The 288080-nt window shown below is 42.1% G+C and overlaps 1 protein-coding gene across 4 annotated transcripts; it reads right to left on the reverse strand.

Moving 5' to 3' along the window:
* Nucleotides 1–7348: 7348 nt before the first annotated feature.
* ROBO3 (roundabout guidance receptor 3) lies at nt 7349–235757 on the reverse strand. 4 transcript variants are annotated; one of them, XM_039356470.1, is made up of 29 exons: nt 235481–235756; nt 141354–141680; nt 73011–73168; nt 71398–71518; nt 70407–70545; nt 65769–65896; nt 63154–63165; nt 55875–55999; nt 51316–51487; nt 42576–42781; nt 33940–34021; nt 33135–33303; nt 28263–28429; nt 27289–27410; nt 26928–27144; nt 22314–22438; nt 21865–22036; nt 20975–21169; nt 20401–20424; nt 20238–20283; nt 18939–19096; nt 18034–18309; nt 17381–17540; nt 16345–16572; nt 15213–15394; nt 13860–13967; nt 12022–12201; nt 9331–9485; nt 7349–7852 (listed from the first exon to the last, which is right to left on the reverse strand). In XM_039356470.1, the coding sequence occupies exons 1-29, from the start codon at nt 235653–235655 to the stop codon at nt 7841–7843; spliced, it is 4341 nt and encodes a 1446-aa protein (XP_039212404.1). In that variant the 5' UTR covers nt 235656–235756; the 3' UTR covers nt 7349–7840. The 4 variants fall into 4 exon arrangements, with proteins under 4 accessions (XP_039212404.1, XP_039212407.1, XP_039212405.1 ...); XM_039356473.1 differs by lacking the exon at nt 235481–235756 and adding an exon at nt 172316–172793; XM_039356471.1 differs by lacking the exon at nt 63154–63165 and having other exon boundaries at nt 235481–235757.
* Nucleotides 235758–288080: the final 52323 nt, after the last annotated feature.

Here is a 288080-nt window from a genome sequence, read left to right on the forward strand (position 1 = left end):
GTTGGAGACGTCTACTGTAAAAGTTAGATAGTTGCTTGAATAATGCCACAATCGCACTAAATATCATTATGCACAGTAAACAGTTTTTATCATATTAATTCTTAAACGGCAGTGGTGGGTGTTCACAGTTTTTGCCCTGGTTTTTCACTCCTAGCATCTTGAGATGAACTTCAGTTCTTTGTTCCTTCATTTTTCCCCAGGCTTGAAGTTAAGTCAGAGTGAAAAGTTGGCTTCAGGAGTTTTTATATTCCAGTCAGACCCGCTGCACTCAGTGAGTTAGATGGGGGTCAGGGAGTTAAGTGCCTATGGATAGTTTTAAAAGGATGGATAATTTTATGGCTGTGACAATAATTTTATGAGTCGAGCTTTTGCTTCTTAAGATGAACTAATTAGAATTGGTATTTCAGAACGTCAGCAGAGCACTGGCAAAACTGGGCATGAAGTTTGGGGAATATATTTTATCTTTGGGAGTGACAGCATGATTGGCTCAGCAGTCTCTCCTCTCCTGCAGCATCTCATTGGCTTTCTGGAGGTTCGTGCATTCATCCATTTCATTCATCCTGATGCTACCAAACTACTCAGGCTAAATCTGTAGTTTAATATTATTAAAAAAGAAAAAAACAAACTCATAGAAATCATGATAACTCCACTCTCGGTACTCATCCACCACTATAAGCCAACAATGACATCATTCCATAAAGCAGAAAGTCTTGTGTGTAAGATAAGCTACACAAGCATTACACACAGACGCACATCAGTTATTATCAGGGAGCAGATTGATGAAGTATAGAAATTGGAGTTCATTGCCTGTTTATTTCCCGTATTTCTGCACCGCCACAATGACGCATCTCTAGATGGCCCGCAAATCAAATGATGAAAATAATAAATGTCACCAATCTCACAAAACATCAGTAAAGTTTGCTCCCACTGCCATTTCGATGGGAAGCAAAATGTTCAAGTCTGACAGAAATACCATGCTTTAAAAACCTTAAGAAGACTAATTATTATTAAATAATAATAATAATAATAAATGTGTTCACAGATTGAGCACAAAGAACGACATCCAAAAAATAGCAAAAATGTCATATTGAAAGATCTGCAAGAAATAGTATTTGCCTGCAAGCAAGAACTGATGGCATCACAAAAATAGACAAAGTAATAGAGAATGAAGAAGCTAAAGTGCTTCTAGATAACACCCCAGACTTAACAATTGTTGATAAGACAAAATGTCTAGATGTGCCAGTGCCTGGAGACAGCAGAACAGAAGATGCTGGGGTCAAGGAAGCAGGTGGCCAGAAGGAAATTCATGTTTAAAAATGGTGCTGGTTGCTGTTTTTAAAAAACCACCATATTGGGTGTCCTGAGAAGAAAATTCCTGATGCCAGGATCAGGGACATGAGTGGCATGTGGACATGAATCTCTGAAATGCTTTTAATCAGAGACATGGGAGAACAAATAGCTTTTCTCCAAAAAGAAGAGGAATATTTCTTCATGTTTGGAAACTGTTGTAAGTTCTGTAAAATCTTGACTCCCCCAGACATCCCTTCCCTTTCCCTTTCCTTCTTTTAGAATTAGTTCATCTGGACATGCTCCTTGCCTTTACTACCTTGTGAGGCTAACACCATCCCTTCCTATCACTTCAATACATTTGGATCAAGGCATGGTCCACCACTTCTCCAGAAACAGGAAAGAAAAGGAAAGCTTTGTAGTGTAGTGTAGTGTAGTGTAGTGTATAGTGTAGTGTAGTGTAGTGTAGTGTAGTATAGAATAGAATAATAGAATAGGTTTTATTTGTCCAAGTGTAATCTAGACAGCATACTAAAAAGCAGAAACATCACCCTGCCAGCAAAAGTCAAGGCCATGGTTTTCCCAGTTGCAATGTATGGATGTGAAAGTTGGACCATAAGAAAGGTTGAGCGCCAAAGAATGGAGGCCTTTGAACTATGGTGCTGGAGAAGACTCCTGCGAGTTCCCTGGACTGCAAGGCCATCAAACCGGTCAGTCCTGGGGGAGATCAACCCCGACTGCTCTTTAGAAGGCCAGATCCTGAAGTTGAAACTCAAGTACTTTGGCCACCTAATGAGAAGAAAGAACTCACTGGAGAAGAACCTAATGCTGGGAAAGATGGAGGGCAAGAGAAGGAGGGGACGACGGAGAATGAGGTGGCTGGATGGAGTCACTGAAGCAGTAGGCGTGAGCTTAAATGGACTCCAGAAGATGGTAGAGGACAGGAAGGCCTGGAGGAACGTTGTCCATGGCATCGCGATGGGTCGGACACAACTTCGCAACTAACAACAACAACCAGTTGAATTTACCCCCTTGTTATTAAGCCTTGTTCCACTCTTCCGAACCGCTCCTGCCTTTGCTTACAGGAGGAAATGCACTTTGGGCAACACTGGAAGAGGAGCTCTTAACAGCCGCTTCCTAGTACAGTTGAGATCCAGAGTCATATAAGGCAAAGCTCTATGTGGCCTCTTGCCAGGCATCCAATACAGCTTGGTTACATTTGTGGCCCCTTCTGGTTTAATCAGGGAACTCCAGGGGGGGTTTCCTGTCGAAGAGGGGTTAAGTAAACATAGACAGCTGCTAAGCAGGGAGCCTGGAAACCCAAACCTTTTGTGTTTGTTACGTGTGGCTGAGGCCCCATTTCCTTAGATATATTACATAAACATCCCTTCCATCTCGGCACAGAAGCCTCATATGGTCCGCGGTGATGAGTTTAGCATCTGCAGGCAGGAAGACCTATGAGCTCAGGAGATTTGACTGCAACTTTGGAAACAGCTGCCGTAAAAGTGGATGAAATCACTGACTTCTTTGGTTGAATCAGCTCGGAGGAATCAGAAGCTGGTTGGGCTGGAGGGTGCTCAGACTTGGCCCAGCCCAGGTTGGCAGGACAATTGGAAACTGTGTCTTTGGCTGGTACCCGGCATGATTTATATGAATGGCTGATTGCAGTGAAATGACAAGGTGCTCCCATGAGTCCCATTTCGTTCATGTATATCCTGGATGCATAAATTTGGAAGAATAGAGAACAGGAGTGTGCCGCAAATGAGAAGGAGATTCTCTAGCTAATGGTCAGCCAGAGTATGTTTACTTGCATGGATAAAGAGACAAACGCTTTCTATTAGGAATGAGCACAGCCCCCTATATCTGTCCTGTTCATGAACATTCCTAGTTTTACATATTGTTTTTTTGGGATAGTTAAAGACACTAAGCTTTCATCTGGAAAACGGACAGCCTGGGTTCATGACCCAAGTGATCTATGATGAGGTGAGCTCCATTATTCGCCCCAGCTCCTGCCCACACAGCAGTTTGAAAGCATGAAAATGCAAGTAGATAAATAGGTGCCAATTTTGGTGGAGAGATAACAGTGTTCTGTGCGCCTTTGGTGTATAGCCGTGCTGGCCACATGACCATGGAAAATGTCTTCTAGAGATGGACACAACTGGACAGGGAAAAATCTTTACTTTTATTCTGGAAATAATAGTGAGTACTGTTTGTCACCCTTCGCTTTGTTTTTTGAGCTTCAGATTTTCATCTCATACGTAATTCCCACAGTACTGTCTTACGTCTAACTATATTTACCCATGTGGTATGCCTGTATTATTATTCTTCTTCTCATCTTCTCTACCTTCTCTTATTGGCATCATTATTGTGATTATTATTACTCTGTTGATTTGCATATACATTGAGAGCTTCTGCACCAGCAACAAATTCCTTGTGTGTCTAATTTGTTGTTGTTTGTTGCGAAGTCATGTCTGACCCATCGCGATCCCATGGACAATGTTCCTCCAGGCCTTCCTGTCCTCTACCATCTTCTGGAGTCCATTTAAGCTCATGCCTACTGCTTCAGTGACTCCATCCAGCCACCTCATTCTCTGTCGTCCCCTTCTATTGCACTCAATCTTTCCCAGCATTAGGTTCTTCTCCAGTGAGTCCTTCCTTCTCATTAGGTGGCCAAAGTACTTGAGTTTCAACTTCAGGATCTGGCCTTCTAAAGAGCAGTCAGGGTTGATCTCCTCTAAGACTGACTGGTTTGATGGCCTTGCAGTCCAGGGGACTCGCAGGAGTCTTCTCCAGCACCAGAGTTCAAAGGCCTCAATTCTTTTGCGCTCAGCCTTTCTTATGGTCCAACTTTCACAGCCATACATTGCAACTGAGAAAACCATGGCCTTGACTATACGCACTTTTGCTGGCAGGGTGATGTCTCTGCTTTTTAGTATGCTATCTAGATTACACTTGGACAAATAAAACCTATTCTATTATACTATACTATACTATACTATACTATACTATACTATACTATACTATACTATACTATACTATACTATACTATACTATACTTTACTATACTATACTATATTGCATTGCTCAATTTGAATTGTAGGTTTTTTTTCTCCTAAATGGTGCCTGTTCTTCAGCTGGGCAACCCTGCCCCAATCATGTTGTTGTACTGTGGCTCTTCCCCATCTCCCAAAGCTCATTAGAGTAAGCCTTGATGCAAAGGAAACAAACTCATAAATCCTATTGAATGAGCTTGTCTTCTACTCCTGCTTTATGGCCCAGTTGCGACAGACTTCTTTGAAGGCATGCCAGAATAACTTGAAGAGAAGTGGATTGCAGGGAAGAAGTTCAAGGCTGAATCTGATTTCCCATCACCCAAAATGAAAGAGGCAATCATTGTTTATTTACCCCTAGGTAGATATGTATTCTGAAAGAGTGTGCTGGAAATTGTTTCGTGGTGCTATTGGCAAACGAACCCCACCTCTTCTTCCTGGGAAAGCAGTCAGACAGATTCTTGAACAAAATTTCTCCCTGATTTACAGACTATAAGCTCATTCATCACTAAGAGCAGAAGGAAGGGAAGTGTGTGTGTGTGTGTATTCCCACCAGGGGGATAAATTGCAAATATTACTTCCCTGAACAAATCATTCCCTACTTTTTCTATAGCCCAGCTCTCTGGCAACTTGCACACCAATTTGCATGTGCTGACTCCAATGTACACATGGGAAAGGTAGACTGGGGTATTGCAATTAACAGTAATATTTCACCAAAGTGGGCAAGGAGAAGACCATGATCAAGATACCTGCTCAGTTTGCTGCCTAAGGATGTTCTTAATTTGCAAATTCAAATAATTTGAATTGATCACATCCCTTCAAAGAAAACAGAAATAGAACCCAGACTTAGGGTGCCTATGGGGATCCAAAGTTATGCAGATGCCAATCAATCAATCAATCAATCAAAATAGATCTGAAAAGGACCTTGGAGGTCTTCTAGTCCAACTCCCTGCTCAAGCAGGAGACCCTATACCATGCATGTGAAACTGCCAGCCCATGAGCCGGATGCATCATGCCAAAACCGCGGCCACCAAATTGCTGGCAATGGGGAAAGTCACAATACACCACGCAACGTCATGTGGTGTCATGAGTTTGACATGCTTGCCCTATACCATTTCAGAAAAGTGGCTGTCCAGTCTCTTCTTAAAACCTTCCACCTGCAATGTCTGAAGGCAAGCCATTCCATTGATTAATTGTTTTACGGTTAGAAAGCTTCTCCTTAATTCCAGGGTTGCTTCTCTCCATTAGTTTCCATCCATTGTTTCTTGCCTTGCCTTCTAGTGCATTGGAAAATAAGTTGGAACCCCACCCCCCTTGCCTTTAGAGCAGGGGTGTCCAACCTGGCAACTTTAAGACTTGTGGATTTAAACACCAAGAATTCCCCAGCCAGTATGTTAAAGTTAAAGTTACCAAGGGTGGAGATCTTTGCTTTAGAGTAAAACAAAAGATGCTGTTTGTAAATAGTCTTGTACAACTTTTATTTCCCTAGCTCACAGGTCAGCAACCTGCGGCTCTGGAGTCGCATGGGGCTCTTTAAGCCTTCTACTGTGGCTCCCAGCCTCCTTTGCCATTTGCAGAGAGAGACAGAGACAGAGAGAGGCACTTACTCTTCTCTCTCTCTCTCTCTCTCTCTCTCTCTCTCTCTCTCTCTCTCTCTCTCTCTGTGTGTGTGTGTGTGTGTGTGTGTAAAAAAGAAGAGTGGACTCAAGGTGTTCTCCTATGAGCTGAAAAGCTTACTGGGCAAGGTTCCTCCCTTTGCTGAATCTCTGCAGGAAGCAGGAAGGACAGGAGAGAACTGGCTAGCCCAGCTGTGCTGACTCAGGAATTCTGGGAGTTGAAGTCCATGAGTCATAAAAGAGCCCAGGTTGCCTACCCCTGGGCATGTTGGAGAACAGCTTGAAGCCAGCTTGCCAGGTGATCAGAAGATCAGAGAGAGGAAGAGAAGGGGGGGGGGAGAGAGAGAGGGAGAGAAAGAGAGAGAGGAAAGAGAGAGAGGCAGAGAGAGAGAGACCCTTTTGACATCTAAAATGAAGATAAGACTGCATATATCCTTTTTTACACACACACACATACATACACACACACACACACACACATTTTTTTAGATTACTAACAAAGAATAAAGGGAGAACTGGAATAGCTATTTCGAGCTTCTTAACTCTCTTCAGCCAGACATACCCTTCTGAAATTCGAACCTGGGCTGTGTGCATGTTAGGCAGCTGTATTAACCTCTAGGTCACAGGCTCTTTCTCACTTTGTCAGCTGTGTGTGTATGTATGTATGTATGTATGTATGTATGTATTATGTATATATATATATATATGTGTGTGTGTGTGTGTATCTATCTGTCTCTGTCTGTCTGTCTGTCTATCTATCTATCTATCTATCTATCTATCTATCTATCTATCTATCTAATCAGTGCTTTTTTTCTAAAAAAAAAAAAAAAAAAAGATGCCGGAACTCACAAACGTCATACAACCCAGCTTCCCTACTCTATAAGGTTCATCCAAAAAAGGTGCCGGAACTCCGTTCTGAGTGTTCTATGAGAAAAAAAGCCCTGTATATCATAAAGGTTAAAAAAGGATATATGCAGTCTTATCTTCATTTTAGATATCAAAAGGGTTTTGCGGCTCCCAGTGTTTTGTTTTCAGTGGGAAACGGGTCCAAGTGGCTCTTTTGAGTGTTTTGGGTTGCCTACCCCTACAGTAGCTCTTTCTTCTCTTGGGGTCTCTTGTATCTTGCCCATTGGCTGAGCCTGGGCACTGATTTTACTTTCTAATGTGCTGTTTTTAATTGGGCTCAAGTAGGAAGCCTCGTCTTTGTGTTTCATATTTCTGGCCCTCAGAAAGTTGCTGCAGCTTTCTGCAATTCAATAAAGTTAAAACACTGCAGTTTCTGGTAATTCCCTTTTTTAAAAAGGGAAGTGGAACAGGCAAGATACCTGTGTTTCAGTATCCACGAGGATGCATCACCGGGGGGGGGGGGGGGAAGCACAGGTTGTTCAGAAAGACTCAGGTTAACAAATAGCTTTATTGGCCATTTTAAAAAAGGATTCATTAGCTACCAGAGAAATCCCTGCTTTATGGCAGGCAGGGCGAAGCACCTGGGCAGCATCTGATTATGTGCTTGATGTGATGGGCTCTTTCAGGACCCAACGTGAGCTGAATGTCTGCAGATCCACTTCATTTCCTGCTTCATCTCCCACTCCTTGCCCGCCACTGCTAGTGGCACCAATCTCCCCATCTTGAAAAATGCCCAGCCTCTTCCCAAACAGGCCCGCCGAGGCTCAAGGCTTGAATGTCTCTTTGTCTTCATTTATAAATACGGTTTCCTTGCCTCTCTGGGACCGTCAACCTCCAGGAAAACAAACCTATTTACATGGAGCCAGGCCATACTGCTCCTTTGGAAGGATCATAAATTAGATGCACAGAAAACCACCAGGCCCCAAGTCTACAGATGCCAAATTCGTAACCTTGCTCTGCTCATGCCAACGGCATTTGGTTTCATCTTTTCTCCTGAAAATGTAAGAGAAGAACACATCAATACGCCTGTTCCTCTAGTTTGTTTGCCTTTCAGTATTGTATCATACAGGTTAAAAAAAAAAGAAGTGCCTATTTATTTCCTTCTAGAAGTCCATCACCCCAGGCTGCTTAAAACACAGACAGGCCACTTGTAGATCACACATCTGCATTCCTGCCCACTTTTCTCATTGGCTGGTTGAGCTGTATCTTGGCTAGCTGCCAGTAACTGACCCCATCTGATATTTCCTAGCAGTTTGTAGAGAGGCACTTAGTTTATTGGCATCTCAAAGCTAAGAGCAACAGAAAACTAGCAGCCATCAGTGATTTCTGAGGAAGGGAGAAGTAACTGAGGGAGAGGGCAAATGCTCTGGGTCTGTGTGAATGTGCATGAAAGCATGTCACTATCATCCTGTAAGTCTTTTGGCTCATGCATATCTCCAAAACTTCAGTGTTACTTGATTTCCCCTCCTCCAATGATTTGCCAGTTCCCCGCTTAATTTATCTAACTTTTCTCTAAACTCACTTTGATGATCGTCTCTTAAAAGTCAAATTGACTGTAACTGGACTCCCTAGGCCAGTGGTTCTCAACCTGTGGGTCGGGACCCCATTTGGGGTCGAACGACCATTTCACGGGGGTCGCCAAACAACGCAGTCCGCCATTTTTTCCCCCCTTTTCCTTAGCTGTGCTACTCCCTTTTATTCTATTGGCTTTTGAAAGCCAATAGAAGAGACTCTCTTGAATAGAGTCTAATTCTATTGGCTTTCAAAAGCCAAGAGGAATTGTCCAGGCTGTCTCTGCCCTGCTGAACCCGCCAAAAGTTCCATTCTGCAAACAGTGCTGCACCAGTTGAGTAGTCCTCAACTTACGACCGATTGGGGGTCGCGGCATTAAAAAGGTTGAGAACCACTGCCCTAGTGCAATCGCTACAAAGTTGAAGGAGATCTGGATCAAGTCTCTAGCATAAATTGGAAATGATCGGGGGATAAAATTGTGCCTGGATAAAGCTCCCCTAGATGCAACGACCTAGGGATCATATGAGGAATATTATTTAGGTAGCTTAAGACCTCACAAACTTGCTCACTAATGCAAAACCAAAATGGTAAATCATGGTTTATAAACCGCGCCGATCTGTTTAATACAGTACTCTAAAATATAATACTTTGTTTTATCTTAATGTACTTTTTTTGGTCATGGCATACAGTTTGGCAGGTTATATAATGTAGGCGAAATGAGAGTTAATCTAATACTTGGTTTTGTCTGCTCCATATCAAATGAGCAATCCGGAAGAGTCAGAGTAGAACGAAGGTTTAGTACTCTTCCCAGATTCTGTGGTTCTGAAACACGTCAAGATACACGTCATTTCCCATTGTTCTTGAGATCTTGACGGCTGTATCAGCCCACCCTTCTCAGCCCACCCCAAAGGGTGCAAAGGAAAAGGGGAAACCTGTCGTAGGGAGCCCTGCACAATCACCTCATTGCGATCCCCTGTTGTCCGGCTGCGTCCTGATCCGTGGCCTCTGGATGCCGTGGAACCCCTGGAAGAAGAGCTTCCTGTTGTAGAGCAATTGCTTGACACCTGGCTCCGGGAGAGAAAGCTGGGCCTGCTGTAGGGAACAATTTCTTCTTCTGCCAAGAGACACCCAACAAGAGGGTTTAAAACAAACCAGGAAAAGCAACCGTTTCTCTAGTAATACACACCACAGCTGTTTTGGAGTCTACACCATTAGGGAAGCAAGGATGGGACAAAAATCAGAACCATTGCCAACTCTTGCATCAGACATTCTTTTCTAAGGAAGTAGATGTTTGTGAGCACACTCAAAATCATGAAATAACACTTGGCGATTCCTTTCCAGTCCTTGAATGAACAACATCCATACTCGTGATCATTTTCCAATTGCTTCTAATTCCTGCTCTTTAAAACAAACAACAACAAAAAACCCAACTTAAGAAGCAATTCCAAGCATTTATCTTGGCAAAAATGCAGTCCAGAGGACAGCAAAAATTCTGGGCTCAATAAAAGGGAACCCAGGCTAGAGATTCTACAGCATGCAATGGTCCTCGTCAACTGCATTGCAAATAAAAATAAAAAGTTTTATTTGCATTGCAAATAAAAGTTGTGGATCTTGAAAGAGATCCCTTACACTTCAGAATTAGGTCTTGTGGAAGTGTCCCCCCCCCCCAAAAAAGTGAAGAGTTAGCGGTGAGAGGAGCGATTCACTATAGAAACCTCCGCTTGTAATGATCATCTGCATGATCTCTAAAACAGTGGTTCTCAACCTTTTTAATGCCGCGACCCCCAACCGGTCGTAAGTCGAGGACTACTCAACTGGTGCAGCACCGTTTGCAGACTGGGACTTTTGGCAGGCTCAGCAGGGCAGAGACAGCCTGGACAATTCCTATTGGCTTTTGAAAGCCAATAGAATTAGACTCTATTCAAGAGAGTCTATTCTATTGGCTTTCAAAAGCCAATAGAATAAAAGGGAGTAGCACAGCTAAGGAAAAGGGGGAAAAAATGGCGGACTGCGTTGTTTGGCGACCCCCGTGAAATGGTCGTTCGACCCCAAATGGGGTCCCGACCCACAGGTTGAGAACCACTGCTCCGAGGTAGGTAAAATGAGGACCCAGATTGTTGGGGGCAATGTAATATATATATATATACATTGCTTACTGGTGTACACCGCTTAGAGAGTGCTTGCACTTAAAAGCGGTATATAAGCCTCATAAATAAATAAATAAATAAAACATCCTGTTTCCCCCAGGAATTCTTCACTGGCTTGGATCATAAGCTAACAGACATGCCTCCTTCTGTTCCAGACTCTCAAAAACAGCAACTTAGGCTCTAGCAACTCTAGGAAGTGTAGCTCCGTTCGGGTACCTGAATTCTTAATGTACAAACCAGACACCTTAGAAATTATTTCCCAGGGTTTCTGCATTCAGATTAATATTTATTTTGGGCGGGGAGGTGGGGAAGGGAGGATTTAAGTAGGCATTCACATTTTCTCCTACCGCCAAAGCAAAACTGAAATAAACAGTAAGGCCAAAGAACTAAGAGCCGTCCAGTTTGCTGTGTATGTCTTTAATACAGGTAGTCCTCGACTTACGATTACAACTGGGGCCACAATTTCCATTATTAAGAAAGGCAGTTATTAAGTGAGTCATGCCCAGTCTTATGACCTTTTTTTGCCATTTTTGTTAAGGGACACACCAGAGTGTGCTAAGTGAACCAGGTGGTTGTTAAATGAACCTAGCTTTGCTTGTCGGAAGATGGCTGGGAAGCTCACAAATGACAACTATATGAGCCTACAGTACTGCAACCATTATAGATACAGGTCAATTGCCAAGCACCTGCATTTTTACCATGTGGTTCTGGGGATGCTGTTACGATTGGTTGTAATTCCCTTTTTTTTTCAGGGCTGTTGTCCCAAAGGTGCTTTTTGCAGGAGGCAATTGGACTTTTGAAGATGTTTCACTTCTCATCCAAGAATTGTCTTCAGCTCCGACTGGATGGTGAGGAATGGAAGGGTTTATATTCCTTGCAGACAGCTGGTCATTTGCATTCTACTAGAGAGTGATTGAGGCCATTTGGAAGTTTGTCTGTGTCCTCAAGGTCACCTGAGTGGTGCAAATGGGTATGGAGTCTTCTTGGAACTGTTGAAAGGACTGTGTTGTAGAGTGGCGATGGATGATGGTGTATTTCCCTCCCTCCCCCTTCTGTTGAGAGAGGGCTGTTCAAAGAAAAACAAGAAAGTCCAGTTGCCTCGTGAAAAAGCATCTTTGGGACAATTATGGCCTGGATGACTGAGAATCTCCCTAGACTTTCAGGGCCGTTGTAACTTTGAATGGTTGCTAAATGAATGCTTGTTAGTCGAGGACTACCGGTATTGAAATCAAATGCAACCTGCTTTGAGACTCGTTCTGCTGAAAGATGAAACACATATCAATATAGTAATGGCAGCAGATTTTTTTTTTCCAGGATGAAACCACAAACCATCCTCCTTGAATCTTCAAGGAGCTTCAAAGTTGTCATCTTCCTTCAAAAACACAATGCTCCAGAAAGCCCTAGATGGATGAGAGTTCCTACTGCTGGCCCGTGACTCCAGATCAATAAGCAATCTGGCAATCAGCCCATAGTATGAGAAATGCTCCTTATGATTAACGTTACCATCTCGGTGCTGGTGGTAGAGCTGGCCAGCCACTGTGCGATGGGCAACTTTCCTCTCCATGGCTGAGGAAGCATTGAGGTCTTTCTCTAAAGAAGGGTCACAGTCTAGACGCGGAGTGCTGTCTGGAGCAGAGCTGCTGAGGTCTTCTGCAGGTGGTGGCAAAGGTGGTGGCGGTAGATCTGCAAGCAGAACTGATGATAAAGCACAGCTCTTGCTTTCTGTGAAAGCCCTGAAATTTCTTCAGGTGGTCCTCCAAAGCATTCAAAAGATTCATCTTAAAGCAGGGGGTGTCCAAACTTAGCAACTTTAAGACCCGTGGACCTCAACTCCCAGAATTCCTCAGTCAGCATAGCTGGCTGGCTGAGGAATTCTGGGAGTTGAAGTCCACAAGTCTTAAAGTTGACATTGGAAGTTGAAGTCCTCAAGTCTTAAGGTTGCCAAATTTGGAGACCCTGGTCTTAATATTGGCAGCCTTAGGAACCTGAAAATCTCAGAATGGCACCTGCTGTACTCTGAATGGTGGTGCTTGGAGAATCAGGTAGATAGCAAAAATATTTCAGTTGTAGTTACTCTAAAGACAAAAACTGCTTCCTTTATTTGCAAGAACCAGAAGGAAATGGGGGGGATCAGGACCAACATCAGCAAATGGAGAGTTTGTCACGGGCTAGCTGCCATTGGTGACTTCAGAAGTCCACCCATGAACTGGAGTGTATATATAACCAGCAAGTAGCAATAGACTTTGAGCAAACCAAAATGACCCCTGCCCCACAGATGGTCCCAGATGCTTGGAAGTGAATATCTATAAAGAGAATGTTTGTAACTTAGAGTTGAAATCAGGGTCCTTGGTGTTCTCTGTGCTTGGTTGTTTTCTTGCAGATGTTTCATTACTCAAACTAGGTAACATCATCAGTGCTAAGACTAACACTGATGATGTTACCTAGTTTGGGTAAAGAAACATCTGCAAGAAAACAACCAAGCACAGAGAACACCAAGGACCCGTAGCTTTAATATCTTCCATAAATAGGATTTGACATTACCTTTGGGTCATGGGAGTCATGATGTGACCTCATGCAATGGCCTGAATGCCCAATAAGTATGTTAAACCAAAATGGAAATCTCATCTGAACATTGTGAGAATCTCAGCATCTTGCAGTTGTGACAAGGTCATACATTCATCATACACAATAAATGTCCCAAAAGAAAACCAGGGCCGTTCGTGAGGATTTAGCGGGCATGCTACCATGCTGGGGCTCTAGATTCCACTTTCTGCTCCTAAATGGTGGCTTATTAACCCTTTATATAAGTAGCTGTACTACTTAAGTGAATTGCTTCATTGGTCCCCACTGGCTGAAACTCAATATAATACTAGCAATGCGTGGCTTGCTTGAGATATGAGAACGGAAAAAGTTAAACGTGTTCCTGAAAACAATTGTGTGAGCAAGATTCTATAAAAGGAGGTGGAAAGCAGATGCTTTCCAGATGTGAGCGGCTGCTTCTTGGTACACTTAAAAGAAAATCACATGGAGGAATTAACCAGATTAGGTAATGGAATTAAGAGGATGCTATAATTAAATGGCACCCAGCCAGTTTGGTATAGTGGTTAAAGATCTGAGGCTACAAAAAAAGGGAGACTGAATTTGAGTCCTGCCTTAGGCATGAAGCCAACTGGGTGACTTTGGGCCAGCCATTCTCTCTCGGCCGTAGGAACGAGGAGACAAGGGCAAACCGCTTCTGCAAGCGTTGTCAAGAAGACTGCATAAGCTTGTTCACGCAGTCACCAGGAATCAAGAGAAAGGAAGAGGTTTAAACACCATATAAGCACAAACTTGGCACTGACCTCCTTGTTTCTTCTCTCGACGGTAGTGGCTGGACTTTGATTTCTTTTTGCCTTTTCCCTTCTGACCCAGAGGAAGCAAAACATCACCAAGGCTGGAATGGGTCTTGCCTGTCAGTAAGAGCCCAACATCAGTAATAATTTAGCCTTCCCCACCAACTTATTGGCAAAGAATTGCTCACCTGTGCTAAATGGATAAAAAAAAAAAAACCACTGGCAAAATATGCATCTTATGTTAAGCCATCATGTGATGTGTTGGATTTTGGTTTAGGGTGTTGAGTGAACTCAGTCATAATGGTTGAATTCCTCATATTTCAGGTCAACTGGTTTGGCCCAAGCACTTCACCTTTTAATCTCCCAATAACCCATGAAGTAGGACAGTGATTTTTCATTCCATTGACTACAAAGGGATTTCAGACCTGGTCCTTGCAATCTGATGAGCTAAGCAGATCACCATGAAGACTCTCTAAAGTCTCAAAGAGAATTAATCTTTGGCAACGCAATTACAGGTTGTCCTCAGCTTATGACAGGGACTGTTCAAAGTGATGATGGCTCTCCCTCCCCCCAAGAAAAATACTTAGGGCCAGGTTTCAAAGTTCTGACAGCCAGCCCCTCCCCTATCCTACTCACATTTCCAACTCTTGGCAACTGGCCTGCATTGATGGTCATTTCCCATGGTCACACGACCACAATTCATTGTTTGTAAGCCATCCAGAGTCACTGAGAGTGAGTGGGCAGCCATATAAATCCTCTCAATAAGTAAATAAATTTACGACGTTTTTGCTGAAAACTAATATTTACTTCTGTTTTTAGCAAAAATACCCCCTAGCACAGAGGTCCCCAACCTTTTGGGCACCAGGGACCGGTTCCATGGAGAAAGGGTTTTCCACAAACTGGAGAGCATGTAGTTTTGTGTGCTGCCTGCATCCCATGGATGGAGCTTTGCTTGTTTGTGCAGATCGGTTGCTGGCATGCTGTGGCCCAGTACCAGTCCACGGACCGGGGGTTGGGAACCCCTGCCCTAGCAAACAATGGGTTTACTTAACAAGCATGATGCTGGTTATTCGCTTAACAACCATGGTATTCACTTAACAGTCAATCCAAAAAAGTAATAAAACCAGGTCCGCACATGAATGACCCACTTTACAATTGTCCTGACTCAGAACTGTAAAATGCTCTAATTACAGTCGTAAATCAGGACTGCCCATCACTACTAATATTTTACTCCTCCTGTAACAGGAAGCTAGTTATAAGGGAAAATTCCTTGACAGTGTGTTCAAGGAGGATGCCACGGCCATCACTGTTCCTGCGATGTGATGGGACACCTGGGAAGAAGGACTTAAAAAATGAACTCACCGTGACCTGGGGAGTCCACATTCTCCGCACTGTGTGCTGGTGTTTGGCTGAGGTTACGTCGGTGGCTTTGCCTGGGAAGCATGGCTTCCGGCCTCTCTTCGGGCATGTTTAGATTGGGATTAGACTGAGTCAAGGGGGGACTTGAAGGCCTTGGTAAGGGTCCTGAGCCATTGGGTAACCGCCTGGGAAGCAAAGGAGGATCAGACTAAATGGACAGGTTTTCAAGATGCCAAATTTCCTAATCCAGTGATGGCGAACCTTTTAGAGACCGAGTGCCCAAACTGCAACCCAAAACCCACTTATGCATCGTCGAGTGCCAGGTGGGCATGGCCCATTGGGTAGGCATGGCCCATTGGGTGGGCGTGGCTGCGGTGGTAACAGCAGACTGGGTGGGACTAAAAAGTTCAATCAATCAATTCCAACTTTGCAAGATCTTTATTTTTCCCGCGAGAAGTTGAAATTGACTGATTGAACCTTTTTTTTTTTTTTTTGCACACGGCGGCGGAGGCTTAAAGTGAAAAGGTTTTATAAAACCCAGCTGAAGGGCTAGGACTGGGGCGATGGCACGTGCCCACAGAGAGGGCTCTGAGTGCTGCCTCTGGCACCCGTGCCATAGGTTTGCCACCACTGCCCTAATCACTTAAATGTAGTCCATTATTGGAAGGTATCTGATAATATGAAGAGCTTTAGACTTCAAGAGGTGTGCTTGAGCTCCATCAGGATGGCATCCTCTGTCTGCAGTAGGAGTTGCTTTCAACTTTCCATTGTACCAAACACTGGAGGTAGGGGGGGGAGAGTGTCTTGGGGGGGCTATTTTCTTAATAGATCTCCCTCCTTCTTTTCAATACATCAAGGGCATTCAAAAGATCTGATGGAACACATTGATAAATGAATTTATTGAACATAATCCTAAATAATTGAGACTATATTAGCATTCAAACTGCAGTGGATTTACATCTTACAGAAAGAGGCAAAGCTTTGCCTAAAATGACCCTTCCCTCCTCCCATAGCAAAGAGACCCAGGAGATACTGACGGTAAAACTTCTGCAGATCATTAGGAGGACTAGAATCTGTGAAGGCCACACTAAAGGGGACACCATAAGCCTAGACTGCAAACTTGGTGAACTCATACCTGGGTAGATGTGGGATCTCAAACTGGTGCAGCCTGGGAATATCCTCGGAAGCTCTCATCTCTTCCCGTGGGGAAGGGGTCAGAGTGGCTGTGGACTGCTGACCATAGGAATTTGCAGGAGAAGAGGCATCGTTGCGAGGTGGGGGAAGAGGACATTCTTCTTCCTGGATGTTCTCCATTAAGTAGGTTCTCTCTGGCAGAGGTGGACACCATTCCTCCACTTCTGACCTATCAAAGTTCATACATTGTCCTAAGCCATGACTTATTTTAACCGTGGTTTATTAAACATATGCTTGTTCATATGTGCTAGTAAGTCATCTATACCTATTCATATATCATGCAACAAGTCAAACAAAGCACGCTGTGGATTCATTGGCGCATAAAGTAAGCCAACCAGCAATCTATATCGCTGACAGTGGACTGCAACATGCTATACTTAGTTACTAAATTAAATTTATTTGGGCTCACAGTAAACATTGAGCCATCAACTGCTACAAGCTACAGCCAAAGCAAGACAAAGCAAAAACTAAACTTAGCTCATTTCCTAAACATTTCAATCAGCTGGTTGAATTATGTTTCATGAACTTAACCAATAAACTAGCCGGGAAGACTAAATTCCCAATACACAACGGATATTGTAATTGAACACACGCATGTTCCTTGCAGCTCTCTCTGTTCAACAGGTAAGTTTAGAAGGGAGAAGAAAGTCACAGGTGGAGGGGCATCTAAGGGTTCTGAAGGTTAAATCTTGATTTTTGAGTCAGTTGACGATATCCAGCATGGAACTGTTGACTTCAAAACTGGCAATACTGATTATAATTATTTTCCCCCTCATACGTATTGCTCTGTTCATAAGCAAGACATTAGGGCAGTCTGCACTACAGGAAAATGCATTACTACTGGAAAAATCTGGTCAAAATTCAAGTGCAAACTCAGCCTTAATATGAACATGAAACCTGCTCTTCAATGCCAATTCTTTCAGTGGGGGAAAACTCAGTAAAATACTGTCATTTCCCAGTCCTCCAGTGGCCCTTACGTCAGCTCTAGTTCTTCTTCCTCCTCCTCTTCTTCCTCCTCCTCCTCCACATATTGGCTCAGCTCATTGGCAGATGGTGGGGGGGGCAGCACTTCTGTCCAGTTGAGGGATGGTGTTTTTACTGGCTTCCCCATTGATTTCTGTTTCCCAGGTTTAGCAACTACGGAAACGGAGAAGTTAGACCTTCCATTACGGTAAAAAGACTTTGATTGCAAGCCTAGTCCTATCTCCAAAGAACAACTCTTATTAAAATTAATGAACCTGCATGTTTTCTTTAAGTGGCCACCTAACCCTCCATTTGCTAAGCTTTACGATTCTCCTAATCTTGCTGCAACAATTTGTGCTTCTCTTGAATAAGACGTTATGCATTTTTATGATGTACATATTGTATCGTATTGTCATCAAAGCTATAATATTTTTTTTCCTGGGTAATGTCAGGATGACAACATTGCAAGTTGAGACTAGATACATGATATACTCAGCAGGGATGGGGGAGGAAGATCTGCAGACCGGGGGATAGTCTGGGCTACAACTTCCATCGTTTCTAATTTGGCTATGCTACTAGCTATGTGTTAATTAGACTTGTACTTTCAAACATTTGAAGGAACATTACATGTCCATGATCTAGCTTCTTGTAGGCTTATGGTCCCTACCACTCTCCACCCTGCCCCGGTCGGGCTGGGCATACTGGATGCTAGAGATGCCAGGCTCATTGTTCCATTGGCCTTCCTCTTCATCCGGTGAGTGTAGATGAGTTGCGCTATATGGTACCACAGGAGTTGTGGCATACGGGGTGGTATGCTGGGAAAATGCCCCATTGAAGGTCCTCATATCATCACTGGCAGGGTCAATGGTGCTGTAGATGGGGCCATCAGACACCCCCGTCCCAAACTTCTCCGTCTGAGCAATGTAATTAGAAATCCCAGCATCTGTAAACAAGGAGAGATGTTGTGAGCCTTATCAGGCTTTTCTAGGTTGAGCTGAAGCAGACTCAGGGTGCCTCAGTTCCAAATGCCTCTAACATCTGTAGGTTTTTTTTTATTTGAACTTACTGAGAGAGAGAAAAGGGGGTCCTTCCTTGTTGTATTTTCAAAATCCTGTTTCAGCTTTGCTCTTGGGTAGGAATATCTCTCAGCCACTTGCTCTAAAACAAGGGTTCCCAACTGGGGGTGCTCGCACCCCCTGGGGGTATGAGACAATATTCCAGGCGGTGCAAAAACCTGGGTTTTCAAAGTTATAGTCTATATGCATAATTCGTTGCTGCTATTTTGAACTCTTGCGAGGGGTCCCAGAATATATCAAAAGCGTTCTAGGGGTGTGGCGTATAGAAAAGGTTGGGGGCCACTGCTCTAAAAGACTAAGTTTCTTACTGGAGCCTGCCCACCCTGTTCTCCCACTGATCAACTAGCTGGCTACAGATTTTTATTTATATATCAGATTTAGAGACCACCCATCTCACTCACGGAGGGAGTCTAGGCAATGCATGCTTTCCTTTTGCTAGCCAGTTCTAGACCTTGTGCGCTCCTGAGAAACACAGTTGAAGCTATGGAACTCTTACCATTGTAATATCTTTCTGTGACGTTATGGTTTCCTGTACAACAGGCCATTCCAGGATCTTTTGTCTGCCCATTCCGCAACAGATTTGGGGCTGGCCAGGAGTCGGCCAGCCATGGGTAGCTGGAGGCACTGGTAGCCATGGCTAGCATGCCAGGACGGCTAGAAGAGAGACAGAAAATTATTTATTTGGTGGCTAATGTGACAGGCACTTAAAAAATAATTTGAGTAAGTGTGCACGCTTTAGTTAATTAATTGATTAAAAATGGTTTCAATTTAATGCATGTTTTTTTTAATTAAATTCAATTATGAGGCGAAGAAGGCATTTCCAATTATCACGGGTATCCAACCATGGGAAACTTTAAGATTTGTGTTGCTGGCTAGGGAATTCTGGGACTTGAAAGCCACAAGTCCCAAAAGTTCCTAAAGTTGGACACCCATCTTTTAGATAGGCACATGCAGGTTGCAACAAGCAAGACATTAAAGGGAGTGTTGTTGTTGTTGTTGTTTTTGGTTCAGAAATGCACAACTTTAAATTTTGGAGTTTGGCTTATACCACATTTTTAACTTTGCTGCTAATGTTTAGATACCCAAATTGGTGTCCTGGGGAGTTGAGAATTATGTTAGCACAACACAACAGGAAAACATTTGACTGAAAATGGCTGGAGTTATTTATTTGCTTGCCTGATTTCTTAATTAATAAATAATTGCATTCTTGCAATGTTCAATAGCAACCCTTCATATACTTCTTGGGATTTGAGGGATTAATGAATTCCAACACGCTGTTCTGTTTTGTGATTAATTTTTTAATCTCCTCTTTGGGTGAAGTGTTTTGAAAGATGAAACAGACACATGAAATTTGGTATAGAGTGAAACATGGTACCCTGGAGAGATCTGCTGCAATTTCAACTATTTCACTGAAGAATACTGAAAGGGTTGAAATAAAGATTAACTGACAGCCTGCCAGAAAAGAGGTAACCTCTGAGTTATATGATGGATTACCATCATGGTTTCATCCTTTCCTTCAATATCGGATAAAAGTGGAGGGAGAAATTCTGTCTTTTCAGAACTTGCTTGCCTATTGCAAGGTTTATTGCTCCCTAGAAATCTCTTGATTAGCAGGACTTAGTTGACTAAAGGCATTTAATTGATCAATCCAAATCAATTAACTGATTAAATGTTGCAGAGGCTCTGACTCTTGAGATTTTTGCCCTGATCAAGCAGAAACATGGGTTGCACTGCTGAGAACCAATACAGCTTACGGGGAGGATCTCTCTCATTAGCCTGAGGCCTCTGCACTCACCTGCTGCTGCCGACACGTGCTGGACCATCCGTGTGGGGGAAAGAAACTGCAAAGGAGAACAGAGCAGAGTCTCAGGGATGCTCCTTTCAGGAACAAAAGAAGAGGGTGAATTGGAGGTATGGAGGACAAAGCAATACGATGGGAAGGGGGCACAAAGCCTTACCTGCTGGCGTGTATGCAAAGGAAGCTGAAAAGAGAAGCAAGCAAAGAGTGAGGCAGCTCAAAAAATGTCATTGCTGGGGTCAGCATGGATGGGCAGGGAGGCTAAGTTAAACTGATGTGACACAGTGGATGCATTGCATGCAGAATGGCATATATATTCCAAATCCCACTTAAAGGGAACCCACCAAAGTTGAGAAGAGCCCCTTGTCACAAGAAACCCCCAAACGGGCGTTGTGTCCCATTCACGAAGACTACATTTTCCTCCAGTACTCAACTCTCTACTTAACACAGGACTGAACAGAAGAGGAAGCTGGAGGCAATTAACCAGAAGTCTGCCTTCCCCTTCTTCAAGAAGGGGAGATGTTTAGGAGGAGTGGTCCAGCCTACAGGGCATAAAAGGGTCCAACTTTTTCTTTGGAGCAAATTATTCAGTTGGAGCTCTCCAGGGTGCTGAGATGCTCCATTCTGTTTAGTAGGCTTCTAGAGCAAAGGATCTGGTATAACGACAACCAGCCTACACGCTTTCTTAAGAATGCCAGAGTGGGGAGGTGGTAATAAAGATGAGCCTAACTTGCCTGTATAGTGGCTCATCTCCTTTCTCTTCTTCCGACGACAATAGATCCACACACTGAAGCACATGAGAATGACCCAGCAGGCTCCTCCGATGCCAGCAATGAAAGCTGGTTGCTTCACTACACCTGTGATCTGCTCAGCAAGGCTCACACTATCCCCATTGTCCATAGGGACAGTATCCTGGTCTGGTAGGGGTTCTGCAGTAAACATGGAAGGCAAAGGCATTTGCAGTCAGAAGAAGCACAGGTCTTCTGTGAAGTTAATTCTGCAGCGAGGATGGTAACCACGTTGAAGATTGCAGTTTTCTTACACATAAAATTAGCATATCAAGGAAAGAGCCTTGTTTCTTATTAATTTTCTTTCTGGTAGGAACAGTGTTTGCATGGAAGAACTCTCAATCATGTGAGTCTCTACTTTCACTGTTCTAAAATAGCAAACTGTTGTTCTATTGTTCAGGCAATGTGGCAAATGTGTCTGACACTTCCTTACATGCTACAGCATTTTATCACTTTTCTTATATTTTGGGGTCATCTGTCTCCTGTTTCAGAACTAAAGTTATGAAACACTTGCAAGGGGGAGTTTTCAAGATGGTTTATTTTTGAGTAAACGTATTTAAGAAGACCTTGAATACCATTCAACCATATAAAAGCAGGAAAGTAATAGTGGTGGATATATATATATATTAATCATTGTCTTCTTCATTATAATACATCAATTTCTTAGAGGCCATCACTGAACAGACTGTCTCTTGTTCATAGGACAGCTGTACCTTTGAAGATGTTCAGGTGTGCTGTAGAGCCTCCCCAGGGATCCACATGGTTGGACAGGATTGTATGGAAATAGATCCTCTTTTCCCCCACTGTGAACATATGAAGGAATCCTGAATACTCACTGATCTGTATGGTGACCGGGGCGCTCCTTACTCCGATGCCAGCACTAGTGGCAGCAGCAACCTCTGTGCGGTAGATCATGCCAGGGATTAGCCCCATCAAAACTGTGGAATGCATTGTGCCATCCACTGTCTTATTAATGTGATAGCGAGACTCATTTCCCAAACACCAAACCTGTGCAGAAGAGGGAGAAGACCATAGTGCTGAAGAAAACATACCCTGCAAAAAAACCCTAGCTGCTTATTACTGGATTGCAGAATCTACCATAGCAAAAAAATTGTGCATTGGCCAGGGAGTTGGACAAGATAATCTACAATGCACATCCCGACTCTATGATAATATATTCCCATCTTCTGTGATCATCAGATGTCCAAAGAACTTCAGATTTGTTCTTTTTTGGGGTGTCCCTCATTGCAAAAGTTGTCAAGGATATTCAGAGAATCCATCTTACCCGATAATCTTGGATGATCCCGTTTTGTTCTCCAGGTGGAGGAGGCTCCCAGGATACGCTTATACTAGTACTGTTGCTGGTTCCCACGGTCACAACAGAAACTCCTTGAGGTGGAGCACTAGGAACTGGCCAAGAGGAAAGAAATTTCTTGCTCAGAATCAACTGATAAAGATAGCAACTATTGCAGCTTCCAGAATGGGACCTTTAGGCCCCTACCCTTGGCCACGCCTCCTTCTCCTCAAGCCTCCCATCTCTGCCCATTTGCCTCCAGCGTACCTCCTTGGCTAGACTGCCCTCGCCCATTCTCCCTGGCTAATGGGCCTCTGGCCCTTTGCCTTGCACCCTTTGGCCTGGACCTTTCACCGAGGCTCCCTTTGTCCCGGGCCTTTGGCCACATGGGATGGTTAGCCACCATCCAATCAGATGGGTGGCAGGCAGCAGCCCTGTTGCTCTCAGGGAGGCAGTGTGCAATGGGCGATCACAGGGTTGTGCTGTGGAGCAGCAGGTGAACGGCAGGGCTGATGCAGCTTCTCCGATTGAGGAGGGGAGAAGCCTAGCATGGGGCAGGAAGGGGGAGAAGCCTGGTGTGGGGCAGCAGGCCAACTTCCTGTTCAGTGTGAGGCCGGAGTCCAGGAGCAGAGGCAATGAAGGGTGGAAGAAAAAAAGGAAGCCGGTGTCCTGCAGGCTTTTTTTTTTAAGCTGCCAGAGGCTTCAGGCAGAGAGGGCAACAAGTAGGCAGCAGTGGACGGGAGCTTCCCATTTTGACCCCTCCTGCCTGTCGTTACCTCTATGCCTGGACTCCAAGCCTGAGTCTACTCTTCTACAGCTTCCACTTGTGAAGCTACCCCAAGAAGTGTCAGGACATACTGGCTGAGTTTTTAATACAACACTAAGTTTTGGTATGGATTTGCTTGGTTTTCGCTAAACAGAAAACCGAGGAGCGTCTGGTTTTTATTGCAGATGAGAAATTCACGGCAGAAATGGAGAAGCTATCATTATGAACACAAAGGGTGTCAAAGTCAGTGCTTGGCTGCAACACCAACCTGTTAAGTTTAAGGCAAATCTCTTAACATTGCAGTGATCCAAGTCTTATTTTCCAACTCCAGAAACAGAGGAAGCAGAATCCGAACAGCTCTCTGTAGAGCAGTGGTTCTCAACCTGTGGGTCGAGACCCCATTTGGGGTCAAACGACCATTTCACGGGGGTCGCCAAACAACGCAGTCCGCCATTTTTCCTCCCTTTTCCTTAGCTGTGCTACTCCCTTTTATTCTATTGGCTTTTGAAAGCCAATAGAATGGACTCTCTTGAATAGAGTCTAATTCTATTGGCTTTCAAAAGCCAATAGGAATTGTCCAGGCTGTCTCTGCCCTGCTGAGCCCGCCAAAAGTCCCATTCTGCAAACGGTGCTGCACCAGTTGAGTAGTCCTCGACTTATGACCGGTTGGGGGTCGTGGCATTAAAAAGGTTGAGAACCACTGCTGTAGAGCATCTTGTAACATTTTTTTTTAAAAAAGCATTGTGGGAGACTGGAATCCTAAAACTGGAACTAATAGTATCTGCATTAATGGGATAATTTGGCTTCAATATACAAACTAAAGCAGGAGACAGACTAATAGAGATCTCCTGAGGAAATTCAATGTTCACAGAAAATACCTTCTTCCAATAGCCTGAAAGATTACTTTACACATGGACATTACTCAGTGGATAACCCCAAAATCAAATTTACTACATACTCTGCAAGCTGAGATGGAGAGGAGCTATTCAATCAGCAAAAACAAGATTTGGTATTGCCTGTGGCTAGCATATGAACTCCTCCTTGCAACTTAATTCATCAGACAGACAAGATATTATCTCAGTAATATTCAATGAGATTATACAGCAAAGGTAAAGCATATATTAAATGGATTAGAACTGATAAATAGAGTGCCTGAAGAACTCTGGGTGAAACCTTGTGACATCACCAAAAACAAAGCCAGAGAAACATATTGAAATGCAAAAAGCAAAAGAGGGTGAAATTGCTGTCTGCTAATATGTTGAAAACCGAAGAAACAAAAGGCAACAGAGGCAGAAAGAAATTTGTGTAACTAAATGCTACATTCCAGAGAACAATACAAAGAGACAGTGAATTATATCTACACTGGCCTGCAAAGAAATTAAGAATAACAGTAAATGAGAAGGACAAGACATTTGAGAAAATGATAGAAATTGGGGAAAATTTTAATACAAAGTGGTCATAACAAAAGACAAAGATGTAAAGAAGTTAAAAAGAAGAGGTGGCAGAAATATATAGAAAAAAATACATGGAAAAAGAGTTGCAGATGTACAAGATGGGTTCAGAACAGGTAAAGGCACCTGAGACCACATAGGTGGAAAATGGAAAAAAAGACGAGAGAGTCTTCCCCCCCACCATTTATTTATGTATTTACCTATTTATCACATTTAAAATAAAAAGTAACTCTGGGCAATGTTTTAGGCAGAATAGGAAGCTGAGTTCACCAATGTCTTTAGGAGTCATTCACAATTTTGGGGGGCCTAATGTGTTCCCCAGAGTCACTTTTTATTTTAAATGTGACAAATAAGTAAATACATAAATAAGGGGGGGAGGGTGGAATTGTATCATGACCAGGAATGAACTGAGCATGGACAACTAAATGGTTTAAAATTGGGAAAGGCACCAGGGCTGTATACTATCATTCATTCATTCATTCATTCATTCATTCATTCATTCATTCATTCATTCATTCATTCATTTGAAGGGTCCTTGATGCTTTCTGAGCTTGCTTGTTTTCTTGCATACATTTCATTACCCTAACTAAGTAACATCATCCATGCTAATCACTGATTTGTTTGTTTGTTTGTTTGTTTAATCAAATTTAGAGCTGGCCCATCTTACTCCCAGAGTCCATATAAAATATTATATTTCAATACAAGGAGGCGGTTAAAATAAGGATGGCAATTAAAAGTTTGCAAGCCAGGGGAGAGCCTTTCATATACATTGACTATATCGAAAGAAATACTGGATTGGGAGAGGCAGAAACTGGAATTACAATTGCTGAGAGAAATATCAACCATCTGAGAGGTTCTGATGATATCGCTAGATAGTTGGAAGTGGAGAAAACTTAAGTTAACTCTTTTTTGAAGGTGAAGGAAGCATGTGCAAAACCTGGTCTGCTGCTCGGTATTTAAAAACAACAAACCCATTTAAAATTATGTTAACGGGCAGTGACGACCCAATGCAAATAAACAGAGAAATTGAAGTGGCAACAGACTTTATCTTCTGAGGCTGAAAGATGACATACATACCGGGGAGGTGTTCACGCTTTGCAACTAAATTATATATTGTCAGAGTCAATATTTTCCCAGTTATAACATACAGCGTGAAAGGTAAGACTATCAGAAAAGCTGAATAAAAAATGCATGCTTCTGAACTGTAATGCTGAAGAAGATTGTTGGGGAAATGAATAATTTGCTTTTCTTCGATTGCAAAAATAAGAAATCATTCAAGACAAGATGAAACAAAACCAGAGTGCATGTGGAAATACTAATAATGAAAACAATGCTTATATATTTCGGACGAGCAATGCACAGGCAAGAATTTTAAAAAAAAAAGGCTCAGAAACCTGGAAAAATCAAACTCAATTGAAAAAAAAAAGCCAACAGAAGAGCAGGGAATTGGCTATAAGGCATAAGAATTAAAAAAAAAATGCAATTCCTCACTGATAATCCTGGTGGAATGATGTCCTTTGGGAACCTGACATGACTGAACAATCTCAACACATTCTGTGAAGCCAGCCGTTGTGGTTTATCACTTGTGATTTATTTAGTGTGTTGTGCTATCCTGACCAATTTCAATTCCTTAAAACAACCCCCAACCTTGAACAGAGTTCTCTTTTTTTCCTGCTGATGGGCTTTCTGTAGATTGACCAAGCAGAAGTTCCTATTAGGCAGAAGATATAACTGCTTCATCAATGCATGTTAACTTTATAAATCAAGACCATATACTTCGGTTCTCTTAAAAATTAAGGCGAAATGGACTTTTTTTTTTTTTTTGCCTGTTGAAAGGAAGACAGTTTGGGTGGGAACAGAAAAGGGAGGCTATGGAAAGTGATCATTTTAGTGTTTTGTAAGCCACCTTGAAGATAATTAAATCAAAGGGCCAACATTTGATCGATCACTTTTTCAATCAGGCAGGAAGCAAATATTTCATTATTGCTAATAGATGAAGTGGCCCTGAGAATCCTAATTCTGTGAGATATACTGCATTTTACAAAAACAGCCCAGAGTTCTCCCAATCCCTTCTACCAATGTTAACAATCACCAGTCATGAAATTGTTCACTGGGAAACTTATTCCTTTCCTTATTTCTATCTTACAACCAACACAGCATTCAGAATTTGTGTCTCTAAAGAAAAGAAGCTTATAGTTCTAATGGTGCTGAGTTAGACACAAAAAATTGACAGTGATACAGAACACAGTGAGAAATACCAAAATTATCAAAATGGTTACGTTGAAGTAAAGAGCAAAGCCCAATATCCACATGACCATCGAAACCAATGGTAACAGGAAGTCAGGGATGACTCAGGCTTAAAGATAGCAGTTTCCTTTTCCTACAAACCTTCTTCTGGGGTGCGCACAAGAAGCACCTCACTATCCATGCCCTGGAACTCATCAAAATATGGACGGATCTTGACCTCATATTCTTGACCTTTGCGTAGGTCTACTAAGACGGTGTTCCGTTCAGCAGGTGACTTCACATCCTGCATCAGCCAAGCACTGTTCTTGGGCCGGTACATTACCCGATAACCTTGGATGAATTGAGCCTGGCGATCCACCTGAATGAAATCAAGACAGAGCATTCATTGTATGACACCCACTGCTGGGTCAATGCTTTTCCTGTGTAAGATCCCATTTCTTCCTCTTGCTATTGGTCCTGATGATGTCATTTCAAGAAAAAATATGAGCTTATTAATACTCACAGTCCAGGTTACTTGGATGGTGGTGGAAGTGAGGACAATGGGATCTTGGAGCTGAATTACCACATTCCCAAGTTCCCGTTGCACCTGTCGGTGGTCGACTCCTTGTCTGGTAGGACTCACATCTATAAAAAAAAAAACACATCCACAAATGATATACTGGATGATCCTTTTTGCAACAAGACCAACATAAAGTATCCAGAACATAAAACAGAACCAATGATGACCAAGCTGTAGATATGCATATGTCTGTAAAGTTTGTTTCTATGTTTTACTGGATACTTAGCAACTTCAAGAGTTACAAACATGTTTTTGTAGAAGAGTTCAATCTGAGTTAGGCCAACTGAGCTTTTTATGGAAGGCTTGTAGAGCTACAGATGTACAACTGGAGATTATAAGCCATGAACTCTTCTCAACTATGGTTCCGAGAGGGTTTTCTCAAAAAGTATCCTGAAAGGCATAAGAGGGCTGAGGACTAAAGTAGAAGACAGCGTCTATCATTTGAGTAGATTTGCCGACTTCTCTACAATTACTTGGAGGACTGCAGAATAAAACTAAGAAGAAAAAAGCTCTACCCACTGCATTTGCACAGCTTCTGATTCTGTATAACAACCATGAAATAAATCTTTTATTTCTCTGTTTCACGTGTGGAATAAAAACCTATCGCAATCGCAGTGGAATTCAAAATGGGGCCTTGATCAATCTTTTAATCCCTATCACAAACGTCCATTGGTTACTATCTGACTCCCTTCACACATACATCAAGCCAGGGTTAGTTTTAGCCATGATTTTCTAAATCCCTTCATAATTACCTGGATTCACCCAACATGCATGCTCATGCAAAGCCTCATGGCTGGATCATCTTCCCATGCTAAACCCAAACCAAATAAATGACATTATGGCTTAATACACTGCATCCACCGCAGCTCATGTCAGATCCACCCCTCATTCAACACAGTGCCAGGTGGGAAACTCACCTTGTGTACGAACTGGCTCTGAGACAGGGCTAGGATCACTGAGCCCATAGGAGTTGACAGCTCGTACAAGGAAGAGGTAAATGGTGTTTGGATTCAAGCCACTGACCGTATGCTTTTCCAGCTTGACGTCATCTGCCACGGTTTGCCATGTGCTGCCTGAAGACTGACTGCAATGGGACAGAGTTCAAAAAGGAAGAAAGAGACAGCACAGGCTTCACGGTATGCCCTTGGCTTCTGATTTAGCTGATGCAGCAGCAGCCTGATTCAACAACAGCCTGATTTAGCGAAACTCAGAGGCAGAGAGGTCCACCAGCAGAGTCTGATATATATACACACCTAACAGTGCCCTACAGCTTACTTTGAAGTCAACCAGCAATAGAAATTTACTGTAATTTCATTTAATTAATTTTTATTCATTCTGTTTAGGTTCCACCGGCTCCAAACACTGTATAACTACGAAGATAACACAAGTCAAAAACATAACCAAACAAACAAAATACTGTAAGTAAAAACAGATTACAATAATGGGTGGGACTTTTTATATGTGCCAAGAGTTAGTCCGTAATTTTTCTAATTATGGAATGCAGAAAATTAGTGGTTCCACTACGACAAGACTATTGACAGCCTCTGATATTCTTGCACAGCTATTTGGACTCATGTCACCTCCAAAGTCTCGTGAAGACTGCCTGTTTCTCTGATTATTGAGTTGCCCCAGTAAACCTTGGGTTACCCCCTGGCATTTTAGATTCCCCATGCTGCACCAAAGAAATACAGTGTCAAGGCATTCTGGCAAATTTGAAAGGGCAGTCAGCTTTTAGCTGCTTGCTATGAACATGGCACCTTTTCCTTGATGAGGGACCGTGATGGAGGGTATTAGAAAGAGACCAATTTTTTCTAGATAGTCTCCCCGCCAGCCTTAAAGATCTCAGCAACTGCAGAATGACTTTGCAGTTATAAGCACAGCCTTTTGTAGACACAAAGGAGCAGTAGACGAGATTCCTGTTTGGCTTAAACCGCTCAATTTTAAGATTCAGAAAACTGATTTAGAGTTGCTGCCCACTTTGAGTTTTCAAGGTACAGAATTCGATGGAATTCTGATTGACAGGCTTTTGGCTCAGGTACAAAAGGTAAACAGGGACTTGGCTCCCTAACCCAGTGGTTCTCAACCTTTTTAATGCCGCGACCCCCAACCAGTCGTAAGTCGAGGACTACTCAACCGGTCGTAAGTCGAGGACTACTCAACTGGTGCAGCACCGTTTGCAGAATGGGACTTTTGGCGGGCTCAGCAGGGCAGAGACAGCCTGGACAATTCCTATTGGCTTTTGAAAGCCAATAGAATTAGACTCTATTCAAGAGAGTCTATTCTATTGGCTTTCAAAAGCCAATAGAATAAAAAGGGAATAGCACAGCTAAGGAAAAGGGGGAAAAAATGGCGGACTGCGTTGTTTGGTGACCCCCGTGAAATGGTGGTTCAACCCCAAATGGGGTCCCGACCCACAGGTTGAGAACCACTGCCCTAACCCAATCTATTCTCCCTGCAATCAGAAAAAAATCTATTTTTGAGCCTTTTGGCTCTGCTTCAAGGAGGTGCAATTTTTTTGGGTAGCCTTCAAATGGGATGCGGGAACAATGGAGCGATACGTGCCATGCTGGATACTAGAAAGAGATGAACCAGAATGCAAGACCAGGACACTTTCAACGCTCAGAATGGGACAGCTCTGAATTCAGATTGGCTCTGAATTCTAAACGAAACACGCAGAGGCTCAGGTCCATGTTAAAGAGGACCTGTAGCAGATGGCACGCTGCCCCTAGTCTTGTGTTTCCCCGTCCCTTCGTGCATGCTCACATACAAGTCTGGCTTAGTTTGCACAGTGATTTATGATGCAGCAGGTCTACCTCCCTGTTTGCCAAATCTCTTGCCTTATGTGACTTGCTCGGCCACCTGCGCTTCCCCCCCAAAACTCCCCATCCAGAACAGACGGCTCTCATTAGGTAAGCTGTGCAAAGCACATGAAAAAAGAAGAGTTTTCCTTGCTACACACATCCCTTGGTTACTCAGCTGCAGGGAGGCAGAATCCGAACAAGCCATGCGGTGTAGTGTGTCATGGGCAGGAATCACAAACAGAAGCTTAATACGGACTTATCAGGGGAGGAAACCGATGGTCTTGGAATGTACTGACAGCAAAAAATTTACGCAGCTGCCTGGATCTGCTCTCCTGCCCTCTGAAAAACTAGCTTAAGACACAACTGATAGATCAGGGAAGAAGGAGGAGGAGGAGGAGGAGAAGAAAGAAAGAAAGAAAGAAAGAAAGAAAGAAAGAAAGAAAGAAAGAAAGAAAGAAAGAAAACCAATCATATTTTTATAAAGCTAAGTCTTCCTTATCAGGTGAAAGGTAGCAATCACAGGTAGTCCTCAAGTTACAACCACAATGGAGCCCAACATTTATGTTGCTAAGTGAAACGTTGGTCAGGCGAGTTTTGCCCCATTTTATGAATTTTCTTACCACAATTGTTAACTGAATCATTGCGTTTGTTAATAACACGATTGTTAAGTGAATCCGGTTTCCCCATAGACTTTGCTTTGCCAGAAGGTCGCAAAAGGAGATTACGTGACCCCGCAAAAGGGGATCACGTGACCCCACAAAAGGGGATCACATGATCCCAGGACCCTGCAACTGTTGTAAATAGGAGTCAGTTGCCAAGCGTCTGAATTTTGATCACGTGACCACGGGGATGCTGCAACGGTCGTAAGTGTAAAAAATGGTCATAAGTCTCTTTTTGCAATGCCGTTGTAACTTTGAATGGTCACTAAACGTTGTAAGTTGAGGACTACCTGTGCCGCTCTTGAATAATATAGAACAGGGACATCTGACTTGACTTGGTTTGTGCTTCTTGATGTTAGGGTAAACTCCACTGCTTAAAAAATGGGTAATATTCATAATAATAATAATAATAAATCCTTTATTGTCAAAGTACAACGTGTACAATGAGACTGGCTGAGCCTCCCTTTGTGCACCCCCCCATCACAACTCACAGGGACAACAAACAGTCTTATTGCACCATGTGAACTTATTGTACAACGCGCCGGCCCTGCAAGTCTGTCATACATGGAGTTATTTCCCATTCAGGAGTCTGACAGCCCAGGGGTAGAAACTGTTATTCAGCCTATTGGTGCGGCTGACTATGCTTCTACATCTCCTACACCAGTGATGGCGAACCTTTTAGAGATTGAGTGCCCAAACTACAACCCAAAACCCACTTATGCATTGCCGAGTGCCGGGTGGGTGTGGCCCATTGGGTGGGCGTGGCCCATTGGGTGGGCGTGGCTATGGTGGTAACGGCAGACTGGGTGGGACTAAAAAGTTCAATCAATCAATTCTAACTTTGCAAGATCTTTTTTTTTCCCCCCGCAAGAAGTTGAAATTGACTGATTGAACCTTTTTTTTTTTTTTGCACACGGCGGCGGAGGCCTAAAGCGAAAAGGTTTTATAAAACCCAGCTGAAGGCCCAGGACTGGGGCGACGGTGTGCGTGCCCACAGAGAGGGCTCTGAGTGCCGCCTCTGGCACCCGTGCCATAGGTTCGCCACTACTGTCCTACACGATGGTAGGAGAGTAAAAAGGTGCTGACCAGGGTGTGAGTCATCCCTGAGGATTTTCCTAAGGCAGCGGGCCCTAGCGATGGCATCTAGTGGTGTCAGGGGACAGCCCACGATGTTTTGTGCTGTGCTCACCACCCTCTGAATATTGCATTTTGAATATTTTGACAGTGTGCTGGATAGAGAGAGCAGAGCTAAGAGAAGCTTAAATTAAATTTACAGTTCAGCAAGGTTCAGCTTTTTGCAATGAGAATTCTAATTCTGGCCCAGAGCAATACGTGATAAAAAAAAAGAATAAAATAAGGAAAGCAGTGGTTTCTCCCCGTTCTCCCATCTTTGCAGCACAATTTCATGTTCTTTTGTTGACCGGAACAAAACAAAATCCTGACTCTGTTTTATCACCTCCGTCAAGGGGCTGCCAGCCCAACAGGAGTTATAAGATTGCTTGACCCGTGGGCTGAGGGGAGATGGAGAACTCCTTTTATTACCCAAGATCCCATTACACGGCTGAAAGCAGCAGAGCAAAGTTAAAAATGTGTTTTTTCCTCTCCCTTCTCCCTCCTTTTTCCCTCTTCTCATCCAGCCAGCTGCTAGGGAGGAACAGATTGTTCTTACTGGAGATCTGAACTAATCATTAGCGGAAGAATTTGTGAAGTCATACCACAGATGACATGTCATTAGGCCAAGGGCTGTAGATTGCCTAGCCCCGAACAAATGGATTAACTCTTTTATTTATTAGATTTTTATCCCACCTTTATTACTTTATTACTTTACTACCTTTTATCAGGTACTTTTACTACCTTTTATCCCACATTTATTACTTTATTACCTGTGCCGCTCTTGAATAATATAGAACAGGGACATCTGACTCAGGCAGCAAACATACCTAATGCTCCTTCCTTCAACAACAGCCCTGTGAGGTGGGTTGGCCTGAGAGAGAGTAACTAGCCCAAAGTCACCCAGCTGGCTTTCATGCCTAAGCCAGAACTAGAACTCACAGTTCTCCTGGTGACTGGCCCAAAGTCACCAGCCAGCTTTCATGTCTAAGGTGGGACTAGAACTCACAGTCTCCTGGTGACTGACCCAAAGTCTCCAAGCCCACTTTCATGCCTAAGATGGGACTAGAACTCACAGACTCCTAGTTTCAAGACCAGCACCTTAACCACTATACTAAACTAGCTCTCCAGTTTTTTTTTCATTCTGAAATTGCCCAACTGTCTGCTTCATGCCCAACAGTATTTGGAGAAAGAACTCTCAAGAAATTCTGTGAGTTACCTGAAGGCTTCGATAATGTATGAGCTGATAGGAGCACCCCCATCCCCAGGGTTTGGCTTCCAGATCAAAGCAACACTGTTTTTGGTGACATCTGTGACCAGGGGAGCTGAAGGTGGACCTGGAAGCAGGTTAGGCTCTGGAAGGTGCATCTGGAGATCTACTCCATTCGCTGGAAAAACAAATGTAGAGGATGAAGAGAACATTAGCCAGAAGGCCTTCAAGCAACACTGATCAAATCGGCTACAGAGGGTCTTTGTGGATAGTGGGCTGAATTTAGCCTTGTGCACCCTGTGGCCACCCAACGCATTTTATATTTGCAAAGTAAAAAATGCACAATCTAGAAGAGAGGTCCCCACCCTTGGCGACTTTAAGACTTGTAGACTTCAATTCCCAGAATTCCCCAGCCACCATGTCCACAGGTTTTAAATTTGCCACGGTTGGACAACCTGGATTAAAGTCAAACTAGATCTGCATTTCATGCAGAACTTTTAAAAAATTGGGAGTGCCTTCACAATTGGGAGCAGCCACTTAGGACAACTTCATTCTCTCTCAACTATGGCCTGAAGAACCAAATCCTGTCTTGGTCCTGGTGTCAGTTGCGTATCCCTCCCTGGCCTTATGCATTTATTTTGAGAAGAAATCCAATAATGTCAATTGGGTTTAAGATTTTTCAGTGCTTCTGAAGATTCACCCCCCCCCCCGCCTTTCGTACCCCAGCATTCACAGAACAAGCATAGCAAATATGAAGTCCCAAGTAAACCAACTCCCACCCATCTCCACTCAAGGGGCCCTGCAAATGACTCACCTTGCACTGCCAGAAAGCCACTCCACCTGGTTTCACCAGTCGAGCTTGTAGCAATGCAAACATACAGCCCAGAATCAGAGGTCTGAAAGATGCCAAGGAGAGCAGCTGTTATCCCTTTCTGCTCACAGCAGTTGTGGGTGCATGGAGGTTTTTTTTTTTTTTTGCTTTCAGGAAAAAAGCCATAAAATTGGGTGCAGCTCATTTAACAACCACCTGATTTAGCAATGGAAATTCAGATCCCACTTGTGGCCATAAGTTTAGAACAAGCTGACATCTCCCTGTTCCTTTCTGCATGAAGCTTTTGCTCTCTGAAATGGAGTTGTGAAGCACACATAAGAATACAATGTCATGGGGCAGTGATGGTGAACCTTTTAGAGACCAAGTGCCCAAACTGCAACCCAAAACCTACTTATGCATCGTCAAGTGCCGGGTGGGTGCCGGGTGGCCCATTGGCTGGGTGTGGCCCATTGGCTGGGTGTGGCCCATTGGGTGGGCATGGCCCATTGGCTGGGTGTAGCCCATTGGGTGGGCATGGCTGCGGTGGTAACGGAAGACTGGGTGGGACTAAAAAGTTCAATCAATCAATTCCAACTTTGCAAGATCTTTTTTTCCCGCGAGAAGTTGAAATTGACTGAACCTTTTTTTTTTTTTGCACATGGCGACAGAGGCCTAAAGCAAAATGTTTTTATAAAACCCAGCTGAAGGCCTAGGACTGGGGCAATGGCGTGCGTGCCCACAGAGAGGGCTCTGAGTGCCGCCTCTGCCACCTGTGCCATAGGTTCGCCACCACTGTCATGGGGTGTCATAAAAATATGCTGGCAGAGGGGCAAACATCTCCCCAAAGGATTCCTGCACCCTACTTTTACACAGAATGGGGAGGACTCACTGTTCCCCAGGCACATCGATCCACATTGGAATTTTCACATTCAAATGCTCATATACCAACAGGAATAGCAGACTTATATACAGCTTCACGGTGCTTTACAGCTCTCTCTAAGCAAGTTACAGAGTCATCAAATTGCCCCCAACAATCTGGGTCCTTGTCTTACCAACCTCGGAAGGATGGAAGCCTGAGTCAACCTTGAACCGTTCAGGATCGAACGCCTGGCTGTGGGCAGTGAGTTAGCCTGCAATGCTGCATTCTAACCACTGCGCCACCACGGCTCTTAATAATCTGAAAGGCAGATTAGGAGAATCTGCGTTTATGTGCCAAAATCTGCAAGATGGAAAGATGTGTTGCCATGACTGAAGTCCAAACCCTTTGGTACATACAAGGGTGCAGGTTTTTCAGTTGTGACACTGCAACTGCCATCTTGCAGCTTTTGACTGCTCTCTGTGGAACTGCCAACCATTGGACAACTATTATTTTGGCCTCATTCTATCAATAGGCAACATGGAAGTTCTTCCATTCATCACCTGCCTGTTAGCTTTCATGTTATCCCCTCCATCGCTCTGCCACGACACGGTAATTCTTAGCTCTCTTACCAGACTATTTCTATTTAAAATGTCAGCTCCTTCAGGTATGAGTACAGCTGGAGGAGCTAACATATAAGAATGACAACAACAACAATGGTTCAGTATTAAATTAAAAACTTAAGTCAAAATAAAATCACAGCGGAACAGTTGACAGAACCCATAAATGAAAAAAAAAAAAAATAAAGTGACAGATGGAGAGAGAAGAAAGAAGCTTAACTTTCACAAAAGCTCAGGAAAAGCAGAAGAGTCATTTCTACAATAAGAGGTTGGACTTCTCACCTGAACCTTGGCTGATACTGAGACCGCCTTCATCAACCTGGTACTTTTGGATGATGTTCAGATTGCCGTTGCCCAAACTGACAGAACGCAAACACAACAAAGGGCCCTGCCTGATACTAAATGAAACTCCTGCTCCAGCTAGGCTCGCTCTAACTGGCAGCATTCTGCAGGACCTCTTTCCATATCTCTGATACTTGACCTTCATAATTGGAGCTTCAGAGTCAGAAGCTGGAATCTTCTGGGTACAACTTACAACAGTTCATTTAGTGCAGACATGTCAAACACAAGGCCTGGGGGGGGCCGGATGCAGCCCGCGAAGTGGTTTCATGTGGCCCGTGAAACCATTCTGGAAACAGTGAGGGAACGGCCCCCGCTGCCTTGGCCCTGGCCCAGGCTGGCCGGCCAGGAGCCAATGTACAATTTTGTGGTGGCTATCTATGCTGAAACACATTCAGTTTTAGCTCCATAAGCCCTCCCCCCCCCCGCATGGCCTGAGAGGAACGGTGAGGCTCCTCCAGTGGACCATGCCTTGGCACTTGCCCCGGTCCCACCCCCTTCTGCCAGAGACCCTCAGATCTATCCCACTCCTGCCCAGGCCCCCACAGGCACCCTTGACGCGAACGATGTAGAGCTGGCCACACCGACCCAGTAGGCTGCACCCACCCTGTCCACACCCACCCAGCCCCCTGAGGGCAACCGCAATGCTGATGCTGTGGCCCTCAATGAAATTGAGTTTGACATCCCTGATTTAGTGACTGTTTGAGATTACAACAGCACTGAAAAAAAGGGAGTCATCACCATTATTCACACTTGCTACCTTTGAGGCATCCCCCTGGGTCACGTGATCTGCATAAATATGATTCATATTTATGATGATTGCCCTGCCCTGGAGTCACGTGATCCCCTTTTATGACATTCTGACAAGCAAAGTCAGTGGGGAATCCGGATTCATTTGACAACCGGGTTGCTAACTCAACAATTGCAGTGATTCACTTAACAAAGGTGGCGAAGAAAGGTCGTAAACTGGAGCAAAACTCACATAACAACCTAGAACTAAGGAGAAACTTCCTGACAGTTAGAACAATTAACCAGTGGAACAACCTGCCTCCAGAAGCGGTGAATGCTCCAACACTGGAAGTTTTTAAGAAGAGACTGGATAGCCATTTGTCCGAAATGGTATAGGGTTTCCTGCCTGAGCAGAGGGTTGGATTAGGTGACCTCCAAGATCCCTTCCAACTTTATTATTATTATTATTAGTGCCAGTGAGTGTGAGGTTTGCTCCCTGTATGTACAGTAGCTTAGCAACAGAAATTTTGGGCTCAGTATGGTTGTAAGTCAAGGATTATCTGTATAAAGCATATATATTTACCACCAAGCTATGGTCCCTCCCAATCTTACAATGAGCAAAAGCCAAGAACTAGAGTTTGTGAGCAACTAGTAAAGGAAAGAAACGGGTTGCTTTCATGTCTTCACCTAGTGGGCTCTTGTGTCTTGAGGACCCCTGACTTGCTTTCCTCCATGTATCAGAAGGGCCTGATGAAGACAACTCATCCTGGGGGGGGGGGGCACTAATTCATGTTAGCCTTCCAATCCACCTGACAGTTCTAATTTTTTCCTGGGCAAAGCGCCACAATTGCTATCAAACAATGCTATTAGGTGCTCTGGGACCCAGTTGATGTATTAACCTCCTGACTGACACAATGAAAGCACAAAACTAACGTGAAATATTTCACTCCCTGGTGCCTGCCTGGCATTAATTTTTAAACAAATGTTTAGCATTTGGTCTGTGTTTTGATAAGTAATTCATGAATAACTTTCACATTACCCTGTCACTGTATTTGACTCCAGTGCATGAAAAAGCAGCTTGGACTCACCCAGTTTGGAATCGTTACAAAGAAATGCAATGTGTAATGCTTTGAGGTCTAAATTTTTTTTTACCTAAGATCTTGTAGGGTAGGAGGGATTGTCCCCTTGTCTGGGGGCTTTTACATTACATCTGCCTCAATTCAAGATTCAAATTATGCCACGGGAAAACCAGGTGCTCAGAGCCTCAGCTCACTGGCAGAATCCTTGCTGTACAAGCAGAAGGTTGCAGGTTCAATTTCTGGAATCACTGGCTAAAGAAGAATCGAAATCTTTGTTGCTGCTATTGTTGGGCGTGGTATTTGTGCATCTCTAAGTGGCAACATTTGCATGATGGGTGGAGCCGATGCCAAAGTGGGACAGGGAAGAGCCATCATGGCTGGACTTTTAAAACTGGTAGCAACTGCAACTGATGGAAATTGCCTCAACCTTTAGCTTTGGAAAGCTACTTCTACTTAACGAAGAATGGAGTGAAACACATAACAAATGGCTTGAACCAAATCTAACTGGTTCAGTACGTGTTTATGGGCTGGCTGGAGCCAGGGATATTAGGTGGGTGAAACTGACAGGTCCTTGTGCCATAAGAAGTGTATTCCTTTTCAAAATGCAGCAAAAGTCTTTGTTGGTTTTCCTAACTGAATGAACATCCTGGATGTATCTTCTTGATATGTGGGATCTGGCTCTAGAGGGCCATTGGAGCAGCATGAAAGCAAAATGCTTTGTGGTCCCCACGCTTGCCTTTATGCACAGAATGATTTTTCTGCCCAACTATCAATCTGTTCTATGCTATCAAATTATGTTGATGCATTATATCCATTGCAACGCATTTATAACAGCTGTATGGTTTATAGTCTCCCCCATCTCCCAACGGAATGAGCATCTCTTGGCATCTACAAAACACACACTCACCCACCCCCTTCTTCTGCTTTATTGTAAATATTCATAAATTAACTTATACAGGGGGTGATTATGTGAAAGTGCTGAGAGACTTTGGACTCACTGAATCAGTGAGAAATTGAAACTGTTAACCACGTGTGATTGTAATGCATCAAAATATGCTTCACTGGGGAAAAAGTTAATTTCTGAAAAGAGGTAAACAAGCAAGACACAAACATTTGTCTTGTCAACTGTTAAGATGCTTTTCAACTGGAAGGCACTCCTACAGAAGCATCCCGAGAGCTCTGCCTTTATCGCAGCTTTCCACATGTATTAGAACTCTTATCTACAAGATTTAGCAACTAACATTTCCAACACCACATTGGGCACCATGTCGGTGAAGGTATATATAGATGACAGGGTGTTGACACCGGTTAATGAACATGGTTTTTTGCACCTGACAGGAAAAATATATAACAAAGACTAATTAGAAGAAAGGTCCACCACAGTGGTAACTATTAATAAGAGGCTTTGCTTCTATCTTTTTCCAGGTCTGGGGCTCATTGTTTAATTTCCGGAATGGCTCTCCAAGGTCCTGACATCCTCAGCATTTGGGTTAATAGGCCACAATAATTCAGTTCCAAGATTATGTTTTTCTTCCAAGAAGTGCCTTTTATCAGTTAGGACTACTGGGTGAAAGAACTATCAAAGGAAGTTTATTTTAGCCCAGGGGTCTTCAAAGTTGGCCCTTTCATGACTTGTGGACTTCAACTCCCAGAATTCCTCAGCCAGGCATGCTGGCTGAGGAATTCTGGGAGTTGAACTTCACAAGTCATAAAAGGGTCAGGTTTGAAGACTCCTGTTTTAGCCAATACTTGATTCAACAAGGCAATCAAAACTGAGTCCCTACCCAAAAAGCATAAGACCCACAATCAAAACTGTCTAATGAGACTTCAGGGTCAAAAGTAAACAAGAAACAGATCGAATTCCTCTTTGCAAAATTATTACATCTAGAATCCAGAATGTCAGCCCTGCTATACTAGGTAGAGCCAAGTTCAAACATTGATTATTTCATTGCGGCCCTTGTGATTTTCTGCTGATTGGGCCTAAAGTGTCACGGAAGCTGGATTCATGTGTTGCATTAAAACATAGCTGGAAAGAAACAGAATAGCTTGCTTCAGTCAGCATAGGAAGCCATAAAACATGGCTTTATAAACTGCATTATATATTAAAAATCCAGTTAACATCTAGGATGGGGGTGATCAAGGCCCATGGATATAGGGGATTTTGTTGAAGCTTGCAAAGCTCTTTAAGTATATTATTACTAGAATTCAGCAACCAAAGTATAGTTTTCTCCAATGTGATTTTTCTTTAACACTTAAAATAGGCAAATTAAATCTCTAGGAATGTTTTTAAGAATGTATTTTGTTGTTTGTTTGTTTTTTTTTAAAAAAAGTCACATCCCCAAATATCATTCCAGGAAGCAAAATAACATCCCTCTCTGAACTGAGATATTCCTAGTTTAGAAATTCAGCTTTGAACACAAACCACAAAACAGTAGTATAATTGGCTTGATTCTATCATTGCACTGAGACAATTATGGTTTTCTGAAAAGATTAAAGTAACTGGACAGTAAATACCTCTGGCTGGAGAACCCTGGTTAAAAAGAGTTAATTGCAACTGAGTTCTTGGCAGAAAGTTATGTTATAACTTTGCTCACAATGGCCTTCGCCACAAAATGGCTTTCAGATTCAGCTGCACTGCAAAGGGGTTGATTTGGCAGGCTTTGTTCTTTGTTTACTGATATTTACTTTGTTAAGGATAAGAAAATTGCATTCAGCTGTTTTTTAGCCAGTAAAACAAAGGAATTGCTTATTGCCTGTTAACAACATTAATTTCTTAATAAGTACACAGTAGCTTATGGGCCTATTCTCCCTGTTAGCTTTCAGGAGTATTTAAGAATTCTTTTTCAACTTCTGAACCATGCAATTACAGTCTCCCTTTTACTGAGTAATTTCATTACTGAGCTATTTAGCACAGTTATGAAAGCAAGCAATTTAATCCCTAGCTAGGTTGTAGCATTCAATTACTAGCTGGCTGCTTGTTCACTAGAGAGATTGAAATTTCCCAGATATAAGAAGTCATGATCTGGGAGGAAGAACAGAGGCTTCACAAAATTCCAAAATACTAGAACTGGCTGGAAAGCAGGGGAAGAGCATAATCTCATGTTGATTTGATTGCATAAAAATGGTTATGTCCAATGGTTCACTGGGAGGATAATGGGTTGAAACCAGTGGGAAATCTACCAAGAATATCCTTATGGCAGTTGGGCTACATGATTCCTAAGCTGCACCTTACTCGGTTTGAATTTGGTGTAGCACGTTGGAGGAACCAGAATAGGCATCTGGCATTCAGAGCTGTGCTGCCGCAGTGGTTAGAATGCAGTATTGCAGGCAAACTCTGCCCACAGCCTGGAGTTCGATCCTAATAGGGCTCAAAGTTGACTCAGTCTTCTGTCCTTCTGAGGTCAGTAAAATGAGGACTCAAACTGTTGGGGGGAGGCAATATGCTGACATTGTAAACTGCCTAGAGCAGGGGTATCAAACTTGCAATGTCACATGACGTGTTGTGACATATCATGACTTTTTTTCCATTGCCGGCAGTGGGGTAGGTGAGGTTTCAGCATGATGCATCCGGCCCGCTGGCCAGCAGTTTGACACCCCTGGCCTAGAGCATGCTATAAAGCACTATGAGGCAGTATATAATTCTAAGTGCTATTGCCATTAATGAGTTTTCCAGTCAATCCTGGTTTATCCTGCCAGTCATGGTAAAGCAAATTATGACGGCATAATGAATGAATCCTGACACATAGTCCACTACGGTGAGATAAACTTCTGAAAGATCAAATGGAAGTAAGTATAAGGAAAGGCAGAAGAAGGGGGAGCTGAGGGGAGAAAGAAGGAAACAGGTTGGGCATTGTCTAGTAGAATTTGACCCATGATTCTGGTGCCTTGGAAATCATGACAGGGGTTCTTCTACACTGCAATGTCTATTGGGATATCTGGAAGCAACTTATAAGTCAACTAGTTCTGAGGCTCTCAGGAAGAAATTTATTTTATGTTGCCCAATGCCTTGTAGACATGAGCTCAAACAGAACAGTTGCAAAGTATTTTTTATATTGTTATGAAGAGTTGTTGTAATTCTACAGATTGTATTATCTGATTTTATTGAGGGTTTTGTTGAATTGAAGGATTGGCCAATGGCCTTAATAAAATATGTTGCTGCTGTTGTAGGTACCAAGGGAAAGGGGAGCAGAGGTGAAGAGCAGAAATGCTCTGGAGGAAGCATTTGGCTGAAGAATTGGGAAAGGATTGGTCTGAAGGCAGATTTGAAATAAGGGCTGGAAGGAGCTGGTGGACCCCAAGGGGAATGAAGAAATTCAAGTTACAGACACTAAATCTTAGTTTTTGAAGAAATGTTGCAGCATCTAAAATTCTTCCTTACACAATTTCCTTTTGCCCTCGTAACCATGTAAAAGCGATAATACCGTTTGTTCTACATTTACACATGGAAATTATCAAGAGAGAGAGAGAGAAAAAAAGATGCTTGTAGCCATGGTTTTCAAAAGAAAGAGCAAGCAACTATATAGTATTTGTGAAATGTCCTTGTACATAACTGAAAGAGACAGATTTTACCCTGACAATTTTATCTCCTTGCAAAAAACAAATAGGCTGTTATCCTATACCTTCATCCAGTGGTGGGATTCAGCCAGTTTTGTTGCCCAGGCCCAGAATGGACTTCCAGAAGCAGCATCCACACAGAGAACTCATTGTTCGCATATTTGAATCCCACCACTGCCTTCATCAGAACATCTCTACCTATCTGAAGCCCAGTTAAAAGCACTTGGAAAAGTTGAATGTTCTCCCTTATTTATTGCTACTGTGCAAAGCTGAATCTTCTGAAGTCAAACACCCCTGGGATAAGAAAGAAAAATACAACAAGCACAGCATGGTCCTTCCGTCAGTCATTTTATGTGCCTAGCTGGGAAACTGTGGGGAAACCCAAAGAACGTTCTGGTGGATCTGCTGCATGGGAGGAGGAGGAACATTGCACAGATTACCTAAGAGGGAAGGATATCATACCTGCAGATTTGTAATCTGTAGCGTTCCATTGTCCAACAGGCTCATTCTTGGATCGCTGCCCATGATCCTCTGTCCATCTTTCAGCCACTGGATGCTGGGGAGAGGGTTCCCAGTTACGTGACACTGGAGCAGCGCTGTAGAGTCTATGGCAAGGGTTTGATTCACGGGACCCCGGCGAATAATCGGTGGAATGCGATCAGTTGTTACTTCATGCAAGACAAAACCAAGACAGCACATTATTAGACACGGAGATTCTTACAAATACACTTGTTTCTCAATTGATATTCATGTCTCAAGTGAGTTTTCTAAGTGGAGCGAATGGGGGAACTGATCTTTCCTGCATGTTGAAAGCCTTCTTGACAGATCCTTGCCAGCATCTGAGCTACAGGTGATGAAATTCAAATCCACCAGCTTGTTTAGTAACATGTAATTAAGCAGTCAATTAAGGGCAAGGCACTAATTGATTACCTGGAGTTGTACTGCTGGAGAACCACAAAAAGCAATGGAAGTGTCAATGCACACCTTCCATGTAACCCATCACCTGCCTGATCTCAGAGAGCAAGAAGAGTTTCTAACGAAAAGCAGAAGCCTTTTTCTTGTAACTCATTATATTATCACCCTCTTCCCAAATAGAGTGAAGACACAGAAATTTCTTCCAAACAGGAAATAACTGGAGGAATCATAGAGCCACTGTGCATGGCTGGCAGGCTGGAAGCAATTGAAGCAGGCACACAAGGGTCCCAACGTGCCGAAATAATATTTATTGTAGAAAAGCTACCAACCCATTAGGAAAGGATTCCACAATTGCTGTGCATTGAATATGAGGTGTATTTATACTGCAATCGCTGTTCAAATTCTTAATTCTCATACCTTTTCTCTTGCCTGCTCTAGGTAAAGGACTAGACATGGCTCTGTAGGGTAGAAGATTCAATTTCCATTTACCTCTTGCTGGACAGTGGACTTTCTACCTCATCCTATTTGCCTCTCCACATCCACCTTATTCTGGACATGGGGTCAAAAGCACTTCTGATCTAAGGTGATAGCAATGTAGCTTCTGGTGGGTGATCTCCAAGTCAGTGGCTTCTCATTCTTGGCAGTACATTATGGAAATGTTTCATGGGATATTGAGTTCTTCCCTTTTCAAAATGTCTCTGAGTGACATCAGGAGTATTGTGGGTAATTTAAAGCAGTGGGGGTCCAGGGGAGGAATGAACAATAGCAAGACTAGCCCTATCATCTGGTAGAGTTTTAAGCAGCAGTGAGAGTTACCTATGCTTTTTCCTTTGATGTTTTCTAGCCACCCATTTCCTCCTCTTAGAAGACAGAACTGTATGAAACACGTAAGATATTTTGAGTCTTCGAAACAAGCTGTGGCCATCAGATGGGCTGATGGCTCGTCTCCCATGCCAACAATGAAACAAGAGCTAACTGCCTTCTTGACTTCTGCACAGATAGCTAAGTGTTCTGTTCAAGCACAAACTTGGCCACAGCCCTTGTTCAAGACTGCCAGGGATTGAGGACCCACCGGTGGGAGTGAGGCACCACACACCCTCGCAGTGATGGAAGATTCATAATGTCTCCTTCACACATGCTGTTAGCACAAAATGTTAAATCTGCATGTGTGAATCATGTCTGTGGGATATAAAGATGCAGAGAAGGGGAGACAATAATAGAAATGCTGTGAGTAGACTGAACTCCTATGAATGCAATGAAAGGCCTTCCTTTCTTTCTTTTTTTTGTCTCCCACTCATTGAAATGGAGCCATTATTTCTTTTTACACAGAAATTGTTTGTTGTAGAGGAAGAAAACACATTAAACTATTTCTTGGGCAGAGGATAGGACCAAGAATTAACATTGCAGAAATACATAATTTTCATTTCCTCCACCCCTCCTTGCAAGCACTCTTGAGTTTGCCTCCTATTGAACATGGCAAAAGAAATATGTAATCAGCCAGCGATACAAAACATTCGGCTGAGATCTAATAATAAGAAATCAGTCTGACTGCTGTTAAATAATTTTGCTCAATGCATTGCTTACGTTAGAAGTATTTGCCTAACATCTGCACAGACATTGAAAAAGATGAGATGTTTAGAGCTACATACAGTACTCTAATTTCCAAGACCTGTGTGAGAGATATATAGGAAAGAAAACTCGTGTTCTTTGATTTTAGTTTCATGTAACATTTTTACATTACTGTGGATCATAAACCATGGTTTATAGCTCAGGATGATGTATGAGCATCTCAACTACGGTTTGCTCAATATGCAATGGTTAGTCTGAGGTATTAACCCAACCGCTGACAGAGGTCATCACCGCTGAATCAGTGTCCGTGGGAGAACTGATCCAGCACTATTTTATCAAATCATCACTAGCCATTGCCTATCCACTGCTGGATGAAGGCCTCTTCCGCATATATCCAACCAATATGGTTCCAATCCGTTTCATCAAATACATACTTAGAAGCAAAAGAACTTCTTATGAGCTGGAAAAAAGCCAGCAGCCGGGCTAACCAAATAAGCAACCCACACCTTAAGTTGAGAAGTGTTTCGTTCTTTTCCAAGCACTTGATGTCGGTGCCAGTTTTATGGTGGATCAATCTGATTGATCCGTCCTCGCACTGAAGGGAGCTTGCTCTGACAGTATGAGCAATGACACTAAATAACAACCTTATTGAACACAGGCAAAACTGAAGCACATGAGCAGAGGGAGGAGAAGGGAAGGAGCACTGTAGGTGGGCAGGAAGGGGTTACTAGCCAGAACTTGAAGGATTAAAAGAGCACCTCTGTCCTCAGAGAAACAGCCATTAATCGAAGCTGAAATATTATCCGACTTCTTTCAGTCAGACACAAACATTTGCTGGGAGTAAAGGGTAGGGACGGGGTTTTTCTAAAGAGAGCCAGACTGGAGGAGCAAAATGCATTGGGATCAGAAATAAAAGGCAGCCATGTGGAATGACCACATTCAGACTTTTATCCACCCATCCACTCCTCCACAGTACAATATTCCATATCAACCCTTCCTGACTTTTCATTCCCGCCCCCTCAAGCATGTTTTCCATGGCCACTGAGCACATTCAGCTCCTACTCAGATACTTTAAGGATTCCCCCTCCCCAATTTTGTCTCAGATCCCCCCCCCCTTTAAACTGCCAGGCTTTGGGCTTCTCCCAATCTGCTGATAATGCTCTTTAGTACGCTGATGGTGTCCTTCTTTATCCTAATGCTAATGGGAAATTCTGGAAAAACAGGGGACAATCTGTTCTCTCCTCGCTCTTCTAGGAATCGGGCTAGCACAGAGTTTTGTGTGGTGTTGGGTTAACGCTCTTTGAATTCCTTGCTTTAGGTTTCCCTTTATAAAAGGCACTATGTCTACCTAAAAAGTAGTAGAAAAATAAATGCTATTACATTGGATGCACTAAAGTTTTAGAAGCAGCGTTCCAGAAGCATTTCATAAACAGCAGAGAATGGCTTTTTTTAATTTTGCTAATATTTTCCAGGGTGATTTGAAAAATGTGTATTGGCCTTTATAGGAAGCTCTGTTTTTTTTTAATGGATCAACTAGACAGGAAACGCTTAGCGTTTTCAGATCAGCTGACAGCCCGCAAACCCAAATCTTATCATAATTATTTATCCTCTGTCCTTAAAAGTCATCTATTGCTCCCTAAAGGATCGCTAAGGTGGCTTACAAACTGCATGAAACTGGATTATTATCCGCCTTTGGATCTAAGCCAAACATTTCCTGGACAGATAAAGTGATTCTCATTCAGGCCCACTTTCATTCCACTGTGGGCTGGAAAGTAATTTTGTGAAGGGGAAAGTTCAAAAGCAAATGCCCTCTTTTGATGTGGCAGTCCTTATACTCTGCTGTCATTGTGATTAATGCTCACAATTAAGAGGTAGGCTCAGCTTTGATTCTCTGCCACTAAAGAAAACATGAAAAGACTAGATTAAGCAGGTTCCCCCCCCCACACACTGGTGATTTCCTAAATTGCAAAGATGAGTAAATATTTATACATCTGAAGTCTTAATGTTGACTGAAGTACAACAACAAGATCTGCCCTGGTGTCAGGTTGTTCACTGTATCTTAAAATTCCCCACAGCTTTTTTCTCAAAAATAATTGAAAAGTTGAAATCTTCCAAGATTGTAGAGTATTGGGTGATTATGACATTCTCACACAACATCTTGAGGAAGATGGTTTTAATCATGCAAATTCTGGCAAGCATTTCATTATTTATTTGATTCTTGCCTTTATTATTTTTGCAAAAAACTCAAAATGGCAAACATACCCTCCTATTTTCCCCACAACAACCCTCTGAGGTGAGTACAGCTGAGAGAGAATTGATTGGCTCAAAGTCACCCATCTGGCTTTCATGCCTAAGGCAGGACTAGAACTCAGTGCCTCCTGGTGATCAGCCCAAAGTTACCCAGCTCTCTTTCATGCCTAAGATGGGAATAGAACTCACTGTCTCCTGGTGATTGGCTCAAAGTCACCCAGCTGTCTTTCATGCCTAAGGCAGGACTAGAACTCACAGACTCCTACTTTCTATCCTGATGTCTTAACCACTAGACCAGGGGTAGGCAACCTTGGCTCTTTTATGACTCGTGGACTTCAACTCCCAGAATTCCTGAGCCAAAGTTGAAGTCCACAAGTCATAAAAGAGCCAAGGTTGCCTACCCCTGCACTAGACCAAACTGGCTCTTGTCAGAGTTTAGCCATTTTGGGGGAGAAACCAGAGCTATCATATAACACTGCATGATGATACATGGAGCTTGAAAATATCACCAACCTCTGCTTCTGTACGTAAACAGCTTGCTTGATCTACTGCCCTTCTTAGAAGCAGGTTTTCCAAGGGAAAAAGAAGCATCCGTGTTAGCTTATCGTCCCAGCTTTCTTACTATTCCCCAGAGGCTCAGCCAAAGAAGTGGCCAAACTCCATCAGCAGGTAGCGAGCTACCTGCTCTGCCCATTATTTACAGCCCTAATTACTCTCCATCAACTGGGAAGCAGCAAACGGACAAAGGGCGATGAAAAGTTCACACACAATTGAATTTCCCAGTAACAATCAGCGGTGAAAGCTTGCACCAGGGGAGGAAGGAAGGGGGCCTGAAAAATCAATCATGGCAAAGGAGCTGGCTTTGGACAGACACATCTGTTGCACCTGCCAAGCCTTGAGCATGAGGGACTTGCACCCATGATGCACGAAGGGATCTGATTATTGGCTCTCTCCCCACCCCATCCCGGCTGCCCTGCCATTGCACCCACACATGTCACCATCTTTGGTGACATGTGTGGGTGCAATCAGCAAGCCCAGATTCTGAAACCTTGCGCTCCACATGCCAGGGACAGAGAAGGGCACAGGAGCCAGTTAGCTGCTTGGCTCAGCTGACTCGCTAATGCCTCCCTAGCAGATTCTGGGCACTCAACTCTTTTTTAAAAAAAAGAAAGTATTGCTTTGTGTAATTTTTTTTTAACAAGTGACACAAAAGAGCCCCCTCTCCTGCCTAGTGTGCTAGAGCAGTTTAGGAAGAATATGCCTCTTTCTGTTGCCTTAGAAACCCAGCTGGTGATTCTGCAACTAAAAGGAGGATTTCAGGTTAAAAACTCCTTTGCCTTCTTAATCTCTTCCCATTGTCCTCCGCCAATGGGTCAGGTGTTGGCAATTTTTTTTTTAAAAAAGAGGGGAAAAACAGAGGAGGCTTCTAATCAGGATAAAGAATTGGTATAGAGAGGGAAGCCCTAGGGAAGAAAGTGAGTGCAAAACCTTTGATTTCCAGATCATTAATTCTGCAAGGTAATAAACTCAGCCAAGCCTGTTTGCAGCTGGAATGGATAAAGTGGGTATCAGCTGGAGCAACAGAGTCTTTGGGCCATGACAGTGCCTAGCATCTCCTGCAAGAGCCAGATCCAGATGTTCCAGAAACAGCATTATGAGTTTCTGGAATACTCTAGATTGACAATGGCTGGAAATGCAGACTAGACAGAATGCGGACAGAAGCTTCCTAACCTTCATATGATTTAGACCAGTGTTTCTGAACTTTACTGTAGGAGTTGAGCAAGCTGAACTGGAAGGCGGAGTTAAACGTGTCATCAGTTTGGAGTCATTACATTGTCACAAGAGACCCAAGTCCAGTCTTACCCCCTGTGAATTCTGTTGACCCTTATCTAGCACCAATGTAGCTTTGACCGTTAGTTGACTAGATTCTTGTGTATAGGTAGCAATAATAAGCACTTCCGTGCTTTGAACTCAACAAATATTCCTGGTCATTTTCAGCTGACACTTAGTAATCTTAAGCTAACAGAATAACAGTTGGAAGGATCTTGGAGGTCTTCTAGTCCAATCCCCTGCTCAAGCAGGAGATCCGATACGATTTCAAACAAAGGGCTGTTCAATGTCTTATTAAAAACCTTCAGTGATGGAGCACCCACAACTTCTGGAGGCAGGTTGTTCCACTGGTTAATTGTTTTCACGGTCAGGAAATTTCTCCTTAATGTTAAATGGTTCTCTCCTTGAATATTTTCTATAAATTGATCCTTGTTCTACCTTCAAGTTGCTTTGGAGAATAGGCTGACTCCCTCTTCTTTTGGGTCAGCACCTCAATTATTGGAATACTACTAGTCCTTCCCTTCATTAGACTAAACCTACCCAATTCCTGCAACCATTCTTCATATGTTTTAGCCTCCAGTCTCCTAATCATCTTTGTTGCTCTTCTCTGCACTCCTTCTAGAGCAGTGTTTCTCAACCTTGACAATTTTAAGGCATGTGGACTTCTGGAAGTTGAAGTCCACATGCCTTAAAATTGTCAAGGTTGAGAAACACTGTTCTAGAGTGTCAATGTCTTTTTTTTTTTAATATCCTGCTGGCTGGGGAATTCCACACCTCTCTAAATCATTAAAGGTGAGAAACACTGATTTAGATGGTTATTTCTGAACCCTTGGTGCTATTTGCAGACATAGCTATGGAGGTACCTCTTTTCCTCCTCTACTAAAGAGGACTTGTAATTTGACGTTTTACTAGTGACTTCTTTTGCTTTGACAAAGTACAACCTGCTTGAAAGGTGGGCAGCCGAAATAGGGTTATGAGAGCAGTTCTGGGGGGGGGGGGAGAAGAAAGAAAGAAATACCCAGCAATTTTCAGAGACAGCAGTGAGAGAAAGAAACCTGCCTATTCAGCTCTTATCTCTCTTCTCCCCCTCCTCTTCTTTCTTTCTGGTAGTTTTATTTCTAGCAATAAAAGTGAGGGGGGTTCTCTGATCCAGACCAGCTTGTTTTTCCTGGCCTCTGAACATTGCCAAGGAAACTCTCCCCATATAAAATTAACTGCAGAAAGCCGAGGGAGGGAGGCGGAAGAAAAATCCTTCTGGGGTTTGGGGAGAAAACATTAACAATTCCCGGCTGCCTGTGAAAATGAAATGCCACCAGGAAGAAGCTGCAAGACCAGAGAAAGATCTGCTGGCTTTTTCCCCCCCCCCACACTGGACAGAAAATGCCCACCATCTAGCTTCTTCCTGACCTGGAGTTCTTTAGGCAGACTTGAAATTACATGCAATGCTCTTTTGCCGTGGTGGGAAATAAATTGAAAACATCTGGAGGGCATCAGTTTCTCATTTATCATTTGAGGGGATCATTTACAACGTATCTATGATATTTGTGGTTTAGCCATCAGCCCCTTCTTGCAAACCTCTCCCCATCTCTCTCTCTCTCTCTCTCTCACACACACACACACATGCACAAATCTTTTTAGGATGATAGGTGGGAGGGAGCAACTCTTTTCCTGCCTGCTGAAAGTTAAAAGAAATGGGATCAAACCTTGCTTGTGGCCTGGTAAATGTGACTGACTAAATCTTCTGCTCCTCTGGGTAAGTGACTTATCCCCGTACACCAATAGTGTCTGATTGCAAGCCACTTAGTTGGAAAGCAGCTGTTCTCTGACTCCTGCCAGCTGTTGCAAAGGGCAGTCAAGAGAAAATGGCTGCCCTTCCTCTCTATCCACCCACTCTTATGAAGGGGGAGTATAAAGGAGACAGGGACAGGATTCCCATTGTCACAGCTTCAGTTTTGACATCATTCCTGTCTGGCGCGAAAGACCAGATCCACCCGTGAAGGTCTACTTAAATTGATTTATTGCTGAACAGCCTATGCACAGAAATCTTCTCAACTAACGGTTAGTACCTGCTTGGACTTAGATAAGGGTCCACAGAATTCAAGGGAGGGAGGTTGGAGTAGTCTGCTTGTGGCTACATAAGGATTCTAGGCTGATCCTTCTTTAACTCCACCCCCTTTCTCTTACAGTTCCTATTTTACAAGCCGGAAGAGAAAATTGATGCCCAGTAAACAGTTTGTGAAATATGGTTGACCAGAGAAAATAACTTTAGCCCCAAATACCTCTGGATGCGCTAAAATTATTCCCTTCATGATTAGTTGCTGGAATTAATTGAATTGGGATGTTCACACAATACCCTGATCGCCTGTTGAGCTTATTGTGTGAACAAGGTCATGAAGTGCCACCGAACCTTAGCAAGAGACTTTGGGAAATTGTCTAACCCAGGTTCTTTGAGATGGCCCTTTCTATCCTTAAAAGGGAGTATATTGAAATTTCTAAGAATTGCCTGCCTTCCCCAATCTCTCTATTACTGTTATGAGGACCTTTTCTGGAGCTTCTCTGGGATTGGAACAATACGTACATTGTCCCTCCTTTTTGATCAAAAAGAAAGCAATACAACTTCATACTCTTAAACACTTACCATCTTCCACTTCCAGGAGAGCTTTGGCAAGGATGCTTCCTGCCACGCTAATGGCCTGGCACATGTAGTAGCCTGAATCTGAGGTCTGCACATCCACAATTGTCATCTCGCCACTTGGAGCTACAGAAAAGCGGCCGGTAGCTTGAGGGGACTGGCTGGGAAAAAGAAGAACCTGTAGCAATGGAGAAGAGGAAAATGCCCTATGAGGGGAATGGCTGGGAGCTATTATAGAATTCCAATATAATTTTCTTTTCACATCCTTTTTATGCTAATCCATCCTTTATTGAGACTGTTATGGGACCCACAAGAAATGAGAAGACCATCTCAAGATGTACTGAAGCAATTGCATTTTAACAGATTTTTGACAGTGGACATCCCTGTCTGAGACCTGTTCTTATTTGGGAATTTGAGGCTGCTGCAAATTGAATTCCTATAGCAACATTTCCCCCTCTCCGGAGTAGACCAGAATTATGAATAAAACATAGACATACAGGAAACTGTATTGCTTTTCAAAGGTAGTTTTAGAACAAATCAAGGTCTAGAATTATGGGGCGATCTTCACTTGTTCTCACTGCCTTTCATTTAATAAATCACCCTTTCTTGAGAATGGAGGCTACAAGGAGGTGTAGGTTGTTTAAAACTGGAAGGAAAAGGTTTTACAAGTTCTTTGGAGACATGAAGACTGAAACAAGAGTTCTTGAGGTTAAGACTCACTATGCCTCATTCCTGAGGTAGGAAATCATGACTCCCTAATATGTCTGAAGTGTTCTACAATGCTTAGGCATGCAACACAGCCTTTATTAGTTTCCTCCACTCACACTGTTGCCTACACAGAGCAAACAGTCCTAAACATGCCAAGTTAGACAACTTTGCGGACAAATGGCCTGCCTTCAGAGGCTTCCATTCATGATCCTTCTACCAAACTACCTGGTTTTGACTGGCCTGGCATTGTCTGAACAAAACTGAACTGAATTAGATGTGATACAGGGAAAAAAGTGCCTCTGCCCTGTATTGGTGGGGATAGACAGTTTCCCCTTGTTGTGATTGTGGTGCTGATATGAAAACTATTACACATATTGTACAAGATGGTCCACGGCATGTGTTCTCTGGTTCCCTAGAACAGGGGTAGGTCGCCTTGGCTCTTTTATGACTTGTGGACTTTAACTCCCAGAATTCCTGAGCCAGCAGGGCTCAGTTTGGAAACTCTCCCTTTCTCCTCAGCATGTCTGGCTCAGGGATTCTGGGAGTTGAAGTCCACAAGTCATAAAAGAACCATGGTTGCCTACCCCTGTCCTAGAAGAGCTTCACAAAGCAACATCAGAGGCGATCTCCTGGATAGCTGAATTGGGCATCCAGTTATGAGGTCACCCCCATTAGAAGCTTTTGTATATACAGGGAGTCCCCTGACTTAGAACAATTTGTTTTAATGACTGTTCAAAGTTACAATGGCACTGGAAAAAGTGATGGATGACCATTTTCCAGACTTATGACCGTTGCAGCATCTCCACGGCCATACGACTCCTTGGCAACTGACTCATATTTATGAAACTTGCAGTGTCCCAGGATCACGTGACCTCCCCCCTTTTGCGACCTTCTGACGAGCCAAGCTGGATTCGCGTAACGGTCGTGTGACTAACTTCGAAACTGCGGGGATTCACCTAACCACTGCAGCAAGAAAAGTTGTAAAATGGGAACGAAACTCTCACTTAACAACTGTCTCACTTGAACCACAGAAATTTGGGGAGCTCAGTTTGTGGTCGTACGTTGAGGACTACCTGTAAACTACGTGGATGGTGTGCCTACGTTTATTGCTTTCCTGTCACGTTCTCATTGTACGCTAAATAAAATAATAAAATAAAATAAAATAAAATAAATAAAAAAGGCTTCCCAACCTTGTCTGCTCCCGTAACTTAGGGAAGAGCTAAGCCTACCCATTCTCTCTATGGGGCAGGAAAAAAAAAGAGTCCATGGGATCGGTTTTCTGCCAGGGATTCTAACTCTGAACTCACCAAAGGATCTCTAAGACCCCTCCCCCAAAGAAATCCCCCACATGCTAAAATGCTATGATTCTGTGAATATGACATCTGTTTCACTGAATGGAGTTTGGCCCTTGCTCTAGAGCAGGGGTGTCAAACTGCTGGCCTGCGGGCCGGATGCGTCATGGCGAAACCGTGCCCACCCCATTGCCAGCAACAGCAAAAAAAAAAAGTTGAGATACGTCGCAACACGTCACATGATGTTGCGAGTTTGACAGCCCTGCTCTAGAGCAAATGATTCACTCCCCTCCTCAATGGCATTAGGCCTCCTTGCTTCCTCTTCCCCCTTCCTTTCTATCACCGATCCTCTTAGGATGCATGTAACTGACACAGTAATAGCTCAGTGCTATTTAAAGGCATCTTAGAAACCCCAATTGTTCGTTCCAAGAGACTGGCTCTCCCAAGAGGAGTCTTATCCCATACATCTGGATGACACAAACAGCTTTAGCTTGTAAGGCAAAATCTTGGCTCCTGTGGGCAGCCTGATAGAAAAAACAACAGCATCCTCGGAATGATAAAGCCTATTTTTTTCTCAAATCCTCTCCGTCATTTATTTTCACCTAAAATCTGGGAGATATCAATGCAGGTAAAAACTCACTGAATGAAGAGAACTGCGACACCGCGTTTTTACCAAAATGGAAAAGAATGCTATTGTGACATTTTGTAAGCATCTATGGCTAAATAGCCTATATTTTGAAAAAACTGAATTATCATTTTGCCCTGTTTTCTAATATAAGTACGTAGCTTGATGACCTGTGAATCAGTGAGCAAATTCTCCAAGAACACGCGCCTGCATAAGACAGTGCTATTTACATCTCCAGATTGTCAACAATCTGGATGCCAAAAGAAATGGAAAGACATTCAAATCCTTTTTAAAAATTAGTATGTAGAAGATTGTAGACTAGAAGACAGCTGGTTGCGACATGGTCTGCTGACATGGGTTTGCGATTCCCAATGTTTAATACAGCAAGTACAATTACAAGCATCCACTGCAAATGTAATTTGTGACAAACCAAACATGGTAAGTACAAGTGTGATTTAATGTACTGCCTAATCCAATCCTGAGGTAAAGGCTGATTTCTACAACTTTTTTTTATAGGACATCCCAGAATAAGGCTCAAGGTGTACAGAAGGTGAATGGTTTTGGCTGAAACCACCCCACCTTCCCCTATTTTACACTAGTGAAAGTTGGGATTCTAGACCACATAGATCCTTTAATCTAGAGTAGATATTTCTGCTACAAAACTTCTGCCTACAAAACACTTCTATCGTCCTTAGGTCATGTACAAACCATCTTCATTGTCTGTATTTCCATAAAGATACAAACATCAACTAATGGGAAAATACTTCCCATAATGGGAAAATACTGCTGACTTTAGAGTCAAGACAAGAAATCATTTTTTTGCTCAAGGACCGTCTTCATCAGGGATACCGCTCATGCATTGAAGCTGGCTGATATTAGAGACAAAATCTGATCAGTTTGCAACCCTGTAGGAATTCATAACACTTTAACATCCTCTCTTCTCTCTATGACACTCCATCTCTGTTGGCAGCATGAGATTGGGGAAAATATGAAATTAAACCAAGAACTGACTCTAGTACTTTCCCCATTGCATTGCATCTTAGTTCTGTATGGAAGTCTATCCGTGGCCATGGAAGTTCATTGGATAACTTTAGGCGAGTCGTTATTTATTAGTCTAATTTTCCCAATACAGGAACTGTGAACTGAGAGAACCAATGGCTAACTTGAGCCACAGGGAGAAATGTGAGGAATAAATCTAATAAGCCATATAACCAGGAGGTTCTGGGGGGCTAAGTGGGGGGTACAGTCTGTCAGCTGCCAAAAGAACAATTGCAAGATTGTCATTTCCCATCCCATTTTCCTGTTTTTTGTTTTTCATCCAGTTATACTCAGGATTAGCACCTCCACAGAAAGGTTAGAAGATTAGACAAACCTTTAGTACGCCCTGTGTAATCACAGGGGGATTAAAACTGAAAAACTACAGGAATCAATTGTCTACAGAGGCCCATTGTCATAAACCCTTTCTAAAATTTTAACTTTATCACAGGTATTACAAGGGACATTTAATCTTCAGAAAGTTTGCACTGCCCTGGAAGTAGAGTTAGTTAACTAATTTACTCTCCCAAAATAAGTAGGGTCAATTGGCTGTATTTTGAAGCTTGCACAACTCTCTCCCCCCCCACTCCATGATCCTGTTGAATATAGCCATAGCACTTAGACTTATATACCGCTTCACAGTGCTTTACAGTCCTCTCTAAGCGGTTTACAGAGTCAGCCTATTGCCCCCAACAATCTGGGTCCTCATTTTACCAACCTCGGAAGGGTGGAAGGCTGAGTTAACCTTGCGCCAGTGAGAATCGAACTGCTGGCAGCTGGCAATCAGCAGAAATAGCCTGCAGTACTGCATTCTAAACACTGCACCACCACGTCATGATGTGAGAAGAGGGTCAAAATACAAGCTAGATGCCCACTCTCTCACACCTATGTGCCTGTGAACTTACCTGACTCCCTTCCTTCTGCCAGAACACAGCTGGTGGTGGATTTCCTTTGGTCTCACACTGAAAGGTCACAGTGCGGCCCTGGGTCACAATCTGGTCCCGTGGACGGGTCACTAACTGAGGTGGGACTATAGACAAAAAAAAAAAAAAGAGAGAGAGAGATGGAAGAAAGATGATATCCTGGGTCAGTCAGACCAGCAACTCTTTAGCAATGTTTGCATTTAAAGGCTAACAAGGTAAAAAGCCCTGAGGGGTGGGGTGGGGGTGGGGATAAAGGAGAGAGGGAGCCTTTTTTGTTTAGGAACATTGAAAGCTCTCTTATATCAAATCCAACCACTGGGTCATTGCCGACCTACACGGATTTGCTCAGTGTAAACATTCACTCAAAGTCCTCCAGATGTGCTGGAGGGACAATTGCAGAATTCTTCCAGAGCTATAGTTTCAATATAGTCCGATCCAGGCTACAGTCTTTTTCCAGTTCTATCAAGAAATGCTGAAAATTCAGCCCGGACTTCATTTTTTGTGAGCCCTTGGCTCCACCCAGGACCACCTCCTTTGCCATGGGAAACTCAGTATTCTGGGAATGTGTCCTGGTTAATCCCTCTCTCCATTTTGCCCATTCCAGATAATCCTAAAGGAGAAGGATCAATGGTCTCAGCAGTTCCCAAAGTAGCCAGCTTCACAGTTTGGGTAACTCAGAAGAACAGCCTTTACAAGGGAAGAAAAGAGGGTGATTCAAAGCACTGGGAGGTGCCAAAGACAATTTAAAGAAGAAGAAGAAAAAAGACACCAAACAAAGGAGAACAGGTTTTTTTTAAGAGAGCCCTGAGATTTTCTCTTTTTTTAAAAAAAAATATCACCCAATACATGCATGCGAAGAATATCAATTTGCAATGGAAGAAGGCATTTAAGAAGTCTGAGGGAGGCCACAAAAGGAACAAGTCAGCTAAATCAACCACCCAACCATGAATAATGTCTCGGATGTAAATTCCTCTCTTTCTGAGCACTTCTGGCTTTTTGAAAAGCTCCCCCCCCCATCTCAGCTCTCAATGCAAGACAAATGACAGTCAGGTTTTACAAATGCTAATCACTTGCCTTATCACCTCTCCTCCTTTCCCTCTCTTCTATGAAGAAAAGGAAGAAGACAGAATGTTCCTAGCCCCTCTTGCAGAACTGGTAAAGCATTTATAGGGCATTAGGTGCTGTTGAAAACAACAACAACAACAACAACAACAATACTTTCAGGTGTGCCGTTCTCATGCGAAGCTCTGCAAGCCTCTCCTTAATTAAGTTATAGATTGCTAGGTTACCCACATGCTAATCAGGAGAGATGTATGAGCCTAAGAGAATCGGTGGGCTGGCTGGCTTGCTTCCCTCCTGGATGTCCTCAGCCATCTTCCCTTGGACAACTTCCATAGAAAGAAAAGAGGGCTGGGAGGGAAAACCCTGCTGATTGTTAATAGTTATTGATGGACAGGAGAAATGTTTGGTTGGGAGGTAGAATGGAATACGTGCAGATAGAATTTAAATGGGAAGTTTAGTGCTGAAGAGCTGGATGGCTTTCATCTCTTACACCGGTTTCCTTAAAAACTAACCCTTGTGTTGGGGTTGATGCTAGGCAAGAAAAGACAAGGGATATTACTACATTTCAGAAACAATGATGTAAGTGACAATAGGGATCAAAAGGCTGCCCAATCAAAGAAATGAGCATCTGAAGAAACATGATATCAGTTCATCCTATACGGAAATAGTCTACTGCAATTCCCTTTCGGAAGGCGTGTTGCCAACATAGCCAGGTGATTAGCAGAGATTTGGCCCTTGGGGTGACAGCATCCTGCTTTAAGCATCCTCTCCAAAAAAGCTTTCCTATTACTTAGTTATTGTTACAGCCAAAGTAGGACTAGTTGTATGTTCTCATCCCGATAGCCCCCATCAGCATGGCCAATGGAAAGAAATTATGGGAATTCTAATTAGCATAGAAAGAGGACAATTCTTTGCCTACTGTATAATATAATATATAATATAATATCAAAGGACATCAAGGAAAAATCTTATTTTTCTCTCCAGTCTCTAGGTTAAGCTAAGAGCTGCAGTCAGAAACTGTCTGTTTCATCATAATAAACTAAATTTGATCTGATTTTAATTTAAATGGAATTAAATACAATCCTTATTCAAACACTGTGTTTAACTGGGTCATGCTTGGTGTTAATGTGGAGTCCTTGATGCTCTCTGAACTCAATCATTTTCTTGTAGACGTTTCATTAACCAACAAGGTAACATGATCAAATTATCAGCATGAGAATCATCGTATGTCACCTAGCTGGGCAATGACATGTCTGCAGATAAACAACCAAGTTCGGAGAGCACCAAAGATTCCACAGTTCAACGATGAGCTACAAATATTCTCTTCCATTGATGTTAATACCATACCATAATCTAATCTGATGGAGTTGTTTGGAGTTAAACCCACTTCTTTCAATCCTATGTAAAGTGAAAATAGGGACCTTTATTTTATCCTCTCTTGCGTTGCAGGCAAAAATAATTCTGCTTTTTCCAGTCCCACAGTCCTATGTGTGTGTGCATGAGAGAGAGGGAGAAGTAGAAGGAGGGAAGGACAGAGAGATACAGAAAGACGGTGGGATCGGTGTATGTCCCTCAACACCGACCCAGGATGGGATGACTGCAAATGGTTCTCCCGTTTTGTTGTCTGGAAAATTTTTTTTAAAAAAAGGCGGTGGGTGGGACTTACAACTTCTCAGTCTCCTTTGTGATGACCAGGACACCATCAAAAAGGGCTGCTTCCCATTGGACAAAAAGGGGCATTGTTTCCAGGATGGCAATTCCATAGATCAGCCATGTTGTCTCTAAACACGACCATAAAAATGTCCTTCTTCCCAACGTATTTAATAATAGTCTCTCTCAGATTTAGAGTGAGGACTCAAGAGCAAATTTCTTATTCTATCATCATGCTCATGCATTGGGGGTGTCCATTCGACTCTGGGACACAATTGTATGCCCTTCCTCTAGATATAACAAAACAGGGAGAAAAATAGTACGAAATATTCAAAGAGAATTCTACAAAAGCTATTCAGGTTCAGTGGTAATGAAGCTCACACCAATCATATTTTTCTTTTATTATCACCCACTCTTTTTTTAAAAAAAAAGCATTAAAAATGCGGTATTCCTTACTAATTGCAAGTTGTTTTGACATCTTATTCCACAAAACTGGGGTAGGAAAAATTATAGTTTGAAGTTGCCCGCTTAAAATTTTATGAGTGCCTGGGGGCACTCAGGTGTTTGAATATTTCCTGTCTTGATTTTATCATCCTGACATCTGAATGCATGGAGGGATCATGGCAGGTAACCCAATCGCCCCTCAACGACCAAAAGCCTGGGGTCAAATCCTACTGATGCAACAGTCTGCAGTTTTTATAACTTGAGCCTCTGGGTTATATTTCGCTCCTCAAGAGCATTGAGAATCAGCCTCTTGTCTTGAGGATCATAAATCTTGGAGGAGAGGCTGGGTGGTAACACAAAGGACGCACTGGCATTTCGTTGAAGGTCAGCCTTTGTCCCCACAACCAATTCTCAAGCAATCAATGGGCGAGGATGTATTTGTGAAACTAGGGTGACCCTTTCTATTGGTAGATTAAGAGTCCTTCTGTTGGCACAGAAGAGCAATCTCAGGATGCTGCAACCAGGGGTGGCTGACTGGTCAAGGGCCATTTGCTCCAACATGTGCCTGGATGCAAGTTAAGGGACCTCTGACCTTTCAGAGCAAGAGCTGGCCGGTGCCACCTGCTTGATAATCAAATAAAAATGCAAATGGAAGAGACGGAGGGGGGCAGCTTTTGTTAATTTGTCTCTTTGGTTAATAATTGCTGGGAAAGCCCCTTCCCAAATTATAAATGCAGCCAGACGCAGCAGCAGCCGCCCCAGTTACTTCAAAGACCAGTCAAAGCTGGATGATGGAAAGGATTGGGTGACTCCGGAAATCCATCCTTGCCCCCCAGCACTGCTCTGCCTTGTCTTTTTTTTTTGGATACTTCCTTGCTTCAAAGGGGAAAGATAAAACAAAGGCAAGATTGGATTGGTATGCCTGAGGAAACGTTGCTGTTACCCACAAATCCAGCATGAAGATAAGAGTTGATGGCAAAACAAGCACTCCCCCCCCCACCTTCCTGCTTTCTCCATCCCCAAGGCAGGAAATTGACTTGCCTTGCTGGATGCACAGCCAAGGATGGAGGGGGGGGAGGGGCAGTGCTCTTCCAGCATTTTTCCGTTCACCTTTGGGCTTCTTATCTACCCAGCTACAAGGACTCTTGCTCTTTGTTGTAGGCTGATTTATTAGCGCCAAACAATAGGCTTCTGATGAGGAAGCTTGCTAACCAGCATCCAAGCTATCGGAAGCCACAAAAGACTCTTGTTTTTAACTTAGCTTGTTAGGGATCTGCAAATCCGAGATACATCAGAGGCTGGCTGGCTGGCAGGCCCATCTTAAGGCCGAATGCAACAGTTTCATTTGCAAGCAAACGCATCTTTCTTTCCTTGTGCAAATTCACCAAAGAAATTTTTCACAGGCTCATAAAGGACCCTTTCTCAGGCTAGTGCATGGATTCTGAGGAAAATCTAATTGTGCAATAAAAAACTACCATTTTTACAAGGCTCTCAGTAAGCAAGCTCCTGTTTTGAGGGATTTACAATCTAATATTCAAACGGGGAGGAGAAAAAGAGGAAGGGAAGGAAGGAAGGAAGGAAGGAAGGAAGGAAGGAAGGAAGGAAGGTGTTATTAGGACTATATGATAGGAACAACCTTATTCTCTTGACCTCATCATTGATATTTTTTGCCTTCTCCAAAGACTCAAGACATGAAATGAAAGGCTGATTCAGGATGGAATATCCATCTGTGGAAGCTCACCCGTGCTATACAGTATTAAAAAGCCATTGAAATGGTTAACTTTTTTTTTTCTTTTAACTATGAACACTGCTGGGAGAACCTTTTGTTGAAATCCAATCTGTAAACTTTCTTAATAAATATGCTTCATGAAAATACCTTGGAGGGAAGAACTGCGTAAGAGAGGCAGTGTTATTCAGTTCCAGACATAAATGGGTAGCTGCAATCTATAACTGGAAAATATTATGAGAAGACGTCTAAGTTTGCAAACTGTATTGAATTCCTTGTATGCATATTAATCTTTTAAGCTGCTTGCACAACATGCTAAGCCATAGGGCTGTTGAACAAACGTATGCATATTACCTCATAAGCCCTGTCAATCATCTGTTGATATTTAGCCAAAGTCATTGGCTTATGTTGAAACTTAGAGCAGTCACTATTCCAAAAACTATGACTCGTTGTTCATGATAAATGCTATCTTCTATACTTTCCAAATGCTGGTTGATCTTGGCTTGCTAACATATGAGGTCTACTTAAAGAACATAATATGAGGAAAGAATATACAGTAAGTTTGCTTATGTGCATGAATCTCCTTTTCTAACTTATTTATAAGAAGAGCTTGCAATGCAAAAAAAATATATCAGGCTAGTGTTTTTTTAGATTTTGCAACTTTATGTTGCATGCAGTAGATTTGAAGTTCACACATTTCAAAGCATGCTGGCTGGGGAATTCTGGAAGCTGAAGTCCATACAACTTAAAGTGTGCTTAGTAGGGAATTCTGGGAGTTGAAATCTATGCATTTCAAAGCAGGTGGCTGGGGAATTCTGAGGACTGAAGTCTGTACATCTTAAATCAAGTTGTGTTGGGAATTGAAGTCCACACATCTTAGAGTTGCCAAGTTTGAAAAACATAGGAAGAAAAAAGTTTGGCGGTATGTTAAGATCCCTCCTTGAAAGCAATTGTTGAAACATAAATGTTAGCATTGCAGGAAATTGAGAGCAGGAAATGTAGTTTGCAGGCAAAGGAGAATAAAGGAGAATCTTGTTATGAATCCTGTTACATTGAAGAACAAAAATATAAGCTGGAAACTTCCCTTGCTGCCTTCTCTCTTAAATCAATTGCCCCAACATATCCTAATCAATGGCACCTTGTTGTCCCAATTGCTTTCTAGTTTTCTTTTAACAACCCCAATAACCTATAGAAAACTTAGAATGGTTTGTCCAGTTTTTTTTTACCAGAGTTTTCAAAGTCTTTATCTGAGTTTATTTGACAAGTCAGATAAAAGTGAGACAATGGAAGGTAGCAGTCACATCCTCCTTCAATTGTTACCTGTTCAAACCCACACATCCCTGTTAATGCCAAAATGCCTTAGCAGATAATGCAGTTGACATCATAGGCAACCTCGGTGACCACCTATTTCATATCAGTCCTGATTTGCTGGCTATGGAACTATCTAAGAAGATATGCTAATATTCAGTGAAGATTGAGTAGTATTAATGTTAGCATTGGATCAGTTTAATGCATGTTATTGTTTAGCAATGCAGTTATTGCTTGCTTTTGGAAGCAAGTTTGTTTTGTGGATTCTATTTCTGTACTTTCTCTCTGAAGGGAAACATCTGCCTCCACTCTTTTGCTTCTTTGCAAGCTAGGATTTTAATACTTGGTATCATTGCTAGGAACCAGCAGTCCTCTTTGTTCCATCTTCCATAAGAAGAAACCATTCCATGTTCTTTATTTTTAAACCCCCAAACCACAAACTTTAAGAAGCAGAATAATGAAAATATGATCCAGGTGAGGTTAGGTTTGAACCCTGGCATGCCAAAGAAATGAAGGAACTGTGATTGTAATATTATACTCGCTTACTTGAATATCTCCATGAAATCATGGGATTACTCACCGAGTAGATATATAATTGATCGCATGACCAGGGTATGATTTTATGTGTCATTTACCCAGATGACACACATAAAATGAGACTATGTCTCTTGTATGTTTAGAAGACACTTTTAAAAGAATATGTCCTAGATCAGGGGTGTCAAACTGCCGGCCCGCGGGCCAGTGGCATCATGCAGAGGCTGCCTCCACCCCAGCTCCGGCCATGCAAAAAAAGTTGCGATACGTCGCAACATGTCACGTGACGTAGTGTCTTTGACCCCCATGTCCCCACAATATTATATTTTCGAATTTGCTTCAAAGATTATGACTCATTTAGTTCATTTTCACAGCAGGAAAAATAGTTTAGAGTCCACCCCATCCTTTATAAAAATAAATCCATTCCCACGGTGGTTTGAAAGAAAGAAAGAAAGAAAAAAGCATGCAAAAACCTGATTCATGTACCCTAACCCACACCAGCATGCAGCAATGATATGTGATGAAATGAATACTTACAGAATGGGCCAACTGGACCAAAGAGAACATATGAGAAAAACAAAAATAAAAAAAAAAGTATGAGATGCGCTTGGTTAAATAAGGCGGACATGAATGCTTAGAGAATTGGAGGATCAAGATATTAGAGGCCAAAGGTGCACCCATCTGGTTGCCAAATCAGTAGAAGGTCTCTGATTCAGTTCACCTACAAAGCTCTTGAGAACTTGGCTCTTCTCTACCTTCAGGGCCATTTGCTCCAGGGAGGAATCTCTTCATCCAATACCATCTAATGAGAAAGGTCGGATGGGAATCCCACCCATGAGAGATTAAGGGGACTGGAAGCCACAAGCTGGCCTTCCCCTACTTTGTGAAATACTTTGGCCACCAAAATCAAGATGGCGCCCATTTGGTCATTTAAGAATGGGGCAAAAACAATCCCTTTCTGCGTGGCCTCTGGACCTCAGTAGTTATGGTGGAATTGGGTGTTGAGACGGAGGAGGGAGGGAGGGGCTCTTTCCCAAGAAGCTAAGGAGCAAATCAGCCTTGAATCCTTGGCAGAAACAAGCCCAGAAGGGATCCTCCTTAAACCTTCACAGCATTGATCTGATCATTACGCAGAGATGCTTTAATCTGCTTTAAGATTCCTGTCTGTGGGCGAGCAGCAATAAAGAAACCACTCTGAGTAATTCATCCCGTCTTTCTTGGTTCCTTGTGCTGACATTAATCTTACCAAACCAAACACACTCTGCATAACTATCAGATCAATCCTGTGATTTAAATTTAGGGAGGATCTCTTCTGGGCCTCTTTCTGCAAACCATGGACTTGAGCAGGTGATTTGCCTCTTAGCTCCTTGGGAAAGAGCCCCTCCCTCCTCCATCTCAGCATCAGATTCCACCACAGTAGTTGTCCATAGCAGAGCAAGCTACATATGCATTTTTTTTATTATGCTCTGTATGTTTTGATATTGTAAGCTAAGCATACAAATCCTTGCAATAAATAAGAAAGTACAGATGCACTCAAAACATTTTAAGGTCAAGGTGTCCCTTCTTCTTGGTGATTTGCAGACCTTGAGACTCTTCTCCTAATATTACAAGGTTTACCTCCTTAGGGTGAGTTTTAGAGGTCGGACTTATTACTAAGAAAAAGTGCTGACTCTTTAGTTTCAATTTCAACCTTTAGCAACTGGCCAGGAATTTTATCATGGGTAAATGTCAAAGGATTAGTTTGTTTTTTTAATCAAACAGTGCCTTGCTTCTGTTAAATGAGTACTGCAAACAGTGTGACAGAAAACAATTTTCTAGGTAGCTGCAAATTTCTTTAAAGAAAATCTTTTTATGACTGAGCTACCCTCTATGGATGTGTTTTCCCAGCTGCACTACGGGACATTCCAGTGATAAGAAGATGTTTTAGGAGGAGACAAGCCCAGAATATTTAATTCCTTTCCCCATTTTCTTTTTTATAAAGCAAACTTTACTTTGTGTTTATCAGAAGCTGAATGCAACTGTTTAAATTCTTCTTTTTAAAAAGCTGGAAACGTCTAACCTTGTTATTTTGCAGTTGGTTGTCAAATTAAAGGAGCATAATCATAAAGCAGCTCTATGGTTTGCAAAATAACCAAAAGAGAGCAAGAGAGAGAGGGAGATGACGGGGGCGGGGGGGCAAAAACAATAAAGAAGTCTTCAACGTACAACCACAATTGAGCTTGCAATTTTGATTGTACGTTGTGACAGTCGTAAAGCAGGTCACCATATGACTGTGCCTGATTTGATGACTATTTTTCCCCGCAGTAATAATTAAGTGAATTCGGCAGTTGTTAAGTGGATCCATTGTTTGTCAGGGGGCATTTTTACCGGAAAATGGAAGCAAACATTGGGTTCGGACAAAAACACAAATGGTGGTCATGTGAACACATGCTCATAAATGTGGGCTGGTTGCTGAGCATCTGGGTCATAAGTAGCTTTTTCAGGTCTATGGAGATTCTCAGTCATCCAGGTCATGGTTGACCCAAAGATGCTTTTTTCGGAGGTAACTGGACTTTCAAGTTTTTCCTTGAAGATATTTCGTTTCTCATCCAAGCAGCTCCTTTGCAGGGAAGTACCATCCAGTCAGAGCTGAAGAAGCTTCTTGGATGAGGAGTGAAACGTCTTCAAAGAAAAACAAGAAAGTCCAGTGGCCTCCGAAAAAAAGCACCTTTGGGATAGCTTTTTCAGGATCAGGCTTAACTTTGACTGGTTGCTAAGCAACCAGGCATAAGTTTAGCACTATCTGCATATAATTTATATTGAAGGAAGGGAGAAAAAGGGGGGGAGCTGTACAAGAAACATATGCAACATGTTCCTTGATCCCCTTTTGGAACTGTCATGAATTGGATGCTTTCCGAAAGTTTGGACTAATACATTGATTGTTCTGAGTATAGTTTGGAAGCTCTGGTCCCAGGTATTTGGAGTGCATGTGAACACTCGTTCCTGCTTTACAAACTTTTTGTTCTGATCAACCCTTGATATCTGCCTTGGTTGATCAGAACTGCTAACCATCAACAAAGCTGCTTTGGTTACAGGGACAGCATGATCCACATCCATGTTGAACTTTTTTGACTGTAGCAGCCAGACTCTGCAGTCCACTCACACATACTTACCATGCACACTGAGGGATCCCGAAGCTTCAGATTTGCCCACGCTGTTTTCTGCCACACAAGTATACGTCCCCTCATCCTCTGCATTCACTTGGCTGATGCGCAAGGTATTATCATTCTGGATCTCCGATCTTGGTTTGAAGGGAAAAAAACAATATCAATGGCCAGGGTTAATTTCTGGAAGAAGCTACCATGATTCACACAACACCCTTAACCATGATCCTGTATTTAGAAATCTTAACAGCTTGTTTCGGGTGACTTTCTTTTGTATATAAACTGAATAAATAAAGTATTAAGTATTAAAGCAAAATTCACCAATCTGCATTATAATTCAGTACAATGCCAAGAGTACCAAATTGCTGCATTCCAGACCATATGTACAAAGATGGAAAGACATTGGAATACCCACAGTGGAGGAATGGTAGGTGAAGATGATAGAATTTGCAGGGCTGGCAAACTTGTTTCATTAGATAACTGTCAAGTGCTGAGGAAATCAGGAGATTCAGGCAGTTCAAATGAGTTTAAAGATTTATTGCAAACTTAAGCTCTCTACAAGAATCTGAGCTACTAATTGTCAAGTGAAATGAGCAGGAATTAAGAAAGCATTCAAAGTGGGCTGGACTTTGAATGCTCCAGGGGCAAAAAGAAGCAAGACCTCTTTAAGGAAAAGGTGGAAGAGGCAGGATCAGAAAAAGAAAAGGAGGCAAGGTTGTCGTGCAGGAATACCAGCTAATTTGAGGGCTAATCCACATGGAGCTCCATTTCCATCTGTCCTGTTTGCCATCGTTCGCTCCCTAGAGACTAAAATGGATGATCTGAAATTTGAGTTGGCTATGAATGAGGAGTGTATATCGGAGATGGTGTGACCCTTTGAGAGCTATATGCAATGAAATTTCATTTTGATGTATGCCAGTTGGTATACATTTAAAGTGACAATAAAGTTGTTGTTGTTGTTATTATTATTATTATTATTATTTAGATCTTTCTGGGCACACAGGGACTCATGACTTATGACGCATTTGACCCCTCCCTCAGGCTCAGCATGTTCATCTACTACAATAACTAGACAATAGCTACATGTGCAAATGACTGGAAACCCTATATAGACTTTTTGCTGAAAACAGAAAAAAAATATTTGTAATGTATGCATTTGATAATTAGAAGGGGTAGATTATGCTATGATGTAACCTTAAAGAGGATAACATTCAAATGCATTTATAACTACAGTAAATCAATTTGAAATCATTTCTTTATATCTTGTCTTTCTTTTTTTCTATTTCTCTTTCCTTTATTCTTTTCTTACTTTTCTCTGACTTTGCTTTATTATTATTTTTCCTTTACATGTTTTTATTCTGTAATTTTTTCATTTTTTTTTTCAAAAAAGGATAACAGGCTGGCCTAGTAGTAAGTTGTCCCTCAAACCACTTTTAAATGAGGTGCTTCAGCATTTAAAACAAGGGCTTATAGAAGATAGATAGATAGATAGATAGATAGATAGATAGATAGATAGATAGATAGATAGATAGATATAGATGATCCCAGAGCAGCTATCATTACAATAAACAGCCTAGTATCAAATTCATTTCTCAGCATATAAACATTTCATTTCCATTACATTCACATTTTAAACTCATTACAGAAGTGATAGCATCAGTCAATGTAACACAATATCATTTAGGAGGTTGACTCTCTGAATGTCTTCTCTTACCACCACAGAAAAACTGTGAAGGTCTCCTGAGGCCTCAAGAGCTCTAGATTTAAAAATAAAAACCCTGGTTCTGTCTGCCAACTTGTTCTTTTTTTTTTCAGGAGCAAAATATTGTCTCAGCAGTAGAACAAACCTTTATTATTGGAGTTGTTCTTGAACTGATTTTACCCTAAGCCAGTGGTCGCGAACCTATGGCATGGGTGCCAGAGGCGGCACTCGGAGCCCTCTCTGTGGGCACACGTGCCGTTGCCCCAACCTTGCCTCCCCCATGACCTCCTCATCATCAGCAGCCCCCCTGGAGGAGAGTTGCCCCTGAGCGTGGCCCACGTGAAGCAGTGCAGCCAAAGTCATGGCAGCCAGACAGAGTAGACAAGACTCTGCCCTCATGCCCCATCGCGCACAGTTGATGCTGCAGGACGCAGGCAGAGGGCGTGGCTGCCATGGCGCTGCTGGGCGATCTGCAACGGGTGCTGTTGGCAGGCAAGGTGGGGGCAGAGCAGGGGCTGGGCAGGAGGTGGAGTGGGGGTGGGACCAGTTTTTGGGCATTCGATCTCTAAAAGGTTCGCCATCACTGCCCTAAGCAAAATGCTTGCAGAAAAGACAACTAAATCTTCTCAGATTGACAGAAGTAGAGCGCTAAAGTATTTGATGTTTGGAGGACAAGACTTTTTTTTTTTATTTTGGACAATGAACTTCTCTCATCTTTTTGTACTTGTGCTTGTGTTATTTGTTTTAATCACATTCAGTGACTTTCTATGTTTCTATATATGGAGCCTATTCTTCCTTCTCATCATTAAATTTATTCTCCATTCCCCGTCTTCAAAAATGTGCTCCGTCTTCTTATTAGTGCATTCAGAAGGGGAAAAATAGATTCCTTTTAACTGTACAGCAACTAGTGCAATTGCCCGTAATGATATTTACTGTCAACTCTGTTGTGCCTCATGCCTGATTATCCAGGGGATTAAGCTCTTTGTCACCCTGGAATCAAGACAAGGATATCTGAACAATGGTCCCATTTCAACACTAACACTTTGACAGTAATCGACTGACCTTTTCAAACTCTGCACCCTGGCAAAAGAAGCCTTCCTTTGAATCAGCAAAGGGTTGTCAGCCATTATTGCGACTGCTTGTCGTTTCTTGCACTTGTCATTTTAACATGCAAAGGAGCTGATAGCTCTCTCCTTGTACAACTGGGGAAACGAAGGACGCCAAAGCCATTTGATAAGCGCTAAGGGAAAAAGCCAACTGCTGCAATCCTCGCAATTTATCCTGCAATTTTTTTTTCTATCGATTCCTATTCAAGATTCGATGAATTTGCTTCTAATGTTTTTAAAGAAAGGGGGGGAAAAAAGTTGTTGAATAATTCTAGTTGAAGGCGTTCCTAAAGTTTGCTTAGTTACACGGCGCTCATAGGTATTCATGAGGATCCTCTTGTTCGTTGTATAATCTTTCCTCCAGCAGCTCACAGCCTCCCTGATTTCTCCCATTAAACTCCCAGGAGCCTTGTTAGGGAATTCTTCCTATATCTTTTTGAGTTTGGGAAGTGCAGACTTTCAAGGTAGTTCACGCACGAAGCACAAACCGTGAATATTAATGCTACCTTTAATGTCAGATAAAGTACAATAACAGAATCTTGCAAGTCTGAGCACATTTCTCCCTTCCTTTACTTTTTATTTTCCAGGAAACTAGGATGGGTTCCTTTTGAAATGCTTCCCACAGCCCTTTTATCTCTCTGGGCTGAGATTAAAAACTTTACAGGACAGGTGCCGAGTTTGCAGTTCTTTCTCATGTTTCCCATGATCATTCCCATGTAACATTACATCCAGCCAGGTAGGCTTTGAATGACGAAAAGATTGATAACAAAGCAAAACAAACAGCACAAGACCCATCCCCTATTCCCAACGATCAGCTCTGCTTTTTGAGAGCAGAAATGAAATGCTTTTAGAAAACAGAAATCAGAAAAGCTCAAACAGTGGGACAATACAGTAGAAAAACTGTAAGCTCTTTTGCTGGGGGGAGGCGGGGGCGGGAATGACAAGACAGATTTCAGCACAGAAAGTGATAAACAACATTTACACACCATTTAAAAGAGACAACCCAAAAGCTAAAAAGGAAACAAACAAAAAAACAAACCCAAAGACATCCTCTCTAGCAATCAATACCCACATAAACAGGGACTGACATCAGGATACAATACAATAGAATACCCCAATCAAGAAAATACCAGAAGAAGAAAGCAACACTTCTACCAACACTAACAGGACAAACCATTGTATATAAAGAGAGAACAAACCCCACACCCTTCTAGCGCTGAAGATATTACTTACTTGGGAAATGAAACATCTGCAAGAAAACAACAAGCTCAAAGGGAATAAGGACTCCACAGTTCAACCTGGCTGAGCAGTGGGTTTCCTGCCTAAGCAGTGGGTTGGACTAGAAAACCTCCAAGGTTTCTTCCAACACTGTTATTCTACTCTACTCTACTCTACTCTACTCTACTTTCTATTCTATTCTATTCTATTCTATTCTATTCTATTCTATTCTATTCTATTCTATTCTATTCTATTCTATTCTATTCCATTCCATTCCATTTCTTATTCCTTATTCTATTCCTTATTCTATTCTATTCTATTCTATTCTATTCTATTCTATTCTATTCTATTCTATTCTATTCTATTCATTTCCTATTCCTTATTCTATTCTGTTCTGTTCTGTTCTGTTCTGTTCCGTTCCGTTCAGTTCCGTTCCGTTCCGTTCCATTCCATTCCATTCCATTTCCTATTCCTTATTCTATTCTATTCTATTCTATTCTATTCTATTCTATTCTATTCTATTCTATTCTATTCTATTCTATTCTATTCTATTCTATTCTATTGTTCTGTTCTACAGGAAGAATCCTAAAGATGAATGGAGAACTTGCAGTTGTCACTTACCTCCCTCGAGGAAGTTCTCCTTCTTCTTTTCGCCACCGGGATGTTGGCACTGGGTCTCCCTGCACCTCGCAGTGGAAATTCACAGTGTCTTCGGCCAGGACCACCTGGTTTATGGGCCTCTTGATGAAAGTGGGACGTTCTGTCAGGATCATAAAGTGTTTCAAAAGCAAAGGACAAGAACAGGATATAGAGACACATAGGTATTATTTTGGAACTAGTGCTGAGATCTCAGAAGCTCAGTTTGGCCTTCTCTATTATAATTAAAGCAGATGTGATTGAGACTAGGGGAAAGAAAGAGAGATGACTAAAGCATGTTTTCAGTACTGGGAAAAAGAATTTGAGTAGGAGACAGTGAATAACGGGCTACCTCAACTTAATTTCCTAACCCTCATGCAAGCAATCCATAGGGGTATGTGAATCACCCAAGACTGGATTCAAATCCTTAATGAAATGGGATGAGTTGAGTCAATTCAGTTCAAACCATCCCTTTGAGGCACTGAATCAAATTAATTTCAGTCATTCATTCAATTTGGGGGGGGGAGGAGATGGAGTTGGACTTGCACAAATGTGCCTCAAATCGATCTCAAAGCACCTGATTCAAAAGATCAACTGGATTTGCCAGTTTGATCAAGGTGATTTGAGTGAATCTCTGCACAGTCCCAGTGCTCAGCTCAATTATCTTGTAAATCTGACTCCTCTCCTGTGGCCCAATAGATTGGGGGGGGGAAAGGGGGAGGGGGAAATCCAGGAAAAAAGAAAATTGAAAAAAGATTGAAAATGTAGCTCAACCCAATTTTGGTGATAGCCCCACCGAGTAATCCTACACATTGTAAAAAGAATGATCCTCTTTTCTTTCTCTCATTTCTATCCCTACAACTTCTAAACATTTTTTTAAATATGGTTGTTTCATGGTCTCATCTAGATGGGTCCAGGGAAACTCAACTTGTTCCTTTGCTTCAGTAGAGTCTACCAGAACCCTCCTTCTACGTACCAAACACCACCAGTTCTGCAGGTTCGCTATCCCGTTCGCCTACCATATTGGTGGCCACACAGATGTACATTCCAGCATCACTCTTTCTTGTGTTGGACATCATCAGCTTCCCACCTCGGATCTAGGAAAGAAGGTCAAGAAAAGGCTCTAAGGTCTCCATCCACAGACCTTTTCTAGCCTATGTTTTGATCGAGAATGGGACTCTGTCCTTGGCTGTATGTCATGAGTGACCTAGTCAGTCTTTCTACTAGTGATCAGACTTATCTTTTGATGCCATTATCATATAATCTTGGGTGATTTATTTATTCATTTATTCTGAGTGGCCTACAGAGACAAAAACAAAACCCACAACATGAAACACTCAACAATAAACTCCACCCCCCAAAAGAAAAGATTCCTGGTCCAAATGCCTAGGGATACAGCCAGGTCTTGGAAATGCTGCTAAAACACAACAGCATTGGGGCCATCTGGATTTTCTGGGCGATGTTCTTCTATAGGGCAGGCACTGCCACCAAGAAGTCACAACTCTGGGATCCAACAAAATAACATTGTCTGATGAAAAGGACCAGAGCATGCTAGTTGGGAAAGAGGTAGTCATCCAGTGGTAGGATTCAAATATGGGAACAACCGGTTCTCTGTGTGGATGCCACTTCCGGAAGTCCATTCTGGGCTTGGCCAACAAAAAAATAGCTACCGGTTCTGCCAAAGTGGTGTGAACCGGCTGAATCCCACCACTGTAGTCATCCCATGTCCATGTTTTTACACCTCCTAGTTGCCACAGAGCAGGCTGAGAAGTAATGACTTCCTTCCCACATTTATTATTTTCCCACCCAAAGGGAAACTACAATGGCACAACTTGGGTTAATACCTCCAGGGACAAATTGAGGTTTCACCTTCCCCATACCTGTCCCTTTATTCCTCTTTTACTGTTTCTTTCCATGTGATGAAAAGAGGATGAAAAACGACACAGCAAGAGCCTAAAAAACATTGTTTTCATGAGACCTGTTTCTTCATCCCATATGTGGGCATCAGAATGCTATTAATCCTCCAATAAGCAGTTCAGCTACCACTGTGGTGGGAAGTTAGTTGATTAGGAAGAAGGATAGCTCAGGAATGGGTGTCCTGGACCAGAAGATGAACAGGTCAACTTGGCCTATTGACCAGAAGCTGTTTATCCTTGCCTAGAAGTTCTAATCCAGTGGTTCTCAACCTGTAGGTCGGGACTCCATTTGGGGTCGAACGGCCATTTCATGGGGGTCGCCAAACAACGCAGTCCACCATTTCCCCCCCCTTTTCCTTAGCTGTGCTACTCCCTTTTATTCTATTGGCTTTTGAAAGCCAATAGAAAAGACTCTCTTGAATAGAGTCTAATTCTATTGGCTTTCAAAAGCCAATAGGAATTGTCCAGGCTGTCTCTGCCCTGCTGAGCCCACCAAAAGTCCCATTCTGCAAACGGTGCTGCACCGGTTGAGTAGTCCTCGACTTACGACTGGTTGAGGGGTCGCGGCATTAAAAAGGTTGAGAACCACTGTTCTAATCCAAGGCATTTTCCTAAATTTTTTCCGACCCCGAGATGCAATGTGTGCGCAAAAAGCAGAGACTCCCAATCTCACCGTGATGCGCTCCTCCTTGTCACTGATGCGGATGCTGTTCTTCTTCCAGGATATAGTGGGCTCCGGATGGCCTCTTGGTGGGATGCACTCCATCACTGCTGGCTCACCAGCTGCTACTATCACATCACTGGGAGCCTGCCGGAAGTCATCTCTTAAGACTGAAAGGAAAAGGAAGGCTGTGAACGCCCTTCAGAAGAATCTGTGAAGATCCTCAGTCATCCAGGTCACAGTTGTCCCAAAGGTGCTTCTTTTTTCTCCAAAAGGCAACTGGACTTTTCTGTGTTTTTGTTCTGCCCACCATTCAATCAGAACTGAAGATGCTTCTTGGATGAGAAGCAAAATGTCTTTGACAGGGAAAAACACAAAGAAAGTCCAGCTGCTTTTTGAAAAAAAAAACACCTTTGGGTCCCTTTAGAACAGTGGTTCTCAACCTGTGGGCCGGGACCCCATTTGGGGTCGAACGACCATTTCACGGGGGTCGCCAAACAAGGCTGTCCACCGTTTTTCCCCCCTTTTCTTTGGCCACGCCCCTGGCACCCAGTGATGTATAAGTGGTTGGGGGTCACCACAACATGGGGAACTGTATTATGGGATCGCGGCATTAGAAAGGTTGAGAACCACTGCTTTAGAAGGGATGTGACTAGCAGTAGAGAGACTGGGAGCCAAGTAAACACATGAAGATACCGTATATGCCGGCGTATAAGACGACTTCCGGAAGCGCTAAACTCGGCGCCAAAGACAGGGGTCGTCTTATACGCCCGAGTCGTCTTATACGCCGGAAATAATGTTAGTTTCCAGCGTATAAGACAACGTTCTAGGAATGCGGCTCGGCGATAAAGACGGGGGTCATCTTATACGCCGGGTTGCCTAATAAGCCGGCATATACGGTAATCCTGTTTTGCATCCTTCAAGATGTTCTTTTTTAAAAAAATAAGACAGCCTGAAGCATCCTTTAAAAAGTACTGCACGGTGTGTGGGGGGAGGGGAAAGTTTATAGACATTTCCAGTAATCCAAAGAGCCAGCAAATTATAACTTTTGAGAAAGCAAGAGGTGGCTCTCCTTGAAAGGCCTGCTTTCCAAATCTCTCCACCAAAACAGGCCTTCCTGTCCCATTGCAAAGAGCTGACCCCAATGCTTTCCATCGCTGTGGTATTTCAAACCTCCCTCCACCTCATTTCATTGCTGCTATCCGGACTCAGCTTTAAGGGCATCAGGAACTAACAACACCCACGCCGGAAGCAGCACTCGACTTAACAGCTGCTCCCTCTGCTATCTGCTGTATGCCCCAATAGGGCCAGTTTTGCCATATGGCCTAAAGGGATGCACAAGAGTTTGCAAGCAAAACACGCCTTACCTTTGCCAAATGCAATTTGGCAATTTTCCTAAGCAAGTGTAATCTCTTTGGGCATTTTTTTTCCCCCAAAGCAAATGTGGTTTGCAAAAAAACTGAATAGAGAGTGAAAATCCCCTTCCCCAGGGCAAACTTGCTTGCCTGAGGCAAGGAGCTCCACGCGGGGAGATTTTGGGCATGTAAGGCATGAAAGCAGCAGTAGGGTTCCATATCTTAATTGCTGCACAGTAAGTACATGGGAAAGAGAGAAGGAAATATCTGCACTGGTTTATAACTCAGTAAACTCAAGGCACACATTTCATTACGGCAAGAAACGTAGGGAGGGATGTGGGATCCAATGGTCCTCATGTACTACACAAATCATTTGGAGGTGGGAGAAACTTCTAATGGAATCTACTGGATTCCCTGTATGGTTTGCCCCTGTGATTATGTAGGAAAGATAGGGAGGAAGTTAACTACCAGATTGCGAGATAAGCAAATGGTTAGATGAGGAGACCCGAACTCATTGGTAGCCGCACATTGCAAAGAACAAGGACGAGGCATTCAATTCCAGAGCTACCAAAATTGCTGGTTGAGCAGGGACAAAAATAGCCAGAGAAATGATTAAAGCCCGCGAAACAAGTCCCTTGTCAGTCAATAGGAGTGTTGATTTACCACCAGCTTACCAAGTACATAGGAGCAGAGGCTGCAGCAGCACAAGGTAACAACAACTAATGACTTAATAGTTGAACATCAACACCCTAATTAACACCCTAAAAGCCACACACAACCAGGCACCATATAAATGCAATGTGTGGAATAGCCCAGTGAGGGGCTCCAACACAACCCCAAAAGCTTGGAAGAATAAACCTTTCATCTTGTAATCCAATGGTCCATTTGAGAATATGCTTAGGCTCCAAACATGATCCTTTCAACCCTGCCATCTAAGAATGAGGTCAAACAATTCAAGAAGAGAAAGCGGTTCTTTCCTGATTGCCAACATCTTTGGAAGCAGAGATAAGGACATCTCCACCCTCTCTCAGTTTCTAGGCTCCAGTCAATTTTGCAGGCTGATTTAATCGGGACCCCATCTTAATCCCTTTTAGTCTGTTTCAGTCTGTATCAAGGGCCATCCTCCTCCTTATATAAGTAGTGCACATCTTACCCTCGCAACATTTCACACTTGAAGCTGCAAATACCATCACTTTGAAACACACTATGTTTGGCGGTCCAGAAAGGAAGGGGATGATGGGAAAATACATTTTCCAAAAAGGGATAATAGTATCAGTAGGGCCAGTCATTGTGTATATTGGGTGATCTGAGAATGGAACTGTCGTTACATTGGGGAATATATTCCCCATGTGGATTAATTTTATTCTAATGCAACCTTTATAAAATAGCGGTATCTAAATTAAGGATAAGAATTCTAGATTAGTGGTTCTGAGACCAAAGGAATGGGAGATGCTGTGTTATTTTCTCCTAAATATTCCATATTCCAAAACAATCTCCATTCTTGAACTTTTACTTAGGGGGGGGGGGGAGGAGGGGGAGAGATGGGAGGGATCTGCAAAGCAAGAGAAATTTCCTCACTGTTTCTCAGAAGGGGTTGATTTGAAGGTTTCTCATGCATGCACGCGTATGCACGCACACACACACACACACAGAGAGGGAGGGAGGGAGGGAGGGAGAGGGAGAGAGAAAATGGTTGGATAAAAAACCTGTATCCTATGGTTGTAAAAGTCTTAGCAGTGATGAGAGAGGAAAAAATTGGGAGGCCTCCCTTTGAGATGGTCACCAAGCCTCCTCATAAATTGAGGATGTGTTGCTAAGCATCTTTGCTCTGAATCTATTCCCAAAACAGAATCTCAAAACTCCGTATTATGAATAGGTTAATTTGGAAGGCAACGGAAGAGATATGGAAGGCATTAAAAAGGAAAGCACCATCGTCAAGATTTAGAAGGACCAGCATCTCATGACGACGGCTGGCTGGATGAAATAAAAGCAGACAGCCTTGTGCCTTTTCACAGATGAAGTCTGGGCCTTTTTTCCTCAGTCTCTTTCTGCTTCATCTGAATTATTAAGCACCCCACAAATTCACTGCCCCTTAGGCTGCCTCATGTATTTACCACTGCGCAATTAATTATTCCTTCTCTGAGTTGCTTCTTAATCAGCCGCTGCTTGCCAAAATAATTCAGTATTTTATAACCATTACAGGGAAATGTCAAGGCTTTATTGCACAACTGCCTGTCAGAGGCTATTTATGGCATTGCAGAGATTTCCTGGACTTGTAAAACACACCAGAGTAGCTGCAGCCAGCAAAAGAGCGATGGCAAGAACAACATTTCATTTCGCCTGACTTTATGATTCCAGAGGGTTCGCCTCATGCATTGGATACACGCATGGCTATTCATCCATGTACTGATCCCAAAGGCCACTGGGGAAATGATCCCCTGAAAATAGGAACAGGGGAGGCCAAGCCAGTTGGTTGGAATTAGCAGCAAGTGTCTAAAGCAAGGGTAGGCAACCTTGGCTCTTTTATGACTCGTGGACTTCAACTCCCAGAATTCCTGAGCCAGCCATGCTGAGGGGGAAGGGAGAGGTTTCCAAGCTGAGCCATGCTGGCTCAGGAATTCTGGGAGTTTTGAAGTCCATGAGTCATAAAAGAGGCAAGGTTACCTACCCCTGGTCTAAAGCCATGTTTTTCAACCTCAATAACTTTAAGATGTATGGACTTCAACACCCAGAACTCCCCAGCCAGCTTGCTCAAGTTGCAAAAAAGAATGGACTCAGTTATAGTAGTGATGAGGACACCACTGGAAGATCTGAAGGACTAGGTTGGGCACAGGATCCTCCTTGTAAAACTCTTGCCATACGGTTGCCAAGAGTTGACACCAACTTGATGTGACACCATTAAACAAATTGTCTAGAGTCAGTAACCAATTAGAAAACTGAAACCTGAAAGAATCCATTGTACCAGGCAGTTGAAGCACACTCTCACATTAATTCTCGGATGCAAAGTAGAAGAGGACTATTTATTTTTAAAGACCCTTCCGAGCTTTGTCATCATTTAGCCCTCTCTCAAACTGTTGTTGGGTGCTACTTACAACTCCTTTACCCATAGTTTACCTTATTCATAGTTTAGATACTTTTGAAATAGAGCTACATAAATTCATTGTGGATTTGTTGTTGTTGTTCAATCACTAAGTCATGTCCAACTCTTCACAAGCTCATGGACCAGCCCCTCCCCCCTTCCCTATCCTCCACTGTCTCACAGAGTCTGTGTGGAGAGATCTAGCAACAACTGTTAGCCAAATAAATAGATGAAACTTCCACATTCAATGACACTATCACAACAAGTATCGATTTTTATACAACAAGCCCTTGGTTTTCAGGTTACAATGATAGGTTTTCTGGAAGACCTGGATTGAATTACTTTGAGAAGCAGATTTTATCCGGTCCTTGTAACTTTTGGAACACCAATTTGCCTCCTATACCACACTATTAAGGCTGAAAAAGATACACAAAAAGATACACAAAATGCCCTAGCCCAGTGATGGTGAACCTTTCAGAGATCGAGTGCACAAGCTGCAACCCAAAATCCACTTATTTATTGCCGGGTGCCAGGTGGGCGTGGCCCACTGGGTGGGCATGGCTGTGGTGGCCATGGCAGATTGGGTGGGTGTGGCCAAGGTAGGTGTGATCACCTCGATGCTGCTCATGGGGAGGGATGCCTGTGGGGGCTGGGCAGGGTTGGGGGAGATCCAGGGGTCTCTGGCAGGTGGGGTGGTGGGCTGGAGGCTCATCCTGTGGGGTGAGGCAAGGCAAGGCAGGGTGGGGTGCTATTGTCGCAGGGCAAGGTGAGGCAGGGGCCGGGGTGGGTATTGACTGACACCATCACCCCCCGCACACAGAGGCCAGCGAGCGCATGGATGCTGGGATGCATCCGGCCACGTGGGACCTCGGTGAGTTAGCGGGCGGCTGGTTGAAGAGGGACGGTTGCCATCTCCGGGGCATAGCGAGCCATAGAGAGGGCTCTGAGTGCCGCTTCTGGCATGCGTGCCATAGGTTCACCACCACTGCCCTATACTGACCTTTGCTTCATTCCAACTCTACAACCAGAGAGAGAGGAGGGAGAAAAGTGCCAGGATTTTGTCTACTTTTTGAAATATTTGTTTTGTCCTTCAACATTTTAGGAGAAGGGAGGAAGAAGGAGGAGGAGGGGAAAAAAAGAGTATGCTTACTAGGCATTAATGGAGTGTCAATAAGCCATTTAACTTTGAGCCGAGTAATACACCATAAATATTCATACCTAAGTGTAATATACTGAAATAATCTTGCTGGTAATGAGCAATAAAATACAGATATATTGCTTATTAAATATTTATGCCTACAACCCAAGAGCTTTGTCAAAAAGGATGCCTTTGGAGGGAACTGGACGCAGCGATGTAGTAAAATGCTTACAATATTAGTTAAGCAACACGTCCCTTGAGGTCACGGGTTCCCAGATCTTGCATAGCAGCAGAAGCACCATGTGCCAGCAATTAGTTACAACTTACATTGCCATCATTACTACTAAGTGGTCTTTAGAATAGGAATGGTCCAATCATTGGTCAACTTTCTTTCCTAGCAGAAAATTGTGCCCGGGAAACTGTTCAGAAGGGAGAACGTTCAGATTCTCTGTGAAGCCAAAACTGACACAAAGAAACAGAGATGGTCTTAAGAATTCAGACAAGATGCTGAACTGATAAACTATACTACACTCAATCAGATAAGTCTCTTCTTAAAAACTTCCAGTGTTGGAGCATTCAACAACTTCTGGAGGCAGGTTGTTCTACTGATTAATTGTTCTAACTATCAGGAAGTTTCTCCTTAGTTCTAGGTTGCTTCTCTCTTTGGTTACTTTCCATCCATTGCTTCTTGTCCTGCCTTCAGGCACTTTGGAGAATAGCTTGACTCCCTCTTCTTTGGAGCAGCCCCTGAGATATTGGCACACTGCTATCATGTCCCCCGTCGTCCTTCTCTTCATTAAAGTAAACATACCCAGTTCCAGAAACTGTTCCTTATATGTTTTAGCCTCCAGTCCCTTAATCATCTTTGTTGCTCTTCTCTGCTCAACATCTTTTTTTACTTCACAAAGCTTTGAATATACTGACCAGGGCTGATGTCTATTAAAATCTAATCTCTGTAATATGCTATGTGCTTGCTCATGATACACTTTAACCAGTATTTTCTCTCATGGGTGATCCTTTTAATCAGAGACATAACTGACAGAATCAATCACGACCTGAATGCAATACATGTGCTGTAGCACGTTACTCCCTTTCTGTCACCAGACTAATGAAAGACCAAAAAGCCAATTTCCATTCTAATATAATATACAGGTAGCCCTCAACTTACAACAATTCTTTTAGTGACCATTCAAAGTTACAATGACATTGAAAAAAGTGACTTATGACCATTTTTCACATAACTGTTGCAGCACCCTCATGATCATGTGATCAAAATTCGGACGCTTGGCAACTGACTCATACTTATGACCATTGCTGTGTCCCGGAGGTCATGTGATTATCTTTTGCGACTTTCTGACATGCAAAGTCAATGGGGCACAGCCAGATTCACTTAACAAACATGTTGCTAATTTAACAACTGCAGTGATTTGCTTAACAATGATGGCAAGACAGGTTGTCAAATGGGGCAAAATTCATTTAACAAATGTCTCACTTAGTGAAAAAAAATTGGGCTCAATTCTGGTCATAAGTCAAGGACTATGTGTAATATACCAGGGTAGGCAACCTTGACTCTTTTATGACTCATGGACTTCAACTCCCAGAATTCCTGAGCCAGCCATGCTGAGGGGAAAGAGAGAGGTTTCCAAGCTGAGCCATGCTGGCTCAGAAATTCTGGGAGTTGAAGTCCACGAGTCATAAAAGAGCCAAGGTTGCCTATCCTCATAATATACAGTAATAGCCACATAGCACATATATTAGCAAATCACAGCACCTGGATGACCTTTTCTGAATTTGAAGCTAAGCAAGGTTGGACCTGATCAGGATTTGGATAGAATTCAACCAGCAATTTCCAGGGCTGTAGGCTAAATGGGACAATTAAAACGCATTCTGTACGAAAGAATGGCAAATTATTTCCATATTGAAGCGATAAAAATTACACTGATATATTCATGAGGTGAGAAAGAGTTGAGCCTGACTTTTGGAGGCATTAGCTGTTTAGAACAACATTCCCTCCCTCCTTCCCTGTTTGGTTTTACTGAATCACGAGAAATAAAACATGTTTATTCAATACTAGAAATTAACTTCTTTTTCAAAAATGGCACGATTCCAGATTCTGAATGCACTGACAAGTTCACAAAAGTTATACAACTGAGATGTCTTGCTTCCCTTCCTTCGGTTTTTCTCCCTTTCACATTTTATAAGATGGACAGCTTCAAGCCCTAGTTTTAGAGAAGAATTCTAATTTTAAAGAGAGATTATTTAACTTCCTTGGTTTTCACATCTTTGCATTCTGGTCATATTACGGTACCTTTTTCTTTAAAAGTCTTTTACAGGAAACCTGTAGGACTTAGGTGATCTCAACACAGAAGCAAAAAGTTGCTCCGAATTTCCCAGCGCTCATAGATAAGCAAACAAAATGGCTTTGATTCTTCCCCGAAAATCTTCTAGCAGATTCTCTTATTTTCACTCCTCAGTTGTCAGTCCCTGATTTATACCTTCATCCACATTTTATATAGCTTCTGCTCAAGGGGGGGGGGGGGTGAATCACATCAGTAGTAGATGGTTCCTGGGATACCTAAATGCTTGAAACAATAGTAAATGGTGGAACAACCACTTAGTCCTAACTGATTAAAACATTTCAAGAGATTGAGAATCTGCATGTACTCAATTGCTTGCGGCTTTTTCCAATGTCTGAATAGGGAACTTCATAATGGGACAGTTGCAGTGCACAAGGCTACTTCTGAAAAGTTTTCAAAAACTCCAGATGGCTGAGAATGGATTAGGGCTGGACTGTCAATGCAGGATGACCTTTGATGATCAAAGCTATCCTTCCTTCCTTCCTTCCTTCCTTCCTTCCTTCCTTCCTTCCTTCCTTCCTTCCTTCCTTCCTTCCTTCCTTCCTTCCTTCCTTCCTCCCTCCCTCCCTCCCTTCCTTCCTCTGCCAATGCAGGAAGATCATTGTGGTACAGTGATACCTTCAGCATAAGCCCGGGGGGAAATCTTTCAGAACTGGAACTGCTTTTCTTTTGTATTTTAGGGCTTGATATGTAGGGGAGACATGTAATATACTGAGAGTTCCTGCCAATTTTTCTGTTGTTTTGTTTTCTACTAAACAACAGCACAACTGTTTGTCAGTAGCTTATTGCTATGCTTTCTTGAACAGCAGTGGAGTTTTCGGAGAACTGCTTTGGAGTAGTGGTTAAGGCAGAAAGTGGGAGACTGTGAATTCTTGTTCTGCCAAGGTACAAAACTAGTTGGGTGACTTTGGGCAATCACTCCTTCTTAGACCTAGGAACAGGAAGGCGAGGGAAAAATCACTTCCAAAATCTTGTCAAAACAACTGCAGTGACTTGTCCAGGCAATTGCAACCTGTCCACACTGATTAAATGGCACAAACACAACACAAAAGTGGAGTTTTCTTAGTGGTTAACTCTTATTTAAAAGAGAAAAAAAAACCCTGGAAGAATTAATCCAACACCAATAACCACTTTGTTCCATAATTAGATCCCCATGGGAGATTTTTCTAAATATAGCAGCCAGTCAACGAGCATCTCTCTCTGGCTCTCCAAATATAATTAATAAGTATAGGAAGATGCAATTAACTGCAGTAACCCTGATAATCTAGATCAATGGCTGGCAAATTCTTAATGAAGTGTTAAATTGGGTCTGTCTCCCTATAGCACCAGTCTCCCGAAGGCTCTTTGGTGATAGATTTAGTCCCTTTCCTGTCCCAGACTGGGATAAGATTATTCAGAGAGACTGATGAGGCTGGCGTAGAAGCAGCCAGAAGGAAAACAGATGAATGGACCATCTGGGCTAGTGGAATATCCCTATTCAAAACAGGACTCTCGTTTGCACATCAACCCAGGAGCAAACAGAGTCACCCAGGACTTCTTTTATTTACCATTCCATCCATTTCTATTTATTTATTCAATGTCTAAAGCCTAGCAGCTTGCTAAATGATCCTGGGCGGCTTACAAGAGATAGTGACAAATAGAAATATCACAACAGTAAAATAATTCACCCCGGGGAAAGAGACAGAGTCAAAATACACAACGGAGAGCAGGTTCACACATCATCCCAGCCTAGCGCCTAAAGGCAGCGTTTCTCAACCTTGGCAACTTAAAGATGCGGGAATACAGCTGGCTGGGGAATTCTGGGAGTCGAAGTCCATGCATCTTCCAGCTGTCAAGGTTGAGAAACACTAGCCTACAGGAAGAGCAAGGCTCTCCTCAAAACAGCTGGATCAGGGCCCTGAGGACTTTGCTGTTCCAAAAGGAATACACATTCACAGGGAAGCCATGCTGAATATTCCCGCTGCCCAAGTAATACACAATGCAAAATATTTTCTGTATTAAATGCAAGAATACAGCATCAGTTACTGCTTTGTGGACAGAACCACAATGAGCATCTAACCATTCTGATATGGCCCCTCTCTTGCATTCCAAGCCTGGCGCCAGCATTCAGAACAGTTAGATAAATGTGAAGGCTTACAAGGGTTAGCCTCAGTTTATTGTTTTCAATTGTTACTAATGTTTCACAAAAGTCGAGATTACAAAATTCCTCAAGGAAGGGATAGAGATGAAGAAACACCATCCTAAAATATAAACTCAAATAGTTTTAGAAAATTGCTCAATGCATCCCTGAGTGTTCAGTTATATTCTAATTGATTCAACAAGTAGATTGTGGTTTCATCATCACTAATGAAATATGTTGCATCCATACTTGGAGGGTCAGTTGATTCAGAACAGGCCATAGAGATTAATTTTAAGCAAAACATGAACACAGTTCTGGGTTTAGGACTGTTCTGATCCAGAGATTTAGCAAGCCAAATTCAGTTTTTGATGTATATTGATGTATAATGTATACATGCGTATGTATTTGTTGTGCCACAAATAAGCCTAGATATGCTTGTGCAATAGCAAAGCAAAGTAAAAAGGAAGTTTAAAGTTAGTACCAAGATGTTTTACCAAGTACCAAGATGCTTTCCACTGAAGCCAACATCTTGGTACTGCTTCATTGAACAAAATTGGGGATATGATATATTTGTTCAGGCCTTTATGTCAAGAACCAGATAATTTGATTTTGGTGAGCCTTGTCAGAATTAATGAACAAATAAATCCCATACAGGATACTAGTTTATTCTAGTATCAAATATGATCACTTTCTTGCAAGAGACTATGAAGAAGAGTGTGACAATTCTTCTCCACATTAATGCACAGATACACCCATAGGTTTTAGGGTGAGACAACACCCATAGGTTTTAGGGTCTCATGCTGTCTGAGGAATTCTGGGAGTTGAAGTCCACAAGTCTACATTGTTTTCTTTGAAAGTCAACACTTCAACCAAATCAAAGCCAAACACAACTTGCTTTAAGTCAGGGGTAGGCAACCTTGGCTCTTTTATGGCTAGCTCAGGAATTCTGGGAGTTGAAGTCTACTAGTCATAAAAGAGCCAAAGTTGCCTACCCCTGCTTTAAGGGAACACCTTGGAATTTGTGTGAACCTTGGTATGATTCAGTTATGGAAAATTGCTGGGGAATTTCTGGGAGTTGAAGTCCACAAGTCTTCAAGTTGCCAGAGTTGGACACTGTTTGCTCTAAACAAAGATGAAAATGCAATGGGAAGCCCCAACATAATTGGGTGAACATTCCTCCCAGCTGGAGCTTAACATGAGAACCCTTTGGAGCAAATAAGAAGAAAGGTCCTTTCTATCATTTCAATCAACCAATTGTAAAAAAACAAAAGTGAAAACTACAACTCAGCAAGAGTGCTGCCTTTTGGAACTACCGACTAAGTGGAATACCTAAGCCACTCACTTTCATGTACTTGCAAGGAACAAAAGAAAGGTTTTCCTATATAAAAGACTTTGGGAGGAGGGCTGACTGAGCATGGCCACCTCCAACAGCTGACTCTGTATGTGCTCTCTGAAATAAATCTCACCTTTGGTTCCAGCAACTGCCTGCATATTTTATTCCCGGCTCGGAAACGAACCGGGCAAAATTTCTTTCTAACGGAGGGCACAGCACTACCTCACTGCACTAGCAATGGTTTTGCTTTAGTGCATGAAACCTATGTTGGATTTAGAACATCCTTTGCATTAAGGAGAGGGAAAGGGAGAGCAAAAAAATAAAATAATAATAATTGCTTTTTTCCTGATCAAACAACCGTGCCTCTTTCATTGCACCTTAACCATCCTATCCCTTAAAAATATATATATATATTTTTCTCTGCACACAGAAGATTATGTTACTTTATTTTCCTAAGGCACTCCTTCCAAAAAGCTAAGATTAAATTTTAACAATCCTCACCACTGGGAAAACAACACTGAAATCCTAAACTGTGTTCAGCAATCTGAATATAAGGCGGTATCCCTAACTCCTGACAGATATTGAGATATTAAGGACCACAGTGGAGAGAATAATGTAATAATGTGTGACAAGCCTATTTGAGGATAGGATAGGATAGGATAGGATTGGAAGGGACCTTGGAGGTCTTCTAGTTCAACCCCTGCTAATGTGTGTGTTGTTCTCACATTGATAGGAAAGCTGCCACTGATCTTTGGGTATTGGCACCCAAAGATTGCGTGTAGTTGTGTGGTTGAAGCCCATCCCTTCTTGTGTGTAAGGGGATGGGGCTCTGCAAAGCTGTTAGGGTGACTTTTTTTTTTACTTCCCCATGGACACCCCTGGTTGTAGAGGCCATAAAAATGACACTGGGGCCTCAGGGCCTCGTGTAGTTGACCTCTATTGCAAACCTTTCTGTCGTTGCTGCTTCTGGGTCATTTGTTAGCTGTGCAATTGATTACCCAATGAATTAGAGTTTGCATATCCAAGGCCTGAAGCAAGCTGGCTTCTCACGCACTCTTCTTCCACTTTACCTTCCTTCCTCCTTCTGAATATATTAGATTAGGACTTCCATATCCCCTGGTACCACAGGTGTTTCAGTTCAAACCCATTGAAGGATGCCAGGCGGGGGGAGACCGGGCTATCATCTTAATAGCAGTGATGGCAATGGCAAAGCGTCTTTACTTTGCTTGCATCCAGCCCACTGAATTTCTCTGAAAGCTCCATTTTCAAAAGATAAAATGAGGGGCTCCCTTGGGAACAGAACAAGTCTTTCAAAACCAGCCAATTTGGCTACTAACAAACTTAGTGTGACCACCAGGGTATACATTTGTCACTAAGCAAGGGAAGATGATACGCTACCTACAAAACCACTAGGTATCCTTCTTAACATGGATCGTACATTGGCACCCATTTATCTCCCTTTTTGTTTCAGTTTGAAAACGCATTTTATTTCCTTGAATAATTAAAACTTTTAAACCCATGGTTCCTAGGCAGCTAGACTTTGGTAGAGAGAAACCGTACATCAGCACGCACAAAAACCACATTTTGAAATTATTTTAATATTAGTGAAATAAAACTGCCTTTAACACATCTGATTATATGTTAAGGCAAAGAGCTAAATCCAGAGGTAGTAATTAAGAAAAAAGCTTTTGTGCCAGCAGCAATTCTAAAAGCTTTTGATACTTGGGAAGAAAGAAGTGAATGCTAACATTCAAATTCATGGTGAAAAAAGGGGGAAATTAAAGCAGAAATTGCACAGCTGAATCTTTCACTCACTGTCATCAATAACCTCTTGCCAATTTCCCTGAAGTGCTGTAGAGTCACTGATACTTGGAGAGGCAATCAAATGCAGACAGTGACCCAGCATTTGTTTTACTTTACCACCAGATTTACATCTCACCTTGTAAAGTTCAATCCTCCCTTCAAGACTGTAAATTTTTAAAGAAAATACCACTGCACCAATGAAATGAACACTGCACAATGAAAACCACATTATGCCATCTTAAAAGCATACCTTTTATATATAAAAGGTAAAGGAGTCCTTGAGAATTTTACTCTGCTAGTCGTTGCCAACAATAGGGGGCAGTACTCAGCTCCATTTCAAAGCCATTGAGCTAGCGCTGTCCGAAGACATTTCTGCGGTCATGTGGCCAGCATAATGTCACGGAGCTCTGTTACCTTCCCACCGAAGTGGTACCTATTGATCTACTCTCGTTTGCATGCTTTCAAACGGCTAGGTTGTCAGGAGCTGGGACGATGACAGGAGCTTATCCCTTCATGTGGTGCTCGGGTCTCAAACCTGGGCTGCTGGCTTTCTAGCCAACAAGTCCGGCATCTTAACCACTGAACCACTGTGACAGCCATATATATGCTGTATACCAGTGGTTCTCAACCTGTAGGTCGGGACCCCATTTGGGGTCAAACGACCATTTCATGGGGGTCGCCAAACAATGCAGTCTGCCATTTTCTTCCCCCTTTTCCTTAGCTGTGCTACTCCCTTTTATTCTATTGGCTTTTGAAAGCCAATAGAATAGACTCTCTTGAATAGAGTCTAATTCTATTGGCTTTCTAAAGCCAATAGGAATTGTCCAGGCTGTCTCTGCCCTGCTGAGCCCGCCAAAAGTCCCATTCTGCAAACGGTGCTGCACCAGTTGAGTAGTCCTCGACTTAGGACTGGTTGAGTAGTCCTCGACTTACAACTGGTTGGGGGTCGCAGCATTAAAAAGGTTGAGAACCACTGCTGTATACAGTTCAGTGGTTGAGTTGTTGGGCTTGTTGGCCGGAAAGCCAGCAGCCCAGGTTTGAGACATGAGACCTGAGCACCACGCGATGGGGTGAGCTCCCTTCATCATTCCAGTAACAGTTTGAAAGCATGCAAACACACACACACACACTGACACAGTCACTTAAAAAAGCTATCTCTAACATTTTCACAGAGGAAAATATAACAAGTTTATTTTACATAATTATTAAACAGATGGCTCTAGGATGATGATCTAGATGTTAGATTATGATATTTCAGGAAAAACAGGGGGGCAGCTAGACTAGGACCCCAAAGAGGAGCTTTATTGCCTCCTGTTTCCTCCCAGTAACATTGCTCAGGAAGGAAGGATCACCCGGATGGGAATATTAACTGCATCTGAACATCTGTATGAGAGCAATGTTCACACGTATATGAATGTGTGTGGAAGTGCAGATGCAGACTCTTTGCTGGTTCTCCAGGGGGAAAAGATTGTCCCCATCACCACCAAGAGAATATGATGAACATTTTTTTTTGTCCTCTCTGCCCCTTTCCTATTGGTAAATGAGGTCCAAGTCCACCTTCTGTGATGGTGTGTCTCAACCTTGCTCACTTTAAGATATGTGGACTTGAAGCTGAAGTTGAAGCAAGGCTGGTTGGTGAATTCTGGGACTTGAAGTTCACTCATCTTAAAGTAGCCGAGATTGAAAAACACTGTTCCATGCAAACAATGCAGATGGTCCATGAACAATCAACGTAGTTCATACCAGCCCATTTCCTCTGCATTAACACATTATAAATGCATCACTACTCGAATGAGATTCTCCAGCCAGATCCTACCAAAGAGCATGTTCCCTTCCAAATTTCCCTTATCTACATTTTGCACAAGCTTCTTTCTGCAGCACTAAGCAAATTTCTCCCAAAGCAACAGGGTGTGATTAAGCCATTGGATGCCTTTTGCCGTAGATCAGCCATCTCCTGTCGCCATCCCAGACTTCTGCCTACCTTTTAGCCTGTCGAAATTGATTGCCGGCATTTAGAAGGCAAAACCCTGTAGGGCAAACGTGCCATTATATCAGTCGGTAAAGCAATGCGGAGCTACATAAATAACAGGCCCATTATTTAAGGCCTGCGTGCTTGGAGGAAAGTGTGAAAGGATATCAAGGTGAATTATCCAAATAACCTCCACATTTATGAGATAATCCATTCAACTGTTGCACTTGTGCTGCCCAAGTCTCCAGCTTCTGCTTCAAGTGGGGATTCTACAAACTTAAGACCTTGGGACCGGTGTATTGCATAGGCATAAATCTGAGCATTTGTTGCAGACGCTTCTATAAATCTCAGCAAGAGTTCAGCAAGCATCTGCTACTATGTTCCCTTGTACTTTGCCTTGGGCACCTTGCTTTGGGGAGGATCTGAAAGCATCCTGTCCAGTTTTCCTCTTCGCCCTAATTCTACCCATGGTAAAAATATTGACGGAGGCAGGCAGATAGACAGGGAAACAACAGTAGGAAAAGACAAATCCCCCTTTTTCTTGTTTCTGTTAAAAGCAACAGAAGCTTGTGTTACTCTCTAGGGCTCTTCCAAGCTGATAGACCTGCTGCATAGGGAATAAAATTGAAGTCAGCTAAAAGGCAGCCTAGATGGGGCTCTCAAAGCTGCATTCGGTCCGTAGCCAATAGTGCAGGGAGGGGCAGACTGGGAAAGGGAACACAACCCATCCATTCCTCTTTTATTGTGGCTTTTGTACATATCAAGAAAATGAGGCCATCCTCCTAATCTGAGGATCCTAATTGTTGGAGGTAATATGCGGACTCTGTAAACCGCTTAGAGAGGGCTGTCAAGGACTGTGAAGCGGGGTACAAGTCTAAGTGCTCTTGCTATTGCTAAAATGGAAGGATTCTTTGCAATTCGGTTAATCCAAGTTGTTCTTGCAAAGCTCAAATAGTCTTTACTCCAACCTTTATAGCTTAATCCAGGAGGTCAACCAACCCAAGCTTCAGCAGGGCTCAATTCAGAAAACAGTCTTAATTTTTCTTGAGATATGGGTATACCAACAGCTTTTGGTGAGGCTTTTCATTCTGCAGAGCTACTATAATCAGCTTTCTCAAAATCCTCTGAAAGGACTCTTTCCACCTTCCCTCTCTTTTTGTAGTAATGTCCTCCTTCAGTGCAAGCCAGCCATGCATATTCCTTCCTTCCTTCCTTTCTCTGTTCTTCGGCTGCCCCTCACCCTCACCTCTTCCTCACCCCTTACCGCCTGTTCACCCTTCATCTTACAGTGAAAGAAATCAGGCATGTTGTGTCAGGCACATAGCTTTTTGAATTCTACTGCACATGGAAAATTCACAGTTTAGAAGTGCTGACAAGTTAATGATGAGATCCAGAGCATTGCACTGGAGAAGGAGTGGGTGACACTTGGGAGCAATTAATTGCCTGCATTTCAACTCAGTATTTTGACTTTGCATTTTAAAAAAGCAGATCCAGCTCTTTGGAAAGCATGGAGGCTGAATGGCTGATCGCCACCTCCATCTCCATGGGCTACTTTATAGCTTCTCCTTCTCCATAGAGGTTAGGGGACTTTGTTGGCCTCATGTGGACCTTGCAACATCTGCCACAGGCCACTAGAGGTGAATCTTTGTTCTACTCAGGGGACTGACCTCAGTAAATAGGCACCATTAGCCTTTTTTCAAACAACTGCTTTGCATTGAGCACAAAAGGATCCACTTGCCACCCAGGAGGGAATTCTGGGTGAAGGGGTAATTACCGCAATTGATTGTACTGAAGACCCCTAGATGAAAGGGATGATGAGGGAAACCAACCATTGGTATTCCTACTATAATAGTAACAGATGAGGCACTAAAGGGTTGATTGTACAGCTTCGGGCTGCAGAAGGGGGTCCCCTCCCCTCCCCACCTCCTTACATGATAAGATTAATTGCACATAAAAAAAAATTGGAATTAGGCTGAAGCCTGGCCTAGCATCCATGTCCCTCTGTACATACGGGATGGGTGTACTGTGTATGGTTAGAAGAACTTTTATCACACCAAATCATATCTGCAGTCCAGGAAAGATGGGGGCTGAACCAGTAATAGCACTGGCCAGCTATATGGGAGAAAGTGGTGGTTAAACCTTTCCTTTAAAAAAAAACAACAACAGCCTAAGCGATGGGTACACAATCCTTTTAGGCAAAGGGTGACATTGCAATAAATAGATGGTAGGAGAACAAAATATAATAGGAGGGCCAGTTGGACCTGGTGGTTAAGGAAACAGTCTTGAAAGCAAGAGACTGTGCGTTCAAGACCCACCTTAGCCACAAAAGTCAGCTGGGTGACTTTGCACCAGTCCCTCTCCTTTTCACTCCAACTCACTTCACAGGGTTGTTAATTGTGGGGAAAATAGGAGGAGGGAGGAGGTTTAGATACCCGAGTTAGTTGCAAAAATAATAAAAAGAAGAGATGATAGATAGATAAATAGGCAGACAGACAGACTGATAGAAACAACAACAACAACAACAACAACAACAACAACAACAACAACAACAATAATAATAATAATAATAATAATAATAATAATGTTGGAAAGGACCTTGGAGGTCATTGAGTCCAACCCCCTGCTCAGGCAGGAAACCCTACACCATTTCGGACAAATGGCTGTCCAGTCTCTTCTTAAAAACTTCCAGTGTTGGAGCATTCACAGGTTGTTCCACTGGTTAATTGTTCTAACTGTCAGGAAGTTTCTCCTTAGTTCTAGGCAGCTTCTCTCCTTGATTAGTTTCCAACTGTTGCTTCTTATCCTGCCTTCAAGTGCTTTGGAGAATAGCTTGACTCCCTCTTCTTTGGGGCAGCCCCTGAGATATTGGAACACTGCTATCATGTCCCCCCTTGTCCTTCTCTTCGTTAAACTAGACATACCCAATTCCAGCAGCCGTTCCTTATATGTTTTAGCCTCCAGTCCCCTGATCATCTTTGTTGCTCTTCTCTGCACACTTTCTAGAGTCTCAGATAGATAGATAGATGACAGACAGACAGACAGAGTAAATGTGACTTTCATGGAGAATATTTTTGTGGTTGCTAGGAGTCAAACAAGACTTGATGGCACATAATCAATCTCCAATCAATCAAATGTGATCTAATTAAAATAAAATAGATTTGGGGAACCATCATGCTCTTTGTTTTTTTTTCATGTTCGCTCACATTAATTTGTGACAATTTGGTGGTGATTTTTGGAGGGCCTTGGGGAGCTTAGTCAAGGATTTGAGTATGGCTTATGGTCACGGGGTCATGAGCCATGATATAAATAGACACTTTTTCTATTTCTGCCCCATAGCCTTCAAATTATCCTACCTGTGATATAGCTAGTTCTGCTGTAGAAGTCCTTCTATATTTCAGATCTCTAAGAGATCCTATTCGGCCTATTATTTTCTATGACACATTAAAGTCCACAAATGTTTTGCTTTGAAGAAGCAGGATATGAAGTGTACTGACACTTTGAAGTTTTGTATTGAAGAAAACTTTTGAAAATATTGTGGACAGCTATGAAAACAAACCAATGGATCATTGACCAAACCAACCCAGAGCTCATCCGAGGCACAAATGAAAGTTCAAATGATCCCCTTTTGGACACAGCATGAAAAGACCTAGCTCTCTGAAGAAGTCTCTGACAACCATCAGCAAGCTGAATGGGCTCAGTTACAGCATACTGTATGAGTGCCCTGGTGAAAGACCAGGTTAGAGATAGGTTGTCATGGAAAAAAATCTACCTACGTGGTCTCTAGGAGTTGAAAATGACTTGATGGCACATATCAATCAACCAACCTATCAATCTAGGTAGATAAAAAAATAGAGTCAGAAGATGTCTATGGAGATTTTCAGTCACCCAGGTCATGGCTGTCCCCAAGATATTTTTCAAAAGACCACTGGATTGTCTTTGTTTTGCTTGAAGACATTTTGCTTCTTATTCAAGAAAGTTTCTTCAGAAGAATTTTAAAAGCTTATTGGATGAGATGCAAAACATCTTCAAGCAAAACAAATGAAGTCCAGTTGCCTTTTGAAAAAGCACCTTGGGGACTAGAGTTAGGCCATTTAGGCCTTGAGTTAAGTCCATGGTCAAGGCAAATCCCTTCAGGTAGCCTAAATCCAGGTGACAAAAACGTTTGACACTATTGTCTCTACTGCACCGTGTTCTAGTAGATGACATGACTTTTCATACTTTGTACAAAAGGAGATTTCTTTCTTCTTCTTTTCAACATTTTACATTCAGGAAAAATGATTTGGGATAGAAATTGCACCAATGGCTTTCCTGGAAACTCTATTTTAGTCTACATTTAGGCAAATGGTGTTCAAGAAACATGCCATGACAGCTGAGAACATTTCTCTGAAATAATCCTTCTGGATTCTAGCACAGAAGCACTGACATTGCTTGAAAGTCTTCACAGTCCATAATCAGGCACTCGGATTTCAGCAAGACAGTTCTTCTCCAGTTAATCAAGAATCAGCACAGCAGCACGGGTGTCAATGTAGATTTACAAATTAGCAAACACATATATGATGGCATGGGTGCATCTTAAAATGAGAATGGGCTGCAGGCTTTGTTAATGATGAGAGTCTTCTTGGGTGAAGAGAGGATGGGGGGGGGGTTGGGTGCCCATTCAGAATTATGGGGGATGCATCTAACTCCATCTGCTCATGATCAGCATTTGCCAATTACACTCAAGGCAGAAAGAATGAAGATTGATGCTGCTGTAGTGTCCTCCACAAAGGGCAGTCATCCACAGAAGACTTGATTCATGAATCCACTTTTTCCCCATTGGTGGCAGGGGAAGTCATCTATATACTACTAAAATGCTTCTGTCTGTAATCTTTAGCTAGGCAAAACGGCACATCATAAAGAAAAACTTTTTGAATCAAGGTACCTTAAAAATGCACCCAAATTCTGGGATGCATGACTCCCAGGGAATTAAAATTTTATAAAACGTTTTATGGCATAAAATTAGCATTACACATTTTATGACATAATATAAAATGTCACAAAACATTTTCTGGGGCCAATTGCTGGTATGTGTTTGTGCTATGCGCTTCAACATGGACTACGTTCAAGGCCGATACAATTCTGAATATCTCCCTAAATGTTTGATAGCTTTTCCAGTACATTAGAAGCTCTGCCATGGTTGAAAGCATTGAGGAATCTAGTAAGGAAGTATCTCTAAAAAAAGGGCAGATTTTTCTTCTCAGTACAAAACATCTCATTTTAACTTGGATCTGTTCAGATCAAATTTCATTCCCAATTCTACATATCCAGTCCCATATAACAGGCTAGGCCAACGGACCACATGCAATACTCGGGTCCCTTCTTGTCTCTCCAAATAACACCTTTAACATTTAGTGATTGATGAAGAAGATGAAGGGAAGATGTATTTTTGGGATTTGACCAAATGTCTACTGAACATATCCACATTTTCAGCTGTAGCTCCATAATGCCTTGACTGGACCTGATAGGATTGGCAATCTAAAACATCTGGTAGATTCCAGGATGAGAGAAAGATAATGCTGTCCATCTTCCTACAGGGTGTAAGGACCACAAAGAGGCCTCCACGAAGAACCCAAACAATGCAAGAAAGTAGTAGCTATCCTGTGTTGTCATCCAGTAACTGAAAACCACTGGTAAGTGCATCATAATATGGGGTTTCTATGTATCCATCATGGCTAATATCCACTAACAAATTTCAAATTTATCTAATCCTTGGTGGATTAATGAAGCAGGACAAATCTATTTTTCATGCTACTAGAGTGTGTAATTTTTTCTATTACCAAAGACCAGGCTGGTGATTGGTTGATTGATTGGTTGATTGATTGATTGATTGATTGACTGTAGTGCTGGCAATGCCTAGAGAGACCTTCTGATTACTATTTCTCTGACTGAGGTCTTTTTAAGCAACCTTGATTCATCAGAAATCTTTGAGTTTGGGAGAAACCTTTCAGTTTGCTTCAGAAGAGATTGCATTGCCAAGCATTCCAAAGTTCACAAATGGTCTTGGCAACTTGCCATGGCTGATATATATATTTTAAACCACTGATCTGCAGAGCAATTTCATGGTGATCAGTAAGGAATTCTATCCTATGAAATGCAATAGGCTAGGCCTAATTTTAGATAAAATATATAAGAATGCAGGCTTACTCTATTTGTGAGTGGCATGATAGAAGGTTGTTCTTCATTGATGGATTTATACCCTCAGCCTTTTGTAGAAGATTGGCAATTATCTTAGCATTATAATATCCAACATTGCAAATGACAGCATCTGCCTAAGATACATGCAAGAGAATAAAACATGTTCTCCATCACCCAACAAGGATTATGAAGTTCTGAAAAGCAGAGTTTCACAACCTTACACTTTGAATATTAAAGGTCAAGAAGATTGCATAGAATAACATTTCTGGCCTATTAAAAATTCATGTCCATTCTACTTTGAAACAACAATAAAAATGAATCTGTGAGTGACCTTCTCTAACTATAGTACTTTGTTCCAACCTCAGTCTAATTAAACTACATTTTGCTGGTAGGTTATTAAACTGCAGGTGGCTGCCTGCAAATTTTGTTCCTGTTTTTGAAACAAAATAAGCTGAAATAAGAGGTATATGCTTCTTGATCCTCTGATATAGGCACTGGTTCAGACCGCTACAAATGAATAAAAAGCAAAGTAACTCCAGAATCCTCCCACTAACCTGTGATCACTAACAGGAGAATGAGAATTTTTAGAAAGATGCATCCATTTGTTATGTGCACGGACCTTTGTATGACTTCCTTGAACATCCTGCTAAATTGCCATTCCATCTAGTATTATTCAAAATGTGAGCAATCCATATAGTTACCCTATGACAGTTAAATCTTCCCTGTCAAATTATAATTGTTCATTATCTCAAATTATCAATGATCTCAAGGGCTAGCATCACTTCAATGTCACCGCAAAAAGCAAGACCTTTCCACCATGATTAATGCTCATTTAGTTTCTGCTGAATGAATCAAAAGACTCCTGAGAACACTGTAGAATGTGACATGGAGCGATAAGAGAGACAGTGTGTGTTGCATTTATTTTTCTGATCCTTGGGTCTACCATGATTCGACTGTTGGGCTTGATGGAAAGCTGAACTGAGATTCAAAGGAAAAATCAGCAACCTGAATCCAAAATGGAACTCTTCTAGATCATATAATCATAGGGCTGGAAGGGATCTTGGAGGTCTTCTACTCCAGGGGTCCCCAACCCGTAGGCCACAGACAGACACCAGGCATGGCATGCTAGAAATTGGTCTGAGCAAACAAGAGATGCAGGCAATACATGAAACCATGCCCCTTCTGGTCTGCAGAAAAACTTCTCTCCATGGAACCGGTCCCTGGCATCCAAAAAGTTAGGGACCTCTGTTCTGCTCCAACTCCAGGATCAGACCAAAACATTCCTGTTTCATAAGGATTCCTAGTGTTTTGCCAATTCTAAAGTGAAGTCACTTGATCCATGCACCCAATCCTCTCCCCACCCCACCCCCATGGGTCAGAACATTAGCAAACCATTGGATTATCGACCTTTCAAAAATTTCATAAAGCAATTGTGCCACTAACATTTCATGCATGTGTGTATGTGAGAATTGATACACATGCAGACATACACACAGACACACAGACACACAGACACACACACACACACACACAAATACACATTTAAGTAAACTGCATTGATGAATGCTTATGAGCAAGCTAACAGTATCATTTTTATGCAACTGCTAAAAAATTGTATGTTGATGGAGGAACAGGGCAAAACAGATATGGGAAGGAATGGAACTGACAGGGCTAGAGACACTGAGATGTCCTTACCCCATAAAGTCCATTAAATATATATACCAAATGCAGAATCAGGTCATATAACTAATAATATCTCCTTCCCTAAGATTCTGCTTTATAATGTGAAAGTTCTATTTTACAATTGTGCCTAATAAATCATTATATGCTGCCTGATTTTAGCCCATTTTAGGTACTGGGGAAAACACCTGATGGTTCTAAATGAGGGCTGTGGACCGTGCATGTAGACCCCACTTACACCCTAGGTAGGGCAAGTTTACAGAAGACTATCTGTCTTTTAAGACAGTTATGGCAGGGATTCAAGATCACTGCATTGCACCATTGTAGTTTCTCGTATATCTTTCTCTTCTGTTTTTAAATTACTCAAGCTTGTCACCACTGCTAAGTCTTGAGAACAAGATTTTAATTACACATTTAATGAAGAATAATCTCGCAAGCAACAGAGAAAAAAATAGGAAGGGAGGGAGGGAGGGAGGAAGGAAGGAAGGAAGGGTTCCTAAGGAGACAGTTGACTAACCAACACAATTTTAAGAAGTGTTATTGCTCTATGTCAGAAGGTGCTTCCAAAGAATTTCTGGGGAATAATACCTCTTTGCAACTAGTGAAACCCCGTTCTGTGAAACATCAGTTAAGCAATTAGAGATAAACACACATTCTTTTGAGACTATCATCTGGAGGTTAATTTCTCCTTGTAATTTTTCCCAGACAACTCAACTATTGTGGGACATAGTCTGAAAGGAGAGGGTACAAAGTGGGACAAAAGAAATTAAATGGTTAATTTAGCGTTTATTTATTTTTGTCAACCTTTCCAGTGCTTTAGATACACTTCCTCTCCTTGCAAGCTGCCCAATAATCCTCTAAGATAAATATTACGATGATCACCCCACTTCAGAAGGGCAAAGTGAGATTCAGAAGTGAGGTTGAGAGATTAGGAAAACAGATCAAATTTACCTAATGAATTCACGGCAATCAAGAGATTAAAGCTGAAAAATAAGACGTGTTGCTCCATTGGCTAAATTCAGCTATGGCCCTTGGCTTGGCTTTGAGCTCAGAAGGATATGGAAACCCTATCACTAGAACGTATAAACCATGATTTATGGCTTAGCATTATGTGGACCTATAGTTTATTCAACAAGCTATATCTCAGCACAATAATAGTCAAACACAGCCACTGTCTCTCAAATTAGCTGACCTGGCAGGGTGGATATTAGAGCAAATCACAGCAGAAGAGGTTATAAATGTTTAAACTTCTCGAAAAAAGAGTCAGGGAAGTATATAATATCATGATCTATGCTTGCAATCTATGATGCTCAAGCATTCTCTGGAGCTATTTTGTTATGAAATTACTTACTTTTCCATATGTAGACTTTTAAGGCCTGAAGATTCAATATATCTTTTGCCCACCTCCCCCTCTCAATCTGAATCAAGATGCTATTGTTCAGGGATCTGACTGGCAGTGCTAAGCAGAAAAAAAATCTTACACAAAGCTGCTATTCCCCTTAATGAGAGGGTATATGAAAGGAAGTACTTTTCTTCATTTGTAATAGGGTCAATTATGTGAAGTACTAATCAAATTTCCTAACAAGGCACCCCAACTGATTAGCACAAGCATGCTAATTGGCTGTTGAAATAGATGCTGCTCTAAATCAATGGGATGATCTGATGGGAGTGGGTGGCAGTTGGTGACTGGGGGGTCTGGTGGCATTTGCAATATGACCAAGCTTTGCTATGAGCCCAGCATGCAACTAGGAAGTGAATTGTGCAGAGAAAGTAAGATTTAATTTACTGGTTGTTGTGATCTTCAGAACTCTGCCTGCATACTTGAGTCTCTATCTTGAGGAAGACAGAGCCTCAAAAGGCAAACAGGTGTGCACAGGTATTTATGCACTCTACTAACTGAAAAAAGGTTAAAGTAATAAAGCTTGTCTCCTTTACATGTCATATTCAATATATGGTTAAAGGAATTTACTGAATTTCATTACTGATCTAGCATTCAAGGTCACATGGTTTTCTCTGGGCCATCTTTAAATGTTATCATTCTCCCATAACAGACATCAATAATTACCATGTATTTTCAAGTTCCAACCTTCCACGAGGTTGGAAGCCAAGCTGATATTGCTCCCTAGTTTCTTTATTGAACTTTCTATTGCCTATTAATTGTCTGCTACGTTGATCTGTGGTCACAAATGTGCAGGACTAGCAAGTCACCCATAAGTCATAAATGCAGCTGCCCTAATTAACCACTTTGCTGAAACTAAGTGGATCTGAGACTGGATATCCAATCTATACTGCCCTGGATTCTCACCATGAAAATACAGTAACAGCAAGATTAAAATGCATGAAATGAATGGGTCAATGAAAGATACAAAGGAAACTGTAGCTTTTAAGTTACAAGCAGCTAAGTCAAGAATCTTCAAACTTGGCTCTTTTATGACTTATGGCTTCAACTCCCAGAATTCCTCAGCCAGGCACGCTGGCTGAGGAATTCTGGTAGTTGAAGTCCACAAGTCATAAAAGGGCCAAGTTTGAAGACCCCTGAGCAAGGTGCTCTTCCCCAGTTGTCAAGAAGGTTCCAATCTTAAAAAACAGATCAGTTCTTCTACAAGTTCATATACAGAGGCTGCTCCGGAACATGCTGACCACAGGCAAGAACGAGTGTTAGAAAGATGATGGAGAAGAACATGTTACCCAAGTGACTAGGTGTACACTAGTCTCACTCGGTGTCTAGATTGGGGGGAAAAGGGGGGAATTGAATTGGCATGTCATTGTTGGTACGCTTACTGCAGGTCACCAAGCTTTTCAAGCATGCACAAAAGCTCTTTGGAGCGAAGATGTCGGAGATACAGGAGAATCACAGCATGGATCCCCCAAGCTGTAGTAAAATGCATGTAAAATATCGATTGGCCTTGTTGGGCTCCTTGCTAATGATGTCCTTTGTTTCATTTTGTTTTGTTTTGCTTTACTTGGTGGTTTAGAGGAGGGGAAAAGGCTTCTTGGCTCTTGTAATCAAGCTCATTCAGACTCTCTTTTCAGAAAGTGATTGGCCAGCTGGCCTTTCAGGGAAGGGGTGATTTTTGCTGCTCATGTTTCTTGGATGACCGAGTGCTCAAGAGAAGGGAATGGAAGGAGAAGGGAGAGAAGAAGAGGGCACTGACATTTTCTAGGAACCAAAAGAAACTCTTTTTTTTTTTTTTTTTAAAAAAAAAAAAGAAGAATGACGAGAAGAGGAGGCTCTTAATTCACAATGGATATGAAGCCAGGGTGGATAGTCCACTTCCCTTCTGTGACTTTTGGAGTGCTGAAGACAATATCAAATCAAAGAATCACAGAGCTGGACAAGAAGGTTGAGATCACAGAGTCCAGCTTTTTACCTACCAAATTTAAAGCATCCCTAACTGATGACTCTGAAGTTCTACTTGAATAATCCAATCAAGGGACGCTCGTAATCTCTTTCAACCTTTTGAGTTCTTATGCCAACTTGCTCTCATAGCTGGGGAGTTTTTCAGAACATTTCACCAGAATCTGTCTATCTGTAACCATCTTATTAGAATAGGACCAATGTAGGACAAGAAAGACCATTATTCCTTGTCCCACACTGTGGGACAAGAGAGAATAGATCTTGCCTTGCTCTGTGCCCCCATTAAAAAGTACTTTCATAAACATTGACTGTCGCATGTTTCTCAAGACATTGTTCCTTCAATGTCTCCTTACAGGATGTCGTTTCCAGTTTCTGGGAAAATTCTGGAAAGATTGGGTGGTTGTCTTCTCGCTAGAAATTGAGTGCAGTGGAAGGACATCTTTACACACCTGGCACCAGGCGGGAGAGAATACTTCCTTCAGTGTCACCTTTGCTCTTCCCATTAAAAATGCATTACTCTTGTTCCTAATTGGGCTCTGCCAATTACTACCCACAAGGCCTTGCTACTCTGGGTGCATTCAGATGCTTCTAACCACTCATGACATGGATTCCCAAAGGTCTTTTTTCCTACTAAATATAAAAATAGATAGAGGGGGGGGTGGGGTGGTTAATCCTCTGGGTTCCCTTGATAAACAGGTCAGAGGATCCAGAGGAGGAGGGAAGACACGAAGAATGCATTTCTTTGCATTGCTAAAGGTTTATGGAGATTCTCGCTCATCCAGGTCATGGTTTTCCCAAAGGTGTTTTTTTTTTTTTTTTGTTTTGTTTTTGAACTGGACTTTATTTTTCCTTGAAGATGTTTTGCTTCTCATCCAAGTTCAGAACTGAAGAAGCTTCTTGGATGAGAGCCTTTTGAAAAAGCACCTTGGGGACATTTCTTTGCATTGTTGTTCTATCGCCTTTACTAGATCAACATGATTTAGTATTATGGCCGGTGGCAGAGCTGGCATTTTGCTAAGACTTCCACTAGGTTTCTGGGGCTGAGGGATGGACAAAATTTGTTGAATTTTGGGAAAATAGAATAGAATAGAAGCTGGAAGGGACCTTGGAAGTCTTCTAGTCCAGCCCCCTGCTCAAGCAGGAGAACTTATACCATCTCAGACAAGTGATTGTCTAGCTTCTTCTTAAAAATCTCCAGTGATGGAGCGCCCACGATTTCTGGAGGCAAGCTGTTCCAGTGGTCCTCATTGTGAGGAAGTTCCTGCTTAATTCCAGGTTGCTTCTCTCTTTGATCAGTTTCCAACCATTGTTTTTCATCCTTCCCTCTGGTGAACAACCTGGCCCCTCTGCCTTGTGGCAGCCCCTCAGATACTGGAACATGCTATCATGTCTCCCCTATTTCTTCTTTTCTTTAGACTAGCCAATTTTCAACAATAACACTGCTGAATTTTTGACTAGAAGTAAGTCCTCAATTTACAACCACAATTGGGGACCTGAACTTACATTGCTAAATCATGTGGTTAGTAAGTGAGTCAACCCCGATTTTATGGGATTTTTTTTTGCTATGGGCATTAAGCAAATCAACCTAGTCATTAAAGCAAACCTGGCTTCTCCCATTGACTTTGCTTGCTGAAACTCCTTGGGAAGGTGACAAATGATGATGATGTCCCCCTGGGAAACTGCAATTGTCATAAATACTAGCTGATTGCTGAATTTTTTCTTACGTTACTAAATGAATGCTTTCAAATGAGGGCTGGCTGTAAGTAATTTTTTTCAGCACCTTTGCACTTTAAACAGTCATTAAATGAATAGTGGTACATTGAGGAATGCTTAGAGAGAGTTTGGGAGCTCCAATTTGCCCACCACTAATACAGCCAATGATTGATAGCAGCATTTCGGTTCTTCAAAAGATATTCCTCACATGCAGCATGGTTAGGCAGATCCTGGGGCCAACTGGGGTTGAATCCCAGGACTGAACTTCTACATACAGTTTAAGGACCAGGACTCTGAGAAGAATCTCTAAGCAGAGTGGTTACAGCTACCATCATGACTGCCCCTCCCAAAATATTGTCCCAAGGTAGCAACCCAGGACCCAGAGGCATTTAAAAGACAGAAGAGAGCATCTGTGGTCACCCCTTTCTACCTTTAGCAGTGATCATTATTTTTTTTCACTTAAGACACTTGGTGTTCTTTGGCTGTTGTTTAAAACAGAGGTCCCCAACCCCCGGTCTGTGGACCAGTACCAGGTTGCGGCATGCCAGCAACCAGTCCACACAAACAAGCAAAGCCCCATCTGTGGGATACAGGTAGCACCCAAAACAATGCACTCTCTGGTCCACGGAAAAACCTCTCTCCATGGAACCAGTCCCTGGTGCCCCAAAGGTTGAGGACCTCTGGTTTAAAAAGATCTGAATTGGTTGGGCCAGACCAAGAATAGCTGTACATCTAAACCCCCACCCCTCAGAGAAACTCAGTACAAATTCTTCCCTTAACAGAGTTAAGGGAATGGTTGATGCTTTCTTCGTAAAATGAATAAGAATTTAGAACAGTACATCGACAGATTCCTGGCACAGCTCATAAACTGAGTGTATTTCCCTTCTATCTTTCTTGAAAGTCTGACTGCATTCTTGCAGCTCTCTCTCTCTCTCTCTCTCTCTCTCTCTCTCTCTCTCTCTCTCTCTCTCTCTCTCTCTCCCCCCCCAGCCCTCCCTCCAACAATTCTTTTCTCTTAAATGAGTCTCTATGACCTCCCGTGCTTCCCTCCCCCACTGTGGAGGATATGACCCCAGTGCTAATGATTTCCAGTTTCACCTTTGATGTTTCACAAAGTGATCCCTGTGGACAGACATGTCGACAAATGTCTATCTCTAGCTATGGTGGCAGGCCGGCTTCACTCAGCAGGCTTCCTCTGCCTCGTAGCTCCATTTAATCGCTTCAAACCTAACTGAGTGCCAGGTGTCTTCCTCAATGGACACTCGCTTTCAATTATGGGATGCACCGTTGAACTGATTGGTGAAAAAGGAAAGCCACTAGCACACTCTAGGGGAGTGGAATGGAGCAGAGGAAGGAGAGGCCTAACCCTACTCTTCCTGGTGTTTTTCTAAAGATTTACAACAAATCGAGGTCGTCAGAAGTACAACCTAAACGAGGTAGAGCCATTTTCATGGGTATCTAACAAGCACAGCTGGAGAACTAATGAAAAATAATGAACATTTGTGTCCAACATCCTGCCTAAGACTTGTCAGACAGCAGCCAAGAGTTTGTCCCTCGTTCTATAAAGTTGCTGATGAACGAGGAGAGTACGGAAGAGATGGTTTTTCTTGAAGGCCCATCGCTGGGGGAGAGAAGGTAAGTGGGGCTACTCCTGGACTTTCTTGATATCATCAATGTGCTGGAGAAGAGGATTAGAGGTAAAAAGGGACGGCAAAGCTGTGGCACATTCAGCAACAGTTTCAGTATTAAACTATCAATCAGAATGGACCTTGTTTTATGCTAATATACATATGCAATCGCTTTCTTCTTTTGATCTATTGAGTGGATAATACTGAGAGAGACGTACAGTAAATCTAATGTGATACGCCCGTTTCTGTGCACCTCTGTTTCAGTTAGAGAAGCTTGGGTCTGGTTATAAGTTTAATTATGGTGGCAGACAGAACAACCTCTGGCCTTCCAGCTACAATTTCCTGCAGGCCTAGCCAGTGACAAATAGGATGCTCCTCAGCATTTGGAAGGACTCACATTACGTTACTATAACAAGTTCTTTATGGAAGAGGTGGACTTAGAAGGAGGCAGCGGAAGTAGCTCTCCAGAGACATTCTGGGGGCATAATGGGCAACGGAAAGAGGAAAATCATCTCTTATTCTGCTCCTGCCACCTGTTTCAGTCCCAGCTGTTCTTGATCAAAAGTGATGCTACAAAGAAGGGAGGATCAACCTGTTCTCCAGAGCACCTGAAGGCAGGACAAGAAGCAACGGATGGAAACTAATCAAAGAGAAAAGCAACCTAGAACTAAGGAGAAATTTCCTGATAATTAGGGCAATTAAGCAGTGGAACGACTTGCCTCCAGAGGTTGTGGATGCTCCAACACTGGAGGTTTTTAAGAAGAGGTTGGACCACCATTTGTCTGAAATGGTAGAGAGTTTCCTACATGAGCAGGGGGTTGGACTAGATGACCTCCAAGGTCCCTTCCAACTCTGTTATTCTGGTGCTTTTCTGCACATGTTCCAGGAGATTCTAGTCACAGCTCAATTTTGAAGCAACCCACCATTAACTAGTCCTTCAACATAGTTTTTCACGATGATGTCTCTTTCATCATCAAGCTCCAGCTGCGAAATAGTAGCTTCAGTGTTTGCACAGCATTGTGCCTTGACGAGACATCTGGAAGGCTGATATCCCAGTACTGTCCTCGCACAATGATTGGCATTTCCCTCCAGCCTAGGGCCAACACTCATGTCTGAAAGGCCTTTTGCCTGCTGTCTAGAAAGAGTCCTTTGTAAGTAGGTTGCTGCTCGGGATAGGCAGAAGGTAGGCTGTCAAACAAAGGTCACCTAATGCGCCGATATCGCATATAGATCAATACATAATATTGTTACAGAAATAGGGCTTCATTAGTGTGGAGCTTCAGCAGATGGAACCTCTGGCCCGAGGGAACTCCACGTGCCTTTGCTAAAAAAAGACAGAAACTCCAGCTCACTTCCTTGAGGGAAGCAACCCTTTAATTAGCAGCCATGGCCATCAATACGCTGCACACAAACAGTGGCATTCCTTTAGAGCTAACAAATTGGAGAACAAACTGCTGGAGCTGGATTCAGAAGAAGGTGCCCAGAACACAAAGGATGTTTGAACTTTACTGAAATCTGTCAACAACACAGTGGAGAGGATGTGTGCAACCAAAGGCTAGTGCTACAAAAGGCAAGCAGGCCTTAGTCTGTTCAGCGTAGAAAGGAGCCTTAATGAGGAGAGCCAGCTTGGCGTAGTGGTTCAGGTGCAGGTCTAGAAACCTGGAGTCTGTGAGTTCTAGTCCCGCCTTAGGCATAAAAGCCAGGTGGGTGACTTCGGGCCAATCACTAGGAGACTGTGGATTCTAGTCCTGCCTTAGGCATGAAGGGGGTGGTGTGGTGGCTCGGCGGTTAAGGGCTGGTCAGCTAGAAAAGCTGGCAGCTCAAGTTTGAGGCTTGAGCTCCATGCGACGGGTGAGCTCCCATCCTCGCCCCAGCTCCTGCCAACACAGCAGTTCGAAAGCATGCAAATGCAAATAGGTATCACTTTGGTAGGAAGGTAACAGTGCTTTGCAACATCCTGCTGGCCCCATAACCATGGAAATGTTTTCAGACAATGGATGAGCATCGACTAGCAGAGTGAAATCCTTAGGGCAGTGATGGCGAACCTTTTAGAGACTGAGTAGCCCAAAACCAGCCTTTCCCCGCCACCCCTGCCCACCCCTGCTCCGCCCCTGCCCGCTCCGCCCCAGCTCTGCCCCCGCCCACAGGGCCATTCACCACCTCTACGGCCTGCCGCAGATCACCCAGGTGGCCCAGCAGTGCTATGGCAGCCACGCCTTCCACCTGCACCCCACAGCATCAATTGCACGTGACAGGGCACAAGGGCGGAGTCATGTCCCTGCTGCCCGGCTGTCATGTCTTTGGCTGCACTGCTCCTTTTGCAACCCACCTTGCAAAATTGTTGTTGTGGAGAAAATATGAGAAGCAAGAAGCATTTTTTTATGTTTTCTGCCTTGAGTTACTTATAGTAATAAAGGCAGGATAAATATCTAATGATGAAATGTTTGAGAGATGAAAATAGAGACTATGACCAATGGTCCAGTAGACTAAGAGACAGGGCCCTGCAGACTTCAGTCTGCTCAAATTCAAGTTTTCAACGGAACATGGGAAAAAGAGGGGAAGATTTTTTTAATCTTCCCCACCAGAAAAAAAATTGGAGACATGCTATCCACCCCTTTCCATTCCTTAATCAAGGTTATCCATTTTTCTTGCCTTTCCAGGGTGACAACTCTTGATTGCATAGCCACAATCTGCAGCAAACCCACCAATTCTCAAGCGCAAGTCTTCTCTTTTTAACCTCTCACTCCCCCAATCTTTTTCTAAAAAAGAATGGAACAAAAGTTTCAGCTCCTTTTGTCCTTGAAGCCATAATCATTTCGTTGCCACCACCAACCTCTGCAGATTTACTCTAAAGTCTGCATTTCTGCTCAGGAAAACAAAAAACAAAACAAAACAAAAAACAAAACAAATCTACTGCTTAGTCAAAACTGAGGAAATGTTTTCTTTTATTTCTTTATGCATTTATTTATATGACTAGCTAGCAGCTTCTGTGAGCTTCCTTGATGAGGCTGGATTCTACCAGTTCCTCAAAGCATCTGCCTCATGATATTATTAGCTTCAAAATGGCCACAATTACTTTGCCAGAAGTGTGGGAGGCAACCCAAGCTTTTGAAAGAGGAAGGACTGCTGATGTTGCAGAAGCAAAGGCTTTCTTTCCTGTGGCAGATTTCAAGACAAAGGCTGCACTGTGTCTCCCATGTGCTCCTGTCAGGCTTTTGGATCTGAGCACTCTCCTGTCCTCAAGCCCCGAATGCGATTACATTCTCAGGATTAGCAAGAGTCGTTTTTTTTTTTCGGAGTGCAGGGGAGAAAAATCAATATCCCAATTAACCAGAGACAGGAACAGACCTGAATGGTTTTGATGAGCAAATGTTAGAAATGCTTGGGAAAATCCAGCCCACCTGATGCCTGGAAGGACAATGCTTCCATTAGCTGTGTTTTTTTTCCCCCCTTTCAAAGTAAAGGGGAGAAATCCACCTGCTGTTTGAACGCAAGCCAGCCTTCCAACTCTGCAGAAGTGTTGTAATTACAATGCCAGAATTACAATCCGGTGTGTCCTAAGGAGCCTCCCTGAAGCCCCAGTGAAAACCAGCCTAGATGAACTTTTTATCTAATCTACTGAAAGACTTCTACACAGTAGTGGGATTCAGCCGGTTTGCACCACTTCGGTAGAACCAGTAGCTAATTTTTCATTGCCCGGGCCCAGAATAGACTTCCGGAAGCGGCATCCACCCAGAGAACCCTGTTCTTCACATATTTGAATCCCACCACTGCTTCTACACCGTGAATGTGCAGCCTGCAGACGATCAGGCTTCTTTCTATGAGGCCCTGGAACTACTGCTAAAAACTGGAGGCCCAAATGATGACACAAAATGACAGGCTTGGAACATGCTAAATGTATAGTGCAAGTCTGTTAAAAAAGAAAAGGGCACTTTTTTCATGTATGTTGGACATGTAGAGAAGCACAGGTGTACTGGCGTATGGTCTGGGATTGGGCAATAGAAATGACTAGGCAAAACATTCAATACAAACCTGAGACACTACTATTAGGAATACTAGAGAAAAATGTAAATAAAGAGGACACATATTTAATTATCCATGTGGTCATAGCAGCAAGGATACTATTTGCTCAAAAGTGGAAAGCAATGGAAGTACCGAGTGGGGAAGCACTAATAAAGAAAATTATGTATTGCACAGAACTAGAGAGGATAACTAAAAGATTAAAAAATCAGGAAGAAACAGAATTTTATTGAATATGGAATAAATTTTATAGATGGAGGGGAAAAAATGGAGGTCACAGTAAAGAGATAAGTTGAGAAAGAGACCAGAAATGTATAGTTGTATATAGATATATTATATATAATTAATGTACAATATGGACTGAAATATTAGTCAAAGACGATTTACCGTGTTCAATGTTTTTAATCCTTTTTTTTCTTTGTACTTAATAAAAACTTACTAAAAAAAAAACCTAACAGATTTTTTCAGAGGGGGGAAAAGACCTCTCTTCAAAAGGGTCTACGACAACTCGCCATGGCCAACTTATTATGGGACAACTCACTGTGGGACAACTCACCATGCCCAACTGGTCATGGGACAGCTCACTGTAGGACAAGAGTTACATTAATATCAAAGAAATAGTGGAATAGAATCATTAAAGAAAGGGGGCAAGGGGAAGAACAAAATGAAATGTGAATGACAAAAATTAAAATAATATTTTAATTATTTTAAACAATTAAAATGAAGTGTTGAATTGTCCCATGCTGAGTTGGCGGTGGTAAGTTGGCCACGACGAATTGGCCGTGGCTATTTCACACTAAGGAATTTTGGCTGGGGCAAGTTGGCTGCAGCAAATTGTCCCATTCCACTCCAAAACTAAGGAAAGCAATACTGTAGCTCAACCCACTTGGCATCCTTATGCTGCCCATGCAGACTTGTCAGAAATCAAGTACTCTCGGAGCTTTAGAATTAAGCCAAGCCACATGAAATTAAACCAAACTATACATCTTAATTTTGTTATCAACATTTTTTAAAAAATAAATGGATAACCGATTTAGAAGACACATGTAAGGGAAATGTTGGTTACCAGCATTTATCTTCTCCAAAGTCCAGCTCAACAGAGTGAATATAAGACATAGCAAATCTTTCTTAGTTGCAGAACACAAGCTATATAAAGCATACAAATGCCCAGGGAGAAACAATAGCTTTATTTCAGCCAGAAAATACACTGGCTCCATCTAGCTATCCATAAACATACATATGCAGGCTCTTATAGACACAATCTTCCTATCTCAACATCTGGAGACAAATAGCTTACTGGGCTGAATGTCCTTTAATTCACACATTAGGTGCATAAAATAGCCTGGCTTGTTTATTTTTGTTTAATTGGTTTTTGCTAGTTGCAACGTTTAGCTAAGATAATAATACATCAATGCACACTTTAAATGAGTTCAGCAGTGAGTTAAACATTAACTTCATTTATTAACTGCAGATACAGATGTTTAGCAGGATCCATAAGGATTGACTAAATTTATTCAATATTTCATCGCAAATTTCAGCATACTCTAGATTGGGGTGTCCAAGCTTGGCAATGTTAAAACTTGTGGACTTCAACTGGTGACTGTGGAATTCTGGAAAGTCTTAAAGTTGCCACAGTTGGACACCCTTGCACTAGACAGTCTGTGTTCCACCAGATTATCTCTAAAGCTACTTCTGCATCCTCAACACGGTTATTGGGAATAATTCAACCAAGGAATTCAGCTGAAGTGGCACTGCCTCTCAAAAACCTGTTACAGAATAAGCATCAACAGAAGCGAAGGCATTTGTTCTTTATGCAAAGAACAGTTACAGGAATTGGGTAGGTCTAGCCCAGTGATGGCGAACCTTTTAGAGACTAAGTGCCCAAATGGCAACCCAAAACCCATTTATGCATCGTCGAGTGCCGGGTGGGTGTGGCCCATTGGGTGGGCATGGTCTGCAGTGGTAATGGCAGACTGGGTGGGACTAAAAAGTTTAATCAATTCCAACTTTGCAAGACCTTTTTTTTCCCCGCGAGAAGTTGAAATTGACTGATTGAACCTTTTTTTTTTTTTTTTGCACATGGCGGCAGAGGCCTAAACCAAAAAAGTTTTATAAAACCCAGCTGAAGGCCTAGGACTGGGGCGACGGTGCACCCCACAGAGAAGGCTCTGAGTGCCGCCTCTGGCACCCATGCCATAGGTTCGCCACCACTGGTCTAGCCTAATGAAAAGAAGCACTAGGGGAGACATGATAGCAGTGTTCCAATATTTCAGGGACTCCTACAAAGACGAGAGGGTCAAACTATTTTCCAAAGCACCAAAAGGCAAGACGAGAAATAACGGATGGAAACTAACCAAGAAGAGAAGCAACCTGGAATTAAGGAGAAATTTCCTAACGGTGAAAGCAATCAACCAATGGAACAGCTTACTGGACAACCATTTATCAGTATAAGATCTCCTGCTCAACTGGAAGACCTCCAAGGTCTCTTCCAGCAATATTATTCTATGTTATATGTTTTTGCGACAACCTCCTCATTGCCCATAGTGTGCATGGGCTATTGGAATACTGGCTATTGGTCTGCCCAGCACATTTCAGAAAAGGATCACCAGGTGCTGCTAAAAAGGTGGCATCCTTCTTCAGGTGACTGATAATTTCTGAGCTAGAGGAGAACTGGCAAATGCTACTCTACATCAACCCCTCTTTTTTAATATATATATGCTCCTCAATGCACGAAGCTGAAAACACCAGCCTGAAGATGATGAATGGGACTTCGTCGAAACGTCGCCAAGACACTTCCAATTTTACGCGGGAGAAAACCATACAAATACCCGCGAAAACCTCAGAAAACAAATGTGTGTGTGTGTGTGTGTGTGTGTGTGTGTGTGTAAGAGAAATGGGTCCTCCTGTATGTTATGTGCAAATGCTCCTGACAGCTTCCTAATGACTTTGAGTAGGAGCCTGTGATCCACTCTAAGCTGAGAGGGATTTGTGCCTCCCCCATTCAAACGTACATCCTGACCTACTTGGATGTGGATTTGGAAAGCAGGCCTGCAAACAGGCCATTGACAGGAGCAGCTCTGCCACCTTATCGTTCTGACCAGGTGTTTCCGAGAAGCAAAAGCCTGCAGTTGGCTAGTGGCCCTTCACAAAAGGCTAGAAAGGCTGCAGTTCTTAGATGGACAGGGAAGAATAAGGGACAGGAGGACAGACGTACAACGCGTCAAGGATAGATGTGTTTGCTGGATGAACAAGAGCAGCCACCAGCTGCAAAAGGCATTAGCTCTGCATCTGGAAATTTGCCAGACCAAGCTGGCAACAGCTTGCTTGCCATTTCTCAGGCATAGGTTCTTAGCACCAGATGTGCAAATGTTCCCAGGGGAAGGGAGGGGCCGGAGATTTTCTGAGATTACTCAGCCCGGAAAATCCCTCAGTCCCAGGACATCCCTCCCCTTGGGCATCAAGAGATGTGCTGCGCAAACTGCTTTCCTCTGTATGGGGATGGGGGTGGGTGGGGAAGACAGCCTGTGACTGCTTTCTTTGAGAAAGAGGAGGCCACTCCTTCCTTGCACCTACAGGGGTAGGCAACCTTGGCTCTTTTATGACTCGTGGACTTCAACTCCCAGAATTCAACTCCCATAGCTGGCTCAGGAATTCTGGGAGTTGAAGTCCATGAGTCATAAAAGAGCCAAGGTTGCCTACCCCTGACCTAGAAGGACCAAATGCGATCCATCACAACTCCTGAGAACATCACAGTCAGTATTGAACTTACGAGTTAACAGTTTGATCTGGGGAGCAATGGACTGCAATGCTTCTCAGACCTAAGGCCCAAGCTGAACTCTGAGTGGCACGCTGGAAACGACATTGCGAATTGCAAACCAGATCACGACAAAAGGCGAGTTTGATTAAGTTAGTGGCAAGTCCGAAGGCACTCTAAAAGCGGACGTAGGCATCGCTTCCGGAGCTCACAAATATTTCTGAGATCTTTCTGCAATATTAGAACACCTCTTTTGTTCCTAAATGTTACACAAAAGCTAAAGCTAAGCTTTCATCGGCCAGCAATGCCAACATCATCAGAGCATAATACAAGATTGATTAGCTTTAGCTTTTGTGTTAAACAGTTTCTGTTTTAACATTATCCTGGTGCTCGGACTATTTTATTTCTGTTATATGGATTTACCTAGGATTCGCATTTTTAGTATAATTAGGGATTATATATATATATTAAACAGAGAATAAACACCACTCCCTTCTAGCACTGAAGATGTTACCTAGCTGAGTAATGAAATATCTGCAACAAAACAACCAAGCTCAGAGAGCACTTTTCATCTTTCACCAGCTAACTAACGCTTGAATCAGGGCACATGTGTGCAGTATGTCTCCAAACTCAGAAGTTTTCTTAATATCTCAAACCCAATCAACATTTCCAAAATAAAATGTAAGCTTCTTATCTATTCCATGGGCACTGGCCTTCCTTAATTTTGTGCAATTATCTCCATGTGCATTTAAAAATCGTTGGTTTTTTTTTTCTTCCAAACAGAAATCAAAAGATTCCAAAAAAATTTTTGGGAAACCTCAAAGCTATTATTCTTTTTTACACAAAAAGTTGGAAGAGTTCTAAGGCTGTGTATTTTTTCAGCGATGTCAACATCTGGGTAATGCAACATCTTCTCTGTACATGTTATCCATAATTAATTTACCAGGCATTCTGGACTATACTGCTATTTGAGTTTATCTAATTTACACTTCCTGAATCAAAGCCTAATTACACCCTGAGTCCGTGGTATGAATCTCCAATTTAAAAAAAAAAAACTATAACATGCAGAAATTGAGAAAAGTTTGATCTCCAAAGGTATAAATGAATGAACAGAATGACAAAAACGGATGTTATCTAAAGAAATTATCTGCAAAAAAAATATTTCAGAAAAGTATATGCATATTAGGAATGTTCATGTGTTGTTGTTTTTTTTAAAAAAGTCACAAAAATGTTGCAAAAACCACAAAAGGAGGAATAAGTTTAGGCATGGGAAAATAAGAAACTGAATGAAACTGAAAAGGACAAATTTATTCATTTGTAATGTGAGGTTATAGATCCTGGTTGGGAATTCTGAGAAATGAAGTCAACATATCTGCAAAGTTCTAGGTTGGGGAAGAGAGTTTTAAAGGACTGTATTAATAGGTTACAGTGAGCCCGGATTTGTTTGACTCTAGTTTGTTGCATGATCCACAACTGGCTGGGTCCATACAATATGCTAAATCCTAATCCACACCAATAATCGTCTGATTCACACAATACAATAAAAAAAAACAACCCACATCACATTAGGGCTTAGTGAGATGCATACATTGAACTTAAGACTGTAGACACCTAAGCTCAAATTCCCCTTAGCCTGAAGTTCTCTTAGGCCCGTAGTTTAGTTCAGCCTGGACTGCTCCGCAGGCTTGTAGGGAAAATGAAAAAGGATAATGGCACATCACATATATGGTATTGCCTTAAGCTGCCTTGAAGCAAGATTACACGAGAAATCAAAGACGTGCAAGCAGCAATAGCAACAGCAGACTTATATACTGCTTTACAGTCCTTTACAGCCCTCTCTATGCAGTTTACAGAGTCAGCATGTTGCCCCCCCCCAACAATCTGGGTCTTCATTTTAGCCACCTTGGAAGGATGGACGGCTCAGTCAAGCTTGAGCTGTTCAGAATCAAACTACTGGCAGTTGGCAGAATTAGCAGAATTTCCATGGTTAAGCAAGATGGTTAAGTGAGGCATGCTTCATTTTACAACCTGTTTTGCCATGGTTGTTAAGTGAATCGTACGATTGTTAAGCAAATCCAGCTTCTCCACGATTGTCTTTTGCTTGTTGGAAGCCAGCTGCGAAGATTGCAAATGGGGATTGCATGACGCTGGGCATCAAGTTGACAAGCACTCGAATTGTGATTATGTGGCCGTGAGGAGCATAAGTCTCTTTTTTTCAATACCATTGCAACTTTGAACAGTCATCAAATGAATGGTTGTAAGTTGAGGACTACCTGTCCTTTTATGGTTTTGGATGGGCAACAGGCAGAATGCTTATTTGATGAGCTAAAAGGAGTGCTATCTTTTTCTCCGCAAGGTATTTTCTGTCTCTCCAACTGTGAGAACTACTACACAAACGTCTGCAGTTTATTCAGATTTCTCTCTCCAACATCTGGATTAAGAGACTGACATGCTTCATAAAATTCTCTTAAAAGAGGCTATTGCTGTTCATTTCTACAGCCAACTTCCTTGGAATCAGCAAAGGAAACCACACAATATTTCTGGACTAAGAGAGGCATTTGTTTTTGCAATGGGAACCGCATTCCAAAAAGTAGTAAGTAAGCCAAGGCTGAGCTTGGATTTAATTTCAGCTACATTCAAATGTAATTCAACTTAAACGTAATTGATGCATTTAATTATTTCCCCTTTCTGACAATCTAAAGATTACAGTTTGGTAATTGCTTCTGGAACCTATGGGAACACCACGGAAGGCTTTCAGCAGCCACAAGGGACTCAGAGCCTTCTATCTATCTATCTATCTATCTATCTATCTATCTATCTATCTATCTATCTATCTATCTATCTATCTATCTATCTATCTATCTATCTAGATGATAGATAGATAGATAGATAGATAGATAGATAGATAGATAGATAGATAGATAGCTCTTATGTGCTAAAACAACCATTCTAATAAAAGAATATTTTAGAAGACTCTGGAACTTTCTGCTCCTCCTATAGGCAATGCTGATCCAGCTGTTCTGGGGTGGTCTGACAGGTTCCCAGAAGTAAATCTTCTGAACCAAAAGCAGTTTGTGTTCTGGACATATCCATCACAAATTGCTTCCAGTTCAGAAAACTAACTTCTGGGAAATTGCCAGACCACCCTAGGAGCAACCAGATCAGCATGTTTCTGGAGGAGACTGGAATGTTCCAGAAACCACTATTCTGATCTGTGGCCACAAATCCCTACTACGGGCAAATAGAATGAAATGTCTCATGAAATAAGGAGTTGAAACCAATAAGACCCCAAGTCTCTTCCAATGCTATCATTCTATTATTCTTTTTTCAGGAATGCTCTTCACTTTAAAAATGACGTAGGATGCAAAAACAAAAAAAGGACTCGTGGCTCAGAAACAAATACATGCTCATTAACCTGAGCTTGTTATCAGAGATGTTGCTTGATTTCCCTAACTCGAACACCCGAACTCATTAGTAGCCTCACACTGCAACGAACAAGGACATACAATCAATTTTGTAGCTACTAAGATTGTTGGATGAGCAGGCACAAAAACAGCCAGGGAAGTGATGGAAGTCTGGGAAATGGGCTCCTTGCCAGTCAATAGGCTTATCAAATACTTAGAAGGCAATGGCTGGGCAGCAAAAGCAAATGACAGCCAATGACTTTAGAGCCAGCCATCAACATCCCAATCAACATCTAAAAAAGCCACATTCAGCAGGCACCATATAAACTCCACACACGCTCTTCTAGAGAGACGTTCCCTGAAGATGGACTTTAGCACGATTCCGAAACCTTGGAAGACTAAACCTCTGGTGCAGGTGACCAGCCCAGATTGGCTCCCGCAACATTATCCTGGAACATGTATTCACCTTCATTTTTGATTTCCCTAGTCTCAGGTCTAGAAATCAATTTCAGCTGCCAATCAATTAGCTCTCTCATTCCTTTTTTCTCTCTTTGGCCCAAACCCTAGGGTTTCCCGAGACCCTGCTGCCAAAATGTAATAGCAAACTGTTAAGTATTCGGTGTGATTTCTGTCTTTTTATAAAGTATTCACAAGGAAATAGACCAAACATTTCCCCCGTGGCTCTCAGTAGCCAAAACATATCAGCAATCCAAAAGTTGCCCACTATCTAATAATCTACTGCAGCCTGAGCAAATCCACTTACCGAGAGAAGCACCATTAGGGAAGGAGGTTGCTTTTAATCAGAAAAGCTTACTCTTGCAAGGAGCAGATACACTTTTATACAAGCATATGCGCAGCTTATGGGCCGCCCTGAATAGCACCGAGTGCAGCGTTCCTTCTGTTACTTATCACAACTCATTTCTTTAAGCCTCGCAGCTCCAAGTAGTCTTAAGGGAATATTTGCCGGTCCAAATTTTAACAACGCACCAGATGAGCCTTTTTTATTATTATTTTCTTCTGTCAGTGCAAAGGAAAGTATTAGGCTTGGCACAATCTGAGACTAGCTGAAAGTGCTCTTAGGAGAGAAACGAGCATGGTTTCCTTTACAAACAGAAGATGCGCTTACTCCCTTTTTTGCCTGAAACCGCAACCTTATTAATTTGATGGAGACCAAATTTGGAAAGCTGAATTAATGGGATGGGGGGGATGCTACCTTAACTCAATCCAGGAAGACAAATGCATCTTAACTGGTTAGTACAGATAATTTGGGAGCCCAGTGCCCAGAATTCCTTAACTAACATGAAACTGAAAGCAAGAAATCCCAGTTGGGTCAGCCCTTGAATAGACTAAACTTTCACATTGTGGCTTTTTTCTCCACTTAGCAAGCAAATAACAAGGGTCTCTTGGCAGAAAGTCCTCAACTTATTACCAGCCACTTAGCAACCATTCAAAGTTTTGAGCGGCTTCTCCAGAGCTACTTACCCGGTTTTGAAGTCCCAATAGCCTCCCTGACCATTTCCATGAACATATTTTGAGTGCTTATCTATAGACTAGACTAGACTAGACTAGACTAGACTAGACTAGACTAGAATAGAATAGAATAGAAAGTAGAAAAGAGTAGAGTAGAGTAGAGTAGAGTAGAATAGAATAGAATAGAAAGTAGAATAGAGTAGAGTAGAATAGAATAGGATAGAAAACAGAATAGAGTATAGAATAGAACAGAAAAGAATAGAAAAGAAAACATAGAAAAGAACAGAACAGAAAAGAAAAGAATAGAAAACAGAATAGAATAGAATAGAATAGAATGTAGAATAGAGTAGAGTAGAGTAGAATAGAATAGAATACAGAATATATAGAATAGAATAGAATAGAAAGTAGAATAGAGTAGAATAGAATAGAATAAAATAGAAAACAGAATAGAGTATAGAATAGAACAGAAAAGAAAAGAATAGAAAAGAAAACATAGAATAGAATAGAACAGAACAGAACAGAACAGAATAGAAAACAGAATAGAATAGAATAGAATAGAATAGAATAGAACAGAACAGAATAGAATAGAATAGAATAGAATAGAATAGAATAGAATAGAATAGAATAGAACAGAATAGAAATTTTATTGGAACTTCAAATGTACACTAATCAGCATACATTAAAATGAAATTACGTTGCATTCAGCTCTCAAAAAAATACCATTATGCATATACCCACGCATATGTGACACAGAGAAACATCACAGTCTAGTTCGAATTTATATATATACAAGGAAAAAAAAAAAGAATCCTGCAAATTTACAAGACAGATGGCATAAGGAACAAAGCTGTTACAGAATCCAGTAGTTCTGCTGGAAATACTTCAAAACCTCCTCCCAGAGGGGAGCAACAGGAACAGACTGTAAAGTGGATGTGTGGGGTCTCTAACAATGCGTCAGACTCTGAGCACACAGCGCTTGTAAGCAATATCCTGAATCACGGGAAGAGAGCTTCCTATAGTCTTCTCAGCTGTCCTTACCACTTTCTGTATGGACCTTCTATCTGAGGCTCTGCTGCTACTGGCAGGAGTAAGGAAATTTCCTACAATGGCCTTTGAGGACAGCTGAGGGCATGACCTCTAAAGGCCCTCTGATGTTTAGGGACTTTGAGTTAAGTATGCTACAGGAGAGGCAGAGTATCTGTTAAGATTCATTGGCAATAAAAATCAGGGTGCTGGTTAGATCTAATTGGTACACAATGTTTGTCTCACTTCTTTAGCCCACTGCTTTGTTCTGCATGCAGTTGAAATCTTTTTCTGCCCACAGGATGAGTTTGGAACCAGCGCACATCAAGACTGGGCAGAGAAAATCAGTTCAAATCATTCAGCAAGCTAGCTACTCCCCCCCCCCAAAAAAAAAAATGCTAAACTGCATTGCAAGGCTAATTTCAGATAACAAGCCTGGGTTGGTCATGCATTAATCAATTTTCTGGTTTCCCCTGGCACACCACACCATAAAGGAACTAGATCAGTGGTTCTCAACCTTGCTAATGCCGCGACCCCATAATACAGTTCCCCATGTTGTGGTGACCCCCAACCACTTATACATCACTGGGTGCCAGGGGCGTGGCCAAAGAAAAGGGGAAAAAAATGGCGGACAGCCTTGTTTGGCAACCCCCGTGAAATGGTCGTTCGACCCCAAATGGGGTCCTGACCCACAGGTTGAGAACCACTGAACTAAATAGTCCAGGTTTATGCACGAGGCCTAAGCCACACCAAACCAACATTCAAGCTAACCAAACGTATAGAAGCCACTGAGCCTTTAACTGATGTGTTGTGAAAAACACACATCTAGACAGACAGACACAAAGTCTGTTTATAAAGATCAAAGCTTATGCTTTTTTCCTAAGAAACCAAAGATCTTGTAGCTTAGGAAGGTGAAATTCCATAACCATCACCTGTTTGAAATTTTATTCCCAGATTCTTTTTAAGCATGATTGTTAAACCACATTGCTTTTGCAAAATCCGTGTACCTCCACTCCAACGTAAGCTGCCTTACAATACATCATAGCACTTCCTCCCAGGTGAATACATTCTTTACGCAGAGGATGCTGGAGGAAATTGGTGGGATTTACTTTAGAATTATGCTCTGTATCCGCCATTTCCTGATAGCCAAAGAAATTTTAATGCTTCTCTTTCCCTTTCCTAGCTAACCAAACCTAATTTACCAAGTCTGTTATACTGCACTTTACTATTATGGTTTAAAAAAACAAAAAAATATAAAACAAATCACTCCAAACCAAAAATGCTGTTTTAGAGTGCTGGCTGTTAACATACGGTAATAGTAACTGACATCTATGCAATTGCTTTGATCCTCCATAAGCTGACAGACCTGGATATCATGGAAGGAAGAGCAGAACAGACACATGTTTGCCATGCAGGGTCTGGCTTATTTCTTGTATCCCTCTTAAAAGATTTTGCCAAATCAATCCTTGGTCTTTAGTGAATGTTCTGGAAACTGCATCAGTGAGCTCATTAAACGTATGCTCTAATTGCTTACATAATGGCTGCTCCAGAGCTTGAAGGTCTGTTGGTGAAATAAGGCACTCAGAAGACATAGATTAGGAATTTACTAGTTTGAGGATTTAAGGAATGACATATTGGATCAAAGCCAAAACCTATCTAGTTTTGCATTCCATTCCTATTGTAGGTAACCCGTTACTGATGTGAATCTGGAACAGGACATCATTGCAACTGGACCACTTTGCAGCTTCTGAATGAGAACTTCATATCTAGCCATCATGATTAAGAGCCCCTGGAAGCCTATTCCTCCCTAAGTTCTTAACAGTTTCCAGGCATCAATTTTATCTGATAGTGATGCTGTGTGAACGAAATCTTTTTCATCTTCCACCTGCAGAGATTACGCTATCACTGCACAACAGCTTCTCCTGCAGGGTAGAGTCAAGCAATTTGGGGCTGCATCCAAGGTCAGAATGGACAGGACATGACGTGGTGAGGTCACAGAGATGGGCAACCATAATTATTAGGAGAGATGGATGTCTTTTATGTTTTTGTGTACGCTGGTTAAATCTTTCCAAAACTGTTCTGTTTTTTAGCAAAATTTCAACCGAATTTCAGAGCATTTCTGGGGGCCGCTAAAGGAGAACAAAAGTGGCTTCAGGTGATCCATGGATTGCCCATCTCTGTTCCAGCATTTCCCTTTGTAGAAGTGGAAAGGGAGGAAATCTTTTTTGTTTATATACAGGTAATCCTCGACTTACAATCATTTATTTAGTGATTGTTCAAAGTTACAATGCCATTGAAAAAAGTGATTTATAACTTTTTTTCATACTTATGACCATTGCAGCATCCCCACGGTCATGTGATCAAAACTCCACACTTGGCAACTGACATGTACTTACAACAGTTCTAGTGTCCCGGGATCATGTGATCACCATTTATGATCTTCTGACGAGCAAAATCAATGAGGAAGCCAAATTCACTAAACAACCGTGTTACTAATTTAACAATTACAACGATTCACTTAACAGCTGTGGCAAGAAAGGTTTTAAAATGGGGCAAAACTCACTTAAACAACTGCCTTGTTTAGCAACAGTAGTGTTGGGGTCCATTGTGGTCATAAGTTGAGGACTTATCTGTAGAATATGATTTTCTTTTTTTTCCAAAAAAGACCAGATATGTAGGCTGTATTTACATGTTACCTAAAGTAGAGCAGTTGACACAACACTAGCTGTGTGTCTACAACTAAAGTCAGAGTAATATGTGTTAATTATGCCGTGGCTGACCTTATGGTTAATGTGTGTTGATGACAGTTTTTGCTAAATAACGTGCAACTCGCCCTGTGGACAGGAGATATGGATACTACACATAGCTCTATGGAGATAACCATGGAAAGGAGAATAGATTACTACCATAATAGTTCCAGTAATGTATAAATGAGCATCCATTTGATGACGGGATGGAAGAAGCTGGATGCCTCAGAAGTCTGATGGGAACAGAGAAGCATTAAGAGAAACCGCGATTGCATCTTACATAGTTTTGCCTGGATATTAATAATAGAGATGAGTGGTGCAGTGGCTTACAGGGGCAGATGCTCGCCTCTCATTTGGAAGGTTGAGAGTTCAACCCTAGGCAGCGGGCAGATGTTTCTCTATCAAGGCGCAAACAGAAAACATCTGTTACAAACTGCACACAGGCATCAGGAAGGGCATCTGGCCACTAAACACTCAGCCCCACTCAGTCTCCCCAACTCCACCACGAAAACAAAGGGATTAAAAGGTCATCAAAAGAAAAAAAATTACTAAGAATGAAAGAGATCCATTTTAGAATGCGAATTCCAAAGAGGAGACCTTGCAGATAGAACCATGCAACTTCTTTGGAATTCTCTTGAAACTGTTGCTATCTTGTAAGATCCCTTGTGATCTCCAGCCTAGAAAAAGTTGATTATTATTTTTTTTAAATTCTCTCTTCTCGTTTCACATTCTTTAGCATATCACAAATTGCTAGTTTCTTTTTAAATGACCATTTCCCTCAGCCTCACATTCAGGAGGCAAACGTGTTATGTTGACATAACTATTTCAAAACACATCCACCATTACTGGGGGGAAATTGGCCGTGGCGGAAGTATTAATTGCAGAGGGAAAAAACGTCTCAGACTATAAAAATAATATGGATTGCAGGAGTCTGATTCCCAAAGAGGGAAGAAAAGAAATAATAAAAAGATGAACCTGGCTGGATAGTCAGACCGATTCCGAGGCTCATGAAATGGAAAGTAGAGACAGTGACATAAAGCATCACCTAGGAAATGGGGAAATTATGCTGAATGAGAGTGAAAAATTCTTGACAGCAAAGTGCATTAGACTGTGGAATTGTCTCCCAAGGTGAGATAGGGCTTTAACAATGGAAGCCCCAGAGCAGGATTGCTAACACAAAGACATAGCAGAAGACAAATCATATAACACTGGCCATCTTCCATCTCATGGGACAAAGCTGGACCATCCAGACCTCTTTCATCAATGTCTTGATGATGAAACAGCAATTGGAAGAGGTGTCAAGATGTTCAATCAGCAAGACCAGGCCCTGCAAGCTCATATGTCTCGATATAGCTCTCCACTTGGAGCCTGCAGCTTTCATCTGCTGGGTCACAGCTCGCTGATTTGCCTGGAATAATGATGGCGTAAAAGGAAAATCCAGCCGCTCAGCTGCCACAAAGGCAAAAGCATCTCCATGCTTACCTTAGAAGCCCTGCCAGCTTTGGAAAGGAGAAGTTAAATGCCCCACCAGAAGTGCCGTCCAGTTGGCATGGACTGGTGCTCCATGCTTGGGATGATAAACGTGGTCCCACTGTGTGATCTGTCTCCCCACCTGCCCCACACAGGCCCCAGCTGGGACACATAATTGAAAATATTGTTTCAATGAGGCAGACATTACCCAACAGTGGTGCAGCTTGTCAGGGGTAAATTAAATGAAAATGGCTTTTCATTTAGAGGCTGAGGAGACTGTCAGTCCAAAGAGCAGAATGTTGACTCTGTTGCATACTTAGGAAGGGACTTAAATATTGTGCTTGTGACTGGGACCTTCCAAGGCCCTGTGCCTGTACCACAGCTCCTAACCACCAAAGGAAAACAAAAGGTCCATCAACCAGGCCTTGGGCTTGAATCTAATTAGTAGCACATGCTGGAAGGAGCCCCCCCAAAAAAGCTCAGATGGGTTTTATTAGTGGGCTTTTGTGCCATGCGAGAAGAGAAGAGAGAAGGATGTGCTGCAGCCCGAAATCGGAGAAGGTTCCCCCCCCCAACACATCACAAAATCTGTATGAGGTGCATCTCAAGCCTAGAAGCGTTTCAACCTTGTTAAGAACCACAGGAGAGCAGGGGCAAGAAGCATCTGGAATCAGAGCAAACAGTAAGATGCAAGCGATTTGACACAGCACATGGATGCCTGAGGCAATCTTCTCACTTGGAGAGCATGGCATCCGCCAAGCAGCTGGGGGGGGGGAGAAATGGAGAACAGCCCTCAGCAATGATACGGTATCTGCAGGGTTAGATGAAAACTGATACATTTGTTTTATATGCATAGCTCCCTCCCTATGGCAGCGTGGGAGCCAAAAGCCAACATGCCTGTTTGGAGTAGTTTACAAAGTTTAATGCCTCTACCCATCTGTCTTGCAGGCACATCATTTAAGTTTTAGATACTCTAGGACTTTTTTTAAAAAAAATTGTAGCTACAGAGTAGTACTTTTCGTTGATGTGTACATCCTAGCAAACATTTACAACCTTGCAAAACAAACAAAAATCAAAACCAGATATCTCCAATGTATTTCCCAACTAGAGGAAGCAAAATTAAATACCATCATTTGTATTCTACCGTAATTGGGTGCAGATGTCTTATCAAATTATTTGGGACACTAAATAGGATGGTGCGGATAACTGTTAACTAGCCATATGCCTGCCTGACATGCCAAGGTACTGTTTGGTCAAATTAGCAACAAGCATGATGTGTACAAATCCAATTCCTACAGAAAAGTGGGAAGTCTGTGTGCAGCTTGGAGCAAAGCAAGCCAAATGACTGGGGTGCTGGGTGCTGGGAACTGTAGTTTATCAAAATCTGGAAAGGCAGATTCCCTATCATTGTACAAGCAGTCTTCACCTTACACCTTACTTAGCGACCACTCAGAGTTGAAATGGACCCCAAAATAGCTACTTATGGCCTGGATTTAAAGTTCCAATCCCCTGTGGTTATGTAACCACAGTTTGGATACTTGGCAACTAAGCTGCATGTGTAGCCTTTTAAAGTGCCCCACAGTCACATATTGCGATCAACTGATGGCGGCTTCTGATTTCCAGCAAAAACATGATTTCCCATAGCAAACAAGGGGTTCACTTAATGACTGCAGGTTTACTGAATGACCATGGCATTTGCTTTATGACCACCACATTTGCTTAACAACTGCTGCGGAAAAGGTTGTAATATTATGCGCAATTGTAGAGTGACCCACTTAACTCTCGTGGCTTACAATTGAAATTGTAGGCTCAATTACAGTCATAAGTTGAAGAATGCCTATGCTACGTATAATATATGACACCTAATCTAGATTACCAGGAAGACATAAAAAAAAAACAGAGAGAGAGAGACTTGGAAGCATGAACAATCCTACTTCAATGGAGAACGATGCAGGAATCTAGTATAGTCCCTCTTTTAATGCATCTAAGCTTCCTTCTATCAAGGATAACCATATTTTGAACCACTATTTCAGTTCACTTTAGGATTTCAAAAGCAAATAGCTCAGTCGATTCAACTAGCAGTCCCAGTTTCTGGAGAATATTGTATTTGTATAGTTGATAGGAGGCATTGCTTTTAGGAGACTATTCAGGAAGAGAAGGACCAGCTACAAATAATCTTCTAGCAAATAAGTAGGAAGGCAAAAAGTTAGTAGTCAGGATGCAAGATTAAATCTCTCCTGGATCTTTTTGACATACCAGATCCTTATCCATGCAAGTTTTCCATTAATATGGGGTTTCAGACTAGAATCATCTGGATAGCAGTTTCCAAGTTTGTTTAGTCTCTTTTTTTAATGACCCCATTAAGCAGATTGCTTCATCCTACTGCAATCTCTCCCAAGCTGCTGTCCTCCAGATGGAAAATGGCCCAAAGACCAGGAGTGGTACTAACACTTGCTGGAGAGCTGGCATTTGTGATTCTACCATTTCTCGGGGACAATAGATTTGGAAAGGCAGACCTGGAAGAAAATGTGAATAAAACCTAGAAGAATGTAGAAGAAAATATGTAAATCTGCCCCATGGAAATCAACGTGATTCAAAATGCTTATAATTCTTCCAAGAGAGTGGCCAAAGACAGCAGGGTAGCAGACCCCAAAAGAAGCTCTTGCACGAGAAGACGAAGGGTTGGTGGAACTGGGTATGTCTAGTTTAATGAAAAGAAGGACTATGGATGTCATGATAGCAGCATTCCAATATCTCAGGGGTAGCCACAAAGAGGAGGGGGTCAATCTATTCTCCAAAGCATCCGAAGGCAGGGCAAGAAGCAAAGGATGGAAACTAATTAAAGAGAGAAGCAACCTGGAACTAAGAAGAAATTTCCTGACAGTTAAAAACAATGAATCAGTGGAACGACTTGCCTCCAGAAGTTGTGAATGCTCCAACACTGGAAGTTTTTAAGAAGAGACTGGACAGCCATTTGTCTGAAATAGTATAGGGCTTCCTGCCTGAGCAGGGGGTTGGACTAGAAGACCCTTCCAACTCTGTTATTCTATTCTATTTTAAATATCCCCAAGCTGGCCTAGATACATTCAGAGAAATTAATGTAGCTGCTTTGCTCAAGACCAGCTAAGGGCTGACCTGAACTCTTAAACGTCTTTAAAAAATATCCTGTTTCAGTTGTATCTTCAAAAATAGGTCACCAGTCTGCCAATCAAGATATCTTCAACTCAACCAAAATACACTGAACAGAATAACAAAATTAGCATCTCCTTATGTATTTATAAATGGACATATACCGTACAAAGAGGCACACATATGCACATATTCAAGCACACCCACTTAATAAAAGTTGTTAGACTCTTAGGTTGTACTTTTAAAAGTATTTTAGGGACAGAGCAGTTCCTTTTAAAGCACTGGTGGTTAAAAAACTGTTCACAGGCTTCTGTGTTTGTTTGAAGAATGATTTTTTCCAGTATATACTGTACTTCCTTCAAACAGAAGGAGTTGTTTTTGTGCTGGAAGCAAAAAAAAAACCCATTAGGGACATTAAAAGTCAGATGAAGCTGCTGTGAAAGGTGCTTAAATCTTAGGCTATTGAAAATCAGCTCCTAAAAACTGTCAAGTTTTTCTTTTTTACTAAGCAGGCTTTGCCCCATCGCTTCATCTTTATTGTTGCTTGGGTTTTTATCTGCAAAACAGGTGTTCTGCCTAGATCTGGAAAAACAAAAGTTCTACCCCCACTATAATCTGAAGGGATTGGAAGAAGGAAGGAAAACCAAGATGAGGCAAACTTTCAGACTTTCTTTGAAGGCACCACATGTCCTCCAAAAGTTGTGATGCCTCCCGAAGTTGTAGGTGCTCCAACACGGGACGTTTTTTAAGAAGAGACTGGACAACCATTTGTCTGAAATGGTAGAGGGTTTCCTGGCTGAGGGGGGGGGGGGGATTGGACTAGAAGACCTCCAAGATCCCTTCCAACTCTGTTATTCTGTTTTCTTATTCTGTCCACTTCACTTCCATGCCAATTTAAAAATGGTCTCTTGCTTCTGAGAATCTCGTGTGGTGATGCTACCTCAGAACGTTCACAGCAGCAGGAACATCTGGTATAATTGTCTGAAAGCACAAAGAGTCTCAAAATAGCTTGCCTACAAAAATTTATTTAGGTTGCTTACAAAGTACCTTCCCTCTATGATAAAGTATAACAATGACTTTATTATGAAGTATCTTCCCTCTATAAATTAAGCACACATCTCACTAACCCATTTTGTGCCTTAGTTTTGGGGTTAGCGTGATGTGTGAATCCACCACACCACCACAGCATTCTGAACAAATGAGGCCCTCTGAACAAATAAGGAACAAATCTCTCTTTCTCTTTTTTTAAATTTAAAAAAACCCATGTATTCCCCTTCCCCAAATGATCATCCACAGAAAAAAATTGGGGAGGGTTGTATGTCTCTCGAAGGGTTAATTACTATCTCTCTTCAGTCTGGAAGACAAGAAAAGAGGAATATAACTTCCAAAACTCTTGTGTGTTCTTCCCCCACTGCGCCCCCCACAGACACAAAACCTTCCTTCCCCTTGAATTGGAGACTTGTTCAAAGCCACAAAGTCAGAGCTAGCTGGGGTGAGTAAACTACAGGTAGTGAATAAACAGAGCTAGTGGGGTGAGTAAACTACAGGTAGTCCTTGACATCACCGTGATGCAAAAAAGATGTTGAGACTCTAGAAAGAGTACAGAGAAGAGCAACAAAGATGATTAGGGGACTGGAGGCTAAAACATATAAAGAACGGTTGCTGGAATTGGGTATGTCTAGTTTATTGAAGAGAAGGACGAAGGGGGACATGATAGCAGTGTTCCACTATCTCAGGGGCTGCCACAAAGAAGAGGCAGTCAAGCTATTCTCCAAAGCCCCTGAAGGCAGGAAAAGAAGCAATGGATGGAAACTGATCAAGGAGAGAAGCAACCTAGAACTAAGGAGAAACTTCCTGACAGTTAGAACAATTAACCAGTGGAACAACCTGTCTCCAGAAGCGGTGAATGCTCCAACACTGGAAGTTTTTAAGAAGAGACTGGACAGCCATTTGTCCAAAATGGTGTAGGGTTTCCTGCCTGAGCAGGGGGTTGGACTTGATGACCTCCAAGGTCCCTTCCAACTTTATTATTATTATTATTATTAAATGTCATTTAATGACCATTCAAAGTTAAAATGGCAGTAAAAACAAGTGACTTATGACCGGTTTTCAGTTACGACCTTTCCAGCATCCTCATGATCACGTGATCAAAATTCAGACGCTTGGCAACTGGTTCGTATTTATGATGGTCGCCGCGTCCCTGGGGGTCACGTGATCCCCTTTTGTGACCTTCTGACAAGCAAAGTTAATGGGGAAGCCAGACTCCCTTAACAACCGTGTTACTGACTTAACAACTGCAGTGATTCACGGCCAGAAAGATCACAAAGTGGGGTAATTCAACTCAATTCATGTTTATTATGGTCGCAGGCCAGCGTTACCAATGAAAGAATTAAAAAGCATGCTAGTAATGTGAAGAACCTACATTTTATTTCTGTGAGTCTCGTTACAAACAAGCAAATCCTGAGACAAGCAGATGTTGAACACAAATCTCCAACGCAAAAAAACACTCAAAAGCAGAAACCTTAAAGACCTGAAATCAAATTTCACACAAAAGGTCTTTTTTTTTTCCCCTTTTCCTTTTTTTTCTGGGCTGGCAATAAAATATATATATATATATTTTCTTTTTGGCAACATGATCTCTCCCTTCAAACTGAGCCCAATCTTTCTTTCCCCATTGCCAAAATTAAAAGAAATGTCATTCTATTTAACTTCCCAGCGCCACTGAGAAAGAGTAATGCCAAATGACTCCCATTACGTAGAAAATGACTTAATTTCCCCTCTTAGATATCACTGCTTTCCTAGGTTTGAATAGCTCCAACTTGGACAAAACCTTTATCTTCCTATTCTCTCTATAGTTCATGGAGACAGACCAGTCAGAGAGAGGGGGAGACCCACTAATGACAATCATGTGACTTCCTTCCCTGGAGAGGGGGTACTTTATTTGGGGAGGGGGGTTCACCATAACTGGAAAGTAGAAAGAAGAAACAAAGAAGAAGAAACAAAGCCATCGCTTTTCACCAAGGGGGGAGACATCCCTCCTCAAGCAAGGAAGCCAAGCCTGATTATGAGACTCGGATAAAAGCCCCTCCTAAACAGAACTTACTTCCAAAAATGTTTGCTTGCAAAAGGAGGGGAACAGAGAGGTGGCTTGTTTACTTGAGGGATGGATTGTTATTTCTTTCTTTTTACCACCAACATTCCAGACCCACAAGCTTGACAGACATGAAGCCTGCTGGATGCTAAAATTATCCTCTAAATACAGGCTTCTCCTCGTTTCTTCAAAGAAGCATCCACACTCCTCCTTCAGGGAAAGCATGCAGGATGCCTAACAAGAAACTGAAGCCTCACCCAGCTTGACATGAGAAGTTCCTTTTGGCCTTGTTGTTGCTGTTAGTTGCGAAGTCATGTCTGACCCCATGGACAATGTTCCTCCAGGCCTTCCTATCCTCTACCATCTTCTGGAGTCCATTTAAGCTCACGCCTACTGCTTCAGTGACTCCATCCAGCCACCTCATTCTCTGTCGTCCCGTTCTTCTGTTGCCCTCAATCTTTCCCAGCATTAGGCTCTTCTCCAGTGAGTTCTTTCTTCTCATCAGGTGGCCAAAGTACTTGAGTTTCAACTTCAGGATCTGGCCTTGTAGAGAGCAGTCGGGGTTGATCTCCTCTAGGACTGACTGATTTGATCACCTTTCAGTCCAGGGGACTCGCAGGAGTCTTCTCCAGCACCATAGTTCAAAGGCCTCAATTCTTTTGCGCTCAGCCTTTCTTATGGTCCAGCTTTCACAGCCATACATTGCAACTGGGAAAACCATGGCCTTCACTATGCACACTTTTGTTGGCAGGGTGATGTCTCTGCTTTTTAGTATGCTGCCTAGATTTGCCATAGCTTTCCTCCCCAGGAGCAAGCGTCTTTTAATTTCTTGGCCTATCAGGTGGCAGAAGAAATGAGACTTCTCAAGAGGTCCCACAGATCATTAGAGAGTGGGTTAAGGCACCAGGTTAGAATGCAAGAGACCATGAGTTCAAGTCCTACCTTATGCATGCAAGCCAGCTGGGAGACTTGGACTAATCACCAGAAGGCTTGTGAGTTCTACGTTGTTCTGCCTCAGGCTTGAAAAATGGACCGATCACCAGGGGATTGAGTTCTAGTCCCAACCTTAGGGATTGGGTGGACTTTGAACTTTGGGTGACTTTGGACCAATCCACAGGAACCCGTGAATCCTTAGGCATAAAAGTTGGCTAGGTGATCTTGGGGAACCTGGCAGGAGATTGTGAGTTCTAGTCTCACTTTAGGCATGAAAGCTAGCTGGGTGATTTGGGGCCAGTCACTCTCTCTCAGCTCAAGTCACCTCACAGAGTTGTTGTTATGGGGAAAATAGGAGGAAGGCGCGTGCCGGATATGTTCCCCACCTCGAGTTATTTGTAAAAATCATAAAGGCGGGATACAAATAAATAAAAGCTTCTGATATAACTTTGTATTGAGAACTAGGAAACTACAGCCTGGCAAGAAATACATTGCTGGTTTGTTTATCCTACAGTTGCCCCTTTTCCAAATTACATAAATGCACCCTGTCTGGGTAATGGACTGAGAAGTGACACAAAAATCAATAAATAATTCCAGTTTAGAGGTGGCTGACTAATGTTCCAAGATGCTGCCCATGCTGTGGCTTGACTCTCAGCCGAGCTGTCAGTCAGTTTTCAGAGCCGGGGACATATTTCTGTTTCCAGAACACAAGTTGATACCCTCAACCCTCTCACGTCTCATTTACAGAAGTATTTGTTGCTCAAAGATTTGGGGACAGTGGAGACTGAAGGACTAATGAGAAGCAGAAATGCTCTTCTTGTGTTGCGGGTTGCTTCAGGAAGTCTTCTTTGGCTCTCGTCCTGGAAATAATAATGGGATTATGCAGGAACCAGTTCTGGGCATCCATTTAAGAGGGACATAGATAAACGGGAATGTTCCAGAGAAGGACACGGGAAGGATAGAACAGAATAGAATATCCTTATTGTCATTGTGTAACTCACAACGACATTAAGTTGTGATCAAGGGACTGGCAGTGAAACCCCATGAAGAGAAATTGAGGGAAGTGAATATGCTCATTCTTAACAAGTAAGGGCTGGTGGGGATCTAAGATCATTCTTCAAATATCTGATGAGCTGTCTCACACATACATACACACACACACACAAAAAGATGGGAAACTCGTCTAGGTTGTCCTAAAGTAGGGCTGTCAAACTGCTGAACCGTGGGCCAGAAACCACGCCCACCCCATTGCCGGAAATGGAAAAAGTCACGATACATCACGACATGTCAAGTGATGTTGCAAGTTTCACACCCCTGTCCTAAAGTGCAGAACGAGAGCCACCTTCATGTAGTGATTAAGGTACCAGCTAGAAACGGGGAGACTGGGAATTCTAGTCCTGCTTCAGGCACAAAGCCAGCTGGGTCATTCAGTCTCAACCAAGGGTAAGATCAGGCATGACTCATTTAAGAACTGCCCTGCTTAACAACTGAAAATTCTGGTTCCAGTTACGGTCGTAAGCCGAGGACTTTGACTATGAGAGCAATTTGACACTCGAACCAATTATTGAAAGAGGCAATGAACTCTGCTTCAGTGGATGTGTTCCGAGAGACATTAAATATAGCCATTTGGGCTTTAATTGAAATTCCGGCGTTGAATTGTGTGGGTTAGACCCGTCCAATTCTGCCATTCTTTGATTCCATGAAATAGACAAGCTTCCGGAAACAAAGTGTAGGATAGGAGACGGCAAAGTGGTTCTGACAAATGCTATTTCCTTCTTGCAGCTTCCTCCTGATGGAGGCCTACTGAGGCTGGAGTCAACCTGGCTGAGACGCTGCCAAGAAACCATGAGTTCAGAAGGGACTCTCCCCAGCAATATCGTCAATGCCAATCTCAGGAATGAGGACGCTTCTGTTCAGTTCTTGCATTCACATTGATAGAAAAGTGCACAGAGTACGGCAGTAGAAATAGAGGGCTGGAGCCAAGTAATGGCAGCACCTAAGGCAGAGTTCCTCAACCTTTTGGGCACCAGGGACCAGTTCCGTGGAGAGAGGTTTTTCCGTGGACTGGAGGGGGCATGGTTTTGTGTGCTGCCTGCATCCTGTGGATGGGACTTTCCTTGTTTGTGCGGACCGGTTGCTGGCATGCCAGGGCCCAGTACTGGTCCACAGACTGGAGGTTGGGGACCTCTGACCTAAGCGACCCTATCAGCAGCCCCATATCTAAGGGGCTCTTGAAATCTCTCACCAGACAGAGGTGCCACCACCCTTGCTTTATTTTTCCACTCAGAGAGTCTATTAAAATAGAATTAATTCATGGATCTATAAACGTCATTCCAGCGTTGGTTTTTCTGGAATACTGATCTTAATTTTCACATTCAAAGGTAAAGGTTTGCCTGTCCAGTCATGTTTGACTCTAGGGCACGGTATTCATATCCGTTTCTTGGCCGAAGAAGCTAGTGTTGTCCGAAGACAATTTCCATGGTCATGTAGCCAGCATAGCTATATCCAAAGGTGCATGGGACGCTGTTGCATTCCCACCAATGTGGTACCTATTAATCTACTCACATTTGCATGCTTTCTAATTGCTAGGTGTGCAGGAACTGGGGCAAATAACAGGAGCTCACTCCATTGCATTGAGCCATTGAGCCCCTATTCAAACCCAGGGGGTGTGGGGGTCGGGAATAAACCTTGATGATGGTAAGAATGCTCCTCATCCTAAACCACTCCACACATGGAAAGCAGAGTTATAGCAGTGCAGATTTTGAGCAGATTGCATCAAATCTGGCCACCCTGCCCACTTCCCCTGGGCCTAAAAATATTCATGGCCTTTTCTAACTGCCACTTAACGGCATTTCAGCTAAGCATCCGTCTCCAATCTGTGCCAGCAAAACCATTCGGCAAATTCTAAAAAATGGATCCGTTCCAGTCGTTACCATCACGGTAAGATGCTACTTGGTGATCTGCTGCTTCCTTTCTAATGGAGGGTGGTTGGGCCATTTACCTGGGGCCGAATCCATCCTTTAATGGGAAAGTAGCAGAAAAATACATTTAAGCCAGAAGAAGGAGGGGGAGGCAGAAGTCAGGCTGCTTACTAATTGCTACCAGCCAAATTCTTCCCCTTCCCTATTCTGAAGGGCACAAGAAAGAAGGAATGGGGCGGAAAGCAGAAAGAAGAGGAACCCTTTAACAGGGGCCAATAATCCATTTCTACCGCCAACAAAAGGCCATTCTCTTCCCGTCCCTCAGCTCCGGCTTCAAGATGCTGCTCGCTCAAGCCCTTCTTCCTCTCTTGATTTAAAGGCCTGCTCCTCCCACTGGGAGCTCCTCTTTGACCTCGCCGCCTTTAAATCCCTCATGCGGACGGACACAACGTGATGCCTCCGAGTCTTTCATTAAAAGCAACAGCTAAGATGCAGCTAAAAGATAGGGAGGCTCCGAGCAAGGGAGCAGCTTTGGATTAGCAGCCCGCTCAGCTGTTAGGCATTTAAGCCAAGAAAAGGATTTGAAGATATTTTTTTTTCAGCCTCTTCCCATTTTACCTGCAAAGGGAGGCAGCCCAGTGACTCCTTTAGCATCTTTGTGAAAACTCTGGGATTCTATAAGATGTTCAGGCTGTCCTCAACTTGCAACCTTTTGTTCAGTGACTGAAGAAGATACTACAGCCCTGAAAAAGGAGTTGCAACCCAGTTTTCACACTTATGACCTTTCCAGTATCCTCAGGGTCTCACGATTAAAATTTGGGCGCATGGCAATCGGTAGGTATTTCTGACAGCTGCCGCATCTTTCGCCTTTACACCCTTCTTAAGGTTTCTTTTTCCACAGGATGACCATAAAGAGGGAGAGAAACTAAATACCTTATTCAGGAAATCAAAAGAGGCAGCATAGTTTTGAAACGAGGACAGAGGAGAAGTATAGTCTGAACCCTAAAACGAGACTGACAGAACTTGAAAAGCTAACTAAGTAAAATTCCACCGCTAAGTGCGATAAGTATGACAGCAGCCTTCCAATATCTCAGGGGCTGCCCCAAAGAAGAGGGAGTCAAGCTATTCTCCAAAGCGCCTGAAGGCAGGACAAGAAGCAACGGGTGGAAACTCACCAAGGAGAGGAGCAACCTACAACTAAGGAGAAATTTCCTGACAGGGAGAACAATTAATTAGTGGAACAACCTGTCTCTAGAAGTTGTGAATGTCCTAACACTGGAAGTTTTTAAGAAGAGACTGGACAACCTTTTGTCTGAAATGGTGTAGGGTTTCCTGCCTGAGCAGGGGGACGGACTAGAAGACCTCCAAGGTCCTTTCCAACTCTATTATGATTATAGTTATTGTTATTGTACCTTACCCACTGCTCATCCCTGAACATGCTGGACCAGTCCCTCCCCTCTGAATGCTTGACCTGTTCTCAGTCCACTTCAATTCCTCCCCTCTCTTAGCTAATGTACCCTGACAAATGCTGAACATAGTCACCAACAGCAATCCTGTGTTGTGTGCGATCTTTTCCCATTTTCTCTTTAGCTCAGAAGCCTCCTTGCCATTTCTTGGAGTAGAAATGGAAGCAAAGACCTGCCAGATGAACCAGTAAAACTGCTGGATGCAAGCAGGGTGGAAGACAAGCCCGTGTCATTTTGGCCACGTGCCTGCAGAGCTGCCATCCGAGAATTAAATCAGCTCAATAGCCAGGAAATGTTCTGCCGGAATTCTATAGACCAATGATGGCTAGGGAATTCTGGGAAATGAGGTCTTGAAATTGCCAAGGTTGGATGTCCCTGCTATAGACATTTGTGCGAGTATAACATATCAGGAAGCAGGCAGGGTGCAAAATGAGTTGTTGAATTGCTCAGCACGCCCTTGAAATATGCTAAAGACTGAGGCCATTTTTCTATGCAGCCACCACCCTGCTGCTAAGACCTAATAGTCTAAGCTGGGACGGTGGGGCATTTGCAAAAGTTAATGCATAGCTAAGGAAACTTTATGCAAATGGTTATGTTATCAAGAGGGAATAAGCAACCCAATTTCCATAGATTTCCAATGTGGCTTTCCTAGCAGAGTAAAATGGATCCTAAAGCTTTGCATTCTACACCATAACAGATCAGATTAGGGTTCTCAATCAATGGCCACTGCCAAGCATAGCAAAGAGAGAGCTATTTTGAATTATGCAGGCCTTTTGCTCAAAGCCATTTTTCCCATCCTGGAAAATCTATGAGAGAAAGCATCGAAAATGCTATTTGGATATGATCACTGGCCTGTTAGGAGTACAAGCAGGGATGTGCAGCTTGTTCCAAGCCAGGAATAGAACGTTCCCCAAAATTTCAAAGTGTCCTACTTTTTTTCCAGAGCATGCTGATCACGCCATTCAGGTAGAGGTGAAACAGGAAATCTTCCATGATTTAATCCCAAACTGACCACCTTCAGAATGGTCATATCATCATGGTCCAGAGGAACGATGACATGTTTTTGGAGTATGCTATCAATAAATGGACGGGCTTGGTGTCCTAGTGCAGGGATAGGCAACCTTGGCTCTTTTATGTACGGTTAGGACCAGAAACACCATGTTAAAGCATGGTTTGATTAAGCAAGGTTTGTGGAATAAACCACAACTGGATTTGCAGAACAGAGGCTTTGCAAAATTCATGAACGTTTGACCCAAGTCCAACATGCAAATCCAGCCAAGGACTTCTTGTTTTGTCTTCTCTTAGCTCTCTGCATCCTCTATCTGCCAATTCGAAGGACTGTTTCATTCAATGTGAAGCAAGTTGAACTTTTAGAACATAGAATAATAGGGATGGAAGGGACTTTGGAGACATTTAGCCCAACCCCTCCCCCCCCGCCCAGGGCAGGAGATCCTATACCATTCCAGATTGTCTTTGGGATTGATGGGATGGGACACATGATCATAGAATAAGAGAATAGTAGAGTTGGAGGGGACCCCAGAGATCCTCCAGCTCAACCCCCCTCACCCAACCAGGAGACCCTATACCAGTGATGGCGAACCTAAACTGCAACCCAAAACCCACTTGTGTATCATCGGGTGCTGGATGGGTGTGGCCCATTGGGTGGGCGTGGCTGCGGTGATAACAGCAGACTTGGTGGGACTAAAAAGTTCAATCAATCAATTCCAACTTTGCGAGATCTTTTTTTTTCCAAGAGAAGTTGAAATTAATTGATTGATTGAACCTTTTGGGGGGGGGCATGGCAGCAGAGGTCTAAAGCAAAAAAGCTGAAGTCCTAGGACTGGGGCGATGGCACGCATGCCCACAGAGAGCGCACTGCGTGCCACCTGTGGCACGTGTGCCATAGGTTCGCCACCACTGCCGTATACCATTTCAGATAAATGTCTGTCCAATCTGAGTAAGAGCATTTACTCAGAGATTCTCTGATGGCTTTTCTCACCATTGCAATGTTAGAAAATTCTACGAAGGAATTCTACAAAGGAAAACTGTCCATCTCTTTTAAGTTTACATTACCGAACAGAAAACTATTTAGCTTAGATAGCTTTATTTTGACCATAACCTTTTATCAACCCCACTGATAGCCAGAACTGGCAGTCTAAGAAATACATAGAGAGAGAGAGAGAGAGAGAGAGAGAGAGAGAGAGAGAGAGAGAGAGAGAGACAAACACACAAACACACACATTTGATAGTGTTTATGCTAAGTTCAGCTCAGGAGATGCCTGTAAATATTAGTGGCTCCAAGTGCTTAGCAGAACTAGCATATCATTTCCTTTGCTTGTGGCATTCAGCCCTGGTTTAAAGGAAGGCCATCATTTTTCTTGTGTCACTTTCTGCAGACTTGAAGGCTTTTCACAAGGTTTGTTTGTTGATCTTTGTCTCTATAAAACCATTAGCAAGACAATGGGCTGAGAGCACCTCGGACAGCCTTGCAGGAGATGGGCTTTGAGGTCAGGTCAGATAAATAACCAACCTGGATTTTATCCCTATCCCTAAGACACCCCCACAGGTTGGAAGAGCTGGCCAGGAATGTGGTTGGACAAGTTTCCAGAAGGAGTTTATCAGAAGAACTGAATGGACCTATGAATTGCGGATTTGTTCTTGGCTTGCATTTGTTAGAAAGTGTCCAGAATAAAATGAAGAATCTTGACTTGCTGATATAGAACTGGGCATGTCATACAAGATGTCTATTGGACCACTTTTGGTAAGCAGAACCACACAATTGATTAAAGTACACAATAGCAAAAGCACTCAGACTTATATATCGCTTCATAGTGCTTTACAGCGATCTCTATGAACGGTTTACAGAGTCAGCATATTGTTCCCAACAATCTGGGTCCTCATTTTATCAACCTCAGAAGGATGGAAGGCTGAGTCAACCTTGAGCCAGTTAGGATCGAACTGTTGACAGTGAGCAGTGAGCTAGCTTGCAATACTGCATTTTAACCACTGTGCTACCACGGCTCTTTTACCTCCATTTGCTGACAGTGCTGATTCTCATTGCATTTTTGTCCTAAAACATTTCCAGGATTAAATTACATAGTCTCCAACTTTTACATAAAATTAGAATCTGGGCAGAGGGCTGCCATCCAGGAAAACTAAAAGGGACAGATGAGAGGAAGGATTTATCTTATACAATGAATTGCCACGTGTGGAATTGGCTGGCAGCTTAATGAGATTCAAAACAGGATTGAAGTGCTGTATAAGTCTAAGTGCTATTGCTATTGCTTCCTTCCTACTTCTGTTCTTCTGCCTCCAATCCTTCTGGAGCATTCCAAAAATCTTCAGCGAGAAGCCCCTTTAGCCTCCTTATATAGGCTACATGTAAGATACTTTTCCAGAGAAGAATGGCAGATTGAAGATGGCTCCACGAAAAGCATAGCCAACAAATGTGTCAAAGAACAAAGAGCTGGCAAAACCTCCATGGATAAAGGAGAGGAACAGAAATTACCCACAAGTGTTCCAGACAGTTGTATCTCATGAAAAGACTGCAAGACATTGGGTTACAGTTGTAATCCTATGATTGTGGGGTTGCTGCAATGATTGTAAGTGTGAGCATTGATCACACATTGATAAGTCACTTTTTTCCACCACCATCATAACTTTGGTCATTAAGAACACGGTCATAAGTTGACAACTAACTGTATTTCTCCTCCCCCCCCATTCTTTATGCCTTTCCTGGTTTTTCCCTTTGCATCTTTTTTCTATTTTTCATTTAGTTTGTAAACTATAATCTTTAATGAATTCACTTGAGGAAAAAAAGGCTTACAGCTAAGATATAAAATCGGAAGCCCCTTCCAGATGTTTGGAACCCTCAGACCATGCAAACTGCAAATGCAAAAGAATTCTGGGAACAGTAGTTCAAAAGATCTGCTGAAGAGGCGCAAGCAAAATGACAAAGCCTTCAGTGGGTATGCAAATCGGAAGAGAAACATTTTAGTAGATCCAACTTCAAGGCAGACAAGTATGGGCATCACAACAGGAACGCAGTCAACCTGAGATGCTACCCCAAAATCACCCAGGTCAGAGTAGTCAGTAAAGAAGAAAGAGGCATTGCAAGGTGGACTGAATTCATATCTAGTTTCCTCCCCCCCCCACCTCTCATTTGACTTCTTGCTTAACTCATTTTGCTAAGCCAGTGGTTCTCAACCTGTGGGTCGGGACCCCATTTGGGGTCGAACGACCATTTCACGGGGGTCGCCAAACAACGCAGTCCGCCATTTTTCCCCCCTTTTCCTTAGCTGTGCTACTCCTTTTTATTCTATTGGCTTTTGAAAGCCAATAGAATAGACTCTCTTGAATAGAGTCTAATTCTATTGGCTTTCCAAAGCCAATAGGAATTGTCCAGGCTGTCTCTGCCCTGCTGAGCCCGCCAAAAGTCCCAGTCTGCAAACGGTGCTGCACCAGTTGAGTAGTCCTCGACTTACGACCGGTTGAGTAGTCCTCGATTTACGACCGGTTGGGGATCGCGGAATTAAAAAGGCTGAGAACCACTGTGCTAAGCAAACAGCTCCCAATGCCCACAATGAATGAGGTTAGTTTTGTTTTCTTCCCAGTTTGGGCCTTCTTACTTTCAATCAGCGCAGAATGGTGCAGCCTTTAGGAAAAGCGGCATTTGAAGGAAACTGGAGCAAGAGAAGAGAACAAAGCAGAGAGGAGCAGCAGAACAGAAAACCTGTCACTCACAAGTCTCCAGCCAGATGTTTTATAGCTACATAACTGAAAAGAAAACTATTTTGAAAAGGATAGGGCTATGATCTTCCTTCCCTATACCCACAACAGTAGGAAGGACTGCAAGATGAAGTTTTTTGTAGCCAGGGGCTGTGCTGATTCCCCTCCCCTCCCAAAGAATCAATTTTTGGAGTGGCTGAGAGCTAGCATAATCATGATAACATCATGATATTATCTCTGGAGGGGGCTGGTGAAATTTTCAGCCCTTTATCCTCGTCTTTTTTTTTTTTTAGAGTTAATGCATTTTATCTCTTTTTGCTAAAAATGACAGAAAATCATGCTGGTAAGATGCAGCTTTTTGCCACTCAATTTCAGAGACATTATCTTGAGGAGGGGGGGGGGCACAGGCCCTGGAAAAGGAGAATGTATGTGAGTCACAAGATGCTCCATCTTGGGGTAAGCTGCTTTTTTTTTTTAAAAAAAAAAAACGTGCTTCTTTATGACACACAGCAATCTCCAAGGAATTGTCTTGAGCTACATATAAAGAACGGTAACAAGAATTGGGTATGTCTAGTCTAAAGAAAAGAAGGACGAGGGATGACATGATGCTGTCTTCCAATATCTGAGGGGCTGCCACAAAGAAGAGGGGATCAAGCTATTCTCCAAAGCACCTGAAAGCAGGACAAGAAGCAATGGATGGAAACTAATCAAGCAGAGAAGCAACTTAGAAATTTCCCGACAGTGAGAACAATTAATCAGTGGAACAACCTGCCTCAAAAAGTGGTGAATGCTCCAACACTGGAAGTTTTTAAGAAGAGACTGGACAGCCATTTCTCTGAAAGGGTGCAGGGCTTCCTGCCTGAGCAGAGGTTTGGACTGGAAGACCTTTAAGGTCCCTTCCAACTCTGTTATTCTGTTCTATTATTCTGAACTTTCGATTTCTTATTTCCAAATGTAGTTCAGTTTCAGCAAGGAAGAAAAGACGCTAGGACTGAATCTCCATAACTTATCAAAATACAGGTCAAAGTAAAATATGACATGGAAGGTGCACAAGCAACATTAATGAATTAAATTCACTTATGTCACTATTCATCTTGTAGATGCATCCCTGGATAGCTAACAACACATTAAATACAAGGCAAAACATAATATCAATGAAACACAGGAAGAAATTCTAAAACAGGCACTAAGAACAAAGCCAGTAAGCAACCATCAATGCTAGAACATCTGATCTCACAGGTCATCAAACCTCCATCTAACCTCATAACATAAAAGAAAGAAAAAATGGAAGATATGTAAAAATGGCTTCATGGCAGACAGAAGAATGTGATCTTGGCTAAATTAAGCTAACAAGCTTTTTGACTCATACTGGAATCCAATAGCTTGGAAGACTAGTTTTCTGGTCCAGATCACCACCCTGCAACATTATCCTGAGACATGTATATTCGCCTTCATTCATGAAACAAACTAACATTTTTCCTTCATTCCCTGTCCCAAACTCATGCAACCAAGATGGTCAGACGTTCCAACTTCTACTGAAAGGCAACAGCATGTCATGATCTCCAGGAACTGAAAATAGTCCTATCTTGGGACCTTCCAGCTAAATTGTGATTACAGGAAGCATGGGAATATCAAGATCTCTAATCCCAAATGTATCTGGAAGATACATATTTATGAAGGAGACCATAGGGTGTCACAGCCAGCCATAAAGGATAGTACATAAATACATGTGCTAAGCAGACAGAAAGGGTCAAGCAATATTGAAGTATATCTTACAAAGAAAAGAAAAGCAGCTCTGGTACCAAGATTGAACTTCTCAGTAGAACTGATCATTCTTCACAGCCTTGGTACCTTCTGTATTCATAGATTTCCATTTCTGACTTTTCAGTAATGACTGTAAAATCTGAAAGCTAAAGTCCAGATATGTAAAGCAGGGCTTTTCAACCTTTTCACCCATTGTACCACTTTTAGGATATGGCAATATCCGACTACCACCAGTTGCCTAGCAAAGTATCAAAAACTTGATGACCAAAAAAAAGGAAAAAGTGATAAAGTACAGGTAGTGCTCGACTTACAACAGTTCGCTTAGTGACTCTTTGAAGTTACAATGGCACTGAAAAGAGTGCCCCCCAAGCCACAGCTGAGCAAGACACCAGCGCACACCCGGCAGCGCTCTTCCTCCTGTCCGAGATTTTCATTGTTGTGAGCATTTCTGTTGAGGATTGGCAGCGAGGGTGGGATGGGGGGTGTTTGATTTTTATTTCCCCCATCTGCTGGGTAATTGCAGCAGGTTTTGGTCACTTCACATGATCCTGGGACATTGTGACCATCATAAATATGAATCAGTTGCCAAGCATCTGAATGTAAATCAAAAGATCCTGGAGATGGTGCAACATTCCAGTTGATCGGCACTTCTTCTGGGCTCAGCTGAAGCACCAGGATCAGTGCTGAGCTCCAGCTGGAGCCTGGCGCTGATCCTGGTGCTTCCACTGAGCCCTGACAGCACTGCAGCTCCAGCCATCTCTTGCTCAGGCTTGTGCGGTGCTGCCACTGGTTCAGCTCATTCTCCTCCCCCGCTACCACTTTTCTAGGATGGTCGCGTACCACCTGCCAGGTGCCAATGTACCACAGGTGGTACCCGTACCACTGGTTGAAAAGCCTTGATGTAAAGGATGTTTAAACTAGAGAAGGATGCTGCTGTATTGCAAGCAAGGCAGTAACCTGTACAGTGCTTATAATTAATTATAATAGTTTAATCTTGAGTCAGCTATTGGGCCATACTATAGTTTAAAAAGTCTACAGTAGTCAGGGAATTCCTAAAGCTATATTATTGCTGAAACTACAACTGTAGACCGAATCAAACCCTCTACAGTAGAGATCACCAACCTTTCTTGGTTGGTGGACCAGAGGAAAAGGGAAGGGGAAGCATTTTACACACGTGGGTGCGCACGCATGCACATGGGGCTGCGAGCACATGCACACTACAAACGGGGCAGGCTAGTGCCCATGGGATACTAACCCTGCCACGTTCTTGCGTGGTGCAGTGCCTTGTTTCCATGCCCTGTGGTGCAGCGGCAGCCGTTTTTACACCTTGCAGCACAGCGGTGGCCTGTTTTTATGCCCCGCTGCATGGCAGTGCCCCGTTTTTGCACCCTGTGGCATGGCGGCGTCTCATTTTCATGCCCTGAGGCACAGCGGCACCCTCTTTTTGCACCTTGTGGCATAGCGTCTTATTTTCGTGTCCCGTGGCTGCAGCACTAGCACAAGTGAGGGGGTGTGCATGCACACATGCATGCACTGGCCAGCCTGTCCTGTGGCCCGGTGGCCAGCAGGCCACAGCCCACTACCGGCCCGTAGGTTGGGGACCCCTGCTCTACAGCAAATTCCATGTCAAACTCGAAATAAATATTAAAAATCCACAAAATGGGTTCAGGTGGCATTTAAACACGTTTGCAAATTAGATTGCTAGAAAGATACTTACAATTTTTTATATTTGTATTTATATCTATATCTAACAACCACGCAAGCGAGCTGAATGGTTGAGTGAAGATTAAGCAGTTATGGAATGTTGAGTGACATTTCTGGGAGAAAACAGAAAAGTAAAGGAGAGAAGAGAATGAAGTTTCCTAGAGAGGAATATTGACCAACTGCCAGAAAATCTGAAGAGCAATTCCCCTGCCAGGTGAGGCTACATGCAACATTTTATAGATTTTCTTGTATTTAGGCACACAAGTAAATTTCTACAGATATATTTTTCAAAGCCTAAAACTCTTCAGCTTAACTTTAAAAAAAAAAAAAAAACAACCATCCAGTTCTCAAAATGTTTTGTAACAACCAGATATATTGTGTGGCTTTCTTCTAATAAAATGGGAAATTGCAGTGCTACAATTAAGTAACCTACTACTAAGGTGACCAACTTTTTTACAATGAAAAGGAGGACACAAATAAATTGAAGAAAAGAATATCGTAAATAAAAGAAACATTTTATTGATTGCAACAATAACACAGACAACTTGCATGTGCAAAGTTTGCTGGCTGGGTGTTTTGGCGTGCTCAGCAGCAATTCCTATTGACTTTCGAAAGCCAATAGGGGGAGTAGCACAGCTCATGCAAAAGCTGAAAAAAAAACCATCAAAAAAAGGTGCCGGAACGCCATTCTGAGCGTTCTGTGAGGGAAAAAAAAAGCCCTGCAGATTAGTCTTCAAATATCGAAAAGGAGGACATGAAGGAGGACACTTTTCGAGGGAGGACAGAACTTGCAAAAGGAGGACTGTCCTCCCTAAAGGAGGACGGTTGGTCACCTTACTACTACATACATCTGAAGACTGCCAAAAGATTATTCATCCCCAAATCCAGAACTGGTGCACATAATGTGTAACCCAAGTTCAAGGTAATTCCTTTCCAACCCCATAACTCTTTCCTCATGTCAAGCTAGCAAAGCAGGACATGAAATATATCCAGGTAATCATGTTCAGACGAAACAATCTACTTACCGGCTACCTCCAGGGAGGCATTCCTGCTGACAGCCTCACCCAGGTAGTTTCTAGCGACACAAACATACACGCCTTCATCCGGTTTACTCCTCCGTCCATGCACAATGCGCAGGAAAAAGAGGGAGCCACTGGGCAGCAGCATGCGATGAGACCGGGGGTCTTCCTTGTCCGTCTCCACCCGCTCGCCATCTTTGTACCACTCAATGATGGGCGTGGGCCGCCCTTCAGCTTTGCAGTTGAGTGTCGCTGGTTCCCCCTTGGGTACAATGAGGTCGGACGGATGCTCTACTATCCGTGGAGATGAATCCTCAAGGCGAGGACGCGAAGCTGAGGTTCAAGAAGTAGAAAAAAAGGAAGTATTAACTCAGGGCAAGATCAGGAAGAACCAAAAAAAGGAAGGGCAAGTTATCAGGGAACCAATTGAGAGATTTATGGAGATCCTCAGTCATCCAGGTCATGGTTGTCCCAAAGGTGTTTTTTCAAAAGGCAATTGGACTGTTTTGTTTTGTTTTTCTCTTGAAGACATTGAGCTCAGAACTGAAGATGCTTCTTGGATGAGAAGCAAAACATCCTCAAGAGAAAAAGCACAGAAAGTTCAGTTACCTTTTGAAAAAGCACCTTTGGGACAATTGAGGGATTGTGGTCTGCTTTAGATTCTATGACAAACCATGATTTAACTGCCAGAGACATGCATTTTCTCATCCCCCCCCTCCATCTAGGCAAGTTCCATCTTTCACTTCTTTCATGTTAGAGAATTCCTTTTTCAACTGTTACAGCTTTAAGCAGAAGTAGGGAAATTAATACTTTATAATATCCCAAATCATCTTCACAAAAGTGGAGAACCAGCCCCAAAGCAATGGAATTAAATGCAGGAAGGATAACCACAATGGCCTTCAAACGGGCATATATTTGCACACCTAGGAACAAGATAAGATATGGCTGTACAAAAGAGCAATGGTCAACTTGCAGAATGTGTGGGGGGAAAAGTCCTGTAAAGAATGTTACAGTGGGAATATTTTCAGCCTGAAGAAGATTGAGGGTAACGTCCTTCTTCAAATATCTAAAGACCCGGGGCCAGAAGCAGTCAGGGAGATAAAGACCAGAAAGGCCTTTCACACAGATTGTCATAAAGATCATGGCTTTATTAGAGACATCTTGCCAACTCTCTGCTTTAGTTAATCAATGGGAATTGAGACCTCACTTTCAGGAGAAAGCGAAAGCATATTTTTAGACGAAAATTGGTGCTTCACAGCAGGCACCAAGTCAGAAGAGGCTTTAACATTAAACAACAACAACAGCTCCAAGATTTGTACCTGTCAGCCCTCCAGGATAAACCAGACAGGAAACATGGCTAGATGAGTGAATTCTACTTTATTGTAAGGCTGCTATCAGGCACAAAGACTCGGGACCATCGGATAAGCTGCAGCATAGAAGATTTATTCAAGCTTATACACAAGAATCTGGTCAACTATAGTTCAATACTAAATTGGTGCCAGATAAGAGTTAACACAGTGTTTCTCAACCTTGACAATTTTAAGGCATGTGGACTTCAACTCCCAGAATTCCACAGCCTTAAAATGGTCAAGGTTGAGAAACACTGCCTTAAATCATTTCCACATGCCAAGAGAGTACCTTTTAAAAGAAATTGATTCAAAAATTAATTATCCCATCTATCGATTGGTAGATGAAATGTCTTAGCAAAAGGAGAGAGAACTTTGGGCTCAGCTTATTTCGGTTATGATTGGGGGGAAAGCACTGATATTCTGCCTCTCTTTATCCATCGGATGCAAACTGGATGCGTACCACTCCCAACCTGGAGCTTAATTTTCACATAGATCTCCCATTTCCAAATTTACTCATGACTTCACATTTGCCCTTAGGACCATTGTCATCTTATTTTTTTACTTGCTTACCAATTTTTATAAGAATCACTATTGGCTATATCTGGGGGGGGGGGGAATCACACTTTCCCCTCATTCCTGGCTAAAGGGCGATAAACAACATACACTGATTTACATCAAATCAATTTATTTATCAGACTTCACATACACAAAAAACAAATCCCACCTCCTCACCACACCATTTTTTTTTTAATATGCTAGGACAATCCCACTCTATGTCATTAGGTTGAGTACAGAGAAGGCAAAGACAAACCACCTCAAAAATCTGTTTGGAAGCAAGGATTTTATGGTTGGTATGCCTTAATTTGTTGATCGTATTTGTTTTTTTTTTATTTTGTACGGCTGCCAGAGAAACCATATGAATCACTCCATCAACAAAATAAAATTGTGCCAGAGTTCCCAAACATGCCAAACTCTGAGAATCTTCATTCCCATAAATGATCTGGGAAGGAGCATATGTTTCCATTTGCCATGAATCCAAAATATAATGCCTAATTTGTGCCAAAGGAAAGCAAACCCGTTGACCCCAGCCAAAGCTTAAACGCCAGAATTCCAGCTGAGGCTGGAAAATACACAGACATGCACAAAAAAAAAGAGCCTCTCATTTGGGAGAAGTGTTATCTGCAGGCTGCAGTGATCAATAGCCTTGAAATCCTAAATTCTGATAAGCGCTGGAATTATTGATTAATTCACCTATCATAGCAGTGATCTCACACATTTCAAGATCCTCCAGCTAAGACAGAACTTTTTAATTGTTGCTTGTTTATCCGGAAAGGAATTCTGGATATTTGTTCTGGTCACCAGGTATAGGCAGATGTTTTTAGTTGTGTGTGGATGTGCATGTGTGTGCATGTGTGCAGGTATGATCATGGTCATGTTCACACTGAGGCAGGGGACAATATTTCCAGACCTCCTTTTTGGTTTGTGAGGTGTTTAAGAGATAAAACTATCACTGTAAGCCTTAAACACTGCCCTGTGCTCAAAAATGGAAGAAATATTGATTCTAATTGCTTAGTTATATGAGCCTTAAAATGCTGTAACTCCATTGGATGAATGGCTAGCTAAGCTATGGGAATATGCCTCAGCATCTAGAATAACTTCCTGTCTGAGAAACAAATCTGACACAGATTTCAGCTCAACCTGGGAAACATTCTTAAATTATAATGTAAAACACGGGCTGGTACCATATTTGAAATTTGGCTTTTTTTATGAACAGAATCTATATTTTAATTTTATGAGGTGTTTAAATTGGAATCCATTTTAATAATAAGATCTGAACTTATTTACAGTGCACGATTTCATTAGATTTATATTGTGTTGCGATTGGTTTTGGCTACAGCATTCGTTTTTAGTTTTAGTTCCACAGTGGTTTTTAATTTGCTAACAGGACACAGAAGAAGTCATTATTCCTAACTAATTATTGATATTTTAGAAAGGTATAACTGTATGACATATCCAATTCCCTGGTTCACTTGTTTGCATTATATTTGCATATGGACAAGATATATAGGAATGGCAAGAACAGGAAGCAAAGACAGGAACCAAAGAATCTCATGCCACACAGAACTGCTATATGAACAAAGCCAGGAGAAGAATTTTAAATAGTTGTCAAAACAGTAGCCAGAAAACTCCTTGTGATAGAGACAGACAGACAGACAGACAGAGATAACTACAGTTGCATCTGGAGAATTTTGCTCCCTTTGCATTTTGATCCTATCATCAAGGTCTCACTTCCTCAATCCACATACAACATCCAGTTATCCTTCTGAAGCAGAGGGCGAACATACATAAACTGGGAAGGGAAAATGCGGAAAAAGAAAGTGTGCTGGTGGTGTAAAACAGCCTAAAACAACATTAGATGAAGGAAAAGTGTTTAGAAAAAAATATTTATATAAGGCAAACTTTGGTATGAAGATGCATAAGTTGGGATATACAGACTACAGTGACATAGCGAAGGGTTAGAATAAACTGAATTTTTTGGGGAAAGGAGAGCCCCGTTGTTAATGGATTCAACTGTCCCCCGTGTTAGGAAACCTTCTTTGGCCTGGAGGCCAGATTCCCTGGCCAGGCATCTTCATTCTGAAGAGCCATCAGAGAGAAGAATCCCAGCTGGCCGGAGCAGACATTGCCTGTTGCAACTGCTTCTCAAGGACAGAAGGCAGCCACGAGCCTCCAGCTGCAAAGCTTGGGGCTGGGCAGCAACCTCGCCTAAGTGCTTTTGTGATATTAGCTTTGGGGACAAGACTAAATATTTACTCAAGCCTCTTTTTTTTTTCCCCTTTCACTGTGAAGCTGCTGAAACGGCAGACTCCCGTCCTTCTGTGAGAGGCCCAAGGGGAACGAAGCCTCACATTAGTGGTGAGCTACGTTTCTCCTACAATTTCAAAACCATTCTCCTTCAATTTGATGGGAAAGGAATTTGCTCGTTTTCTTTTCCTTAAAGGAGAACATCTCAGTAACGTTTTTCGGTTCTTTATTTGTGTCCGGAACAGTTTCAAATTATAGACGTATAATGTTCCACACCAAGCAGGTTAAAATCAGTATAAAATAGGTCATAGAGATCTAGAGTACAGGTAAAAAGTAAGTAAAATAAATAGGTTTAAAACTAGATGACGTTCGCCCAGGATCAGGTCACTTAGATGTCATTTTCCTCGCCAGAATAGAATAGAGCTGGAAAGGACCTTGGAGGTCTTCTAGTCCAGCCCCCTGCTCAAGCAGGAGAACCTATACCATCTTGGACAAATGACTGTCCAGTCTCTTCTTAAAAACCTCCAGTGATGAAGCATCCACGATCTCTGGAGGCAAGCTGTTCCACTGGTTAATTGTCCTCACTGTCAGGAAATTTCTCCTTAAATTCTAGGTTGCTTCTCTCTTTGGTCAGTTTCCAACCATTCTTTCTTGTCCTGCCCTCTGCTGCTTTGGAGAATAGTTTGACCCCCTCTTTTTTGTGCATATTGAAGGACATCATGAGTTGGGTTCTTCTTCTCCATATTCACATAAAATATCTTCTATAGGGAGCCCCATTTTATTAGCTTGTCCTTTGGTCTTCCTATCCCAGCTCACAGTCTGTTTAGTGATTTCCCTACAGGCCAAAATTGCTCTGGACCAGGCAGCAGAGAGTTGTGTGGTTGTGTCCAGGTAGCTCCTTTCGCACCTTCCATAGTTCCAGGGTGGTCTTGTGTGGCTGCTTGTTAGGAGAGATGAAAGTTCTGAGGAAGCTAATCCTTGATCTTTATTTCAGGGAGATCCAAGTAGTCCCTGACTTACAATAGATCATTTAGTGCAGTGGTTCTCAACCTGTGGGTCGGGACCCCATTTGGGGTCGAACGACCATTTCACGGGGGTCGCCAAACAACGCAGTCCGCCATTTTTCCCCCCTTTTCCTTAGCTGTGCTAATCCCTTTTATTCTATTGGCTTTTGAAAGCCAATAGAATAGACTCTCTTGAATAGAGTCTAATTCTATTGGCTTTCAAAAGACAATAGGAATTGTCCAGGCTGTCTCTGCCCTGCTGAGCCCGCCAAAAGTCCCATTCTGCAAACGGTGCTGCACCAGTTGAGTAGTCCTCGACTTACAACCGGTTGGGGGTCGCGGCATTAAAAAGGTTGAGAACCACTGATTTAGTGACTGTTCGAAGTTACAACCACACTGAAAAAAGTGATGTAGGACCGCTTTTCACAGTTACAACCTTTGCAGCCTCCCCATGGTCACGTGATCAAAACCCAGGCACTTGGCACCTGACTCCTATTTATGACGGTTGCACTGACCCACGTCATGTTGCGATCTTCTGACAAGCAAAGTCAATGGGGAAGCCAGATGCACTTAAAAAATCGGGTTACTAGCTTAACAGCTAGTTAAGTGATTCACTTAACAACTGTGGCAAGATAGGCTATAAAATGGGGTAAAATTCACTTACCGGCTCTCTTGCATTAGCAACAGAAATTCTGGGCTCAGCGGTGGTCCTGATTCACTACCTGTACTGAATTTTTGCCTGTAGCCAAACTACAAGATCAACGAAGAACATGTGTGAATGCTGTCGACTTAGCTCTTCTCCACAAAGCTATCCAAGCCTAATGCTTGGATTTCATTATTTTCTTACCCACCCACTCCCAGGCTTCTTTTCCACGCTCCTCCAGATGCTTTTTAAATACATTTTGGCTGGGTGGCTCTCTCTCCCCCTCTCAAGATGCCAACAAGCTTGTCTCTTCATTGAAGACTGAGCAAAGTTATTTCACGCCTGAACACCCAACAGACATCCTTCTTGCACATGCTGAAACAAGATTTTTCATGTGGTGCTGGGTGGCTTCCCTACCACACTATCTTCAGCCTTAAGCCACCAGTGGCCCCTCTCTCCAAGAGCACCAGAGCTGAAGGCAGATGTGCCACAGTTTACGAGAAATATCTGCCCTAGGTCTTTCGGAGATGTAGACCTTGCAGCCCTTAATTTGAACAATATTCCCTAAGTCCCAGGATAACAAGAAAAACATGGGGAATTAGAGAAGGAAGAGGTGGATGGAGGGGTGAATGGCTTCCCTCTCTCTAAGTATAATTACAAACAGCAGCTTTAGATCAGAACAAAGGCAGATCAAGGTTTGTAAAAAGTGAGTAAATGCCACTGAGGAGATTGAAACAATGGGAATAAACCGCATCTCCTCAAACAGCAAAAGAAATGAAAATATGTCTCTTGTCAGAAAGGCATGCCCTGCGAGATCACAAGGAGATCACCCTGCTCCTTGTAAGCCCTTGGCAGGAGGCCTACCCCTCCCTTATCAGACTTTGCCCTCCCCCTCCTCATTTTGCTACTGCCAACTTCAAAGATGACTCTATTCTGCACCATAAAGTGGCCGCCTCTGGCAGCAGATTCTTCAAAGTGAAAACAAGGCGTTGGAAGACCCAACTGAGCATCAATAGTCAGGTAGCATTTGGGGTTTATTGGGCACATTCAGTTGCTGTTTCAGCACCCTCCACATCCATTTTATATTTGTGAAGAGCTTGCAGTTATATTAATCTGCAGTTGCTTTCCTCTTGAGTTGGCTACAAAGAAGAATCAAAGAATCTAGACTCCTTCCTTCCTTCCTTCCTTCCTTCCTTCCTCCCTCCCCGCTCCTTTTCTTCCTCCTCATATCCTCTCTCTCTCCCTCCCTTCCTTCTTTCTTTCCTCCTCCACCCTCCCTCTCTTCCTTCTTCATCCATCTATCCTCCCTCCTTCTTCCTTCCTTCCTCTTCTTCCTCCTCCTACCCTCCCTCCCTTCCTTCTTTCCTTCCTCCTCCTCCCTCCTTCCTTGCATTTCTTCCTCCTCCTACCCTCTCTCCCTCCCTTCCTTCCTCCTCCTCCCTCCCTCCTCCTCCTCCCTCTCTTCCTTCTTCATCCTCCTACCCTCCCTCCCTCCCTTCCTTCTTTCCTTCCTCCTCCTCCCTCCCTCCTTCCTTCCATTTCTTCCTCCTCCTACCCTCCCCTCCCCTCCCTCCCTTCCTTCTTTCCTTCTTCCTCCCTCCTACCCTCCCTCCCTCCCTCTCCCTCCCTCCCTTCCTCCTCCTCCCCTTCCTTCCTTCCTTCCTTCCTTCCTTCCTTCCTTCCTTCCTTCCTTCCTTCCTTCCTTCCTCAAAGGGAGCTTGTGACACATAACGATATCAGCGTAACTGACCCAGAAAATATATATAGGGCAGCCCCTGATGCAGCCATTTCTATGCTCCTAGAAAACACCTTTCCCTGCAGCTCCTGTCTCCGATATAGGGCTCCCTGGGTTGTTTTTAAGCAGATCTCGGCATTCTCTCCCAGGCGATATACATCTGGCAGGCTTGTCATGTCTGTCCCTGCAAATCAACCGGAGTTATCACAGCAGAAGAGAACAATTTTCCTTGCAGAGCATCACTTTGTTTTCCAAGACTCTGGGCTGCCGCAGCTGAGAAAATGCACATTCATCGGTGAAGCTGTTCTAGATGGCAGGAAATTGCTTCCACTGTGCAGCCTGTTGTAGAGACCTGGTGCCATCATTCCCCAGCGTGGTATAACCAGGGGACAGGTACGAATAGAGGGAGAAAAACCAGCCAGAGAAAAATAAAACATGCAAATCACTAAATAAAGTAACTTCCCTTTTCAGCAGGAGGCTCAGTGCTTTATTGCCTATATGGATTTTTTTTTTTAAAGGAACCCTCTGCTTTAATTGGGAAAAGCTACATGCAGTTAGCACGATGCTGTTTAATCCTTCCTCTCATTCTCTTTCCATCCTTAGAGATATTCTTATTCCTTTGCTTTCTGAACCTCCCCCTGTTCCCCCCCCATTCTATGGAGAAAAACGCTTTGACGTTACAACAGTTAAACCTGTGTAAGGTATTTTGAAATGTACACCAGCTTATTTCCCAAGGAACAGTTTTTTGGCACCTAAATTTTCTCGCTCACGCTTTGAACCGAGGCATCCAGATTGCGAAAGCTATAAATATGATGAGGCTATTTGGGAAAAGAAAAATCTGGCAGCTTTTTATTTTCCAGACTTCAAATTCACACCCTTTAGCTGAAGGCAGAGAAAAAACACTGCTCTTCCAGGATCCTGACTTACAATCTTCAGCATTCGGGATGAGGACCTTTGGGGATGGGGGCAACCACGGACCGGCAGGCCCCCGGTTTGTGGGCTGGATTTAAACCTTTCTCACTAGCCTCTAGTTGGGTGGCATTTATTCTCCTTTCCTTCCTCCCCCCAACCTGAAAAAGGAGATGCAGTGCTAGGTCTACGCAGCTACTCGAGCCCAAAATCTATGTTGCTAAGAGAGACATTTGTGAAGTGGGTTCTTGCCCCATTTTACAACTTTTCCTGCCACCATTGTTAAGTGAATCACTGCAGTTGGTAAATTAGCAACACGGTTGTGAAGTGAACCTGGCTTCTCTCATTGACTTTGCTTGTCAACAGGTCGCAAAAGGGGATCACATGACCCCGGGAAGCTCCAATCGTCATAAATATGAGTCTGTTGCCAAGTGTCTGAATTTTGGTCACGGGACCCTGGGGACGCTGCAATGGTCCTAAGTGTGAAAAACGGCTGTAAATCCCTTTTTTTTCAGTGCCGTTGCAACTCCAAAGGGTCACTAAAAGAGCCGTTGTAAGCCGGCGTCTATCTGTACTTCATACTGGAAGAGCAGCCTTGCCGCTGAAAGGCAAAATGGAATGTTATAGGAGAGGCCTATAAATTCCTTATTGGCTGCAAAGTACTATTATCTTTAGGCAAATTCATAAAAGCGGTGTGCAAAACTAGCACTTTCTACTCATCATGAGATGCCCCGGGCTGAAATAACACAGCAGTCACCACAAAAAGGAAAGTTGAAAGGAGAGCTTAAAGCTAAAATGGGCAACTTAGCGGAGGTCTGTTTGTTTAAACTCTGCAGCTCATTGGCTCTTCTTTTAAGACCAGCGTCCCAACATTTATTTTGTGGTGAAAGATGACAGAGGTAAGGTTTAAATTAGCCACACACGAAAGCCAATGAGCACGATCCTTGACATAAGCACCTGCAGAGGTTTGGAACATTTTTTTTAAAGAGAGATTAATGGAAGCCCTACCACAGTAAACAACCAAAGCTGTGCTGAAACACGGCTCTTGAAGGGGATTCTGCTGGCACTCAGTAAAACGAACACCTTGGGTAGATGTCATCTGTTTTAGTTCATCAGGAACTTGCCAACGGAATGGGACCACGCGCCCCAGTCAACTCGCCATGGCCAACTTGCCTCAGGCCAGCCTGCTGAGGGACAATTTGTCAATTCAGTTTAATTATTTGAAATAATTTTTAAAAAAATGTTTTAATTTTCCTTGTTCACATTTTATTTTGTCCCTCTTTTGGCATCCTTTCTTTAATGATTCTATTTGACTATTTCTTCAATAATAGAATAATTCTTGTCCCTCAGTGAGATGTCCAATGGTGAGTTGGCCACGGCAAGTTGTCCTGCAGCAACTTGGCCACGTTGAGATGGCCATGGCAAGTTGGCCATGACAAGCTGTTGTAAACCCACTTGCCAAGGCCCAAGTCTCCACAGGGCATTTGGTCCTCAATTCCTGGAAGCCTTTGGCAATGTTGCTTCTCCTGAAGTTGACGGTAAGATATAGGTAGCAAAAGGGAGAACATGGAGAGTTGACCATTGGAAGTAGAAAGAGTACAGAGAAGAGGGGGACTGGAGGCTAAAACATATAAGGAACGGTTGCTGGAATTGGGTATGTCTAGTTTAATGAAGAGAAGGACAAGGGGGGACATGATAGCAGTGTTCCAATATCTGAGGGGCTGCCACAAAGAAGAGGCAGTCAAGCTATTCTCCAAAGCACCTGAAGGCAAGACAAGAAGCAATGAATGGAAACTAATCAAGGAGAGAAGCAACCTAGAACTAAGGAGAAACTTCCTGATAGTTAGAACAATTAACCAGTGGAACAACCTACCTCCAGAAGCGGTGAATGCTCCAACACTGGAAGTTTTTAAGAAGAGGCTGGACAGCCATTTGTCTGAAATGGTATAGGGTTTTCTGCCTGAGCAGGGGGTTGGACTAGATGACCTCCAAGGTCCCTTTCAACTTTAGTAGTAGTAATAGGAGTAGTAGTAGTACTTTACATAGATCTTCAGTTAAGATAGAGAAGGTCAGTCTTAGCACACAACTTCATTACTGATGCCCTTTGGAGGTGACTGGAGTGCTAAGCTATTTATGCACGGAGAGCATTAAAAATACCTCAATATGTGTGATCTAGCCTAACCTCGTCTATCTCTATGTTCTAAGAAAGATGATCTTTTTACTGCCTAAGATCCATTCCTCAGATTACACCCAGGATCTTCCTACATGCCAAGCATTTGATCCGTCACCATATAGCAGGATTTTCATTAGTTAGTAAAGTGCTGGGATCACAGCTGTAAAGCCTGCTTCTCAGTTCAGATCTGTCATGTGTGCTTACTAATTTAGCATCCTGCCCAAGATACTTTGTTGGGGATTGTGACAATTGTCGCATTAGGTATACATTAAATACCATCATCTTCACTGATGATCAGGCTCATGTAGAACAACTTGCAATGATCCAGGCAAATGAGAAATTTGTGAGTGGCCATCATTATAATCCCCTGCTCCAGAAAATGCAACATATGGAACACTAGATGAAGCTATATAAATGCTTCAGGATCACAAATTTGATTTGCTCATGCAGTAAGAGCTGTGAGTCCAGAAAGAACACAGATTGTGAGCTTGGTCTTGACAGGAGAGTGCAACTTCATCTTGAACCAAAAATTGACTTATTCTAGAACCAGAAGACTTCTTAATCAACAGCTAGTCCATCTTGCTGGGATTAAGCCTATCTGTCTCCCTGAAGGCCAAATATGGCTCTTTTTAGGCACGTGCCTCGGCTTGCATATTTTCCAATGAGACAGCCCAAAAACATATTCAGCTAATTCCACCTCTACCCAACTCAGCCTGATTAATTGTTCTATGCAGAATTCTAGTCCAGGCTGTAGGTATGTTTCAGCATATATGACCCAGAGAAACATGTCAACAGCTAAGTATGTCAACAATGAAGGTATGTTAATACAAGGGAACACAAGGGAATATCAACAATGAAGTTTAGGTATGTTAATACAACAGAGACCCCCCCATCCTATATGGGAGAGAAATAAAAAAATTCTATAATTCTTCAAATGATTAGATTACCTTCTAGGGAAGAGACATGATGGAACTCTAAAATATCTTTATTTTCCAGATGCGGGTATGGGAAATACAATATCCTCCCTCTTCTCTAGCTACTTGTAAGCAGTATGTAAGAATGACCTTGGGAGATGAGGGAGAGATGCTGCCTAGGGGACAGTTAGATAAGAGGCAGCATAGCCCACAGCTGCATATTGGGAAGAGAAAAAGTTCAGGAGGGACCTTCCCTAAGTTAACAGGCTGTAAAGGTGATGCGGGTGAAGAAGGAGAGTGCAAAAGTTGGCTTGAAACTCAACATTAAGAAAACCAAAATCATGGCATCCGGCCCTCTCAATTCCTGGCAAATAGATGGGGAAGAAATGGAGGTAGTGACAGATTTTATTTTTCTGGGCTCAAAGATCACCTCAGATGGAGACTGCAGCCAAGAAATTAAAAGACGCTTGCTCCTGGGGAGGAAAGCTATGGCAAATCTAGACAGCTTACTAAAAAGCAGAGACATCACCCTGCCAACAAAAGTGCGTATAGTTCAGGCCATGGTTTTCCCAGTTGCAATGCATGGCTGTGAAAGTTGGACCATAAGAAAGGCTGAGCGCAAAAGAATTGAGGCCTTTGAACTCTGGTGCTGGAGAAGACTCCTGCGAGTCCCTTGGACTGCAAGGCGTTCAAACCGGTCAGTCCTAGAAGAGATCAACCCCGACTGCTCTTTAGAAAGCCAGATCCTGAAGTTGAAACTCAAGTACTTTGGCCCCCTAATGAGAAGGAAGGACTCACTGGAGAAGAGCCTAATGCTGGGAAAGATGGAGGGCAAGAGAAGAAGGGGATGACAAAGAATGAGATAGCTGGATGGAGTCACTGAAGCAGTAGGTGTGAGCTTAAATGGACTCCAGAAGATGGTAGAGGACAGGAAGACCTGGAGGAACGTTGTCCATGGGGTCGCGATGGGTCGGACACGACTTCGCAATTAACAACAACAACAACAAAAGGTGATGGTGGGAGAATTGTACCTTCAGAGCCTTGCAATAAAGTAGAATTAGCTCTTCTAGTTGTGTTTCCTGTTGGTTTACCTCAGTGGTTCTTAACCTGGGCGATATTGCCCCCCAGGGGGCGATTTCATTTTTCAGGGGGGCGATGGAACAAAAAGGGGGCGATATGGGGGCGATGGAGCGAGAAGTTTTGGGGACACTTTTGAGACTTTTTCGTACAGTGAATGGCTGTATATCTGTCGTACAAAAACATCCGATCGCTCGCTATTAGTGGATTGAATGGTGTTTTCAAATGTTCCTTCAGCTAGCTTCAGTACAGAACGCCGTACATATGTGAATACACATCTTCATGTTCGTTGCGCAGCAGCCTATGGGCCAGAATATGGGAGATATGGGAAAAAGACTGGAAATAAATTATTTGCATCGATATGTCCTGATGACAATTTTAAAGAAAACAAAAAAAGTGTTTGCATAAATTGAAGAATTATTTCCTATGTTGTGATTGAGAGGTTATGTTGGCTCAAGGGGGCGATTCGTTCAAAAAGGTTAAGAACCACTGGTTTACCTGACAGGTCTGACACTACTGGATGAAAAAAATATTCTTCTTTTTAAGAATCCTTCAGACATCTGGCCGTTATATGAAGCAAAGGATTCTCTCTCTTGTTCTTTGTTTTACACATCTCATTCACTGTGTGGTCAGTGGAGTGTACTCAGGGGTGGGATTCAAATAGGTGAACATTAGGTGAGGATAGGTGAACAATAGGTGTGGATGCCGCTTCCGGAAGTCCATTCTGGGCCTGGGCAACAAAAAATTAGCTACGGTTCTGCCGAAGTGGTGCGAACCGGCTGAATCCCACCACTGACTGTGCTTTTAAGAAATTCGGTGCCCAGAAACAACGGTAACCAAAGCAATAGTCACTCAACCAGAGCTGAGCTGGTTAAGTACCTGGATAAGGGATGTTTTATAGAGTTGAAAAAAATGATTTGGAAGGAGTACTTTGGAACTGATACAATCTCAATCCCAGCACTCATCAAAATGGCCTTTAATAACACAAACACTGAATTACCGAGAGATTTAGATAGGTAGGAAGTAACCAAAAGCTTCTGGTTTTCATTGCTGCCTTGGAGAGTTATGATTAGAAGTAGAAGAGGACAGAAAAGATTTACGCATAATCCTAAACATAGGTAGTACTCAATTTATGACCACAATTGAGCCCAACGTTTCCATTGCTAAGTGAAACATTTGTTAAGTGAGTTTTGCTCCATTTTACAATATTTCTTGGCACAAGGGAGCCCAGCAGCTGATAAATTAGTAACCCGGTCATTAAGTGAATCTGGATTTCCCCACTGACTCTGCTTGACAGAAAGTTGTGAAAGGGGATCCCCTGATCCCGGGACACAGCAACCGTCATAAGTATGAGCCAGTTGCCAAGCATCTGACTTTTGATCACGTGACCGTGGGGATGCTACAAAGGTCATAGCTGTGAAAAATGGTCGTAAGTCACTTTTTTTCAGTGCCATTGTAACTTACAACTCACTGTTGTAAGTCGAGGACTACCTGTAGTCACATTTGTTTATTTTAGTTATTTGAGCCTTGTTTACACCACTGTGTAAAGTTAGTGTGATATATTAATCAGGTCATCTATCTTCACGGCCAGATAAGCGCATCCACCAGAGATCCCTGCTTTATCGACTTTCTTTCCCATCGTGACATGATAGTGCTCCAGGAAACATGGACTGTTGACAACCTATCATTAAATTGATTTCATTCATTTTTGACTATTAATCAGGTCACTGGAGCACGTCCTATGAAGCATGTTTAAAACAAGTCATGACTTTGGTGTGTAAACAAAGGCCAAATCAAGCTAGTTTCCAGAAAGGAGCATCCTGGCCATACTTGGCCATCCTATCTTTTCTTTGAAGAAAGAACTGCCTATCCTAAACAGTAGTACTTTTATTTATGCCGAAGATGTCTGCCGAAGCAGGATGTGTACAGTATGAAAACAAATAGAGCAGCCCTTTTTATTTGAACAATCTTTATTTTTAATCAGGCGCAATGTAAATCAGTGCACCAAGGGAATCAATTAATTGATCGATTAGCTCTATTATTAATGCATTATTGATGTTCATGGAGGCTCCGAGGATGTGCAGTGCTTGATTTCTTTGCTTCAGGCATCCAAACATCTTTGGTTGTCATTGTCTGCAAGTTGCATAAATTATGGAAATTGAATTCATTTGCACCTTCTGCATAATTTATTCCACATTATCTAATTAGGGGTGTGGGGGCGGGGGAAGGAGAGAGCTAGAATAACTAGACACTGAAGTTACATACTCTGAGAATCTGACTTAGACTGCATCCCATGCCTGCCTACTTGAAGGAAAGGCCCTCTGAACTCACGTTTCTGGGTACAGATAGATAGAATTCATACACACAAACACACGCAAAGACACACACACAAACGGTCTTACAAATGTGCACCTGCTGCATTCCTATACTAGATTGAGAATATATTTCTGGGGAAATTGATATGGCTACTCCAGGGGTAGGCAACCTTGGCTCTTTTATGACTCGTGGACTTCAACTCCCAGAATTCCTGAGCCAGTGTGGCTCAGCATGGAAACCTCTCCCTTTTCCCTCAGCATGGCTGGCTCAGGAATTCTGGGAATTGAAGTCCACAAGTCATAAAAAGGCCAAGTTTGAAGACCCCTGCTTTAACCAGTACACCAAGCCGGCTCCCTCAATCAACAAAATATAATCCAAAAATACATTAAAGTCAATGCCTCTTTTAATTCACAAGTAAGAACTACATGAATGTGATTTGCTGCTCTTCCCAAAAAGGACTCTAGGGGACTAAGACAACTCTCAAGAGAAGATATTCCAAACCTAGGAGTAGTACAAATATTTCTTCAACACCTTCTGATGTTTATATGCCAGCCAACAATATATCAGGCATTGCAAAAGAGACAGTCTGAAGAAATACTTGATAACATAATAATAACAATAACAATAATAACAATAACAACAATAATAATAATACTCTGAGAACACTAGACCCAAGTAGTAAGGAAACTATAAAAGGAAGAACTGAGAGAACCCAAGAAGTGAAGGCTGCAGTTAAGGTTCTCACAAGGATAGCAGAGTATTCAGAGTCCCAAGACTATCACCTCATTTTGTTCCAATTACTCAATATCCAGACTGTGCTGACTTTTATCTCAATTATCTTTTCGCTGATCACTCTGAGAACGAGGGCTTCTTATAGCCAAGTTTTGTTTAATACCCTGCAAGATTCAACAGGACCTCTCTAAGTACAGCTTTGACTTGATTGAACTTGTTCCAAGTGTTGAAAAAACAATAACTGTTAACCCTCCTGTTTATCTGTCTCTAGCGATATTTATGATGGTTCCTCATTGAAGTCTTAATGCTTATACTCTGTGTTCGAACTGGTTTATTTGATCTAAGAATGTTTCACCTGTATTGGGGGAGGGGGAGGAGAGAGAGATGATAGATATCTATGATGATGATAGATAGATAGATAGATAGATAGATAGATAGATAGATAGATAGATGGATGGATGGATGGATGGATGGATGGATGGATGGATGGACGGACGGACAGACATGGATAGATTGGATAGATAGATGGATAGATAGATAGATAGATAGATAGATAGATAGATAGATAAGACAGACATGGATAGATTAGATAGATAGATAGATAGATAGATAGATAGATAGATAGATAGATAGATAGATAGATAGATAGAAATAGATAATAGAGACAGATAGAGATAGCTAGATGAGCTACATAGAAATAGATGAGACAGATAGAAATAGATTATAGAGATAGATAGATAGATAGATAGATAGATAGATAGATAGATAGATAGATAGACAGACAGACAGATAGATAGATAGAGAGAGAGAGAGAGAGAGAGAGAGAGAGAGAGAGAGAGAGAGAGAAAGAGAAATTGATTTTATTTCATTTCTGTTTTAGTTGATTTTATTTCTATGCATTCTGTCAGGTAAAGCTAGTCAACAACTGAAATCAAGTCATTTGACTTTGACTCAACTCATTTATTTGGTTTTTAAAAGGTAGCTTTCTAGACAGCATGACAATTGGTCTGAAAATGGGAATGGAATGTCTGATGAAGTTCCAGAAGCCAGGAGAGAGGTGAGGTGTGGCTCTGCCTGTCAAGATATCCTCAGTGCATGCTTGTATGAGTAAGAGAAATGGCTCAAGATGTGTTAAGCCCTGGTTCCACATTATAAAGCTGCTCTTTCAGGCTTCCCAAAATTTCTCGTTCATTATAGCAAAGCCCTCGTTCTCAGAGGCATTCTTTCCATAACCACATGTTAAATCGGGGAGAGGAGCTCCACCTTCTCCAATAGCAGGGGTTTGGGTTGCAACTTATCTACTAATCCTTTGGAGAATTGGATATCTCACTATCTGTGAGACATCATGGCAAAGTTGCAGCATGATGGTTAACACTAATTTTAATCTGTGATCTGGTGAGATGAGTTTTTTTTCTTTTCCCCTGCTATTATCCCAGCGTATTTCGAGAAACCTTTCTTCCCAAGTTCCATCAATGCTCCACGAGGAATAATTTCAAGGGCTCTGCAGCTGTCAGCTTTCTCTGCACAGATTTAGGATTGCAAGAACCTCAATTTAAAAGCAGTTTGGGTCCCCAAACTGTCGCTAACCCTGAGAGATGTCTGCATAACTCTTCCTGGAATGGTCTGTTATCCTTCCTTGAACCGCTCCAAATGAAATAAGCATTTTCAGAGTCAAGAACGTGCTTATCCCTCATAAAAAGATTGGAATCCAAATGTTATTTTTAGAAGATGTTTATCAAAACATTATCAGAAGCAACTGAACATTCCCTCCTGGTCTGGTCAGGGCTGATTCGGTCTGTAAATAAAAACTGCAGCTGGAAAGGGCCGCTGCTTCACACTGAAGGCTGAGGCAGTTTGCAAGTAAAAAGTTTACATTATACCACTCCAATTATTGCAAAGTCATTTTTATTCTTCTCTTCCAGCTCCTGGCCAAGCCAGTGTTCCAGTTTTCTGCTTACGCTGCTTTTACATTTTGCTGTGCGATTCAGTTAAGTGTTTTAAGCAAGAGTGCATCTTACTGAAAGTAGTGCCGGTAGCTGAGCTTTTAAAAGAGAGACAGAGACACAGACAGACAGACAGACAGACAGACAGACAGACAGACAGACAGACAGACAGACAGAGAAAGAAAGAAAGAAAGAGAGAGAGAGAGAGGGAGGGAGGGAGGGAAGGAGGGAGGGAAAGATAGATAGATAGATAGATAGATAGATAGATAGATAGATAGATAGATAGATAGATAGATAGATGGATGGATGGATGGATGGATGGATGGATGGATGGATGGATGGATAGAGTGAGAAAGACAAAGAGAGAAAGAGAGGAAGATAGGAAGAGAAAGATGGAGGAAAACTCTATAAAGAACTAAAAATTCCATCTGCCCTTTCAACATTTCATGTTAAACCCAGGAATGGAATCTTAGCAGCTTATTTCACCACAAAGGAAGCACCCAATTATTCAGTGTCAGTTTCCTTTCCTCTCATGTTCATGTAAAATGGCCCCAAAATTTATTTGGGGCATCAGGATCCCCCTTCTCTGACATTTGACATTCTGATCCAACCTCCCACTGTCGCTCTAGATAGCAATCTCAAAAGGACCCCCCCTCCCTTAAAAAAAACCAAAAACAAAAAACCCAGCTCATCTGTCTTGAGCCTCACAAGGCAAAGAAGAAGTAGATTCTCCTTTGGTTTTTGGAGAGTGTGTGGGGGGAAATGCAAAACAAAAATAGAGACAATAAAGCACTTTGGGGGGGGGGGTGTCTCCTAACAGAGTTGGGAGATTCAGTTGCAAATTTGTCCTCCTCGAGATTTACCCACAGGAGAAAAGAAAGAATAGTAGCTGTTTCCACAAGGTGGAACAAAGAAATAAAAACGCACCCCCCCTCAAAGGAATCCCAGTGGAGTAGTTTTCCTTAGTAAGCTTCCTGCTATTGCTTGTATCTTATGGCTTCGAGCTTTTCATCCTATCGACCACCTCTGCAGGTCAGAGAGGTGACTGAGATTAGCCCACAGCAATTATTTATTTATTTGTCTAATTTATACCAATTGCCGGACCCCTTCCTTGGCCTGACAGAGCAAAGCTGCTGAACAGTCATAACAGCGAAAATTAAATTGTTGCTCAAAATTGAATTAAGACCACATCGGTTTGCTTGCCTTGCCATCTTTAGCTAGCCCATCGGTTGTCAAAGCCAGAGTTTCATTGAAATACTTATTTGTATGTATTAATTCATATCCCATTCAATGGGATGTGTTCTGTCACCTGGAAATTTTAAAAAAAAAAAACCTAGAAGAGTATGTTGCATGTTGAATGGAATCTGTAGATAACTTGACAAGAATAGACCAGAATAAGAACAGACAGAATGCTAACTCAGTTTAGCTTTTTCAAGAACAACCAAGATCAGAGTTGCCACCTTCCAAATATGGCACTAAGAGTAATTTGTAAATACGTATCTCAAGATAAGAACCAGGGTTTTTGTTTCTTTTAAAATCCTTCCCAAGTACCATCAGTCTCATCCCAAAACCGACATATGTAAGAAAGGCAGGAAAGACGGTGCTTGACTTACAATCATTTGTTGAGTATCCAAAGTTAAAATGGCACTGAAAAAAGTGACTTATGGCAGGTCCTTAAGTCTCAGACTGGCTTGATATAGCCTGCTAAGGCCATAGTTGGTTTAAATATGATTTATTAAATGAATCCCCATTGACAGGATTCACCCAACAAGCTAAGTCATAGTTTATGAACTTCAATGGTCCAATTTATCCAACAACCGAATCTAATCCAGACAATGCAGTCTTGTGGTTTAGTGCAATGTGTACATCTAGGTACATATTTCTTGCCCAACAAAGAATTAGAAAAAAAAAGGATAAATGAAAGAAGAAAGGAGGACAAGAGGAGCAGAGACAAAGAGGCAGCTATTCTATTCATCATTCTTGTTGAAGACTTCTTTTGTTCCTTTATTTATTTGTGAACATCTCATTGCTTTGGGGACTCTCTTTTTATTACTCTTGTGATATTTGGTGTTTTTTTTTAATTATCCTTCAGCTGCTTTTCACTCATTTCTCTAGTCTATTTGCTGCAATATGGCTAATGATCTTCTAATGATTCTGTTGCCTAAAATTGCCATGCCTACAGAATGCTTTCAGAACATTCTGGGGAAATTAAAGAAAGAAACTCCTGCCACAAAAGAATACCAAAAAAATCGTCTCAGATGCCTCCACCCCTAAATTATTTGAACAATGGGATGGGATCCCTCATTGGATCCTCAAAGAACAAATAAAACAGAGGTTCCCCAGAAAGAAATGTACAGTATATGGGTATAGTGGTTCGCTAGAAGCAGAGAGATCCACGTTTAAATCTGCATTCACTGGGTTATTATGAACCACTGAGAATTATTTACAAGGTTCCACAAGGCATCTTACAAACACTGTCTTTAAAATTGCCACCTTATAGATGGCAGCTAAAGACACAAGCAGGCAAATAGTAATTATTTCTAAGTCTCCCATTCTTTTCTCTTTACCTGTAGCTTAGCCTTTGCCTCCAGGGTTTGGGGGAAATTATATTGGTGGATGAGTTAAGGATAGTAACCGCCTTGATGACTCTGAGTGAGAGTGAAATAAAGCGCAAATGCCATCAGCGAAGGAGCGGGTGTAAGGCTGGGCTTTTAAGCAAATCACCAAGAACAGTCGAAATTCTGGCATAGCTTTCTCAACTAGTTATCTAAAGGACCATTCGTCTTCCAAAGCTTCTCCTGGACATCAGTGGCATGCCTACCCACCAGCAATATTTATTTATTAATCAAATATAGTTGGCCACCCATCTCATGGAAAGTGACCCTGGGCAGCGTACAGTAAAACAGTAAAAATATAAAGCAGTCATTAGGTAAAACCATTATGTAATAATGATTTAAAAAAACACCACAACTATACAAGCAAAAGTAAAACAAGAAAGAATGTAATAGAAAGAAGAATATTAACATTAATTCACTCATTCACCCATCCCTGGGTCTCCAGGGATGCTGGACAGAAGCAACCTAGAATTAAGGAGAAACTTCCTGACAGTAAGGACAATCAACCAGTGGAACAGCTTGCCTCCAGAAATTGTGGGCGCTCCATCACTGGAGATTTTTAAGAAGAGACTAGACATTCACCTGTCTGAGACAGTATAGGTTCTCCTGCTTGAGCAGGGGGCTGGACTAGAAAACCTCCAAGGTCCCTTCCAGCTCCATTCTAGGTCATGAGGGACTTTTGAAAGCTCAGAACTTCAGCTCAGAGGGGAGTGGTGAGGAATTCATAATGTGGGTGCCCTGGCAGAAAAGGCCTGCTGCCCACGGCCACCAGGTGAAGCTCCCCAGATGACTGAACCCATAACGTACTCATTGTGTTGGATCTGATGGGATGGATGGATGAAATCTGGAAGGGGCAGTCCCTCAAGTAACCTAGTTCTATGCCATGTAGAGATCAACATCGGCATCTTGAACTGGACCTGGAAACAAACTGGTAACCAATGCAGCTGGTGCAGCAAATGTGTGTAACATGTGCTTTACCAGAGACGCATAAAACTGCTCGCACCACTGCATTTTGCACCAGCTGAACTTTCCAGATGCTCCTCAAGGGTAGCAATTGCATTGCAATAGTCCAACCAGGAGGTGACCAGAGCATGGATGAGCATGGGTAGCCCACCCCCATGCAGGAATGGATGCAACTGGTGCACAACATGAAGTTATGCAAAGCCTTTCCCCCTAACCACAACTGCTACCTGATCTTTGAGCAAGAGTTGTGAGTCCAGAAACAAACACGCCCGGATTGCCCTCAGGGTCTGCTAGGAGCAGTGCAACCCTATCCAGCACCAGAGATGATATATTCCTAAAACCAGAAGGCTCCAGGACCCAAAAGCCACCCAGTCTTGCCAGAGTTCAGCTGGTTCAGTTCATGCCACCTAATGGGAACTAGGAAGTGGGCTGTTTCTGTCATAGCATCATCTCCCCTTCTTCAAGGTACATCTGACCCCAACCCTGGCCATGTTCAAAACTATTCTGAAAAGCTGGAATTTCCCCAGGCCTTGGGTTAAACTGGCCGACAGATCCTACATATCTGATTGTCTTTTAATGGCTCCTTTTCATCTGAATATTTGGGTTTGTCATTGTATTTTAGGACTGATTTTACTGCTACCTCCAGTTATCGAAGAGTTGCGTGGCCTTATAAATAAATAGACTGTTAGAAAAGATCAAGTTGCTCCATACCCCCAAGACACATCTAAAATGTGCATGGATAGGGAAGGAATTCCTTAATAGGATGATCTTCAGCTTTTCTGGAGCAATGTTCAAACCATTATTTCTGCCGTTCTTCTCTACCGTGCAACTAAACATTTGCAACTTTCCACTGAGTCTGGAACATTGGATGACTAGCTCAGCACCCAAGAGGCAAGATTTTATATATGTGTATATATATATATATATATGTAGGTCTTTGGTTGTTCGGGTTTTCTCCCACGTAAAATTGGAAGTGTCTTGGCGACGTTTCGACGAAGTCCCATTCGTCATCTTCAGGCTGGTGCTTTCAGCTTCGTGCCTCGAGCAGCAGTGGGAGAAAACCCGAACAACCAAAGACCTACATACAAATACCCGCGAAAACCTCAGAAAACAAATATATATATATATATATATATATATCAGCAGAGAGAAAAGGAGGGTTGTATCCTTATTCCAAAATTCAAATTCAGTTAAGGACACTGCAACCAGTCAATTCAGGAACTTGATTCGGAGGGACAAAGATAAAGGGCTACATGTCTCTTGCCTTGGCTTAGAGGAGAAAAAACACATTTGTTTTAAATGACATAACCCAGGAACACTCCAGAACTGCTATTTTTTACAGCTCTCTGGAGAACAAACTTTGTTTCAGTTCTTATCTCATTAAGCTAAAAACTTACAAGGCTGGAGAAGAAGACCGCTGCATCCAAGGCCAGCCTCTTGCATGGCTGAAGTGGGATTGGATTCTTTCAACACATTCATGTGAATAACCTCCCCAATTTAACACTTCACAGACTCCACACCAGACCTGTTTCCACACCAAGCAAGCGCATGAGGAAGGGAGAAACATGGGTTTTGTTTGGGTTTGGATTACCGTGATGTGCGAACTCATAAGTGATAATGTTGCCAGATGTGAGAACCAACAAATGCTTTAACAAATCCTGGCTTAGCAAAAGGTGGGAGAGAATAGCTACTGTTTTAACATCAGTCAAGTGAACAACTCAGGTGCAGTCTAGAAAGAACACAAGCCAAGATTCTGATTTTAAAAAAAGAATGTTATTTAAAATTCATCTGAGCATCCTGGTGTTTTCATAAACCCCTCTCCCCCCCTCTGCATATATACTGTAGGTAGTCCCTGGTTTATGACCACAATTGGGATCAGAATTTTCATTGTTAAGCAAAATAGTTTTTAAGTGAGTCATACACAAATTTTATGACCAATCCAGCTTCCCTTGCTAAGCAAGATGGTTGTTAAAGAAGTCACACCCAATTTTATGGCCAATCCAACTTCCCCCATTGACTTAGTTCATCGGACACCAGCTGGGAAGATTGCAAATGGTGAAGACCCTGAGATGTTGCAACCATCTAAATATATGGCAAATTTTAATGATGTGGCCATGGAGTTGCTGCAACAGCTGCAAGTGCAAGATCTGGTCAGTCATAAGTTACTTTTTTCAGTGCCGTTGTAACTTTGAACAAATGATTCATTAAACACATGGTTATAAGTTGAGGATTTCCTGTAACATTTTAAATTGAAAATATGTATGATAATAATAATAAGAGCGAATCAGGGATCTCTTTAGTACAGGCAGTGTAAGAGGACATGTTTCAACCTTGCCCATTCAAGAGCAAAAAAACAAAGCAAATGGGATATTGTGATGGCATTTTCCCGCAAGTAAGGATGATGGGAAAGCACAGAGGAAGGGCAGGGATTAAGCTTCAGCAGACTTCTCCTGCAATTCTGCTGAGTCAAGCTGAGTTGCAGGAGAGAAGGCAGAACCCAGAAGGTCTAGGAAGAATCACATGCCCTGACTTGTCTTTCTACAGCCATGGGACCCAGCTTGTTTAGGATGGCATTGTCCTGACCTCTGAATGGCATGCTACTTTTCAGCTAGTAAACTGGGCCACAGTGAAAGAATGGGCACAGCCAGAAAAGGATTTGCATTTGATTCTTATTCCTAAACGAAGATGGTGAATACGATTCCTCTCCATGGATTTCATCCTCTTGCCCTTGGCTCCTATTTAAAATGACCGCTTGCTAGCAATTTTCTGAGGAGCACTTAGAATGTTTTAGGGACTTTTACCTAACTCATCAAACCCATTTGCGTGAATGTTGTTAAGCTCCCTAGTGTATCCCTGAGAGGTTTGCTTATTGCCTACATGGGTGGAAGATATCCTATATAACAGCACTTCTCAAGCTTAAAGGGCAGCTGTTCCTCAGATACCAACATGAGCAAGGGTTTAGATGGTCCCAACCTGTAAGGATATGCGGGGTTGGCCTTGGGAGACAGGAGGAAGAGAGGCTGTCTAGAGTGGTCAGATAAGAGAGAGCAGAGCCCACAGCTGATAATGGGTGGAAAAAGAAGTTCAGAATGTTCTCAGATTGTAAAAGAGACGGTGGGAGATTTGTACTTTCAGGCCTGCAAGGACTGATATCAACCTTCCCAGGTAGAGCAGACAGAAAACATGGCTAGATGGGCTAATTCTGTTTTATCGTAAGGCTACATGAAAAGACAAATCTCCCACCATCTCTTTTATATTCTGAGAAGTTAGGGAATGTTCCTTTCTGAGTCTCTTTCTCTGCCCCTTATGCAGTTATGGGCTAGGCCAGACATGTCAAACACAAGGCCCAGGGGCCAGATGCAGCCCGCAAAGTGGTTTCATGTGGCCTGAAAAGCCATCCTGGAAATAATGAGGGAACGGCCCCCTCTGCCTTGGCCCAAGCCAGCCGGGAGCCAATGTGATATTTTGTGGTGGCCATCTATGCTGAAACGCATTCAGTCTTAGCTCCATAAGCCTCCCCCCTGCATGGCCTGAGAGGAACAGTGAGGCTCCTCCAGTGGACCATGCCTTGGCACTTGCCCCAGTCCCATCCCCTTCTGCCAGAGACCCTCAGATCTATCCCACTCCTGCCCAGGCCCCCACAGGCACCCTTGACGTGAACGATGTAGAGCTGGCCACACCCACCCAGTAGGCTACACCCACTCCATCCACACCCACCCAGTAGGCTGCACCCACCCTGACCACACCCACCTGACCCCCTGAGGGCAACCGCAATGCTGATGCAGCCCTCAATGAAATTGAGCTTGACATCCCTGGGCTAGGCCCTCTCTTATCTCTCTTGTCTGACCATTCCCATTCTTTCTCTTTTTTTCCTAAAGTCATTCCCACATACTCTTACACAGCCCTTCTTTGGCTGGCAGGATCTGACCTAGAATTTGTCCTTATAAGGATGACAACATTCTCCAAGGATGTGATGCCAACAGGAGCAGCCAGCAACTCGTAAGGTTTCCGCTGGTGCCATTTCTTTCTTTCCTTCCCTTCACCTCCCACCAGCGTCATCTGCTGCCATGTGAATCTGAAAAGCAAAGTCTTTGCCAAACACTGAGAGGCAAGCATAAAAAAAAAAAGGAGAGGGACATACCCTCCTAGTGCTAACAAGTCAAGCCCTGTCTGGCCTTAATTATCTCAGCACTTTCCCAGAGAAAGGAGCTGGATAGGCAGAAGTATTTGGGAAGGATGAAAGGGGATTTATTTGTTCAAGTGACCTGGGAGATTTGATCTTCAGGTAACAAGCAAACCAAACCAGGGTGATGCCCTCCCTGAACAGAGTGTGTCGAAAACAAGCCATTTTGGGTTTTCCCCGCAGACTCCGCAGACACATAAACAAGCGCGCTAATGATTAACTTATCAATGGTTTATGCAAATGAGTCCCATTTTTTTTTTCCTGAGTTTGCATCACACACTGTGCCACAAAACATATGGGCTCAGTTTGCACAACCTGCTAGGCCAAAAGATGTGTGACTCAGTGTGTTGTACACACACTCAACATCCCTTTCAGGATGGGCCCAAATCCTTACATGAAAAATTGAGGGGGGGGGAGGACCGACAGCTGGAGATGAACTCCGTGTTTATCTCTCCCACTTCATATCCTCCCTTCAACACCTTCTTTTCTCCTCTGCTTTTCTATTCTTCTCCTCTCTGGGCAGCTTGTAAAAAAGAAAAAGAAAAAGCAAACATTCCATTTTACAAATAAAAAACGAAGGAGAGGAGTGGATTTGTCAGAGACTGCTGAAATTGCCACTTCTGGTACAAATTTAAAAAAAAGGGGATACAGATGCAGTCCAATTTCGAGAGATTCGGATCAGCCTAGCTTGGATGTAGAGGGATCAGCGTGTTTGAATATGTTTGAGTGTGCATATATGCCCACAATGCTTGGAAAAAAATGAGCTGGGAAACCAGACTATCTGTCACCAGCATGGCACAACTGAATACATACAATTCATTTTGTTCAGCCACCACCCAACCCCCAAGGCCTGGGAGAAGAGCCAGGTTTTTAGGGACTTTTAGAATATTATCAAGGTAGGAACCATACAAATCGCAGGGGGAGGGACATTTGTTCTTAACACAAGCTCCATAGACACGGTCTCATCTAAACTCACCCTTTCCATCTCTCTCCCATCCCAAAAAATGATAACCATCATTAACTATTTCAAATGTCAAATGTCACTTCTCAAACAGGGTACCACAGTCTGACGAAAACACCAATCACCAGTATGCGGATCAGACTGGCAGGGGCTGATGGGAGCTGGAGTCCCACTCACCTACAGGTGCAAAGATTGGGGAATATTGTTTTCTCCTCCTCTTGGCAACCGAACACCAATCAATGCCTCCGTAAAGTCTGGAACACGGTTTTTTGGGTTTTTTTTTTCCAAACTTGGCAACTTTAAGATCTGGGTGGGCTCCCAGAATTCCCCAACCAGCACGAACATGTTATTTTAGTAACAGGTACAGATAAAGCAGAATGTCTGTAGCTCAGGATGGAAAGAGGAAGTCCAACAGGTACTATGTACAGATCGTCCTTGACCAGGGGTAGGCAACCTTGGCTCTTTTATGACTCGTGGACTTCAACTCCCAGAATTCCTGAGCCAGCATGGCTCAGCTTGGAAACCTCTCCCTTTCCCCTCAGCATGGCTGGCTCAGGAATTCTGGGAGTTGAAGTCCACGAGTCATAAAAGAGCTAAGGTTGCCTACCCCTGCACCCTGACTTACAACTATTTGTTTAGTGAACATTCAAAGTTAAAACAGCGCTTAAAAAAGAGATTTATGATCGGTCCTCACACTTACAACCACGGTCATATGATGAAAATTTGGGTGCTTGGTCACCGGACATGTTTACGACGGCTGCAGTGTCCCATGATGTTACTTTGAGACCTTCCCAGTTGGCTTCTGATAAGCAAAGTTAATGGGGGAAATCTGGATTCGCTTAACACCTGCATGATTTGCTTAACGCCTGCAGTGATTCCCTTCACAACCATGCCCCCCAAAGTTGTGAAACTGGTTGGACTCACTTAACAACTTAGCTTAGCTTCTGGTCCAAATTGTGGTTGTTAAGTGAAGGATCGCCTGCACATCCCGGTGCACAGATTAGCAGACTTTTCACTCTGGTTAGCAACGGGTTTTCAGAAATAGTTATACTAAAATTCCAGGTTCAAAGATGTGAGTGTTGGGAGGTCTCTTCTCAGTATACTCATCTCCCAATTCTCCCGATAAAGGGATGCAGCAGGCCACAAATCAATCCAAAAGGCCATCAAGTAACTTCTGTTGGAGAAGTTCTTCATACTGGACGCCACAATTTAAGCGCGGTGCTCTTTTAAGTGTCTTATTCAAACATGTGTTTCCACAACACATTCTGGATCTGGCAATACGCATTTCCTTCTTAGAGTGCTTGGATGTCAATCAGGAACTAGGATTGACTGGCCTTTGAAATTTGGGGTTGTCATTTTATGTGCCAGTTCTTCATGAACAGGCTGCTCCATGTCTACGTGAATCAATCTGCTTGCTGATACTTCTCAGTGGGGCTATTATCCTTTGGGGTTTCTCTCTCTCTCTCTCTCTCTCTCTCAGTGTGTGTGTGTGTGTGTGTCTCTCTGTCTCTCTCTCCCTTTGATTAAAAATACATAATTGGGAAGCCGGTGTGCTGCAAAATAAACTTGTACGGGGAAGCGCTACTGGAGGATATGCAATCAGCTTGAGCTCCAGGCAGAAAGGTGGGCTGTCCAGCTCATGAATAAATAAGGTTGCAGCTTGAGTTTCTGATGCCCCCAAGTTAATATATTCTCTCAAGCCAGAATGTTGCCTGCAAATCCAATCTCCAAGGATATTTTCTTACAGAAAGAAGATACCTTCTTATTGATTCTGCGGAAAGTTTTTTATATATTTTCTAAATAGACTTTAATTTAGCAAAAGAAAAAGGGGAAATGTCCTTTTCAGTGTGGGGACCCCATACAATGATTTATGACGTTTAGTGACTCATACACCTTCCTGGCTACTCAGCAATGTTATTTCTGGCTTCTAGGCCCCCTGTAACTCTATTCATGCTCTCAGCATACTATGAAACATCAGCCACATCACTCCTCAAACACTTAATCCAAAATTAATCCATCCTGTTGCTTCCTTGTTACAGGTAGTCCTCGACTTTCAATAGTTCATTTAGTGACCGTACAAAGTTACAACGGCATTGAAAAAAGTGACTTACTGTTTTTCACACTTACGACCGTTGTAGCATCCTCAGGGTCACGTGATCAAAATTTGGAGACTCGGCCACTGATTCATATTTATAAGCAAAGTCAATGGGGAAGCCAGATTCATTTGACAGCTTTGTTACTAACTTAACAGCTGCAGGGATTCACTTAACAACTGGGGCAAGAAAGGTCGTAAAATGGGGTGTAATTCACTTAACAAAGGTTTCACTTAGCAACAGAAATTTTGGGCTTGCTTGTGGACATAAATTGAGGACTACCTGTACTGTAATTCTCCAAGAGCCATATTTTTCAAATTAAAGTATTTCTTCCAAGTTTGATGCCCCAACCACACCCCAAAAGCAGAGCATTGCCAGGGAAAACAGCAAGAGTTGTGCAGTGCAACTCCTCCTGATTCACCACACTCTGGTGTAATAAAACATCCCTTGAGCAGGATCTCTGTCTGTTAGGGCACCCGCTATGCACCGTAGGCTGGATCCGCTCCTGACTAGATTGTGTCTGCTGCTGCATTTTACATTCCTATTAAAAGAGGCCTATTGGAGCTGAAATGGAAAAACAGAGAGGGGGAAAGAAACATCCTATGAATATAACATTCTAAAAGCTCATGAATTTTTCCCAGCCCAGCCAAATGGCCCGTGACATTCAAGTTGCAGCAACAGCCAAAAAGAAAGAAAGAAAAAAAAAACGATAACCACCTCACTCAAACCAAATTCTTGGTAATAAAATCCAGATTGACCAGAATGAATTGGAAAACTGGAACTCCCATTTCATCTCTCCCAAAGCTGGAAGGAAGGAAGGAAGGAAGGAAGGAAGGAAGGAAGGAAGGAAGGAATCCTCCCAAAACATGTGTCCAAATTCAGAACAGCAGATCCCTTCTCCCATACATACATACATACATACATACATATATCCCCCTACATACATACATCCTTGATAGCTGCAAAAATGCAAACCCTGGGCATATATATATAAAACCACCCACCACTCACAATCGCCACCATGCAAAGCTTTGGAGTTTAGTTTAGCTCACATCTCCTCTTTGGAGAAATCGCTTCTATTTTTACCTGGCCCAGAGAATTGCTGGTTCTAAAGGATCCTTTCCACTCTCAACAACACACCCACAATTGTTTTCCCTTTCTAGCTCTGAAGAGCAGCTTTCCAAGGGCTTCTGCTGCATCCTTTTCTGAACAGCATCCTCAAGCCTCCTCTAGCGGCCAGATTATTTGGGGGGGGGGAGGGAGGGAAGGCTTTTAATGCGGATTTTGACTTCCTGCTGAAAAGACTGCTGAGATCATTCAGTAGGAGAGGAGCAAATTAAGAACATCTCCCCCCCCCCCACAGTTACAAGGCAGGCACCAGCCTAGAAACAAGAACCAGGTCCTCCTCAACTCATTGGGATGAGCTGGATGAACCCACAAGCCGGCGGGGGGGGGGGAGGCCCGAAAGGTCAGCCCTCCCTCCTGCCTGGGCTTTTGCAACTAGCTTCTCCCAGGCAACCCCCCCCCCCGCCACACACACACCCCACCCCACGTGTCCTTTTTTCATCCCTCTCCGGCCCATCTGTTCCCTTCAGGAAACCGGGAACGCGGAAGAGCCCCTGGCTGAGCCTGGGAGGACTCGGCAGACACGGGCCAGGTGCCTGGCTGAGGGTGAAAGGCCACGGGGAGGGGGGGGGACTCAGCAGCTGTCCCCGGAACCTTCCCTTCCCTCCATCCCCCCCCCCCCATCCCCAGGATGGGGACCGTTCTCGCACGTCGCCCGCTTCGGCCACCAGGCCAGCAACGGGATGTTCTGATCCGCAGCCCGCACCGCCTTCGCGCTGGAGACAAAACTGCAGAGGGCATTGCCTGCCCCCCCCCCCGCTTCCCGCCCCACCCGGAGGATATTTTAGACACGTGTTAGTTGTCAAGCCGGAGCATAGCGAGCCACAGAGGGGCTGGTGGGGCTGGAGTGGGGTTCGGGGACCACTCGCGAGGCAAGCTTCCCCGCGCGTGGATGGGGCTCGAACGCGGGGCTTAGCTGTGCCCAAGCCGGCCGAGGGAGGGAGGGAGCGACCGGGTCCAAAAGAGGACGCTGCCCACTGCACACCCCGCGAGATAAAGACCGCCTTTTGTTGGGGGGGCGCCGCTCCTGCGACCTTCGCCACGCGGGGTAGAACCTGCGGGGCAGTGGCGCGCGCGCGCCCCCCCCCCCAACCCCGTTTGCTCAGCCTCGAGCAGACCCCGCGCGCGTTTCGCCAAAGACCTCGCTCCGTTCCGACGACCCCCCCCCGAGAACCACCCAAACTCCCGAACTCTTCTGCCCCCCCCCCGGCCTCAGTTTCCCCGGCTGAAAAGGTGCCCCGCAAAGGCTCTCCACTCCGCGCCCCGGGCGCTGCGCTTGCTAGTCCCGTTCAGTCCCCGAAAGGCCGGCAAGCAGCTTCCCTGCGCTCCTTTTTGGGGGTGGGGGGGAAGGAAGGGAAGGCAAAGTGGAGGCAAGGTGGGAGCGGGAGACCCCGGGGGTGGGGTGGGGGGGTCGAGGGCGCCTCTTACCTGCCGCGGGTCCCAGCAGGAGCGGCCAGAGGCACAGCAAGCTCCGGAGCCAGTGCTGGAGCCTCCGCCGCATGGTTCAGCTCCGCCTGGAAGGCATCCGGCGGAGGGGAAACGGGATCCCCTCTCTCGCGCGCAGCGGGTGGAGGGCGCGGGGCGGCGGCAGGGCAGGGCTGGGCTGGGCTGCCTCCGGGTCCTGCCTCCCGGACCCCAGGGGCGGCCGCCGGAGCGAGAGGCTGGCTGGGCTTCCAGCAGGGAAAAGAGCGAAGCTGCCCGGCGCCGCGCTCTCGGCAGGCTCGCCGCTGGATTCAGCGCCAGCGCGCCTTCATCTCCGGGCGCCCGCGGGGGAGCAACTGCCGCCCAGGCGACGCTCCCGCCGAGATGCCAACCCGCTAGCCTCCGAGCTGCTGGGGCTGGAGAAGCCGCCTCCCTCCCGCCGCGGAATTTGCTCCAACTCAGCCGCCCCGGCCCATTGTCAAGCCGGCTGGTCCCTTCCTCCTTCCCTCCCTCTTCCCCTCCCTCTCTCCTCTCTCCAGCTTAAAGAGACACCGACTCGCCTCGGCTGGAGGCCGGGCACGGGGAGGAGGTGGCGCCAGCCTGGGGGGTGGGGGTGAGGAGGGGGTCGCGGGCTGGTGGGTGGGTGGGTGGGCGGGGGACGGGAGGTAAAAGGCTGGGTGGGTTTGGCTGCGCGTGGAGTTCTTTCCCCCCCACCACCGGGTGGGCAGCAACAGGAGTTCCCACGGAGGAACTTCGCCGGGCAATTCTCTGTCGGACGCGAGGGGCGACTGGAACGCGCCACCCTCCCGTTCCCATTATCACACCGAAGGAAGGGAACACTGGAAGGGTGTGGAATTCTTTCGGCGTGCATCTTCCACGCCAGGCGGGACACTGTCGCCTTTGAGAGCCTTGCAGCAGCTCACCTGTGTGGAAGTCAGCGGACTCTTTCTCACACACATACAAACACAAACACACACACCTCCGGCCCTTGTATTGGACGTGTGATGGAAGGAAGCCAACAGAGAAGAGGGAATGGCCGTGAACAAGAGAGTGATCCTGGAGGAAAACAGGACACGATGTATGGAAAATGCCACATTGAGGATCTCCAGATCTCTGACAACAGGGGAAGAGGTCGGAATTCAACAGGCATGGAGGGATCCACTTTCTTTTCCATGCAGTTGTTAACAGACCTCAAGACTCTGAAGAGGATCGGGAGGAGGTGTTGCCCTCCTGAAGAAGGATCACCAACCAGAGGCCACCGTCTCACCAACCAGAGGCCACCATCTCTGGAGACCACACTGCACCTACACAACCGGCCAGAGACACAGCCACCTGCAGTTAGGGGTGTAGGTTATTCACTTAGTGCTTTGTGAAGGCATGCAGAGAGGAACTGATCAGCTTTTGGAGAAGGGCAGATCTTCCACTTCCAAAGAAATGAGTCAACAAGAACTTGAGTTGTTGGGAGTCCACTCTTGCTCAGAGGCAGGAGAGATTTAAAGAGGTGCTTCAGGGGCCCATATCTTTCCAACTGAATCTCTTCTTCCTAACCAAGGACTCTCCCACTAATGCTGACAGGGCAAGCCGCTTGCATATAAGAAGAGAACAAACCTCACTACCTTCTAGCACTGATGATGTTACCTTGTTGGGTAATGAAATGTTTGCAAGAAAACAACCAAGCTCAGAGGCCACCCCAAATCTCCCTTTGGTATCCTGCAGAAAAATATCTCTCCTCCAGAGCTGGGAGATGTCTCTGCCTGATTCCCCAACTACTCTTGTAAGACTCACCAGAATTAAACCAGAAAACTCGAAAGTCATGTTGCCATGTAGCTTCAGGCATTCTTTGTACAAAACAATATAGCTTGCCTTTTCACTTGTCTGTAGCTTTAGCAAATAAATCTCTCTCTCTCTCTCTCTCTCTCTCTCTCTCTCTCTCTCTCTCTCTCTCTCACACACACACACACACACACACACACACACACACACACCTGTCTTCACTTCTCTTAGGGGAATACTTACTCTATTGCTTTCTGAACCTACAGAAATAATCAGGAAGATCTTAGTGCAGTAGTGACCCATACTAGATATGCATAACTTGTGGATTTAATTCTAATTCCAAAAATCTTCCGTTAGGGATCCCCACAGTGTGTGTTTTTGGGTGCGCACGTGTGCATTTAAAAAAAAAAGGCGATAACCAGGATCGCTGCACTGCATGCAATTTAAGCCCTGCCTTTTATTTTTATTTTTTTACATATCTCCCAGATGTATTTTCTTACATCCACAAGTCCAGAAAACTAGCCAAGAACAATCTATTCTTCCCTCCAGTGGGCGTGTCCTTCCCCAGGTTTCAGGGCTCCCTTTATGGCTGCTTTTGGCCCTTCCCACTTTCCATACTGGCATCCTTCCAGGAGAAGCGTTGACTTCCTAAGCCTTTTTAAAAACCATTTTGTGCTCTCTCTCTCTCTTTTTTTTCTTTTTTAAATGAAACCCGAGCAAAGCTGCTCATTTGCTGGTTGAGGAAAAGCTAGTGAAATGGTTGGTTGCAGCATCATCTGCGAACTTCTGTCGCAGCTCATTAATGGCAAGTCTAGGACCCCCACGCCCTTCACCACCTAGGTAATTAAAAAGCCATCGCAGCTGCCTTCTCCCTCGTCACACTTGGCATTTGCATATCAATAAACAAGACCCCCCCTTAACATAATAAATGTGCCAGTGCCATGCCATGGCTGTACACAAATTAAACATGTGCACGCGCATTCACCCAGCCCCCTAAAGCTAGACTGCCAGACCAGAACACTAAGAAAAATGGAAAGAGAGAGAAATCGTGCAGGAGGGGGGAATCATTCTAAAGTGTGATTGAAGTGTCTGCTTGGTTTGAAAGAAGTCTCTCCTATTAGTATTTCCAACGGATGCATCCCAGACGCTCATCAGAAGCCAGGTAAATGTAACTCGGTAGCTAATTTTACACCATTGTCCTGAACTGAAAGCAAAGGAAGCTCCCAGGAATGCAAAACCATGAGTCCTTTTGTTACTTGTTCTCTGCCACCTGCAATAATCTGAGAAACGTTCGGTAAAAGTCAATGCCAAGCCAAAACCGAACCAAAAATGTCTGTCTGTCAATTGAATTGACTTGATTGGGTGTGCAAACAGAAGGGAGTAACCGATGGTTGTTAGCAGAGGGACAATGCTCTGCTAGAAATGCGCCAATGTGCCTGTCATCAATGTAATCAGTGGATGATCCATACATGTTTATTCTCAAGTGAGTTTGTATAAGCATGCACACCTTCCTGGGAACCAGTCCCATTGTAGTGCTTTATTTGAAAAGAAAAATGCAATGTTTCCCCTGTCCAGTCATGTAGGGCCACCCACTGCCTCCACGACCCGCTGCAGATCACCCAGGCGGCTCTGCAGCGCCACGGCAGCCACACCCTCCGCCCATGCCCCACAGCATCAACTGCACACGACAGGGCGCAAGGGCGGAGTCTCCGGGCAGGCCGCACTCGGGGGTGACTCTCCTTCAGGGGGGCTGCTGGTGAGGAGGGGGCTGCAAGGGGATGTGGGGCTGAGGTGATGGCACACGTGCCCACAGAGAGGGCTCTGAGTGCCACCTTTGGCACTCGCCGCCACTGCTATATGCCAAAGGAGCATGGAATGCTATTATCTTCCCACCAAAGTGGTACCTATTTATTTATTTGCATTTGCTTTCAAACTGCTAGGTGGGCAAGAGCTGAGGCAAGGAACGGGAGCTCACCCATTGCGTGGTGTTCGGGTCTCGAACCCTGGTTGTCGGCTTTCCAGCTGACAAGCTCAGCGTCTTTAACTGCTGAGCTATCGCATTCCCCGTTTAGAGAGAAGAGGCATCCAAATGCACTAGTGAGTTTTTAAAAGGAAGGAAATCCATCCTGAACTAAGAAGTAGGACTTATCTGGGAGCAGATGCATAGAGAACTAGGGCTATGCATCCATCAATGAGCAGGTGTTGTCTTTCATACTTCTCTACATGAAGAGTAAATCACTCAAGCGTTCCTATTCATCAGTTGAAGGAAAGGTCAGATGTTGAATAGAAATGCTGACTTGCTGAGCTGGACCACTCCTAAAGAGGGCAATTGCATTTTTGAATATAAACACCTCACTGTTTATTAGGAAATAACAAAAGTACCCTAGTTTTCTGGGTACCTCAAAGAGGAGAGATCTACAGCTAGATGTGCATATCTGTAGATCATTCAGAAATGTAAATCCCTTCCTTGAATTCTCCAAAATGACACCATCTCTCACATGGCTCAGGTCCTTTCAGATGAGTTCATTATGGAGGCTTTGGTTTATGACAGGGATATCCAACCTTGGCAACATTAAAACTTGTAGACTTCAACTCCCAACATAAGTTGCTGGGGAATTCTGGGAGTTGAAGTCCACAAGTCTTAAAGTGGCCAAAGTTGGACAACCCTGGTTTATGGATATATTTATTTGATTCATATGGCTGCCCACCAGCATGCAACTTTGAGCAACAAGCAACAAATTAAAACAACAATAAAAACATTTACCAGAATCCAAAAACGACCCAACCAACCACAGTTGGGCCAGTCCGTGTGTTCTCATCAATAACAACCCCCCTCACTCAAATGGGCTGACTTAACTTCACAGCCCAATATCCAGATGAAAAGCCCATTTGTAATGCCTTATGGAAAGACACCAGGATTGTGGTAATCCAAATTTCAGATACTCTTTTTCACAGGCCAGGTGCAAGCTCCCCATTAGATGACACTGTTTAATGGAGGATGTCCAGAGCATGCTAGGCCTATCAGGTCTTGTGGGACAGGCAAACATAACGGCAGATCTGGAGCCCTGTAGATGTGTTGAACATTAGTTTTCTCAGCTATTCGAGGCAAAGGGAGCACTGGCTAAAAGTAATAGGATCTGGATTCCAATTCACTGGAAAGAGCTAAATTGTGGGCAAGTAATCTAAAGATTGCTCTTCTCCTTTCCATTTTCAACTTCATTCTCTTTAAACTGTAACCTCACTGGAATCAAATCAGCATTTGTGCAGATAGCATCTTTCAAAGAAGTAGAAGGGGTCAGGATACACTTGATTGATCCCTTTTAAACCAATGCTATCAGTTTTTAAACATGTCACCACCTCTTAATGACCTTTCACCCCTTGGGAGAGGCTCAGCGGGCTTGGCTTTTTCTTCTGCAAACTGACCCATCCATCTTCCCTGCATCTTTTTATAACAAAGTCTAGCATGGACTTAGATGGCCACCCGTTGATAAATACTAATCAGACGGTTTCCCAGTTTCTGCAAGGGGGGTAAGGAGAACTATTTCTGCACAACTTCTTCCCAGCAAGCCCATTCCAATTCCACGTGAAGCAGAAGAGTGATAGCTGTGGATCAAGGAACAGAGTAGCTGTGAGTGAAAAGTGATGAAGGCAAAATCTGTTGCAGTGCCCGCAGCCTGGAATGTTTGTCAGATGAAGAAATCAGACAGATCCTTCACCCGTTCATCTAATTCTGCCACTGACTAAATTCTGATTTTTCTGGAAAGGACTAAAATAGATCAAGACGGAAATGGTTTTTTTTCCACAGTGCAAGGTTTTTCTCAGCAGAAAGCTTTTGGCCAAACCACTATAAAATATCCAGACAATTGGAAGGGGGGAAAAATATCCTTGCACAGAATTAATGTTCATCAGCTAAACTGGGAAAGTGATAAAAATGCAAATTTGTTACTAAATTAACCCAGAGCACCAGCCTCAATTTAGAAGGAAGGATGATTTCAGCATTAAAATCTAGGCGCCTTACTTCTTCAAGTCTCCCAAGGAGTGAAAATCAGATATTTCTTGTTCATAAGAAACACGAACAGCAAGAAAATTGCAGTTATCCCATCGTTATCTTCCAACTGACCTTGGGTAGGGAATCTACCAAGATTTTCTTGCAAATGGAGAAGAGAAGGGAAATTCACTTCTATCAGGAGCACTGCTAGCTTGTCTAAAAGTTGAAAGCCCCCTAAATAACATCTGAGCTGAATTTCCCACAGAAAGCATTTTTCTACGTTCTGAGATTTTGTCTTTTCGTTATCTGATGCACCTTTCCAAATGGAAGGAGTGTTGCATACAAATGCATTCTGATCTCCAGGGACAATGCTAGATCTTGTTACTGTTGGTAAAGGATGGGGGAAAAAAATACTTCCTGGGTTTTCAGAGTCATTGAGAGTAACAGATTGAAATCTATGTGGAACAGTTCAAAGATTTTCCGTGTAACAATCCAGGAGGCATCACGGATTGACACTGCTCCCCAGAGCTCTCCTGATGGACTGACCCTGTCTTCTACAGCAACACTTACTTTTTTAAAAAAATAGTATGTTTTCATCATAAGAGGGAGCCTTAGGTGCATGCATGATTACAGATATTTTTACATGAAACACAGTATAAGTATGTTGTCTTTATCTAATAAAAAATGGAGGAGGGGAAAATCTATTTCTAAATTCCCCTCAGAAGAAACTTCTCTGCCCACAAATAAGGTGGAATAACAGAATAACAGAGTTGGAAGGGACCTTAAAGGTCTTCTAGTCCAACCCCCTGCTCAAGCAGGAACCCCTATTCCATTTCAGGCATGGAGAATGTTTACAAATCCTTCCTGACATTGTAAATGGCACCATCTCTTGAGGGGGCAAGTTTTCTATCCCTCCTCCAGTAGCAACAGCTATAGCACTTAAGACTTATATACCGCTTCATAGTGCTTTACAGCCCTCTCTATGTGATTTACAGAGTCAGCATATCACCCCCCAATAATCTGAGTCCTCATTTTACCGGCCTCGGACGGATGGAAGGCTGAGACAACTTTGAGCTGGTGAGGATCGAACTCCTGGCAGTGAGAAGTGAGTTAGCCTGCAATTCTGCATTCTAACCACTGTGCCCCCATGGCTCCTAGTGCCTTCTTGACAATCTGAAGAGGATGGGAGTACAACTCAATGAAATCAGAAGTCATCAAGTGGAGTAAGACTTACATGATGCCCAATTCCTCTTTTTACATGTCAAAGAATTAATTACACTGGAGGATCCCAAATATTGCTATATGTAATGAGAAATATGTTCCTCTGTTCCTCTATTTCAGGGGTGTCAAACCTGCAATGACACATGACGTGTCATGATGCAGCGTGACTTTTTTTCCATTGCCGGCAATGGGATGGGCGTGTTTTCACTGTGATGCATCCGGCCCGTGGGGCAGCAGTCTGACACCCCTGCTCTATTTCCTCTAAGAACCGTGGTGGGGCGGTGGTTAGAATGCAGTATTGCAGGCTAATTCTGCTGACTGCCAACTGACTGCAGTTCGTCAGTTCAATTCTCACCTTCCATCCTTCCAAAGTTGGTAAAACGAGGACCCAGACTGTTGGGACAATATGCTGACTCTGTAAATTGCTTAGAGAGGGCCGTAAAGCACGATGAAGTGGTCTATAAGTCTAAATGTTATTGCTATCCATTTCTCCCACACCTCACATTCCTTAGGCAAGAGGGATAGCTGGCAACAGTTTCCTTCTTTTCCAGGAAAACATCTAGGAAGGAGAGCCAAAAATGAACCTCTTGTGGTCCAGGAGTTGAAACACGAAGCTTTTAGCTAGAGAAGAAATGGCAGACAAGCTGGAGTCCAGTGAAGATGCTAGAATCAATCCTAATACCTTGAGCATTGCAAATCCAGGATGGAACCTAGCCACTGAGCTTCATTCAACAAAGGATGAACAAGAGCTAAATCTGTTTATGTTAATGCGAATAAAATGACCTAAACTGCCCCCTGCTGTTGAAGTTTATTTTCTCTCTTCTCGCCATAAAAGTGAAGCAAAAGCCAGTATTCAAAAGAAACATAATGTGAGTTGCGTTCCAGGAAGAATGTTACTTAACCAGATGTCCTTCCTCAAGGGCTATATAGTTCTCCTTAATCTCTCTAGCTGTTATTGGAATCACACTGTGTTATGGGAAGATTTGCCATTATCTTCCTGCTTCTGGACAGCAAGGCACCATAATTTTTTGCTGCTGTTAAGAAATGGAATCACAGCAAGACATCTTAGGCCAGGTGAGATTAAGTACAGATATCCATTTTGTTTGGTAGAGTCTGCACTGATTAATGGTGGCATCCCAGGACCTCAGGAGAACGTTTTTCCACCAGCTTGCTCAAAACTCTAGACTGCTCCTGTTAATACAATATTTCCCAGCCTTAGCTATTTTAAGATGTATGGACTTCAACTCCCAGTGCTGGCTGGAGAATTCTGGGAATTAAGGTCCATAGGTCTTACATTTTCCAAGGTTGGATCCAGCTGCTCTAGAACAGAGGTCCCCAACCTTTTGGGCACCAGGGACCGGTTCCACGGAGAGAGGTTTTTTCCGTGGACCGGAGGGTGCGTGGTTTTGTGTGCTTGCCTACATCTTGTGGATGGGGCTTTGTTTTGTTTGTGCAGACCAGTTGCTGGCATGCCGTGGCCCAGTACTGGTCCACAGTCCGGGGGTTGGGGACCCCTGCTTTAAAAGGCGTTTTCTCAATGGTGGGATTCAGCCGGTTCGCATCACTTCGGCAGATCTAGTAGCTAACTTTTTGTTGCCCAGGCCCAGAATGGACCTCCGGGAGCGGCATCCACACAGAGAACCAGTTGTTCCAGTATTTGAATCCCACCACTGCATTTTCCTGCAGCGGCACATTAGAGAATCACTCTCCCCATCCTCAAAAAGGGACTGATGCGCTTGTGAACAGTCAACGAGATTTTTCAGTTTCATCCCTCCAATAGCAGGAGTAGTTCTCATCCATGTGGGTTTTCTACATTCTGAACATATACACTGCCTTTTTTATTATCATTATTCCAGCTCTTTCAAGCTCTTTTGATTCTGCATATTTTGGTGCTTTTCAAGCCAATTAAAGACACTTGTGAGAACAAGCACCAAGTGATTTCTGAATTCCTCACTTAGCTGTCTTGGGAAATTTCCGCTTCATCACTCATCATCAGTCAGCGGAGTCTGGAGACGGTCCCATCTATAATTTCCTCCTTAGACCCTAGTTCTATGTGCTCAATTGTTTTGCATCATCTTTATAATGAAACTATATCGCTGCCTTAGCTCATTCCATTCAAACAGCAGCCTGCTCTGTGACTTCTCTGCTGCCTCAGCCGGAGTAAATCTCAGCCATCACCTTTTGACATTCTAATTACGGGACTCCAAAGCAGTTATGCTTAGTAGATCATCATCCCACCTCTGAGCTTAGCTTCTTCAGTTCTTTTGCCATTCTGTAGAGAAATGGAGGTACATTAATATCTCTTTTCATGTAAACTCTTCCCCTCCCTTTTTTAAAAAAAAAGAAAGAAAGAAATTGCTGCAGCATGATGTCACTACTTGGCTTCTTGGAGAGGAGAGGAAACTGTACCGAACATCCCAATTCAGCCCCACCTGAATTGGCATGAGCCAAATAACATGGGTCCAATTCAGAAACACCTCCAAAAGGTTGAACTCAAGCTACAATTGCTGGAAGGTTTTGCTGCTTCCAATGGTTCCCAGACTATTCATAAAGGGCCACACTTCAGTTTTCCCACATACTTGCAAATGCTGGGGAGATGATGTGTTTTATCAAGTCCCGTTGACTGCTGTGAGACTTTTTGAACTCAGGAGAAGCTCCATGGATTTCTTTATAGAGAATTGAATACGGTATTTTTCTCAAAATGTTATGAGGAACACTGACTGATAGGGTTGGATGTGAAGAACGAACAGTGAGGTCCTTAGAATCACATAGGTCAGTGTTTCCCAAACTTGACAATTTTAAGGCATGTGGACTTCAACTCCCAGAACGCTGGCTGTGGAATTCTGGGAGTTGAAGTCCTCATGCCTTAAAATTGTCAAGTTTGGGAAACACTGACATAGGTATAAAAGGCACCTTGAAATGTTGCTAGGCAAGGCTGACAGTGCTTGGTGGAGTTAACTTAGTCAACGATCTTGTCAAGAGTTAAAATTTGGCAGCTACCTGCCTCTTTGTTTTCATCTTGCCATTAGAATAAGGGAGGGGGAGAGATGATGCTTTCAACTAGGTTAGTTAGAAAAATGAAACCTCTCCAGTTCCTCAGAAGTTTGCTGTGAGAAGGCTGTCTGGAAACCTTTCAAGGACATTTTAGCTGGTGTGCAGAAGATAGTAGACGGTTCCCATAACAAAGATAATTTGTTTACATGAGCTACATGGACATCGGGGAGGGGGGCGGGTGTTGGCTGGGAATGTCATTGTTATATGCTATGGTCTCTTAGGATTTTAGACTTAGTTTTCCTTTGCCTATACCATGCCATGTATTCAATAAACCAGTAAGCTTTTCAGAAATGAAAGTAATCCTGGACTTTTATTCGGATATTCAAGCTGGAGGTTGATATATCTAGTTTGAAAATCTCATTGGCAGGGTTCATATAACCTAAGGTATGTCAAACTCACAATGTCACATGACGTCGCGCAATGTATCGGGCTGGTTTTGCCATTGCCGGCAATGGGGTGGGCGCAGCTTCCACGTGACGCGTCCGGCCCGCAGGCCGGCAGTTTGACACCCCTGATATAACTGAATAAACCTAAGCTAAAGAAAGCACATTGTCATTTAATGTTGTGTGAATCAGGAGCCTAGGTGAAAGTCAATGCCATTTGTTGGATTTGGACTTAGCACTAGCAATAGCACTTAGACTTATATACCCCTTCACAGTGCTTTACAGAGGGGGTCCCCAACCCCCAGCTTGGTACAGGTCCATGGCCTGTTGCCTGCACAAGCAGCGGGCAAGCCTGCAAAGTTTTATTTGTATATGCGTGGGATTAGATTGCGCACACACAACCATCCTCTTCCCCCCCCCCCAGCTGTTGCCGGTTCACACACACACAAAGGTTGGGGACTGCTGCTTTACAGAACTCTCTAAGCAGTTTACAGAGTCAGCGTATTGCCCCAATAGTCTGAGTCTTCATTTTACTAAGCTTGGAAGGATGGAAGGCTGAGTCAACCTTGAACCAGTCAGGATTGAACTCGTGGCAGTGGGCAGAGTTAGCCTGCAATACTGCACTCTAACCACTGCGACAGCATGAGCTTAGTACCTAAGTAACCATACTGAGCCGAGGTGGCGCAGCAGTTAGAGTGCAGTACTGCAGGCCACTTTAGCTGACTGTGTTCAGCAGGTCAGCGGTTCAAATCTCACCGGCTCAAGGTTGACTCAGCCTTCCATCCTTCCGGGGTAGGTAAAATGAGGACCCAGATTGTTGGGGGCAATGTAAATATATATATATATATATATATATATATATATATATATATATATATATATATATATATATTGGTGTACACCGCTTAGAGAGTGCTTGCACTTAAAGCGGTATATAAGTCTCATAAATAAATAAATAAATAAACCACTGTAAGTTAAGGGATCATTAAAAAAAGATGTAACTTAGCATTAGGCCCAGAGGGAGCTGTGCCTGGCTGGTTTTCAGGAGCTGCCAACACCATCGATAAATACACAACTTTAAAGATTCCTGCTAACTCTCTGAAACTGAGGAACTGGACTCAGACAAAAAAAAAAAAAAAAGCTAAGCCTGCTCTCCTTTGATTGTGTCTAGCATGTTGGGCAAAACCAGTCAATTGCCACAGAGTCACGGAAGCATAAACAAACCATGACTTGGCACCACTTGTGACTCCAGCCAAACAACCCTGCAAATGAAAAAAAAATAAACGAATGAAGTGACTCTTCCTGCTTCCTGCTGTGCTTCTCTACCTTGCTTTCTGTCTCTGCACCCCTTGGACTGCCTCCATTGCAGCTGGCCCTTCAGAACTCAAGATGACAAGCCTGATGAACTAAGAAAGAGGGGGAGGTAATACATCTCTAATTATAGGAGAGGCATCCAGAGATCTTTCCAGATTCTTCCTTAATTGAGCCTTTTAAAGGGAAACTGTCAAATGCAACACACTTTCTTTTGATTGCCATTGTCTCTTGAAAGACTGGAGATGTACCGTCTCTCCCTGCTGTTTCCATTACCCCACATTTGACAAGAGACTTCCATCCCTGCCCACTCTTTCTTTGCCTTCTTCACTCTTTCACTAGGTGAGGACACCAAGGTCAGATGCAAGGAAAGGTATGTGTGAGCCAATTAGCTGTCTGCTTTTTCAGGGAAGGAAACAAGGATACCTACTATTTCTATGTGATTCATAAAGTCATGGTCTGGCATGGTTTTATAAAGGGGTTAGGTTCAACCAGCTGCCAGCAGTGAATAAGCACCAAGGATTTGTGCAGAATTAGACAAGAGACGATGGTTTACTGGGTTTTCCTTCCAAACTTGTTTGGATAACATTTGACTCTCTACAGAACAATATTCAGGAGAGGGAAAATGAGAAAAAGTGATAATCTACTGCAGTGACAACCAGCACAGCAGAGTCAGAGGTTTATTGTCCTGGAAAAGACTGAGATATGAAATACACAAAAAATACAATCTAATGTCACATACAGATTCCTTTCTCACTTTCAACACATTGCTAAAAAGACATCACATTTTGCTCCTGAAAGAGCTTAACAGTCTGGAGAGCTGTCCCACTAACCCAGTGGTTCTCAACCTATGGGTCGTGACCCCATTTGGAGTTGAATGACCATTTCACGGGGGTCGCCAAACAACGCAGTCCGCCATTTTTCCCCCCTTTTCCTTAGCTGTGCTACTCCCTTTTATTCTATTGGCTTTTGAAAGCCAATAGAATAGACTCTCTTGAATAGAGTCTAATTTTATTGGCTTTCAAAAGCCAATAGGAATTGTCCAGGCTGTCTCTTCCATTCTGCAAACGGTGTGCACCAGTTGAGTAGTCCTCGATTTACGACCGGTTGAGTAGTCCTCAACTTACGACTGGTTGGGGGTCGCGGCATTAAAAAGGTTGAGAACCACTGCACTAACCACTCTGGCTTCAGCGGTTTGAAGATCATGTCAAAGGAAATAAGGAACTATAGATTGCCATGATTTTCTCTTCTCAACCAGAATAATTTTTTACTTATTTATTCTATTCCTGGCAACGCCAATTGGCTGCTTTGCTAAACATCTCTTTTACGTAGGTTTTAAACGCAGCATGAATTACAACTGCAAAGTCAAATTAGATTCTAATAGTCAAATAAGTATCATTAAAACATCCATCTTCCAAGCTTATATTTATCTTGCTTATGTCTACAATCAATATCACTCTCTAAGATGCTTAAGAGGCCACAATCAAAATGTCGATCTGGTCAATTAAATGCAAAATAGTAAGTTCCAATAGGAGAGAATCTAGATAGCTCTGGGTTAGATCTTGGGGATCCCCCATTCTATGAGCTTGGTGGTTGCCACACAGATGTTTCATGCTGGAGCATGGCGCTGATCCTGGCACTTCCACTGAGCCCTGACAGCCCTGCAGCTCCAGCCATCTCTCGCTCAGGCTTGTGTGGTGCTGCCACTGATTCAGATCATTCCCCTCCCCCGCTACTTTTCTAGGATGGTCACATACCACCTGCCAGGTGCCAATGTACCACAGGTAGTACCCGTACCACTGGTTGAAAAGCCCTGTTTTAAATGATATGTAGATGGGATTTATCTTTATGTTTCAGTTAATGGCTGATTTATCTGAAAGCCAGTTCGAAGAATTGCCTAACATTTTTGGATTTGGCTTGGTTTACAATATCAACAGTTTCCAAGTTGAAATTGTGGTTGAATTTGGCTGTGTGTTGCGAGATTAAGAAACAGACACATCTAAACTCATTGATAAATTCAATCACATGTATGCCACAATTTCATATTGTCTCTAGCAACCAACACCCAGCTAAAAAGCAAACAGCACTAGAAAACCATCAGGGTGCAGACAAGATCCGATCAAGAAACTATCAATGAAGAAACCCTATTCCAATGAAGACTGCCAAGTCAGTGGTGGGATTCAGCAGTTCGCACCACTTTGGCAGAACCAGTAGCTAATTCTTTGTTGCCCAGGCTCAGAATGGATTTCCGAAAGCAGCATCCCCACAGGGAACCGGTTGTTCACATATCTGAATCCCACCACTGTGCCCAAGGCAAGCTATTATATACATACACTACAGTAACTGCAATCTCTAATGCAGAGGTGTCCAAACTTGGCAACTTTAGGATCTGTCGACTTCTATTCTCAGAATTCCCCAGCCAGCCATGAGTAAGTCTTAAAAGTTGCCACGGTTGGACATTCTTGTTCTAATGCATACATAGATGATATTACTTAGCTAGGCATGGTAACAAAATATCTGTAGGAAAACAACTAAGCTCATAACACACCAAATAAAAAAAAGAAAAGCTGTTTCTTTTATTAGTGTTGTTTTACCTGTTCAGTGTTGTTCTTTGCCTACCTAGCAAAGTATCTTTATTTTTTAAAAAAGGGGGGGATACTAAATTTCACAGCAGTTTATCTGCTGACAAGCAACTTCTGACTGAACAGCCATGTCATGCTCTATCTAGAAGATAGAGCAATTTAGACCCACAACTTTCTTTTTAGATCCTAGTATATTTCATTCCCAAGCACAATCTTCTCCCCTGCTAGTAAATCCCACCAACTTTTTAATACGAACTGCAGCCAACTTCTTCTTCATTTAATAGATCCTCAGAACTGGAGGAAACAGAGCCTATTATGAAAGATTTGGAGTGCTTGTATTTTTAGCTTCCAAGTTCCTGGTAATTGACTGCTGTTTGCAGACTGACAATCCTCAGATAAAAACTTCAAATTCTTTGCCGAGACTGCTAAGCAATCCACAACAACAACAAAAAATATTTCAGGCAGAGCTTCTGAGACTTTAATTTAATGTCCAATTATTCTGGAAGAGAAATTTGTGTTTGCCTAGTTATAACCTATTTTCTTTAGATGCTAGGACCCTTGCTTGACTGACTTCTCCTGGTTAAACAATTAAAATGGCTTGCATCTCTCAGCGTACGCAGTTTTCCATGGAGTAAGGATAATTATACCCCAAATGTCTTACTACAATGCACATAAACATGGGCAAAATTTCAACCACACCATTGTAGGTACTGTTTTGCATTTTTTGACCATACGCTGTGGACCCTCTGAACATTCTTATCAAATTATTCTGGAATAAGTAGGGTGTGGTTTCCTACATTCCTGGAGAACAAGGAGGCTATAAATTTAACAGATAAAATAAATTCTGCAGCATAATGCATAGAATAATTCTAACAGTCCTTGAAATGTACTTAGATATCTACAGGGCTACATGACATATGATTTAATTGTTGTTTTGCTTTTCTAAAAGAAAAGGATGAAAGAAAAGATTATAAGGAAAAACCCCCAGCTTAAATATCTCTAGAGAATCAACCTTGCTGAAAATTTAGCATTGCAAATAGTGAGTGAACACCAGAGATGTTCACCAAATTGACTTATATTGTGGTTTTCTCTATATGTGTGTTCACATATATGAACACATTTCTGAAACAAATATTCTGTTTAGTCCTGGGTTTTTCTCAGATTGCATTTTTTTTTTTTTTTTGGTTCCTGTTGAAAGATTTATTTCTTATGTAGCTAGGAGGCTTAAACATTACTTTGGAAAATATGAAATCTGAGATGATGTGAAATAACATCACCCAGTGAATATTAAGAAAAAGAAAAAAATGGAAAAGGAAGAAAAATGAATTATTTGAGACTTGCAAATACAATGTGTAGGAATTGGCAGCAGCGGCCGTTTGAAACAGATCCAAAGCTGAAAGATTTGGTTAATATTCTTTGTAGAGCTTTCCAAAATTACTTCTAAAAAATTAAAACAATACCAAAAGCAGTAAGGTTTTTTTTTTTCCTGTAATAGACAAGCGCCAATATGAAGAATGAAGGCTGAACACTGTCCACTTAGGGATCTCCTGGATCCTTGGAAATTTCTGAAATTCTTATTAAGGATTTAGCTTTTGATGATCCAGAAAGACACTTTCATTTTGAAGTTCTTAAGGAAAAGAACACAGAACATCAGCAGAGCTGGAAGGGACCTTGGAGGTCTTCAAGTCCAAGTCCCTGATCAAGCAGGAGACCTTTACCATTCTAAATAGATGGCTGTCCAATCTCTTCTTAAAAACCTCTAGTGATGGAGCACCCACAACTTCTGGAGACAAGCAGTTCCACTGGTTAATTGTTCTCCATTGGAACAGCCTGAAATTCAGTAAAGATAGTATTGACTTAAAATCAGTCACTTAGTGACTGTTCCAAGTTACGACCAGCCCAACAAAAGGTAACTATGACCCAGATTCAAAAGTCGAACAAACAAACACAACAGAGAGAAAGAGAGGGAGAGAGAGAGAGAGAGAGAGGGAGAGGGGGGGGAGAGGGAGAGAGAGAGAAAGAGAAAGACCCCAGTCAAGTGATCACATTTTTGGTGCTCAGCAATTGACCCATAACTTAGGTTTTTTGCTGAAGTTGGCATTTACTTCCAGTTTCTAGCAAAAAATGCACACGGCAAATAACGGGTTCACTTACCAACCACAGATTAGCTTAATTGCTGCAAAAATGTCATAAAATCAGGTTGGTCTGGGATGACCTGCTTAATGATCGACATGACTTACTAGCGTAAATCCAGGTTCCGTTATGATTTAAGCCAAGGACTACCCAGTATTTTATATTAGTTATGTCTTATGTCCGTTAAGCGAGTACAGGCTCTTGCTATATAAATATAAAGTGCATTGCTTGCCCCCACCCCCACCCCGGGATCTAGTTTACACAGAGACAGAGAATGCAAGACTGAAATCAACACAACAAGTTTGATTTGGAAGCTGATGTAATTAATTCCCACATGGCAAATAATTCTAGTCTCTTTGAAACGTGGCAATGAGAATGACATAGAAATACATGTAGAAATACATTTTCACACTAATTTATGCAAATTTTCTATAGTGCAGGAATCAGTGGGGCTTATGTCCAAGAAAAATCCAGATAACATAGAAGAAACCCAGCAGTTTTTACAAACAGTTGGCAAAAATATTTGGCTCAGTACAAAACACCTGTGGCTGTATGGCTTCTGTTCTTTAATATATTTATTAAAATTCAAATAAAAAAAATAAGAATCCTTTATCTGAACGTTCCCCCAAAAGACTTTTCCTAAACTACTACATAATTTCTGGACTTCTGATTTCTGCTTTGATTTTCCCCTTTTCTATTTGAGTTGTAGCCAGCTGGTCTTGGAGCCAAATTCTTTGCTAAAACATTTGCTTTCCATATTTCTTTTTAATGTGTCTCCAGTTCATCATAGACTTGGATTCCAAGATCTGTGTGTTCCCCCATAGAGATGGTTGTGAAAGGAGGAAGGGAATGCATGTAACCACGATTCCCAGTTGAGTCCCTAAGGCAAGCTGAGCTGCCTGGCTCTGATCAATAATCTGTCTTCACCAGCTTCTGGTTCCCATGGAGAATTATTAACTACATTTTTTTTCCCAAATGCAAAAGGGGGGAGTGGAAAGGGAAGAGAGAGGTGAGTAGAATTAAGGGTCAACTGAAAGACCATCAAGTTGAGACTCTTCTCTGTGTCCAAAATGAGGAGCTGCAGACACTCAAAAGCTTTAATCCGAAAGAGTTAAATGTCTGAACTTTAGTAAAAAAAATAATTCAAGCAACATACACATTAGAGAAGGTTTTAGGGCTAAACAATTTTCTGCAAATCAAGCTTTACCTACTGCAAAAGTGTGCAACCTGAAGCCCCACAGTCTTGAATGAACCTCTCACATCTGTTGAAAACAAAAAAAACCAGGAGACTCTGAGTTCTAGTCCCATTCAGGCATGAAAGCCAGTGGGGTGACTTTGGGCCAATCCCCAAGAGATGTTGTGTGCCAAGTCCTGCTGTAGACATGAAAGCTGACTGGATGACTTCGGACAAATCACCAGGAGACTGTGAGTTCTAATCCCACCTTAGGCATGAAAGCCGGTTGGGTGACTTTGGGCCAGTCACTCTCTCTCAGCCCACAATGTCAGCCATGAGCAACAAGTCAGCCAGTCAGTTCCTGTCACAACCAATGGACCAACACCGAGAGCCTGCACTTGCGGGAAAACGCTAGGGGGAAAAAATAGAAGAGGACAATTATGACTATACTGTAAATATCTGGGGAGTAATCATATTCGAGCAATACCGTCTGGTTGCATTTGCCCATGACACTACATCATAATGGAGTTCACTTGATTTGTACAGAGGGCATGTGTGAACCGTGCAGTGTTGTAAACTATAGTTTATGGCTTTGTGTAATCTTCAAATCCAGTCATGGTGGCTTAGTCAACAAAATTCGCTTCATGCAAATCATTGGCTTAACGTGAGATGTGAACTCAGCCGAGCCATGCAAATAGATGGAGACTTTGCCTTACTAACAGGAGAATCCTATTTGAATCTAAGCTGACTGAACCCTATGGGATTCTTTTCCCTTATTAGATTGCAGCTGAAGTGTCATTCTCCCGCACCCAACATAAAGTGGGAGAAATACAGCAAGTCTGCTTTGACTAGCAGAGCTGTAGCTGGCCTTATCTCAAAACAAGTTAATTAACGGCAGTAGCAAGGTCAAGCAAAGCAGATGTTGGTACTTTTGAGTGTCAAATCATTTCACTACATCACCTGGAGACCTCTGAATGCATGCTAAATCAAAGTAATGACTGAGCAGCCGCCTAATCCTCAAGACAACATTGAAGGTGTACAGAATTGCTTGCATGCTTCACACACACACACACACACACACAGCATCAGACACATAGCTGCTGATCTCTCCACATTTTCCCATCCCACAAGGTTATATTTTGCAGAAACAGCAAGAGATAAACAACTTTGGATGACTGGGTGTCAGCGGTCTATATCAGGTTGTTTTTATGTCTTTAATTTTTGAAGGTTGGACTAAGCTAGGGTCATTTAGCTTAACCCATGGGTATCAAATGCGCCACATCACATGACATGTTGTGACGTAGCATGACTTTTTTTTGCATTGCCGGAGCTGGGGTGGGCACGGCCTCCTTATGATGTAACTGGCCTGCAGGCTGGCAGTTTAACACCCCTGGACTAACCCCTGGACTAATAACACTTGCAGCATTCTTGAAAGTAGCTAGAGAAGAAAAGCCTGCAGAACAATCTAATCCACAGTTGACCAGCATTGAGCATCATGAAGTTCCACCTTGTGTCACACTGAATTCTTCCCTGGGCTTTTCACACTTTGGTTTAAGTTTTCATCTAAAATGTCCTCTCATTCACTTATTTATTTGTATCCCACTTTTATTGGTGTAATAAGTTGGGGGTTTGTAGTCACTGTGAGTTGTGGGGGGAAGCACGGAGGGAGGCTCAGCCAATCTCACCATATACATGTTATACTTTGATAATAAAGGTTCATTCATTGTTTTTACAAATAACTCAAGGCAGCGAATATATCCAACACACCTTCCTCCTTCCTACAGTCTTTGACTGTAATAAATGTTGACTTGACTTGGCTTGATCTTCCTCCTCTTATTTTCCCCAAAACAGCAACCCTGCGAGGTGGGCTGGGTTGAAAGAGAGTAATTGGTCCAAAGCCACCCATCTGACTTTATGGCTAAAACAGGACTTGAAGGACAGGAGACAGGTTTCCTGGTTTCTAGTCTGGTGTCTTAACCACAATGCCAACATGTGTTGCATTCACTTCTGCAACCAGACTTTAATGCCGTACTGTACACTGATGAGACAAATGGTTGAAACAATGAATAGGTTAAGAGTATTTCACAGGTTTGCTACCATTATTTTTAACCTGGCTCCTTCCAGGAAAAGTTTCCAGAAATCAGATCTCAAACCTGTAACTTGCAGGGCTTTTCGACCTTTTCACCCATTGTACCGCTTTTAGGATATGGCAACATCCGAGTACCACCAGTCGCCTAGCAAGGTGTCAAAAACTTGATGACCAAAAAAGAGAGGAAAAAAGTGATATAGTACAGGTAGTCCTCAACTTACAACAGTTTTTCTTAATGACTGTTCGAAGTTACAATGGCACTGAAAAAAGTGCCCCCCAAGTCATAGCCGAGCAAGACAAATGCATGTCCGCCCGACCGCACTCTTCCTCTTGTCCAAGGTTTTCATTGTTGTGAGCATTTCTGTTGAGAATTGGCAGCAGGGGTGGGGGGTGTTTGGTTTTTAATTCCCCCCCTCTGCTGGGTGGTTGCAGCAGGTTTTGGTCACTTCACATGACCCTGGGACACTGTGACCGTCATAAATATGAATCAGTTGCCAAGCATCTGAATGTAAATCACAAGACCCTGGAGATGCTGCAACATTCCAGCTGATCGGCACTTCTTGGCTCAGCAGAAGTGCCAGGATCAGTGCTGCTTTCCAGCTGATTGGTGCTTCTGGAGCCTGGCGCTGATCCTGGCGCTTCTGCTGAGCCCTGACAGCCCTGCAGCTCCAGCCATCTCTCGCTCAGGCTTGTGCGGTGCTGCCACCGGTTCACTCATTCTCCTCCCCTGTTACCACTTTTCTAGGATGGTCGCATACCACTTGCCAGGTGCCAATGTACCACAGGTGGTACCCGTACCACTGGCTGAAAAGCCCTGACTTAGAGGAGCTATAGTTGTCCTCAATTCTAGCCTGTAGACCAAATAAAGATTTTTACACTGTTCAGTTCTCTACTTCGATCTTTATGATGTCCTCTCTTCTTTCCCCACCATGATATGCACTATTATTAAGTCTTACAATTTGCTCTGCTAAGCCCTCCGTCTTACCAGCAAGTTGAATCAAGCCTTATCCAAATTAGCAAAGACCTTCTTTCTTCTCAGCGTGAAGAACCAATGTCACATCTATAACTCCATCTGATTTTTGTCTATCGCTTTTTCTAGTCTAAGCTATGACTCCGTCAAGGTGGACTCCTGTCACAACTCCACCAAAATAATGTGGTTTTGAACAGGAGAACCTGAGCCTAGCCTTAAAGCAGGATTCACCCAAAGTAAGTCTATGATTATCCTGTTTCTGAGCGACAGTGCTCCATTGGGACAGATGAATTATTGGGAACTGGGTCACCTTGTCTGGACTGAGCTTCAGTTTATTGTCTTTCTCTGGGCACTGATTTATCATCCTCACCTGTAGGAAACGTAAAGGAGAAAAGAAGCATCAACAGCTGCCAAAAGAAAGTTACTGCCTCTATTCATGATGAGCTGCTTGCACAAAGACCCAGCCTGTCCAGGAAGTCATGTATGTTTGAACACTAAAGCACCACACAACTGCATCTGTAGAAGCACATGAGGAATGGAGTCCTACCTAGGAACATTGCAAAGAAGGATGCGACATTACCAAAAAAAAGTTGAGACTTTGGAAAAAGTGCAGAGAAGAGCAACTAAGACGATTAAAGGCCTGGAGACTAAAGCATATGAAGAATGGTTGCAGGATTTGGATATGGCCAGTCTAGAGAAAAGGACTGGGGGGGGGGAGGACACAAGATAGCAGTATTCTGTTATTTAAGGGGCTGCCACAAAGAAGAGGGGGTCAATTTATTTTCCAAAGCACCAAGAGGTAGGACAAGAAACAATGGATGCAAACTAATCAAGGAGCGAAGCAATCTGCAATTAAGGAGAAACTTCTTAAGGACAATTAAGGACAGTGAGGACAAATAACCAGTGGAACAGCTTGCCTTCAGAAATTGTGAATGCTTCAATACTGGATGTTTTTAAGAAAAGACTGGACAGCCACTTATCTGAAATGGTATAGGGCAGGGGTGTCAAACTGCCGGTCCGCAGGCTGGATGCATCATGCTGAAATCGCGCCCACCCTATTGCCGGCAATGGAAAAAAAGTTGCAATACGTTGTGACACATCACATGACATTGGGAGATGCACACCCCTGGTATAGGGTCTCCTGCTTGAGCAGGAGGTTGGACTAGAAGACCTCCAAGGTCCCTTCCAGCTCTATTCTGATTGATTGAAATGATCAGCTCACCTGCATGTGAGAACAATGATTACACACTGACTTCTTAGCTGATTTCAACGTAGCTAGACCACTTATCTCATTGTTGTGACTCAACACAGCTAATAATAACGGGAAAGAATCATAACCCAAACTACATAACAATAAATACACAATTAGAATCCCAGATAAAACTAGAAACACTCAATCAAAATGCAACATTAACAGAATGTGTACCCTGCCCCAATCCTTGAGTGGTGGTGAAAGAGAAGTGTCAGAAAGGAACTTAGTGGCTCCACCCACTATTCTCTCAGATCACATACAGATCTCTCATCCAGCACTCACACATTGTAATGGTATGTGGGGATGGCCTTGAGAGATGGAGGAAAGAGCCTTGAATAGTGGGGTGTGCAGCAGCTTAGCCTGCAGAAGGAATGTGGACATGGCAAATATCTCAGAAGGGACCCTCCCTAATCTCTTGATCAGTAAAAGTGACAGGGGGAGACTTGTACTTTCAAACCTGCAAGACTTTGTTAATGCGGTTTTACAATAAAGTAGAATTACCTCATCTGGGCATGCTTCCTGTCTGGAGTGCTTTGCAAGGCTGACAAATGTCCTCTCCAACAGATTATTCCCAAGGGAAGGTGGACAGAAAAAGGATTTAGGTTGCATTAGAGTCTTGCTATGACCCAAGTTTGTCTTTGGATTCTGTCTCAAACAATTGGGCTACCCTCCTTCAGCTCCCATTTCAAATTCCCAAATAACAGCACAGCTGAAAACACCTTTCCCATAATAGTGACCTTCTCCCTCCTGTCTCACCTTTGTTTTTCCACCAAAGATTTATTAGATACTTGAGAAGCCCGCCAGCTTATCAGATAGCCTTAATGGTGTCATTTATTATTATGCTACTATTTTGTTTTTTATTTTTTTGATGAGAGTGCAAGGCCACCTACTCCCTATTCAGGCAGCAACAACCAAATTAAGCAATGTCATAAAATGATAGGTGCCTTGAGTTTGGGGAAAGAAGTGGCTCTCAAGTGGCTGAGAACAAGCAAAGAAAACATGGCCAAAATGATGAGTGATACAATGATGAGAATGTGCAGATTCAGGCACGTGTTTGGATATGTACGCCTACCACAAACCCTTGGATTCTGTGCACACCTGTACAGACAATCTGCTCACTAATCCTAACACCTCCTGCAGTGGTGTTGTAGAGCAGGGGTCTTCAAACTTGGCTCTTTTATGACTTGTGGACTAGCCAGATACACTGGGAATTCTGGGAGTTGAAGTCCACAAGTCATAAAAGGTCCAAGTTTGAAGACCCCTGTTGTAGAGGAACGCGCAAACCCATGGTTGCAGCAAGTTCAGTCCTTGGGATCTTCTTCATTTTCTTGTTTAAGAGTAATAAAACATGGCCTCTTGAAAGCAATGAACAGTCACTACAGATCAGGGCTGGGTGACTCACAACTGAAGTTCTATATGGAAACCTTCTCCCCCCCCCCCAATCCCTCAGCTTCTCCTAAAATAGCACTACCAAACAACTGAATTATGATGCTATGATTTCCAATCACTCTTCAATTGAAAATAAAAAGAAATAGGGGTACTGAACTTCAAACAGGCTTCAACATCACCCAACTCCGTCCCAGTGGCTATGCAGAACAGCCAACAAATAAAAATGAGCTAGTTGTTGCAGCTCCACAGCACCTCACAATGATGCTAATGCATCACCACTCTGTTCCCTGCAGCTGGCAGTTGTTGAAAAATTCATTTGTTAAAAAGGGTAACTTCCACTTTCAAAAGGCTGGCATTGATGGATGGATTGATTATGTGCCATCCAGTTAGGGTTGACTTTCAGGGATGATATAGATTTTCTCATGACAATCTAACCAATCTAACCCCTAGCTTGATCCTTCACGTCTTCCAACGGTGCCTCCATTATCGCTGTAACTGAGTCCATCCACCTGGACTGGTGATCATCCTCTTCTTTCCTTTCGTTCCACCTTTCCCAGTATTGGAGTCTTTTTCCGGAGATCTGGGTCTTGCTAAATGAAATGGTCAATGAAAAAGTCACATTTGTTTGACTTGAGTTGTTTCAAGGCAGTTTCTTTTACTTAACCTGGTCTGGACAGGCCAGCTCCCCTGTTCCCCACTTCTTTCATGTTGCACCTGATGTTTTACTGACATTGTTTTAGGGAGTTGCTTGAGGGAAGCAGCTGATGGAAGACCACCTGCGCACCAGCTCCAAGGATGGCTACTCAGCTTATCCCTTGTGCAACTGTGTGAGAGCCAGAAGCAGCATTTATATTCCACTCCCCACACATAAGAATTTGAAGTACTGCATAATCTGCAGCAAAGTAATTTTCTCCCTGGTGAGTTATGAGGTAATAAAGCAGTGGGATGGATCGATAGGAACTGATGTAATCTGGTGAAAAGCAGCCTCTGTCTTCCCAAGTGTGACCCAGAAGGAGAAACGGCCTTTGGACTAGAGGGATGGGTGGTGATGGTGGTGGGGAAACAATTTTAAAAGCTGCAACTCAGTATTCCAGAGCAGTAATGCGATCCCTGGACCAATTCCCTGCCTGTTTGCCTCATTTCCACAGGGGGGAACAACAACAACAGAGCAGCAGTTTCGGTGTTTTGCCCTGTAGCTTCTCATCCACCATCCAAACTCTTGCCTGTTGCAGGCCATCGAGCAGATGGCAAACTATGTGGTAGTTGTGAATGCTTTGCAACACAGAGGACCAACGGTTTCTCTTTGGACACAAAGCTCTGCAGGATCAGAGCTATGATGTGAGCTGAGGTGGCGCAGCAGTTACGAGTGCAGTACTGCAGGCCACTTTAGCTGACTGTGTTCAGCAGGTCAGCGGTTCAAATCTCACCGGCTCAAGGTTGACTCAGCCTTCCATCCTTCCGAGGTAGGTAAAATGAGGACCCAGATTGTTGGGGGCAATGTAAATATATATATATATACATTGCTTACTAGTGTACACCGCTTAGAGAGTGCTCGCACTTAAAGTGGTATATAAGTCTCATAAATAAATAAATAAATCAAAGGAGCATCTATTTCCAAAGCAAATGGCCGATGAGCGAGGAGGAGGAAGAGGTGCCCAAGAGAAGACCCACGGGAGCTCTCTCTTAGGCCTCTTGGAATTTTGGAAATAGCTCTATATTTAAGCTAACAGATGTCATTTGCATTTGCTAGGCTTCCGTTGTGATCAGACAGTTCGTTCTTCAAGAGTCCGCATTTCTTCCAATGTTATGGTCCTGTTCCAGCTTCAAAAATGTAGGCATTGTAGGCCATTTTGGGGAGTGGTAGAGAGATTTAAATGCCTCTATTAGGGTAGGAAAGGAAATTTCACCTGCATTCATCTATCATACCTTCCTTCCTTTCTCTTAATTCTTGTGTGTGTGTGTGTGTGTGTGTGTGTGTGTGTGTGTGTGTGTGTGTGAGAGAGAGAGAGAGAGAGAGAGAGAGAGAGAGAGAGAGAGAGAGAAATATTCATGTGCTTGCAGGGTCAAGACTTTCTTTCAGCTGTATGGCTACACTTGGAAACTGTTTGCTTCTCCTTCCTTCTATAATGATATGCATTAGTTTGTCAAGTTCTTAGCTTTCCCTGCTACATTTGGAAGCTCTCTCTCTCTTATGCTGCTGGAGAGGATTACAGATTTCTGCCCTCTGCTTTATCCTAACAGCCCTCTGGCTTCCAGTTGGCACCAAGCAGCACAAGTCATTTTACACACTACTTGCTTCTTGCCAAGCAATAAATGTGGCTTCCTGGCTACAGGATGTTTTTTCTTCCTGCAGCCGACAAGAATCCAGGCTCTCTTTTGGCCAGGACCCCTTATGAACGAAACACAACCTCACCTCACAAAGTTTACCAACCTAACCCCAAAAAGAACCACACATAGACATCATACTCAGTGCCAGATTCTTCTCTGAGGACTGAGCATTGGAAATCTAAGTGGATCTCTTTGGGATCTTGGCCATCATGAGGAGGCATCGCTTATCATTCCTTGCCTTCATCTGAAGAGAGGGAAAATACAGAGCAGCTGAACTTTTAATCATTCTAAGAGCTAAATAGCACCTGTGAATTTCCTAAACTGAATGAGCATGGCACTCTCAAACTGCACAATGACTTAATGTGACAGCTTGGTTCATTCAAACTTTTCAGCCACAATGTGGTTTATTGATTTCTGGTTTAGCCATCTGGCTTATTTAGAGCTTTGCAAATGGAAATCCACCATAGCACAGAATAGTTTTAAAAACACGCAAAGAGGGCAAATAGGAGGGCAAATAATTATAGATAGAGCAGCAAACATGGGAAGGATTTGATTTCTTCTGTTGTAAACAAAAGAAAATGTGTCCATAGATTTCCAATTTGACCAAGTGGCAAGGCGCATCTTAGGTGATTTTAGTTTTTGTGGCATGTGGATATCATGGTTTTGTTCAGTTCGCTCCTCCAATAAAAGAAGTTTTATCGTTGTGGGCAGCCAGATCTACCTAACCTAGAGGTGAAAATATAATAAAAGTACGTTGTGAGCAGCATTTTCATTCTCAAACCATTTTAAAGACTTTGGGAGATATAAAAAAAAAAATCCATCCAAGGATTCTAATGAAGGATTATCTTGTCAGAATAATATAACTGAGATTTTGGAAAGAGGTTAAGTGGCATGCCCATATGTTACACTTTGGCCTTATTAAATCATCTGATACTGGTGCCTCATTAAAATTGTAACTAAAAAATGTAATTGGCTTGGAGAGCAGCAAAATGGATTGAAAATCACCTAAAAGGCAATGGCAAAAATAGAAAACTGGACTGGACCGAAGGAGGTGGAGGAAGGAATGAGGTCTGTAGTTGTGAAACATTTATGTGACAGAACCCTGGGATTAGCATTCGGACAGACCTGCTTCTATTTCTGCATTAAAGACCTGGTGGAAGAAGAAAGGGGAATATTGATGAAAGTCAAATATTAATAGGATGACATCTCAGATATGAAGATCAGCCGGGGGGGGGAAACTAATACAAAGTCAGAAGGAAAGCAGAACCTGGAAATAGCTTGTTGAGGCTATTTGAGGGAGAGCTGAGAAAAGATTTTGGATAGATCAACTGGAGAAAAGAAACTGGTCATGACAGGCCATGCAGGATTTGAGTCCTGAAGTCCAAAGATATCACCAGGTTCAAGCTGAAAATCCGGCAGTTTTGGTGACTATGCTGGACTTTTGTTGTTGTTAATTGCGAAGTCGTGTCCGACCCATCGCGACCCCATGGACAATGTTCCTCCAGGTCTTCCTGTCCTCTACCATCTTCTGGAGTCCATTTAAATTCACACCTACTGCTTCAGTGACTCCATCCAGCCATCTCATTCTCTGTCGTCCCCTTCTTCTATTGCCCTCAATCTTTCCCAGCATTAGGCTCTTCTCCAGTGAGTCCTTCCTTCTCATTAGGTGGCCAGTTTCAACTTCAGGATCTGGCCTTCTAAAGAGTAGTCAGGGTTGATCTCTTCTAGGACTGACCGGTTTGAATGGACTAGTCCAACATAATCATTCCTAGTTGGATTATGGAGAAATGTCCTGGCAAGGAGAATCAATGGATCGGCTTGCCTTCAGTGGGTTTTACATCACTGGAGGTTTTAAAGAAGAGATTGGACAGCTATTTATCTGAAATAGTATAGGGTCTCCTGCTTGGACTAGAACAGGGGTCCTCAACCTCGGCAACTTTAAGACTTGTGGACTTCAGCTTCCAACTCTGTTATTCTGACTATCAAGAATTCAAAACCATGGCCAGCTCACTGTGAAACTGGAAGAAATTAGATCACCTTGTAAGGATATTGCATCAAGAATGACCAGGGTTCAAATGAGCATCCACGCAATCTATTTTCAAGGTGCTGTTGCCAAGTCTTTTCCTCTGAAAGGAACTGGTGGGTTTTCTCCACTCCCTTTTTCAAGATGACCCCCCCCCACCCCATAGAAGACAAAGCAGCACCATCTTTCTGCCCCCTGCTTCTTTGGAGGACCCAGGAAGGGCAGATCTGTCCCCTAGGTTGTGCAAGTAAAGCATCCTTGGCTTCTGGTTTATTTATTTATTTATGAGACTTATATACCGTTTTTAAGTGCAAGCACTCTCTAAGCGGTGTACACCAGTAAGCAATGTATAAATATATTTACATTGCCCCCAACAATCTGGGTCCTCATTTTACCTACCCCGGAAGGATGGAAGGCTGAGTCAACCTTGAGCCGGTGAGATTTGAACCGCTGACCTGCTGAACACAGTCAGCTAAAGTGGCCTGCAGTACTGCACTCTAACTGCTGCGCCACCTCTGGTTGTCTCTCCTGACAGCTTTCTGATTCCAGGATGATAGATGGATGCAGGTAGATTCCTCCATGCATGTTGTAGGTAGAATCACTAAGAGGGCAATCCATGGCTCCAATTAATCAAGAAGAGTGCACGCTCCAAGAGAGATAACATAGAACAGGGGTAGGCAACCTTGGCTCTTTTATGACTCGTGGACTTCAACTCCCAGAATTCCTGAGCCAGCTTGGCTGGCTCAGGAATTCTGGGAGTTGATGTCCAGGAGTCATAAAAGAGCCATGCTTGCCTACCCCTGACATAGAAGGATCAATTTCAGAAATCCGAAAGTTCTTTTTTCCCCTTAGGCTATAAGGTCTTTTGTGTGAGAAATGCTGTTTTTCTTTCCAAGAATGCAAGTACAAGAATTTCTTTATGAATCCTTCTGGAAAGAGAAGCTTTTCTCTCTCACACTCAGTCAGCAGGTGTAACTCTTAATACGGAATGGAGAGCAATATCGCAAAACACCCAGGGTCTAAGGTACCATATCAACAAGTGAACTGCACAGCCCAAAAACCAAAATCAATTGTCTGCCCAGAGGCTTCCACTTCCCAGCCCTTCCAACATATTATATGTACCATCAAAAAAAGTAGTTCAGTTTTCAGCAGCCAGGAGATAAAGCAGTCCAATTATTTTAGTTATTAATGGTCTCAGACTTTTTTTGAAATTCGTTTGTTTAAATGCTTTTGGGAGGGAGGGAAAAAAACCCATCCCAGTGTGCGTGAAATGGAAATCAGGATTCTTTAATAATTGGGGAATAGAAACGCTGACAACTTCCAGGTCATACAAAATGAATGAGATTATTGATTCTCAACTTCTGGAGCTGCAGGCAAGAACTCAAGGGGAAGAAAAGATATTTAAGAATCCAGTGCTATGTTTCTGTCTAATTATCCTATTATCCTATTATCTAACAGACCGACTTATGGATGTTCTGTGGTTTGGTTATATTTTTATGTATCTTCTATACAATGTTCAACTTAACTTTGTTGCTGAACAATACAGTAACGCTGTAAATAAATAATAAAACAAATGACGTTGCTAAGACTTCAACCTCTGAATGCAATGAGGAGGAGAATCGGGGACCATCTTTCATAAAAGAGGGAGCTGATGTGTGTGTGTGTGTTTGTGTGTGTTGGTTTTAATTTCAGTCTTCTGTAAAGTAGGATTAAACAAAAGGGTTTTAGCCTTGGAAGTAAAAATGTAACATCAGCTGTTGACAATAGAGCAAAGCTTACGGTAATGATTGGAGGCAGATTAAGGGTGTCCGAGTATGAATGGGAAAAGCAAAAAAAATTATGCAGAGGGACTGAACCAAAAAGTAGACAGATAAATCATTTGATCTGCACAAACTGGAGGCCAACACAGCTTTCACACAAACTCAAGCAGATAACCCAGCTTAAGCCACTGTTAATGATTACTGATAACCTGTTAGGCCCACAGAAATGCCTAACAAGAAAAAAATGTGGACTTTTAGGTGAAAATAAATAAATAAATGATAGCACAGGGTATACCCCTCAGTTCATTTGCCCAGCATCTGATCTCAAGAAGGAATAACTAAGCGCAGTTAGCCTCATACTTTCATCTATCAAAGCTCTTTGCTTTTGGAATTTTGGACAGCTTTCGCCAAATCTTGCCAGTTTTTGCGCTGTTCCCAATAGGGTGTCTGGTTTAATTCTGGCTAATGCTTCCAGCAAACCCCATCCCTTAATTTAGTACATCCATAGCTATGTTTCCTGGACTGTGGAGATAAAACACTCTTAGCTTGCCACTTCAAAAAAGAATATATATTTCATTCATTCGGGTGCCTCCGAGCTATTCCATAAGTGAAATGGTTTCTTATTATGAGATAAGCTCCAGGAAGGATGGGGAGAGTTGCAGCGAGAATATGTTCACCAGTTTTTTTTTTCCACCTGATGCTATCCAATATTCCTAAAGGGCATCAGGTTGGAGAGAGACTTGTGTTAAATACACAGCTGAGACAATTGAAGCTCATGGAGGAATTTTTCTTCCAGAGTTGAAGATAATTTGACAAAAACAAATAAGCTGCTGCTACTCTGCCTTCTCCTAATAAAACAATAATAGAGAGCAAAATCCATCTATTTTCAGTCCTTGTTCACATTTATATATATTCACCTTACTCCATTCTGCTGAATTTCTATGTTAAACATTTGTTTTTGTTTTTTAAAAAACAAGGAAAAAATTAAATGCATTTAAATTGTTGCCATTTTAACTTACTTCTAGAGCAGGGGTGTCAAACTGCCGGCCCGCGGGCTGGTTTCATCATACTGGAGCAGCGCCCACCCCATTGCCAGCAATGGCGAAAAAGCTCCGATACGTTGCGCGACGTCAGATGACGTCGCAAGTTTGACATGCCTGTTCTAGAGCAGTGGTTCTCAACCTGTGGGTCGGGACCCCATTTGGGGTCGAACGACCATTTCACGGGGGTCGCCAAACAAGGCTGTCCACCATTTTTTCCCCTTTTCTTTGGCCACACCCCTGGCACCCAGTGATGTATAAGTGGTTGGGGGTCACCACAACATGGGGAACTGTATTATGGGGTTGCGGCATTAGAAAGGTTGAGAACCACTGTTCTAGAGGTTTGGGTGCATTTTCTGTAGCTGTAGAATAAATCAATCAGCTGGTATTGGTATACCAAGTATGAATCTCTCAGGTTTCCCTGGAAAAACAGGTATAGCAAGGTTTGTATTATTTTATTTTATCTTATTTTATTAAGAATGGTAAATCTGTATGCCAGCTGCACCATGGGAGAAAACAAAAGAAAGAAGGAATGTACATATTCAGAAGAAACAAAAATAACTTTGAGTGTTTCAGAATAATGTCAGGAATTGTACATGCAAGTGAGCTGGAGATTATTAATTTTATTTTTTTCTCTGGTTACTGACCCTTAGTTCCATGGAATCTGAGGAGTTAAGTTTCTCTTCCATTCATGGAAATTGGGAGTTATTTGGTCAATGGGCATTATGCCTTACAGGCAGAACCTGAAGCAAAGTTCAAAATATCATCTGTATTCATACAACCTCTCTGCAGACATTAATATTCTTTGGCATAGGTCTAAAGAGGCACCAGCTGCAAAGATTTGGGGGGCTGAGTTTTGCATGCGAGTGCTCACCCCACACATTTTAATCCTTTGGTTTGTAAGCCAGATGCCTGCAGGCAACCAGTATCTTTGTGAAATGATGCAAATTACTTTTGTGGATGAATCAGCATGAGTACCCCTCAAAGTGAATGAAAAGCAAGGGGTTATGGGCACATAACAAATGAGATTTTGATAGCCTCATCTCAGATTCATGATCTAGCCTTGAAATAAATATCTGAATTATTATCAGTAAGCAAGAACTTGGCACTGATTCTAACCTCCCCACAAACCTTTCCCAGAAGAGCTGTTAACACTGGTAGAAAATATTTACACATTGAAATAAATCCCTTTAATAGTGAAGATAATTGCTTTATGTCAACTTCCTTTTCCTTTTAGGCTTTTTAATATGTGGAATAATAAAGCCTCAAGGTATGCTTTTTATTTATAGGGATGTTTGCTGGCAAAATAAAGCACGCGCACACACGCACACGCACACACACACACAACACAACACAACCTCCTTAGAATTCTGGGCAAACTCACTCTGCACCAACCTCATTAGAAGAGAAACATGGATATATATATATATATTTCTCTCCAGAAATCTACGCTACACCAATTTGGTGCTACCATTTGGGGACAAATTGCGTTTATAGAATGGAAACTGACCCAGGCTAGCTCTTTGCTCACATAATTGAGCTCCATACTGGGTTAATCTCTTATAGTATGCATTGGACATGTAGGGGTGTGCAAATGACATTTTCTGCATGCAGAGGAACATTGCCAATGGCTCAGTGGAATGCAAGGCAAGCTAAGGTTTTTGCGAGATGGGAAGATATAATATTGCTCCTTAACTACAATTCACCTCTGTTGCTGTCCAGATGAAAAAGTCATAGCCTATCACCCCATATCTTGAGGTTGGTGCCCCCAAGTTTCCCCGTACATCTCCTGCCCTGCAGATGGTTTTTGTTTGATGTCCAGGATTCACCATGATCTTAGGTCGTCTCTCTAGGAAGCCCTGCCATAGACTCCCTTCCTCACTGTGTGTGCCGCCTTGGCAGGATAATAAATATGCAGTTGTTCAAATAGCAGCAGTTTGGTATTCAGCGAGAGCTGTGAGCCAAATCAGAGCAGCGTTTAACCTTGCAGGATAATAACAAGCAGGCAAAAGAGAACACAGCTACCGAAACCCTTTCCGGAGGGATTGAGCAGAATCCTGAAATTCAGGAAAGCAAATCAAATGTTCAGAGGAATGAAATTAGGTAGGGCATTCAGCTACGGCTATTGCAGAAAAATATTCATGCTGGGTGCAGAGATTTTCAGTGACAGGCAGACGGGAAACCAAGCCAGATTATGAAAATTTCAGACAAATGAACTAACCGGGAAATCAACAGTATCTTTGGGTTATTTTAGAAGCTTGTCATGTTAAATCAGGAATGAGCAACCTGCAGCCTATGGGCCACATGGGTCCTGCAAAACCACCTCAAAAGTCTTTGTTTTTTTTCCAACCTGTAAAATATCAGGACAACTGGCCATTAATCCCCAAAGAAGAAGAGTCACCCCTGCCCATTTCAGTGGTGGCTTGCTCACTGAGCTACCCAAAAACAAATTTTAATTTTCTTTTTGCCTCTGTGCTATGCAGTCCATCTGGAATCTTCTCCAGGTGAAGTCTAAAAGGACTATAGCATAGTTGTAAGACAAGCCAGGTTTCAAAGACTTCTGCAAGGGACAAACTTTCATTTCTGGACCAATCCCTGACAGACCATTATCCTGATTTTCTTGCTTATTCGGGAAATTGGGAAATGCATTCTTAATCAGTGCTAAGGCCAGATTTATGCCGTTGTTGTGTAAACATAGAATAATAGAGTTGGAAGAGACCTTGAGATCTTCCAGCTCAATGCCGTTGGAGCAGGAGACCCTTTGAACGTCTCCAGTGATGGAGCACCCACAGCTTCTGAAGGCAAGCTGTGATTGATTGATTGATTGCTCTCACCATTAGGAAATTTCTCTTTAGTTCTAGGCTGCTTCTATCCTTGGTTAGTTTCCATCCATTGTTTCTTGTCTTGCCTTTTGGTGCTTTGGAAAATAGTTTGACCCCCACCCTTGTCTCTAGGAGCCCCTCAAATTGTTTTAATCTTATTAGTATCTTAACTGCTTAACTTTGGAACTCATCATATATACTATCTACCTGTTGCCCCCTCACTATTTTCCTTCAAAATTCATTAGTTTAAAGCAATGTTTTTCAAACTTGGCAACTTTAAGCATGCTAACTGGAGAATTCTAGAAATTGAAGTCCATGCATCTTAAAGTTTTCCAAGTGTGAAAAACACACACACACACACATCAGTTTAGGAAGCTTTGTAGGGGCGGTTACTACACTACAGATGGTCCTCGACTTAACAATCACAACTCAGCCCAAAATTTCTGTTGCTAAGTGTTACGTTTTGCCCCATTTTACGTCTTTTCTTGCTCTAGTTGTTAAGTGAAGCAATGCAGTTATTAAAATAGTAACCCAGCTGTTAAGGGCATCTGGCTTCCACATTGACTTTGCTTCTCAGAAGATCGCAAAAGTTGATCCCATGACCCAGGGACACCCCAACCGTCATAAAGCTGAACCAGTTACCAAGCATCCAAGTTTTGATCGCAAGATAATGGCAATGCTGCTATGGTCGTAAGTGTGAAAAATGGTCATAAGTCTCTTTTTTTCAGTGTAAGTCAAAGACTGTAGAAAGCTAATGGATGAATGTCAAAATTCACTTAACAACTGAAAATTTGAGCTTAATTGTGGTCATAAGTCAAGGATGACCTGTACTGTATGAAGAAATTGCTTTTCTGTGCTGAGTCTATGCCAGGGGTAGGCAACCTTGGCCCCTTCATGACTCGTGGACTTCAACTCCAGAATTCCTGAGCCAGCATGGCTCAGCTTGGAAACCTCTCCCTTTTCCCTCAGCATGGCTGGCTCAGGAATTCTGGGAATTGAAATTCACGAGTCATAAAAGAGCCAAGGTTGCCTACCTCTGGTCTATGCCATTCAACTTTGTTGCACAAGTCCAGGTTCCTCTTTGCCCACTGCTTCTGTTAACTACCTTTTGGGGAAATGCAGAATGCAGATGTTTTTAAGAACAAGGGCTCCATCCTTGCTTACACAGGTGGAGCTGACAAAGCCATAGCTGAAGGTAATATTGTAAAAGATGATAATGAGACCCAACTGCACTCTCTAGCTAAGAGCATATTTTTTAATGTACTAACAGATGGATATCTTCTCCACTGCATTCAATACTGTCTGCCTGAGTGGAGTGAATAAATGCATAATGCCATTAAGATTGCATTTTTTTTTTTTTTTTGCAGTTCTGAGATTGTCCAAGGACAGATGGCAAAAGCTTTAAGCATGTAGTTGGTATTCCAAACGTTTTTTTGCAACTTTACTTCTGCATCAGCCTCCTATGTTCTTTGGGAATGCAGACTTTGTCCAATGCTTCCTCCTGGTATACTAACAGCTTTGCTTTTTGAGCAAAAATCTTCCTATTTTGCTGAGCAATCGTGATTGGCTTAAAACTGCCCAATAAGGTGCTCTGGCTAAGCAAAGATTTTAATTTGGCTTCCATCCGGTCAAAACCTGCCATTCTAACTACTACACCTTCCTACCACGGGAAATTGGAATTTGATGGATTTGCCTAGTTGCCACCTATACCTGAACAGCAAGTTTTTAGAGAGGCAGTTTGGTGTAGTGGTTAAGGCAGGGGTAGGCAACCTTGGCTCTTTTATGATTCGTGGACTTCATCTCCCAGAATTCCTGAGCTTAGGAATAAGATAGAAATTGGGAGACTGAGTTACTGGGTTAGAAATGCACACAATACATTTTGCACAGCAATCAAACAAGATTCCTCCCAAATTAGAGATTTCACATACCTGACACGATTAAGGAATATATCTTCTGGTTCCTGCAATAAATCTACCCAAAGTAAGCTGGATTTTCTAAAGGTAGCTTTTAAATGACAGGGTCTACCATGTGGCTCATATGCCTGGAGAGCAGATCCCAAGCCAACTGTCACCTCAGATTGTACTTTTAGGATACTTCTCCCATTGTAATAAGAAACAGTCTACCTCAAAAAAAGAAATATCTTCAAGTTGAAGATAATTCAATGCATTGTGTGCACACTGAGAAACTAATAAGCCCACGGTTTTTGCTCCTGCCTGTTCTAGTCCTTTTCTGTTGTGATGATTGATTTAATCGCTCAGAAAAGTTGATTGATTGGATCATATAGTTAGAAGACAGTTGGGAATATTAAGATGGGAGATTATCAGACTTCACAATTTCCAGGAACGCAATTCTACGTCCAGCAACTAACTACTAGAAGAAGCTTCATTGACTTGACTCAATATACACAGGCAATTTCTTTATGGCAGGCAAGAACCAATTCGTATAGGCATACGCAGAAGATCCGCCTGTTGCAGAATACAAGAATCAAGTAGATATACGTATATATGCACCTACACGCATGTTAGTCTACCTGGCAATCTTTCACTCACAAATCCTCTTGAGCAGTCCCATTGATCACAAGCTATCCAGATACAACATGACAGGGGAACACACTGACCCAGAACTCTTTGCAAAGATGCTCCCAAACAGTAATTGTTAAGTATCAGATATGGGGAATTATTAGATACCCATGAAACAATCCAATTAAGGACACTGAATTCCTTTGAAATGCGCATTAAAACTAGTTCTATTTATTTTGGACAGTGTGCATTGCACTCACGATGTAGAAGAAAAATGGGAGGGAAGCAACGTCATGCATTACACAATTGCATCATTTTATTTTTTGGGGGGGAACATGATGCCCTGAATGGCATTTTGTTCTCATAATGGCTACTAACAGATTTCTCTAACTTGCTGCTCAAAACCTATGTGTGGCTAATGAGCAAATATCATGCCCTTTTGGCATTAGGCAACTATTATCTGTGTCCTCAGTTATATTTTTGTTAAGTAGTTACATCATTACATTAGCCCATCTATTGCAAAAGTGATGGACAAGCTGTGGTTTTGTGTTTTTTTTTTTGAACGGTTCATAACAGAGATAGCCTAGCAAGTGGACACCATTGAATTATATGGTCCTCTTTCTGACAGCACTGAAATTTGACTTCTTTGGGTTGGGTTTTTTTTGGGGGGGGAGAGGAAGGGGCTCATGGGGTCCTTTCAGGATTGTTTCAGCAAAAACAATGAACCAGTGCAGGGATGACTTTGGTTCCTTAATAAACTGAAATTGATCTAATTGTGTGGCTCAGGGCTCATGCAGCAAACAATTTGGCTACCATCTTAACAGAACTGAGAGAGGAAAATCTTTCTCTGCACTTAACCTGTTCGATCTCAACTTGATTGCAGGTAGTTCTCGACTTGGAACCAGAACTGGGACTGGAATTTCAGTCGCTAAGCAAGGTGGCTATTAAGTGTGTCATGCCTGATTTTACAACTTTTTCCACCACGGTTGATAAGTGAATCACTGCGGTTGTTAAATGAATCATGCAATTGTTAAGTGAATCCAGCTTCCCCCATTGATTCCGCTTGTCAGAACCCAGCTGGGAAGATCGCAACTAATCATTTTTTTGTTTCTTGTTTTGCTTTTGTTGTGGTTGTTGTTTTCTTTCTCCTATTGTAACATTAAATTTGTAGTTGATATCTTATGACCAAAGAGTCCACATATTTTAAAAAAACTGAAACATGATATATTAGAGGCCATGTATTTGGAAAAGCTAGGAAGATAATCAAGCTGACTGTTGTTAAAACAATTATTTGGCTGTTTCTCCTGGGGGCAGTCTGTATAATATTTGTGCTTCTTTAAGCAGAAGTTCATTTCTGTTTCATTTTGCCATTATATTTAAAATCTGCATGAAAATGGGTATGCATTCTCATATGTAGGAAAATTTACAACACACCTTTGAATCCATTGCTCCATAATACATTTTTTCCCAGTACTTTCACCTAATACATGCCTGTTGGTCTGCAGTTTTTGATCACAAATTCATGAAACTGGGGAAGGGGGAGGCAATTGCATTCCAATTTGCATATTAGCTCAGAAAATCAAAATTAGGTTGTTTTTGTATTCTGGGGATGTGAGCCCCAGAAATTTCTCCCACAATTCCTAGCTTTCCTGCTAAGAGAATTACCCATAATCAAAATGCTCACTGCCAAAACTCCACAAAGAGGATAGAGATGAAGATCTTTAAATAGTCATTCTTATCAACTAAGAGAGGGGTGTATTGTGAAAAAAAGAAAAAAGAAACGTTATTTAATATTTAACTTTCCCATCCCAGTTGACCATTTTCAGCAGTGCAGAGATGCAAAAACTGCATATTAAAAAAATTAATATTTTGTAACCAAACTAAATGCTTCTAGCAGTACTGACTTCCAGATGGCTATGCAAATATTCATCAATACCTTTGAATCCAAATTACGGTTTTTTTAGACGTATCAGTGCATGTGGCAAAGCGATGTTCTTTACAGAAACTGTCCACATTTCACGCATGCAATTTCATTAATTGAATGTATGTTTGCACAAATTAAATCTATAGCTCAGGGGTAGAGCGCATATCTATATAAAGAGAATGCTTGCAAACGTCTATTAAAATGACAGAGGGTAGACTTTACATGAGGAGAGAATTCTTGAATAAGGCTATAGTTACTTATTCAATTTCCCAGTGGAGCTGGTATTTAATAACTAGTTTTCCTTACTGTTACATTGATGTTTTAACCATGTGATTACCGTGTCTTTATCCGCATGCAGAGATCATTCAAATGAAATGCTTCAATCATTGTGAAAATAATGATCTGATTTATTAGGGGGGAAAATGTCTACCAGAATGCTTATGTTCAGGAAAGTAATGTAGAAATACATGTAGTCCTTGACTTATATCCACAAATGGGCCCAAACTTTGGAGATATTTGTTAAGTGAGTTTTGCCCCATTTTACAACCTTTTTTTGTCACAGTTGTTAGGTAAATTGCTCCGGTTGTCAAGTTAGTAACACAGTTGTTGAATGAAACTGGCTTCCAGTTTCTGACTTTGCTTGTCAGAAGATTGCAAAAGAGGATCACGTGATCCTGGGACACTGCAACCATCATAAATAGGAGTCAGTTGCTAAGCGTCTGAATTTTGATCACATGACCATGGGGATGCTGCAATGGTTGTAAGTGTGGAAAAAGATCAGTGCTGTTGTAACTCTGAATGGTGACTCAATGAACTGTTATAAGTCGAGAACTATCTTTATACATTAAGCAGAACTTTGCAAAAAAAAAAAAGGGTGCATCTCTAGTGAGATGTGTAGGGGGCAAAAATCACATTGTATTTTGAGCATATCGTTCCTCCTAATATCCTCAGAATAATATCAGGACTGAAGGAAGGAACTTTAAGAGGACAAGGTAGAAAAAGAGGACAAGCATATCTTTCCTCCTAATATCCTCAGAATAATATCAGGACTGAAGGAAAAACTTTAAGAGGACAAGGTGCCAGACAGAGAAATCAAAACCCTCAGATCTCCTAATTTTAGTCCAAGTGTGGGATGAACCCTAAAGGCAGAAGACCGTTCAGCCAGAACCTGACCCAGCCTGTGCAAAAAAATCAAAACAAGAACAAAAGCCAAGCCCAACCGACTTAAAAACTGGTGATACCTTTCAACTGTAAGTTGATGTTTTCCTTCCAAAATGACAAGAGCTTTAGAAATTATGCCAAAGTAGCAGAGGTGGATAGATGAGTGGGTGTGGAGCACTGACAGCTAAATTAATCACACGGTTTTCATTTGTGCACCTATGTAATTCTTATAAATCCTTTTGAATACTGCAGTGGGTGCCAACCCAGCCTATTTGCCTGGGCATCACTATCTACAGCTGATAATTTTCAAAGATGGCTAAGGAAGCTGTCAAGGTCAGTTTAAAGTGAAGGCTAACTTCAACTTTGTCTAATTAGATTTCAAAATGTCTATGTAATTAGATTCTCTTGAGTTGGGTTGGACTCCTGGCAAAAAACTTGTTCTCTTGTCTGCTGATGTGTTGTAGACAGACAAATCAGATCATGATAGTTTGGATGCAACTCAACTTCAAAACGATCTTGAGCAATACATCAGTGAGTGTGACCCAGAGAGACCCACCTAGTTTGGCTTTTGGGTTTTTTTTTTACTAAGAATTCCAGCAATCCATCGGTCTAAGGCAGAATTTCTCAAGCTTGGCAGCTTTAAAATGCGTGGACTTCGACTCCCAGAATCCCACAGCCCACATGCCTTGCCAAAGTTGAGAACCATTGACTTAGAGGCTTGGTAGCTTATGTACATCCTTAGGAAAGAAGGAAGAATGTAAGAGAAATCAAAAACTTGGAATTATGCAGTCAGTGGTAAATTAAGAATGAAATAAATCATGGAGGTGGATCAGAATGATCTCCAGAATGTTTTCTTTTTGTGGGACTGCAGAAGAGATCTTATCTCCTGGCCTTGCACAGCCTCCTTGTCATAAACAGGAGACACAACTCTGGGAGAGTTGTCTAAAATTGGGAGGTCATCTGATTGCCTACAACAGCTTCTCAACCTTGGCAGCTTGAAGATGCATGGACTTTCCCACTCCCAGAATTCCCCAACCAACATCTTGAAGCTGCCATGGTTGAAAACATGGTCTAAGGTGTTCCTTTCCGAAATTGGCCAGTAGTCTGGTGGAAGCTCTCAACCTACTTCCAGGGACTGGAGTGAAAATGCAGAAGAGTAGGCAGTCCACAGAGTTGCATCATCATCATCATCATCCAGTTTCGGTCACCATGATGTAAACAAGATGTTGAGACTCTAGAAAGAGTACAGAGAAGAGCAACAAAGATGATTAGGGGACTGGAGGCTAAAACATATAAGGAACTGCTGCTGGAATTGGGTATGTCTAGTTTAACGAAGAGAGGGAGGAGGGGGGACATGATAGCAGTATTCCAATATCTCAGGGGCTGCCACAAAGAAGAGGGAGTCAAGCTATTCTCCAAAGCGCCTGAAGGCAGGACGAGAAGCAACAGATGGAAACTGATCAAGGAGAGAAGCAACCTAGAACTAAGGAGAAACTTCCTGACAGATAGAACAATTAACCAGTGGAACCACCTGCCTCCAGAAGCGGTGAATGCTCCAACACTGGAAGTTTTTAAGAAGAGACTGGACAGCCATTTGTCTGAAATGGTATAGGTTTTCCTGCCTGAGCAGGGGGTTGGACTAGATGACCCCCAAGGTCCCTTCCAACTTTATCATCATCATCATCATCATCACCATCATTAAGCAGAAGATAAAACCCTTTTCTTCCTGCTTGCAATTAATCTGGATGAGGATTGGGAGAAACTCAGCATGCTTTCCAAATGGAGCCTATTGTACTCAGAAGCAAGTTCCACTGAGCCTAATAGACTGTAATCTCAGGCAGTGATGCAGACAATTGCGGTTTATCTTGGCTGTGTTTTCTGATCTGAAAGCAGAGACCGAGTAAAGCTCCAGAGTCTCGGAGCCCGTTCCATTCTAGCCATTGCTAAGGCTGCGAAAAAGAGTTTCAGATGGAGACCGTTTTGAGAGGCATCAAAAATGCTAACAACTAGGGCAGCGTCACTCTGTGAAGACATGTACTGTCCTCTTGTCCTAGTCTCCTTAGAAAATAACTGAAATTACCACCCTTTCTTAAAAAAAATAAGAGGATTTGGACAATAAAAGTGGTTTAGGGCTTGGAAAAAATATTTGCAATTTGTACAAAAAGGAACGGAGCCTGGAAGATAAGAAGGGACAGAGAAAAAAAAAAAAAACAGAAATATGAACCACATGGAAGCTGCTGGGGAAAAAGGAAAATATGGAGATGATTTTTGCAAAAAAGGAGCAAGGCAGTCAGAATTCCAGAGGAGAAAATGTGAACAATTTGGGGAAAAAAAAGTGGGAGGGATAAAAGGATGGTTCATATTATAGCCAGTCCTTGATCTACCACAACTCAGCCCCAAATTTCCATTGCTGAGCAAGTCAGTTGTTAAGTGAGTTGCATCCTATGTTACGACCTTTTTGCCACAGCAGTTAAGCCAATTATTGCAATTCTTCAGTGAACCATGAGGTCGTTAAGTGGATCTGGTTTCTCCCATTGATTTTGCCTGCCGAAAGCTGGCTGGGAAGGTTACAAAACTGTGATCCTATGCGGCTGTAACTCTGGATGGTCACTAAACAAATGGTTGTAAATTGAGGACTACCTGTAAGCACTTTATATCATCACATTGTTTCTTGACTGGTCATAGAGAGCAGACATTGTGTAATCACTATATGATGCATGCACATGCCTAGCCCATCTATTTATCTTCGCTATGCTGGCTGGAGAATTCTGGGAGTTGAAATCCCCAAGTCTTAAAGACATCTCTGCATTATAAGTGGTATTAATACTGTGCATGAGCTTGAGTCCTTTTGAAGCTACATGTCAAGGTAATGATTTAAAAGCTAACCAGCTGATGTAATGTATGATGCACGATGTAATGATGGGAATGACTTCAGCAGGGCTTATGTCCCTTTAAGAGCAAGCAGGGTCTGTGTCTCTTTAAGAGCTTTGAATAAAAGGGAAGGCTCCACAGATGTCTTCTCTCTCTTCCGTTTCCTGCTGTAACTGTGGTTTGTTGGATCCTGGTGTATTAACACATGTATGTATATTGTTCCTGGTGTATGATATTGTGGAGAGTGTAAGATAACCCACCATTTAATATAGACCATTGTTTACTGTGTTTACTCCTGGGTTATTTAGCACAATAAGACTGTGCACATTCTGACACTACAACACACAGTAAGGAAGCTGCCTGATAAGGCACATTGGCAGAAGGCAAAGCCACCCCAGAGTTCTAGGTAGAACCTTGTTAAACTCTGGATGGGTGCAAAAATGTCCATGATTCATCTCAGCTGCCCGAAGGTTATCACCTTAATGAGCTGTGAAGGTGGGAGGAAGGAAGAGAAAAAAATCTCTTCATTTGTCGTTTGACCTTTACATATTTCCCCAGCGAAATAATAGATATGTCACAAATTTAATCCATGACTCGAGGTCAGAGGTTGCAGTCAGCTAGCAAAGCTGGGCTGTCACGTATTCTCAAAGGTCGCCAAAACATGCTTGCGAATATACGGCGCATTTCACTCACCCGCTCTTGTAAAAAGGAAAGAAATCTTGCAACCTGGGCTCTCTAGAGAGAAGACCAATTTAGCAGAGAGGCTCTGTGCTGGTTTTAGAGGCTTGTTGAGCTTTTTTCTCCATCTGCCCCCCCCCCGGCCGCTTTCTCATACACACACACACACACACACACAGAGAGAGAGAGAGAGAGAGAGAGAGAGAGGGAACTGAGTTATCCCTCCCTCGGTCACTTTTTCCACTGACATTCTCCTAGAGTAGGTACAGCTCTCCAAATGAGACACAAAAGGACTCAAGATCATGCAAAGTGTTAATACCACTTTATAAGGCCACACATGGAATACTGCATCCAGTTTTGGTCACCATGAGATAAAAAAGATGTTGAGAGTCTAGAAAAATTTCAGAGAAGAGCAACAAAGATGATTAAGGGACTTGGGGCTAAAACGGATGAAGAACGGTTACTGGAATTGGGAATGTCTAGTCTAATGAAGAGAAGGACTAAGGGTGACATGATAGCAGTCTTCCAATGTCTCAGGGGCTGCCACAAAGAAGAGGGGGGTCAACCCATTCTCCAAAGAAACTGAAGGCAAGACAAGAAGCAACGGATGGAATCTAATCAAGGAGAGAACCAACCTAGCACTAAAGAGGAAATTCCTGACAGTTAGAACAATTAATCCATGGAACGACTTGCCTCCAGAAATTGTGGGTGCTCCACCAACGGAGGTTTTTAAGAAGAGACTGGACATCCGAGAAATGATATATGGGGTTTCCTGCCTGAGCAAGGGATTGGACTAGAAGACCACCAAGGACCTTTCCAACTCTGTTATTCTGTATCATCCTAGATCATAAGCTGGCTTTCACATCAGCTGGGCTAAACGGCAAGCTAGTTTTATAATAATAGATAATAGAAAACTAAAATAAGAAAACGCTATGTGGATTCTGCACTCTGTTAGTGGGTGTAAACCATTTCCCCTCTGACCCCACTTCAGTTCTATTCACAACAGGAAGGCTACAGACCTTGATGTGAAAGGATGGCTTGAAACCAGCAACTGTCCGTGTACTGCTGAACTACAGCGCCTAGGAATCTAAACACAAATGTATGTAAAATGGCAATGAGCACTTTTCTTTCCTAATATGAATTAGACTTACAGGTAGTCATTGTTTTAGTGTTTTAGCAGTAAAGGGGCATGAATTTAAACTCCATCATTTTATTTTGGTTCGGATTTGCTAAAGCACCTCATGTGTAACATGGTTTCTGTTGAAGATTCTCTTAGCTATCCAATTTTGGGGAAATGAGTTGATATTGTTAATCACAACTGTGCTTGAACCACCTGGGAACTACAGCACCTTGAGTCCATTGCCTTATTGATGAAAGAGCACTCCCAGACTCCTTCACCACTGGCTATGGCAGCTGGGTCCGTTGGGAGGTGAGACTCATCAATATTGAGGCATCTCACATTTCCACCCTGGGTGTAAGTACTAAGCAGAAGGCAAGAGGGATCCTGGACATAAGTCAACTTGCATCAAGGAGAGCAGGATAGACAACCTGTTTCCCTCCCTAGATAATTAACTTCAGATTTTTTTTTTTATTCTTAATGCTACCCTTTCAAATGAGAAGAAAGGACTGACTGGAGAAGAACCTAATGCTGGGAAAGACTGAGGGCAATAGAAGAATGGGAAGACAGAGAATGAGGTGGCTGGATGGAGTCACTAAAGCAGTAGGCATGAGCTTAAATGGACTCCAGAAGATGGTAGAGGACAGGAAGGCCTGGAGGAACATTGTCCATGGGGTCGCGATGGGTCGGACACGACTTCGCAACTAACAACAAACCCTTTCAAAAAACAAAAGTCAGCATAATACGTAGCCTTCAATGAAACAAATAGCTGGTGGTTTGTGGGTTTATTAGATGGGAGGGGGTGGAAATCAAGAGCCAGCAACCCAGCTTAAGATGTCTTCAGCACTAAAAGTGAGTACAGCTTACAAGTTAAAATGCTGGACAGTTCAAGTCTATCTCCAGCCAGTTGGTTTTCCCCAACTGTTGGATTACAAATATCAGGAATAAAATAAAAAAAGCAGTGTTCTCCCTACTACAGTATCAGATTAGCACTGAGAACAAATGGGTCCAAATGCTTATTCAGCTATGCAAGCACATGTAAGATCCATTTCTCAGAATCAAGTTTTTGGGACAACTTGGCAAATCATTTATGCTTTGAGGCTCCTGAGAACTGTTGAAGAAGGTCTCATATAAATCCACCCCGGAAGTGTGAAGCAAAACAGTAGCATTCTCCTTTAAATTTCACTGCATGGAAACTAAATAGAGTAGAGAATTTGGGGAAATAGTTTTTCTATTAATGCTGTCATGGAAGCCACAGGAAGTTGATCTTATACTCTTCTCCTAACCCACTTGTTTCCTTTTTCTACTAGCAATATCACTTCTGCCCGAGGGAATTTACCATGTTTCCCCCCCTCCTTCTTTTTTTTCCTGCTGTTTCTCTGCCCACAAATAAAGACTGATGCTTTGGAAGCAGCCCTTATTTCTGAGCCAGTCCCTGAAGTTTCAGTCTAGAGTTTTTTCGTTTCTCATCTACAGAAGATGACCTTGGGAACTTCCAGGGAGTCAAGAAATAGAGAAAATATGCCTTACAGTCTTCTTAGCGCTAGATACACACCGCCCTGAGCAATTGTAACAACTCTTGCCTTCTGTAAAAACACTGACATGGGACCAATTAACACAGGCAGGACATTGCCAATGGTCAGATTTGAGCAATAAATTGGGGCAGATGTTTTAATTGGGAAGAGTAGCATTTACTGTAGGCTGGGGGGAATTCCCTTCTTCCTGGAACAGACAGTTAATAACCAGCTTAGGTGTTCCAGATCTGGGTTAAAATAGATAAAATACTATGTGGCGGGCGCTCCCAGTTTCCAATTGCTCACCAACATAATACTTAGAGCTTTATCAGGAGCAAGGAACAGCACACGATGGGGAAAGATGAATGGGTATATCCTAAATTTCTATAGACAAAATGGACCTTATTTTTTTTACAAGGCCAAGATGGCAGTTGATGTGCTCTCCAGGGGCTGACCTTATTAATATTTATATGTTACTTATATGTAAGAGTGTAGGTCTATACCAGGGGTAGGAAACCCTGGCTCTTTTATGACTCGTGGACTTCAGCTCCCAGAATTCCTGAGCCAGCCATGCTGAGGGAGAAGGGAGAGGTTTCCAAGCTGAGCCATGCTGGCTCAGGAATTCTGGGAGTTGGTCCACGAGTCATAAAAGAGCCAAGGTTGCCTACCCCTGTTCTATATCTATGTTGTATATAGTATGTTTTAAATGTGTACATGTACACTTTTGAGAGGAAGCAACTAAATTTCATTTTTAATGTGTGCGGTTGTGCCCACAGGAAAAAAATGACAATAAAGTTTATCTAATTCTAGGGACAAGCATGTGGGGAGTGCCTACCCAACAAACAGGATTCTTAGTGCAGAACCAAATGTTAAAATAATCCAATATAGGGAAACTTCAACATACAATCATTTGTCTAGTGACTGTTTGAAATTGCAATGGCATTGAAAAAAAGTGAGCTATGATCAATCCTCAAACTTATGATCATTGCAGCATCCCCACAGTTACATGATCAAAATCCAGGCATTTGGCAACTGGCATGTATTTATGACAGTTGCAGCGTCCCAGCATTATGTGGTCGCCATTTGTGGCTTTTCCAGACAATTTCCAACAAGCAAAATCAAGGGGAAAACTAGATTCTCTTAATGATCACGTGATTCATTTAACAACCACAGGGACTTACTTAACAACTGGCAAAGAGGGTAAAAAAAAACAGGTGTGGTTTAGCAGCTGACTTATCTAGCAATAGAAATTCCTCTCTCAACTGTGTTTGTAGTCCTACTTTATTTCCCATTCTGTCAACTCCAGATGTGCTTGGTTTGCAAGTCGTACAATGTCCAGTCTTTGGTTGTAGTAGCTTAGAGAGTTGTAGTCCCAACACATCAGGAAAGCTTTAGTTTGGGGTAAGAAGAACCCTGGTGGCACAGTGGTAGAATGCAGTATTGCAGGCTAATTCTGCCCACTGCCGGGAGTTCGATCCTAATCAGCTCAAGGTTGACTCAGCCTTCCATCCTTCCAAGGCTGGTAAAATGAAGACCCAGATTGTTGAGGGCAATAGACTGACTCTGTAAACCACTTGGAGAGACTTGTAAAGCACTATTAAGTGGTATATAAGTCTAGGTGCTATTGCTGTTGTTAGGTGGTCTATCCCTCTTTGGTAAAGCAGGTTGCTGAGAGGGATACAGAAATGGACTCAGAGCATGACTAACAATTAAAAGGAAGATGAATATGTCCATGAAGGATGTCATATAAGCAGAAAGGGGAAAGAGAAGAGCTGAATGGTCTGTTCTCTCAATATTCTGCAAAAGCCAGATGTTTTATTCCCAGCACTGGTTATTTTTGGGCCTTAGAGTCTCTGTGAAGCTGGCCCTACACAGAAATACTCGCTTTGGAAATCAAATTATGCAAAATAATTAATTACTTAGTGACAGCTGTAAAACTCTCCGGTTTGCTAATGTTTCATCTCAGCCTGGGCAAACAGTCAGATGTTTTCTCCAGGGTTGACGATGCTGTGAGCTTCTGCATCCTTGCTAGCCTCTCACCTATATGTTTACTGAAGGGAAATATGAGCTTTTGGACGCGAGTGCCTGGCGCTCCTCTATGGAATAGAAATGCATCAAAGAAATAGTTCACAAAAGAAAGAGAAGAGCAATTCATGTCAGAGAATCTGGAAGTGAGAAATGTTGGTTGATGCTTACGCTTAAATTACATTCTGATGTATCATAATCATTCTCTCGGATCAGATGCAGTTTACCCTGGAGGCTAGAAAAGTATTGTAAGTAATAAAATAGGAATATTTAGGGAACTGTGTCCCTTGTCCTAAAAGGAAAAAAAACGTGAATACAAAATTTGAAGTGAGGTTCAGGGTATGGATGTTAGCGGACTTCACTTTGGGATGGTGGAGAATGAATATTTCTGGGCAAATCTGGGCAATTTCCAGCACCATGAAGAAAAGGAGAGGTCAGTGTATATTTGCTAGCAATAACGTAAAACATTTATTTCTTGGTCCAAATCAGGCACATACCTTCTAAAGGACACTTGGCTGGGCATCAAAACTGCGGTGGCTTTTGGTATGAAAGTCTTGGTGAGGAGCTGAGTCTACCCCAGAACAATCCTGAATTCTTAGAAACTGGAAAGGTCATTGTTTTGCTCCTCATTCAATTGCACAATCTCAGAAGCCTAAATTTTCATACAAATTCAACTCAGATCTGCACCAGAATTCTCCAATTAGTTAACTATTAAGAAACGCTGAAGACCAAACTATAGAACAGTGTTTTTTAAACTTGGCAATTTGGCAACTTTAAGATGTGTGACTCCTTCATGGATTACTGCCTTGTCGTGATGAAGGGGCTTGTGTAACTCAGTGAAGCTATGAGCTATGCCGTGCAGGGCCACCCAAGATGGACAGGTCATAGCAGAGAGTTCTGACAAAATGTGATCCACTGGAGAAGGAAATGGCAAACCACTCCAGTATCTTTGCCATGAAAACCCCATGGACAGTAACACCCCGACTGCTCTTTAGAAGGCCAGATCCTGACTGGCCTTCTAAAGACTCCAGGCTGGGGGTTAGTATGTGCAAATCACACAGGGCCCACATTCTTACTAACCACACATCTGCTGCAACTTCCATCCCAACAAAACTCTCTCTCTCTCTGGGTTATTTAAGGACAAGGATATGATGTGGCCATTTCTGCTGAACCTGTGTTTTTTTGTCTGTGTTCTCTATGAGTGAAGTCCCTGTTCTTGGCAAGATTTCTGAAATGATTTGCCATTGCTTCCTTCTTAGGGCCGAGACAGAGGAATTGGACCAATGTCATCCTTCAGGTTGAAGTCAGGACTAGAATTCACAGTCTCCCAGTTTCTAGTCGCCTTAGCTTAGGGGTGTCAAACTCGCAACGTCACATGACGTGTCGTGACATATCATGACTTTTTTTCCATTGCCGGCAATGGGATGGGCGCGGTTTTGGCATGACGCATCCGGCCCATGGGCCTGCAGTTTGACACCCCCTGCCTTAACTACTAACACCAAACTGGCTTTCTTGAGCCTCTGTTACTATTGAGAAAATAAAGTTTAATCTTTACGGTTTGTCAATTAGATGGGGTGATCTGTTTGCTTTCCAGCTCTGGCTATGTACTATAATTTTATATTAAGTGGTTGATAGTTAAGTCATCTGAAACTGCCCAATGTCTTTTTATAGGTTTCCTGAATATCATGCTGTCATTTTGTTCATCATAGTGAATCAGTCTGCTTAGTACTTTTTAAAAACACATTTAGGTTGTTTCCCAATTTCTTAAACTATTGTATGTTTTCACCCCAGCAATTAAATCTGTTAGGTTTCATCATACAGGTATTTGTTATTTTCATTTTCACTGATCTGCTGCTTTCCTTTTTTTCAGAGTCAGAAGTCAAACTTCAGCTGCAGCCTCCATTATTCACTCCAGTGAAGCTAAAACCCTCCAATTCACTGGGTGGCTGCAGGCCAAATTTGGTTAACTATGGGCAAGGTTCAGCTTCTTACATGGGCTAGAAACTTTGTCATTTAATCCACCTTTTGAATTATCCTTCTATTGTGACCAGATACTATAGACTCCTGCAGAGAGTTATGCATGTTGAATAATTACATCACTTGGATCATTGCGGTAGATAAGTTGGGAGTTCGCTGAGCTGAGTTAATTTGGGCACAGCCCAATTTGTAAGGAAAACAAAACACTGAAAGAGGATCGGTACAAGCTGTTCATCAGATTTGTGTTTGTATGTGTATGTGTGATCTTTGCCAGTGTTTACCACATGGCGACATCAACATGGACTTGGAATCTACTAAAAAGCCATTAGAACCAAGACACAAATTCTATTTCACTGGAAGTTTCATTCCATTAGTGACAAGGATTGGAAGCACCAGCAAAGATCCGGGCAAGGCAAAACAACCCAGATTCAGTGATAACTATGTGATTAAAGCAACCAATCATATTTAAAAACACATCAAACACTGATGGAGAACAGTAGTATGTTATAAACATGGCTTCTTCATCCAAAAAAAGGATGATTTAAAACAGTGGTTCTCAACCTTTCTAATGCCATGACCCCACAATACAGTTCCCCATGTTGTGGTGACCCCCAACCACTTATATATCACCGGGTGCCAGGGGCGTGGCCAAAGAAAAGGGAGAAAAATGGTGGACAGCCTTGTTTGGCGACCCCCGTGAAATGGTCGTTCGACCCCAAATGGGGTCCCGACCCACAGGTTGAGAACCACTGATTTAAAAGGAGCAGTAACTTTTTAGACATTGTTTATTAATCTTTATTCCACCTTTATTACTTTATAGGTAACTCAAGGCACTGAACATACCTAATTCTACTTCCTCTTCCTCTTTTCCTCACAGCAACAACCCTATGAGGTGGGCTGGGCTAAGAAAGTCTGACTGGCCCAAAGTTATTCAATCAGCTTTCATGCCTAAGGTGGAAATTAGAACCCACAATCTCCTGGTGATTGACCCAAAGTCATCCAGCCAGTTTTCATGCCTAAGGTGGGATTAGAACTCACAGTCTCCTGGTTTCCAGCCTGGTGCCTTAAGTACTACATCAAAGCAGCTTTCAATGGCCCTTTTGTCCATATTCCATTTCTTAAATAAGATCATTGCAGATGGGGACTGCAGCCAAGAAATTAAAAGACGCTTGCTCCTGGGGAGGAAAGCTATGGCAAATCTAGACAGCATACTAAAAAGCAGAGACATCACCCTGCCAAAAAAAGTGCGTATAGTCAAAGCCATGGTTTTCCCAGTTGCAATGTATGGCTGTGAAAGTTGGACCATAAGAAAGGCTGAGCGCCAAAGAATTGAGGCCTTTGAACTCTGCTGCTGGAGAAGACTCCTGAAAGTCCCTTGGACTGCAAGGCGTTCAAACCGGTCAGTCCTAGAAGAGATCAACCCTGACTGTTCTTTAGAAGGCCAGATCCTGAAGTTGAAACTCAAGTACTTTGGCCACCTGATGAGAAGGAAGGACTCACTGGAGAAGGGCCTAATGCTGGGAAAGATTGAGGGCAAGAGAAGAAGGGGACGACAGAGAATGAGGTGGCTGGATGAGTCACTGAAGCAGTAGGCGTGAGCTTAAATGGACTTCAGAAGATGGTAGAGGACAGGAAGACCTGGAGGAACGTTGTCCATGGAGTCGCGATGGGTCGGACATGACTTCGCAATTAACAACAACAAAATAATAGAGTGGGAATATGGAACTAGGATTTTGTATTTAGCAGAGATAGCCTTACCATCTCTACTTACAAGAATGTCTTTCAAACACTCCAAATATTTAATTGAACATCTATTGATCAATGATGGATTTTTGAACTAGTCAGGAATGGACTGATTAACACTGGAGGGCTTTCATTCTGATATTAATAATAATACTTAGAAACACAATGCATCAAGCTTCTTATTTCAAGTGGCGGTTGTTTCTTGTCAAATGATACACTCATTTGGAAGATTATAAAAAAAGATTCTGCTATATCCAATGCCTATCTAACCCAATATTTGTTCCTGTGATGTCTAACTGAGTGTGAATGTAAAAAATATATAGAAAATAAAGCATGACGTTGAATAAATAAATAAATAAATGTAATAGATTTATGTAATGTAATGTAAACTTGATTACAAAGGACTTTATGGGCCATGAATTGGTTATTCACGATTTAGGGAACTTCTGATTGTTGTAAATAGATGACCCACTGGCTTGAATATGGTGAAAAACAGATTTACCTGATTAAATGCATAAAGTGCAAAAATAAAGGCAAGGAGGGGAGGGGTATCCAGCTTAGGAACCCCTCTTCCAATTAAAAGAAAATGATCTGATTGTGGGACACAGCCAAACACCTTTGCAACTCTGATGCCCATACGCATCGACACCCTAAGAAGCCAGAACCCAGCTGATGCAATACAAGTGACTTATAGAATGAAACAGTAGCCACTTCCTATATCTTCCTTGGACTGACAAGGATATTGCCTTCTCAAGATTTCCCAAGATTAGGGAACTGCCAGCAGGACAAAGTCATATATATCTTCCTATGGATTATTGACTCATCCCATGTCTTGCTGCGTTCTCACCACAACGGCTCCCCTCCCTGCTGGCGAAGAGCGACATCTCAGCTCCATTTGGTCACCCGGAAACAAAGCTACTAATTAATCAAGTACCTGGTGTGCGCAGCATGGAGCAGCACGTGGGAAGGTGGCGGCTTGGAGGGGTGCACAAGATTTCCACCATGGGGGAAAGCTTCTAAATGCAGCAGCTGTCGTTGAAGGATGGAATGAACTTTACTTCCCACCCACCCCTCCCTCTGTGATCTGCCACTGTAAAGAGCTTCCTGAAAGAGAGAATTCATTTAGCTTGGCTGATCTAAATGACAGCCATGGCCTCAGTCTTGACTATCTATTTGCCTATCTATCTGTCTATTTATCTGCCTATCTGCCTGCCTGCCTGCCTGTCTGGCTAGCTAGCTGGCTAGCTAATCTATTTATCTATCTATCTCTATTTTTCTAACTAATCTCTATAAAATCTATCTATCTGCCTATCTGCTTATCTGCCTGCCTGCCTGTCTAGCTAGCTAGCTAGCTAGCTAATCTATTTATCTATCTATCTCTATTTTTTCTAACTAATCTCTATAAAATCTGCCTGCCTGCCTGCCCGCCTGCCCGCCCACCCATCTATCTATCTATCATCTGTCTATCTTTCTGTCTGTCTGTCTATCTATCTATCTATCTATCTATCTATCTATCTATCTATCTATCTATCTATCTATCTACCTACCTAGCTAGGTAGCTAGCTATTTATCTCTATCTATCTGTCTCTAACTAATCTCTGTCTAATCTATCTATCTATCTATCTATCTATCTATCTATCTATCTATCTATCTATCTTTCTATCTATCTATCTATCTATCATAGAAATCATCCATCTCCCTCCAGAGGAACTCTAGGCAGTGTACAAATAAAATATAGAACAAAAAAATCTCTACGATATATAAAATTTAAAAAGAGTCCAAGATGCCTGAAGCTCAACATTAAAAATTAATTAAAAGGCAGGGAGAGGGCCTTCAAGGTACCAACAAGCCCCATGGCTCCATGAGCCCCAAGCAAGGCCCCAGAATCATATTTTCAAACTTTTCTGAAAGGTAAGGAGAGTGGGGGCTCCCTCACCTCTGGGGTCCAAAGAGTGGGGTCAATGAAGCTGCCTCTTAGTTTCCCAAACTTTTCAACTGCCCTAAATAATATCTTAAACTCAGGATAACTCAGTTCTCTCTCTCTCTCTCTCTCTCTCTCTCTCTCTCTCTCTCTCTCTCTCTCTCTCACACACACACACACACACACACACACACACACACACATTATTCAAGAACATAGGAAACTTCCTTACACTAAATCGTATTATTGCTCATCTAGCTCAATACTGTTAATTCTGACTAATAATAGCTGTGTAAGATCTCAGCTGGCATTTAGCTAAAATTTTACATTTTTTTAAAAAATCAGTACGTTTTCACTGAATTTATTGGAAAGGAATGTTTTTGGTGCAATACTGATTATTTGAGCATGCCGTTCTTCACTTACCTGGGTAACAAGGGCTGCTGAGAATTGGGCTGCCCTATTTTCTACCCTCTTGTCCTCCCTCCAGCAGTCTGTGGACTTCCTGATTTCCCACTCTTTACTTAAATCCTGGAGGAAGACACCCAGGCTAAATGCCTTCTGTATGTATCTTCCAGATCACGTGATGGGAGCAGGTAAGGAAGCTGCAGAATGATGGGGAGATATGCAACAGAAAAGCACTTTTTGGAATAGCATGTTTATTTGTATGAAAATTATTTTGTAATGGAATGAGAATAAGAATATGAAAGAGGTTTTTAGAAATTCGGATTGCTTTAACAACTAATTGAGTGTGTTAAGTTAGTAAGACAATGTTTTGTGTAGTAATAGGTGTGTTCTTTTTTTTTTAGACGTGATAATTATTTGAATGAGATTTAAATGCTACCTGAAGAAATAAGAGAGATTTGTGATAAAAATCAATGATTTGTGAGCTTATGAATTAGAATATATCTGGATTAGCATTTTAGAAGGGATACCCGAAGTGATAATAGGTTTACCTAAGATTAAATTGGACTATGGTAACTGTAAATTAATAAAGTTCAAAACAGGATTAGGATTTATAGATATGCAATGTAGAAATGGATTATGTTAAACAGGTTATATTATTTGAGGGAAATAGAGAGGGAACATTTAATGTATTTACTTGAGCTATTATATGATTTTGTTTTTGGATGATTGATCACCTAATCACCACGGTGTGTCTTGAGCATTCTGTTGTAAAAGTTAAAAAAACAATAAAATTTGTTATAAAAAAAGAAAAGAAAAACAGAACCTTCTGTCATCTGGAAACAAAAAAGATGGAAGTTAAAAAATAATAATAAAACAACCTGAAGCTTTCTTCCTCAGGGGAAGAAAACTCTGATCATTGTTTGAAGAGGCCGCTGCTTTTTCTTCTTAGGAACTTTTATCTTTTCTATTGGACTTCAAATAGATGTCTTCTAACAGAAGAACCTCCACTGGATTTTCTTCTGTAGCACACGTGGCTCCTGCAGAGAATAACGCACGTGTCTTTCAATAGATAAGCCCACTGCAATGATATAGGCCAGTGATGGCGAACCTTTTAGAGACAGAGTGCCCCAAAACCATCCTGCTCCACCCTCCACCCCACCTGCCTGCAGGGCCTTCCACCGCCTCCACGCAGGCGGCCCAGCAGCGCCATATTGGCCACGCCCTCCGCCCACGCTCCGCAGCATCATCTGTGCACAATGGGGTGAGAGGGTGGAGTCTTGTCCCCACTGCCCGTCTGCCATGTCCTTGGTTGCGCTGCTCCGCGCGGGCCACACCCAGGGGCAACTCTCCTCCCGGGGGGCTGCTGGTGAGGAGGGAACCATAGGGGAGGTGGGGATGGGGGCGACAGCACGCGTGCCCACAGAGAGGGCTCTGAGTGCCGCCTCTGGCACACGTTCCATAGGTTCGCCACCACTGCTGTAGGCCATGACAGGGGCTTCCCAAATATTGACCTCCTTTCAACATCTCCCCAGTCAGAGGGGTCTGGAAGTAGGCTAAGGTCCATTGGTCCACTTTTGACATCAGTAAAGTACGGTTCTGATAGCAATGTCTGCTTGCTATTTGAAAATAAGCAGAGTAAGCCCATTCTGGACACTGGGTCTTCTTTCTTTGACTGGATCACTTCCCAGACACATTTGAGTTAGATTTTTTTTTTTAAAAAAAAAAATATTTTTTGTTGGAAGCCGATGTGGCAATCCCAGTCAACCGAAAGCCCTCAGCGTGATTCTTATGGATTGGCTGGTTCCTGCTGATGGCCCTCCACCGAGAAAGAGGCTGTTGCCAAGGTAATGGAGAAAAGGTCCTCCCCGTGTGACAGCAAGGGTTGTGAGGGGTGATGGGGTGGAGGGAAAGACACAGCCACCCAGTTAAAAACTCTCAAGTAAAGCCCCTCATGTAAAAAAAAACCCTCCATAATTCGCCATTTTGGCATTCCATCAGTGATTTTTTAAGTAGAAAGATTAAAACTTCACCACGCAGGCGGGTTCTTTAATGTTTCTTCCACCCCGCTCCCAAATGGCCGTTTCCCACATGAACTGAAACTACAGAGACAGCATTAAGTTGGAAGAAAATTGGGTGAGCCGAAGTCTTCATACGGGAAAGGCAACAGATTGGAGAAACATTCAGATCAGAGCAATTCTCCTTAATATGATCCCCAGTTGTTCTGGACTACAATTCTAAAATCATCCTTATCCCACAGAGTGACAGGATTATACACGCTGCCAACTTGGATAAATCTACTCTAAAGCAAGAGGCTAGCAAGCTCAACTGTAAACAGATTTTTAAACATGGAAGTTTGAATTTCGCATTGATAAGTGATCTTCCTCAAGGTAAGGATAAGTTGAGTTCTTGCTGGTTAGCTTGCAGTTTAGTGGGTTAATTCCCACTCTTTCCCTGCTGACTAAAGATGGATGCATTTTCCTTTGGCTTAGGATAAAGGGGGTCGAAGCTGGTAGAACAGATGGGAAACCCCTGTTGGCTGTATTTGGGTCAAGAGCTGGAAATTCTCCATGCATGTTTTAAAGAGTAACATCCCAAAAGGTCTTTGAGGCATTCTGGCCTTTAGAGCTGGGCTTAGAACCAAACTGTAAAACTTTGAGAACAGGCTCACATTTTTACACACAAACACACACACACATACCCAGAACAAAAACCTTAATACAGTTCCGTCTTCCCCAAGGATAGCCTTTGTCACCAGCCACACCACTCCCCACCGATGCTTATTTTGGCTGTCAAATCGCCCTGATAAATAGCTTATGTTAATGGGGTGAATTCAGAGCAGAGGGAAAATGGCAGTGCTAATAAAGGCACCTCCCTCTGCGAGCAGCAGGCCTGCTGCTTATGCCACACACGCTCCATGCATAAAGATTTCCGGGTCTTCGAGCCGGCTCTGATGCTCCATGCTAATCACAGAAGCAGCTCATAATGAGGCAGGCAGCTTGGGCCAGGACTGCTCCTTTCCCTTTTCACTTTCTAAAAGCACCTTTTTTTATTTGCTGGCATGACTTTCTGCTTCAGTAGGGCTTCCACTGCACCTCAAAGGCACTCTGGCCTATCACAGCTGCCACAGATCACAAAGGAAGGGCTAATTTTGCAAAAAGCTATGAAGGTACCACTTGGGCAGAAGATGGAATTTGCCACCTTCGCAGTCAGCTCTACGTTCTATCTTGGAAAAGGTGGGTGGTTTTTTTTAAAAAAAGCAAATGTCCTGAGCAGTCACTTCCCCCACTAACCTTTCCAGGCAGTTCTAGACAGAACTGTTTTCTTCTAAACTACACTTCAACTCTTTTGAAGAGAGGCACTAGAAGCCACAGCTGCTAAGGTATGTGGCAAGAATAAATGGAAAGAAAAAGAGAAGGCGAAGGAGAAGGACAGAAGAGGAAGGGGGAAACCAATTAAAGAAGAGAGTTAAAGCCTCCACGTTGCCTCTTACTTTGGATCCCACCATTCTTGGTACCATCTCTGGATGCTAGTTGGTAACCCTCAAAAATGAATTAGCAGAGAGTTCTTAGACATGAGAAAGGAAAAGAAAGGAAGGCACAATGTGCTGAAACCTGCCTTGGCACTTCTAAATGTTCTTCTTCTCTAAAAAAAAGACTTCCATTGTGCTTATTCACAAGCTACCTTGAAAAGTTCCCTTGTTGTGATTTCTTAGCTGACTTTATTGTTAGAAATGGCATAAAAGGCTCTTATCTGTTTTCTGTGACATGCTTTATATAGCTTTAGTAAGACCACACCTGGAATACTGGGTCCAGTTTTGGTCACCACGTTGCAAAAAAAGATGTTGAGACTTTGGAAAAAGTGCAAAGAAAAGCAACTAAAAACGTTTAAGGGTCTGGAGAAAAAAACATACTATGAACTGTTGCAGGATTTCAGTATGGCCAATCTAGAGAAAAGAAGGACTAGGGGTGACATGATAGCAGTATTCCACAAAGAAGAGGGGGTCAACTTATTTTCCAATGCACCAGAAGGCGAGACAAGAAACAGTGGATGGAAACTAATCAAGGAGAGAAGTAACCTGGAATTAAGGAGAAGCTTCCTAACAATGAGGACAATTAACCACTGGAACAGCTTGCCTTCAGAAGTTGTGGGTGCTTCATCATTGGAGGTTTTTAAGAAGAGACTGGACAGCCACTTGTCTGAAATGGTAGAGGGTCTCCTGCTTGAACAGGGGTTGGACTAGAACACCTCCAAGGGCCCCTCCAGCTCTATTCCGATTGATCCAATCACTCTGAAGGCTTTTGTAATTGGCCACTTTTTCTTCTCTGAAAAACAAAATTCTTCTTACTGTTCTCCTTCAGGATTTAACAGAAAATGGAGAATGAGGTTGCATTGTCAATAAGATTATTGTTCAATGAAAGTCACAATTTTCCTGCACAACTTTTGCCACCTGATAATTAAAGGAATGCAAGAACTGTCCACCTATGATAATTTCATCATTAGTCTCTTTTTAAAGAAAAAAATCGTGAAAGCAAATTAAATACAAAATACTAGGAAAACAATGCAGGGGTATCTTTCTGCAAGCACGCAGAGTTAGAAAGACACATGAAAAACTTGCATAACTGTATGTGATAAAGCAATTTCTCCAGAGGCTACTAAAAGGATTTCCAAACTGACATTCTCCTGCAAGCAGCCAATTTACCCACTAAGTGGCTGGAAGAAAAATTCCATGTATTTTCCCGATCCTGTGATGAAGCCAGTTTTCTCAGAGGAAAATATATATATATAGTTTCTGAGTTAGGAAGCCATTAGCCATTGGATAGTTCAGCCACAAGAGGGAGAAAGAGGCTTAGATTTAGGAGAACGGACTTTTCCAAGAACATTTTGTTGTATGCTTGTTTACTTGCAGTTTGCACCTTTAGTTCTTCCAAGTATAGAAAGCAGAAACAGCAAATAGAGAGGCTGGGCCAGAGTGAGCAGTAGCTTTCGAAGGATTTTCACGGGCATAAATATATTGACTATTTAGTCCTCATTAGTCTGAGAGACAAGGAAATTAATCAGGCCCAAAATGGTTGCCAATTAAAAAAGTGACTAATTGAAAGTTTGAGACAAGATACATCTCAGGTTGAAAGGGCCATTGTTGCAGATTCGCCAGCTACCCAAGGGGTACATCCTTCATTGCTTTCTGGATAAAGCATAACCAGATCATCTATAAGGACACACTGGAGTCAAACATCATTTAATGAGCCTAATTAGCATAAAGGAGGGGAGGGTCAGGGAGAGAATCAATCCAAGGGCCTCAGCGATGCTCCAAATTGTCCCAGCAGGTCTGCCTTGACTTAAAAGACGGGCTACTCTCTGCATTTGCCCTCATTTGCATTAATAACAAAACTAATTAATAATGATAATGAAAAAGGCTTTCCTGTTTATGACAAGGAGCCCAAGCAAGGCCAGGGGGTATAAGGCCTGTTCTGCAGTCCCACAGAGAGGAAACAATCTGATCTATTTCCATGATTTATTTCATTCTCAATTTACCACCGGCTCCATAATTCTAAGGGGTTTTTTTTCAACTATTTTTCTTGCATTCTTTTTTATTTCCTAAGGGTGTATAGAGCAGTGGTTCTCAACCTTTTTAATGCCGCGACCCCCAACCGGTCGTAAGTCGAGGACTACTCAACCGGTCGTAAGTCGAGGACTACTCAACTGGTGCAGCACCGTTTGCAGAATGGGACTTTTGGCAGGCTCAGCAGGGCACAGACAGCCTGGATAATTCCTATTGGCTTTTGAAAGCCAACAGAATTAGACTCTATTCCAGAGAGTATTCTATTGGCTTTCAAAAGCCAATAAAATAAAAGGGAGTAGCACAGCTAAGGAAAAGGGGGAAAAATGGCGGACTGCGTTGTTTGGCGACCCCCGTGAAATGGTCGTTCGACCCCAAATGGGGTCCCGACCCACAGATTGAGAACCACTGGTATAGAGGCTACAAAGCCTCTTAAGTCAGGTATGCTGGCTGGGGAATTCTGGAACTTGACATCCACACACCTTAAAGTTGTCAAAGTTGAGAAAAATTGCTCTAAGTGATAGTATTTAATGAGCAAATTAATTGCCCGTCATTGCCCCCATTGCTATTTTTTCAGATGTAGCCTGCTAACCTCTAAGAAGGGGCAGTAAATAATCCACCTGCAAATGTACATGGTGATGAAAATGCTGCACCTGTTGAATTTATGTATATCACATTTTAGCAGATGGCAGTGTGTGGTAATGTTCACTCCTGGCTACATTTGGCTGCAGCAGGCTAGTTTTGGAAGTTGAAGACATATTGACTAACCACATCTGTGCTGTTGCTGGAGAAAATATATATATATTGCTATCTCTACAATCACCAAGAGTTGACCTGAATTTAAGGCTTTGCTTTTTTACACTCATTTAGCTATTTCCAAATGACCTTCACCAAAGCTCAAAGTATATTCCATAAATGCCAGAAAATAAAATGTTAACATTGCTCACCTTCCTTTAACCATCAAAGAGTTGCCTTGAACCATTCAATTTAATAAACAAATCACACCATAAGAGACTGTGACTCGGAACTGGACAGGCCAATATGCCCTTAGACCAAGGGAGAGTTAATAGATTGGAAGGAATGTTAGAGGTCATTTCAAGCCACTTTGTTATCCTGATGAGGTGCAGATACTCTGGACATCACAACTCGGAGCAATATTTAGCTGTGAGTTGTTGGTCAGCATACCTAGGAGTAGTAGGTTGAGGAAGACTAATCTACTCCAGCTTTCTACCAATTCAGGTTATCCCCAAATTATTGCTACTATTAATAGGAAAAAGGAAAGACTCCTTGGATAACAGCTAGTGTTTGGGTAACATTTATTCTACATAACTTCGCAGCTTATAGCAATATAAAAAAATAGCACACTATTGTTATTGTTTCTGTGTTTGTACTGGTTATATTTAGTGGCAGGTGAGTAGATTGGTTTTGAGTCTCACCATACATTTTCTTTGGTGCTTGGCAAATTCTCAGCATCTTTCATCAGAACTTGTGTCCTTCTGTGTTTTGTCATCACACTGCCAAGAATACACAAATTCTGATGGGGTTGTGATCAAAACAAGCAAGACCCTAGCCATGAAGCTGGAAGCATATTGCAAACAACATGTGATTAAAAAAAACAAAAAGCTATGAGAATGCTGACCCCAATTAGCATGACAAGAAGTTCATCTTTAGCCTGATAAGTTTAACTTTCTTTGCATGCAAATTTTTATAATTTTTTTTATTCCAATGCATGAGTGTCAGTGAGGAAATTATCTGCTTCAGTTGCTGTTGAATGGGAAAATGATCAGCTATACTGTTTATTCCAACTATGTTAGCCTGGGATGGCATCATTTTGGCCATCCTTCAGATGTGGTGTTGTCTGAGCTTGATGGTTTTCTTGCAGATATTTCCTTACTGAACTAGGTAACATCATCTGTGGTAGAGTAGTCATTATATAGCATTGATGATGTTACCTAGTTGGGTAATGAAACATCTGCTACAAAACCAAGGACCCTGGTTTTCTATAAAGGAAGGGGAGCATATAAAATAATTAGGGACAGTAGACCAAGACATGGTGGAAAACGAAAGTTCTCAAAATATAATCCCAAGAGTTAGTTTAGCTTTTTGAAGTTCTCCACACAAGTTCCAGAGCCCTTGACTTCAAAGGAGAAAAACCATTGGTACCCTAACACAGAACAGAACAAGGGGTCTGGCGGGAGGGGTCAAAAAAGTCAAGATGACACACATAGGGGCCATAGTTGGAATTACATATCACCTTTTTTGACCCCCTACAGACACCTCTTGGAACAGAATGAAGGAGATGGGCTGGAATAAGCATTCTGCCCCAATATCTACCATAAAGAGCCAGTTTGGTGTAGTGGTTAAAGCATCAGGGCAAAAAGCGGGAGCTTGTGAGAGGCACAAAGCCAGTTGGGTGAGTTGGGCCAGTCCCTTTCTCCCAGCCCTAGGAAGGAGGCCATGGCAAACCTAAAAACCCTCGCCAAGAACATTGCAAGGACTTCTCCACGAAAATCGGAAACCACTGAAGGGAAAAAAAAACAAAAACAAAATCTAGTAAGGAATGAATTACAGCAGATAGAAGAAAAAAGAAGAAATCCGGAACTCGTTCATTACCAGCTTTGGCCAAGAGAGGGCGCAAAACGGTCAGTTTACAACTCCTACCTAGGATCTTTCCTGAAGTCGTTCTCCCCCCCCCCCTTTCCAAAGGAAGTCAACACGCTTCTCTATTGACCCGCTCTGCGCCTTATCAGCTGCGTCGCTAGAGAGTCGCAGACCCCAAGAGCCACCCTGTCCTCAGTCTGCGCTTCGTCTGAAAGGCCCCACAACGGAAAGGCGTGCAGGGCCTGATCCAGGCAGGGGCTCAGCGGGCGGCCAGGGGCGAGCTTGGTTAACTGCAGCTCCCTGCGGAGGCGCTACGGGGGGGGGGGGGGGTTAATCTGCCTTTCCTTTCCTGCCGGGCGCTGAGACGCTGGACTGCAACGGGAGGAAACTCAGAAGCGGAAGAAGGAGGGGGGAGCTGGAGAGACCTGACTGGGACATAAGAGCAAACCCTAGTCTGACAGTAGAACAGAACAGAATAGAGCCGGAAGGGACCTTGGAGGTCTTCTAGTCCAGCCCCCGGATTTTTAATTGAAGAAGAGATTTCCCACAGTCTTTTCTTTGTTAAAAGAGGGCTAGAGGTGGCACAGACAGGGCAAACCTTTTGGGGAAAAAAAAAAAGCTTTAACTCCCGCCCTCTCGTGGAGTATGCACTGGACCAGCCCGAAATTTTAAGATGGGAACCGCATTTTGCACCTGCCCACAGACACTATTTATGTATTACAATTAGTGACCTGCAGCCTGGTTTAGGTATCTGAATCTTGCAGAGGGGAAAATAAATGTTAAGCTCGCGTGCCTGCGTGGGAGTCGGGGGACGCTTGCGAGAAGGAGGTTCCACGACCACCGGGGTCTAAGCGAATCGGGCATTTCGCTTTTTAAAGGGTTTTTTAGAGTTAGAGATTTGAGTCTATGGAAAATCCAAGAGCCACTATTTTCTCGAAAGACGAGGCTCCGAGTTCAGTCGGCTCTCCCCACGTGCACAAAAAAAATCACCGGCCGCTTTGCTGCAATCCCAGGCGGCTTCCAACGGGACGGCCTCCGAGAAAAAACGGGGCAGCTTAGACTTTTATATGGTCAAGGATCCGATGAACAAAATCCGCCCCCTTTTTAAATGATTCCCAGCACTCGAATACGAGAAAGAAAAGTAATGATCCCAATCAAAAAGCCCCCCCCACACACACACACACGTGGGGAGAAGCGGACACGTGTCCGCACTGGGTACATTTCCGCGGAGAGAAAAAGCATTCTGGAACAAAGGATGTTTTTGGAAACGCACTCTTGAGACTTTCCCGAGTGAGACACGTGCACGTGTGAATGGGTGGGAGGCACCAGGCTCGCCCCTCAAGTGGGAAAGTGCTACGGTCGTTGAGCCCCCCTGGCAGACTTTCCTCCACATGGCAAAAAAAAAAAAAAAGTCAGCCGTCTCTTTTTCGCCCCCAAACCAGCCACCGGACTTTGGCCTGAACCCCCCAACCTGACACGTGTTAAGAGGTCACAGAGCCTGAATCTTTAGATCCCCTGGGGGGTGGGGGATGGGAAACCACTGCAGGGACCGGAGTGACTAAATTCGGATTCACGTCCACCCTGGGGCGTGAAATCGGGTAGCCCCAGCTATCTCTATTACGGGGGTGGGGTCGGTTGGGGGCCGCAGGCAGTGAAGGAAAAACTCGGCTGCCTCGAGCCCCGAAAGAAAACCCGGCGTCCAAGACCGGTTTCCCACGCCATCCGCAAGCCTGCCTCTGAGCATGTACAGAGCGCCCTCCCTCCCTCCCTCCCGCTGCTGCCAGGGCCGGCTTGGGCTGAGCCCTCCCTGCCTCCAGCCGGCAGGTCAAGGCTGGGGGCCCCTTCCCGGCCCCCCTCGCCCCTCACCGTTGCCGCCGGTTACGTTGGCCAGGTCCAGGAAGGCGCCGGGGCCGAGCGCGGCCAGGGCCGAAGAGTTGAGGCTGAGCAGCAGCTCCGAAGAGTTGGCCAGGCTGTCGCCGGCCGCTAGCGAGTCCGCGAAGAGGTTCATCTGCAGCAGCGTCTTCAGCAGGTAGCGCAGCATCCTGGCCGCCGCTCCAGCTGCCCGCTGCCGCCGCCGCCGCCTGTGCTGGCATCCGGAGGAGGAGGAGGCGCCGGGCGAGCGTGGAGCGCCTGTCCCCGCCGCCTCTGCAGCGCTGCTGCTGCTGCTGCTCTGCGCCTCCTGGCTGGCTGGCCCGCCCGGTTCTCTGTCCCCTCCTTCCTTCCGCGGCTGGGCCGGGCCGGCGCTCCTGCGGGGGGGGGGGCGTGCGGGCAGAAGGCAGGCGCTGCCACCGATAAAGCTTTAATTATTGGATTCATAACTCTCCCTGCAGGGCGAGGCGCAGAGCAATGCGACGCCTGCCTCCCCCCACCCCCGCCCTCCCCAGAACCTCCGCCAAGGCGGAAAGGAAAAGACCGCGCAGGCCGGTCTGTCTGAGCTGGTCAGCAACTCACTACCCAACCCCCCCCCCCACACACAACCGCCCCAAAGAGCTGCCCGGACAGTTATGAGCCGCAACTGCACCCTTTCGGACTTGAAGGAGAGAAGTGGCAGCCGGGGAGCAGAAATTGCTGGTTTGGGGGTTTGGGGGGTGGGGGGTGGGGAGGAAAGTTCCAAGTGATATAAACTCTGCCACCCTCTCTTGGAAAGAGAAAAAAAAGTTGCTGAACTTCTGGGAGAATTTCCCCCCCCACCACCCCGCGTCCCAAATTTAATCCCTGGGTGGCTTTTCGGAAAAAAAAAAAAAAGCAGCAAGCCATAAACATCCCTTTGGCACACTTTGAAAAGCTGCAGCTGCCCCCCCCGCCCCCACCCCAATGTGCTGGACTAGGTGGATTAATGCTCTGATTTGGGAGAAGGGGGAACCCAGATTTGGAAATTCCACATGGAGAAAGAAAAAAAGGAAGAAAGAAAGAAAGAAAGAAAGAAAGAAAGAAAGAAAGAAAGAAAGAAAGAAAGAAAGAAAGAAAGAAAGAAAGAAAGAAAGAAAGAAAGAAAGAAACTTCCAGCTGGAGGTCCAGTGGGTGGTTGGGAATGCAACCTTGCTCCCTTTTGGAGATTTGATTCAGAGCTGGCCCACATAGCTCCTGAGCACGGCAAGCCCCCCCTCATCTGGGGTGGGATCCGTGCAGCAAACACTTTGCACAGATCAGCAGAGGTGCTGGTGGTGTCTGATTCTGCAGAAGGAGTCAGCATCACATGTAGGTGTTTTCTATTGGGCAGGGTGTGTGCCAAGGCCAACTTACTATACTCCTGTACTTAACCCTGTGGGTATTCTTGGGAGAGGGAGAAGTCACAGAAGCAAACAGCATTGTGCTCCTAGGAATTTACCCTCTGAATAAACATTGACGGGAGCAGAGCTTAGAAGAAGCAACTGAAAGAATAAATGCCAGCCTTCTTTTCAGCTGAGAAGGAAAGCTCTAAAGAAGAAAGAAAATCTCTGCAAAAGAAAAAGAACTTCTGCTAAGAAAGAAAGCGGAATGTATCAATGCCTCAAGAAGTTTTCCTATAGCAGGGATCTTCAAACTTGGCAACTTTAAGACTTGGGGACTTCAACTCCCAGAATTCCTCAGCCATGGCTGGCTGAGGAATTCTGGGAGTTGAAGTCCACAAGTCTTAAAGTTGCCAAGTTTGAAGACCCCTGTCCTATAGGGACATGGACCATCAGCTCTCCTAAGACCACGGCCAGTTTAATTTCAAAAGCTTTCTAAGGGATCAGGTCAAATCAGACCAATGGGAGCCTCTACCTACCACTTCCTACTCATCCCTCCTTCATATCCTTGGTGGAAAAGACTGCCTTCTACTACTCACCTGTGGCCATCTGGAAGGCAAGGTCTTCCTCTTTCAGTCTTTCGATCTTCAATCTTTCAGCCTTTCGGTCAAATGAAGTGAAGGGGAAATGGTGGTACCATTCAGAGCATAACTGTGGATCAGAAGACTAGGGTCCCAATCAGCAGCTTGAGGAGAGCTCCCCCTGAAACATAAGACTTGGGGTGACTACTTTGGGGAATGGAGACACCATCCAGTCTACAGTATTGAGATCTTGTCTCAAGCTGCCTACTCATCAGTAGAATGAGAAAATTCTGAAGAGTGTAGGAGAAGGGTCTTCAAACTTGGCAACTTTAAGACTTGTGGACTTCGACTCCCAGAATTCCTCAGCCAACCAGGGCTGGCTGAGGAATTCTGGGAATTGAAGTCCACAAGTCTTAAAGTTGCCAAGTTTGAAGACCCCTGATGTAGGAAGTCCTCCTTAGTGAAGCTTGCCCAGCACTTGGCAGGACTTCCCCTTTGACAACCAAGTTATTATTTTGACAGGCTTTTAAATCTTAAACATCTTCAGTATCAGCATCAGCATTCACAACAATAACATCATCTAGAGCAGGGGTGTCAAACTCAATTTCATTGAGGGCCGCATCAGCATTGTGGTTGCCTTTGGGGGGGTGGCCAGGGTGGGTGCGGCCTACTGGGTGGGCATGGCCAGCTCTACATCGCTCGCGTCAAGGGGGCCTGTGGGGGCCTGGGCAGGAGTGGAACAGATCTGAGGGTCTCTGGCAGAAGGAGGTGGTACCGGGGCAAGTGCCAAGGCATAGTCAATTTCTTCATTCCTCACAAAGGGTGACACCTCCCCAGCATGCATTCAGGGGACGGGGCCGACGCAGCAGGGGCTGGTTCCTCGCTGTTTCTAGACGGCCTTGTGGAGCTAAGACTGAATGTGTTTCAGCATAGACGGCCACCACAAAATTGTACATTGGCTCCCGGCCGGACTGGTCCAGGGCCAAGGCATTGGGGGCCGTTCCCTCACTGTTTCCAGGATGGCTTCGCGGGCCACATGAAACCACTTTGCGGGCTGCATCCGGCCCCCGGGCCTTGTGTTTGACATGTCTGATCTAGAGTATCTCTACTCTATGGCCTTTATGCAGCTTCAGTCTGTAGCTGATCTGTGCAAGGTGCTGAGTAGGGCACAGTTGCAATAGATGCTGACTAAATTTTGACCTTCAGGGGCTTTGTGATGGAAAACACAAATCAATGAGGGAAGAAGCAGATGGATGCAAGTACTGGAAGGTGATCAGATGTGCTTCCTCAGCACATCTCATCCTTAGAAGTCCCACTTTCTGCACAGAGATCAACTGGATCTCCATGGATCGCATGAGCCACCTAGTTGTGTCCCACCAATGCTGTGCACTTGATGTGGCTCTGACTTAGTAGGAGGGCCTTCTTTCAGGCAAGAATGGGGTGGAGCTATTCAGCATGGCCCCCAACCCTTATCACACATTATTTCCCCACATCTTAACAGTATTAAAGTGACAGAGCTTTTGCTTTTAGTGATCCGATTTGGTAATCAACAAACTTGGCCAGTTCTTCCCTAGTAAACACCAGTTTTAAAGTGGGTGGGGGGGGGACAAGGGACGGGGAAGGAATCCTGTTTTTATTCCTCTGTTGCAACTACTGTGATTTTTTTTGCTAAATCATTCGTTCAGTATCAATATTCTTCTCAATTCTCCATGGTTTTTTTTTTTCTTAATTCCCCAATCTGTTTGGCTTTCTAAATCAGAATCTTCCAAAGGTGAAGGATGGTTTTCATCCTTTCCGTCTCTGAGGACCTCTTGCTTGGCTGGGTCCAATGAAACACTTCATTCCCTGTCCAAGTCAATGAATCAACGAAGTAAAATAAAGTCGATTTCCTGACGGTTTTTGGAATCATTTCTTGCTGAATATGTACTGGTGTGTTTCCCAACTGAAGATCCGTGGCTGCCAAGTCCTTGACTGCTTTTAGCAGCCCTGTGTTCCTTTTACAACAGACATTTTGCCCTGCCAACTTCTGCAGTGCCACAGGCTGCACTTGGAGGAAGTGCTTATTTTGCTTGAATATATGAGGCTGAACCTGCTGGACCCAAGTAGAGCAAACCCTGCGGTGGTGGATGGGGAGACCTAATGGTCATTGCCATCAGGCCACACTAAACACACCTTAGATGCCTTAAAGTTCTGCAAGAGAGGAGAGAGGGAGGGGAAAGGAAAGAGAGAAAGGAGGGAGAGGAGAGAGGGAGAGAAGAAAAGAGAGAGGGAGAGGCGGGAAGGAAAGAGGGGGAACAGAGGGGAGAGGAGGGAGAGAGAGAAGGAGAGGGGGAGAGAGGGGGAAGGAGGGGAGAGGGAGAAAGAGTGAGAAAAGGGGGAAGGGAGACAGGAGAGAGAGAGAGACAGAGAAACCAGAATTTTCAAGGCAAAATATTTAGCAACATTTTTTACAAGAATGTCTTCAGTTCCCCATATATTTTTTGAAAATGAAAAATGATGGAAGAGAGCCTTCTTTCTTTCTTTCTTTCTTTCTTTCTTTCTTTCTTTCTTTCTTTCTTTCTTTCTTCTTCTTCTTCTTCTTCTTCTTCTTCTTCTTCTTCTTCTTCTTCTTCTTCTTCTCCTTCTCCTTCTCCTTCTCCTTCTCCTTCTCCTTCTTCTCTTTCTCCTCCCAATTGGGGCCCACATGATAGCTTACTTAATTCTCTGAACCAACAGCCAATTATTCTGTATTAAATGAACCAGTTAACTAAACCATAGGTTAATCTAATGCACAAGCCCATTCTGAGTCATTTTCTAGACACCTCTCAAGTGGCTGGGCCAAGGCACACAAGCCAGAAGACTCAATTATCTCTCCACTGTCCATTGGTCTTCCCCAATGGAACTTTACAACAGGAAGGAGAAGAGATAGGGAATGGAATGGAAGCTGCCCCAAATCATTCTCTTCAAGTGGCTTTGTGAATTAGCCACGCTCATAAATCCCCTTTGAGTGCCCATCTTTAAATCAAGAAATTCTGGGGTTCTATTATGCTTTTGCTTAGTAGGAATTTTCTGGAAATCCAAATGGATATTCAAGTAAGCCAAGAGCTATAGAGAGGAATTGCACAGAAGCTGGAATGAACTCTGGAGAAAGGCCTTTTTGTATGTGCAAAAGCAGGAGAGGGAGCCATACCTGACCTTCATTACTAGAGAAAGCAACTTGCACATGAAGGCATTTCGGACATTCTGGAGCATCTTCCAGGAAGCTGTTATTGTTACTGACCTCACCAGGTGGCGCTCTTAGACATATCCTCCTGGCACATAAGGCAAGCAGTGACCAGCTATGGCATTGGTTAGCATAGTGTTCTCAAAAGAATGTGGGACCTATGGAAAAATATCTACAATTAGCTCCAAGAGAACAAGGATTATGATGGGAATTGGGACTCATGAATAGCAATTCCAAGAGTCTCTGTAGAAAATGACACAATGACACTTTTGGGGGGTTTGTCTTCTTTTATACTCCTGGAATTGTGAAGAAAGAATTTTGTCAAATCCAACAGACTTTCAGCAGATAGTATATAAACTTGATATCTGTATATCACGTTTATTAGAGGAACTCCCGGGAAATTAAATATGGATTTGACGTCACAGTCCTTAAGAAAATCATCAAGCTCTAATTATTAACTAGACAACCCAGAAATAAGAATAGATTGAATCATCCTAGATCCATTAACAACCATATTTGGATTAATAATCTGAATTCATTTATAAGGGCATGTTTGTAGAACTTCTCCTGTCCATGTCTTCATGCTGAGATATGTTGATGAAAATTCAGCATTAACCATTGTTTGGATTTCTTATTTGCCATGGATTGGCTGATGATCTTTATTTGAATATTACAAATCTCCAATTCAATCATACAGATGAATAAATACCATCTTTCAGGTACCTTTCATGATTCAGTGCGTGACATGACTGCATGGCCCCAATACGATATTTAAGTGATAGGAAATAGTTTTTGATATTGCACATGTTACTGTTCAAATTACTTCTCTGATGTGTATTTTATCCTTTTATTTCCCCCCCCCCCTCCACTGCAGAAGAAAACCCATTACATTTTTGAATATAGCTAGTCTGGTCTGTGATCAGTGACTGTGTGTAAGTTAGAACTAATTCTGCCTTATTCTCTCATGGGAAAACCATGGGGTGTACTCACTCAAACTTTGGTTTCAAGATAGGTTTTGGGAAAGAGTCAAAGGTCTAGAGCAGGGATCGACAACCTTGACAACTTTTAAGATTTGTGGACTTCAGCTCCCAGAATTTCTCAGCCAGAAGAATATTGATCTTGAACGAATGACTTAGCAACTTAGTAGTTGCAACAGAGGAATAAAAACAGAATTCCTTTCCCGCCCCTTGCCCCCCCACTTTAAAACTGGTGTTTACTAGGGAAAAACTGGCCAAGTTGGTGGTTACCAAATTTGATCACTAAAAGCAAAAGCTCTGTCACTTTAATGCTGTTAAGATGTGGGAAAATAATGTATGATAAGGGTTGGGGGCCATGCTGAATAGCTCCACCCCACTCTTGCCTGGAAGAGGCCCTCCTGCTAAGTCAGAGCCACATCAAGTGCACAGCATTGGTGGGACACAACTAGGTGGCTCATGCGATCCATGGAGATCCAGTTGATCTCTGTGCAGAAGGTGGGACTTCTAAGGATGAGGTGTGCTGAGGAAGCACATCTGATCGCCTTCCAGTATTTGCATCCATCTGCTTCTTCCCTCATTGATTTGTGTTTTCCATCACAAAGCCCCTGAAGGTCAAAATTTAGTCAGCATATATTGCAACTGTGCCCCACTCAGCACCTTGCACAGATCAGATACAGACTGAAACTGCATCTGAATAAAAGCCCATAGAGTAGAGATAACTCTAGATGATGTTATTGTTGTGCACGTTGATGCTGAAGATGTTTAAGATTTAAAAGCCTAAGTGTCAAAATAATAATTTGATTGTCAAAGGGGAAGTCCTGCCAAGTGCTGGGCAAGCTGCCTGAGGAATTCTGGGAGTTGAAGTCCACAAGTCTTAAAGTTGCCAAGTTTGAAGACCCCTAGAGGAATATTCTAGAGGAATATTTCTCAAACTCAGCAACTTTAAAAATGTGTGAACATCAACTCCCAGAATTCCCCAGCCAGCAGAACAAAATAACAACCACTGGAAGTTTTCCATAGAATCATTGGGATTACCTAGTGTGCTATAAGTCGCAAGGTAGTTTGAATTTGAATGACATTCTGTCAACATCTGAGTTTTTGCATTCTACCTAAGGTGAAACTTCCAAGGAAAGTCCACTGCAGTAGCCTAGCCTTGATTACAAAAGACAATTGAAGAAAGGCATCAAGATGACAAAGGATTTAGAAGATGTCATGGCAAGTCAAGTGCTCTGAATATTCTCACAAATCAGGTCAATTTAGTACAGACACAGGTGGTCTTCAAGTCATTGCTGGACCAAAACTCCCAGTGGCTTAAACTGTTGGCATGGTGGCTACAGCTGCTGACACTGGTAGTTCAGCAACCACAATCCTTTGCCCTTTCCTGTTTCAAATGCCCTCAGTCTGAAAACTGCAGCAACAAAGCAACAATTACATGGCTGGTTTTCGTTGGAGGGCAGTTGCACCTGGGCACCATTGATCTGATTTTCTTTCTTCTTCTTTTTTTTTTACAAACTATTGAATGAATCAACACGGATGATCTAAATACATCTAATGCATTGGCTGGAATGTCCCTGATACATTCTGCTTTTCAATGATAAAGGTTATTCAGCTATTCCATGGATATAACACATGCGTAAGGTTTTCACATTGCCATCCCTGAACTGCCTCCTCTGTCACTTAAGCCATTAGTATCGTTCCCTGACAGCACCTTAATGTGCCAGAACAGCTCAGGGTACATCATGGAGCTAAATGAAAAGGGGCAGATGGTTTCTATCCCAGCTCTATCAAAGGATGCACCACGAAGGCTCTATTTGGGAGGGGTTTGCATTTTAAGTGGATTGCTTACACTCATCGGAAGCTGGTGATGAGCGTGCGGCAGATTGAACCTGTCTCATTCCACTCTGGACACATTTTTAGCATATCTGAGACCCCCACATAAACAGGGACAGGATTTCAAAACTCCCAGCTTCCCCCCCCCCCCGCAGCAGGGAGGATCATCCAGAGGTGAGAATAGCAAATGACACTTAAGCAACCAGCTTAAAGGCACCTTCTGTCTACCCATTTTGGCACTGGCTGTTCAATTGTCATTCTGTGTCAATTAGGGAACTCAGAAGAGAACCTCTTATGAAGGACAGAGTTAGGAGCCCCACCACTGCAATCAGCATTTTGACAGACTAATGTCGCAAGAACGGCTGACGATAGATGTTACATTTCCATAAAAACAAGTGAACATGTGGTTGCTGTCTTTTCCCTTTGGATCAGCTCGGCTGCCTGCTCAGCATTGTAATAATTCTGCTTTTAACCTGGTCACATTGTCCTCCCAGATATATATATACCTTTTGTCTGAATATATGACAAGAGCCAGGAAGTGCAGCAGAAAATTTGGAGAAGCGGGCAGGGCCATCCAGAAGTGTGCCATACAAATGGGACATCAACTTTTAAAAAGAGATTCAGAGAAGATCATGGAAAGGATAGGCCATTGGCAGGGATGGTTATCAAAGAAAAGATACAAAGAGGAATAAACCCTATTGGCAACTTTCAGAATTCAACTCCCAGAATTCCCCAGCCAGCATTGGACAACCCGCCGATTGGAAGAAAAGCAATTGCTTTTGTATTCTGCAAAGGAAAAGCCTGTTTCACTTCTCTTTCTGAGAAGGTCAGCCAGCCATATGGATGGAGATAATTCTGTTGACACTTTAGGCTCAAATTTTCAGAGAACATCTAACAATGTTTGTCATCAAAGGTTCTTGAGTAAACTTAATTCTTGTGGGCTAGGAAAGCTTGTCCCTTTTATGGACTGCTAACTAGTTAAAAAACAGAATGTGATGCATAGAAATAATTGGGAAATTTTATCAATGGGAAGAAACAAGAAGAGAAGTTTATGAGGATCTGTGACAGGTCTGTTGTTTTTTAATTTGTTCATAAATGATCTTGATTTAGATACGTGCAATCAGTTGACCCAAAAAGCCAATAGAATAAAAGGGAGTAGCACAGCTAAGGAAAAGGGAAAAAAATGGCGGACTGCGTTGTTTGGCGACCCCCGTGAAATGGTCGTTCGACCCCAAATGGAGTCCCGACCCACAGGTTGAGAACCACTGTTCTAAACCATGAAAATCTTCTCAAAAGTTGGGGGTCGTCTTATATGCCCAGTCATCTTATACGCCGGAAAATACAGTATATTCCACCTTTATTATTTTATAAACAACTCAAGACAGCAAATGCATCTAATACTTTTTCCTCTTCTTTTGCCCACAACAGCAACCCAACATTTCAAACCTGGGATGGCAAGCACATTCACCCATATATCTCAGTCTATCTTCTGGCCATCCCAAAAGCATGTGGCTTGCCCCAACATTATACCCATTTCTCCCAATTCTCCCAGCTGAGCCTGGGAAGTTTTTGTGACTCCCCAGAGCAAGGCAGTTGCTGAAGATACAAAGAGGGAAAAGGAGCATATGCTGGGAGGGAGAGATGACAAGGTGGAGATTAACACTCTAACTCATACACGCCAGGAGGGGACAGAATGAAAATTGCCAGAGAGTACAACAGAGATAAAAAGGCATGACAAATGAATGTCAAGAGGGAAAGTCATATCTATATTAATGAGATGAGCTTGGGAAGGAAAACTCAGTCCAAAGAACAGAGGGACAGAAGAAATACGTGGCTGGGCTGGCCCAGTCTCCTGCAGGAAAAGCACTGTGCAGTAGTCAGAAGAGGAAGTTAATTTGCATTTCAATGAAGAACGAACTAGAATAGCAGCACTCCACCTTTGCAGTGTGCACAAAAACGGGTGGGCTTTCCACAAGATCTGGTTAGTCGCCAAGTATGATTAGACTTTGGGCAGCTCTGCCTTTTATGGGACTAGAGGGAGGTAAGAATTGACCCACCTTCCACAAAGGTGGGATTTAAAAAAAAGGGATTTTTAAAAAATAAATTAAGTAAAACAAGCCACACATCTTATTGGGTTGGGTTTTTTTTATAACAGGGTAAGTTGGCGATGTCTTAAGAGTAAAGAAAGTAACATAAAAAAGTATCCCAACTCCATTTCTGTCCAGGGTGCAAATCTTGTAGCACTTTGGAGTCTAACAGCCAAATTATACATGGCATTCAAGATTTCCTTTGGATTTATATTACTGGGATTTCATTCTTTTACATGTTAAATAGAAAAAAAAAATGCTCAAGTTTAGAACCATGGCAACTGGATTAAGGAGAGCTCATTCGTATCCTTCCTTCCCTGCTGGAGCTTCAATTATACTCTTCCATAATTCTTGGGGGGAATTCAGAAAATTAGTAGTTAGGGTTGAACTGACACGAAATCAGAAGCAGCAAAATCAGGAAAGAGCAACAGTTCTACTTTGGGACGTTTTTAGTGAGCCTAAATGAACGAGGAACCAGGAAGCACAATAAGAAGGCCAAAAAAGAAACAAACAAAAAAAAATCCAATATGAGAAAGTTGCTTGTTTTAATTCGGTTTTTACAAATGTTGCATTCTCTCAATCTGTGGCCTGATGACTCCCAATAGACTGACAACATGGCTTGTTTGGAAGTCTGAGCGCTGTCTTGCAATGTTTGAAGAGTACCAGGTAACAATATCACCTGTGTCTTGTTTTTCTCCACAGTGTAGCTCCAGTAACAATGAACACAGTAAAAGCAGAAAACAAGCATGCATCACATTAAAAGATATGTGCAGAGGAGTAAAATAATGCAGCGCAATGGAAATCATAAAGACATCGGCTCTGAAACAGAGAGTACCTACTGCACAGAACCATCTTTAAAATCTGCTTGAAAGCAATGATTGGCAAGGTTTTGTTCCTTAAGCTGGGCATCATTTAGTGCTCCCCAGAGCTGTCTTATGTTCCCCTTCATCTGTTGTAAAACAAGACTGGATTGTGATGGAATGAAAATTACATGCTACAAAAGATTTTTTTTTAGATAATGAAGCAAGAAATACATATGGCTATGATCAGATATCTGTCAATGCAGCAGTCCATGGCAGAATCTAGCAGACTTTTCATAACCCTTATTAAAGGGTAAACAAATCTTATATTGTCAAGTCTACAGTTTATTTTGTTCTCTAAAGGTAATTTATGTGAGCAGTTTTTCAATAATACTTTGATGGGAAAGCACTCTTTGAATAGACAGTACCCATTAAAAGTTTTCAAAGAGATGAAGAATTGCATCGTGTTAATACTGTAGTTGTCTTAAAACCAAGTCTCTAGCTAACAAACGTAGAGAAAGATTTTCAAACTATAATCAAGTCTAGAAGCTAGAATTCCAATCATTTCCAGCCATCAGGAGAAAGATTTAGCTCATTTGTCCAAGCTTCATAGCAGTTCCAGATATCCTTCCTTCCTTCCTTCCTTCCTTCCTTCCTTCCTTCCTTCCTTCCTTCCTTCCTTCCTTCCTTCTTTCCTGTTCACCACTATTCACCCAAGACATTCCATCAGAAAGAAGATAAGATGACTGACAGATTGAGAACATCTCACAATTTCCCAACTGGACTGCTTCTGAATGGCCTACAGGACCATTTAATATCTTCTGTCTTGGAGGCAGGCAATTCTACTCAGTTTCCAAGCAGGACCATGGACAGTTCTTGGTAAAGAGCATAGCAAAACCCTGAATTTGAATTTGCAGAGGTTCATATGCCTTTACTGTCAGCCTACTAGACTTTCTTCTACCTAGGTCACAAATCAGGCAGATCATTTGCAAATACATGCCATCTCAGTAATTTGCCATATGATCCAGAGTCTCTGGAAGCCGTGTGGCTTATAACTTGATTAATTAACATATAATACATATTAATAATATAACAATATATTGTTAGCCTATTTGAAGAAGTGTCCTTAATATAGAACAAAGAAACCAAGTTCTTTATGGAGAACAAAACTTCATGTCCCTTGAGACTCCTTTTTGCTCAAACTTTGTTTATTTATGCAGTCTTGTTGCCTTCGTCTTTTCCGACAAGTAATGCAAGAGTGATTATCAGAACAAGCACTATCAAATTGCTTTTTATTCTGCCGTTAGGAAACACCCTCAGTGCTTGCAACTTAGTACAAAGAGATTCTTCTGAAGGACTGGTTCCTTGTCAGGTAAATGAATCCATCTGAGTATTTTCTTCAAAGTATCCCTTGTAGCATGGAAGGGTGTGGATTGCTTATTTTATCAAAGAGATTCATCATGCTCATAAAATAAATTGACAAATGACACATCTCTCCTCTGCAGTGACCTGGGCTTTCAAGTGATGTTCTAATTCTGAATCATGTCAACAGTTTGAGCATTGCAAGTGATTTCTACTGAAACAGTGGCTTCAGCTCCACAGCAAATTCCTTTTTATTCAAAGATAAAGGTGTTAACTTTATACCCTGGCACATCTTTATCTTTCAGCCTGACTACTATAGGCATCTTCCCCAGACTATGGAACCTTGCTAAATAAATTACAAGGGACATTAAATAAATATTATAATGAGTCCCTTTGAACTAGCAGGATTCCAGGATACTCAGATCCCTTTCTTTATCAGTCTTAAGTGAAATAAAGGAATGAGATTAGTAGCGTATTTCTGCCTTTTATGACAGTAGGAAATCTATTCATGTTGATAAGATGCTGTTTTAAATTAACATAAAGAGCATCTTATCATTAGGCCAATAGTTGTCATGTATGAAAAGCCCATGGTTTAATTTATGTATGTATGGTTTAATTTAATGTATATTCCACTTTGTCTCAGCTGATTTCAGAGTTCAAGCATATTTTTTAAAAAACAGAAATCAATACATCTATTAAATCTACAAAGAAAAAAAACATGTTTTATTTTATTTATTTTTTATATAAGTGTTTTAAGAATGTTGGTTATAATAGTATAATCTAATAAAAGCTAAACTTAAAGAGAAAAAAAAGAAGAAAAAAGAAAGGCTAAAAATTGCAAAGAAAAAAAGTCATTTTTTCCTCTATATAAAATCTTTAGTCTCTTCTACTGTCCAATTTTTACATCATGAAATTATTTGTCTCTGCTATTTCTTCCAAAAACCAAAATATATGCATTTCCTACAGGAATCTGTTTGTTCTTTATAAATTCCAAAACATCATTGTAAAAGTTTCAACATTTCAAATTTATCTGAATGCTTAATCCATTTAGAACTGATGTGAGATTACGAAGAAAAAATATGTAACCCAAAAGCTGGAATATCTTTTGAGTTTTAAAATTCCAATATCCACCATTCTGAACATAGCCTTTGCAAATGTACCTAACCTTAAAGCAGTGGTGGGATTCAGCCGGTTCGCATCGGCAGAAACGGTAGCTAATTTTTTGTTGCCCAGGCCCAGAATAGACTTCCGGAAGTGGCATCCACACCAGAGAACCGATTGTTCACATATTTGAATCCCATCACTGCCTTAAAGTATTATATTTTTGCAAAGCAAAATCTTAAAATCTGATTATGCTAATATTTATTACATTGGAAATCATGATTATTTGGATGTATTATTAAATAAAGTAGTAAATAATTTACTAGTAAATAGCAAAAGTAATTTACTAATTTCAATGAATCTAGTCTGATTAAATCTGGATCCAAGTAATCAACCAAGACACTACTTTATATCTAAAGATGAACCACTTAGCTTCAGTAATATTGGTCTCTGATTATCTTTAGACCTTCTGGGACTGGATAGTAAAAAGTAAAGGCAGATGTGTGACAAATGTGTAGATGTGTAGACCTGAATGGTGGATCACCAAATCTAGTATAGAAAAAAACAATCTCCAAATCTTCTCAAGAGCTTTGAATAGTGATTTTATATCTCATTTTGCTGCTCATCTTTTATCGATTTCATAATAATATTCTCGTGATTTTTTTTTTTACTAGCTGAGGGCCTTGATCTGTACCTGAATTCACATTAATTTGAACCATGCCTGATTCATTTGACAATGATGATCCTTAGGCTGAAATAAGTTTTCTGGTTGCTCCTAAGATTCAGAATAGCTTTCCTATTGTGACTCTTTGGGCCTATGTATTATTCATAAACTCTCTTGTTCTGGGCAAGTGAAGGAACCAAATAAATATTAATTTCAAAGTCATACAAAGCCCTCCATAGCTTCTGCAGTGGTTCTCATTGCTCCAGGGACATAGCAGAACCCATCACGCAGAAAAATAGAAATACATTGCCTGAAAAATAATGTTATCAAACAATTATCAAAATAATTATTCCGTAACCAGAATGAATAGTAACATTACAATGGAATGTTAAATGCCATGCATTTTAAATATTTTAATATTAAATTGCAAGCGAGGAGTTGTGCCAAGTATTGTATGATATTCTTAAACTGCTACTTTAAATTGGACCTTATCCAACAATCACATTCAGCACCAATAGCTGAAAAACAGGTGTTTTTATTGTGTCCTATGCTACTTGAAAGTGCCTCTTGAGACCAAGCTTCAAAACTGTAAAAGCCAAAATTATAGAAAATAAATCCTGTTCAGTTAGATTAAGTAAACTCTGAATAAATAAAGTGAACCATAAACTTAGATTGCAGAATGTTAACCACGTTAAGCAGTTGCAGCGAAGTAAATTAAAAATATTTGACACTTATTTACATTATGGTGTCTGTGACCCACAGCCTGGTTTCATGATTTAGTGAAACTCTTTGGTCAATTTAATTCCTCTGGCTACTACCAATAGCAAAATTCACAGAGCTGCATAATAGGTGGAAAAAGAGGTTCATAAGAGACCTTCCGTAAGTTCTCAGACTATAAATGAGAGAGTGGGTGATCTGCGCTTTCAGACTTGCAAGATTCTATTAATGTAGCCTTACAATAAAGTAGAACTAGTCATCAGCTCGTGTTTTCTGTCTGGTCTATCTGGGAAGGCTGATATAGACACACTCTTGAAATAATTTCAGTAAGAAAATGAAGCAACATTTTTCATTGTCAAACGGCAAAGAGTTGGTTATGTTCTATTTATTGAAGTCTCCTCGTGATGGGGAAAAAATAACAGTAAATATAGCAAGGCTACTTATTGCCTAAAAATAATAACCAACAGGAATCTTTCACCATTTTTTTAAAGTTCAAGAGCAGACACCTAGTGGAAGTCAGCAGCTCAAGGATAAAGCTTGAACTTTATAATCAGAGTGTGGTTTTGGCTGGATGACTTCCATTGGGAAAATTGTGGAGTGAGAAATAAAATATACTCTTATTGTCCAAGGCTGTAATTAAGCCTCATTATAATTAAAACGTTCATGAGATAAGAAGACTACAACACAGCAGGCTCTTCATATGAGTATTAGATGCCAAGCCAGGAAGAAATTCTTTTCCATTATCAAGACCAGATTCAAATCTACTTCATTAGTGGGATGAAATGTTTTCCCCAAATAATGGCAGGGATTCTGATTTGCTCAACCGTATGAGCAAAATTCCATTTATGGATGGAAAACACGTAAACTGTTTTCACTGACTCTGCATTCCGTTTGCAACCATTTATGGCCTCTTCATTGAGTCAGGAAGATCCTATGGAATTGTGTGGAGAAAAGTCAATGAAAAGGCCTGAGTGAAAATAATTTCCTTCTCTTCTGGAATCCACAGGGATCCTCCAATTCACAGAATCCATACCTATACCCATAATGAAAGACAAATATGCTTAAAGGGGCTTTGGGACAATTGTCAGCAGAGAGGCCAAAAGGTCATCTGGCAAAAGGCATTTATTCCTGATGGGAAAGCCACTTTGACCTAGTGGTGAAGGCACTGTGTTCTGGTCTCACATTAGGTACAAAGCCAGCTGGATGATCCTGAGCCAGTCATTTTCTCTCAGCCCTAAAAAAGATGGAAATGGCAAACTATTTTTGATAAACCTTGCAGGGACTAGGTAACATCAGAGCTAATGAAGGGAAGATTTGCCTTGTTAGAGTTGGTGGGACTTTGGACAACTATGAGATTAATAAGATCTCCACAAAGGGTGGCATCTTGAAGCAGGAATCTGGTGGCATCTTTTCCTATTAGTAAATTTTACTGCTATCATATTTGTCTCCTCCATAGACCAACCAGTTTCTCCTCCTGCAATGAAGAACGTTGCATTCTCTTTTGGGTTGTCAATTCTAAATTTGTACAGACTTCAGAAGAACTGCTGGAAGCTCCTCAGCAATTGATTGATCAGGATGGTTATGGAAGATATCGTCGTCATTGGCTTGTCTGAACTTTCAAGTGTCACCTAAGTGAATCCGATTCATCGTTCTAAAACTGTCTACAACCTATAAGGCATTTTAAAGCTTCTTCCTGGATAGTGGATTAAAACCTTTTCTATAAATAATTAGGTGAATCAGAAGAGATTTTAATGGATGTACAGCAATCAGTTAACACCGACATCCACTATACCTGTTAACCTTGGCCCAAATGAGAAAGTGACCGAGTGAGTCACAATAAATATTTAATTTGTCCTTCTTAAAACTGACTGGTGACTTTCAATTATTTTATCAGAGGTAGTTTTGCAGAGGCAATGAAATGCCACTTAACGGATGCTGCGAGTGGAGCAGTTGCTAAAGCAGATGCCTCGGTTGATCAAGCTGGAGATTCAATTCTAGGCAGGTTTGGCTTCCTTTTGTCAAGACAGACAAGGAATTGTGTTTGTCCCTTACAATAAGCTGCCCTATTTGTCCCCATTAATCTGCTTGGCAAACAGCAAGCGACTGGGGTCTGACTGTGAATAGCCAGAAGCTTGCATTCTTCTTAGTAGATTTATTACAGGAGACATCACAGCTAATTGTCCCTTTATTCGGTGATTAGTATTTGTTTGCTCAGGATTTTCCAAAAGAAGGTTAGCTTCTCTTGTCAGATGGTTTACTTAGCCTTTTTCCAAACATCCCTTCGAGCTCTCATGTTAGGACTAGTCATGTTAATCCTCTTTGATCCCCAAGGTTTTTATTTATTTTTTTTTAAAAAATTATTCCAACGGAAAGTCTCTTTTTTGTTCCAATGCTCAGAGGGTGTTTGTATCTCATTAAAAAGGTAAAGATTGACAGTTGATTTTTCTTTTTTTCTTTTTTGTCCATCTCGTGCATTTAGAGATTTGCCTAGTCGTAGATTCAGATGTATCAGATGTGTTTGTATACATCACACTTAGAAGTGCACAAGCCATGTAGGATTGTGTTATGTGCCCATCAGGACAGAAGGAAGGAATGAGTAAGCAAGATCCTTAAATATTGCAAGCCGTCAAATGTTTGTGCTTTTACTTTCACTCACTGTATAATTTGGAGAAATGGTGGCTCCAGTGTGCTGCAATATACTTGATTCTTAATGGTATCCTAAGACCCATCATTAAGTTTCACTTAATCAGTGTGATGTGTGCAAGATCTTCTTTTGATTGAGCCTGGGTGCGCAGACCTCTTTTCTGTGTTAAGAATTAATTCTGCATATACTGTACATAAATATCTCTGTTCTGTAGATTAACCTATACTGTGGTGACAGACCTTTATAAACAAATGTTAAATAAGAAAACATGTAATGAATTACTAGTTGTATATATTATGAAGCCTACACACTTATGCAGATGTTGATTCATCATACATGGCTTTGGTGACATAATGTGTAAGCCAAACCAAGTTCTTACTGTAATGTTTTGTCTTAAAAAGGTATTAATATCAAGAAATTGTTTTCCGATGCAACAAATCATATCGTTTTTTAACTGGTCAAGAATATTCCCAGACTGCTTGGGATAATAAATTAATTTTTTAACACAAGAGAATTTAATTAACATATGGAGATCTCATGCCAAGGGCAGCAAATCTTCAAAATCAGACTAATCTCTTTCCCTTAAGTTGTAAGAATGAAAGTCCTCAGATCAGTAGCATGTCTTTAAACTAATAGGAACAAAGCCATCAATTAAATAATCTGTGCCAGCTCTCCTAGTCAGTAAGAATCATGTACCATAGCGGTTTGAAGAATTTCTTATCTTGAAAGATCTTTGAAGTACACAGGACCGTGATCTGCATATGACGCTAGAATAGAACAAAGAGTTGATGGGACATCAAGGTTAGTTTTCAGAAATAAAGAAGGAAGCGATGCTTTGGGATTTGGTCAGTAGGGAGCTTTCTGAGGACAAAAAGAAATGCAGAAAATAAATATAAAAATAAGTCTGTTTATTCTACAGTAACAAGTATGCCGGCAGGAGGGGGCAGGGTCCAAAAGAGAAGAAAGGAAGAACATTTATGATGCCACAAGATAAGGAGATTTTAAAGAAGAGATTGACAATTTGTCAAGGATTCCTAAGGATTCCTGGTTTGTTTCTTCATCTGGAGCTGGTGAAAATGAAGGACAAGTCACTTCACTAAAGAAAGCACTTTAAGATAATGGAAATCCGTCATTTCCTCATCCATGATTCAGGCAGAGATGAGTGAAGTCTTCCTGTAAACTGATTTGGCATTTAACTGTATTATCACCCAGGAAAGGCGATCTAAATCCATCCACCGGGCATCTGATGAAATGAGAAAGGATTATTTAGAGCCGATAACCCACAGCCATCCATGTCTTCTGGCCTTTATATATTCATTGCCCTCTCTGACTAGTGATCACCTGAATTATATTCTCGCACATATTATGTCTCTTACATTAAAAAAAAAGACGTGCGATTGAAATGAAAGAATTGTGTAGAGCCAGATAGAAAATGTATCCGTTTAACTTAGGGAATGTTGTATAAAGACAACCCTATAGCTTTTAGTTTGGTCTCTGTCCCCCTAATTCTGCTGTTAGCAGAAGCAGGCTGAATTTGACTGTGCTTCATCTTTGAGAAATCTCAGTGTTTCATCGGTTGCTGGAATTGGGTATGTCTAGTTTAATGAAGAGAAGGACGAGGGGGGACATGATAGCAGTGTTCCAATATCTCAGGGGCTGCCAAAAAGAAGAGGGTGTGAAGCTATTCTCCAAAGCGCCTGAAGGCAGGACAAGAAGCAATGGGTGGAAACTAAGCAAGGAGAGAAGCAACCTAGAACTAAGGAGAAACTTCCTAACAGTTAGAACAATTAACCAGTGGAACAACCTGCCTCCAGAAGTGGTGAATGCTTCAACACTGGAGGTTTTTAAGAAGAGACTGGACAGCTATTTGTCTGAAATGGTATGGGGTTTCCTGCCTGAGCAGGTGGTTGAACTAGATGACTTCCAAGGTCCCTTCCAACTTTACTATTATTATTATCTGAGAGAACGAAAACCCATCTTCCTGAAATGCCAAAGAGTCTCAATACAAGCGGAGATTACCAGCTTGAGAAAGGTCCCAATATTTGCATATACTCAGTGCAATGCCATTCCTATAATAAAGAAAACTCAGTTGTCTCAAGTCAAGTTTTTTTTTTTTGTTTGTTTGTTTCCAGAGTGAGCTTAATCCATGTTTAATTCTACGTGCAACTCAAATAACTGGTCAGAGATTTCCTATCCATAGTACCCAGGAAAGATGAACTTTAAAAATGCTCCTGATATATTGAAATTAAATGGTGTCTTTTACTATCTTTCCTGCTTTACTTTTTTTTTTTTTTTCAGACACAACAGTCTGCAGTCTAATCGCTTTAGGCAAATCACACTATTGCCGTGATGTCAAAACTCAATAATGAAGGATTGGCCTTACTACAAATTACTGTTGATGTATTACATATAGTCCTTGGCTTGCAACATTCATTCAGGGACCATTCAAAGTTACAATGACACTAAAAAAAGCGACTTATGACCATTTTTCACACATATGACCCCATCGTCACCACCAAAATTCGGGTGTTTGGCAACTGTCATATATTCATGACAATTACACTGTCCTGGGGTCAAAGGTTTAATAACCTTTCCACTGGCTTCCGACAGCCAAAATCAATGGGGGCAGTCAGATTCACTTAACAACTGCATAAATGACTTAATAGCTGCTTAACAACTATTGCAAAAAGATTGTGAAATGGGCCAAACACTCACTTAAGAACTGTCTTGCCCAACAACAGATATTTTGGGCTCACTTGTGGCTGTAAATGAAAGACTATCTGTATGCCTTTTCCAGAAGCACAGGAAAAAGCTTGCTTTTGCTGGTGTTCCTAAAAATGTATTTCTATGCTTTTACTTATTATTCATGGAATATAATTATCTCCTTGGAATTGTGAATTCTCCTCTCAGTTGAGGCAGGGAGCAAGCTGCAATATGAAATCACCTGTGAGTTTTCATCCATAGGAGTAATTCCAAAGAACAATTTGGTGCTATGCATCGGATGCATTATATATTCATAATCAGAGGCTCCTATTATGATTCTTCCAGCATTTGAAACTAAGCCTGTAGTGACCAGAGGTCTTTTCGGTGTAATCATGAGGTGCTATTTAAGATACCTCCGGAAAAAAAAAAAGCAGCATTATTTTATGATTCTGAAATGGATTGAGGAAAAAAAAGCCTTTGTGCTTTGCTTCATGCAACTTTGCATAATCTCATGTGCAAAGGAAAAGAACCTGCTTTTATAACAGATTTATACTCCACACCATCTGTTTCTTAAGGACCTGCAAAGCAGCAAACCATCAATATACATAAAATAATACAATCATGAAAACATCAAACAATCAAAACAAGAGAAATACAATAATATATAAAAATGTTAACCAGAGATAAATCAATGTATATGTCCCTTTTTGTAAAATAAGAAGAAAAAGGGAAGAAGAAAAAGACTGCATAACTTTAAGGCAGCCTGGAATATATCCAAATAAGTAATCCACTAGATCTTGGGGACTGGAGGGAGAAAGAGGTCTGTTCTCTAATTTATCTTCTACTATCTGTAATTCTTCATATGTTAACTCAATCCTCCCTAGCAGCACTAATGTAATCATTGGTTAAGATTACAGGAATTAATCTCACACATCCAGGGTACACAGTTTTCTGTAGGATTTCTTCATCCACAGTTCATTCAAATTTCACTCACTAATGAAATTTTAATTACTCATTCGATTTACTGTATACGGCCACTCATCTCATACATGACTCTGGCTGGCTTACAGTGGAATAGATAAAACAAATAAAATGCGTATTATAAAATAAAGACACATAGCAGTTATTTGTCATAAAATAACCACACATCTAAGGTCCCAAGCCTGGGTACAAAGCCAAGTTTTTAGGGCCTGGTGAAAGGTCAGCGGAGCTGGAGTTAAATTGCACTTTGTGTTTTAAAAGAAGATAAACCAAATTCCCAGTGAGGCCACAATGGTTGATTTTAGTCAGGTGAAAGCACCTAAGAGCAAAGGAACACCGCCAAGCGTGAAGTCAACCTTACTAGTTAGGCAAGGCAGGAAACATGACTAGATGATCTAATTTTACTTTATTGTAAAGCTACATTAGCAGAATCTTGCAAGTCTGAAAGTACAATTCTCCCACTGTCTCTTTTACAGCCTGAGAAACAAGGGAGAATTTCCTCTGACCCACTTATGGGCTATGAGGTCTTTTATCTGACCATTTCCTGGGTGGCATCCATTGCCCTGTCTCCCAAGGTCTTCCCTACATACCACGACATATATACCTGGACGTGAATGGCCATACCAAGCAACCCAAAAGAGTTCGCTCTGTCCCACGTTCTTCAGTTGGGCTGAAGCCATTCCACTTTCCTCCCGGACATCTAAATCAAGATTACCATGGGGTCAATCCCAGTTTATTTCAATAATATAGCACTGCTTTGATAACAAGCCTTTGAGTTTTACAGTAAAGCCTCGTTTCTATGGCTCAGTTTGGCAGAAGCTGCACCTGTCAGATAGGAATTTTATCGACTGCATAAATATTGATGACTCTAATAATTTGTGCCCTGCATATGCTCTCCTTAAAGCTATCGTGTAATCCTCCAGCTAGGGCTACTGTCTGTAAAGAAAAAAATCCACCTCCATTTGCATGGTAATGAAGTGCTCTGAAAGTCCTCTTTGGAATTGTTAGCCACACTACAGAGTCACTAATGGATAGGGAAGCAAGACTTAAGGATAAATTAATTCTTCCAGACGTCCTGATACATTCATGGAATAATAGATTTTAGTAGCCACCAAGAAAGATTTGTTTGATGGGATCTAGTATCAGAAATTAATGCAGTCTTTATCATTAGTAGCTATTGCACTACAGTTGCAGTTATAGGTGGATTCAGTTTCTTGGAGATAAAAACAAAGCAGAATAGAGTTACAATAGGAATAGCCAGAAAGTAATAATGCTGTGAATGAATTTGTTAACATAGGAAACAAAGAAATAGTTGAACTGAAGAAATGTCTATAAGGGAAAATAATTCCTTCTATGGTAGTTATTCAAATTCATCTATGCAATATATATATTAAATAGTTAGCAATGGGAAAGGCTAATATGGTCCCCTAGCTTCTATGACCAATGCCAAAAAGGACGGGAATGGTCATTCTAAACATCTGCACAAACAGCTGTGTTTTTCATGTGAAATAATTTCCAGATCTAGATTTACTTTCTGCTGCCTTGCGATTGTTTTGTTTATTAATAGCAGATATTTATACTGACTGTTTGATCATGTTATTAGTTTTGTGCTTTTTTTAATTTTAAATTGGTAAATGTTGGGTTATCATAAGCTGCCCTAGAAAAGCATTTGTTTACATGGATGGCATGAATATCCTTAAATAAATAACCGTGCACCATATTATCTGAAGTGCTAACATTGTTTTTTTTTTTAAGTATTGTGCTTATTCTGAGAAAGTGCTATCAATGATTTCCTAAACTTAAGAGGAGGTTATTTTATATATGTGCTTTCAAGTGAGATAAGATTTCTTGCTGATATAGCCTACAGCAGACTAATGCAACTACTCCCCCGTAAATAAAGGAATTGAGTTCAGATTCCTTTGAACTATTTTATTTAGTGGGCCATCAAGGAAATATCTCTTCTATGTCCAGGTCATGCCTTTTTAGTTCCTTTCCTTTCAATTCTTTCAATAGTACACAACATTCTTTGCATTTCCAATCTAGTAGACCTTGGGCTCTTTAACATGCTTATGATACAATTCTTCTCTTTGAGCTTAATGGGTTGTTCTTTAAATGGTAGAAGGTAAAACAAAAAATCTATATATCCCCCTGCAAAGTCAGAACTTCTTAGTGTAATACTGTATGCTGGAAAACCTACTGCCCCAGAAAGATAAACGAGGCATTAAAACACAATATACTTAGATTGGCAGGAAAATAATAGCTTTGCCAATTTACTTTCCAAATTCAGATGACCTTCACACACAAAAAACACAAAAGGGGAAAAAAAGGTAGGTTTTTTTTTTTTTTACAACATCCACAATTCTACTGACTTCTGTTTTAGATTCTGGATGCTGGTCCCTCCCCTTGTCACTGATTTACCCTACATGCTTGCACACATATGTTGGAAGAATTATTTCTTGAGATGCTGCCCAGAATTGTGATTATTGTAGTGGGAGGGTGGATCGGTTTTCTCCTTGACATGTTGCCCAGATATCTTACTAGGTATGAAAGACCAATGGGATAAATTCTCTATCTGGATGGAGTATCCCTATGGACACTCAGCAGTCTTACATTGGAAAATAGGGAAATAGTCAGTGCTTTTTTTGTAAAAGAAAAAAAAAAGGTGCTGGAACTCACACATGTCATACAACCCACCTTGCCTACCCTACAAGGTTCCATCCAAAAAAGGTGCCGGAACTCCATTCTGGGCGTTCTATGACAAAAAAAAGCTCTGGAAATAGTCCTTAGAGCATTAATCATGATTCTGCAAACTGGGATTAGGGTTAGTGTGGGAAGTAGGTATTCTGAACAATACTGAAACTGCTCTGGAGATTTACCAAAACTCAGGGAGCAATTATATTAAATGATGCTGGTATTGTAAGAAGTAAACACATCTGATAAAACATTTTGATAAAAATGTTAGGGATGCAGGGTTGAGTTTGCTAAGCCAAGATTATTTATCTACATGAATAAAACTCAGTGGGTTCCATTCACACAGTTACAAAACACTAGACTCTATCATTATCATTATTTTCAGGCATGCCTATAAGCACACACGGGTCTCCATAAAAATGTAAATAGCTGCTGCAGAGTTTCTAGAAATATGGCAACATGCCCAGAAAATGAAACATGAAATGGTAGGAAGTATTCCAGATTATTAAGGAATAAGAGACAACTTGACTTAAGAGTATATCAAGGCTTTGTAATTGGTCACCATAGAAAGATTTCTATGCTTGGTTTGGCCACCTTGTGCTCAACAGTTCCAAGACAGACTATCTAAGTAATAAAGGCTAAAACTTGTCAAAATATTCTACTGCACCAAAGTTTTGTTTCTCACAATGATCAGTCTGATGCTTCTAGGACACGCCGAAAGAAGGCCAGGTCCTTCTCTGCTATTTCAACTTTGAACCCTGAAGCTCAATTAGCTATTGTGGTTATCAGTTGATGTATGGGTCCATGTACTTGCACATTCCCATTTAAACCATCTAAAGTTAATGAGCATCTGAACATCTTATGGCATCAGGCTTACAAAATTTATTGCCATAATGTTGGCTATGTATTATGCCTAATACACAGCACTGAAAATGAACACTTCAGAAACTAAGGCTGGAGTCCTAATTAGTCTTACGTTGGTGTAAGTCCTGTAAGATTGACCTGTGTGTATTTAGATGTGTAAAGGGTTGTTCTTTATGAAAAAAATCAGAAGCAAAATGAAATTTAAAGTAAAACTGGGATTAATGATAAGATGGAGCCTAGATTTCTTCATGTGCTGATTACCATGGATCCAACACAGCTAGCCGTTTAAAAGGTAACATTTCTTTTACCATTGACACTAATAACTAAAAGTGCTCAGTGGAATAAAATATTGGTGAAGGCAAGGATAAGTGGCAAAGGACAAAAATCTGCATGAACAAACAACTGAAACTACAAAAACCATGAACCTGAAGGGATAAGGTTTAGAATATAAATCCTTGTCAGACCTAAATATTTAACATGGCCTTTGAAAGATTGCATAGTCTCTTCCTTACTCAGTTGCCTATTTGTACATACTATATATATAGCTCTTGGTAGCAATAACTTAGCTGGTTTTTCCAGTGAAAGGTCATTCTTAAAGATAAGCATAATATACTATAGCATGATACAGCATAGCCCAAACTGTAAAAATAAGAAAAATTAGGGAGACAATATGTGTAAAAAAGAGTCCAATTAAAGATAGAACAGAAAGGCCAGAGCTGGTCATAATAAAATGAAGGAAGAAGATATTGAGTTGGCAACATAAAAAAACCATTACCGTAAAAGATCGATCTTTGTACTGTATAATACAGAAGAATGATCCTTCCGTCTTTCCCACTGTTGCCTTCTTAGTATTACCATCAGCAAACCCCAAATTTTCATCTGAAGTTTGCTGATAAGACAGGAGGACATCATCTGTAAATACCCTCCCCCCCATTCTAAGATATTATAAATCCAATGAGAGGCAGTTTAGAATCAGATCCCTTATCACATCTTGTTCATTCATTCACTCTGTTTGCATCCCACCACAATCAAAAGGATTCCTGGTATCTTTTGTTGTTTGTTTTCTGATTAATGATTGGGAACTGAATGCAGTACACTCAGAGGGATAAAACTTTCTGCCATCCAGAATCTATGGCTCAAATTAATGGAAACAATACAGAGGCGAAGAGAATATTTCTTTTGTCCTTTAGTTAAGCCAGCTTTAGATGCACTTACTTGATTCTGCCACTATGTGAGGATCAAAATTACTCAAACTGAGCTTTTCAAAGGCGGCCCTTTCCCTATAAAGTATTCTGATTATAAAGATTCATGAGATTCTTTCTTTTAAATCTAAATACATTTTTAAAATGTCAATATTCTTTTACTACTTCATTCCTCCACCACCTCCAAACTCTTTCGCCGTAGAAAAAGCATTTTTAAAGTATTGCTTTTGTTTAATTCTTCTACAAATCACCCTGGGATCTGTCACTAAATCCCCATTTTCATTCACTTTATCCCTCCCTTAAACACTGTCATGCGTTGCTTACAAAAAATGCATGCAGCGCCTCAGAACGTGTCTTTTATTTTACAACCGATGGTCCTAAATATGAACTTTAAGGAATGTTTCAAGACAGCTTGTCTTCAGCTGTAATTCCACCTTTTTACCACCTTTGCAATTCAGACTCTTCAAGGCAGAAAGGAAATCTAAATATAATAAACAAATAGCTGATGGTTTGTCTAGAAGTTCCCAGGATTGGAATCATGAATGAAACGGTCTTAGGTGAAGTAGTTAACATGCCACAACTACTTGACGGTCCTGCACATTTCCAGAACAACAGAAAAGCTGACTTTGAAAAGATGGCTTGCTACCTAGTGCCTTGTCTATCCTTTCTCATTGTTTCAAGCACTGAGTTTAGCCTGGAGAGCATGTGTTCTCTAAATTAGTGGCTTGGGGTTTATTAACATCCCATTTTCAGCTCTTTAATCTAGACTTTGCTGAAGATCATTCATCACTGCACCCTCCCTTTAGGTCCTAACATCCCCAGCAGCTTGGTCACCTGGGTAAGGCCAGGGATGTTTTGTCCCAGAAGAATGTGAGATAGTAGATTTAACAGGTAGGGGCTCATGTGTGAATTTCTAGCTTGGGAGGGAAACATCATTGGGAAGAGTGATTTCAAAGCTGTGCTTAATTAGGTGGAAGGAGGGTTTGCATGACCACTAATAGTGGATCAGAGGGACAGTGAGCTATGACTGACTGCTATACAAAGACAACCAATTACTTGCACGTTTGCATTATGTATTAACCCATCTGGGCCTAGTATATTGGCTTTGAAAGGAAGACAAAGGAGGGGGCGTGTCAATGATCACACACCAAATTATAGTGTCTGTGCCCTATTGTCCGAAGATAAGCAATTCATACCGAGGGCAGCTGGAATGGCAACTGCCAAGGGACTAAGGGCTCACTCTGTAATCTTGGGCCCCAGAATGGAGATTCTTCCCTTGCTGGAATTGTGGTTAAGTATATCTTTGTTGGTTTGTTTAAGAAATGTGTTCTCCAAAATGAATGGGACGGTCTCCTCCCCCAGGTGCTGCCCTTGGAAGTCTAGAAGGAAAGACAGCTTTGGGATTTGGGAAAACTTACAATTAAATTAGCCCTGCAAACAGATCTAACCAAGAGATCATGCAGAAGAATGAAGTGATCAAATTCTGAAGTGATGAAGAAGATTGCAAATGGGATTTATTCCTTAACTTTATTTTGTATTACAGTTTCTTTTTTTTAAAAAAAAAAAATCACTATATATAGAAAGCAGATGTTCCTGTCCAGCTCACACTTTTGCTCTGCTAGGTTTTTTTTTTTTTTTTTTTTTTGCTGTTTTCACAAGATAGCGATGTTATCTATCTTCTGTAAAAATGGCAAGAACTCAATCTACCTTGTAATTTTGCTATACAAATGGGCTAGGCAGGCATTATTCGCTAAAGATAATTAGCCCATTAAGACAATCACTCCCTCCTCATCAAAGGTTCTCTATAAAAGATCCCCACCAATCAAGACAACACTGGCCAAGTTCACATTTCTTCAACTATTGCCAACTTCACCCAACTTTCAGTTTCTCACTCAGTGTTCAATAAAGAGCCCTTTAAAATAATAACTCATTGATGCATCTTACTTCACTTTTGGAAACTTCCTAAGAGCTGCTACCCTATGCCAGGCTGGCTGGAATAATAATGATAATAATAAATTACAGTGCAAGTTTAGGGGACAATGAGACTTCTCAGCTTTTTTCTTCTTCTTCACATAATCAATCCTTGATATCTAATAAATGTTAATATTATAAATGGTGTTTGATTCCGGTATGTAACAAATGTAATACATACATCTCTATTTCTGTCTGTGTCTCTATATCCATCTCTATCTCTCTGTCTCTGTATCCATTTCTATATTCATCTCTATATCCGTCTCTATATCTATCTCCATCTCTCTCTCCCTCTCTTAATTTCTATCTCAATCTCTCTCTCTCTTTATCTCTCTCTGTGAATATATGTTTGTGCCGTGTCTGTGTATGTATTTAAAATATAAATTTAATGACAGTGCGAGCCAGTGAAGACTTTAGAAAGTTTTAGAGCGGCGCCTTAATTATGATTGTGTGTCTCTGTTCACAGCTGATAGTTGAGCAGTGATGTGTCTGTTTATGTTACCGATCACAGCCAAGCTTGAGGGAATTAGGGAGGTGACATCTGCTGCACTGGTTTCCCTTTGGTGTGTAATTTTATGACTCCTGTAACTTGGAAAGGAAATAACAGCAGTGACCACATGGCAGAGAGAGAGAGAGAGAGAGAGAGAGAGAGAGAGAGAGAGAGAGAGAGTAATGTGAGGGCATCCAACATTCAGAACGAGGGAGAGAAGATTCTAACTTCCATGATGAGACAAAGGAAGCTCCCTTTGAGATGAGCCATTTAACAGTTTCAAAAACAGTCAAGGAGGAGAAGGCCCGTTCTTATGCTTACCTTTGGTTTCCAGTAGGCGAGGCTTCATTTCACTCCGGTGCATCCTTGGTTCATTTGTGTAAGCTGTCATTTATTTATTTTTTTAGTGACTTCCATAGAAATCCATCTCACCGTAGTAACTCTGATAGGCTCCTAACTGTTAAAAAAAAATACAATCAAATAAAATATGGACAACAACCGAAGAGACAAACTAATCTAAACAAATATTGATTACGTTGCACCAAAATTGTAAACCTCCCCTCCCCCACCCATTCTTGGACAACCATTCATTTCTTAAATGTTTGCCCAAAAGTCAGTAGGATCTGGACTAATCTAATCTTGGTTACTTCCAGAGTCCTGCAAGATGATATTCTGTAAATGATGGGACCCACATCATGCTTCTCCTGGGATGGGTAGAAACAACCAGGCAATCCTACGAAGAACTTGATCCTATGCCACTAAGAGTTTTATAGGTAACTGCCAACTGCATTTAGAGGCACACTGAAAAACAAGGACTATTGACTTCAGTAGAGTTTACCTTCAGTCACACCACTGAAGCCCAAAGCCTACTTATATAGAAGTAAATAATTGTGAAACTTTTATCTGAACAAACATATTTTGGCTTATTCTGTAGACCGCCGTCAAAGGATAATGCTTGAAGAAATCAGCTGTTTATAAGAGATACAATTATGGGAACAGTATTTTGGAGGTTACAACATAATCATGCAGTCTTCTTTAATTAATGCAGGATAGTAGTGAAACTATTGGAAGGAACAGATGGTATCACAAGTCTAACATGTAATAATGAGAATTCTTAGAGAGCTAAGAAGTAAATATTGCTATCAGTTACCTTGAGAATCTAATAATGGAAAAGCAGTGTATAGATTTAATATATCAACCGATAAAAAGAAAATACAGGGTATAATAAATGGCAGGGGAGAATATGTCTTCAATTGCTACATAGAATATACAATGGAGAATGTGAACACCAGAATATATATTCTGAACATCTACAAAAAAGGAAAAACTATTTCTAGGAACTTGGCTGGAAAATGCTATTTAATCCATGTTTTGCTTGGGTAATTGGCTTCCTGGAAAGAAAGAACTTTTAAAATATTTTGCATGTTATTTTATTTCTCTAAAGAGTGAAAGGAAACAAAGACTCACGAATAGAAAAAAATAAGAAATTATCTTGGAATTACCATATTGAAATATTGCACTTTGACACCACTGAGATACTACTGCAGAATGTTTTCATATTACGGCACATAAAATTCAAAAGCTATGAATAACATCTTCTAAGTTAGCTTTTAGATTCTTGCTGAAACTCTGCCCTAGAAGCTCAGCTCAGCTCTGTACTTAATATTGAGAAAAGGTTAAAAATTAGGATGTGTGCACTGAACCTATTCTGGATGTGTTACCAATACAATGCAGCATAAATCTGTTTAACATTTTTATTGTTTTTCTTTAAACCCTTTTTATTATTACTTTTTCCCCCCTTTGCTACAGACACCAGGCAGGTTTTTTTTTTATCGTTATTCCTTTCATCAACTCCTAATCTTGCTTGTGGCACGTGCCAAGCATAGGAAAGTATGGGAAGATAATAAAAATCCATTACAGTTTTGTTTCTCTAAGCCTGAATGAAATGCAATTTAATTGGCAGATTATTCTGTCACTGTTAATACAGGTTCATAGCTCGCCTTCTCATCAATATACTTTACAGTCTGAGGGTAATTATGAATGGGTCATGAAATTACAGTAAATACTAGTCAGGGAATATCTAATTACTTGTCTGCTTAGCTTTTTGTTAATTGTTAATTATCCTTATTTAATTTGAATTTTTAAGTTAGCATTCTACACGTGGCTGAGGTTTCTACACACACCCTACGCCCAACAAAAAACCAGTGCAGTCCATGCTGATAGCTACAAAGAAGTCACCTTAGATCCTTCCCTTGTCTGCAGCTGATCTTTCTGCTTTCAAAGGTGGAATTTTTCACCAAGCCTCACCCATCAGTTGGAAACAAGGAGACTGTCACTTCCTGCTATCCTTTGAGAAGCAGTTGGATTTGTGCCTCCTGCCAGCTGCATGAAAAGCCATCTTTGAAATGAGCCATATCACCCTAAAGGATTGTATTTTTCAGTTTCTAAAGCCACACCACCCTCTCATTTTAAACTCAAAATGTTACACATTTCTACCATTACCCTGTTTGGTAGGACATATGGATAGCATGATTCCTAAACTGCCACGTATTTTTAAAATAAAGGTACATACGTATATATTAAAGGATGCATGGGGGGGGGGTTATCATAAATCATAACCAAATAAAAGACCCATAAACACTTATAAAAGAATCTGAGATTTCAAATTCTTGGGCAAAATGCCATCCTATTCTAGCAAAACATTTACAAATTCAGTGGATTTTTTTTAACCTTTGTATGTGTATTCACATACAAATATGATAATCTATATACTATGAAATATATTTTGGCATGTCAGGACAGGAAGAGAAAAATTCAGTACTTTGCTAGCAAAAGATTGTCTATATTTCATATATCTTAGAACGTTCCTGTCATAACAAACCTGGATGAATCAATGAAGGTTCTAAGCATATATGTAACAAAAACATACCAAGATTTGCTTAATCATTAAGATAAGTACGGATAGCAAAATTTTTCAGCTCATTTAAGTATGTTTCAAATAAAATCACTTTCGCTGCTATAGTAATAGGTCACAGTGTTTATGGTGGGAAAGAACACCATGCAATTCAAAAGCAAGATACCACAATTTTTGTTATCCAACTTAGACTCCTTCCTGTATGAAGCACTTTCTCGTTATATTTAATTCAGTATATCATATAGCCAAGATAAAGCAACTAATTCATCATCCTCAAGTTGCTTCCCCCAAATTAGTAATCTGATCATAATATAAATTTTGATATAAGAAACTACAGTATCTCATTAGTATAATAGGATCAGCTACTTCATGCAGACTTTTCCTGTGCTGTGGGAATGGATACATAATCCATAAATACAATTCTAAATAAAAGAGAACATTTATAAATCACTACCTTTATACAGAGGGAATGTCATTACTTTTCTCCAGATAATATATTTACATAAATCCAATATGCAGTAGTTTAACATGATTTTGGTCAGCTTTATTGCCATTCTGCAAAAAGGCTTTGGACAAAACTAATTATCCATTTTAATCAGTAACATTATGCTCCTACTTTCTAGAATGAAGCAACCTAAGACAAGAATTGAAATTCTCTAATTTTTCATAGAGTATCTTTAATTTATTATTGTATTTAGAAGGACAACATGAGTAGAGTTGGCAGCTGAAGCAGCCTCCCACCAAAAACATGGCAATAGAGAAACTGTAGGAGCATCACTGCGAGATGCTCATTAGTAACATAAATATTTTCCATGACAACCTAAATGAATTTCACCCCCCAGATAGAAATGCATTGGCTTGGTTTCTTTGCAATAGATACTAACTTAGAAGAGAGCCAAATCATTTGGGAGAGATCAGAATGCAACAGTCACTTTTTCTCTTAAGTGCAACCAATTTTTTTTTCCAAATCTCTAACCATAATATTAAACTGTGGCATATAAAATATCATTCTTCCAAAGCAAATGAAAAGCATATCCAACTTAACTGTGGTCTTTTTACAAAGGTGATATGATGGAATATGTACCAGGAGGAGGAGTGGGGAAAAACTTGACCAAGAGCACTGTGATTTACATTCCAGAGATAAGTCCAAAAACAACCTTATATATATTCCCTCAACAGGTAAAATTGATGAAGCAGAGGAAGCTCAGCATTTTGCTTAATCTCTGATTGCAAGCAGTAGCACCTCCCCTGATCCTACTGTTGTCTTCTTAAACCACAGGCAAGCAAAGAACCATTGCAAACAAGTTACTCCCGGCCTCAATTTTCCACTTGAAGTCAGAAAGGTACAGTGCTTCTTACCTTTCCCAATCACACGGCTTGAGAATGTTCTATTCCTTTCAACAACTGCATGTACCACACTTCATACTTACTATTTGTTATAGCCTCCATCCATCCATCCATCCCTCCCTCCCTCCATCTAACAGTCTGGACAGCCTTCTTGGAAAATCAAAGATTTTTGTTTCCCACGTTCTAATACTGAGATATAAGAGCCAGTTTGATCTCGGGGTGAAGGCACCAGGCTAGAAACCAGAGGACAGTAAATGTTAGTCCTGCATTAGGCATGAAGCCAACTGGGCGACTTTGGGCAAGTCCCCAAGAAGGCAGTGGCAATGCCAAGAAAATTGAAAGGACTTGTCCAGGCAGTGAAAGGCACTAAGATAGATAGATAGATAGATAGATAGATAGATAGATAGATAGATAGATAGATAGATAGATAGATAGATAGATAGATATGGATAGACAGACAGATAGATAGATATGGATGGATAGATAGATTAGATAAAGATAGATAGATAGACAGATAGACAGACAGATAATAGATAGATAGATAGATAGATAGATAGATAGATAGATAGATAGATAGATAGATAGATAGATAGATAGACAGACATGGATGGATAGATAGATAGATTAGATACAGATAGATAGATAGACAGACAGATAGACAGACAGACAGATAATAGATAGACAGATAGACGGACAGGCTAGGCTGTCCAATATTATCTACTAGCAAGTTGATCATACAAGCCATATGTTTTTAGCCTGAAGGCTGCATGGGAGGTATCTACCCCTATTTTAAGAAAAGAGACTCCAATTATGCATCCATGCATGCATGCATGTGCATAGGAACATTGGAAAACTAACACATCCATATGCAAAATATGCAACTTCATTAAAAGGAAAGTGAGTGCTGGAGTTGCAGGATGAATCACCCTGTCTTACCCAACCATAACAATGTCGCAGGACAAGAAGAAGAATGATACATGATATGCAAATTTGAGTAGGTTAAGGCTGAAAGCATTAGGATGTCTCAAACAGTGGCAACAATTAATTGCTTGCTTGCTTGTGTGTGGTTGTGTCTGCTCTGTCTGTGTTTGTGTGTGGAATTAGAAGAGATCCCTTATTTCACCTCTAGCTGCCTTCATCAGAAGCCTTTCTTATTCAATTGGCCAAAGCTGCTCAGATCACTGTTACTCATCCAAATTGTTGCAGATTATAAATCAAATGACAATGTTTCATTCTGGAAATGAACAAATAATCTTAATTTAAATTGCAGGGCTGCTTTTCAATCAGCTGCTCTAGACAAATGGGGAATTTTTCAAAAAAGAATTAATCATTCACTTGATTTGCATTGCTTGTTCACTCTGGGCCACTTGGATTATCAAGAGTCCTTCTAATTTTGTTCTTATTATTTCCCTTGTACCAGATTGTTATGTGCCAAATGGAGATTTCTGCCTAATATGAACTGTCCTTAGAACTACCATTTCTAGCTATAGTCAAGATGAAATTACATTTTGATACATGTAGATTTTGAAGGAAATGAAGAAACGCTTTACTTTGGGTGGGAAAAATCTATTTTTTAATTACAGAAAATAGGAAAAATAAAATTACATTATGTTTTTCCTCTGCAGTCCTCTAGGACAGAAAGAAACATCTTAGATGCTGAATTTTTAAAGCACAATGAAAAAATTAAAACATAATATATAGTACCGATAGCTATGCATTTTTAGACCAAACAACTCAAAACAAGATGAGAATGGAATCTTAAAAAGTTTAATCCAGTTCAGGGTGTGTGGCACCTAAAAATACTAACAAGGAACCATCAGATGGAAAATGAGTATACAAAAATATTCCATATTTTGCGCTGATTATCCACCCTTGTGCAGCAACTTGTGAGATTTGTTTTTGTAAGGAATGAAAAAAAAATGAGATGAGATAATTCAAAGGACAAGCAGAAATGGAAGAAGGCATTACCACATTGAATCATAAACTGACTGGAAATTTATTTCAGATGTTAGAATCTGAAGCTCTAGAAGTAGAACTTGTAGTTTTTGAACATGTCTCCAAAGTGCCACAAGGCGGACAAGAAAAAATGGATGGAAACTAAGCAAGGAAAGAAGCAACCTAGAGCTAAGGAGAAATTTCCTAAGAGTGAGAACTCTGCCTTCAGAAGTCATATGTGCTCTATCACTGGAGACTTTTAAGAAGAGACTGGACAGCTACAATACTTGTCTGGAATGGTATAAGGCAGTGATGGCAAACCTTTTAGAGACTGAGTGCCCAAACTGCAACCCAAAACCCACTTATGCATCGTTGAGTGCCGGGTAGGCCCATTGGGTGGGCATGGCTGTGGTGGTAATGGCAGACTGGGTGGGATTAAAAAGTTCAATCAATCAATTCCAACTTTGCAAGATCTTTTTTTTTTCTTGCAAGAAGTTGAAATTGACTGATTGAACCTTTTTTTTTTTTTTTCCACATGGCATTCAAGGCCTAAAGTGAAAAGGTTTTATAAAACCCAGCTGAAGGCCTAGGACTGGGGCGACGGTGCGCGTGCCCACAGAAAGGGCTCTGAGTGCCGCCTCTGGCACCCGTGCCATAGGTTCACCACCACTGGTATAAGGTCTTCTACTTGAGCAAAGGATTGGATTAAAAGACCTCTAGTTCCCTTCCCCTTCTGTTATTCTGTTTATGGTCATCAATGTAACCTGAGCGAGGTATTGGAATCTATATTTGAAGTCAGTGGAGTGGCAGATCTCAACACAAAGGTCACATTACCAAAACAGTTTTTTTGCTTTCAAAAAACAAAACAGCCCTTTTCTCTTTACTGACCTTTTCTCATAATTCAATTGTGGAGACTTTTTCATATGGTTTAATGATGTATTTCATCTTCATGTGACTATCTAGTTTAGATTCTTATTTTTTCCCCAAAACTCTCATAGTAGCATATCAACTAATAAACCTATTCTTTTTGATGAGCGGTTGCTTGCCAGATCAGGATCACGTGGGTGAACAGAGTGAAGCAAAATGCAGAGAAAATGCACCGAGGCTAGCAAACAGAGATGCCACATTCACCATCCATGGACATTAAGTAAGGTTCCATTTTCTCCTTTTCCTGAACCATGGGTTTTTGTTTTTTTTTGAGTAAACAATTAAACACCTTTGTTACAACTCACGTATCAGCACTTATTTGTGAGCAACAAGATCTTTAGCTTCTAAAATGTGTTTCTCGAAACTGATAACCCAGGACAGATTGATGGATTGATTCCTCAGCAGTTTGGAGGCAGAAAATCAACTTTGCCGCATCTTCCTACTACATTTTAACATTTATGAACCGTTTGACTTGATCAACTTCTCTGGCTCCATTTATTATGACCAAAATTGCAATGGTTATCTATTATTTACACGAGCAATAGTTCTTTCCAAGATTAGACAAAATTAGTTTATAAGACAACGGCATACTAAAGCTTACACAATCCATTCTGAAAATTCAATCATAGCTATGTTTTGCTACAGTGAGTTTCGATAATTTTACAAGAAAGCAAATGACAGAATTCCACTGCTAATTTTGCTTCTCGGATGATTGTTAAGTAACCATTAGAAATAAGGGGCTTTCTTGATTTTAAAATGTAATTGGATAAAAGACGATACACTTTCATAGCCTTTCAAATTTAAAAATAACAGAAGCCTGAAGATACTGCAAATTAGCATTTTATAGCCACATTCCTCATATATGTATATATCAGAAATAATAAACAAATACTAGTACAGCAAGAGAAAAGAGCTCTATTGCAAAGGAACAAAAGTGTCCTGAAGTGGATTACAGTGACAAGGTCTATAAAAGCCCAACAGGCAGCTTTAGAAAACATTGGTATTAGAATTGCAAATTGTATTTGGGAACAATGAGTTTGCTATTCATCACTGGTAGGGTTACTCAGGGAAATGACAAGGACAAGAGACAGACACTCATCATAAACAGGAGAGGTAGCTTTCACAAATCTTTTAGGATTACCTCCATTTGGCTCTGTGGGTGTTTTGTTTTTCCATTTATTTTGTTTTTTGCATATAAGAATTTGCTTCAGGTTGATCGGTTGAATGAAACTATGGGCTTGCCATCTAGTTCTTGAACAGGTGGAATACTTTCATCTAGTATGGGATGTAATTTAACAACAACAACAACAATAATAATAAAGTTGGAAGGGACCTTGGAGGTCATCTAGTCCAACCCCCTGCTCAGACAGGAAACCCTATACCATTTCGGACAGATGGCTGTCCAGTCTCTTCTTAAAAACTTCCCGTGTTGGAGCATTCACCGCTTCTGGAAGCAGGTTGTTCCACTGGTTAATTGTTCTAACTGTCAGGAAGTTTCTCCTTCGTTCTAGGTTGCTTCTCTCCTTGATTAGTTTCCATCCATTGCTTTTTGTCCTGCCCTCAGGTGCTTTGGAGAATAGCTTGACGCCCTCTTCTTTGGGGCAGCCCCTGAGATATTGGAACACTGCTATCATGTTCCCCCTCGTCCTTCTCTTCATTAAACTAGACATACCCAATTCCAGCAACTGTTCCTTATATGCTTTAGAATATAATGCATTTGAGTGGCTTGAGTTGTAAGCTGGAGGTGAAAACCAATGAAGTTCTGTTATTCTATTTTTATAGACTGCCTTTGAATAGTTACTCCCTGGGAATTTATTTGGGTTCTATTGATTTGTCTATGGATTTCATTGGGTGGATAGTTCAGCTTCCTGAATTCCTAGTTCAATTCTAATAGTTGAATATCTCTGTCAAATGAAGTTGTAGACCATGGGTGGCAAACTCGCAACGTCACGTGATGTGTCGCGACATACCACGACCTTTTTGCCATTGCTGGCAATTGGGTGGGTGTGGTTTCGCTACGATGCATCTGGCCCCTGGGCCAGCAGTTTGACACCCCTATTGTAGACAAAAGATTTAATGCTGTTTTATGGGTGGAAGCGTGAAGCACGAATATCATCACTGATATCAATGCATTAATGGTTCAGCGGAAGAATTAAAAATAATTTCTTGATGAAATATAGTGTGCCAAGCACAGAGTAAAATATTTATTATATTTTATCATAGTTTTATAATATAATAGTTCATAGATTATTGGTTTACTAAAATTTTTATGGAGTGGATTATATGTCAACACCCACAAAGAAAACACTATACTTAGGTAACATTTTAAACATTTGAGGACATGGACATATTCCATAAATACTGAAACTCTAGCAAATGTGTAGGTTTCCTCAAAATCTTTGCTTTTTTTTTTTTTTTTGTAACATAGCTTCTCCAGCAATTTTATTTTTTTTGTCCTTATATTTATATACCTAAACATCCATATTTTTCTTTTCATCTCAGTGTTACCAAGCGCACACATTTTATCAGAGTATATCACATTGTTTTGATTCACAAGAATATTGAGAAAAGCTAGAATTGCATGATTGTTTTTAAACTATTACTATTTCATGATAGGAAGAATGATGGATCTCTACTGGGTGCTCAAATCCTCTGGAAATCCTTTTTGATTGCTGAGATTTAAGGATGTGTTCACACTCAGAGGTCTATTCTATGGGACTACCATGTTGAATCCTATCTTATATAGACCAAATTCTGTTTAACTGCCGCCTGATCATATTCCTCTGTTCCATGCAAGGCATTTTGGTTTAGTCACCTGCTTTGCTCTGCTTTGTTTTCAAGTAAGCATTTAATGTATTCTAATGCCTGCAGTTCATGCAATTTGTAATGCCGTGATCTCTGTAATCCCTGTAATTAGAATTGTATAATTACATATCTGATTGCTTCCATCCTGGCGTCCCAACAGCTGTGATTCCATAGACCTCCACAGTTTTTTGAGGATTTTCCCCCCTCAAGCCCTTCCCACCCAGCTGAGTTTTGCAGAAGGAATACTGCTTTCTCCAAACACTGATTTGTTTAACCAACATTGGTATAAATGGCTCTATAATTAAAGCATTTTGGTTAATGTGAAGAGTGGAATAGCCATAACAAAGGCAACAGGAATTAAGCAGTCAAGAACAAACACAGAGTCTTCTCACCCATAAGCCACAATTACCATAGGCTAAATAGCAGTTGAGATTTGGGCCTGTTTTGCATAAGCTTTTCCTATCCCAATAAATCAATGCCTTCCAATGATACCATTCTGCTGTAATTCTCCCATGAAGTGGAACAATCAGCAAAGACTTTAAGAGCAAATAATTGTAATTGTTTGGTTATAGACACAACTCTGAATTTATAATACAATAGACATTCTATGCCATAGCATACTTTGCAAATTTAAGAAAGCTCTATTAGGAATTGGTCACCGTGTTGCTCATAAAAGCTTCATAGGGTAACCAGTTGTCAAATAAACACATAGAAGTACCATTAGAAAGTCTAACAAAATATTAAAATAATACAAAATTAATGGGTAGGTATTAATTGGAAGGCACATTTTATCATTTTAATATACATACATGTAAGGTTTAATAAAAAGCTGAATCAGAAAAGATCTCAGATTTAATTAGTTAATGGAGAGTTTAACTTATTTACAGTTTGAATGTTGAAGCTTTCCTTCAAAGCTCGATGCAAGAAATAAAAAATATTCCAAAGAATGGATAAAATTGTATATGGAGAACAGATAATAAGTATTTCCCATTCTCTCTCTCTCTCTCTCTCTCTCTCTCTCTCTCTCTCTCTCTCTCTCTCTTTCTCTTTTTCTCCTTAGTGGTTTCAATATCACGGAGGCAAATTATGTAGTCACAACAGAGTCACAGAGAGCAAATCCCTTCATTAGAGCTTCTACTATAAGCTATAAAAATATGAGCTAGACTTCAAATGCCTAGTGGTCAACTGCTAACAAATCAATAAAATGTAAATGACTTCACTTTGTTAAATTTGTACCTTGCTTTTCTGGTAAATGATATTAAGGCAACAAACAAAAATACTAGTAAGGATAAAACAGTTAATAAATGCATTTCCCTTAGAACTACTGGTGCTTCAGCCACTGTAAGTTTTAAACATTTAATATTTTTAACAGTTCGGATTTTAGGGAAGTTTTTAAAATGCATTTAGAACAGAATCCACAGAGTTGGAAGAGACCGTGGAGGTTTTCTAGTCCAATCTCCTGCTCAAGTAGAAAACCTTATAACATTTCAGACAAAAAGGACCTCCAACATCCCGTCCAACTGTGTTATTCTGTAAAATGCATTTACACTGAGCCAAGTGGCTTACACACACCAAAAACAAAACAAAAAACAAAAAACAATCCCACCCATAATAATAAATAACTAAAATTCACGTTTTGGTTCTTTAAATCAAAAGAAGTGACTTAATTAATACTATGTCAATGGTGATTATATCTGTCAAGCTGGTATCATCTCTTAGTGACCACATAGATTTTCTCCAGAACATTTTGCTCCTCTCCCCCAAATCCTTCAGATTTTCCAATGTTACCCCCAATTGCTGTTGCAACTTAGTCTACCAACTTTGCTGAAGACTGTCCTCTCTTTGTCCTCCTTTCAAATGTCAAAAGCATACATTCAAAAAGCATTTTTGTCTTTCAGGCTACTGAATAGAGCATGAGATCTGCTTTGATACTCATTTAACTTTATCATTACATCCAAAGACTATTAAAGTCCTTTATCATTTACAGTAATCAATATTTTCCCATGTTTTTATTAGAATAGAATAGAATAGAATAGAGTAGAGTAGAGTAGAGTAGAGTAGAGTAGAGTAGAGTAGAATAGAATAGAATAGAATAGAATAGAATAGAATAGAATAGAATAGAATAGAATAGAATAGAATAGAATACTTTATTGGCCAAGTGTGATGGGACATACAAGGAATTCGTCTCCAGTGCATAAGCTCACAGTGTACATATAAACAGGAAGTAATAGATCATTCGTCATAACCATAGTTATAATCATTAAACATAAGTTACAAACAACTGATAAATCATAAGAAACCAATGGGAGAAGATAGTAGAAAAGATGAGAAAAGATAAGAAGTGAGACAGTGCTGTGCTTTGATGCAGACATTTGGAAACCAGAGAATAATTCTGACTTTCTTAAGAAACCAAAACCCTTTCATTGACCCTTGCCAAATACCCATTTTTAATTCACTTTCTCTTCAGCTTGAATTTTTTTTTTTTTGCAAAGCTATTGTACTGACTTGTTCCTTATATTTGCTGCTTTAGATGTTATCATTAATGAGAAACAAAGTTAAAAGCTTTGGAACCGAGAAATTAACCTTTTTTAAAAAGTTTCTATAATACTTTTTCTTCTAGGCATCCAGTGCCAGAAACTTAAAATTGAAAGGACTTATTGTGAAATAAGTAGAGTTTTATTGATTCTCCCTTCACTGTGAGAGGCTGCATTTGTAATCAGGATTTCAGGAGCTTCCTAATGAAATGGCTTTGAATGTGTCTATAATTCTCCTAAAGACATAAGAACTGTGCTTAGTTTTTCAATTGTCAATATGATACAGGTTAGCAAATCTGAAAGCATTTTGTATATAATTATGTGGATTGTGTGTATATGTTTATTTCTCTTATGGTGTCATTATACACTAAATAATATTTACGGGATGGTCTCCAAAAAAGAAGTTTAAAATAGTTTCTTGCTTTCATAGCACAAGCATATTTTATTAGGACATTTATTTATATGGATAAGTCTGTTTGTACTTCTCACTGAATATTATTCACTTTGATTAGAAAAAGCTTTCTCATGTCATAAGTAGTGCTACCTGCCATTTTTAAAATTGGAGATGTTAAGGCTGGAACTACAGATAGTCCTCATTTATTGATTGTTTAGCAACCATTGGCAGTTGCAGTAATGAGGAAAAAATAACTTTACAATAAAATATCACATTTACAGCCTTTACACCCCTGTAAAGCAAATGAAAGCTGTAGTGAGATCATAAGCCTTTAGTAACCACACCACTTATCAACTGAATTGCTAGTTTCAATTGTGGTCACTAAATAAGAACTACCTGTAGATGTACAAGGGGAGAGAGAGAGGAAGAATGAAAGCTGGAGTAAATTGTCTTTGGCTAGAAGGAAGTCTTGTGTGAGAGAGTAAAAGTAAGGAGACCTTAAAAAGTGTAAAACTATAGATTGTATCTATACTCAACATTTCCTTAGGCAAAATCTATTGGTTTCAGTTTTCTACCAATTGCACAATTCATATAGAGTTTGTCTGTATAGACAGAAACTAAAACACATTTTAAACCTAACTTTTTAGGAGTGAATGTGGTCAGTCAGTAACTAATCCAGAAAATAATGGAATATGGTTTTCCAGACCAGGGGTCCCCAATTTGTGGGTCGCGGCCATGGGGCGCAAAAATGGGCTGCCACTGTGCCTCAGGGTGGGAAGATGGGGCACTGCTGCACCACGGGGCGCAAAAACAGGCCTCTACAGTGCTGCAAGGCACAAAAATGGCTGCAGCCATGCTGCGGGGCGTGGAAATGGGACATTGCCGCACTGTGGGGTGCAAAAATGGGCTGCTGCGACACCACAGGGTGCAGAAACAAGGTACTGCGCCATGTAAGAATAGGTTAGTGAGTATCACATGGGTGCTAGCTCTGCCCTGTTTGAGGCACGCACATGCTCGTGGCCCTGTGCACACGCGCACGCCTGCACACACGCACGTAAAATGCTTTTCCTTCCCTTTTCCTCCAGTCCGCCAACTGACAAAGGTTGGTGACCTCTGACTCTAGACCATGCTGAAAGCTAATATGAACAAAGCTGATCAACTTTAAAAATTCACAACAGTATCATTAAAGTATCACACTCTTCCGTTCCATATCCTATAGAAGAATCCCTTTCTAGATCAACTGTAGGATGTGTCATCCTTCAGGAGACCTTCCCTGGGAGACGAGGCCATCTTCTCTTGGACTGTGCTTTGATGACTTGAGTTGAAAAGGGCTTCTGACATTCCTTTTCTTCTCAAAGGTAAGGGGGAAATTTATGTAGGGGCAAGGCAAGCCCTCAGAGCATGCAGAACATCACAGTGGTCTGATCTGGTCAAGGAGGTCCCACTAGCTCTTCCAGTTATAAACCTACAGAGATTAGTTCTGTCTGCTCAGAGGAAGAGGAAAAATACCATTGGAGATAATTCTCTGCATAAAGGCACTAAGTAGATAGAAGCAGCACCTGATCCCCACCCCCAGATCACGGTGGCTGCCTGAACCCCTTAGCAAGTCCCCAAGAGAAAGAAGATGTATCAGCTTGAGCCACTCGCTCCTTTAAACTCTGTTTCATTAACTTCACCCAACCTCATTAATCAAAGATAGAATAAAATGAGCCCCAGGGAACGCAAAGTTTGCCCCTCTGGCTTCAAGCTCCTTTAATTACATTCTCAGTAGGAAAGGTTCCTTGCACACACACAGGCTCAACGCAAGTCTCCTGTCTTATGGGGATTGAGAGCAGTGGACACAGGCGCAGGTCGCGACCTGGCCAGAGTAAAATAGACATCGTGACCTCATTTTTTTCCTGCTCTTTTGACAAGTACTTATGCTTTCTTGTAACTCTGAAGGACCCAGGCAGGCCAGGAAATGAGTCAATTATTTCATCTTTATTTACCAAAAGTTACATTTGTAGACCTCACTTAAATACAAAGATAAAGGAAAACCCAAAGCAATTAGGCACATATCGCTGTTGTGCCAGCTGGGAATGGTTAAGTTTGTACTCTTAGGTATCTTATTTTGTACCAATCAAATTTTCTCTGAATTACTCAAGGGTAAATGATGAAGAAATGTGTTTATGTATTTGAGGTAAGTACACCTGGTAACAAGTAAAAGCAACATTGACAAAAAGAATGCACACTTCAAAATTCACCAACGTTTCGTTCAGAACGAATGCTAACATTTTAAAACCATAATCACGTATTGTCCCGAAGTGGAGATCATGTTAAAGGTTTTTCTCGTTTTCTGAAACAACGCTAGTTACATTTTTTAAGAAAAATTCTTATGCACCATAGATTTCAGCTAGCAACAATATGACAGAAACTTTAGAAAATACGCACGAGCTGGGATAGTAGTTTGCAGTAATTAGACCATGGGTGGAGAAATACAAATCATTTAAGTGGCAGAAGCCACTGTAGAAACCTCTTTGCTGCATTTTACTTACATGAATCTTCTTCCAGGAAAGGTAACAGGAGAAATTAGTTTGACTTATTTGCAGAAGCTAATTCATTATATGGAAACTCAACTGATCCATAAGTTCTAAGCAAGAGGATGTGTAATTCTTGACCTGGAATGAAGCAAATGGTCCTCTCAGTTTCATGGACAGACAACAAACTTGAAACAGGGAATTTGAAATTCAGAAAGGAAGAACTGATGGGACTGATCAAATTAGCAAATTACCATCTGGTTGCTTTACCTAATAATAGAAATATGTAATCAGGTCAAAGTGCACCTTGTTTAAATCTGAATATCTAACAAAGCAGGTTTAGATCAGATCAATAGTATTAACATTTCTCCCAGACCTTTTGTTTAATAAAAATCTCTCTCACATAAGAAGAAAAAACAGCAAATGAAAATTGTGCCCATTTTTTTTTTCCCACAGCAAGGCCACTAACTCAGTTTTCTAGGAGCTAATTTTGGTTAGTAAAATACATAAAGAATTACTGGGAAAAGCAGAGATTTCTATAGAATTAAGACTATAAGCCAGTGGCCCCCCATCCTTTTGGTCACCAGGGACCAGTTCACTTGCCTATAAAGTCACAAAGAATCAGACACAACTGAATGGTTAAAATAACAACAAATAATATACAATAATTCCCAGTTCAAAACTGATATAATTCATCAGTCACACTGTATAAGGATCTGTTCTCTAAGTAAATTCAGCATTACATAGTATTTTTTTTCAACTTAGTTACCATGTTTTGTTGTACGTCACTAACTTTTACTAAGTAAATATTCTATATATGTATATATATATGACAAATGCATAACCATAGAACACTAGCTTTCTGGCTCTAGTGCAAAGATGACACTGATCTGGAGCATTTAAAAAAAAAGAATATGGCAAAACCGTTGAAAAATAGGAAAGGAAAGCAGTTCATTTCAGAAAATCCAGAGAAATTCAACCTTTTCTTTGAGGCATTTCTCCTTCGGCAGCACCAAAGCCTGACTCACAACAGCCTTCAGTCTTAATACAATTAGAGCAACAATCTTTTGTTCTGGACACCTCACAAACCCCTCATTACAATTACTTCAAAGACATCACACTAATGAGGGGCTGTGTAATGGGAAAGCTGCAATGTGGCACCCTGCATGCCCGTGTGTGTGTTCTGGGATGCGGAAGAGAATTACTTCACTATCTATAGCTTGCTTAGCACCTGCTCTTCAGTCCGTTGGGGCAGACTGGCCTAAGGTGTTACTGAGGCCTCTGGGAGAAGGCTCAGCTGGGGCTGCAGTTGGTAAAAAACCCGACTGAGTTGGGGCAGCGAGATCTGGAATGTGTGGCGGCCGAGGAAGACAACAGAGACCGATAAATTTGAAACAGATGCTCTTCTGATGAGCTGTCTGCCAACAACGTGGCTGCTAAGAGACTCCTAGCCCCCGTTAGGAGAATGTCTTGAAGGGTGTCTCCAAGTTTGATATCAGTGGTGGGATTCAAATATGTCAACAACCGCTTCTGTGTGTGGATGCTGCTTCCGGAAGTCCATTCTGGGCCTGGGCAACAAAAAATTAGCTACCGGTTCTGCCGAAGTGGTGCAAACTGGCTGAATCCCATCACTGAGTTTACTATATCAAGCCAAGATATAGGTAGTCCTGAATTGAGCCCCAAATTTTCATTCCAGAAGCAAGACACTTATTAAGTGAATTTTGCCCGATTTTACGACCTTTCTTGACTTTTTCAGGCTGAATGGCAAAGGATTATTCAATTATACGTGCTATCGGTTTCACCTGATGGCAACCGTATCTTTTCACAATGGACTCTATGTGATTTTATGGCGCCTTTCCTCGTGCTTAGTTTTATATTATTTTATTTTTCCACTTCTAATGCAATGCTCCTTCAAATGGTCCTACTTAATATTATGGAATATTTAGCAATCGGTCCATTTCTGATGTATCTGGGCAGGGTGATTTTCTTTCAGCCAATCAACCTTTATATTTTTTTTCTGCTCTCCGGAGTATAAAAGGAAAGCTGAGGCTTTGTCCAAGGCTCCCTCTTTTTTTGAAGAGAGACCCGTTTTGTCGAAGTACTCTAATAAATTGTATAAATAATCTTCCGAGTCAGTGGCTTATTGGAGAGAGAGGCAGAATCTTGAGCCAATTTGGCTATCGGCATGAAAATCATAGAAAAACCAATAGGATGATGAGAGTGAAATAAATAGGGCAAAATGCAGAGCTTTCAAGCAAGTGTCCCAGTGCTGTATTATACAGGTAGTCTTCAACTTATGACTACAATTGAGCCTAAAATGTCAATTCTTAAGTGAAACATTTGTTAAGTGAGTTTTGCCCCATTTTTTGTCCTTTCTTACCACGGCTGTTGAGTTGAAAATTTAGTAACACGGTTGTTAAGTGAATCTGCCTTCCCCACTGATTTTGCTTGTCCAAAGGTTGCAAAAGGGGATCACGTGACCTTGGGACAGAGCAACGGTCATAAGTGTGAACCACTTGCCAAGCTTCTGAATTTTGATCACGTAACCATGGGGATGCTGCAAAGGTCGTAAGTGTAAAAAATGGCCGTGTCAGTTTTTTCAGTGCCGTTGTAACATTGAATGGTCACTAAATGAACTGTGGTACGTCAAGGACTACCTGTATATACCAAGGATGGGCAAACTACGGTCCCTTTATGGCCTGTGGACTTCAACTCCCAGAATTCCTAAGATAGCCATGCTGGTTCCGGAATTCTGGGAACTGAGGTCCACTGGACATAAAGGGGCCATAGTTACCCACCCAATACAGACTAGGACAGGGATGGCAAACCTTTTAGGCTCAAAAAATCGGAAAATATCTAACTTTAGTCTGCTGCTGCTCTTTCTCTCTTTTTCTCTCTCATTGAACAAAAGATAGACAATTCTTTATCTCTCCCCCCCTCCAGTCTAGTGAACATGGCAGTTGGGGGCAATGCCGAGGCTTGGCCTGAAGTAGAGATCCAGGCCTCAACTTCAGCCTAGGCCACTGCTGCTCCTGAAGAAGGCCACCTCCCACCATTCCCCAAGGAATGCAAGCTTTGGGGAATGAGACAATTGTCCCTGTGGTTCAGGGTTCCCCAGAATGCTCTTCCACAGCCTCCGTAGCCTCCAAAAACTGAGGAAAATCCTGTTCTTCACATGATTTTCTGTCAGGTGCAAAGAATCAGGGCCATGTGTTCAGTTGCAGTTCAGAAGATTTATTGCTCAAGCCTATACACCAGATTCTAATCAATTAAAATTCCATATTAAATTGGCGCCAGATAAAGGGCAATGGACTCCGAGAGGGATTGAACTTTAGACCATTTGTGGGAATGAAACAACTCTAGGCTGATGACTCATTTAACTCTGTCCTCCAACTCTGTCTGCTTTTCCCCCCACATTGTTGGAGGTTTCTGAGGTCACACGGGAGCACGGTCCTCTTGAGCAACTTCTGAAGGCTGCACAAGTGCTCATCCTATTTTTATGAAGCTCTGCAGACACAAAAAAATCACACAGAAATGGGACATCCATTCAAGAATAGTTGTTGTTGGGTGCTGGTGAATGCTGGTATGTTACTCAAAACCTCGTGGCATGTCATCTTTGATATTCGTGTCATAGATTTGCCAACACTGGACTAGAGTGTTATGGTCTGTCTACGGTGTATTACTTCCGCTTCACTCTTCAAAACCAAGTTGGTTAGGTTCACATGTCAGACAAGGCCATATTCCATAGTTCACCAGTCCCAATAGTTTAATACACTCAGATCAAACAAACTGTATTATAGGAAGTGAACCAGGGTATTGTGAATGGAAGCTTTAACTATCAGTCAGAAAACTGTGCAATCCTTTTGACCTCTTTCAGGGAAAGCTGGACTAAATCAATGTTTACTGTAATGTTATATTACACATCCATTGTAAGTTACTGTTAGTATTTCATTGGTTGTAACCGTTGCTTTTATATGCTGCTAGAATAGCCTTGATCAAAGCAGTCAAGTAAAATAAATAAATGACCTTTTGCACACATCCATTATTTCTGTTTTTTGCACAAATAGCCCTCAACTTTTGACCACAAAGGAGCCCAAAATTTCTGTTGCTAAGTGAGACATTTGTTAAATGAGTTTTGCCCTATTTTATGACCTGTCTTGCCACAGTTAAGTGAATCACTGCAGTTGATAAGTTAGTAACACACTTGTTACGTGAATCTGACTTCCCTATTGACTTTGCTAGTCAGAAGGTCACAAAAAGGATCATATGAACTCAGGACATTGCAACCATCATAAATATGAGCCAGTTGCCAAGCGTCTGAATTGCAATGATATGATTATGGCGATGCTGCAAAGTTCGTAACTGTGAAAAATGATCATAAGTCACTTTTTTCAGTGCCGTTGTAACTTTGAACGGTCACTAAATGAACTGTTGTAAGTCACTCCCTAATCTTTTTGAGAGGCCAGATTCTATTGCAATCTGGACTTCTCCCAAGTCTCCTCACTTATTTATGCACGGCATTGAATCCAAACCGCTGTTCTAGACAGAAAGAAATTGGAATCTTGCCCTGTTTTCGTATGGCATTCCATTTCAACACCGAGAACGCTTTCTTTGTGGAGAAAAAAAATAACACTAAAGAAATTTACAAAGCAGGCCTGGGAGCTCATAATTTAATCTGAAGTCAGGGCACCTTGTAAATGCAGCACACATTAAACATATATTATATGCACCATGTCTTGCAGTTCCTGTGGCAAGACTGCACTTTAAAATGCTGCAAGGCTGAGCTCTGGGACTACCCAGTAACTTATCATTTCAATAGAATCATTCAAAGCACTGCAGTGCAGAGGTGTAATCCCTTACCTATATGCCCCAAGCGAAGAAAAACAATTATAATTGTGAGTTGGTTGTAGGATATAAAAATGGAAAGGAAGGAAGGAAGGAAGGAAGGAAGGAAGGAAGGAGGGAGGGAGGGAGGGAGGGAGGGAAGGAAGGAAGGAAGGAAGGAAGGAAGGAAGGAGAGGAGGGGAGGGGGAGGGAGGGAGGAAGGGAGGAGGAAGGAAGGGAAGGAGGGAGGAAGAGGGAGGAAGGAAGGAAGGAAGGAAGGAAGGAGGAGAGAGGAGGGAGGGAGGGAGGAGGGAGGAGAGGGAAGGAAGAAGGAAGGAAGGAATGGGAGGGAAGGAAGGAAGGAAGGAAGGAAGGAGGGAGGGAGGGAGGGAGGGAGGGAGGGAAGGAAGGAAGGAAGGAAGGAAGGAAGGAGGGAGGGAGGGAGGGAGGGAGGAAGGAAGGAGGAAGGGAGAGGAGGGAGGGAGGAGGGAGGGAAGGAATGAAGGAAGGAAGGAAGGAAGGAAGAAAGAAAGAAAGAAAGAAAGAAAGAAAGAAAGAAAGAAAGAAAGAAAGAAAGAAAGAAAGAAAGAAAGAAAGACCATCCAGAACTTGACTGCAGAGGTGAAATATTCTGCATACTGCATTGAGAACTGCAGTGCTTGGGGATGGGAGAATCAACTTAAACAGATATCCCTATACAGATGATTAGCATCGGTTTTTATATTAAAAAAAAATCTAGCCCTCACCCTTCTTTGTAGAACAATTATATATCAAATTAAATCAAAATTTGTGATCTCATCCAGAGTAAAAACCATTCTTTTACAGATTTTTTTTTAAAGCGTTCCATTAATAGCATCCAGTTCAACAGAAATCTGGAGCGCTTCCCATCCCATAGATAATCAATTCTGATGCAGTATGAAAACAATAGAAAGGAAGGCAAGGATTACATCACAGAGGGAGCTTGTAAACATAAATGGAGGGCGAATCAAAGGAAGACAGAGTCTTAACAGAAAGCATTTTGTTAAAATGTTCTGATATTTTAATGAAGTCAACTCTGAAGGAGGATTATACTACGCCAAAGGTCCAGTGCCAGCATGTTAGAAAGCTGTTCCTTTTATGGAGAATAAGGGCTCCCTTTAGTGTTCAGCTACGGGATGACACATTTAAGCAAAGCTATGTGCACAAGATTAGAAAGTGCGGTGTCCTTTCCTGTACCTCATGTAAGCATAAAGAGGGAGAAATGCTAGCAAAATTGTATGAAAACACATGCTCGCTTTTCCTAAAGCTAAATGGGTTCTTTCATAGCATTATCAGGAACACAGTTTAATATACAAAATGTAATACAGGCAAGTCCTCAACTTACAATCTTTTGTGTAGCAATCATTTGAAATTACAACGGCACTGGAAAAAGTGATTTATGACCGATCCTCGTACTTATGACTGTTGCAGCATTCCCGCAGTCCTGTGATCAAATTTGGGTGCTTGGCAACGGGCATGTATTTATGATGGTGGCAACATCCTGGGGTCATGTCATCCCCATTTAAGACCTTCCCAGCCAGCTGCTGATAAATTGCTTACCAACTGCATGATTCACTTAACAACTGTAGTGATTTGCTTAACGACCGTGGCAAGGAAAAGGTTGTAAAATCAGGCATTATTCATTTAACAACCATGTTGCTTAGCAACAGAAATTCTGTTTCCAGTTGTGGCTGTAAACCAAGGGCTACTTCTCTCTCTGTGTGTGTATGTATGTATGTATGTATAGTCACCTCACTAGTTAAATAATTGAGAAAATTTAGACTGCCAACTAAACAAATACAAATTGTATCATATATTGGAAATGCATACCTCCAACATATGTACAGAGTTTCAATCACAACTCCTAGAGAATATTTACAAAGTGGAATTTTTAAGTCGGTGTAATTAGGAAATGTGTAATATTGGACAGATGGTTTGAGATAGCAGCTGCAAAAAAATTGAAAAGCCACAGAAAACACAAAAAAATCACACTCTTGCGGAAAAGCAAATCTCAGACTTTCAATCTGAGCTAATCATCACTAAGAAAACTTTGGCTAGTAATTTTCTATGGAGATTCTCAGTCATCCAAGTCATGGTTGTCTCAAAGGTGTTTTTTCAAGAGGCAACTGGACTGTCTTGTTTTTCTTTCTCATCTAAGAAGCTTTAGTCCAGCTGCCTCTTGAAAAAGCACCTTTGGGACTTGGCTAGTAATATACGGTTCAAGTTCAGTAGGAAGTGAGAGGAATTCTAACAGTGAAAAGAAAAGGGGGAAACATAATCCCATAAAAAGTGGGATATCTGAAATATCTATGGATATAGGCCACACTCATTGGCACTGATAATATTTGAAAGATGTCAAACAGAGCTAGAGGGAAACAAGGGATACCAGCATTTTCAGGAAAGGTTTGAGGTTTCCAGAATTTTGTTTTTCTTTTTAAAAAAGCTACACAACTCAGTGGGAAGAAAACATCTCTTCCTCTTCCTCTTCAAAGCATTGGAAATGATGGAACATGGCTTTCAGTTAAAACATAAACAGTTGAAAATACTCTAGGTGAACGATAAATGAATCAACTTGTTTCAACTCCCAATAATTTGTAGGGTAGCAACATTAATACACAATGAAATTAATAGAAAAAGAAAAAAAGTTTTTTTTCGGTGAACTGGATTCCTTGGAGAATGTTGAAAAGGGATTAGTTGCAGTCATTTTCCTGTTGGATGATCATTTTGGGAATTGAAATCTTAATATTGATGTCCTGAACACATCCTCCCTTTACTAAACTTGGGCTCAAATGAATATGACTCTAGATCAGCTGCAGTGTGTTAAAGACGCAGATATTTATTTAGTAAATTTATACAGCCACTCATCTCATGTACATGACTCTGGGCAGCGCAGAAATTTAATAAAGAACAACAACTAATCACAAAACATAATTAAAAGCAGCAAAACCATTAAAATTAGAAAACAACAGTTTATTGCAGAAGAGGGTCTGTTTCTTTAACACAGGGGTGTCAAATTGCCAGATGTGTCATGCCGAAACCGCGCCCACCCCAGCTCCGGCAATGGGGAAAAAGTCACGATACATCACGACATGATATGTGACGTTGCGAGTTTGACACCCCTGCTCTAACAATATAAAAACAATGGTTCTTCTTTCTCAAGGAAAAAAACAGTCCAGTTGTCTTTTGGAAAAACATCTTTGCGAAAACTACCTTTATGACCTGGATGACTGAGAATTTCCACAGAAATCTAACAATATAACCATCTTACAGACGCCATAACCACATTATTGGATGCCCAGTCCTTATGGCCAGGTCATCAAGGTGAAGGCCAATCTGATCTCAGGGGGAATGATATTGTAAAGGGCAAGTGCCACAACAGAAAAGTCTCTCCTCCTGTGTCCTATCACATAGCCTTGCATTATTTATAATAAAGTTGGGATATAAATGAATACGTACATACATGAGACATCTATACATACATAAAACAATACTCCTTTGTAGAGAGGACCTTTTCTGCTAGAACAGGTAGATGTAGGAAGAGGAGTTCCCACAAATACAGGTAGTCCTTGACTTACAACAGTTCGCTTAGTGACCGTTCAGTTACTATGGCACTGAAAAAAGTGACTTATGCCCGGTTTTCAGTTACGACCTTTACAGCATCCCCCTGGTCACGTGATCAGAATTCAGACGCTTGGCAACTGGTTCATATTTATGACAGTCGCAGTGTCACGTGATCCCCTTTTGTGACCTTCTGACAAAAGAAGTCAATGGGGAAACCAGATTCACTTCACAACTAGTTTACTAACTTATCAACTGCAGTGATTCACTTAACAACTGAGGCAAGGTCAGTCATAAAATGGGGCAACATTCCCTTAACAAGTGTTTCACTTAACAACAGAAATTTTGGGCTCAGTTACGATCCTAAAAATCGAAGATTATCTGCAGCCTGGCCCCATAAGGCTTTTATAGGTCATTATCAGCCCCTGACCTGCACTGGGAAGCAGACTGGAAACCAACACAATTTGTGGGGCAGAGATGTAACATGCGCAGATCGGGACGCGCACATCGGTGGCCACCACACTGCGTTTTGCACCAGCTGGACGCTCTTTCAGGGCGGCATGGTTTCCAGCCCCTCTTAAATCGTATAAAACCACGTGCATGCGGCAGGGCATACAG

This window comes from Crotalus tigris, unplaced genomic scaffold (assembly GCF_016545835.1).
Source record: "Crotalus tigris isolate CLP2741 ecotype Arizona unplaced genomic scaffold, ASM1654583v1 scf7180000018825.4774228, whole genome shotgun sequence".
Taxonomy (NCBI): domain Eukaryota; kingdom Metazoa; phylum Chordata; class Lepidosauria; order Squamata; family Viperidae; genus Crotalus; species Crotalus tigris.

What these genes read in the sequence shown, in the direction of transcription:
- ROBO3 (XM_039356470.1), bottom strand. Translation starts at nt 235,655, where the DNA reads ATGCTGCGCTACCTGCTGAAGACGCTGCTGCAGATGAACCTCTTCGCG. An exon ending in AGAGCCAGTTCGTACACAAG is followed by an intron (nt 27,411 to 28,262) that starts GTGAGTTTCCCA and finishes TTTTTTTTATAG; the next exon opens with ATGTGAGTCCTACCAGACAA. An exon ending in CCCGGTCACCATACAGATCA is followed by an intron (nt 21,170 to 21,864) that starts GTGAGTATTCAG and finishes TGTTTACTGCAG; the next exon opens with AACCCCTACCAGACCAGGAT.